A 288,358-nucleotide genomic window follows, 5' to 3' on the forward strand; every position below is an offset into this window, starting at 1 on the left:
ATCAAACTAAAAAGATAAATCTCATGTTGGAGAACCAAAATAAAATAAGTCTGATACGACCAGTCATATTATTTGTCAAAAATGTGGGACCAAAATTCAGGCAGATCTGCAGTACTTTCATCCAAAGATGCAGACTATATATATATTTTTATATTGTGTTCTTGTTTTAATTTTAGTAGTATTTAGTGGTCTTTGTATCTTTAAGTGTAGCCAAATGCATTGGGAGCAAGATACATTAAGCTGCATCCTTCCTACACCTTTATTAGCGCAGCATCATAAAGAAATATTTTCCTAAAGTTTCAAAGAAAAATAATATTTAATAGAGTTATCAAGATCATATAAATTGTTTAAGATACATTTTTTCTTTCAGGACATAATCACACATTTGGTCTCATCCTTCAGAATCGCTGTGTTCCAGCTGTAAAGTTGTAAATAATGACAACTGATTTGAAGAAATAATAGTGGTGTCTTGAAAACGGCTAAACAGGATGTTTCAACTCTTAAACAATATTTTAGCAATATATGTTCACCCATTTACGTATAACTTTAGGCAACTGTATACGCTCTTCTGCCCTCTTCATAACTGTTTGAAATTGTGTCCCACTTTTAGTCACATAGTGTTCAGGCCGATTGGAGTATTTTGCAATCAAATCATCATTCTTAATTAAATTGAGTTGAGATACCCCACTATCTTTCCATGTCCCCATTAGAGACAACGTAAGTACCCCCTGGAGTACAAGTTTGTGAGGTAACAATTATCTTTACTCAAGAGCCTGTGATAACTTTACACCTCCATAATGTGACCACTCACCCTGTCACAAAGGTCAACATGATTTATAAAACTGGAAACTCAAAACTTTCATAGGAGAGCAAAAAAGGCCAAATGATGTAATCAGTGTGTAAGATCCATCCACTGCTTTCATTATGATCCAACTGCTGTCACCATTGTGTAATTGACCAACTCAAACCTAGTGTGCACTTTATTCAGTGAACACTGAATGAAGCACACCCCTGTTCTACTGGTTTTCAAACCCTTTATAATGTGACTCTCTCATATCTGCTGTCTTTATTTAGATCATCAGCTACCAGAGGCTGCACAGTATTTTGTCTGAAATGTACTTTCCAAACGTTTTAACGGCAGTCTATAGGAACTTACATGAGACAAACTACAAGAATAATATATTTAAATGGTTAGAAATTATTAACTTAAATAATTACACAAAGCTTCGTATTTCTTTTTTTCTTTAATTTGTTAAAGGGGCCCTGTTATACTAATGTTCAGGTTCATAGTTGTATATTAACATGTTTCCATGCTTACATGTTCAAAAAGCTCTTTATTTATTGTGCTGCAGCACCTCTTTTCACCCTCTGTCTGAAACCAGAGCCCAGTCTGCTCTGATTGGTTAGCTCTTGGTCAACTGCTTTGAAATGTCGCTCCTCTTAGCATTTTACGTACAATGTGTTGGAGCGCTAGCCAATAGAAGTCCGACCCCTCGATTCCACTGGGTCCGTCTGCGTCGCGTCACGGCTGTGCTGCGGTTTTGGTCCGACCTCCGCCGACGTCATACCCTACCGGGCACGTTTCAGAAGCATTTCAGAAGCGGAGCGTCTTGCCTGCCGGCTCGCAGTTTTTGTTGATTCGTGCATATTTCCTGGACAGGCTACTTTGTACAGACAAAGTTAATAATAATTGTAATATTCCAGTTATAAACGACATGAATCAAAGATGTGTGCTGTATTTTAGTGGTAAAAAAATGCATTCATCATCAAAATTAATCTATATAGGCCTATATATAAATATAATTTACACAGTGCCTGTAAACCGGAGGAGAACGCTGGCATTTCTCCTCCTACTTGAAAGACTACGGAGGGATAGGGTCTGCAAAATTAGTTTATTTTGGGGATGGGCTGGACGCTCTGACCGGTCCACTTCCTGCCCGGTGCCTCTGCAACACCTCGCGTCGAAAAATAGACTTTAATCCTATTTCGAGCGGAGCCCAGCACCGAGACGCTTCTGAGCCGTAACACGGCGCGTCTGGTGGAATAACATCCATTGACTAGAGTGGCCGCGATCTTTGCGAACCGCGGCGCGGCCGTAACGCGACGTAGCCGTAACACGACGCAGACGGACCCGGTGGAATCTAGGGGTGAGCAGTGGCGGCCGGCCCATAGGGGCGCTAGGGGCGCCGCCCCACTTCTTCCGACTTACAAAAAAAAAAAAAAAAAATGCCATTTTTTTTATTTTTTTTTTACATTTTTAATAAACAAGGTAAATATTATATAATTGGTATCAGTAAAATGTTAATCTACAATAAAATCTCGTTTAAAATTGTGTTACGACGATCTAAAGTTACTGATAAGTCACATGTTTCCTGCCTGGCCTTGCCCATGTGTCATTACCTTTATATATACACAGTCTATGGTCATTACCCTCTCTCGTCTGGGCGGTAAGAAAGGAGCCCTCAACCAGTGCAGCAGCAGCCACTAGCAGCTGACTGTTGCTATCTGTAAACTATGATGCCGAAACATAATTTCAGCCAATCAGCGTCGTCAAATCTGATGATCACCGGGCGCCAATGTCAGCGCCCGATCCAGTCTGTGAGTAGTTTGGACACTAGTGACTTGTATCCGGTGGGGTGACGCAGTACGGCAGTAGTTGATGAGGATGGCTTCATGTGCAGGTGGAGTCTCCGCACCTCGGTCCCCGCCCAGTTCCGTTCAAGAGCTAATCTCCAATCCTTTCGAAAGGAGAAGTTTGAGAGATAAACTGTTGCATAAAGACCTTGGACCGGACCAACCCGATTTGTATATATCGCAGCAAGCTCGTGAAAAAGACAAAACGTATCAACGAGGCTTCTCACGTAGCTGGTACACCAGAAAGGCATGGCTAGCTGGATGCAAACAGGTAAATGCTGTTTTTTGTTTCCCATGCTTGCTCGTCAAACAGCCGGGGACAGATACGATCTGTTCAGAAACTAGACAAAAGTTAAACAAGTACAAACCACAGACTGACTGTGTCATGGCGAATACAGTCCCTGGTTTATTTATGTCTGTATAGGCCGTTGTTGTGAGTGTGGACGGTCGGAGCATTTACAACATTAGCTTAGCCAAGCTCCATTTAGAAAACACGCATTTTAAAAGGTTTTTCGCCTGCCGTCTGTCTGCAGACTTGTCAAAGCATTAATTCATGGTTTTTACTATCCGGTATCAGTATGTTGTTACTTCGGCATCATTTTGAAACGTGTATTACAATTAAATCACGGTCAAATATGTTCATCTTGTTGTAGTTGTAGCCCCCTTGACAGCGATTCTCTCTAGTGTAGCACAGCCCGACTAAGCCTGGTTGTTCCTGGCCCTAGAACCACGATTGTATGGGGCCAGAAAAACGGTGAATTAGGACCCGCTAGCCGGTACTAGGCCAAGTGGAAACGCAACCAAAAACGGGCCCCGCACGGCTTGGCACGCTTAAAGCGAGCTCCGCGCTGCAGTGGAAACGCACCATTACATCACCAGAAGTCCTAATTTAAGGGGTCATTTCTCCCAAAAAAGACTTTGGGATTTTAGCCTTAGCAGACTATTTACATACACAAAAACCTCTATAACACATTACAGGAAAGGGAAAACCACAAAAAGCATAACAGGGACTCTTTAATATATTTGTTTCTGAGTTACAGTAGTCTTAATACGGATATTGCATAGATCAACATCAAGATAAGTGAATAGTACCCTTCTCGTTTAGTTATAAGAATAAAGGCCTGTCACTTTAATTTGGTCATCGTGTCTTCAGCTCAGTTGAAGGATTTCATAGCTAAAGTTGAAAAAGTACAAAAGGCACAAGGTAGCTTCTAAAGCGTGACATTCAACAATTTTGTGTTAAAAAAATAATTCCTGTGCTTTAAGCACTTCTGTACCATAGAGAAACATTTGAAAATAATACTGCATACAAGAATAATGACATTGTAATAGTTCACAGAGCAAAGAGAAACAGACAGTAACCTAATATCTGTAAGTGCCACGTGTAAAAATGACTCAATTGGAAAAAACTAAACAGACTTAACAGTTCCATTCAACGCCTCTCTTCTAGAAATACTAGCCAATACAGTAACACAGCATGGGAGAGGAAGCAGTGTTTCCTCTGTATTTATTCAGCAGGGGAGTGCCAGCTCAGCAAAAAAACTAAACAAAAAAACAGCAACCCTTAAAGAAAAAAATGGAAATTATTTTGTATTCTTAAGCCCAAACGGAGGTAATGATTCACTGTATAAAAAGTATTACATTTTTCTGGAGTCCAAAACAGATTTACTTAACACAGGGAAAAATGTGGAATCGATTGTAAAAAAAAAATAAGAGAGTGCAGAGAGAGGGAAACACTGCCGTCTCACCGCCTGTCTCTCAGTAAGCGCGGACCGCTGGCTTGCTGTCCTGGGCCTGGTTGAAGGGGTTGGCCGGGGTGGGGGGCTCTTCCTGTTGGTCAATGGACTGGTAGGCTTCTCTGTCTCGTGATACAGTAATGAAACCTGCAGAGACAAGCCAAAAGAGGTCAATACACTGAACCGCTGACGTGCAAAATGTATTATTCATAGTCATTTCAAAGCACTACTCAAATATGTTGCAATATAGATAGTAATGTTTGCACAAGAAAGGTATTCTAAGAAAGCCTTAACCCAACTTCCTTTTTCTTGATTTCTACACTGATTTCTTTAAAGTAAGGGGCATAAAAAACCTCTGTTGAAATTCCTCCAATTTCATCACTCTTTTTACAGTACTGTCTGATAAATTGCTTGTTCTGTCGGTAATAAAGAGAAATTGACCACATTAAAACCTTGTGAGCAGAATCCTTTAATCCACTACATGCAAGTTTCTCTGTGCCTAAAAGACTTAATGTTAACATAAATCATTATGATTGTTTAACGAAAGGCAGTATACTGACATAATCCATCTGAAAAGTCTCCCTATGATACTCCCAAACTAACCAGAATAACAATGTAATAGTTCAAATGCCCGCTCACTTTAATGTCTGCATGGCCCAGCCTATAACTGTGACTAACACAATGTGGATCAAACAAGCACTTTCCGTATGGATGATTTTCACAAATATATGTTAATTGTAATAATTGTGCATAACTGAGGAGGTATTTTTTTTAAATGCATCATGTTGCTCAAGAAGCCTTTTATAACTCACTCGTATTGTGCATTTTAAACAGGTCACATTCGTTGTCTATAAGTCGACATTTTAATTAGGCCTATTCGAGAATGTGCACCATCATGCGGCTTTGCTTTAAATATATGCCAACAGAATCCACAAACACAAATGAGGCGTCTGGAGAGTGATTTGAATAAAACATGGGCAGATTTAAAGAAACATATAAACACAAATATATATCAGACATGTAAACAAACATACTGTAAACAGGCAGGTATGTGAAGGTAATGAGGACTGATGGAATTGATAGATGAATAAATATAAATAATTATGAAAATAAAGATTGACATTAACAAGATAAGTGGGAAAGAAAAAAAATATAACAAGAAATGTAATTTTTTCTATCCTGCAGCCTGATTTGCAATCTTACTTCCTGTTGGGAAGAGGGTGGAAGAGGATGATTGGAGAAGAGAAAATGGTAAAAAGGAAGAAGCCAGGAATCAATAGCGGCGGCCAATAAATGCACTGTCAGCACTATCCGTAGTGCATCGACTGTCCACAGAGGTCTCAAAGTCTGAGAGGTCAAAGGTCGGCAGTGGAGAAGAGAAGAGACACAAGACACATGGTCAAATAATAACAGGAAAACAAGACAACACAGAACAATTATATGACAAAAAACATGACAGCAAGACATACGGCGAGGTTTGAAATGACGACAAGCAGGGAAACAAATTCTTACGCATGAGGATTCACAGGTCAACATTGATAGAATCGACCAATCAAAATAAAAGTAGTAATTGACACATTGGGACCATTATTTCAACAGATGAGCAGGCTTCTCTGTCAAATGTTCTGTCTGAAATGTAGACAAATATTGGCAGCTAATTAACATAACTGAGTTGGTTAAAAAGTCCACAGGGTAGCTAGCTAGCATTAGCATTTCAGTACAGATGGTTGAATGAAACATTTATGATTTGTTATTTATTTCCTTCCAACACATTGTTTGGTTGCTAACTATAAAAAAAAAAAACAGGAATGACAAATGAAACGCTAGCTCGGCTCTGTCCCCAGTGTCCTATGTTCGCTTGACCAATGGTGCATTGGTATTTCAGGGTAGCCAGCTAGCGTTAGCATTACAGCACGGATGATTAACACAAAAAACATTAACCCTCCTTTTGTGTACGGGTCAAATCTGACCGAACAACTATTTTCTTCAATCATAATTATTGCGTTTAACATTTGATTGCCTCAAGGCCTTACATGATGTCCTTCACAGTAGGCATTTGAACATAGAACAATTGCTGATCACCACTTTCATTGAATTTTAGGTTAGTCAACTTTGTTCAACCTATGGTGTTCCCGGTCAAAAAATGAATGGGTTGAAAAATGTTAGTGTGTTATTGTAATACACGTTTTTTTTTGCTATTTAAGGGATCTGACAGAATCACAATACCAAAAGATAGCTCAATATCACTCAAGAAGCATGCATACAAATATTAAAGATAAAACTTAGAAATAACACTATTTACAAAATACACATCCAGTAACAGTACAGTTTAGCGATATAGCATCCAGGTGAAAGTATTAAAGGTGGAAGTAGGCTATAGTATATATTACACAGCTATTTACGGTAAATATATAATGCACATAAGGAGTATTGCACAACAGGAGTGTTAAAGTATTGTTGTTATATATGTGTGGGGGGTCTACCAGGGGCTGTAGTGGTTGTAAAGTCTGACCGCTGCAGGAGGGAAGCACCTGCGGTACAAAGCTTTTACTAGAAAATATTAAGAGCTAAGGGCGCTGGAGAACAAAAAGATGACCCCGTAGTGTAAGTACTACAATGTAGATGTGCTAGTCCTAAACTGCAATTTTCTTAACACCACTTGTAACCCCACAAAAAAAAAAATGGTGTTAGCTAATGATAAGCTAACCTATCTTACAGTGATTAATGTTGTATACTGTAGTTACAAGCTAGTTAGCTTGACATGCTAACCTTTACACAGCTTACATTAGAACAGGCGCACACAGTTAAAACCATTCCTTATGATAAAAAATGTGTTTAGGTTTGGGAAAGGCAACAAATACAACTAATACAAATGTTATGCACAGTGCTTCAGCATGAAGAGAAACTCAAAGCCTGACAAGCATGACATGCCAATTAGAATCTGAGGAAGTGTTAAGTGAATGCTTCATTTAAAGTTGAATGGTCAGTCTGACAGACTCTATTGTATTGAATAAAAAAAAAAAGCCTGCGCAATTTCAACCAGCTTAAGAGGGCCGCCAGTCACCATTCAGAGATCGCTGTAGGCCTGCATCAAACACTCACTCTCATGCACCTGATTGCCCGTTTCCCAGAGTGCTTAGTGCAGCAGGGAACCATCTTAATGTCAGCCATGCAATCAGACAGCAATTAAAACACACATTGTTTGAAACTAACATTAGCTGCACTCATCAGTCACCCCACAGCCAATCACCCTCTAATGCAGTGGTTCCCAACCTGGGGGGCGCCAAAGATCGCAGGGGGGGCGCCAGGCCTCAGATGATTTGAGGCCAAATATCATATTTAGACTTTATTTTTTTACATATAATTGTAAAGCAATACATGATTGTCACTAAAAGCCTTGTCTCTACATTACAATAAAACATACAAAATAAATGATTTATTCATTTGAATAAAAATTCAAGTTAGTAGCTAATAAAGGCATAAAAAGACAGAAATGTATAATTCTTTCTTTAATAGAAATGTTTCTTCTGCCCGTAAAGCGTCCAAACCAGGCTTGTCTGGATAAGCACATTTTTAAAACATAGTCATTGTCCATGCCGGTTTCAGTTGGATTATTTGTCACAGTTGCTCCGATCAGATCGGTCTCCTCCATTTTGTAGATTATTTACGACTTTTGAATCCACATAAACACATCGGCAAAATCCGGCTTACTTTGAGCATGTGTTTTAAACAGTTTAATCCCTTCGTGAATTGTTTCCACTTCCGCGCCGTCCTTTAATTCCTTCATACAGCGGGAATCCAAATGAATTCATCCTGAGTCCAATAACCATCAAAGTCACTCCAATAGTGCTCCTTAATTACGCTTTCATCCTCCTTTAACAACATACTTCACATTCATCCAGTTTGTGACGGTAGTTGTAGCATTTTTGAGACTTTTAAACTTTAATTACCGCTGTTGCACCCCCCCTTGTGTGTGTGGGAGGGGGGGTGGCGCAACTTCCAACCGGAGTCATTTGGGGGGGCTCTTGGGAAAAAAGGTTGGGAACCACTGCTCTAATGGATGTACCTGCTGTGTGTCTGTGATGTTAAAGTAAAATCACAGAGAGAGCAGATTCATCAATATTCAATTATCCTCCAAACTGGCAAATGAGGAGACAATTTGGTCAAAATGCAGGAGAAATGTCCTTACCTTTCCTAGAATGTAATGTAATACATTACTATTTTAGCTAGTGATATGACAGTTTAAAGCAAATGAAACCTTGTTTGTAATATGTGTTCTTCTCTTCATGAAAAGCAAGAAAAGCTCACTAACTCAAAGCTCCTTGTATGAATCCATTCTCAAAACTACCATGAAATCATTAACTACAAATGATGAATACTACCACGTGTTGTTAATCCATATAGATGAAGCCATGAGTAACATTTCAAGGATTCAAGAGTCACAGCTCAGTGGGATTCCTGATGAAAAAGCTCTCAGCAGAGCGAGTCAAAGTCCCAAAAATCAATGGCCACACGTTGTTAATCACAGAAACACATCTCCTGACTAGTCAATGGAAGAAGTGTACTTATCATTTGTTTGCCTACAAAGAGAGATATATAGTGTACACATAAAGTCAATGGTCAAGAACATTACAACATCTCTATTCCTGTACACACATGGTACATGTTCCTTTCACATCAATCTTGTGCTATTTTTGGGCGATCATGGCAGATCATAAATTGTACAGCCTGTTGGTCTAATATAATGTTCCTGCATGCAGTATACACCGGTGGCCAGGGTGACACACAAATGTTATAAACAACTCATGGAGAAATGATGTCCTTGCCCGGGACGAACTACATTTAGAGTCTTGTGACTGAAACTAATTAGCTTGACTGTGGGATCATCTGCCACTGGTTTAGCACAATCCCCCTCCAGTGTGCTGCACTCGGCAGGGCTTGCATGACAAACAGCATAAAACAATATAGAGAGGATATCTAAGCGCCTCTGGACACATGCATCACTCAGTACATCTAGCTTTGGTCACACTCAGGCCTGGGAAACTTGTAAAACCATTATTTCTTCATGATTCTGAAAATATGTTTAAAATATTCCTGGCACCATGAAGCCTCCTTTTGTTATGTGATCAGTTTTGTCCTATGTCATCTACTCCTCAAAAGAGAAATAGATAACACTTTGGTTCTTAAATAAACAATATTTTCCAGAGTGTTGCGAGATAGCATCAGTTCTCGCTGTAAAAATCATATTTTTTGGAGTGTTTGATGTCTTTATCAGAGCTGAAAACCTAACCCTTCTTCATAAGAAGCCTTTTAAGTGGCATTTCAAACCCTTCCCCAATTGTCTGAAAATACCTAATGTAACTATAGTATCTCATCTTGCAGCACTTACCAAAGTTAACGTTGTAATCTCCTCCACGCTCGCGGTACATTTGGTAGACGAAGAAGCAGGACACAGGTTTAAGCAGCAAGCTGAGGATGGCCATTCCTGCGCTGAAACGAAACACGTTCCTTCCACTCTCTGGAACGAAATCATGTATCGGGTAAAAGATGCCGAAATGGACGATGTCGGTCACTATCGTCACGAACATCCCAACCAGGAACTACATGGGGAAAACAAAAAGAGGAAGACTTCTTAACGGACATGGATGATGTGTTAGGCTTTTACTTTTAGTAGTAGTTTCATGCTCTCAAGTGCCAACACATCTGGGTAATTATACCCAAGGCAATTTATTGTGCAAGGAAAACTAAGACAGACATTTCTGAAAACCTGCGATAAATTAGATAAAAGACACTGATTTATCTATTGCCTTATATCTCGGACAGCCACATCTTTATTATGGGATCACACAAAATTGCTGCTACTTATTTTTCATAATGGTTCTTTACTTATGTGTCTGTATAGTATTTCGTTTTTTCACTTACGTGTCATTGTATCTATATTTATTATGTTAGCTTACTCTTTATTTGTTTGCCTAATGCTGTAAATGTCCCCGCTGCAGGACTAATAAAGGCTTTCTGATTCTGAATCTTTAGAAACTTGACAAAGTAGAGGTTAAGCCTGGAGTTATATATCAATTAATAAGCAGTAGGGAGAAAGCCGGACTATCTCTCATCTTTATACTTTAGTTGATATAACTTTGAAACTGCATCTTGATTCACAAAAACTTCTGTACATTATTTATTTTTTGCCTTTCTTTTCAAACTTTGGCTGGCTCAGCCCAAAAGACTTTCCTCCCTGAAGGACCCGTGGACTTTAACGTACACAAAGTAAAAGTTTCCCTCTTGGGTTCTTCCCAAGGCATGGACACTCAGAATAATTTCCAGTTAGAGGTGTCATTAAGCGAGACACCAGACTGATATTTCTCTCTTTACCCTCCAGCTGTAGAGCATTTGCTTCGGCAGGAACTCTTTCACAGCCATTGAGGTCTGGGCTGGGGTCACTTTCACAAACGCAAACTTGGACTAAGGCTTAGATTTACCTTATAGTCAGACTTAAAAATGAACGTCTTAATTGATCCGTACCACATATTTGTCATTTTATTGTCTTTCTTAACCCATTTACCCAAAGACAATGGAAAAATGCTAGAATATTTGTTCATAATGGTCTAATCTCTTGACATCTGGTATTAACATACTTAGTATCGAACAGGAACAGTATCTAACAACTGAAAATGTATTATATAACATGGAAGAAACACCCTTTTATTAATAGCCAAAGTCAGTATTTTGGAAAAATAGGAAAAACACAAACATTTTGTTTAATGAATTTCTCTATATGAGGTTTGTTTTGCATAAATGTGCCTATATTTGATGTAAAACTTTTTACGAGTTCATGTACATCAAATACTTAATTGTGATCATTATAGTATCTGGATAATTAAGACTAACTTGCCATGAGTTCTGGGTAAATTAAGACATTCTAAAACAATCGAAACATGGCTGACCAAGCTGCACAGAAAACATTTGTCTGCAATAACATTACAAAGACATTTACTGGGAAAATTCTGCAAAGAGCGTAACAACCCAAAAAACATCCTGTAGCATTAAATCTCAATGCAGTGCAGACCTGTAGCAGAGCTGAGAGGCTGTGATGTGTCAGAGCTCAGTGCGTCGGCTAACCCATCAATCAGACTCAGGATATTTCCTTCAGGCAAACAAAAAGACGGACGATGTATCCTCACTGCTGTGCATTCCCAACAGGTAACTGCACTCTGTGAAAACTCTTTCCCTTCCTATTACTCGCTCCAATACATTGTTAGCAAACCGTTGTATCCATGATTGTACAGCGTAAGGGTAGGGTAGTACACTATCTACTATTTCGACTTAACATATCGGATTACATTATTTCATTCTATGCTACATTTGCCCCTGCTGACTTTGTTATTGGGATGTTGCTGTGTTTCCAATCCTTAGCATTGAGTTTGGAGAGTGAAGTGTTATCCCACCTTATAGAAATGACAGCAAAGAGAAGGGAAATACCACCTACATGTTAATAAATTGGCTTTAGACTACAGACCTGCCTGGAACATGTGTGTGAATCGGTGCATCATGAAAGCCACGGTTACTGCTGAATCAAAGGAAGGCTATTTTTCGTCAAAGGGATGCTCACATATTGTCCTACATTCCACAGACAAATAGGTTAGCACGGATACGCATTTCTGCGCCTATAGTTAGACTCCTGTGCGCCTCACATGATGTTTGCAGGAAACGAGGTGAAGACCCACCATGAGCACGGCATCGATGGAGTCCCTCTGTGCAATGGCCCACACCCCGATAGCAAACACACTGAAGTTCACCCAGGCATAGGAGGTGGGAAGCCACGCCATGCATCCCCTGCAGAAAACACACACATTCTACAGTCACATAATAACAACAAGAATATATTTGTTTAGAGCATTTTTCAAACTTAAACATAGAGTGCTGTCCAGGTTAAACTATTTACAGATTCAAATGTAAAAGAAAATAAAAAATCAAGAAGAAAACATTTCAAGCAGCTCAGAGCGCATACATAAACAGATTGAAACGTTTTTGTTTCATTTAAAAATCTTAAATCCCAAGCTCCGCCAACAGTGCAATACTGTTTAGACAAAACTAAATACAGAAATAAGGAAGTCAATTATGCAATACAAATACTACAACTGATACAATGGTGCAAAACTGTGATGATATATAATGTGGATATGTAGAATAAACACATGTAAAGATGAACAGTGATTTCTAAACACATGTGAGTGGTGAGATGAAGATGGAGTTACGTGCAAAATAAAAGTAATAGAAATACATAAGGAAAGGCTGTGGAGGTGAAAGAGAAGCCCCGAGTCAGTCAGTTGTAAATCATTCTCTGTGTGAACGTGTGTGTTTGTGTGTGCCCAAAGAGGAGAGAAATTCCTCAGGTTTGTGAAAGAAATCCTGTGCTCACACTCACCATACTGTAAGCAGCCAGTGCACCAGTACTATGGCCTGCAGCAGAGAACAAGAGACAAGTGTTAGAAAGAATAAAAACGGTTGTGATTACCTTTAGTCTATAGCGCTTCAGGCTACACACAATCCAAAGAAATTACAGTTTCGACAGTCGTTTAATCTTCTAAAACTCAAAACATTTAGTTTCTCCAACTTCTCTACTGTGAGTCTTTTCTCTGAAGTCATTGTTAACCTCACTCTTTGGGTTTTGGAAATAGGTTCAACTTTGGAATTTATTTCACTATCTTCTTACAATTTAAGACCTTAGGATTTATTAAGGAAATTAAAGAGGAACATCAACATGGGATGTAGCCCTAATTCAGTCTAAAGCATGTGATCATTAAGTATTCAAAGCACAAGTGCTCCTTTACTTACACTTTCATATCTTACTTTCTGAGTTTTCACATCACATGTTTAAGTCCACATTTCTGACTACTTTTGAACTGTTTAACCTTTACAAAAATACAATACAGGCATAATTCAATTGAATGTTTCTCCCTTTTAAGAGGGACAGGGACATATTATCCAGGCATCAGGTCACATAGTATAGAACAGTGTCAAAACAGAACACATAGACAGCTTAGAAATAATTGACAAGGTAATATTTAGTTTGAGATAAATATTTTTAAATCATTCAGATCTCAATACTGAGCAGATACACTGATGTGTTTCTCACATCCAATGCCTTTTATAATATGGTCTTTCAACAGGCCTGCTGCCCAGTGCCCATCAATGTAAACAGAACTGTATACAAACAACTGATTAACTAAACTCTTCTACTCCAATTAAAAACAACAATAAAGCACCAACAAAGGAACAAGTCAGTAGTTTACTGTGGTGTGTCTCAGGCAGGTAGTTGCCACACAGAGAAATTACCAATGAGTATTGAGAAACACAGTTGACATCATCACGCAAGTTAACACCAGTCCTCGTTAAACACTGCACTCCTCCAGCAACACACACACCTCCAGCCTCACCTTTAGATTAATGGCAGGGATTTCCATCACATCAGCTCTTCCTGTACCGCTTCACTGCTGCTGCCACTTGTTGATGGTGCTACATGAGAAACTGCGGCAGATTGTTTCCTCCACAAACTTCTCTCCAAAACTCCTCCTCCCTTCAGATCAGCCTGCAAACACAAACCATGTGACAGCAGCCTGACTGCTTCCCATGTGACTCCCCCCCCCCTCCCCCACACAGTCTGCGTGATCTGCGTGTAGGGAGGGGCGGGCCTGATCGGAGTACTTCGAGCCTGAAATATCTCCTCAAAGCAAAGCACTTAGCAGCTAGCTCGGAGCTAGCCATGATGATTGTGGCATACAAGATATTAAACAAATGGTATTCAAATTACAGACATGGTGACCTTTAAGTTTATTATGCCTACTCAATGATTCACCCATCATCCAAATTCAATTTGAATATTTTGAAATGTTTCTCACAGCAAATATTGCAACTCATTTAGATAAATTAATCACAAAGCATGTAATTAATTAGAGTCATTTTTGTAAATGCTTGACAGCCCTAATTATTTGTCAATTCCTTTAAATCCTTGTAGCTAATAATCAGTGATCAATACAATTTTATTTTAGCATGTTGCTTAAATCTTTAAAGCAGGAGCCTAATTACGCAGCTCTCCGTCAATTTTAGAAATTGGTGAACGGCTCAATTAAAGAAATATTAACATGGTAAATGAAGATATAATTCACCTATGTTTAGCCCTTCAACAGTGTTGACAAGAATTCACAGCCATGCTAGCAGAATGCTAACATGCTAATGTTTAGCACTTTGAATTGCCTTGTGTTGAAAGGTGCTATATAAATAAACTTGCCTTGCCTTGCCTAATGTTTAGAAAGTGTAATGTTTACCACATTCCACATGAGGTATTATTGTAGTGCATGGCTAACAGTTGCTAATTTAACAATAGACACAAAGTGCAGTTCATGCTAACAAAACTCAGTTATTTGTCAGGTATGGACATAAATTCCAGGGTTGCCAACTCTCGCGCATCTGGCGTGTGATATATCGAAAGCCTTAAGTGCCACTATTCGTCCGTTTTTCGCGCGTAAAAAATGCGCGTTTTTTAATATAAGAATGAGCACCTCCTTCTGATTTCCATAGCCACTAAGTTTAAAGTGTCTTTAACGAATCAGTGAAGAGTAAAGCCAGACCAAAGCAATCTGTAGATGAAAAGTTCCTGACATTTTTAGGCTTTGCTGTAAATTGTATATTATTCCAGATTCAGGGATGAAACTAATTTTCCTTTGGATATAATCAATAAATCAAACAATATAAAAAATATATATATAAAATACAATTGCCTTACCCTTTTCCTTAACCCGATGGAGTATAAGGATATTTTCTCGATATGTAGACGTCTCCTTAAATCACCTTTTAAATGTACTTATAACATGGCACCCCATATGTTACTTATCAAAAATATTCAGGACACTCTCTGGTCTTGATAGAGATGCAAGTCACTCACCTTAGAGCACTGTCTTATGAGATACTTAACTGAAAATGAGAAATCCGATTTTTGGAAAACCTCAAAACTCTTGTGAAAACCATAGGTGAAAACACATTTACTCATCTCATCTATTTTTTGGGGCGTTTTAGATTTGGTTTACAAAAGTAGTGAAATAATATGAATTACACTATAGGCCTATATAGATTAAATGAAATGTTATTCATGTGTAAAATAGTTCCATCCCTCTGCTTTCACCACAGAAAAGTTACATCAGGACTGATTCATGACTTCATATTCCATACCAAGGTTCATGTGATGTGTACAAATACAAATTGAGCATTATAACTTTTTTTTTTTTCAACCAACAATTTATGTTAACATAAGAAACTGTAAAATCTCAATATTTACAATAACAGAACTTTTTCAACCAACTATTGATTATAAATGTAAAGACAGGGGGAGCAGTGTCATGGTCTTTGTCTGTCTTCCAAGACAGGGGGTCTGGCTGCTGTGTAGGTGATGGTGCATGGGCTGCTGGTGGCTGTGTCGGAGGGAGGTAGGTGTGATTGTCCCAGGTTGATGCTGGTGGCCGTGTGGGAGGTACGTCTGCTAGGCGAGACTTCTTTGCTGGCTGGGTTGATCGTGATGGCTGTGGTAGAGGCCTTTGTACCGAGGTGTATCTTAATCTTGTGGCAGATGGAGGCCACTGTAGTGATGATGGTCCTCTGGTCCTTGGTGGTGATGGCTCTGGTGAAGGCCCTTGAGCCATGGTAGATCTTGACCTGGGGGCAAGAACCACCAAGAACTCAGATGGTGGTTCTTGCTGCTAGGCCCAGGCAGCTGTGAAATCTGAAAAGAAATATAGGACAATAATTACTACTAAGTTTGTTAAAATAAAGTTCAAGTGGAATGTTTCTCAAGCACAAATAACAATGCACAACGAAAAAAAAAATTATCTCTCTCTCTGGAGGAGGAGCGTGTGAGAGATAGAAAGAGAGACATTGTTAGTATTTGGTGCTAGCTCGGAGCTAACGGAGATTAGAAGCTGTTTCAACAATAAGGAGAGGGAGAGCTCTCTCCTGTGGGACTGAGAGAGATAACGTCAGCTCAGGGAGGTTTGGTCATCATTTCCATCTATGCAATATTAGTTATAGGTCAGTACAAAATAAACACAATTTGAAAGGGGAGTGATTAGTAAAATATGCAAAAATAAAAGGAAGAATGCAGACTAGGTAAGATAAAGATAGGAGAGAGGAGTTGATCAAATATGTGTTATTGCTTGTGAGCATATTCTAATGGGTTTTTGATGATTGAAATATATAGTACCCCCCCTAGAGGATGTGAGGTCATCACAAATAAAACAGGTTCACATGGATAGGATACTAGATAAGTGTGCACACTCATTATATACATGTAACCAGGGTGTCAGGTGTGTGAAAACTGGACCAGTATTCCAGGTTCTTAAAGGATGGGTAATAAATGAAGTCGAACACCAGAGTGAATGAAGTGAATACTGAGATTTTATAAAGATAACATTATATATATTGGCACAGGAATAAACAACATTCTTCCAAATAATTCCAACTGTTTTAAAGCGCTTGACACTTGGGTGCACCCCAAATAAAAATAAAAATAAACCCCCAAAAGAAAATTGTCCTTTGTTCAGTTCCTGTAAATTCTTCTCAAAATCCTACCACTGGTAGCGGAAAGATGAGGTGTTCAGGTTATCAATGGTAGCTCGCCACCCCCCTCGTCAGGGAGAAAATCCAGAGTCCACAATCCAGAAAATCCGGAATCTCTTTATCCAAGGGTATCATAAAAACCCAGCCTGTGTAATATAACACGGCTTAAAACATTGCAAATGTATCTTCAACACATGTGCATCAAATATCATAACTGTGCAGTGCTAAATTATCAATGCAAATATACAACACATTTAGATAGCATAATATGGAAAACTGTTGCATTGTAAAATAAAAGATTCATTCTAAATGCACTACTAAAAACACACTGACTTCAATAACCATGAAATCATGAAATGTAGTTCAAGATAAGCATTTACAGTTTAAACATTATTGCTCAAAACATTGTAGTAAACGAAATAAATGTCTAGTGCTTGTTAGCACTGTATAGTAATACACAATATATATAGCTACTGTAACTCTATCAACCATAACTCTTTGCTAAATGTAACTGCACTCTCAAAAGACCTAGGTGGCTAACACACCACGATGCCGCAGCATGCAGGCAGCAACTAGCATGTAGCATGTAGCGTGTTGCTTCACTCACCGAGGAAAACAAAATAGCAATCAAAACTCCCGCTTTCCAAAGCAGCTCCAACCTCCAACAACAGCCCCAGAGATTGGTCCACCGCCGTCCCGGTAAAACTATTAATTTGCGCTGTTTTGTGCATATAATGCTCACACGTGTCTCTGTTCTTCCAGCTTGACGCTGCTCCCTCACACACACACGTCTTCAACGTGCTCTCACTAACCTGAGTGAGGAGGCGGGACTTGGCGGATTTTTGTCCAACAGCAATCAATGAGCTTAGTTCTTAAAAGTTGACCATTGAACTAAAATATACTATAAAATAACTAGATAAATAATTATTAACAAACAAAATACAAGAACCTTGTAACCTTGGTTTATCCAGTGGGTTACATACACTACACATTTTTCTTGGATTTGTTAACACTATAGTCCCTAATATATTTGTAGAAAGGCAGGAAATGGAATTAAATTGAGAAAATGTTTCATTGCCCCCTGTTTTGTGTCCCCCCCACTTCTCAAACCAAAGTTACACCCACACAATGCAAGTACACTATTACTGTAATATTTACATTTACCTATCTTCAAATGGATCCTTGTTGCTGTATTCTTCTTCTTCAGGAGAGTAGAAGCCTCCAGGTTCTGATGCTCCATCTCCACTGCTGCTAGTGTTACAAGTCCGCTGTGCAGAGCTGGTAATCAGCTAATAAGCCTGTTGATCCAACCCAGTCTCACAAAAAAACGTGTAATAACTACGTTGGTCCACAACTAGGACGTAGTAGTTCTACGAAAACGCCTCTGAAATCGTAAGATGCCTACGTTTTTTTTCACCATTCATTCCAATGGCTGGCTTCTATGTCACGTGATCTTCAAATTTCTCTCTGCAGAAAAAGAAACATGGCCGACCTCCGTTTTATACTCGGTGTAAAATGCCTATTTTAAGGTTAGTTAGGTCATTAAAATGCGTTTTGATGTCATTTCATGCGAGAAATATGAGTTGTTATTTAAGATTATGTGTGCAGTGGGTGTACATGATCTTTAGTTTGCTAGTTATTACCAAGATTACTTCAGGAAATTGTGTCCATTCAACGTTTGCATTGTTACGAAGGTGGTTGCTAGGGACGATGCTATCAGTGTATGCTCTGAGTCTGAAATTGTAATATTATAACGTCTTTGCCCTCATTTATTTATATTGCTGTTAGCGCACAACTCGAACGTAGCAGTTTAACAAAAATGCCTCAGGAAATTGTGTACATTTGACGTATTTTAAGTGTGGCCCGAGCGAGACCTTACGTGTATTGTTAGTGTTAGCATCTGGTGCTAGCTAGCTACGCTAACAGATAACGGATAAGGAGCTGTACATCCATGTTCGTAATGCGCAGGTATTTGTTGTGTACTTAATGGCAACGCTACAGGCCTGGCATTTCCTGTGAACCCGGAAGTCATAATAGTGTAATATTCCACAATAGGAGTCGAAAACAGGCCTCAAGTTCTTAGGTTTAATAGCTACTTTGGTAGCATACAGGTTCAGAGGTCACAGGTTACAGGTCGCAGGTTTAACGTCACACAACAGGGTCAACGTCACACACTCTCCAGCCCTCCCCCCTCTGCTCCCCCCCAACCACAGGCCCGCACATCTATGCGGCCAGCATTACTGTGCAGCTCTGTGATTGGCAGAGAGACAGGCATGCTACAATACCGGTTTCAGCCTGTTTTAGGAAGTTCTTTAAATAGGCAGAAAGTCTCAGAAGCGATATTAGCAGTTCAATTGGAAAGTCGTCATATACATTCTGATTTGCACAATGAATCCACTGGAAGAAAATGACGCCATATTTCTTGCTGATGTGCTCTTGGATGACTGTGTGGTAAGTTTATTTTAAAGGTATCGCCGAAATTTGAACGCTAGAGTGAAGAGCTAACGTTAGCATTGGTTAGCACGTGTGAAACACTGATAACATTAGCTTCGTTCGACATTCTTCCATAATGTTTCGTACTCTTTAGCATGGCCTATAATGTAAGCACAGTTCTATATATTTTTTGACCGAAGGTAGTGTAGCGACCCGGGCCGTTTATGCTGCAGAGCCACTATAGAGAGGCGAAGTCCCTCCCTTTCCGGGAGCCTCCATGGGACCCCGGAAGCGTAAAATTATACATTGAAGTCAATGGAGAGAGAAAGGTTATCTTTTGATCCCGTTTGAATTGTGCCACGAATGACACATATGATGTTTGTCAATTTAGAAGAATATTTTGCAAGTCAAACATTTTTAAATGTGTCGTAAAACTGTGAAGTTACACATTTTTTTGTGTGAAACCGCTGAGTGAACTACAGGTCTCTGGTCTCGCACAATACGCGTCACCATCACAAAGACGGCCGTCACGTTAGCAAATTTCACCTGTTTCTTTCAGAATGAGAATAAAAGTATAAAACGAGGTGAACATCACTACAAGTCTGGACACGTTGAGAGCTGTACATACACGAAAGGGGAGTTAGTCGGTTCTGTAAGAGCAGCGGGACCGGCTTTGCAATATGTTGGTGAGTAATATGAGTGCAATGTGTAACGTTAATGTCAGCTAGCTAACATTAGCTAACAAGGTACACTAACGTGTTTTGTTTCAGGAACTAGTTTTCTCCTTAAGAACTTCGTGGTCTCTGTGTATGCTGTGGATAACATTAGTGTTCACAAGAACAAGGTACACTCCCGTGTTTTGTTTTAGTTGCTCTTCAGATTGAAGCGGCCAGTTTTATATCGACTATACTGTATGTGTGATCTCCTTTTAAATCTCGTTGTGTCATTTGAGTTTATTTGCTGTGTGTAGATTCAAGGATTTTGGTGACATGAACATGACCATCGCGAAGGCAGTCCAGTTACCATCCTTCTGTCTCCGTGAGGAGGGTGGGTCATATATCACCCACACTGGCACCTGGTCCAAGGGCAGCTGCACATCACAGACCGGAGTCTCTGCTACTTTGTTGTGTGGACCAGAAGGAGGCGATCATCATCCTCATCCCCAAAGACCCTGCATGGCATGGAAATCTCCTCCTCCTGGAACAATTCTACACCCAGCATATGCTCCCTGTGTTGGCCAGTAGAGAGTAGGACATTTAAATAAACATACTTTTAACACCCTCAGACTCTGCGTTGTGTTTTGTATGTGTGATGGGGTGTTATGCCAACCCAGTCTCACGGCATTTCGTGTTCACCAACACGATTTTTAATCTATTGATTCGTGTTCACCATCACGATTTGCCCCTTTTTTTCGTGTTGCACAGCACGATTTTAAAAGCAATGTATTTCTACTGGTAACGTGTTTCGTGCCTGCAGGCTGCAGCACGTCTTTTTCTCCGGTCGGGTCGTGGAAGACCGGACGCTGTGTGGTTCATAAAAACATGTTCTTATTCAATATCAAGCCACAATTATTGCTTTTATTTTAAATCGTATAATTTCGGACTTTTGTTGTAGTCTGTGAGGAAAATAAATGGGGCTCAGAGCCTCAGGATACTGATATCTGTATTTTTAAAATATTTTTTTCCTTCTAATTTGTTATTATTTTCAAACTAACGCACTGTTATTTACTCACCAATAACACACAATTATCCTTGCTTTTATTTATTGGTTTAATTCCATAATCTCGGGCTTTTTTGGCGTCCGTCAGGAACTGAATTTCAAAATAAATATAACCGGAAACAGACGTAGGCATTTCGAGCGATTACCCAAGATCCTCAGCTATGGTTTTAAGCTCGCTGATTGGATGTGTTAGCCGCAATGCATTCTGGGAGTTGGTGTTTATATTATATGAAATCCGGAAAACATTTTAAAAGTATAAAATAATACTTAATTCCGAGTGCTCTTGTTTTTCTCTTTAAAAGTCATCACATAACGGCATTGTAATACACGGTTCGGCTGCATTACATATTACAGATCTGCCGTAGTTCTTTATTTAGAGAGCCCTGATGAGAAGACCTTTGGAAAAACTGGAAGAAATGGCGCCGAAACTGAATACTTGACGTGGATCATAAATATATCAACAATTAAACAACATCTTCAATTTCTCTTCACACAATACGTCTCCTTGCAGTATCAACACTAATTCGGCTGACTTTTACATTTGATCTAATTCATAGATAGGTTATATTTACACCATAACGGTGCACAGCTGATAGAAAAGGACTGTAGTTTTCAAAGATATTACTGATTTTCTTTGAATGTAAGAATGTAAATACTGAGTCTGAAATAGTATAGCAATATGCTGTAAAATGATGTGCAAGCATGCATACAACTATACATCTTCAGATGTTGTACATACACACTAATAATACAAAGTTATTATGGCTGTGTGCACCTTGTGTGCACCTCCTAGTGGTTAAAGCACGTTATTGAATTATTGTTTTTATGTGTTATATTTGATTACAAAAATATTAAGAGTACATGCTTTCATAGGGGGAAAGTATAAATATAGAAATATAGAATATAAAAAATCAAGAAGATACTTTAGTGATCTCTACAATAAAACAGTTTATTGCAGGATGTACACCATAGACTGTATATATAAAGATGTACACAGATATTAATAGGAGGAGGTGCAAAACAGAAAAACGGATTAACCTTTATTTAAAGAGCCTGTGACAGCATCCCAACAACTGTTGTGCATTGAAATATTGGGCTACTAGTAATCTCGAACCGTCAGTTTAAAAAAGAAAAAGCGATACCGTTCCGTTAAATATCAATAATTTCGAACATCGCGGGGAAATTCCTTCGACTCATTTAGAAGTTTTGGGGGAAGCCGGAAGTGACGTCAATGCGGGAACGCTTCGAGAGCCAAACACGGACAAAGTGTGTTGTCATGCGTAGAAATGGTGAATTACTGAGATTAGGCACGTTAATAACGTTTTAATGAAGTTGACTACAGTATATTCATATTTGTCAGTGCTTTCATGTCAATTCGGCGACATAAACATAAATGATCGTGGTGAAGATGATGATTACATTAGGATTAAAAATCGGGAGTGAGAGCTGCTGAATTTCCTCCCGTCGGATGTGATATAAAAACAAATCGATTATTTTTGTGGTTGTAAACTCAAGTGGATGAAACTACATTTATTGGTGCTTTCATGTCAATTCGGCGAACATATGATACATTAAATGATGAGTGAGGATGATGATTAAAAATCGTTTGTTTGAGCCGGTCTGCATTTCCTGATGAGAAAACAAACCGATGCTTTTTGTAGTTGTAGTACACCAACAACATGGATTAAACGTGTGTTTTCTTTACCACAATGTTGGGGAAATTAATGGATAAAATGCACGGATTATTATTATTATTCCCACTCCGATCGGGACACTAGGTCCACCGTTTCCCCGCAGCGAGGCTCCCCCCGTTGACAATTTATGTGGGCTGGGTGCAGTGGCGGACTGGCCATCGGGACGAATCCCGATGGGCCGGTACCGAAGTGGGCCGGTCGGATAAGTAACTAGCACATCCCCCATAGGCGGCGCGTGAGGCTCAGGTTTGAGAAGGCTAAATAACTTCTTTTACCTGACGCTGCCCGCCTCCGGCGTCTATAGAAAAGAGATCCACTCAGTGTGCGGAGTTTAAATCTCTCAAGTCATATTACAGGATAAAGAAAATACAGTTTAAACTGCCGTATGCAGAGAAGACGCCGACGTGTCGCACTTATCATTCATATTACATCATCAATCAGATCATCGATCATATAATATCATAATATATCATATATTTCCTTATCTGAGTCAGCTTCTCCAGCCTCATCTGGCCGTGCAACACTCACAGTGTCACAGACTGTATGCAGAAGTATTATTTAACACATTATGTTGACGAAACACTCGAGACAAATGTAATTAAAGTCAGATCCACTCGTGTCTTAGACGTGAACGCGCTCTCAGCTGGAGAGAGAAACCCTGGCTTGATTTACCGAGTTGATAACCAGCGTCGTAGGACCGCTTAGCGAGATCTCGTTTGTTAGTTTGTTGTTGTTACTTTGTTTGTTACTCAAACATATCCAGGGTCTGTTGAACTGGCTTCGTAGTACAGGGCAGAGGTGGCTAGCAGCGCTAATGTCAAAGACACAGACATTATACATTATATTTGTATTTTACCAGGATGCAGTGACACAAATATTTACATATTTACATTTACTATCTACAGCACCCCCCTGACATCCCCCACTCCCCCCGTTGACAATTTACTAGCGGTACCGAAGTGGGCCGGTCGAGAGTCCCGGGATGATTTTTAGTCCCAGTCCCACTGGCTACATGACCATATGATCGCCCATATTGACGCACCTCATTCCTAAACTTCTAACAGATACAACATAAACCGATCCTTCAGCCTCATATGAGCTCTCAGACACGTTCAACATTAACCTGTCATCGCTGTCTGAGCTTGCTGCTGTGTGCGCCGTCGTGCGTTTACATCTGACTGTATATATATAAAGGTTTACATGCAGATGCTGGGATCCTGGACGGTGCAGCTGGAGCGCTGTGCCCGCAATGACATCACCCATCATTTGGCGGGACTTGAAGAATCCGCGAGAAGATCCAAAAAATTGTCAACATTGAAGGGCAGATTAATGGTTATCAAAGTACAAATATCCAAAATCAGTTCAGTAACGGTTTTCAAGGGGACAATATGTACTCAAATTGATGGGTTTGGATGATGGGGGAAAACCGTGTCACAGGCTCTTTAAACATTAAATATTAAATATTAAGCCTGACAAAGTAATTAACGTCTAATATATTGCTTTCCTGCAATGTTAACTATGTTGAGCACTTATTTTAACTGATATTATACACATTAATTATACTCTTATGTATGTAGATAGAATAAGAAATGTGCAGAATATGACAGTTTAATGGTGGAGGTACACACATATTGATAGATGTCTTGTAATGCACTGTTGAGGAACTTGTGACCCAAGTTTTTCATTCATTGCATAACTACACCGTAGTTGTGTATGATATGTCAATAAACCTTTGAAAATCTTGAAAGGGATGTGCAAAATAGCCATAATATACAGTCTTTAATTAACTATTAGTAGAGAATAACGAGTAATGAATATACTTTATTACTTGTTTCCATTCATGTCAATTGCAGATACATGTTTAGTCTTCTCAAGCACCAACTACAGTATCAATCAATCAATCAATCAATCAATCAATCAATCAATCAATCAATCAATCAATCAATCAATCAATGTTTATTTATATAGCCCAATATCACAAATGTTACATTTGTCTCAGTGGTCTTCACAGTGTGTACAGAATATCAGTATGACAATACGACACCCTCTGTCCTTAGACCCTCACATCGTACAAGGAAAAACTTCCAAAGAAAACCCAGTTTAAAGGGAAAAATGGGAGAAACCTCAGGGAGAGCAACAGAGGAGGGATCCCTCTCCCAGGACGGACAGACGTGCAATAGATGCCGTGTGTAAATTGAAAAGATAATACATTTGCAACATAGGTAGTCCAAATGTTTGGAAATGCATGTGTGTATAATAGGAAGATGAATCCACGAGGATATCCATCCAGGACCTATGATCCAGGACCACAGCCACGACTCAAGATCCAGCGCTCGCGATCCAGGACACAGGACCGCAGGATCATCCATGACTCCGGATCCCAGCGTATATAGACACCAAAAAGAAAGACATTTGGGGAAGCTGGGTTAATCGGAACATGAGTGTACACGGGTATAGACAGAGAGAAGGAAGAAGTAAGATGTCCCCCGACAAACTAAGCCTATATCAGCAAAACTAGGGGCTGAATCTAATCAGCCCTAACTATAAGCTTTATCAAAAAGGAAGGTCTTAAGCGCACTCTTAAAAACGGATAGGGTGTCCAAATATCCAAATAGTATCAAATATCTCTCCTGATTTTTGGCACTTGACAATCACCTTACCTGAATTTTACTCAGGTGTAACTAAAGTCTGATTTAAGGGTTGTTTATATTTCACATAATTAATCAGAATCTGCAAAGTAACTCAAATAAATGCAGTGGAGTAAAAATACCAGGTTAACCTCTGAATTGTAGTGGAGTAGAATTACAAAGTAGCAATGAGCTGTCATGTGGGTATACGGCATTAATATAATGCTGCGCATTATGGATACAAGTGATTTTCATCCATTTATTAATTATATGTTTTACATTTGATAACACCAATGTGTTTAATGATGGCAACTTTTAATTGTGGGGAAAACGAAAACGTTCAGTAGAGACGTCCCATAGAACATTTTGCGAAACACAATAGCCAGCATGTGTAGTTCTGGAGGGGTGTTCGATTCCAGTTTTGGATAGTCTGGCGTGGTTTCGTTCCATTTCACACAGCTGTTTGACGCTCTGCGTAACCTTACGGGAACTGTAGTCCTAAACGATAGCTGGGGATTATGGGTAGTGTAGTGTCTTCGGCCATCCTAAACTCAGAAATGTTGACAATCGCAATGATGCTCGAAATGTCCCTTATAGGCCTACGTCTGTTTCCGGTTATTTTTATTTTGAAATTCAGTTCCTGACGGACACCAAAAAAGCCCGAGATTATGGAATTAAACCAATAAATAAAAGCAAGGATAATGTGTGTTATTTTGAAAAGAATAACAAATTAGAAGGAAAAAAAGATTGAAAAAATACAGATTTCAGTATCCTGAGGCTCTGAGCCCCATTTATTTTCCTCACAGACGGCAACAAAAGTCCGAAATTATACGATTTAAAATAAAAGCAATAACTGTGGCTTGATATTGAGTAAGAACATGTTTTTATGAACCACACAGCTTCCGGTCTTCCACGACCCGACCGGAGAAAAAGACGTGCTGCAGCCTGCAGGCACGAAACACGTTACCAGTAGAAATACATTGCTTTTAAAATCGTGCTGTGCAACACGAAAAAAAGGGGCAAATCGTGATGGTGAACACGAATCAATAGATTAAAAATCGTGTTGGTGAACACGAAATGCCGTGAGACTGGGTTGGTTATGCAGAGGGGAGGAAAACAGGACACAGCAGATTGGGAATGTGGTGGAGACGCTGAGCAGTTATTTAATTGTTGCATGTAATTATTATTATACTGCGTGCTTCTTAGTTATTCCATCTTTTGCTGTAACATGGATCTGTATGTAACTCTACATTTACTTGTTATCTACCACACTTCCTTCTACATCATACACCATCATTATACATGATGGTGTATATAGGATATATATATTTGTATACATATCTGTAAATTGTATAATTTTATTTAAACGTCTTTTTGATCTCTCTGTCTATAAACACAAATTGAGTAAGATTGACAATAAAGTTGACTTTGAAAAATATATATATTCTTTATGAAAATAGTTGACTGTTGGCGAAATGAATCCAATTTAAATGTTGGATTGAACTACAACTACGCCTTTAAATCTCTACGGACTGTTTTTCAGTGGGATGGCAAGTTCCTATCTTTAAACATTTATTAGTTTTTTCTCAGAACAGATTTGATTTTCTGAAGTTAATTTAACTTTGGCGACCATGTAAGGTCATTATTAAAAGGTACAATCAATTTGTTTAGGGTTGACTAAAATAATGAAAAACATTTCATTTGGATAATTTCATGACAGAATAAGAAACTCAATAATGCTCTACTCACCTGTTCCCTTTTTATAAAGTGAAACAGTTGAAACGATAGATTTTAGTAAACTTAAAAACAACCTTCTCCAAAAGCTATCAAGGAATATACCGAATACTTATTTTAGAACTTTATTACATATTATTTGTATATAGTTTGAATGATCCATAATTGACAGAAGCTTGTGTTTACACTGACCTGTTACTCATATATTAATGTCTTTGTAACTTCAGTAAACCACTACCTCACTCATTTCTTTCATTCATCACGGTTCAGTGAACTAAGTGACACATGAACCAGTTTAATCATTATAATACAGCCTGTCCTCCTACAAAAAACGACCATATAGGTCGATTGTTCAGCAGCTAAATACGACCCAGAGACACGTTTTAAAATGTAGCCCCTCTAGTGGTCGTGTAAGAAACAACATGCTCCTGTCGATTGCAAACGCTCCGGAGGGTCGTTTATTCACAAATAACCCTCTCTGGAAAATCCTAAATTGTGGAATAGTTTGGCCATTAAAATGCTTTTTTATTAGATTTCTAGCGAGAAGTGTATATTGTACTTTTATAATCCACGTCCAGTGGATGTGTAGGATCTACAGTTTGATAGATATACGAAGATGATTTGAGGTCTCGCCAGGAGAACGTGTACTGTATATGGGGCAACTTCCATGTAAAGTTAGCGTGGGTGAAAACAGTATATCCGGTCTCGAAGTTTTCATAATAAAACCGGAAGTATTCCCCACACTGTCAAATGATTACGCAGTGATATCTCCATTACTCATCCACTAAAAAACATCAGTTTATCCTTGTTAATTACACAATATTGATTGGTTTAAATTGTGTACAATGCTTTTGTGTTTTTAACCTTCGATTCGGAGAAACAAATTGTTTTTTCGGAGTTTAGACACTACAGAGTTTCCGAAGACACTACACTACCCAGAATCCCCAGCTATCGTTTGGGACTACAACATCCGCCTTGCTTTACAAACCCCGTGATTAGCCCTCAAGCTCTGCGATTGGATATTGGAGTGGCAGTGCGACAAGGTTACGCTGAGCATCAAAGCTCTTTGAAATGGAATGGAACCAAGCCAGACTATCCAAAACTGGACTTGGACGGGTCCAGCCCGGCCCTCCCCCCCAGAATTACACTTGCTGGCTATTGTGTGTTTCGTAACATGTTCTATGGCACGTCTCTACTGGGAAATGTAGTTTTAAAAGACGTTTTCGTATTTCCCACAATTAGAAGTTGCCAGTATTAAACTGTATACATCCCTGGAGGTTTAGGGGACATGAAACACATTGGTGTTATCAAATTTAAAACATATAATTAATACATGGGTGAAAATTGCTTGTGTCCATAATGGGCAGCATTAATACCACATGACAGCTGGTCTTATGTCTGTGACCCCTCCTGTTGTTAATTGATAAGCCTGAAACATGCTCTTGTCAAGGTTCAGATGCACATTTAGCAAATATGGCAGTAGCCATCGATCATCTTAAGATAAGATACTTTATTGATCCCAAGTTGGGAAATGTTTTTGTTACAGCAGCATGTACTACTTTGTTCTACTCCACTACAATTCAGAGGTTAACCTGGTATTTTTACTCTACTACATTTATTGTTGTTACTTTGCAGATTCTGATTAATGATGTGAAATATAAACAACCCTTAAATCAGACTTTAGTTACACCTGAGTAAAATTCAGCCTTATCAGTTTGTCTGTTTTGCACATCCTCCTGTTAATATCTTTGGAAGTCCTGCACTAAACTGTTTTATTGTAGAGATCACTACAGTATCTTCTAGATATTTTCCATTCTATATTTCTATCATTGACCCCTATTTTGTATGTAGGCTACTCTTAATATTTAAATGTTTTCATCAATAACTAAATAAATATAACTTATTCAACAACTACATTCAATAACGTGCTTTAACCACTAGGAGGTGCGGTTTAGACCAGTGGTCTAGTTAATAAAACATAATAATATCGTACATAATATGACTATTCACTTTATTGTGAGTTTAAAACAGAACGGTAAAGGAAAATACAGTTTCAGTCTCTCGATGTGAAGCTTATGCATTGTACCATGAACCTGTATAGACCTGTAACAGTCAACTGCATGAGGAGTTGGAAAGGTAGTTCAGAAAATCAGTAATATCTTTAAAAACTACAAAAAAGTCCCTTTCTATCGGCTGTGCACCGTTATGGTGTAAATACAGACTATCTACTAATTGGATCAAATATAAAAGTCAGCCGAATTAGTGTTGATACTGCAAGGAGACGTATTGTGTGAAAAGATGTTGTTTAATTGTTGATATATTTATGGTCCACGTCACGTATTCAGTTTTGGCGGCATCTCTTCCAGTTTGTCAAAAGGTCTTCTGATCAGGGCTCTATAAATACATATCTAATATTTAATGCAGCCGAACCGTGTATTGCAATGCCGTTATGTGATGACTTTCAAAGAGAAAAGCAAGAACACTCGGAATAAAGTATTATTATTATTTTTTTTAATGTTTTCCGATTTCATATCACATAAACACCATATCCCGACGTGCATTGCGGCGTGATTTTAGCCAATCAAAACCTCTGAAAAAAGAAATGTGTCTCTCAGAATCGAAAGAGAAAAACCTATGGGAAAAACACAAAAGCATTGTACACAATTTAAACCAATTAATGTCGTATAATTAACTAGGATAAACTGATGTTTTTTTAGTGGATGAGTAGTGCAGATATCACTGTTAAATCATTTGATCATTGGTTTTATTATGAAAACGGCGAGACCGGAAATACTGTTTTCAACCCGTAACTTTACATGGAAGCTTGCCGCATATACACGTTCTCCTGACGAAATCTCAAATCATCTTCGTAATATCTATCAAACTATAGATCCTACATATCGACTGGACGTGGATTCTAAAAGTACAATATATACTTCTCGCTAGAAATCTAATCATAAAGCGTTTTAATGGCCAAACTATCCTACAATTTAGGATTTTACAGAGAGGGTTATTTGTGAATAAACAACCCTCTGTAACGTTTGCATTCAACGGGAGCACTCGAGGCCGACAATTTTCAAACGTAATTATAGGTCGTATTAAGCGCTTAAACAATCGACCCATTTGGTCGTATGAGTTGGAGGACTTGTTGTTATAATAACGTAGGATTGCAACTCTTTGAAACTGTAGGTGGCTCTTAAAAGAGCCGTTGTGTTTGGGTGTGCTGGTCTCGGGTCAGTCTAAGCCCTCTCTCCGCGGATGCAGCGCGCCAGCTGGATGTCCTTGGGCATGATGGTGACCCTCTTTGCTTGGTTCATCTTACTGGGGGGCAGCTACATGGATGTCAGTGCAGTCCACAGTCATTGTGCAGTTGAAGGCAGAATGAATTTATTATTGACTCCGAATGAAGCACAACTTCATGTCATACAATACATTGACTTTATTTGTAAGTGTGTAAAAAAATAAAGCATTGATTAGCAAGCAGGACCTGCAGGAACAGAGCACGGTGATGGATGGAGCTGAGAAGAGAGAAGAATAAAGAAAACAGTTCAACTTTATTATCGGATATTAAAAATTCAATTTCAAAACAAGTTGCCGCTCCTACAGTTTTCTAGTGTGTAAAGATGAGTCCACATGACCTATGCAAAATATCACACTCAATACATGTGTGTCTCTGGGGGGTGCATTGTGCCTTTGATGTATATAAATAATATACCATAAACAAATACTATTACGTACAGTGGAAATCAGGTTGCCAGAGCAGGTCAGTGTGCATGTTCCTCAGGGTCTCAGCAGTTACAGGTGAGGGAAAGGAAATAAAAGAAAAAAAGGTCAGTAACAACACTTTAAAGTAACAACACTTTGAATAATTATCTCTTCTAATAATTTTCTCTCAGTAATCACTCAACTACTGTCTTTCCAACAAACAGATTGACTCACCCTTACTGTCATCACAATGAAACACGTCCAGAAGAATCTGTCATGCAAAGCTCCCTGCCTGCCTTCGACTCTCCCTGACTGCTTCCATAGCACCCGGTGGATGGCGCAGTAGGCTACTCTTCAAATGTTTCACGAAATACTTACCATCATGACTACTCTTACTCTTACTTCATGTAATAAAATAATAACTTCATGGTAAGGCTACTAAAAATGACAAGGCTAAGTAATGTAATGCTAACTAACGTGCTCGCTACTCGTCGCTACTAGCTAGGTAGCTAACTTGACTATATGTTCCATGCACAACATGTATATTACCTGATATGTCTGATCCAGCGACTCCTGGTCCTTTCATCAGACGGGAATCGATAGAACGAGCAAGTGGTATGATCACTTATGTGATTACAACCTGGTACAAAGCACACAGGCATCTTGTAAAAGTGAATTTATTTTTAGGGAATAAATCAGTTATGAGATCTTCTTCTTCGCTTTAATTACGAGTCGCAACCACTTGGAGCATTATCGCCTGTGACATCACTTACGCGACCCAGAATGGGATTTGGGATTTGTAGTCTTTGTAGTCGCGTATTTTATTTCAACAGTTTTACGACAAAATGTGACTTTTTTGACATGGAACTTATTGTTTAAGATTGACAAACATCATATATGTAGTTCGTGGCACAATTCAAACGGGATCAAAAGATACGTTTTCTCTCTCCATTGAATTCAATGTAAATTGTTCGCTTCCAGGGTCCCATGGGCCGGAAGTAGATGGGCGTGACTTCGCCTCTCTATTTCAAGTATACTACGTCATAGAGTGGCGCAGAATGCTGGGCATTTAACATGCATTTAAACAGTCCTTCGGCGCCACTCGATGGCGTAGTATACTTGAAATAGTTGCTCTGCAGCAGGTTTACTCAATATTGAGAAACGGCCACGGTATAGGGTGCTGTGTGTGTCACTCAAGCATCCCCCGTCTATCTGCCAATCACAGAGCTGCACAGTAATGCTGGCCGGTGTGGTAGTTGGGGGAGCAGAGGGGGGAGGGCTGGAGAGTGAATGACGTTGACCCTACTGGTGTGTGAGTGAGGGAGTGGAGTACTGTGTGATGTAGAACCTGTGACCGATGAACCTATATATGTATGCTATCAAAGGAGTTATTAAAACTAATAAGTTGAGCCCTGTTTCCGACTCCTATTGTGGAACGTTACAGTATGATGCAATGATAGTGACGTTTTATCAGATTATCATAATGTGTAGGTGGTGATTGACATTTTAAGGAAATATGTTCTGTGTCCTGATAATGATTTAAAGGAGGATCAAAGTAAACCAACAGCAGGAGGGTCGCAAACAAGGACAATGGTGTGGCTTGAAGAGGACCATGACGGTCAACCAATGCCAAAAAGGAGGCGAACTGGAGAGAAACGGAAGCGGAGTTCGGCCACTGGTTTGTGTTTTTGATTTGTTTGTTGTTTACATCAATTAATTGTAGATCAATACATTCACATATTCTTCAAGGAAGTTATTAAATGCATCATCACAATTTTGCAGGTGCTTCAAGAAGTGTAGATCTTGTATGTACTCTGTCTACTAGTGGTCAAGAGAGCGAGACTGGGACCATCCAAAGCTTAGGTATGTTTTTCCTACACTTAATGATGATTGTTTCCCCACTTATCATGTAGTGGTTAGCTAGATTGACCCTTGCTTTATATATGTACTTTTTCTACTTCATTTTTAAGACTCCCTCATACAAGAGGTACAAGAACTTCTAGGACTTCCGAGTGAAGAACCTCTCTCCTCACAGTGGAAGAAACGACAAGCATCCTCCTTGGAAAAGTGGACGTTGTTAAGGCCTTTTATGGTTAATCAGATGTTATCTTCTGAGAAACCTAAAGAGGGGGTTTGCCAACGCTGTCGACAAAAGGTTGCAGTCGTCACTTGTCAAGATTGTTTGCCAAGACCTCTTTCCTGCACTGCCTGTGATGTTGCCATACACCAATCGAGTGTACTCCACAACAGATCTTCTATGGTAGAAGGGTTCTTAAGGCCACTGTCACCATCCACTCGCATCACGGAAGATGAGGGAGGAAAGTTCTCATATCATGAAAGAGGTACTTTTTAAACTACAAATCACACACAACTTTTATATGATATAGATTATATTATATGATATACTACAATTAGTAAATTAGGTTCAAAAAAACTTCCTGGGGGAAGATGTATCTGATCAAAAGACGCTAATAATAAATGACCTATGAATCTAATTGACTATTTCAATTGTTTTTTCCTAGAATGCTTCATACCTATAATGCATCCCTGCTGCGATTGTGCTACTGGGCAAACAAGTGTTTCCGCAGGAAAGGAAATCATTTTGATTGGAATTAATGGTAAGAACATTTCAAGACTTTTCTATTTGTTTTTTTTGCTGTTATGTATTCCGCTTTTGAGCCAGGGATTCAAATGCATTTTAGCTCTTTGTCACACTTAATTTAAACTATCACCAATTAAATCAAAGAAATGTATGAAACAAAAAATGTTTGTAGTTGATACTGTATCATAGTAATGATTTGTCTCTTTACATTTCAGGGCGATACAATCTGTTCCTTCCACAAATAAACTGCACCTGTGGAAAGACGTGGTCGATAGGCATGGGTGATCTGGTTGAAAGTGGCTATTGGCCAGCCACTGTCAATTTTGAGACCGTGTACGCAGTGGATTTGTTCACTACCTACGAAGATCTCAAGATCACTGCCCCTGGAATGTCACGGCAAGCTTTTGTCAGCATGCTCGAACATCGTACAAAGCTCTTCGGTCGGGTGAGTACAAGATGGAAGTAACTGTACAATTTAAATTGTAGTTGCGTAAGTTCAAAATATATTTGTATGATTTTAATAAAAAAAAAAAAATCCTTTCTATTTGCTTTTAGAGTGGTAAGATATGTGGCGACACACTGCAGAAGTCCTTTCTGGAATGGACCTATGCCAAATTTGAGGTCGAAAGGCTGTCTCAGGTGCAGCATTTTCAGTGCCCTTCATGCACACCCTCTATGTTGGCTGTCGCAGTCGATGGGAACCGTAAACTCTACCGCTTTAAGAGCCAACCAGGGTGTGTAGAATTTTCTCGATTTGAAATTTTAGAGTGCCTTTTATGGTACTTTTGTACAATAATAAAACATTTCTTCTTTAAGACCTTGTGGATTTTTCGACGGAGTGTTTTTAGCCAAGGATGCTGAAGTGTCATCCTTTGTCGATTACATCCATGGGACAACAAGACACGTAAAGTTATTTTACATTCTCCATATTTTAAGACATGCATTTGTAAGTGTAATGAACACTTGTAGCATGCTTCTCGCCTTTGTTGTGTATTAATATGATGTCCCCATTGTGTAGGCAATGTCTTCAGCATACTTCCAGTCTCCTGTCTATATGTCTCTATATTCTTTCATCTGTTTTAGAATCCTGCAAAAGGAAGATGTGGTTCCGGTCAGTGGTCGGCTGCCCGAGAGACTGCCAACAAGTCTGCCAGCAAACTAGATGAGGAAGGCGTGGAGGTTGCTGTCTGTCGTCATGGATTCTTGCTTAAGGGATTGAATATGTTCCGTGGAGAAATGTTTGCATATCCTTTATATCTGCAGAAACCGCTTTCTTCACAGAATGTACAGTTTTTTTGCTCTGATGTGGTCTGCAAATACTGGCCATATCTGCAGAGGGTTGCGAGCCACTGTCCAGAGCTGCAAAACCTTTTGAACATGCGTCAATTTCTGTCCATCATGCATGCCAAAGCACATTCATGGTTGTGTGAGGTAAATACAATAATTGGCAGAAGACAACATTACTCATTTTCTTAATTTTTCTGTTATCCAAATGGTAACAGTCGTCTAAATGTGTTTACAGTTGCGATGGGGAGGACGGAATAAAAAAGGAGCAGGGAATACAATAGGGGAGGAGGTTGAACAGGTGAACAGCTTCCTCTCTCGAAGCAGCCATATGTTCGAAGTACATGTCAAAAGCTGGTAAGTATTTTTCATGGAAACTCAATTATTGTATTTTTGGTTTCCTGGCCTAACATAAATTCTGTCTTCAGTTCGCACGGATATGCTTACAATCCAAGCAAGTGGCTGGAACAAGCGAAAGGCAGCAAACATTGGCTAAAAGATACATGAAGGTACTGACTACACAAATATGTTAATTTAAAACTATTTTTTTTTTTAATGTTGGTCAACATTTTGTTACTTTGATATTTGTTTTGACAGACGGTGCAAAGGATTACAGATGCAACAGAGGATCTGGAGAAACTCACCGCTGAATTGTCACTACAGGACGACCAAGTACAGCAGTGGGTATCTGATGTTCAGCAGTGGACTACAGGTACTGTGAAAAAATAATTTCTTGCACAATAAAAAAAAGCATATTTTTCTCTATTCTGTTGTAGGCTATATGGCCGTGAAAGGGTTTAATTAGAGTTGTATGTGAAATAATTGTTATACTTCTCTTCACAAGGAACACCCATTCAAAATGACCTGCAGAAGACCATTGAAGGACTGTATCTGAGCATCAAGCAGCGAAAATATCAGCTGTATCGCCAGTCTGGTGAGAATTGATTGCCTTATGCCTCCTAAGGCAAACCAGCCCCTCCTCTTCTATCAGGGGTACCTCTATGCTAGTAAAATCCATCATTGGAAGGAGGTCTCCAGAGAATAGGATGAATGACTGATCTACAGCAATGGGAATATTGTTTATTTTATTGTCATATAAAAAAGAAATGTCCAGTGACTATAGTGAATTTGTATAGTCCCATTGATGTTATAAACAATGGAGTTGCTGCTTAAAAACAACTAAGGTATAGATTAATTGGGGTCATCCGTTACCACTTCTATGCAAATGCAAATGCATTGAGGAACGAATCTCCAATCATTTCTCAGCCGGCTGGACCATTTGCTGGCAACCCTTGCCCTATTTTTCCCTCCCAAAAATCCTTTCTCTTACTGTCAGATAAAGGCGTAAAATGCTATCAAAATGAATAAATAAATGATCAATTCTGTCCCTCTGCTCTAAATATACGCATGCCTAGATATGGAAACAAATGTATTCACTAATATTTCATAGATGGTAAACAATAGCTGATCTATTGAAACATGTTGGTGTGTAATTAAGATTAAAGTAAAACAAAATGTTGGTTCAAATTCTGGCAGGTGACAATAAGCGGAGACACAAACTCCGAAAAAAGATTGTCGAAGAGATGTTGTTGATTGAACCAGAATCAATCAATTAGTCAAATTATAATATTGGAAACTGGTGTGTAGGACGACAACAAAATAAAACAAAATTGCAAACAGTGGTTATGGTATAATTCATATTATCATTGTAACAACTAAATATTAGAAATTCATGATTAAATGTGCAGACTTTATATCTTTTAAAATGCTTTTGTCTGTGCATATATATTTAATGCCATAAACCTGCCAGGCTAAATCTGGCACATATGCATGATGTATTTCTGTGCTTATGTTAAATAATAATAATACATTTATTTTCTATAGTGCTTTTCTTGAACCCAAAGACACTTTACATTTGGGAGGGAGGGGAGACAAACAAAACTAAAAAGAAACAAACAAAACAGAAAAGCAGTCAGGAGGAAGTTGATTGAGAGTGGGGGGCTTATGGATAGAGAGTTGAAGAGGTGGGTTTTGAGGCGGGACTGGAACAGGGTGATGGACTCACGGAGGTCTTTGGGGAGGGAGTTTCAGAGCTTCGGGGCTGCCACAGAGAAGGCTCTGTCCCCGAAGCTCCGGAGTTTGGCCTTGGGGATGGAAAGCAAACCGGCTGAGGTGGATCTGAGGGACCGGGGTGGTTGGTAGAGGATAAGGAGGTCAGTGAGGTAGGGGGGGGGGGGGGGGGGGGGGCAGATGGTGGAGGGCTTTGAAAGTGAGGACCAGGAGTTGTAATTGTAATATTTCCAATGTAAGATAATTGATAATGCTTTGATGCACTTTGCAGGTCATGGTGATATGGTACAGAAAAAAAAGGTTTACGACAAGGTAATGCTGCTGACCAGACTGAAAGAAGAAGCTGTTATTCTGGTTCATGAAGTCAAACAGCACTGGGAGTACATGAGGAGCGTGGCAGGAAAGATTGATCACCTGTCCTCCCAGCTTTCTGAAGGCATCACTGGACAAAGTTAGTACAATAAATGATTATTGTTTTTGGTAGTGTTTTGGTCTGGCAATAACATTTAGCTTATTTGATGATTTATTTATTTGATGTCATACATTCTCAGGCAGTACCGAGGCGTTGACGGAGAGAGGACGTGAGGGGCTACTTTGTGTTCTAAAGAAACAACTCCACAAAGTGAAAGCGCAGCAGGCCATGGCACGTATTGCATACCAATGCATTTTGGGACAGCAAACGGTGTCTTTGGATGACTCCTCCGAAGAGCAACCCTCTGACAGTAGCTCCTCTACTGATGAAGAACTTTGACAGCAGTGAATGACTTCAACCTATAACGCTGCTTTAACACCTTGGAACAAAGGAAGATAAATGCATTTGTTAAAGTTCTGGTCCTGTTCACACTGACCTTTCACAAACTATAAATTACACCTCTACAGACTGACTAAATAAACTAATGATTGTCATCCTGCATCATCAGAAGCTCCAATGGGTAAATCTAATTTCAGTGACTGACAATTATCAGTTCACGTCCATATGTATTGTCATGGTTACCAAATTATATATGCATTGCCTTAGACCAATCAGGGTATGTGTTTCTGTACTGATTTCACATCAGAGGTTAAGCTTTTGCCATCATTGTAAAATTACATATCTGCTATCATAAAAATCCCTAAGAACCTGTCTCACAATGCCTTGGTGAAACTTGAATACAGTTGTCATTGCTGCAAGAATGTGCATACCTGTCATTGATTGCTTTTGTACAGATTTTTATTTTAATAAAAACGGAATAAGAATTGACTTTCTCTTTAGGCAGCGCATGCTAGCCACATGAAAGAGTCATTTAAAATCATTGGTGAAAAAGTGTATGAACCCTGTATTGTAAATATTGAGATTTTACAGTTTCTTATGTTAACATAAATAGTTGGTTGAAAAAAATAAGTTATAATGCTCAATTTGTATTTGTACACATCACATGAACCTCAGTATGGAATATGAAGTCATGAATCAGTCCTGATGTAACTCTGTGGTGAAAGTAGAGTGATAGAACTATTTTACTGCAAATTATAATTTACACATTTTCATTTTAGACATGAACAACACATTTATATAGGCCTATAGTGTAATTCATATATTTTACTACTTTTGTGAACCAAAAACGTTGGTAAACCAAATCTGAAACACCAACAAAAATGGATGACATGAGTACATCTGTGTTTTCACAAGTTTTTAAGTTTTCCAAAAATCTGATTTCTAAGCTAAGTATCTCATAAGACAGTGCTCTAAGGTGAGTGACATTGCATTTCTAGCAAGACCAGAGACTGAACATTTTGATATGTTACACCATGCCATGTTATAAGGAGTACTTTTAAAAGGTGATTTAAGGAGACAAATACCCTTCACTTCAGTAAAATAAGGTAAGGCGATTTTATTTTAAAAGACAATGAAGGCAGGTTATATTGATTGATATATTTATTATATTGAAAGCCAAATTAATACATAGTCCCCTGAAGCTGGAATAATGTACAATTTCCAGCCTCACAATGTCAGGAACTTTTCATCTACAGATTGCTTTGGTCTGGTTTTGCTCTTCACTGATTGGTTACTGAGACTTTGAACTTAAACGGACCTCCCCGTTTATAAAACGGACCTCCCCGTTTATTCGCGCGTAGTTTTGCGCGAATAAACGGACCTCCCCGTTAATCCGCGCGAAACTACGCGCGAATAAACACGTGAATTGTGGTGCAAAGGGCGCAAAGGGCGTTTACGCGAATTTAAACGGGCGAATAGTGGCACTTTAGGCTTTCCATAGAGACACACGCTTTCACTCTCTATCTCACGCTCTCACGCTGCCCAAACTATTCTCACGCCAAAAACAAGAATACTGAAGACTAGAAACGGTTTTGAAAACTTGTCGCGTAGTGATCGTCTTCTCAATAGAACATCTTTGATAATGTCTTCTAGCCAATCAGAATCAAGATAACGGCGTGGTGTTGTTGCAGGAAGTCCCGACGGAGAATACTTTTGCGGTAGTAATAATAATAATAATAATAACTGGGATTTCTATAGCGCCTTTCAAGGGACCCAAGGTCGCCTTACAAGAATAGGGCAAGCACAAACAAAACAAAACAAAACAAAGGTCAGACAGACAAAACAACAGATAGATTTAAGGGCCGAAAGCCTTGATGAACAGATGGGACTTGAGGGCCCTTTTGAAGGCGTCCAGTGTGGGGATGTTGCGAATCTCCGCAGGGAGAGCGTTCCAGAGGGTGGGGGCTGCCACACTGAAGGCTCTGTCCCCGAAGGTTCTCAGTTTGGTGCGGGGGGTGGTGAGCAGGCCAGAGTCTGAAGACCGCAGGTTCCGGGGTGGGGCATGCGGGTGAAGGATGTCCGATAGGTACTGGGGGGCAAGGGCATGGAGGGACTTGTAGGTCAGGAGGAGGACTTTGTAAGTTATGCGGAACTTGACCGGCAACCAGTGGAGGTGGATGAGGGTGGGAGTGATGTGCTGCCAGGGCATCTCTCAGTACATCTCTATACACATCGATACAATAATTACGTGTTGATAGAAATCAACACGTAATGAAATAAGACCCCACGGTTTGATAGGTGTGTGGGCTGTCGTTCATGTTGACACACAGAACAATGGGGGCTATCCACCCTTATCTACAATGTAAAGTCATTCACACAACCTCTTCCCTCTTCTCTCTGTGAGGAGCAGCAGGTTCAGCTTTCAGAACACAGTAACAACAAACTAAAATGGCATTCATTTTTTTAAATATGTCGGGTAGTAATATATTTATTTATTTTTCTTCTCAAGAGAGTACCAGAATGTGTATTTTATGTTAGTATTTAAAAAAATCTCCTGGGGGAGAATCCCCCAGCAGGGGTTGGGTTTTCAGCATGTCAACTCTTTCACCTGTGGGGAAATTGCAGGATTGGCTCCAGGTCGCCCTTTTTATTTACTACAAGACAAATGTGCCTTTTTATTTCATACAGTTCAATTTGGATTGAGACAGGGAAATAATCTAAACCTCACGCGTGGCGTTTCACTGTCAAGGGCAGTGTGTAATTACATTGCAAATACTGACTTGAGCCCCACCACTGTATGGGTTAGTTAGCCCTACCATAGATTACCCAACAAAAATACTCTGGAGCCGCAACTGCCGACGCGTATTGCGCATGCGCAGATCTAAGATCCAGTAGAAATTATAAAAAAGTGAAAGTCTGCTGCTTATTGTTCTACTAGGCCAAAATAGAGTCAAAGAATATATGAGTGAGAGTGTGTTAATTAATATATTTGGCAGCTCTGTAGATTTGTTTGTGTGTGTGTGTGTGTGTGTGTGTGTGTGTGTGTGTGTGTGTGTGTGTGTGTGTGTGTGTGTGTGTGTGTGTGTGTGTGTGTGTGTGTGTGTGTGTGTGTGTGGTGTGTGTGTGTGTGTGTGTGTGTGTTTCATGTACAGTAGCCTATAGGCCTCTCACGATAATTAATTTTGTTGGATACATTTTCCCGGAAATTATTGTCGGCACCGTTGTATGACCATTTTAGACCACTGACATAATGATAATATATAATAATAATTCAAGTACATCCTTTCAAACTGCTAGTCACATCCTCATGTAAATGGCAATTTATCAAGTTCATTTTTATTTATCGTACGATAAGTCAATGAATTGCTTATCGCGACAGGCACACAATAAAACAGTGGAAACAAACATGTGTTTGACTTTCATTAGTGAATGAAACTGTGTGTCATTTATAGTCTGTGTCCAATATTGTGTATTTGTATATATTGTATATATATCCTGTATATATGCTAAGGTCCCGCTGCTGACACGATAGCAGTCATTTTATGCGCATATATGTGTAATTAAACCCATGATATCAAAATCTCACTCCAGCCAGGTACCCAAAGATGGCAACCCTGCATAAAGTTGTGTATTAGACATGATACTAACATTATAACTTAAAGGAGGAGTCTGAAATTCTAATCCAAGGCACTTCAAATTCAGTGAGAATCTCCTCACGGTCCACAGTCCACTATCTCTCCGTTCTGTGTTCACACTGATTGAAATCCAGTGTTTATACATAGCCCTGGCTCTGTTAATGGAGGACAATATGTAAAAAGAGAAAAGGGAGCCAAAGGTAAGGTAAATCCTGCAGGGGGTATTTGTTTGTGCGTTTATTTTAAATATCAACAACTCTTCTCCAAATGTCACAACTTCTCTTTCAATGGATCACCAAAGTCAAAAGGATTCCTCCTCTGGGGAACAGGACAAAATGTCATGACAATCCATCCAGTAGTTTATTTGTTTTGCTTTTGTGTTCTGTTCCATTACACTCAATAAATATAACCCTTATCCTACAATTACCTGCAATATCAGGTGATGCTGGTAAAGTTGTAATTAAAACAAATGTGAAATGAAAGATTAATGAATTAAGCTGTAACCAAAAAATAAATAAATAACCAGAAATATATATATTTTTAAAACCAGCGGTCAAGTCTACAGAAAAATAAGGTTTGTTTAGGTCAGGGCTAGTAAAGATGTTGATAACACATACAATCGATCCAATAAATGTTGAGGAAGCCATTTCCAGACTGCAGTCCTAGCAGCTTGTGACATTTAGAAAAGTTATTTGATTTTTACCATTCATCCTTCAAACGCTTTGTTCCATGAACATTTTCTGTATCTACTGTTCAGTTTACCGTGAAATTTAGTATGGATTCATTATCCCCAGAGGATATGCTCCATTGATTTTGATTGACCTTCTGTGATTTGTTAAAAAAAAATAACAGTCAGTTTCTTGCTTTCACTTACAACTGCAGAAGAAGGAAGATAAAATGTGATTAGATGCAAATGAAATAATAAGGCGTAATTTCAATTTCAAAAATGCTAAAGGATGGATATACAGCAACGTCCCAATAAAGAAGTTAGCAAAAAACACATTACTGACATATTATTACCAACATATCAAAAGAAAGCAAAAAACACCAAAATTGTAGTCATATATCACATTGTGAGTTTTATGGTGCCATATTGGATAATCCCTTCACTTATTGCATTGTTCCGTCTCCTTTCAAAGCGCACTTAATACTTAATACGAAAACTCATTTAGTGCTTTAGAAATATAATATTCCTCCATCTTCTCCTCACCTCTAAATCATAGTCTCTTATCTGTTCCCAACTGTTATTAATCAATTAAAGTTCCAGCATTATGTAAGATAATAGCAAGCAAATCCATCCACTTGCGATGTGTTTAAATCGGGTTTAAATGCAATGAAGCTCAGCACAAGTTCTTTCAGGAAGACGATGGTATATATATTATATATATATATATATATATATACATTCACTCCACAGCTGCATATAATCAGCTCATCACGGACGTTCTCTTTAACCTATTACATTTCACCTCATTCTCCAGTAGCCAATCACTGTGCTGTAGCCAAACTTTAAAATGGTTCTCCTCTCTCCTGCAGTCAGCTGTGATTCCAGGTGCTGCCGCCCGCCTCCTTCCCATCCACCTCCTTTCATCACATCCAGTTCCAGGAGAGTTAATCCAAAGTCATCATCAGACCTCCTCTTCATCCCATCTCCTCATCAAATCCAGATCTTCAGCATCATCACCAGTGTCTAGACCCCGGGGGGTTCCCTATATGCTCACGGCTGCATTTTACCCTTTAGATTGTCTAATCGCCAAGACTTAATATTTATCATATGGCATGTGTCAATAAATGTTATTTAAACAAAATGAAGTCTCTCCTGATTGAACTCGAAAAAGTGTACCTTGAGTTATCTCCAAGGTCAAGAATAAAGTTGCACGCTATTGTTTATGCACCCATGAATAAAAGATAATACGATAAACATTCTCCTTTTCACTTTTGTCTCTTCATCTTTCACTTTTCCAAATCTACAATATTTCTCTCTTCTGGGTTCTGCCACAGAACTTTCCCTCTGATGGTCAGACAAGGAGGTCAGAGTCTGACCTCCTCGTCTGAAATGTCATGAGTCTCTGGATTTTCATTTGACCCTTAAACTCAAGATGACCAAGGGCAGCAACCAAATCTTTAAAATGCTAATGTGTGCTGATTATTTTTGAAGTCTGACTCACTCCTTTCGCCCATCTCCTACCTTAGAGGAGATGATTCATTGTTCCCGGCTCAGCAGATGGCCCCTGTGCTCTCATTTACCAGCGTGAACCCTGACCTCCTGATGACCTCTGACCCCTCCCTCCCTCTTATTAAAGTTGTTGTGCTTTCAAACACTTCAGAGCCAGATTTAGCAGTCCCAACATGCTGTTTGCATGCATTTGTGTGTGGAAATGAGATTGCAGAGTGACACATGTGGGACTTGTTATTTTCAGGTGGAATTTCTTTTATCATTAGGGAAAATGCAATTATTGGATTAAAATGAGAATTATTGATTAATTTGACATCCTAACCTGCTGTGAGTATTATTTTTCAAAATACATTTGCATCTATTTTCATCACAGCTCATCAAACGGTTTATAGTCTGTTTTATTGTCTCTGTAAAAAAGGAAAATCTTTTTTTACTTTGTTTACTCTTATGTAAATTGTTGATATCCATGATGAGCATCTCATAGCTTTTGTCACATCCTGGCCCTGGCTGATCGCCTCACTCCCTCACCTGTGTATTTTCGCTCCCTGTTAATCACCTGCCTGGTCTCAATGAGCCTCAGCTGTCCCTAATGATCACTCCTCACCTGTGTATTTAGTCTGTGCTGTTTCCTTGGTCAGTGCCAGTTCGTCTGGACTGTATAGCAGAAGGTGCTCCATTTTTCTCTCCTGACGTAAGCTATTGTTCTAGCTGCTTAGCATTTGGACCAACCTAGTTGGTTGTTTTTCGTTGCTTCCAGTCAGTACATTTTTTGATCATTGCTTGTTTTATTTTTACCTTTTGGATTAAATGCTTGACTAAAGATATTTTTGCCTGGTTGTGCTCTTGAGTCCTATTTTTATTTATTTTTGCCAGTACTTGTGTCTGATAGCTTTGTTTCTTTTACGAAAAATCGGACTCGTTCAGGCCAGTGGAAAAGAAAAAAAAGGCCTTTTTAATTATGATTAATTTGGGAACATGCCTTGAGCATTGAACATGGAAAGTAACCATTATTTGTATTAATTATTTAAGCAATAGCTCACGACAGGCCGTGGTATATGCTCAGTATATCACAGCTAAGGGGCGTGGTTCGGCCCGACGTGAAGCGTGCAGTTTGCTTTTCAGCCCAACTGTATACAGTTTTTATCAGACGCGGAGGGATACTGACTTGTTGTGAAAAGTAACTACAATTCTACCCGTGGTATACGCTCAGTATATCACGGCTAAGAACCAATCAGATTGCTTGATTTGACTTGTCCGTTTTATAATTTATTTTATATATATATATTATTACTTCTTTAAAAAATGTTTTATTTCTTTTACTTAAGTATTTTGTATGTATATTTTTTATAATTGTAAATCATTTGTTATATTTACCTTTATGTGTATTATTTGGGCCAATCAGTGCCTTTTATTGTAGAGACACAGTTATCATGTCAGTTATCTTTTGCATTTAATTATTTATTTTTAGCATTGTTGTGGCTTTTTGTTTTGTCTTGTTTCAATGTGGAACAATAATGTTGTTATTCTTGTTCCTGTGATCTTCTGGTATAGAAAGTTAAGATAACGATCACTCCAAGAGCTCCTCAGGTCAGAGTGCTGCAGCTCTTTCAGGATGTGGCTGTGTGTAATTCATCACTTGTCTGGCTCTTGGCTCTGTCGGAGGTAACTATTAAAAAGACATCAGCACTGCTTTTATTCTGTAGCTGTAAATCAGGATGGCACAATCACAGCACGACAGAGCTGGTGGTTAGAAAAGAAATACGAGTGTTACTTTCTTCGTATAATCAAATATTGATAGATTCTCACAGAGCTTGTGAGTTGGCATCACGCTGAGTGTTATTGCTTGCACTTGCTCTAATGTGTCGTAAGCTTCCCGTTAAAAGGTTTTGACACAGAAGTGTGGAGATAATGAGAATCTTCAAAGATTGCTGCATTCACTTTATCACATGGAGACTGAAGTGACTGGAAAATCCTCATTTTCAAGAAAATGTGTCTGGGTTATTTGACACATTTATCCTGTTTTATATTGATCTGAAGTATTTCAAAGAACATTTTTCAAAGGAAATGATACATTTACTAAAATCCTGATAGCTATAACCTTCCGATTAAGAGTAACTGATTACATTCCAGTGCTGTACTTAAGTACATGTTGAGATAATTTCACTTAATATGAGCATTTAAAATGTCAGCCCATAATGTATTCAAACTATGATGTCTTACACATATTTATCTTACTTTTAGTTTATTCATATTTATAATAATTAGTTCTGGACTATACATATGTGTCTTCTTGCTGCACATGTTCATATCTTAGCATATGTTATGTGTTATTATTTATATTTATTATTTAAAATAGTTTCAAGCCTAAATGGTAACATGATCGAATATTTCACAACTAAAGCTAAGATTAGATAAAAGTCAGAACAACTGAAAAATAGCAAAACATGTATTTGTTTTTTCCTTCCTCATTATTAAACTCAGGACCTCCCTGATTCATCCTGTGACCTTTAGAGAGTCCTGACCCGCGGTTTGGAACCACTTGAGTAGTTCAAACCAGTTTCTCTTGAGCTGCTGCAGCAGTGAAATGCTTCTCCACATGAAGCATCATTATTAATAATCCCACAACGTTTTATAAAAAATATCTGGAACAGACATTTTTCTGCAGAACACTTTTACCTACAGTATATACAAATGAGAATTTAAAGGACATTTTGCTTATTGTGCTACTATACTTTAATTTTCAAATGCTGGACTTCCCCTGTTAATTGTGTATTTCACATTGATTGATTTGTAATTTCGCAAGATCTTGACTTAAACGGTATTCGAGAATCTAAAAACATGCATTATGTAAAGTGTAAGTGAATATGACTGTGTATTTTAATAGTGACATTTGTTTATACATGCCATTTGTTTTGTTAAAACTATTAAACATATTTCATTTGGAGTCTTCTGACACAAAGCTCTGAAAGTAACAGTTTTTAAAACCTAAAATAGCTTTTAGCACAAAGGCAAAGACATTAGCAATACATGTGAGTGCTTGATAAAGATGAAAGTCAATGGTGCAAATAAAACAAAGTTTACACCACAAAATGTTTATCCTAGTAATTGTTTAATCATGAAAACCAAAAAAGACAAACACAACATCTGGACAAACATGTGTTTAAGTACAGTATAAATAAAACATATATTAAGACATGTAAAAGGAAGGTCAAACCAGGGTCTTTGTTTATCGTTCTACCGTTACGTACATTTGAAGAGAAGTGGTATCAAGTTAACAAAAAAAGTTATTCAAACACTTTGTTATTTACAAAACAGGACAGCAGACTGGGTTCAAATAGCGTTTGCAAATAATTTTCAGCATGTGAGACAAGAAAGAAACCAAATGTCGCAGAGAGTTCACACAGAAACCCAAACGGTGATTCAAGCATTATTAGTTTGAGTGACAGCTTACTTGACTGAATTTGAATCATCCTGAAGTAATAAAAGCCATCTGTTTAGGACTCCGAGCACAGAAATGTAATAATAAAAAAGGATTTGTAAACATTGTTTGACTCAGATCAGAAGGACAGAGATAAGCAGCCGCAGGAGAAGAACTCATCAAATATTATGTGATGTGAATATCCACGCATACACTATGAGATGTTGACAGATTTCACTCAGTGGTGTGTTCCAGCCGAGTTGAACTTTTCCACCAGATTTGAACAAATACAAAAATGTGTCATCGTGAAAAACAAATCTTTGAAAAGAAAGTAGTGATTTTTGAGTAAGGGCTGGGCAATATGAATAATTGTTTTGTAAATGTAGGACAATATCAATATTTATACTGCACAGCCCTAAGAATAACTAACACTGACACTTAAAAAATGCTTAAAGGTGGGAGATTGCTGGATAAAAGATGTGGCCCAACCAAAATGCAATATTTTTCCAGTCCCCTGTTTTTTTATATAAAATGACCAAGTGTTGTAATTTATATTGTGGAATCAATTTAAAAAACCAGCGACCCATCACCTTTCAGCAGTTGTCTTAGCTCCTGCGTCAGAGTGTTTATGGGGGAAAAAAAAATACGGATCTTCCTCCCTCAATTCCCTCCATCTCATCATCATCATCATCATCATCATCATCCTCCTCCTCCTCCTCCTCCTCCTCCTCCTCCTCCTCCTCCTCCTCCTCCTCCTCCTCCTCCTCCTCCTCCTCCTCCTCCTCCTCCTCCTCCTCCTCCTCCTCAGATGGTGATGAAGCCACCCTGGTCGCTGCTGACGGACTCCGGCACCACGCAGCGCCCCTTTTCTTCGAGTCACACGCCGCTTCCGGTGGAATTTAGCATAACAGCGAAACCCTGAAAGATGATGAATAATCTGTTAGCTAAATATCTTCAACAGATAAATGTGGACGTGGTAAAATACAGAAATTAAAGGGGCCCTAATCTGCAGATTTTCAGGTAGATTTTTTTATTTTTTGCTTATACTGTGACCTGTTTACATGCTTTAATGTTCAAAAAGATCTTTATTTTTCTCATAGTGCCTGTGCTGCAGCACCGCTTTTCACCCTCTGTCTGAAACCAGAGCCCAATCTGCTCTGATTGGTTTGCTGTCCGTCTCTGTTGTGATTGGTCAACTTCTTAGAGATGTGTAAGAACTGCCCCGCCCCTTAGCCAATTACATACAACTGTTTGTAGTGTTAGCCAATAGAAGCCTGAGTTACGTTGTGATGTCACCATGTTCCGGAAGTAAACAAAGGAGTCTAATGGAGGCGTTTCAGGCAGGGGGTGTGGGAGAGAAACTCCCTCTTGAGGAAACTTTGGGATTTTAGCTTTTACGTGCACACAAACCTATATAACACACTACAGGAAAGGGGGGACCTCAAAAAGCACAAAAGAGCCTCTTTAAGGCATTTCATTTAATAATTGCTGTTGGGTTGCAAAGAATGTTTCAACCAATTTAACATGAGATGCCTTAAAAACGAATTGCCCATCTGCTTTTTTCCTACTGTGAAAATGCTGTGAAAAGGGTCTGTAGTCCAGTGGAACCATTTTACCATGTCAGGTTTTGCTTTTTGACAAACAGATTCTTAAAGGTCCCATGTCATGACCATTTCATAATTCCATTGTTTGGAGGACTACTAGAATATATTCAGATTGTTCAATGTTCCAAAATCACATCGGATTGTTGGAGCTCCTGCCCCCCTCTCCCTGTGAGCCCACTGTGCTCTGATTGGTCAGCTCGCCCACTCTGTTCTGATGAGTCCACCACCGTTACAGCGGAACATCAGTGATTATATGTTACAATGGCGTTTGTTAGAAACCAGAAAATGACACCAGTAAGGACAAACAGATGACAATGCTGCGTGGGGTCTGGGTGCTGTGTTGGCGGGACGTTGCGCGAGGAGCGGACAGTGTGAGCTCTATTACTGGTGTTGTTTCCTGGTTGCTGCGTGGGGTCTGCGAGACAGCGAGACATCGTGATACTCAGCCTGAGCACCATAGGCGCGGGAAGGGGGGTGCTGAGGGGGCTGCAGCACCCCCATCTGCGAGGCTCCACTAGCACCCGCATCCCCCCTGCACCCCCAAACGCGGCGCACCTACAGTGTAAGCGCACCACAGTTTTGCCGCTGCGAGGCTCCACTAGCTACCCCCCCCAGCGCGTCACAGTTTTGCCACTGAGAGAGTGTGTGCGTGTGAGGAGCTCCACAGATTGGTCCATTTGGGTATGGTCACGTCACTGTACCCAGCAAGAAAAATAGAAATCTCCAACGAGGCGTTCTGGGGCAGCATAGACAGGTATTTTCTGTGTTAGAGTTTTATTCGCTATAGGGTGTACTTTGAGGGTTTGTGACTTTGCAGACTGTTTACATGCAGAAAAAGCTACATAACACACAAGGGTATATGGGATTAGTTTTGTATCATAAAGATAAAGCAACTCTTTCTCACAATAAAGCAAAACTATGAGTTTAAAAGAAAAAAAACGGAGTCAAGCAAAAGAAAATACATTTCAAAAATAAAACTATAAGTTGCAAACAAATCATTTGTGTAATCATGTAAACTATAAGTCTTTTTTCTTTGTTTTAACATAGGTTTTTGTTTGCAGTTCTTGTTTCTTCTTTCTCAATGATCAGACTTTTGCTCTCGCTGCAGCTTTCTCTTTTGCGCTCCCTCATTTTTTGTTTGAGATTCTGACACAAACCTCCCAGGTGGGCGGGACTTTCAGGGGTGTGTCCCCATTGGCTACTCAGTTTTTGAGTGACAGCCCAGTCCTCCAGCGATTGTACAGTGCAGGCAGCTGCAGTGCGGTAGCTAGCTGAGCGTGGACAGAAGACCCCCAGAAGAACCAACAAGTGAAAATATATGTAAGTAGGGGTGTAACGGTATCCGTATTCGTCCCGTACCTTCACGGTTCGGACGTCACGGTTCGGCACATGCAGTCACACGGCGAATACGCCTTTTTTTACGAGTGGGAAAAAAGTCTGTCACTCAGGGCAGTATTACACTATATATAATCCAGGGGGCGGTATTGTGCCTAAAAGCCAGCCGCCCGTAAATAACAAATGAAGAACAAGAAAAAAAACACAACAAAACGAAGACAATACATGAAGAAGAAAAGTTAGTATATATGGCGAGTTCACACAACACAGAGGAGCTAGAAGACCCACCTGCTTCTTTTAAATCAGGTGTGTGGGAACCTTTCGGGTTCCCTGTGGACTACAACAATGATGGGGTGCGAGTTGTGGATCGGACGAGGACGGTGTGTTGGCGTTGTTCGACAGCGGTGCGGTATGCTAGTGGTAAAACGTCAAACATGCTCAATCACATCCGAGTCAGTCTCAGTCCCCAGCGAGAGGGTTTTCTCGACGGCAGGTGACAGTTACCGCCAACAGATCTGCCCTCACTGCTGACAACGTAGACTAACTCATCTTTTTGAAGAACAACTTGAAAATAGAGTAAAGCTTGAGTACCTTTATTTAGGCATAATGGCCTCACACACTCACAAGTTAATGACACATGTTAGACATTGCTCCTAAAGGTTCAGATTTAATTTTGTTTGATATTTATCATTGTATTTATTTTATATTTTAACATCAGGAGATGTTATACAGTTCTGTATTGCCTTTTATTGATTGTGATTGAAACACTTTCTTATTATTTATTTTAACATTTTCAAGACATTCTTTTTAGTTGTACAGCTTATTTAACCTTTTAGTTTGACATCAGCCATTATAAATAATATGGCCATCTGAGTGTGTGTGTTACTGTTTTTGGTTTGTTTTGAACTGTAATACAGTTAATGATTCCAAATGTTAGAGTTCCTTATTTTCATACCAAAACTTGCACTACTGTTAAAAAAAAATAACAGCAAAAAAAAATATGCGTTTGTGACTTTTTTTTGCTTTTCCTTGTTGTACCGAACCCGTACCGAACCGTGACCCCCAAACCGAGGTATGAACCGAACCGTGACTTCTGTGAACCGTTACACCCCTATATGTAAGTATTGATCATTTGTGTTGTTTATGCTATACCGTCTGGTTCTTTATTGTGTTAAGTGGGAAGTAAAGCTGTGCTATGAAAGTTAGCTTGTGCTACCTTTAGATCCATAACAATGTCTTTAATTGTTTGTCCTAAACATAGCAATATATGCTTTTGAAATGTAACATGTCTTTGAAAAATAATAGTATACAGTTTATATGTGTCTCTGTAGGCTATTTTTATTTTATGTACAGCACTTTGGCTCGACCAAAAATCGTTTATAAATGTGCTATATAAATAAAACTTGATTTGATTTGATATATTGTGTATCACCTTTAGCTTAAAAATACATACATGTGTTTTTTTAATCTATCAAATAAATAGACAGACACTTTATCAATCCCAAATTGGGAAATTATTTAACTACACATCACAAGTATAATGCACTGCAATCCATAAGAGAAGTCCGATATGTTCATGAAAACTCCCCAGGAGACACCGACACTAACGTGGCCGAGTGGACTCCGGAGTTTGCTATATGAGTTGCACTGTATGATCTGTGGTGTAGTGGGCTGTCACTCAAAAGCTGAGTAGCCAATGGGGACACACCCCTGAAAGTCCCGCCCACCTGGGATGTTTGTGTCAAAATCTCAAACAAAAAATGAGGGAGCGCAAACGAGAGAGCTGCAGCGAGAGCAAAAGTCTGATCATTGAGAAAGAAGAAAAAAGAACTGCAAACAAAAACCTATGTTAAAACAAAGAAAAAAGACTTATAGTTTACATGATTACACAAATGATTTGTTTGCAACTTATAGTTTTATTTTTGAAATGTATTTTATTTTGCTTGACTTAGTTTTTTTTCTTCTTTTAAACTCATAGTTTTGCTTTATTCTGAGAAAGTGTTGCTTTATCTTTATGATACAAAACTAATCCCATAAGGGGACGGGTAATAACCAGAAAAGCACTTTATCTGATTAATAACTTTTTGACCTGGTTCCTCACTCACCATCCTCACACATGCAGTCATCGTAGCATTTGTTGTTGAGGCCTCTGTTGTGAGGTTGGCACTCATGTTGTCTCAAGTCACAACACGAACCTTTAAAGAAACAAACACATTATGTAATCAACAATCAAACTTGGACACACTGCCAAGAACATGATTCAAATACAATATAGAAAAAGAGAGAGTTAGTTGTATGGGTAATAGCCACTTGCATGTTCCTCTTCAACCACTTTATCAAATCCTAGAAACAGTTTTTTCTCAATCAGATTCTTACTATCAGGGACGATGTCCTGCATGAAAAGTAAATAATAGAATAATAAGAAATGTTTTGGTTATTTCACTTTTAAAAATTTCATTTTTTTGTGTTTTTTTCTCAATTATTTGAAAAGGGTGGAGTTTTATTGCATCTTTTGACCAATCAGGATTTAGCCATGTTTGATTTAAGGTGTGATGTTATATTGTTTTAGATCGGTATGAAGAAACATTTACTGATGTCTCTATAAAGCATTTCTGTACGTCGAATTTTGCAAGTAGAGTTATAGTTTAGTAAATGATGTGTAGGATTTGATGTATTGTGCTGATTCTTTGCAGGATGTTATTGTGGTCATGTGTCATGCGGAGACTTTGAATGTTGTGTTGTGCTGTCTCCTCTGGCTGTGATGCAGACACTGACCTGGCAGACAGTCCAGGTGATGATCACACGGCTCGATGGTGTCAGCGTCCACAGTCACATTACCACTGCTGAGGTTCTTACTCCGCCTCTTGTCTGCAGCAGAAAAGTAAATGGATTAAAGTTTGATCGTGAATGCTGGAGGTCTGATCAATACATAGCCCCAAACAAACAAACAGATTGATTCGTCTGTCACTCAGTTATCATTGAGGTTTTCTTTTTGCATCAAAATATCTAAACAACTGACAGACTGGTCTTAGTTTTATTAACCCTTGTGTGGTGTTCGGGTCAAATTGACCTGATTTCCATTTTCAATTAATACAAAAAAATTAGTGCTGTCAAAATTATCGCGTTAACGGCGGTAATTAATTTTTTGAATTAATTGCGTTAAAATATTTAACGCATGTGCAGAATGGCCCGCCCCATACATGCCACCAGTGGCAGCGCCAGGGTATGGCTGGGGTAAGCTACACCCATACCAAGAAATGGCTTAGCCCCACCATGAAAAATGATGTTAAAGTAAGCAAAATAAAGTCTGCCAACTCGCGGAGTAAATTGCACAGACAGCAGTTAGTAAGATTGATTTCAGTCGCCACGGTTTTGAAAACTTTTGTCACGTAGTGATCATCTTCTCAATAGAACATCTTTGATAACGGCGTGGTGTTGTTGCAGGAAGTCCCGACGCAGAATACTTTTGCTGTAGTACAGGGCAGAGCCATATAATAGTAATAATATGGCTCGGGTACAGGGGTGCACATAACTGGTACGCAGGTTATGTGCGTAATCTGAAATGCGTACCGTCACTTGTGTCACAAAGCGCATTTGCGTACGTACTTGTGAAGCTTTTCCAGAAGGCGGTTATAGTGCACAGACAGGGCTGCTGTTAACGTCGGTCTGTACAACGGAATTGTGCCAAAACTACGCCAACCGGCTGCGGAGGGAGACTCCCCCCTTCACTGGAGAACTGCGCTAAAACAGCTGATCACAACGTTCACACTCTGTGGTCACGAAGTACTCCACTAGCCGCCGCCGCCCCCTCCCCCCCTCTGTCGACTTTCCTGAAGTACTCCCCCGTTGATAGAAATCAACACGTAATGAATTAAGACCCCACGGTTTGATGATTGATAGGTGTGTGGGTTGTCTTTCATTTTGATATGCAGAACAATGTTATAATAAACATAGATACTGTATGTTAAATGGATATATTTGCCTGCTTTCATTTATCTTTCCATTCCCACAACAATATACATAAATAAATGGCATATTTTGGACATAGTTCGAATGGTGATTAATCATGATTAATTAATTTTTAAACTGTGATTAATCTGATTAAAAATTGTAATCGTTTGACAGCCCTAAAAAAAATATAAGGATATTTTCGTTCAACATGAAACTCAATGGCCGGGGCTTATTTATTGTGAAGGACATGTGGAATTTTCTTTTTTTTTTCCACTTTTTGTCCTTCATAAGAGGTTCGGGTCAATCTGACTCGGATACAATACCAGGACAGACAGACAGAGAAAAACACACAGAAACACACAAACTAAAGACACACACACACACACACACACACACACACACACACACACACACACACACACACACACACACACACACACACACACACACACACACACACACACACACACACACACACACACACACACACACACACACACGCACACCAACTAAAGACACGCACGCACGCACGTGCGCACGCACGCACACACACACACAATTGTATGCATAGAGAAGCTGTTTGATCCTGTTTTCCCTTGATCTTTACCCTCTGTAGTGTGTACACAAAACTATCCTAGAACATTATAAACATTTTAGATCTTCCAGAAATGTATAAACATTTTAAATGTTCTCGCACTGTCCCCCTCGCACCTGCACGCCGGAGGAGGGACTAAACAGAGACATGACCTCACATTACAGTGCAGAACTACAATTATCTACCAACAAAATGGCCAAAAGATATTCTGCTCAGAGCCTTGGAGCTAATAATGGATGAGAGTTAGTGGAATGCATTAGAAGAACACGGTGAAGTGGAACAGGAAGACATTTCTGAAGATGAGGATAATGTGGAGGTAAACTCAGAATTTGACAGCAAATTGGAAGATGAACTTGACTCAGAGCCAGCGGCTGGAAGACCCCCACAGTCAGCTGCTGGAAGACCCCCACAGCCAGCCGCAAGAAGACCCCCACAGTCAGCTTCTGAAAGACCCCCACAGCCAGCTGTGAGGTCTGTGGACCCTCAAAGGACTCCAAGACACAGACTACATGCAGCAACTGCAACAAGTACATCTGTGCTATACACACGAAGAAGTTCTGTACATCATGTGTTTCCTAAACGGACTTGCCCATTGACTCACATGATGTTCTGCAGCGTCACTTCATCAATATAGTTTTTGGATATACAGTATTTTATGAATAGTGACTGTTAATTGTTTTTATTTGCTTTGTGTTTATATCTGTTCTATGTAATTTATATGGATGTTACATTCTCTCTATATTTCACAGCCAAATACTTTTGGCTGTGTGGTTCTTGTGTTCCAATTGCTGCTAAATTGCTTTATTTCCTTCAGGGATTTGATTATTATATGACAGATTAAAAATAATAATATTGGAGTGCTAGCCAATAGAAGCGCAATTATTATTTAGTGATGTCATTATGTTATGGGGCGTTTCATGTGTAAGACAAATAAGGCATTTTTGAACATTAAATGTCACAGTAGTGGCACAAAACACAAATATCAACCTGGAAATGAGCATGATATGTACTCTTCAAAGTAGTAAATTAGATAATAAGGATTTAATATGGACATTTTTCACAAAACCTGTTTTCAAATCAGAGCTTTTTAATGAAATAAAGCCAACCTTTCTTCCTGGAGGCGGGCCAGATGTCCACAGGCTTCATGTCCTCATAGTCTGTCCAATCAAAGAGCGCCATGTCCAGCGTTGGCATCACATCTCCCTCTCCTTTACCCTTTCCAGGCCGCTGAAAAAGGAAAGAGAACTTTAAGTGACAGTTCTAGGGGTGTCACGAAATACCCAAAAACTACAATAACCATGGTATTTAATTTTTTTTAGGTAATGTATGTGATAAATTGTTTATATAATTATTGCGCTTCTCCTTCCTCCACCAACTTTTAAACTCTATATCTGCATCTCTCTAAACTTAATGGTCGCTAGTTGCCCCAAAAATTGGAAACAAGGACATATGGCAAAAAACTCACAATTTTCAATTGGCTGCCTTAGTCATGTGATTCAACAAGCAATTCAGATGTGGCTCCTCTTCCTGTGTCACATTTTAGCTCATTAGAATAAACCTCCCCACAACTTAGTTCATCCACCCACGTCTTGAGAACCTAATTAGCATCTTTCTTTTCTCAAGTCAATCACAGCTGACTGGGCTTTTTCGAAGAAAGACATTATGAGAAGAATACATGAACATTTGTAAATCACAGCATGTTATCTAAAAAGAACCCATAATACAAGTGTGAACAAAAGACGAGAATAATATGTCGTCTTTAAAGACAAATTTGACAGATTGCATTATTATTATATTTTTTATTTTACATTGTCTTAAGACAGCATCTCCCTGAATTCTTTTGGCCGCAATGTTGCGTAATGAAATTTGATATTTGACAACCCTAGGGTTGTATTCGTATTTCAGTGGGAACATTTGCATATCGAGCTAACTCACAATCTGTATCCAAACATGCTGATGCAGATCTGTAAACACCTAATCCCACCTTCCATTAGTTCCAGCATGCTGTGTAAACTCTGCCTCCATTGTAACATATACATCTTATATCATATATTTATTTACATATTCAAAGACAATTGTGATCAGAATATAAAAATGTGTATTAAAAAAACGAATGCCAAATGTGATGCTTTTCACCATACTTTAGAAGAGATCAATTGCTTTTCCTCAGATGATTGTGCAGTAGCAGCAGAGGTGTGGTTTGATTTGTTGTGTGTTTTTCATCACTGCAGTGTGTTTTTAATGAAACATATTTGACTTGTTGAGGCAAGCTACAGTAATGCCTCATTGATTCATAAAACGCCCCCACAGAGTCAGCAAAGAGGAGCTTAAAAAAACGATTGATCGGTTACAGCGGACTGCCCACAACCTGAATACAAATGTATATATTGCATCATTTATATTGTTAATACTTGTACAATAAACAGATTGAAGCGTACGGTTCATTACACACAGCATCAGTGTGTATTTCTCTCCTGTGAGGGCAGCAGGCAACTGAATTGACTTTATTAATGACATGTTAAAGCCCTTAACAATGCGTAGACTCTGATTTACTTACGTTGTAAGGATAAGGTACTTTATAAAATATACTTTTAAGTCTTTAATTACACTAATGTAACTGAAAACTGTTATTATTGGAATTAAAGAGGACATATGTGCCTCTACTGTGACATGTCTCCATGCTTTAGTGTTCAAAAAGCTCTTCATTTTTCTCATAGTGCCTGTGCTGCAGCACCTCTTTTCACCCTCTGTCTGAAACCAGAGGCCAGTCTGCTCTGATTGTTTAGCTGGCAAGCTGTGCGTGTTTGGTCAACTGCTTAGAGATGTCCCGACCCTTAGCCTATCGTACAATGTGTTGGAGCGCTAGCCAAAAGAAGCATGAGTGTTACAAAGTGATGTCATTATGTTACAGAGGTAAACACAGGAGTCCAATGGAGGAGTTTCAGGACGGGAGGGAGTGTGTGGGAGAGAAATAACATGACTTTAGTAATTACCATTCAAAGAAAGTACTTCAAGTTAAAGTTTCTGAGGGTATTTTTGCATTTATTTCAGCCAAGCAGTACTCTTTACCGGTTATTACTTATCAGACCAACACATCCTAAAATATCTATTTGCCCTCCAAATAACCCAGACAGCTAATTTTTCTAAACGTCTACTTATTTGGTTGAAGTTTAAGGCAAATAAAAGTTATTGATTAAGATATGAAAGAGTCTGGATCACATCTGAAAGAAACAAACTGCTGTCTGTGATGTTGAAGCCTCTCTGTACCTTTGTCTGGAGCCACACACAATGTGAACAAAACAAAAGGTTATTCTAAGACATCTAAATCTAATAAAGACGTTTTTTGTCCCAAGAAAAAACACAATTGACCTTCCTCTCGCCAAACTATCGGCCAAAATGTCAGCACATTGGATATCCCATCATCAACAACAGACAAAAAAAGCCTCTTGGCTAACTCTCATTTTCAGCAGTGTTAGGTGCCGTTTAACTGGTTACACCGGGGAACTCGTGACGTTCAATAACGGTAGGCTTTGAGGAGCCATTGTCGAATAACCAGGAAATACACATTTCAATCGCTTCTTCTGTTTACATTTATCTTTTGGTATATTTGGCTCCATAGGAGAACACTTTGATGCCTTAGGCGTTCTAAGCCGTGTCCCTCACTCAGGGCCGCCCCTGGCCAACTTGGGGGCCCAAGCGACATTGTGAGATGTGGCCCCCCCCCCCCAACCGACAGGAGTGAAAAAAAAATGTTTTGGAAACAAAGTAGGCTACTTTGCAAATATAATTCCTGTTTATTATTATTATCAACACTTTTTTATACAGTGAGGTAAATGGTTGTGCATGTATGTTGTTCAGTATGCGTTTACAGGTCAATACGTCTGCATTTCCTGCCAAATACTAGCCTCAAAAAGATTAAAATATAATTAATGCAAATATACAACTTCTACTAATAATAATAATCATAATCAATTCAATAATATAAATACTATATTATTTTATTATAATATAGTTGTATAGTCAAGAAAAAACATGCTTATGACATGCTCAAAAACTGATATTACTTAAATCTGTGTTCAAATGTAGTTCCCTCTGTCAGCAATGTATCAACAACTACACGCACATTTATATCAGTATTTCTCTGTGTTGTGGTTGACATGATGATGACTGTTAGGAGTTAAGGGGAGAGGCTGAGCATCACCATGAAATGTGCAAATTGACATAAAAATAAATATAAGGGGAAAAAATGCTCCATGTTTTTTAGGCTGTAAACTTTAACTGTTATGTAAGCCAACTAGAAAGACAGTTTATCACTCTTCCTCCTGTACATTAGCAGATACAAGGCATCACATACTTGAATGAATGGTAAATAAAGAATGCTGGAAATAACTGCATCTCCATTAGCCTGATGCTCTGCAGAGACTGCCTTCTTCATGTCGTGAATTGCAGCTGATGTTTTAATATGGCAATTGGCAATTTGACTTATACAACATTCGCAAGTTGTACATTTCACTGATACAATAACGCACCTTCGAGTGATGCTCTAGTTTCTTCAAGTTTTGTTTTTTTTCTCTCTAGCTTGCGCTGGACTGAAACGGTCTTTTCACCGACATCTTTTCACCTGCACTAGTGGCCGTATCAAAGCCGTGATTGGTCAGATGTCGATTCATTGCAACAGTGTCGGGTTACAGACGTGCTCCCCTTGTCACCTCTCACTCTCGCGTGTCAGCCGGGGGTGCGCGGAGAACTGAGCGGGGAACTGCGCACAGCAGCTGAGGTCCTCTGGGCGGGGCCCCCTGCGCAAGGCGGGGCCCCATGGGGGTGGTGGGGTTATGGTATGGGCAGGCGTATGTTATGGACGACGAACACAGGCCACTCGATTCACAACATTACATTACCCTAACCCTAACCCTACCCCTCACACCAGATACTGACTGGTTTTCGGACCCCCCCAATAAAGCAAAACTGCACGTTTCAGAGTGGCCTTTTATTGTGGCCAGCCTAACGGCCCGTCCACACTATAGCGTCGACAGCGTCGAAAACTCCAATCTGCCCATTCACTTTCAATGGGGTGACGTCACGTTGCCTCGCTTTTTCGCCGAACTGAATTGTGGGTAGCAGAGCGGTCCGTCTCCACCGGAGACGCCGGAGTAGCCAGCGCCAGCCAATCAAATACCGTTTCGGAAAATCTGACAGCTCAAGCCGTAGCCAATCAAACCGCGTCTAAGCTGGGAGAGATATCCCGCCGTTCATTTCTATATTTCAAAAAAAGTTGGAGGAGAAACTAACTATCGCCGTAGCAAATCACCCAGTTTTGTATGACCAGACCCTCTTCACCTACCGGGATACAAACCGGAGGAACCAGGCATGGAGGGAGGTGGCAGAGACAGTGGGTGAAACTGGTAGGTTTTCGCCTGTTTGGGGAGTTTATATATATATATATATATTGCTCCCATAAAATCCCCGGGGTTTTTTGCTTTGTATGTCGGGGGCGGGAGATTCATGTGATTGGTTGTTGGTCGTGTTGCTTGAATAAAATCCCCAAGCTCCAGACACGCCCAGCTCCAAGCTTTTTTTGAAGCTGTAGTGTGGACGCTCCGTAAGGCACACCTGTGCAATAATCATGCTGTCTAATCAGCATCTTGATATGCCACACCTGTGAGGTGGGATGGATTATCTCAGCAAAGGAGAAGTGCTCACTATCACAGATTTTTTCAGATTTGTGAACAATATTTGAGAGAAATGGTTATTTTGTGTATAGAAAATGTTTTAGATCTTTGAGTTCATCTCATGAAAAATGGGAGCAAAAACAAAAGTGTTGCGTTTATATTTTTGTTCAGTGTATATATATAGTCCCCCCATGGACTTGTCTGTGGTTTAGCCGTTACTGTGACATCAGTATCAGCCATGGAAGATAGTTTGTGTGTTTCATTCTAAGCTATCCAGCAAGGTTATATTCATTTATGTTTGTTTTTTTCTGCACAGTGTAGAGTCTTGTTGTGATGAGAGGGATGGAGGTATTTAATAAAAACCTTGCTCGCTGGAGAATAGCTACAGAAGTCCTGTCACAAGTTAATCGGAGAGGATCACAGCTGGCCACGGATCTCGATGCTGCATTCGGGCTGTGAGTAAACAACTTGTGCCTTACTTTTAGGCTGTCTGGAGGTATGGACAGCTATCAAAGCTACTAAACATCACATTAACAATGATGTACAAATGAAAGTCGGAGACAAATACATATTTGAAATTATTTATTCACGTTTGCAATGTTTTGAACAGACATCCCCAGTCACCTCATTGTCATTTTGTAGTCCTCGCTGTACGTGTCCGGATATCGGCATCGCAACCACAACCTCACACACTGATACTGAATGTGCATCAAATTGTTCCTATGGAGCCAAATATACCAAAAGATAAATGTAAACAGAAGAAGCGATCGAAATGTGTATTTCCTGGTTATTCGACAATAGCTCCTCAAAGTGCACGCCCCATTCCTACCGTTATTGAACGTCACGAGTTCCCCGGTGTAACCAGTTAAACGGCAACACCGTTTACACGAGGATAAAACGGGTTGTATCTGCTACTTTTCTCTCGCGTATAGCCCTTTCGTTCACACGAAGCGGACACGTAAACGCGCAAACGGGTCCCAAGATGTATAGATCTGCAAACGGAATGCTCTGGGGGGGGGCAAACGGCTCCGTGTGTATAGTATACGATCATTTTCTGATAACAATGAAATAGCCCCGCCTCCCTCTCCCCACGTCTCCTGCTGCTGCTGGGTTGTCAGAAGAGGGGGAGGAAAAGAGAGGCAGGCACCGTTTATTATTCTTATATTATTATATAGAGTCAAATCATTTGTTTTAAAGCTCAATAAATAACAAAGAAGACCTCTGACCGGCACTTTTCTAATTTTGTCCAGAAGATTTAAACTTTAACGGACATATTGACCGGCAAATTTTCTTTTTTAACGGAAACTCTGCCGCATTGTTCCCTCGTCCCTTGGAAGAGGCGGAGAGGTGGGTGTTTTTCATCTGCTGGTGAACTACCGGAGAGATTTACAGCAGGAGCACACGCTGTCCACCGCGGAGAATAAACAGAAGGGCAACCACGGCAACCATGCTCTGGGGTCTTCTTCGCTGCTTTTGGTGTATTTTGTGGCGGAAGCAGCGCCACTTACAGGCCTGGCATATGTACTACATATATATCGAGCGGTCTCGTGTGAACGGACACGTTAATTGAGCCGAATGCGTGTGAACCATATTGTGAACGGAACACTTTTGTGAGAACGAATTCGGTGCGTAAACACAAACGTACCCGTTTCGTCCTCGTGTAAATGGGGCCTTAATTAATGTGCTATTAATAATCAACAACAAAATAGAGTGCAAATCACATTCATGCTCCCCAGAGAGGAGACATCGTTTCATTTGACTGATACTGATATAGTCGTCACTCTTGGATTTCCCTGAGGATAAAAGCAGGGTTTTTGCCCAGGAACTAAACGACAGTAAGAAATTCATCAGTAAAAGGGCATTGTTCGACATGCTGCGGGTAAATTAAACATTACAGTCGGAGGCTTCTACTCTGGGCTTGATAGACAAGTTTAACAAGTCTAAGCTGTTACAAATATATTGTACAGTGGATTGCAAACATTAGAAATCTGACTTCATCAACATTTTACCTTTACAACCTAGTTAGTGCAATCAATCAACTACTTTTAATTGGTCTTTTAATCATTTAAAAAAAAAATATCGGCTTATTTATCTTATACATTTTAATAAATGTATTTTGTTTTTTCATTTTGTCTTACGTCTTCCTTTGTTTTACTGAGAGGGTTATCTGTCGTGAATTCTTGCATCATTATTTATTTCATTGTACTTTCTTATGATCATACCTTTTTTACCTTCTTGAGTTCCTTGAATTATGTGCAAAAGGCTTCGTTTGAGCTGAATTGAATTTCTTGTTCTCTGTTTTTATTTTTGTTAAAGCACTTTGAGCTGCACCTGGTGTAGGAAAAGTGCAATACAAACAGGGTCCTGAAGTAAAATGTAATACCTTTTAAGACCTTTTTTAAGACCCTTTCCATTTTTAAGACCTCATCGCCACTTCGAGTTTTAACCAGTTACATTGGCGACACATTTACTACAGTATTGATTGTCCTTCCTCCTTATCTTCCAACCATTTGGACGCAAACTTGCATTTCCCCATAACGATGTTGTTTAACAACCGGCGTAAACGGACCTTCGTGCGCTATCAAGCAGTGAGCGTGCGATGTCCTGTTCAGATGACATCAAATCCAGCGGGATGCCATAAATAAACTACACAGAATCACACTACACACCTACGCAATGAATACATTCAGGCAGACTGTAGAATACAACCTCTTTGGACAATTTATATACTTATTGAAAACAAGCTACAAAATGTAATACCTTGGAAAATGCCGTTTAATACTTTTTAATAGCCTTCATTTTTGCTAAATTTATCAACTTTTAATACTTTTTAAGACCCCGCGGACCCCCTGACGAATAAAGCTTTATTATTATTCATATTAACTATGAGGATAATACATTCAGAATAGCAAGAATCCAGCGAGTACATTAAAAAAAAGCCAAACAGTTAAACACTGGTGCAAATTTTGTGGGGTACATTTGTACAATGTTCATGTATTTATTTGTATCATGTTTTTTTGGGAGTAATATTCAGTAACAAAAGAAAGAATAAAATATAATGAGCATTGTAAATCTGTGCTTGCCTCCAGGATAGTTAAAGTCAAAGGTTGGGTACCTTTGAATGGTTCCAAAAATTCCTATAAAAGTCGGAGAGCACCACCCTAGATTAATATTTCTCCCTCAGTAAAATATAATAATTCAGAATATTGCTATAAAACAAAACTCAAATGTTCGTATTCATAACCCTCTGTAATATAAGCCATAAAAAACATTACCGCTGTCACTTTCCTCACACATATGAAGCTAAATATAAAGTATAATTAAGCCAGCGGGACTTTGAGACGTCTCTTGAGGAATACTCGGCCGATGAAAGACATCCATCAAAAAATAAGAATCAACCTCCTCATGGAAACAGATCCATACTTGTTTCCTTCCACCCTCAGGAAATAAGCGTATATGGAAATATCAATTAGATGAATTGCAGGGGGCTGTGTCCTGGTGCTCAGCTGCTCATTAAACCATCAGCAGAAGATTGAACATTCATTAAGAAACACGATGCGTGCTCGCACCAGGTTCAAGGCTCTCTTTTCTTCTGAGGTGAAATAATATTTCACTCTAATAGTGTTCTAATGGTAAAGACACACACAGATTCAGGCTCTCAGTCTTCATACGGTGTTTTAACTGTTATTAAACTAGCATTGGTTTTAGTATATCCACCTGGTAGAGGTCATAAGGGGGTTCAAAATGATAACCGTAAAATCTTTTCAGAAGAACATCTTGATTCAAAACTCCAGTCTAAGTACACTGAACAAAAATATAAATGCAACACTTTTGTTTTTGCTCCCATTTTTCATGAGATGAACTCAAAGATCTAAAACATTTTCTATATACACAAAATAACCATTTCTCTCAAATATTGTTCATAAATCTGAAAAAATCTGTGATAGTAAGCACTTCTCCTTTGCCGAGATAATCCATCCCACCTCACAGGTGTGGCATATCAAGATGCTGATTAGACAGCATGATTATTGCACAGGTGTGCCTTAGGCTGGCCACAATAAAAGGCCAGTCTGAAACGTGCATTTTTGCTTTATTGGGGGGGTCTGGGGGTGTCCGAAAGCCAGTCAGTATCTGGTGTGACCACCATTTGCCTCACGCAGTGCAACACATCTCCTTCGCATAGAGTTGATCAGGTTGTTGATTGTGGCCTGTGGAATGTTGGTCCACTCCTCTTCAATGGCTGTGCGAAGTTGCTGGATATTGGCAGGAACTGGAACACGCTGTCGTATACGCCGATCCAGAGCATCCCAAACATGCTCAATGGGTGACATGTCCGGTGAGTATGCTGGCCATGCAAGAACTGGGATGTTTTCAGCCTCCAGGAATTGTGTACAGATCCTTGCAACATGGGGCCGTGCATTATCATGCTGCAACATGAGGTGATGGTCGTGGTTGAATGGCACAACAATGGGCCTCAGGATCTCGTCACGGTATCTCTGTGCATTCACAATGCCATCAATAAAATGCACCTGTGTTCGTCGTCCATAACATACGCCTGCCCATACCATAACCCCACCACCACCATGGGCCACTCGATTCGCAACATTGACATCAGAAAACCGCTCACCCACACGACGCCACACACGCTGTCTGCCATCTGCCCTGAACAGTGAAAACCGGGATTCATCCGTGAAGAGAACACCTCTCCAACGTGCCAGACGCCATCGAATGTAAGCATTTGTCCACTCAAGTCGGTTACGACGACGAACCGGAGTCAGGTCGAGACCCCGATGAGGACGACGAACATGCAGATGAGCTTCCCTGAGACGGTTTCTGACAGTTTGTGCAGAAATTCTTTGGTTATGCAAACCGATTGTTGCAGCAGCTGTCAGAGTGGCTGGTCTCAGACGATCTTGGAGGTGAACATGCTGGATGTGGAGGTCCTGGGCTGGTGTGGTTACACATGGTCTGCGGTTGTGAGGCCGGTTGGATGTACTGCCAAATTCTCTGAAACGCCTTTGGAGACGGCTTATGGTAGAGAAATGAACATTCAATTCACGGGCAACAGCTCTGGTGGACATTTCTGCTGTCAGCATGCCGATTGCATGCTCCTTCAAAACTTGCGACATCTGTGGCATTGTGCTGTGTGATAAAACTGAACATTTCAGAGTGGCCTTTTATTATGGCCAGCCTAAGGCACACCTGTGCAATAATCATGCTGTCTAATCAGCATCTTGATATGCCACACCTGTGAGGTGGGATGGATTATCTCGGCAAAGGAGAAGTGCTCACTATCACAGATTTTCTCAGATTTGTGAACAATATTTGAGAGAAATGGTTATTTTGTGTATATAGAAAATGTTTTAGATCTTTGAGTTCATCTCATGAAAAATGGGAGCAAAAACAAAAGTGTTGCATTTATATTTTTGTTCAGTGTATATATGCTTATACTCTTCTGAGCCACCCTCTTTTCAAAAGTATCTGACACACATTTCAAGCGAGCATGCACGGGTATGTTGTTTAGTATAAATGAAAAATGATTTATCAAACAACAAAGTCTGGTTGACTCTCCAGAAATAATATCTGCAATTTATTGCCATGGTATGTTTGAAAAAAATCTGAAATGATGTTATCGAAAACATTTCCTTTGTCTATTTTAAGCCCACCACAGGTGAAGTTTGACATCATACACTGTTAGGGAAATAATTGTCCTAGACTCCTAGATATGACGTGCATGACCAACCCTGACGTCTGTTATCTCCTTTAAGGAGATAGGCTGCTTCAGCCATAATGTTGTTGTTCCCATTCTATGACTGGGCAACCCTAGGTCACAGATGGTTTATTGTTGTGGGTACACTGGGACGCTTCCTTCTCTGTGTTTGTGGACTCCAAGGTGTGAAATCTTCGAGGCCATAAGTGTCAGACGCAAGTAACTCAGTGTTCCCAACTGTTTAGGCTATCTTCTCAAATATGTTGATTACTCTCTGCGAAACCAGTTAAATGGGCTAACGAGAGAGAGGCGCGCCAGAATTGACGTGGCAACTCTACCGTGAAGTCAAAACCTCTGGCTCTTGGACTTGTGATTTGAATTCTCCGGCCGAAGCTCCAAATAAACCATCAGTGTTTGACATCAAAGCTCCTGCTCTTCCCGTGTCTCCTTCATGAGTTGGTGACTCCCACTGCATTGCTACACAGAAGTTTCCCCCACATACACAGACTCGTCAACAAAAAGAGCCAGTTATCAGTACATGATTATAAAAATACTATAATAATTTCTAAATACTATATACTAAATACTAAAATATCTCAAACTAAAAGCTATAAATTGTTAGTGATTTGTTTCCTTGCGGCAAAAATATGACTACATCTTGTTGTTTGTGTCATTCCCACTAATTAAACACGTCAGTGCACATCTTTACTGTGTTGTCTTGAGCAGCACTCCTCAACAAAACAACTGTCCATCAAACAGCATTGTGGATCCTGTAACTAAGGCGGATATTTCCCATTGACGCCCTTCAAGCTGGTGTGTGTTTGTTAGCAGCTGCTGTGACAAAATGCCCAAGCTTTTCACGCAGTGGGCAGCGGATCAAAACTATTGACATCAGGGGACATCTTGTCTTAAAGAGTATCATTTGTAACGGCTCCATGATTGCAGGAGGCGTGAGGAAACACTTGTTATTTTAGATTATACATGCTGTTTATGCAGCATCATGCTGGGTGAGTGTGACAGGTGGTGGGTGGCGCCCCACGCTATCCTGCTGATTCTCTGTGCATGTGCCCACGCGGGCTGCACCATTTTGAAAAAAATACGGATTGCGATGATTGTGATATAGCAATAGCAATGATTGGCTATTTTGGAGGGATCGATCATTTTCTAATCATTATCTTCCTTATCAATAAGGTTAAGATAATTTGTACCAAACAAATATGTTTTGATAAGTCTGTACATTATTATTTGTATCTCTGCAGATCCACAATATTTGATCGGATGGTATATTTTGAAATATTTATACAGTCGTACACAACAAATGCTTTCCGTGCTCACATACATTGTGTCCTGCCATGGCTCTAATAAGGAAAACAGAAGGAAAAGTGTTGCTGGACTTTGGATCTCGATCCCAGAGGTGTACTTTTATTATACAGAACACAGCCCTATCTATCACACACACTGTGACCAAGAGCCAGCGAGTTGGGAATGCCGCGGTATATTTTTCACGTGCTACACTTTCAGGTTGTGTCATTTCCAAGATGAGCTATGAGGTAGCGTAACGGTGGGAATGGGGCCCGTTTTGTGCTCTGATTCCCCCGCACACTGGAGCCACGCTGGGCCAACAGACGCAGCCTTTAAGAAGCACTTGGGTTTCATTTGGGTTACCTGGGGTTTGGTGGAGGCTGGGGGCAGCGTTGGGGGATGCTCGTTCATCACTGTGGTAACCATGGAGGAGCCAGAGCCAAAGACAGCGGCGATGGGGGAGGGGGTTTCATCGGGCGGGGTCATGCTGAGGGAGGGGGAGGCAACAGAGGAGAAGGAGGGAGGGTCCTCCAACAGATCCCTGTCCTTAAACGCAGACCTCAGCTCAGGCTCCGGGAGAAATCCTGGAGGGAAAGATAGAGAGAATATTAAACCATCAATACAACATTCAACATTATCTTACAATCATGAAACAAGTTTGATTTAAATTTAAATTCAAGATGACTTACTATTGTAAACAAACCTTTATAAAGACTTAATGAAGTGGGAAGATATGGTCTAATTTTAAAGCTTGGACATTTTAAGAGCTGTCATTCCTAAATGTTCGCCAAACCTACAAAAAAAACATGGCTAAAGAATGTTTGTAGAGTATGTATTTAGTGTTTTATCAATAGAAGAATCAGTAGCTCCAACTACAGCTTTAACATACTTGCTAACAGCAAACCTCAAGTCTCATTTACACTAGTGGAATTTTGAAAGACAAGATTTAACAAACCTTTATATGGATTTAATAAAGTGGGAAGATTTGATGGCAAATGTGTTGAGGAAGATTGTGTGTAGCGATCAAAAACACATACGACCATGATTGTTGTGTCCATATTTTGGGAAATGTCTTCCAACACTTCAGTACAGTGGAGGTGGCTAGCTGGATTTGTGTTGCTCAGTGCATTGAAAACTCACATTTGAAAACATGTAACAACATCCTTTTCCAGAAACAAAGTCTTGGTCTCTCTGAATAATCCACACATCCTGGCAGGGGGACGCCTGCAGGACAACGTTTTTGGCTAGAATTTGACTAATGATGTGACTACCATCATATCTGTATAGCTGAAATGTACCAGTAAGTCAAATGTCTTACATGAATTAATAAGGCCCTTAGCTCCATGTTGCTAGTCTAATGCTGGACGGCACTACAAAGGTGGATACTAGCCTGATCTGTATATCATTTAGTCAGCTATTTTGTTGTTGTCTTCGTCTTGTGTCAAATGTCCATATTAGGCTTTATCAGACTTCATCCTGGTTGTATAGGGTTAGGGTTAGGGTGTCTGTAGCTTACAATGCTATTTGTACCCGGGTTTCCAAAGCTAACAATGCTATTTATACTTGGATGTCCATAGCTAACGATGCTATTTGTACCAGAGTGGACTTAGCAGGCAATGCTATTTGGACCTGTCTGTCTGTAGCTTACAATTCTATTTGCAAGAGGGTATCCAAAACTAACAATGCTATTTGCACCTGGGTTGCCATAGACAATGTAGCTATATTCACCCGGATGCAAATCGACACTACTCTAGACAAAATAATATCACCATGTTTCTTCTCCTGAGCCCTGTTGTCATCTTTAACTTCAGCTAGTACGTTTACAAGTTCAAGACTGTGCTGATTGTGTTCTGCTGTGATATGGCGAGTGCGGCTCAGGAAATAGTTTTGCATAAAAAAACATTCTAGAACATTGGGATTAACTTTGATTTAAACTATATTTGAGTCTCCTCTTTTTCATCACAGTCAGTGTTTTCACTAGGTGGTCCTGAAAATAGAGGTTGTTGACGAACATATTGAGTCATTGTTTTAGTTAACAAATGGTCTGAATAAGTCAGGTCACCTTTGCCATTCCGCTCTTTGTCCCGCCGACTCCCTTGTCTCCTGTGCTCAAAGTGGTGTCCGTGACCATTGCCATGTCCATGTCCCCTTCCTTTGCGTGTCCCCAGCAGCTGGTTGTCCCGGCTCTGCGCCTGACTCTTCCCACTCATCCTGGCTCTGTCCCTGCCGGGGCCCATCTCCAGCCTCACCGGGCCCAAACTCTCCAGGCCTGTCCCGTCATCCTCGGGCCGGGCCAGGGGGTGCAGCGGTCTGTGGGACAGCAGACCAGCTCCACCTTTGCCGGCGCGGGCCCCCTGGCCCCTGTGCCCGCCGCGCTCCCTGCTGTAGTGTCGGCCCTGGGGCCCCTGCAGGGGGTGCTGCAGGGCGTTGCTGCCGCCCACTGAGCTCTGTCTCCTCTTACCGTGAGGAGCTCCGGGCTCAGCACCGTGCGACAACGTGAGGGCGGAGAACAGGAACGCCAGCAGGAGACTCCGGGAGAGAAACATGGTCTGTCCAGCACAGCGCCACCTGCAGGGAAGAGGAAACATCTCAATATCACACTTGCTCTGCTTTAATTTGTTTAAAATAACTGCCACTAAAATGTTGAAGCCCTATTATGCTTGTTGGGGGTTTCCCTTTCCTGTGGTGTGTAATAAAGGTTTTTGTGCATGTTATCGGTCTGCAAAAGCTAAAATCCCAAAGTTCCCTCCATAGGGAGTTTCTTTCCCAAGAAGAGTGTTTCTAAGAAAATGATCACACAACAGTGGAGACATAAATACAAATCCCAAAGACTTAGTGAGGATGTTGCATGCTAAAATGAGCAATTAGCGTAAATCTTCTAGGTATAAACTTTCAGAGCTGCTATCATGGCTGTTAACATTATATGTACAGACTGTATGTTCAGTTCAGTTCAGTTGATTTTTCAACTGCATCTATTTTAAATACAAGCACTGATAGCAAATTCCAAGTAGAATTTTAAAGGGAGACATTAAAAAATGATTAGCAGAAGTCTGTCGTCTTTCCTTATCCTGTGCAAACAAATGCATGCAGGGCTTTTCTTCTGTGCCCCTATCTGAAATCACAGACCTCCTCAGGTTTTGTGCTCACTGCATTCATTCTTCCCTACAAGCTTCCTACAAATTCACACACACAAGTGGACCCATTTATCTGGACCAGGTGGGTTTGAGTAGGCCAGAAAGAGGTGGACAGACACTTGTGCCTCTTTTTAGAATGATTTCCCTGCCTTCACATTCGCCTTCATGCCTTCCTCAGTATGAATATTGCACTGCGCTCCTGCTTCATCGCTGCCCGTTCAGTCTCGAGAGGCCTCCAACCGTAGCTTTCATTACAAAAGTCAACATGTCTTCCAGGTGTGACTGAAGTGAAATGTGAGGTTCTGTGGGTATTAATGGCCTCAGCATGTTGTACAAACGTGAACAAAGGATGGTGTCGAGATGAAGAAATTATATATTTTGTATTCCTATCTATAGGTCGCCAGCTACTTTACAGTCAGGGTTCAATTTAAATGTTGATTTACATAACTAAGGGTTAATTGCATTCATATTGACATGCAGTTGTAAGTGTCTTTTGAGCTATTACGGTACATTTATTTATTGAATATCACTAAACGTAAAAATGTAAAATAAAACCCTCAAAATGCTGTTTAATGCAGTGAACGTATATGCAACTTAAATTTGCTTGAAATAAAAATGTTAACATTGTTCATGAGTTCATTTATGAATAATACCATGGCAACTATACAGATACGATATTATACACTCAAACTTAATTTTTGATATTTAATTATCAAACTTAAAATATATATTGCACAGTCCGACTTCCATATATAAAGTCGATTAATTGGTCATTCGACCTGAAAAACACTATAGGAACTACACACAACAATTATTATAATATCTGCAAAACCGAGTTTATGTCGAGGGCTTTACAAGAGGAATATGCTATGAAGATGTTTGAACATTTGGATTGATGGTGCTTTTTTAATAGTTTTTAAAGAAGATTCTTATTATTCTTATGCATTATATGGTGATCTATAAGTCACGTGAATGTCTAATGGACTGTATATTTACGAAAAGCTAGACTAACCACAGACTCTGTGAAGAATCATAAGGGTAAGATAATAAAGCATATTGAATTGCAGAAGAATTGTGTCACGTTTTAATTTTGGCGGATTTACAAAAGCTTACACTGGGAACACCAGTTCTTCTTGATGACAAACTCTGTCATGTCGGATAAAATGAGACTAAATATGATTTGCTTTATTTTGTCCTCCACTTTAATATGCTGAGATAATCCATCGACACAGAAGCACACAATACTGTTATGGTGCTTCGTAGGCGACTCTTTTGTGTTAAAAGACAAAACGGCAGTGCAGGGAATACAGAAAATCAATGAGGGAGAAGTATTGAGCTGCTGGTCATGAGCGGTGTGTGTGAATGTGTGTGTGTGTGTGTTGCAGGGGGATGGATTAGGTATTTGCTCTTTTATCACACTGACCCACACCACGATGAAACCACATATCCTTTGGGTTTACTGTCTGTTATTTAGTTGTTTCTAAAAAACAGGACCAAGGGCGGCAGGTTTTGCGTGTGTATGTGTGTGTTTGTGTGTGTATACTAATGTCCGGGGAAATTTGCAGTGCGAGTACAGGCCTGAGGGATTTAGAGGCAGACTGCGTCGGCTGGCCTCTGGGAGTGCGACCAGCTGTGCAGTTTGCAAACAGGAGCGTGAGGGTACTGAGGTGAGACCTTTATCTCCAAACAGGCCTTAAAAGTGTCGGGGGATGGGGGCCGGTCGGACGTGTCACGCACAAAAGCCTTTAGCCAGGATTAAGCTCTGGCTAAGGTGGTGCTTCTGGACTCTGTAAGGGCAAAAGGGTCATTTCATTTATGAAAACAAAGAAAACATCCAAACTTAAGTTAGTGGAAGAAGATGAGGATTGTAGTGATCATATACCAGCACATTTGAATATATAGCTATCAAAGGACTAGTTTGACATTTTGGGAAATTCATTTGATTGTTTGCCTGCACAGAGTTAAAAGATTGATTCAACTCTCAAGTAGGCTATGTGAAATATGACAATCTGTAATCTAAAGATCCAGCAGCTGGTTAGATTAGTTTAGCATAGCTGGAATCAGGGTACAAATGATAGCCTAATTCCATCCAAACTAAATCACCAGCAACCTGCCTTTCCTATCTCCGTCAGTAACTATTATCATTGTGGCTTTCCAACATGGATGGAGTGTTGTCTGTTGGCTTTTGTTTTATTACAAGTTGAACTGCCAAGATAAAGTGTGTTAATCATCGGGGTTTAAATGTGCTGGTATGATATATATATATTTTTTTGTATTTGAATTCGGAAAGATCAAGTCTAGCTGTTTCGGCCTGTTTCCAGGCTTCATGCTAAGCTAAACTGAGCTGTACAGATATGAGAGCAGTATTGTTCTTCTCATCTAACTTTTGAGAATACTAAAGAGCTTAAACTATTCCTCGAAATAAAGACATCTACTTGTTACATTACATGTTACTTGTTAGACGTTTTTATCCAAAGCGACTTACATACTCAATACTGTGGACAATCCCCACAGGAGCAATTTGGGGTGAAGTGTCTTGCCCAGGGACACAACGACATGCTGACTGCAGTGGGGTTTGAACCTGTGACCCCCTGATCCGAACACTAACGTACTAGTCCACTGCGCCACACTTGTTGAGTTGATAGATTTATGGTGAACAGTACTTAAGCTTTATGTACAATTCTGGAGATTGTTCTTTAATCTGGGGAATCAAAAGCAGAACAAATGGATCTATTTCTTGTCTGTGCCCGTTGATCTCATTTAGGATTACAACTCAGATATTAACGCATACATCGGATCCACAGAGGTGGAAATAATAGTAAAAGGCAATCAACACAACCCTAAAAAAAATAATTCCCAAACATGAAAGAAAGATGCGACGCCTCCATAGAAACAGTAGGCAGCATGCATCATTTGATCGAATCTAAAGGGCTGAATAGACATGTGAAAGTGAAGGCAGGCGGTAATGGGGGGGGGAGCCAGTATCTCAGCACAGCAGTGCCCTGTTTTCCTCTCTCAGACTTTCATGTGCCGCTAACAGGTGGCCCTTTGAGGAGAAGGGATGGGGACGATAATGGAGCACTCTGGGTGGCATTTGGGGTTTTTAAGCACAGTCTCTTGTGTGTGATAAACAACCTCCGAGAACAACACCGCCTCCTGCCAGAGGGTGTATTATCCACGGTAGTGTTTTGTAGTAATGGCACAGCAGGGTGAGCATCTGCTGCTGAGGAGAACGAAAGCCAACGAGTAACTGACAAGTGTCAAGTGAGAAATCCACCGTTTAAGCAGTGAAACAGTGATATTAAATGTATGAAAACAAACTGGACTTTCTTGGCTTCAAGGGGGTTAAGATAGTTCTGGGTTTGAAGAATAAAAACCTGTTAAATGCCAAGTAAATATACCTAAGTAATTTGTTTTACTTCCTGGTGAATATTTATTGTTTTGAAAAAATAAATCAACATTTGAAGTCTAACTTTTGAATAATTAAATCCTGTTTTAATTAGATATGTACTAAAGCAAAGTTTAGACATTCACATTTCACATTTAAATGTTGACTTTAAAATGGATTTATTATGATTTTCTTAAGGCTAAAGACTGGAACATGTGATATGCTCAAAGGGATTATAGCCACATTTGCTGATAAATAATGAACTGCAACTCATCTGAATTTCTTTAAACATTCATAAATTGACATGTTTTATTGAACATTGAATTGCTTGATCAACCATTAATGAAATGGAATATATAAATCAAGATGCAAAATGATCATTTTAACATCACATGTATCCCCATTATCCCAGTTGGGATCTATAGCCGATTGCATGTCCTTACAGCCAATAATGAAATGGAAGTGTTAGTAATGATGTGGTCAACACAGCAAAAACAACGCATGTGTGTGTTGATCGACACCCACTGGAGTTCACAGTGAGTTATTAAGGCGCTTCTAGAATCAGGACAATTTCTCTATGAAGTGGAGAGGATACTTGGGATGTCAGGGGAAATGTAAGGCAAGGCAAGTTTATTTATATAGCACTTTTCAACACAAGGCAATTCAAAGCGCTTTACAAAAAATGAAAGACATTAAGAAAACGGCATTTAAAATCAGTCATTAAAAATCAAATAAAATCAGTCAGGATCTTTTTCAGATCTTGAGTTTATGGAAGTCTGCTCAGCAATGTATGGAGAGAAAATATGAAGCCCCATATAAAATGAAATGCAATCTTAAAAATCCATTCAGATTTGTTCAGGAAGCCAGAGCAGGGGAGGGAAAATCAGGTTATGGTGGTTTACATTTCATTGGAAACACAATATGTGTGTGCCAGAAGCTTTTATAAGCACGGCGTATACAGTGTGAGATGGTCACCAGGGAGACATGAATCAGAGCAGATTGTGATATAGGTATAAAGTGATAGGTAATCTTGCAAGAAATTGCAAAGGGGGCTGGATGATTAAGATATGATGAGATCAGAGACCTCTCTCCAGTCTGTGATCCCCTGTGACACATAGTAGTTACAAAAACATACTTAACAGTGAGAGGAACCACATCTGGGGAAGGTGAGAGGGAAAGCAGCGAGGCCACCGTGTGTGTGTGTGTGTGTGTGTGTGTGTGTGTGTGTGTGTGTGTGTGTGTGTGTGTGTGTGTGTGTGTGTGTGTGTGTGTGTGTGTGTGTGTGTGTGTGTGTGTGTGTGTGTGTGTGTGTGTGTGTGTGTGTGTGTGTGTGTGCCTGTGTCTCTTTTAGGTTCACCTGCTCTGCTGTGACACCAAACGTCCAGGAGCCATCTGTTGTTTTATCTCTCGTAATGGCCATAAGGATCCGGCGGACAAAGAGTCCAGAAACAGGCTACAAACTGAGATTAGAGGTTTAAAGAACAACCTCCAAATTCTGGGAAGTACCCTTATTCTCTTTCTTTTAGACAGGCTTGGGGAGTAATAGATGACACATGTACCACGATCATCTGTTCAGAATACTAAAGAAAAAGGTAACTGTATTCCCTTACAGTTACTTAAAAGTAATCAGATCCCTTGTACATTTAAAAAAGGGTATTCCTAGCAGAATTACAAGACAAGTAAAGCAAATGCGCACACAATGCAACATTTCACAAGTCCAAAAAAAAAGAAACGAGTCTAATGTGAAGCCATAACTAATCTTCCAGTAAATCATCTCGACCTCCAGTTCAATTCCACTGAAATATCCCCTCTGTGTTCATTCAGTCACTGAATCTGTCACTGCAGCAATGTAGAATATATATATATAACATGCAGGCCTGACATTAGCCTTGACGCCCACTGTAGGCTTATTTAAAGTATGTTGCCACCACAATCATTTCACGCTGGGGAAAATATTGAAGTATGGATATGGCAATGCCTTAAGAATTTCATTTTTACAGTACATAAAACACTTAAAAGCCATCTTATTGAGATGTATTATCTTTTGTATCAGTTTGCAGTGTATTTGATATTGAGGCAATCCAAAAGGAAAGTGATCAGGTTACATAACTTTTAAATTGTGATGATTAGATTAGTGGAGCCTCGCTGCGGCGAAACTGTGGCGCGCTGGGGGGAGGGGGGGGGGGGTGCTAGTGGAGCCTCGCTGCGGCGAAACTGTGGCGCGCTGGGGGGAGGGGGGGGGGTGCTAGTGGAGCCTCGCTGCGGCGAAACTGTGGCGCGCTTACACTGTAGGTGCGCCGCGTTAGGGGGTGTGGGTGCTAGTGGAGCCTCGCAGATGGGGGTGCTGCAGCCCCCTCAGCACCCCCCCCTTCCCGCATCCATTTGCGATGTCTCGATGTCTCGCAGATCGCACGCAGCAAGCAGGAAATTAACCCAGCTCACACTGTCCGCTCCTCGCAGCAGCGAGCCGCGCAACGTCCCGCCAACACGTCACCCAGACCCCACGCAGCATTCTCATCTGTTTGTCATTAGCGGTGTAATTTTCTGGTTGCCAACACCATTGTAACACATCATCACTGATGTTCCGCTGTAACGGTGGTGGACTCATCAGAACAGAGTGGGGGGGGGGCTCCAACAAGCCGTTTAGGACAGAGAGTGAATACTATACAGAGATGCTGTTTGAGAAACCAATGTGAGTTTGGAAAATTGCACAATATAAATCTATTCTAGTAGACCTCAACAATGGAATTATGATCAGTAGAAATGGCCATGTCATGGGACCTTTAACAAGTTGTATCTTGGTGTGTACGTACAACATCCAACTTTTAAAACTGATTTTTTTGTTCACCCTATCTCTGACAGGTAGTTATCGCTTCTTGTAATAAAGTAGTCCAGCATGCAGGTCAATGTGGTAGTGTGAGGCTGCTGAACAGGAACACGCTATATTTCTCCTTTCTGCTGAGCAGCAGCTTATACATCTGTTCTAAATAAACATGACTCAGAATTCGATAAAATAGTCCCAAAGAAAAAATAAACGTATTATCTGCTGTGACACCAATACAATGGGGCTTTGCTCTGAACAGAAACATCCCTCTGTCTTAAAGTAATGATGCTGAATATTGAATGCGTAAACACTCACTTGTATGTCTCTCCTCTCGGGTAAAATAGGTTGATTGTGCCACAGAATTATCATAAATAACATCTCAATAACAAGCGCCCCAAATTACAGCTCATAATAAACGCCTCTGCCAGGCTGCAGTTAACACCATACAACTTCATTTCCTCAAGGGCCAATACAACTTCAGCAACATAACAGGGCTCCTAAAATCCGCTGCAAACAATATTCACACATCGACTGGGAGGTTTTTTGTATTTGTGTTTTTAAATGTGTATTGGATGGCAGAGGAACCCTGGAAGCAACACTGGGTGGTAAAAAAAACAAGAGCCATAAGGAAGGTCCATCTGTCAGTAAGTGAGCCGGAACAGGGGAGCGGGGGACACCAAATGATTCACTGGTCATTTGGTCGCAGGTACAACAGATGTGGTGCGAGACCCACACATTGTCACTGATGCGGGAACATCAGCGACATCCTGAGATGTGGCCCCTTATCTCCTGTTGGAGTGCACTGAGGCCCACACACACACACACACACACACACACACACACACACACACACACACACACACACACACACACACACACACACACACACACACACACACACACACACACACACACACACACACAACACACACACACACACACACACACACACACACACACACACACACACCACACACACACACACACACACACCACACACACACACACACACACAGGCAATCAAGGCATGCACACAAATGCACACTCACAGCGGGGAAACCTCCTCCAGACACTCACATCGAGGCGTGTTCCAAAAAATGCTGCGAGACACAAACAGCATGAGGCATCCCACAGAGAGGGGAGAGAATGAGAGAGACAAAAGGGGAGAGGGGGAGGAAGGGAATGGAGAGGAAAAGAGAAAATAAGATGTAATGTGAAGAGAGAGTGGGGGGAAATTAGAGGAATGAGAGCGAGAAGGGGGGATAGAGAGACAGAGGGGGGATTTATTCCGGTCTTAATTGGAACAAAGTGTTGGTGGCATCTTTCATTTTCGAGGACACCAGCTGAAACACACAACGATCAAACAACAAAGCTTTGGCTTCACAAACCAACAACAAACTTTGTTCTATTTCTGACCCCGGGGAAATGTGGACACGGGGTCTGTGGTCTGGCCGCTCGGCATGGGAACAGTTTGACCGGTCAGCGGGGGGAAACACTGCTGTTTCCAAATGATCAAGTGAAGCATGTAAACGCATTATATGAACCCAAAGTTTATCTCCCCCCCCCCTCTCCCGATCTCCCTTTAGTGGAAGCGAGAGGCGTTGACTGGTTGCCAATGTTGAAAGAGCCCTGATCAAAGTTGCAGCCACGCTTGGCAGTGACGCTCAAGGCCAGTTTCACACTGGAGGAGGCTGCATGGATGTGGAGCAATGTAGCTCAGGATAAAAGACATGGATGTATGCTTGGTGGAACTATCTGAAAATGAGAACCAACTTTAGGAGTCCTTATTTGACTATTGGAATGGAGGTGCCATATTTTGTAAATTAATGATGTATATTTCTGACATCAGAGGTGGAAGAAGTACTCAGATGAATTACTTAAGTAAAAGTAGCATTACTGCAGTGTTAAATTACTCAGTAAGTAAAGGTCCTGTATTCAAAATTGTACTAAAGTAAAAATGCATTAGCATAAACCAACCAAGTAAAAATATGCGTTATGCAAAATAGCCATTTTAAGCACCAAATACTTTTAAATAATTGTATTAAATGTATTACAATTATCATTCATTAGTTCATCACTTCAATGTTGCACTTGGCAAAGGCGGGATTTATTTGTATTACGTTAATGGGTAGCTTAACCTATACAAATATAATATGGTGTGTGTTGATTTATATTTTGTATTAATAACCTAAATCAGCAAAATGTTAAATCTGTAAATAAAAGGAAGTAAAAAGAACAACTTCTGCTTACAAATGTTAGTGGAGTATAAGTATAAAGTATAGCATAATGTGAAATAATCAACAACCTTTTGTTTTTATATATTTAAAGTAGTAGTACATGAACTTAGTTACATTGCACCACTGCTCTAAATTAATTTCCACTTGAACATCAAATGATGTCCTTAGGTTATCTTTTAATGATAATAATTCACTCATGAGTGAATCTGAGGCTTTGTTTTGGCCCGGGGTCAACTCACTGTGGGGCCCCTCACTCAAGTCTGATCGCTGTAATGTTCCCCGCTGATTGACTTTCTATTCATTAACACTAACTCCTTAATGTGAGTCCACAAATATTGCCTTGTTTTAATTTTAATTGCATGGTGACACACTGAGACTCCCAACTGTAATCTCCCCCCTCACTCCTCTTCATCTTTCCACACACACACACACACACACACACACACACACACACACACACACACACACACACACACACACACACACGCGCGCGCGCGCGCACGCACACGCACGCACAGTTCCACACTGTCTTTGGTGAGCAACAATGAGCTGTCAAGAGGAGATAATGGCTGCAATCATTTCTGATTCTCCCGAACCATTCATCCAGTACATTCCTTGGTGATGTTGATTTGACGCTAAAGCATGACAGCAGCGGGAAACAACAAACAAAAGTGGAATTGATTGGGTTAACTACATTTTTCCAGTGTCAAACCAAATCAAATGTCCTGCTCGCAAACAGTCACTCTTGCTCTTAATCATGTGAGTTGATCGACACCCTCTTTGCGACCAACACACCTTTTGCATTTATTCAGATGTTAACTTTTGTGACATTATCAGGATGCGAGATTGAAGCGTTTTTACGCGCAGATGGAAATCATATCAACCGGTACAGTATATTGTGCGTGACAATTGAAAGAAACTTGTGATTTTAAGGAGGACTCATCAAATATAGCAGCAGGACTGCGAAAAAGCGACAGTATGGGTAACCCATAATAAGGTATTATGTGATATACCTTTAAATAAAGCCACTCTTAACTAATGTAAGCATTACATCAACACAAACCTGTTTAGGAACACTAAGGAACAGAAACTATAGTATTTGTTCGTAGCCTACGTAAAACGCTTTTTTGTGCGTAAAAAGCTAATAGCCAAACCTTTGCAATACACAAGAAAAAAGCAATAAATATATTTCCTTACCCGCGTGTGTCTGTCTTGTTGCTTTCCTTTGTTGTTCGTTAGGCTTTTAGCAGTCCAATGGCTGCAGGCTGACAGCGGACCTCAACACGGCAGCAGCAGCTCTCTGTAGTCCGCTCTCCGCTCCTGAAGCCCGGGATGTGCGGAGCATCCGGACCGGCTGCTGCTCCTTAAGAGGAGGAGAGCACCACCTGCTCCGAGGCGCGCTCCCGAGTGCGCGTACCGCTCAGGGCTGCTTGGATATCTCTCTGCGAGGCTTGTCCAGTCAGTGAGACCAGTATATTAGTATGGTATGGTAGTATCAAGACTCATTTGCTGCAGGGATACACCAAGATAACAGTCTGAGAGAGATTAGACCTTTTTTTTTAATGGAGGGAGTGATCCATCATAACTTTCCTCAGCCTGTCAAACCTGTCACATCTGACATCCTCAGCATCTGAATGCCCAAAATGACCTCCACAGGGTCTGACAGAATCAATTCACTCTGGAAATATCTGCACAGAATGGCCAAAAGTCCATATCGTTGATAGTGAGTCTGTTTCATGGTTTTGGCTTCAATATTTACTTTTCAAAATGTATGCCATGTATGTGGCATTGCACGTTATAACATTGCTTTACAACAATATATAAAGAAATCATTGCTTTCCAACAGATATATATTCGATTTTTTGTATTCCAATAGTTTTCTTTCTCATCAGAACCTGGTGCCTGCATTACCCACAACGACTTGTGTTAGTGCAGTGATATATGAAGAAATGTTAGGATGCCAGACAGTAATGGACCTCACTAATGCTCTTAAAAGAAGAATATGATATAGTGGCTTTTTGTCATTGCACATATTGTACATAGACTGTATATAGATTAATAATAAAAATGGAGATAAAAAAAAGTGGTATATCAATTAATAAAAGTGGCGTATTCAGCTTGTTTTGCTCTATAGAGATGTTATTGCACATTCCCTCATTTAAATAGCCTACCGCTACAATTGTAGTCCTGTGGTGTGTAGTTTTGTGATGACATTAGTGGAGGGCGGTGGTGGGGGGGGACATCGTTTTGTGGAGTTCAGTTCAATGATGGCTCGGGGGTAGAAGCTGTTTGTGAGAGGCCTTCCAGATGGCAGCACAGAGAAGGGATGGTGATGGGGGTGAGTTTCCTCCTTCAGACTGCTGCTGGCTCCGAGGAGCAGTGTGATCTGGAGATGTCTTCCTGTCAGGACAGGGGAGGTCTTGTGGTTGAATCCGGGGCTAAACCCATGCAACCAAGTCCCTAAATCTGCGGGGGAGGACGTGTGCAGCAGTAGCCTAAAGGTTAACATTGAAATGAGCTGGGATTGATCGGATTTATTTATTAACGTCACTGCTCAATTGTACTCTTTCTGTCTTAGAATCTACACAAAAACCCACCAGTTTTCCGCCTGCACCTTAACCATTTAACAATTAAAAAAATAGGGGTTAAGCTCTTTCAAACTAATGCACCAGCTGTAACAGTGGTTTGGCTTATTTAAAGTGAATCTACCTGCATGTTTCTTGAAAATCTATCTTAATGGTTTATTGCACTTTTATAGCTTTAGATACAAATGGCAGCTAAAGAAAATGTAATATAACATTATAGCTCAAACCATTAAAATGAGACATAAACAACACATGTAATAGACATTTTAAAGGAGTTGTGTTTTACTGTAATATAAATGTCTATTTAGATGTGTTTTTCTTGATCAAGTGTCTAATACATGAGTGGGAAAGTACTCAGTCCTTCTTTCCCACATAACACATTACTATGTTTTAATATACAACTTGCGCTGTAGCTGTTTTACGAGATAGCGAGTTGTTTTTACACTGGGTGGGCTGTCTCAAGGACGCAAGTGTTTCAGCGGCCCCATAACCCAGATACAACACCAGCACTCTTCATTCACACTTTGCAGACCCTTGCCGTGAACACGTGACTCTGTAATGTTTGAATCCTTTCCTGTGTAGAAAACCTTATTAAAGACGCCCTATTCTGCTCATTTCAGGTTCATATTTGTATGTTGTTCCTCTACTGAGACATGTCTCCATGCGTTAATGTTCAAAAAGGTCTTTATTATTCTCATAGTGCCTGTGCTGCTGCACCTCTCGTCTGCTCTGATTGGTTAACTGGCCAGATCTGTGGTGATTGGTCAACCACTTAGAGATGAAACAATCTCTTGAATCTTTATTTCTATAACATATTTCCACACACACACACACACACACACACACACACACACACACACACACACACACACACACACGGGCATTAGGCTATTCCAAAGAAATGTTCGTAGAATGGAATTGATTTTGTAAAGTTATGCTTGGACTAAAATATGGGTGTAATTATTGGGTGTCAGAACACAACTAGAATAGTTTATTTTCTAAACACTACATCAATCCTTCATCATGTGAGAGAACACATATTTGACCTGGTGTCGGTGTAGTCTTCAATGCAAGTGAAAACACCATAAGAAAGCTTCAACATGAGAAGTGAGTTTGGCTTGGTGCGTGTCCTCTGCAGTGAAACCCTGTTGCTGCATTTTTCATGGCCCGTTCGGTCTTGATCTTACAAAGTGAGCCAGCTGCAGAGCTCCAGCAGGACTAACGCTAGATCCCCTCTATGAGGCTGTTGCGTGTCCATAGATGGAATGCTTTTATATCCGGAGAATGAGTATGCTTGAGGGAATTGGTTGACATTTAACATTTTATTCTATTATTTAGTTTTGTGAGTCGGCCGCTTTAAAAATAGGGTGTAAGCGTTATTGAACGAAAGAAAACAGGCTTTATGCTCATTTTTCAAACAATGTTTACAAGCCACTTAGTGAAGTGTGAGAGTCACACAGGCCCGGCTGAGCGTCTGCTGAAGGGAGATAACACAACAACGCTTAAAATGCCTTTCGAAATGTGAATTGTGTGCTCAAACTTATTATATTTTCTCATAATAAAGGGATTCATGTTGTGAGTATGAAACATTCACACTGTGGGTTTGTGTTACATACATCAATAATTAATAATGGTTGTATTGTTCATCATTGTATTTATATTATAAATACTTTTTTTTCTGCTTCCATTTCAATTTGAGATTACCACATAGTAAGAGTCTGCATGAGGAAGATATCAACAGCTCTGTAAAGTACGCGGTGGCACTTGAATGGGACCCCTGCAGCTCCTGTGAAGTGAGAACGCCTTTTTGTTCCCGAGATCACGATGGGAGTCGGTGTCAGCGGCACACACACAATGTAAAGAAGAAACGCATCTTCACAGGTCCGGAATCTGCAACACCGCCAGGCATGAGCAGTAGTTGCAAGTTTATCGCAAAAGATCAGTGATTGCCACCCAGGTCTTACGTGGAAATGTTTTGGAGTGTCTCAAGTAATAATAATAAAAATGAATTTGTACCTTGCTTTTTGGGGTTTTCCCTTACCTATTGTGTGAAAGGTTGCAGTCTTTGTAAACTGTCTACAAAGGCTAACAAGGTTTCTCTCCCACACACTGCCTCGATTTGACTCACTCATTTACTTTTGTAACAAAGTGACATCACAATGTAACACTCACACTTCCATTGGCTAGCGCTCCAACATATTGCAGGTGATAGGTTAAGGGGCGGGACATTTGTAAGCGGTTGACCTATCACAACAGAGCTGGCCAGCTAACCAATCAGAGCAGACTGCAGTGGCTCTGGTTTCAGACAGAGGGTGAAAAGAGGTGCTGCAGCACAGGTATGAGAAAAATAAAGAGCTTTTTGGACATTAAAGCATGGAGACATGTCACAGTAGAGACACGACATCTATATGAACCTAGAAATGAGAGTAAGACCTCTTTAGATTAAAATAGTTAGGAGAATAAACACAACAGGTTTACAAATTAGTGTATGGCGACTTTTTGCACAGGACACACCAACCTGAAAGAATTGAGAGGACATCAAATCCACCGAGATGTAGAAATAGTAAGCTTAAAGTGTTGGATATATAGATGGAACATGCAGCAACTTGTCCTGTCCTACCCCCCCCCCCCCCTACTATAAAGGTATATTAGACATAAAAGGCTGGGAACCACTACAATAGATATTAAAGAAGGACCCAGAAGAATATCTCAGTACACTAAGCTCTTTATAAACACATTAAGTAATTCACTTGCGAAGAACCTTTGTAAGGAAACTGTCCCTACAAATGACCCGGGAGACACAAGATTAACATGCTGTATTTAAAGTGTGGATACACAAAGCACCGTATTGTATCTTTCAGGTCACATGACCAGTCAAATTGATGTTATTGTTACTGAAAAACCACAAAAGCTTCAGCTACAGTGTTGAATTCAAAGCTCGAGAAAAAAAAACTTCTTTTGAAATCACTGTTTACTGTAACTAAAGTAATTAGTGTTATGCAAACAGTTGCAGTCAATGCTGCACTGTTTTCTCAGGGCCTGTGGTATCAGAGTGTTACGCCTTTCATTTGAAAGTTATAGAGCGAAAAGCCATGCGATAAATGATTTGTCCCACTGCAGCTGCAGAGACGCGTTTAATGAAATGTTGTATCACATGCATTTAAAAGGACGTTTTTATGCAGAGTGTCAGCGTGGATGTGAACTGATTACTGACAGTTATGTGCAGCACCTGAGAGACATGCGAGTGACACATCCTTTGTGATCGTTTTGCATCTCTTCAGGGGTCCTTCGTCTCATAATGTGTCCATAAGTGCTGAAAGAAAACATTCCTGTCCCTTTGTTTAGTGAGGAGAAACATACTGAAACACAACCAGGGCAAAGCGTACATCTGTTATACATAGATGTCGTTAAATCCAGGATGGTGTGTGTGTGTGTGTGTGTGTGTGTGTGTGTGTGTGTGTGTGTGTGTGTGTGTGTGTGTGTGTGTGTGTGTGTGTGTGTGTGTGTGCGTGCGTGCGTGCGTGCGTGCGTGCGTGCGTGCACACGTTTGGCAGTCAGAGTGATGAGCAAGAGGAAGAGCAGGAGGACCCCCCGCCAGGCCTCCTCATGCATTATCAACCCACAGCTCCTCAGCAGGAATCAACCAGCACATACCAGGGTGCCGGGCTTTCAGACAGCCGGGGGCAGGTTGGGTTTTTTTTTTTTCTCCAATATGGGACAACTTTCAGCTCTCCCTGTTCCTCTACTAACTCCCCCAACACACGCAGAGAAATTAACACATACATCAAGTAAAATACAGGTTTTCACTGTTTAATTCAAACAGATTGTCAGGAGAGAACACAGAAGTGTGCTTGGTGAGCTCAACAGAAATGATGCAAATTCATTTATATATGTATGTATGTATGTATATATATATATATATATATATATATATATATACACAATCACTTGTATATCACATATACAGTATGTACATATGACTAATACAGTATTGCAATGTGAGTCCACATGTCAAGCAGCTGTTACTTGAAGAAATAAAATCTGATGCTGCCTTCATTTGTGGTATTAAAGAGACTATACAGTGAGCCGCATCACAATTACACATTTTTTGCAACAAGGTGCTGTGGAGTTATTGCCTTAAAACAATTCAATTTTGATTTCAGGGATGGATTACAGCAAACGTGTTAACTAGAGTCAACCCATGGTCAAATCTGTGACAACATGTGAGGCTTTGATCAGAGACAGTTACAGCAACCCTGAAATATGTAATGTTCATTTTCACACCAATCACCTTGCTCAAGATTTGAGAAATCATACAAAAATAAAATATGTCACAGTAGAATACTGCCACCTTGTGGACGAACACGATTCAATGTCTATGTGACAAAGTGTTGCTTCTTTCACATCATTTCATCTCAATTCATTCACTGGCAGTAATACAAATAATAAAAAACCAGCATATTCTTCCAAGTCTATGGCGACGTGTAGGAGATGTTTCTGCTATGTTTGACCTCCAACAGGAATTAAAAGCAATGCGAGTCAATTATTATTTTAACACACCAGCCTCAAGGCACATTAAATACACTATGTGAAAAGTGTTACCGCTGAGAGCTGTGATTACTCCTGCGGCTCCCTCCTCTAACACACAGCGCCCGAAGAATCCCATAAGTCTGCACACTGTGAAGTGTGTTGGCAGCATGTCAATGGCAGATGCAAAATCAAACGCACGAGCTGGAGATCTTTATCTGTCATAACAGTCTGTTACGGAACACGGTCCGAGAAGATTTCACATGAAAACACACTCCAGATGCTGAACTGGATCGACAGGCAGCAGTGATGGGAGCAAACTAAGTGAATCACAGGATATTGGACAGTGCAACAATGCAGGCATATTGACACCAGCACTTTAATCAACAACAATGAAATGTAAAACGTCCCGGTTAATGATCACCTTTAAAACTCGCCTCGATTTTAGAATTAGTCTTCCAATCAGTCATTCACTTAGTGGCAGTTTACGACCATCACCTTTACATTCGGAGCTGGTTGCTCGACCTCTGCTCTCATTAGGGGGTGAGCGCCGCAGAGAGGTGGTCTGTTATCGGTACCTCGTACTTGAACACAACGCTGAACAGCTTCCCTCCCAGGCGGTCGGCGAGCCACGAGTTCTTGATGACGGCCATCTTGAGGCTCTCGCAGCTGAGCATGGCGTAGTAGTTGGTGTGAATGGCTCGGCCCATTCCTTCGATGATGACCAGGTCGATGTTCCGCTCCCGCACCACCATCGCCAGCACTTTGTCCAGACGGCTAGGGGAGAAAAAATACATTTTAGCTTCAATAAATTACCATATTAAAGTCCGTCTAACAAACTCTTAACCAGGTGTAAAAGAGGCCCTATTTCTAGGGTTTTCCCTTTCCAGTAGTGTGTTGTATAGGTTTTTCTGCATGTACATCTAAAATCCCAAAGTTTCTCTCCCACACACTCCCCCACTACCTGAAATGCCTCCATTGGACTCCTTTGTTTACTTCTGTAACATGGTGACATCACTGTTTTATTTGTATTTAACAGGGACAGTGCACATTAATTAACATTCCTGTAAATGTGCCAGAGTTAGCCAAGAGGCTATTTTTCATCTGTTGTCCCTGGACAGTTATTATAAGTCTACCTAAAACACATTTCATTTAAACAAGTTGATACAATCAAATGAAAATATGCAACATACATTACTGGAATACTTAAAATAAATAAAAAGACAGAACAATAAAACAAAAAGAACATGTTAAAACAGGCAGTGGGTTGTAAGGAGGATTGTGTCAGCGTTGGCAGAGCTGATTCCTCACTAACAGGTTTTGAGCTGGGCAGGCATTTGCATGTTTAATTAATGAGGTTTTTCCAGCTCAACAAGTTGTGTTTGTTGAGTATTGGGCAGTGATTCAGATTCAACTTTATTGTCATTACATAGTACATGTACTAGTGACGAAATGTAAGTTAGGCATCTGACCAGAAGTGCAAAATAGCAGTGCAGGAGTCTACATAATAAGAATAGTTATAAATAGAATACTATCGCAGTGATGCGAATAAACAGATTTTTTGTCCAGTATTTTGAGTGTTTGTTTGTGACTCCAGTGGTTTTAATGTTATTCTACTGGCATGTGACCAGGTCATTAAACAGTAGGTGATGTGTGTGAGAACCATAGAGTGTGTGTCCATCAGAGATGCCTCAATTGACATGTAATCTCTGGTGAACCCAACATTCGACAGACTGAATTTGACCCTATTACATACTTTTTTAACCTGAGCCTCATGACTCCGAGGTACTTGTATTGTGACACCACCTGTAGCCTCTCCCCTGACACAAAAACATCTGGCTCAACACAAGAGGACTTTGTTTAGCTGAAGAAGATGCATACTGTTTTACAAATATTTAGTTGCAAACAGCATTGTTCCAACCAAGTTGTTACATGAACCATGGTGTGTGTCAGTTCATTAGCCACTTGTGTCATATTGCTTCCATGTACATGTATTACAGTGTCATCTGCACACATGTGGATGTTTGTGTCAGGACATACAGATGGTAAATCATTGATATATAGCGAAAATCCTGAAAAAGCGTGAATAACACTTCTATTGGCTAGCGCTGGAACACATTGTACGTGAATTGTACATCTCAAAGCTGTTAACCAATCACAAGAGACCCGGCCAGCAAACCAATCAGAGCTGGGCTCTGGTGTCAGACAGAGGGTGAAAAGAGGTGCTGCAGCAAAGGCTGTATGAGAAAAAAAAGCTTAAACTTGACCACCCCACCAGATATGATACTAGGCTTGTTTGAGACAAGCAAGACCTGCGCAGACCTGCGCAGTTGCGATCAACGTCTTGCTAGTGCGTTGCATGATGGTTAGTCATTTTGTCCGACTTGCTCTGGAGGCTCGCCCACATGAGACTTTGAAATCTCGCGGGACAAAGACGCCCGCAGCCTTGAGAGAGAGGCGAGGCGAGTTGGCACAGTTGCTCTCCACGAGCTGCGGAAGCGAAATGCTTGATGTGAAACGGCTCGCTAGTATCTCGAGCTGAGCGCTCATTGGTGGTTTTGACCACGTGCTGCTGATGAAACTCTCCAATTGGCTGGCAAAAGTTTGTTGTTGTTTTGTGTCAGTTTTACGTCGCCACATCCATTCCCATTTTTCATCATTGTTCCACAATGTTTATCATCATGAAATTAATATCTATATATTTTATACTATACTGCTTACCGTTTTCATACTTTATATATCTTAGCATATTCATACACACTGTTCATACTGCTCACAGGCTGGTATCTAGTGTATTCATACCCCACTGTTTATTCATCATTCAATTCATTCTATATGTTATTCTGTAGATTGTGTACATTACTTTCCACTTCGCTGCTTGTTGCACCTGGTTAGAAGCTAAACTGCATTTCGTTGTCTCAGTACCTGTAATATGTGCAATAACAATAAAGTTTCTCTTTAAGTTAAACCAAATCATTAAAATAAAATCTATTGTAATGTAATGATTTGGTTTAACCTTATTTATTGAATACATCATTTAAAATGGCAAGAGTAAATCAAATTACATCCATGTTGTACACATCATAAAGCTTAAAGTGGCAGCTAAAGAATTAACACAGCAGCAGGTCTGTTCAGTTCATGCTCATGAAGCTTCATGTGTGCGGATCTGAAGGGACTGATCATTTGTAGCCTGACACCTATCAGTTTTGCAAACATTAAGAGGGAGGAGCATTTCTAATTATGGAACCCAGTCACTGGTGTGGTTCCTCATCATGACTGAATTAACACACCTATATAAAGCAATGGAGATCACCTTTGTCTACAGTGGGTAAAATGGAATTTCCGCCATTGCAAACCCAGCCAGTCAAGCCGACTCCGAGTCCGAGCTGTCCGACTTAAGACGAGCTTTTTGACACCTCCCCCGGCTGCGATCGGCTACTCTCGTCTACTTTCGAGGCGAGCCGCAATGTGTCTCAAACAAGCCTAATTGCTTCCAGCAAAAACAGGAAGTGTAATTCTAGGTCATTTCCAGGCCAAATTATACTCCTTCTAAAAATGTCAAATGTAAATAAAATGCTAAAAACCGACCTCAGATCCAGGCAGGGGGAGCTGGAGCCACTCTGCACCAAGATCAACCTGTCCTGCTCCAGACTGGACCTACACAGCAAACACAGCACAGGTCACTGCTTTAAAAAGCTTTGTGGGTGTTAAATGATGAGAGCGGAGAGCAAATGATATCTTAGAAGATACTCGGGAATGAAAATAAAATGATATGTTTGTCATATTAAGATATTGTGCATTCTATGATAACAGATAAGCTGTGGTCTATATTTTTGTATATTGTAAACTTTTAAAAAGGTTAACACTCACTGAATGACTGGATCCATGGCAGCGATGCTTTTGGTCAATATCTGCAGTTCACCGTTCGTTACGTCATTTAACGCCGGACCAGAGTTGCTGGCCAAAACAACCTGAGGGCAGACGGAGAGAAGAGCTGGATTAGCATTTGTATCAAATATGTTATTTTGACGTGATGTTGCTATAGTTCCTTACCTCTGTTCCTCGAGAGAGAAGCTCTCTGACAAAAGGCATCACACCTAGAATGATGTCTACGCCACTATTATCTACGAAAAACAAGGCACACTTATGAGGAGGACCCTGCAAGAGAAAACCAGGATGGATTGTATTCAAGGACACATCATCAAGAGCACACAACACAGAAACATATAGGACATCACAAAGCAATGTCAGCTGTTATCAGTGTTTTTGTTTCTGTGGGTCACACAGTAGAGTGCTTTGATAAAAACCTCTAAACCCCCACCAGTAATGTAAGAATAATTCATTTGGCTTTGAAATGAGAAAAAGACTATCACCTTAAGTCTCTCAAACCACTGGTCGTAGGAATCAACAAGCCATGGCCGCTCTGAGGGAGAAAACAAAAATGATTAGTTTGATGGAATACCTCAAGGTCCCACCATTTTTAACAACATAAATAAAGAAGAGAAAGAGAAGAGAAATACTTGGAAACCTTCCAACTGTCGTTTAGCCTGCTCAAACCCAAACTCTGGATCAGATTCGAGGACGCTGCATGACATCGAAACAAAATATGCAAAAGTAAGACAGGAATTTGGATCACAGCATAAAGAACAACTTTTTAAACATTGAAATTGGAACTATGTTTGAACTAAGCGGGCCAGAGGTGATATTGTGTCAGTGTACGGCAAGATGACTGTGGATATCTGGCTCAGAGCCTCAAAGGGCAACATCAACATAAAAACATGTTTCAGAATCATCGGGATGCAGCCGGTTGCTTTCTAGGTTGAGATGGATCGTAAGCAGCCCGGAGGTATTTGAAAGGATTTGTTATTCTGTTTACTTTCAAATTCATGCTGCAGACTGTTTCAGTCTGAAACCACAGCAGTGACAAACTGCTTTGCCCAGGGGACACTTGTGCAAAATGACAGGAGGCCAGGGGCCAGCTAATAAACACACATTGGTAACATGTATCACTAAAGATACATGTACAGGCTCATAACAAACATGTTTCTTAACGGTCTTTGTTTCTAATTTAAAGTGGACCTATCATGCTATATTTGAATAATATCGTGTCGGACCATACCTAAATACCAAACAGATCATGCATTTTAGCCATTCCTCATTTCGCTCAATTTAACACCGTCTTTGCATGGGCTGATTCTGTGAGAACAGCACCATCTACAGGCCTGCATATGTACTACAGCGTCTCCAGCGCTTTCGAACGGCAATGTCCGTGGCTGTCTCCTCCTGATTGGTGGAGTTGGCCCAATAGCCGTAGCGCCACTTCTGTGACGTCATAGAAGTGTTCAAATCTGGATCAGTCTGTTTCAGATCCGTTGCAGCCCCTTTTTAAGAGATTTGGGTATGGAGGAAAATAGAGAGGGTTGTGTTTTCTGACACTTGGTGAGTTCCCTGGAACACCGGGGACACATATTCATGTATAAAAGACGTACACAAGTGCATTTTGCATGATAGGTCACCTTTAACTGACTTACTTACGTAACTTATTTTCATATACTTGCTTTGGTTACATTTGTAAAATTGTATAGCTCAATTATCAGAGCTGAAATCTCTTCCAAGATGAAATCACCATATTGTTGGATGATTTCAGAAAAAAGGTTGAGTATCAATGCTTTGGGTCTTTAGAATATGAAACATTCACAGAGGGGCTCCACCCACTTTCAGGATAGAAGACCCATAAGCTCCACTCACTCTGACACGGCCTTGGCTCCCCAATCAAACACGTTCCCGGCCAGGACGCCCCTCACCAGAGCGAACTGCCTCTGCTCCCAGCTCAGCCCATCGAGAGCCTTCACCGCCTTCTGGTAGTACTTCAGAGCCATGTCGTTCTCCTGCTGTTTGATCTATAGGAGCACAGAGATAAGATGAAGCTAGTTTGAACAGAATAACAGATTGGTCATTTGATGCATTCAGGGACATGAACAAATGTGATCTGAGAAAGTGTTAAAGACTAATGCATTGCTTTCAATTGGCTTAATGTGTGACACCATGAGACTGGATAGAATATGCTCAGATCACTGAGGGCTAAAGCAGCTGTGCAGCACAAGAAAAGACACAGAGAAAGGTTGATAGATTTCAGTCAGACCTTGCAGTAGGGATCAGGAAAGTTGAACTCATTTAAACAGTGTTCCCTCGTGTCTAACAGACTTCTGACAGTGAGGGATCCGTAAGCACTAGGTGAAAAGAGAAGCACTCTACGTTAGCCAGAGAGAAAAGCAAACACACAAACAGGCTGGGGGGGAGGATGCATGGTACATTTAAACAACATTTTCATGTTCTTGCTTAAAAACATGTCAAACTTTCGGTTTATATTGTTGTCCAATTTAATTGAAAACGTACATAAAATGTTCTGATATCTAGGGCTGTAATGGTTTACCAATATCGCGTTATACCACGTTGTGAAAAATGAAAGTTATAATGCCGGGGACATTTGTTTTTCAATGGTATTGATACAAAAAACTACCATATATGTTAAAAGTCATAGGATTATTATTTTTCATGCAGAAATGTAATTAAGATGCTAAAGTGCTGCTAACGTTATTAAATTATATATTTTTTTTACATGGGTTTTTATTTATTGATATTATCAGAATGCTGTTTTAATTCCTTTAAGGATCATTGAAACTAAGATGATAATAACAAAACAAACACAAAAAATATATATTATAATAATATTATTATTATTTTTTTTTAAATACTGTATACCCAGATATTTTCTGAGACAGCAGTTGAAAGTGTCATATTGTCACATCCCTACTGATATCATTGCAGTTCATCCAAAAAATGAAACGGCAGAATGAATACGACTGACTCGGACTGACTGCACCCAAATAGGAAACGGATGTCTCTCTTTCATCTACACAGGCAGGTATAAAGACGTGAAACTAATGCAGAAACTGAAGGAAATACTTTGAAAGTTTGGTTTACTAAAAGCTCTGGGTCTAACAGACAGGGTTTGCATGCAAAGCAGAAGCAGTCCTCACAAAGGCTGGTGGCGGAGCGTCTGCAGCTTGTGTCTGTATTTCTGACGGAACTTCTCCGCTCGCTCCGCTGCCTCCGGCATGTCGGGCTGGCTCGCTACAGCTCTCTTCACCACCTGCTCGGAAGAAAACAAGAGCAATCAGCCATGTTCACGAGCTCTTTATTACAAATGTCCATGAACGAGGTGTAAACACAGAATGTATCGTCCATTTCGGGGCTCATTTTGTTTTACTATCGTCATGGATTAAGTGGCTAAACACAGGTGAGCAGTGTGACATTCAAATGATTATTGTAAGCGGTCTGTTCTAGGCTGCCTCTTAGTAAATCTGCACAGCTCTCCACTTTACATTCTACACCTTTTTTTATTATTTTGTCATAATTTACTATTATTAGTTTTATTTGTAATGTTAAAATATATACATCCGTGTGCATTATGTATAGTTTTTATTTTAGTTTTGGCCATTTTCTTACAATTATTGTTCTCTGACTGTCTCTATGTATGCACCATGCATACCAAAACCTTGTATGTGGAAGCTTACTTGGCAGTAAACCTGTTTCTGATTCGGATTTCAGATTCACAGTTTTAAAACAAATGACTTTTTTTTTCTTCATTGTGTTAATATTTTTCCTCTTAGAAATAGATTTTTCTTTTCTTTTTCTTCCTTATTTTGTAATAGCTTAACATTTTCTTCCTTTCAGACAACGATACTTTATTTCCGAAACATGAACCTGCATCCTACCCCGTCCAGGGCCTCCTCGAAGCAGAAGAGCCAGTACTCGCGGGCCGGAGCGTCCTCTATGAGGTCCACCGTGTCGGGGATGTAAGACGAAGCGTCCTGCAGCAGTGGCAGATTCACCAGCTTCCTCTCCAGGCGGTCCATCTCCAACATGTCAAACTAGAAGCAGCAAAGAGACAGAGAGAAAACATGCTGTGGGTGTAAACTCTAAATGCTTCTTCAAACATCAGAGCCAATTTCAGCTATCACTCTGTTATTTGAGGAGATAATACCTTTGTCTTAGCCACACAGTGGTAGCTTTCATTTGGTGAGTAGGTTTTCACTATCAAGACAACCACTAAGCAGAGAGGAAGATGCAGTAAGGAAAAAAAAGGAGAGAATGTTCTAGCAAGACGTATTCCTAATAGCTAGTGGAAGCCAGCAGATTCATTAATTGTGGGACACAATCAATAGTCCATTAAAGAACAAACTACATCAATAGAAGGTTTCCCAAGTGGTAATTCACCAGAGAAGAGGTGATCATTCATTTGCAGCCCTGGATCACACGTTGCACTCCTGAAATCCAGTGAAATAAGCAGGGGAAAGAGTTCATTCCAGGGCGTGTAAAAGAGGTTAGCAGCTCCTAATGCTCTACGGAGGCACACCATGCACCAGTATCACACCAAGGATTCAAAAAGTGGGTGTAAAACGCTGTTATGTTCTCATTTTAACCCAAAAGGTATTAGTAACAGACCAAAAAGTGGCAATATCTTATGCAAAACCAAAATATAAGCTGAAAATAACTGCAGTCAACAAAGTGACAATCCAAAGTGTCTACAGAAAGAAAACAAGGCACTGTGAGCAGGAGCCACACGTCATCAAACCAGAGCACGAGTGAAGCGGACGAGGTACTTACGGGAAACTGAAGGAGAAGGTTAGGTAGACAGAGGAGCGTATGGAGAGGAAATGGAAAGAAAGAAAATCAAAAAAGATAATTAATGTTGTTGTATGATGTTTATAGATAGTTAGAATGGAGGAGATGATGATACCATACAAGAGATCATTGAAATAAAGTTCAAATGTGAAAATGATCAGAAAATGGATTGAGAAGTTGGGTGAAATAAGGACCAATGGACCTGAGGCAGAGTGGAAATAGGTTTAAGGAATTCCTCATGGTACATGACCCAGCTTCATAGGGATCACTCTGGCTCCTCTGCAGACTCACCGTTCCACTGCGTGCACGCTGCATGGGATTCATATCTGGAGAGACACTCATCAGGCCCGAGCTCCCCGCATAATTCTCTCCCCAACTGTACTGGTTTGGATCTGGAGGGGTACAAGATGCATTTATACTTACAGTATGGTATGACATCATGTGCATTTTATTATCATTTGTGATTCAGGTTCATATTTGTATGTTGTGCCTCTGATGGGACATGTATACAGCAACCCTGTTGAAACCAAATGTAGCTTTATATATGCACTTGTGTTTTTCCTTACTGTCCTCCTCTGCGCCTTTAAGAAAGGCTCCAATGGCTCCGAGATAGCCTTCATGTCTGAGGAACAAGGCCTGAACTTCACCCTGCATACAAAAAAAAGGTAGAAGATGACATACCAATCTGAGTTGTAGGGGAAAGCTGATAACACATGGGTAACAATGTGACACACAGACACTTGGTGCTCTGTGTTAGGGGTTAGTCTGGTGTTAGGTCAGCAGAGGGAGAGGACTTGCCTTGGTGAAGAAGTTGATGCTGTAGGTGATTGTGTGCATGGTGACGGGGTGTCCTCTGATGAAGAAGCCTCCGAAGTACACTCGCGACAGGTTGTGCATCTTTGCATACAGACAGGCCAGCTGCCCGATGTCGTTGCTTATCATATGGAGTAAGCTCTTGGCCATGTCTTCTTTAGAGAACTCTACAATCAGAACAGAGTTATAGAAAAATGTGCAACAGGCAAAATATCCACATCAGTTTAAAGGGGACATTTTATGCTCATTTTCAGGTTCATATTTAGATGTTGTGCCTCTACTGTGACATGTTTACAGGCTTTAATGATCAAAGTTGAATTGTTATCATATTGCAGCACCCTATGTCTGAAACCAGAGCCTAATCTGCTCTGACTGGATATTATCAATATTCAAAACCTGGTCAAAATGTCCACCTGAGGCTGTAAAAACAAATCAACAACTATGCTGCCCTCCAGTTAACACAGAGCAGACAGAGATAGCAGCTGTATCAGAACTAGGTGAGAGGTCATCAGCTCACTCCCAACACAGATCTTGCCATAAAACTAAGGGAAATAGTTAGTGCCTTGCCAAGATGACATCACAAACACAGCAGATATATGCATTGGCAACTATGACATCCTTCTTATTTTATATACACTTCAAACATAACTCAATCCTTTGATATCCTGGCCGATGTTGGTTGAAGCCCTACTGTTTCAGACATCACACACTGTCAGAAACCTTTGTGTAGTTCTGGACTCTGACCTACATTTCAAATCCCACATCAACAGAAGTACAATAATCAGTATATTACCAACGATTACCAGACTGAAAACACTCATGTCTCAACACGACCTAGAGGAACTTGTTCATGCCTTTGTTTTTTGTAGACTTGATTACTGCAACAGTGTCTTTGTAAGAAATCTATCAGACGACTGCCAAAAGATTTCTGACATAAAGTAAAAGTCATATATCACCCCAGTTCTCAGAGCTCTGCAACAGCCTTCTAATAACTCAACAAATAGACTTGAACATGTTATTATTAACTTATAAAGCTTGAAATGCTTTAGGACCACAGTACATGTCTGACAGGCTGCTTTGTTACGATCCACCCTGAGCTTTCACATCATCGGGGCAGGTTGACTCATCGTCCCCAAGTCCAGAACAAAACATGCAGAAGCAGCTTTTAGTATTTATGCTGCGCAGATCTGGAACAAACTTTGCCGTTCCATTTTTACGCTTCTGCAAATCTTACTTCATCATCCGGATTTACAATGTCCATTTTTAACTACTTACTAACTTTTCTCTTTTATGAATTGTCTTATTGAGTTTTATTTATTGTATTATTGTTTGTTGATGCATATGTAAAAGACCATGACTTTCTTTGTGCCCGATATATGTGCTATTAAAATAAACTAACCATAACATTTTATTTTCAGGTTTGTAGACTGCATTGGCTCAATCAGGTTACAATGGGATCCAATAGTAGGTGAGGACTGAAATGGATGAAGGGTATTTCGGCATTCGAAAACTAAAGTATGAATTCTGCGCATAAAGCTGTGTTTTTTGCCGGTTTGAATTTCAATTAAATTTTTGAAACTTTCAATGTGAAACTGAGTCTATAAAGGTTAAATGCTTGATATTCAAAAGATAGTTGATTTAGTCCTGTCCACTGAATTGCACATACAGTACAAATGCATACGTTGTGTTTATACAGTCTATTGCCACACTAACCCAGGCATTTAGTGTGTCACCTTTGTCAGCAGTAGCAGACTTTCCAAAACTGCTCGCGATTAGATCTCCAGTCAAGCCCAAAGACCCATAAGATCCTCCGTAGATATCTTTGACGAGCATATCTACGCTCGTGTGCTGCCCTTTGGAGGCCAATTGTAGCAACTCATCGAATCCCTACAGGAGAGAAAGGGGTAAAGTCAACAAGGCTGAAGGGAACCAAATATGGAAATAACAAGTCGATCTTTAGTGGAGTCCCAGAGATTACAATCTGTGAGTTAAATCACACTAAGGTTTTAAGGGTACCTTTGTTTTGGTCAGCAAGGCTCCAAGGCCCCAGAATGTCCCTCCACCTATAGAGCTTCCTCCTATTCGCTCAAATTTGTCCTCTGATTCAACCTGTCGGAGAGGGAGAGAATAGGAGTTGCAGAAATACAGAGTTCAATATAAATTGTAGTCATGTGGAAAGAAATGTACAAAATAAAACACGAGATGACAAGGTTAGTCATTTTTACATATAAAACACTACTCGCATTGAGTGTGTGTTGCTTCCTTTTTTAAATGTAAAAGCTTGGGGGAGAACCCTCCTTTTGATGATGCCAATGTAAGTGCAATTCTAGCCAAATTAGTTATTTAAAATGTTTTTAGTTTAAATGTGCTGATATTTATTTATGTTTCTATTTACAGTAAGCCCTTTTATTTAAAAAAAGATATTTAAATGTTCAAATGATCAAAAAACATACCAGTAGGCTTCATAAATCAACAAAGAAAAGAAGATTGAGATTGAGGCTGCAACTCATATTTATTTTCATTATTGATTCTGACATTTTTTGTGTCAGAAGATATAAGACAAATTGTTTAAATGTTATTATTATTTAAAAACACAGCAACAAACTATCAAATGTAAGAAGTTGAAACCAGAGAATGCTCCAATTATTGGATTAAGCACGTGTTTAACGAGAAGGTATACTTGTCTAACCCACTGACAAAACTTTGATCCGTCGTTTGTTACCTTGACTATGGACACCCCCGAGCCGATGTTTACGAGCAGGTAGGGGAAGATGTCAGGTTGGGTGGTCTGAAAGCGGTACTCTGACTCGGTGTGCTTGGCGAACACGAACGCCTCGTGAGGAATGTTCCTCAGCACGAAGTTACAGCCCTTGATGAGGCACGTCATCTCGTCCTCTTTGTCCACTCTGCATCAACACAGCACATAAAGAGTCCATTATATCTGCAGCCATGTGTGATGTGGCTTCATAAGCACATTTGTAGATCTAATTCGATAGATTCCTTTTTCTCTGAGGTGATTTACTTGAGTAACATTGAACTGGAAAGTGGAAAACATTTTTTTTTTTTTACATGAAATGTCATTTAGCTGAGGGTTTCATCAAAAGCAACTTAAATGCAATAAATGCAATCATCCATGAAGTCTGGTGGTATCTCCAGTCTTTTTAAGTGCTATATACAAACATCAGATGTTTTTTTTCTTTGCATATGGTTATTTGTTGCATATTATTACCTAGATATGTAAACAATGCAAGTCAACTATCATGTGAATGTTCTGTTGACATCACACAATGATGGTTAGCAAACAAACTGGCTGCCCTAGCTTAAGTATCAGTAAAGAAAATACATTCTCTAGAAAAGTATTCATAAGGTCTTCTGAACAATATAGTGTGACATCTGCTTCACAGGCAGAGGACAGGGTATTGCTTTGTGTGTGCTGTGAATCAGTTACAGCAAGGGCAGAGTTCATTCCAACGTCAATCACTGAAATGTGCCGGATATTTGCCTCCCTTTTTGTTTTTCTTTGTACATGATATGTCTACAGTCTTACCTGTGGAGGTTCCCCAAGGCTCTATCCTGGGCCCCATCCTCTTTTTACTGTACATACTGCCCCTAGGTTCAATTCTCACAAAACACAACATCCCCTTCCACTGCTACGCCGATGATGTACAGATCTATCTGCCTCTCAACTCAATTCAAATGTCAACTCATTACAGCAGTTGATGGACTGCTTGACAGAGATCAATACCTGGCTGAGCCAACATTTCCTCAACCTCAACGAGAGCAAGACCGAGGTCATCTTTTTTGGACCCTGACCTCCAGCCTCCCCGGATGATATTCTGGGCTCCCTTAGTAAACACATCCTCCCCTCTGTCAAGAACCTTGGAGTGACCTTCAATAGCGCTTTTAAATGTGATAAGCAGGTCAGCACTGTAGTCAAGACCTGCTTTTTTAAAATACGACTATTGGCCAACACCAAGTCGTTTTTATCTTTTAAAGACCTATAAAGGGTTATTAACGCCTTTGTAACCACGAGGCTGGACTATTGCAACTCTCTATAGGTGGGTATGGACCAGGCGTCAATTAGACGCATGCAGCTAGTGCAGAACGCAGTTGCACGTCTTCTCACTGGCCACAAAAAGCGCGACCACATCACCCCAATTCTGACCTCATTGCACTGGCTTCCAATTCGGTTCCGAATTGATTTTAAACTCCTTTTATTTGTCTTCAAAGCCCTAAATAGGCTGGCTCTGGCTCATATAGCCGAGCTCCTCCATCGCTACACCCCAGCCAGAGCTTTAAGGTCTGCTGACCAGCTGTTGCTTATAGTGCCCAGACCCTCAAAACCCGAGGTCACCGAGCCTTCGCAGCAGCTGGCCCTAGGCTCTGGAACACTCTGCCCCTCCATGTGAGGTCGGCCCAGACCCTAGGGGTTTTTAAATCAACACTAAAGACTCACTTCTTCTCCCTGGCCTTCTAGTCAGAGCGGAGCACGACTCATGACATTTTCCTGTGTTTGATTTTTATATTTGCTGTTGTAATTTATTGTCTTCTGTTTGCGATTGCAGTAATGTGTTTTTATTTGCATACAGCACTTTGGCTCGACCAAAAATCGTTTTTAAAATGTGCTACATAAATAAAACCTGATTTGATTAGATACAGATACAGTTGAGCAACAACAGTTTCTGTAGTGTCTGTATACTCACTTGAGTCCAAGTTTCCTCTCAATGAGTTCTTTAAACTTGTGCGCGCCTCCACCTGTGGCTTTGATAACTTTGGTGTCCGTGTTGACCAAGTGGTCTTTGATGAAGTCCAAACATGTTTCAATGTAGGCATTTTCAAACTTGATGAAGTGCAGGCGTGCAGTGACCTCTTCCTGCACGGATATTTCATACAGATTGTCATTGGTGGCCTCCTGTGGACACAGATGATGCAGAAACAAAAGGAGGAAGGGTGAATACTTGGAGATGTCCTGTTATTGTATTGGCCTCTGCTATTTAGTTTTTCTAGAGAGCATATGTTATCTGTTGGAGGACGTATTTTGGCATGAAATATGTAAGCCACCATGCAGTTTTGTTAGATGAAGGAAACTAACCTTTGAAGTGTGGTCGAAAGATCGTACTTTGGCCACCTTGTGTTGCACAGTGGAGTAGTAGGCAAGCTTTGTGAGAGACCCACCTGTTCAACAGAAATGCATGAATAAAGTCCGATAAGAAATACATGATAAAGTAAAAGGTAGACAAGAGACATCAGCTAGACATAGAGGACAACAACCCTCAGACAAGTTAGCTAGCAGCTAACATTATTTCTGTTGTACTTAAAAAGTTAGTCTGGTGTCTTTTGCACACGTCCCTTTATCAGATAAGACCATATTTAAGCCTCATGAGACTTCCATCTTCAAAGCTAACATACTTGCTGTCACTAAGTGAAATTATTAAGGAATTTAAGAGGCTAACGTTAGCTTATTTACTTTCAGTTAAAGTCATGTGTTGTCATGGAATCAGGCTGCGGCGGCATAGCTGGAAATTAGCCACATTTGCACAAAAGGGGCGGAAGAAATAGAGAAAACTCTTATATTCCCACCTACCTATGTCTATCGCGAATCGCTTTGCGTTCTCCAAATTACGGAATATTTCGTCTGGAGGAAGAATTATGCTTTTATCCATGGTATGGCTACTTGAGCTGCTGTCAACTCGTACAAATTCCGCCATGGTGGGCAATGATTTGATGCTACGTGCGCGGCGTGTAAACGTGCGCGTACCCCGTTATCCAATCAGCATCCACGTACATTGTGAGGCTTGTGAGTTGTGTAAACATTTCTCGACCACCATGCACACAGTAAACAATTGATCAAGGTTTCACTTTTAAGGCTTTTATTGTCATGTGTACATAGCTACAGTGTGAAAAATATTAAGTCACAGTGACAGGCTCCTCCAACAGTGCAACACAATAACACAGATAAAATAGTACAAGTAAATACAAATAAAATAGAATATAAAAGAAACAGAATATAATAGAAACAGTGCAGAATAGTCTATACAGATGTTTTTATCATGTATTTTCACTCCTTTTATCTGAGGAAAATAGTACTATTAATAGTTCCATGCAAACCTGTTAAAATGAGTAGAAAACTGCAATAATGTGGGTACTGCAGGATATTTAAAAAATAGTTTGTAATATTGGACGTTTTACATGATATAACATTAGTTGGTGACCCATATAACTTTTGATGCATGCAAATGATGCAGGAGGAGTCAGTGACTCAAACCACAATAGCATATAGAGAATACAACACACACATATATATATATATATATATATATATGTAGGTTGTGTCTTCTGAAACCGGGCTAACTGTACTCAACTACAGTAATACTGTATTTCTATAGTTGAGTGGTTTTGAGTAGTAAAACCTTAACCCTTTAACAAACAACAGCTTTTTGGTTTATGCATTACAATTTCAAACTGTACAGTCACACTTTGTTTGAACCTACAGAACCTAATTTTTAAATTCCACTGGAGTTTCCAAGGTTCACAGAAATAATGAATACGTCAGGCCAAAAGTCAGGGATCAGATGTTTGATATTGGATACAGGGAGATGGAATAAGATGTGTTACTAACCTTAAAGCTCTTACATGGGACTATATAAAGGTATTAATTGTATTGTGCAGTAAATTAAATAATGTAGCTATCCATGTGTTCAAGTGCACGTATATCATTTTACCACTAGAGGGTAGTACCCTGCTATAATAGAAAAACACATTTTTCTCCGCTCCACACTATCAACAGAGGTGGGAGTACTCAGATCTTGAGTAAAAGTAGAAGTACCAGAGTGTAGGAACATCTGTTACAAGTAAAAGTCCTGCATTCAAAATGTTGTAAGTAAAAGTACAACAGTATTAGCATCAAAATATACTTTAAGTATCAAAAGTAAAAGTACACATTATCCAAATTGGTCAATTTCAGAATAGTATATATTATGTTCGGAATATAAATATTGATGCATTAGTGTTCTCAAAGCTGGTAAAGGTGCAGCTAGTTTTAATGGCTGTGTGTACTGCAGGGCAGCTTGTGAATTTACTCCAGGTGGAACTAAAGTCGGATTTAACACTTGATTATATTTCAAATCATTAATCAAAATCTGTAAAGTAATTAAAGGTATTAAATAAATGTAGTAAAAAGTAAAAGTACACAATTTGCCTCTGAATTGTAGTAGAATATAAGTAGAAAGTAGCATAAAATGGAAATACACAAGTAAAGTGCAAGTACCTCAACATTGTAATTACAGTAAGTGCAGTACCTGAGTCAATCTACTTAGTTACTTCCCACCTCTGACTATCAATCAATACAAACTCATGTAATCCAGTACAGTAAGCTGAATACATATTGTCATCCCTGCATTGTTGTTGCATTAAGATAAGGTTATTCACTGTTCATTTTGTCAGTTTAAAGGATGAAAGGACAGATCAGGATTCAGTTGATGTTTTTTATTCACACAAAAATGAACGAGTAACATCATAGAGGCACTGGTGGTGATGATGCATCACAATGGAAACTTGTAATTCAAGACAATGTACTCAAGTAGAGTAGAGTTAACAGCCTCAGTAGTGACAGAGGGTATCGTTTAGTACAAGCTAAACTGAGCAGATCAACTCTCTTACAAAGAGAGAAAATAACTTTCAGATTGTTACTGTTGACACAACAGGGCATGATGATGGCAGAACAAAAACACTTCAAGACCCAACATGAGTCAATCATCTTTTACAGAGTAAAGAGTAAATCAAGCACATCAAAAAGAAGGCTACCAGAAAGTAGCAGATATTTGCCTAGTCATGTCACTGAATCAATGTTGATCCAAAATACATAGGACATAAAGGCAGGTGTGATAATTCTCACAAAATATTTGATCACATTTATAAAATAAAAGTGAATTTATGGTATTCATAGAATACAAAGTTGTGCTACACAATACGGCCTTTTTTTACTACAAGTAAGCAACATTTAAAAAAAATCACAAGCATCTTTTTTACTCTTTATAATAATATGTATGTTAATAACTTTTGACCAATATGGTCATCTCAGTTTGTCTGGTAGTAACTCCAGTCTGTAGGGGTCTACCACGGCCTCCAGGGGGCGCTGTTGACTGGACTCTTCTCTTTGGTGATGCTGGTCTGAACTGTGGAGCTCAGCAGAGAGAAGTCAGCCTCTCTCAGGTTCTTATCAGAGGAACACTGCATCTTGTTGACGTGGTTCAGCAGTCTTCTCTGGGACTGAGTCTTCCCCTGCTCTTTGGACAGGAAGTGTGTCACCTCTTGGACACACCTGGAGTAGCCCTGGTTGACAGCTGCTGAGTCCACATCTTGATTCTGCGGCTGCAGTCGTCTCAGGACACAAACTGTCATCTCCAGGATGTCTGCTTTCTCCAGCTTGGAGTCTGGCTGCTGTTTGAGGAACTCTGGACCCAGGAGAGACTTGATCTGCTCAATGCTGCTGTTGATTCGCTCTCTGCGTAACTTCTCCACCAGAGGCTTTCTGAGCTGCAGAAAGAAAAAGAAAGTCATTAATAATCTTATTCTGGAGTTTAATGGTAGCATGAACAAAGACAACGATTGAAGGACCATATTGAAATCTTCTTGAATCTTGAATTTACCTTGTGGGTCAGAGTGTGAGGCTCCTGAGAGTTGGTCATTGCTGCAGTGATTGTAGGTGCCATGTCTGGATCTCTGTGCTGTAGAGAGAATCTGATCTCTGCTGGCTTCATCCCTCCTATTTATAGTCCCACATCTCCATATGAATGTGTGGGTCTGGGTCTCACTGCACTTTCTCACAATCTCAACCAATCAGAGAGCTCAGAGAGACAATAAGAGATGCAGCACACTTAATGCTGTTGTGGCCCGGAGGACAAAGGTTAGATCCCAGGGGAACAGGTGGAGGACTGGGGGGGGGGGGGTGATGGAGAGAGACAATCTGGGAAAGTGGTGACCCTGTAGAGAGCAGATCTGCTGCCTGATGCTGGGATCAATGACTTTGACTGAGCACACGCTCATCATCTCATCATCTTACTATGTTTCTAAAACTGAACATGCATATATTTGTGGTTTTTTTTAAGCAGATGTTTTGAACACTGTCCATTGCATAAAATAATTCATCTTGCAGTTGTGGTCACACTAAACATGCTCATCATCACGTCACACGTGTGGAAGACTGACTCAGAGATTGTCCTGAACACTGAAAAACAACTTGAGACTTTTAAATATTTTCGCTTTTAATTCAAGAACCAGACCCTGATAAATTGATGATGTAAATAAATTTAAAAAAGTCCTGAAAACATGATCTTGAAAACAGTCTTTCATGTTAAAGTTAAGATATCTAAGATAAGATATAACAGGTCCCACACGTTTTAAAGCCCATCTTGCAAGAAATCCTGATTGGTACTAGTTCATACGAGCTCATATGTTGTGTTGATCACTCAGTAAAGCGGTCCAGATGAAACAGATGTGCCTTCTGTCTTGTGACAAGTTGCTCCAGTGAGTGAGGAGTCAGGCAGGGTTTCCCACAGACTGTGATAACTGCAGTACAAAAGCAGCTTGAATGCCTCACTGGTGGCTAGTGGCCCTTTGTTGCTGCAAAAGGCAGAATTTGGCGGCAAAACCCATCTGGAGGAACACAAAGACAGCGGTTGAGCTTAAACGTCTCCAAACGTGAATGGGGATTTGAATGCAATGTTGGTTTCAGGTAATTGACTGAAGAAATGGCCATTCATCTTTTTCATTGTTCTATAACAAAGTCCAACAAAAATACCTTCCCCGTTGTTTGTTAAAATTAGTCAACTTACTTTAAGTTTCTTAAATCACATTGAATTTAGAGAAAGTTATATAGTGTTTAAAAATGAAGTCTTTATATCTCTTGTAAAGGTGACATTGCATGGTAGTTTGGCATGTGTGAATGTAATAAATGAATAGATTCACATTAATATAATGACCTGATAATCAGAGGGGAAACGAAGTTGGCAAAGTTATAGAGTTTAGAACAGAAAAGAGACCGACTGTGAAAGAAATACAGAAAGGAATAAGGCGGGAAAAAGTGTGCCAACTCCCCTCGGAGAACAGTCAGGTGCTGGTGGGGTGCAGGATGCTAATCACACTGAACTGTGACTCTGCTCTCAAGGCTTTCCCACACTCTGTCCATTGACAGCGCTCCCACTCAACAATAGACATGTGCCTTGTTAAATGTTAATTCACCCCCACACAAGCAGCTCCCGGCTCCCCTGAGGGTAACGTTTGTTGTTTAGACACTCTTCAATTAGGAGACGAGAGCACGAGAAATACACACAAACATTTTGACTGGGAATGTAATCTAACAAGCAGTTAACTAAGTGTTGAGGTGCAAATATCATGGTTAAATAGAGATTCAAACCACATGTCTTAAAAAGCAGTACACAAACATTGAACAAGAGGTTTTTATCCATAGACTGTAATGTAATTGTAAGCTGATAAAAAACTGTTTTTCATGTTTGTACCAATGTACAATATTTGTCAACAGTTACAATTTCCCATTTAAAGACAGATTTTACAAAACTATATTGAGATTTAAAAATCTGAAAAGGGTTCGATGGCAAGTAGTTTAACACAAACAAGGAATTAGCTTTGTTGTAAAACACAGTAAGAGGAACTCAGTTGTAGAATAGGAGAACATATAGAACTATTGAACACAAAAAATTCAAAACGTTTTTAAATAAAAAAAAGAAAACAATTATTTTATAAGAAATGTAATTATACAAAAAATATTCAAAAAAGTAAGTACAACAAAAATATGACAAATTACAACAACAAATAAATGTGTGCATTATTCCAGAATTCAAATGAAAGAGCTATGCCATTTTAAAAGAGGTAGCATTGAACACATATGACAAATCAATAAAAGGAATGTGTATATTATATCTGTTATTTCTCTCATTTATTTAATGTATATTTTATCTATGCCCCATAAAACATGTTTTGAAAATGCTAAATAGATTTTAAAGATGGATACCATAATACTGTAGGACAATAACACATATGAACCCATTTTCTCTAGATTTCTTTTTAACAAACATCTTAAATTTAATTCTCACAGTGGCTCATTTCAAATGTTACAAACAGATACATATAAAACATGAAATAGTAAGGTTTAGTGAGTAAATAAGGTTCCGTAAAGAATGTCTGCCCCCCCTCGCAGACGTCTTTGTCTGATCTGCCTCTTTTGTCCCTCTGGGGCTCTGTGAGTGAGTTTTCCCTGCTTTCCCACACTCCGTCCATTCACGGCTTTGAAGAACAAAGGAAGTGTGTCTGGTTGCACATCACATTAATTATGGAGTCAGTTTACGAGCAGCGTCTCAGTGCTTTTGAATGGAAATTCCTGTCATCAAGACTCGTCATTACCAGGCTTTTGTAAAATGTCTATCAGGAATGCAGACATAAGGATTAATGAACATTCAAAAGCTATTTCGCCCCCCTCTTTTGGATTAATGTTTTCCTCTGCATTCCAGGCTGTTTATTATGACGGGGGGATAAATAGGGGGTCTATTCCTGAATTGATCAAGTGCTGGTTAGGAATTTGTAGTTAAACTTGTTTGTGAAATCCTGCAACCAAATTGTATATCAAATATGATCATGTTTTGATCTGGACAGGAATAAAAAAATTGGCTTGATCTGAACTATTTAAAAAGTTCCATTGCATCCAGGATAGTATTCATTTATTAATGTTTATGACTGCATTTGCAGATTAGGCAACATAAACAGACCAGCCTGATGGAAAAGAAACCAAGTAAGCAAGTGCTTTTGCATTGGATAATGTTCCATTAGATACATTTGTACATACTCAAATGTATGCATGTTCAGTTTCACAAGAATGTAACATGATTTCATTATCTTAATGATGAGCGTGTGCTCAGTCAAAGTCATTGATCCCAGCATCAGGCAGCAGATCTGCTCTCTACAGGGTCATCACTTTCCCAGATTCACACAGAGCTCTGTGAGTCTCTCTCCATCACCCCTCCCCCCCCCAGTCCTCCACCTGTTCCCCTGGGATCTAACCTTTGTCCCCCGGGCAATAAAACCATTCAGCGTGCGGCATCTCTCATTGTCTCTCTGAGCTCTCTGATTGGCTGAGACTGTGAGAAAGTGCAGTCAGACCCAGACCCACACATTCATATGGAGATGTGGGACTATAAATAGGAGGGATGAAGCCAGCAGAGATCAGATTCTCTCTACAGCACAGAGATCCAGACATGGCACCTACAATCACTGCAGCAATGACCAACTCTCAGGAGCCTCACACTCTGACCCACAAGGTAAATTCAAGATTCAAGTAGATTTCAATATTGTCCTTCAATCGTTGTCTTTGTTCATGCTACCACTAAACTCCAGAATAAGATTATTAATGACTTTCTTTTTCTTTCTGCAGCTCAGAAAGCCTCTGGTGGAGAAGTTACGCAGAGAGCGAATCAACAGCAGCATTGAGCAGATCAAGTCTCTCCTGGGTCCAGAGTTCCTCAAACAGCAGCCAGACTCCAAGCTGGAGAAAGCAGACATCCTGGAGATGACAGTTTGTGTCCTGAGACGACTGCAGCAGCAGAATCAAGATGTGGACTCAGCAGCTGTCAACCAGGGCTACTCCAGGTGTGTCCAAGAGGTGACACACTTCCTGTCCAAAGAGCAGGGGAAGACTCAGTCCCAGAGAAGACTGCTGAACCACGTCAACAAGATGCAGTGTTCCTCTGATAAGAACCTGAGAGAGGCTGACTTCTCTCTGCTGAGCTCCAGCTGCATAAAAAAGAAGAGTCCAGCCAGCGACTCCTCTGTCTGGAGGCCGTGGTAGACCCCTAAGAACTTGTACAAAAGTGACGCTTATGATTGAACCGAGCAAATACACTTGTACTCTTGGACTTTCTACTTCGCCTCTGTCTTCAGGTACTCTACTTTTGAAGAGTTTTTGCGTGTTTCTGCAATTTATTATTACCTTTTGCAAAGGTCACATTTTGTTTCTGTGATATTTGCAGGACAGCTACTATTTTCTATTTCGAAGGTAGTCGCTTATTTCAGGTGTTAGTCTGTGAAGTACAAATGATTGTTCCTACAGGGAATGCTTCTAATTGTCAGTTACACTGACGTATGTCTGTACTTTTTCTCCATCAAGGAGACGGTTAATCATGTTGCACATGTTTCTGACTTATATGTGATATTCACATACTCTGATTATTGAAATGACCTTTCTAAAATCTATTAACATTTTAATTGTCTGCATTTTTATCAGATCAATTTTGTGTGTTCATTGATAAAATGTGCTGCTTTATAACTCTGTGAGTTACAGCACACATACCTTCTATGAAGGGCATGTTTGGAATGTCTGAATGTATCTCTTTAAACCAAGTGATGCGCAATAAAACAATCACTAAAACAATGAAAAAACTGTTTCTCTCATTTTTATCACCATACATTTCGATTACTGAAAAAATAGTACCAGATCTGAAACCACTATATATGTATAATGTATTTTGAAAAAGGGCTTGTATAGAAAGCTGACAGACGAACAACACATCATGTCTCAGTCACATTTTGAAGCACTCCTCACCTGATCAGAGGGAAGCTTGTCTTTCTTAAACTCTAATCCACATCTTAAAAATGTGCCAGATAATGTAGACAGTGAGAGCTACTCAATATATCAGCTGTTAGGTCTCAGATCAACATAATGTGTCTCAGTGAGCTGTTGTAACTTTACAAACAGTTTCAGTATATGTTCACCATGTCTATGTAACTTCACTGGTGGGATGAACAGCTCCCTGTTAAAGGATATCAGTGGGAAACGTCTAACACATAAGGCTGCCTTTGATTATACACCGGACCGCGATGCGGTGAATACAAAGCGCATAGTATATGATTATTATCTACATTTTATTCACACTCATGATTTAGTGAACTGTCATTGTTCTTTATGCAAACATCTGAGCTCTTTTGTCCAGGTCCTTTAACGTAAAACCTGCCTGTACTTGTGTGGTGGTTGTTTGATGAAGAATTACTTCAATCGTTTGCTTATGCCTGATGTAAAGTAGTCATAGTACCATTGATACATTCTGGCACATCCGATTCCAGATAAGGTTAATGCATGGTGCAATATTGAAGCGACAAACCCATGAATGCATCAATCATTATAATATTATACGTTAAAATATATGGTGATTAAATGGGCTGTTTTGCATAACGAGTACTTTTACTTTTGGTGTTTAAACTTGTTTTGGTTGCTAATACTTTTATAACTTGTTTACTTAGGTACAATTTTTAATGCAGGACTTGTACTTGTATCTGTGTATTTTTATACTGTAGTATTGCTACTCCTACTTAAGAAAATAGTCTGTGTACTTCTTCCACTTCTGGTACTACTACAATATATTGCAGGTAACTTCACTAAACGTAGTACTTTATCATTTATTTGTTGATTATATAGTGTGTAATACATTTGGATTTGCAAAAAATAATTCTGTTTGGGAAAAGTCAAATGTTTACTCAGAAATGTAACAGCAGGGAAGCAGAAAATGAGAATAGGGAATTGAATTGCAAGTACCTAAATATTGCACTATAGTAAAGTATTTGCGTACTTCATTTCTCCACTAGTGGGGTGACAGTTAACGGATGGCCTGTCATGAAGCACTCAATGCTTCTTGTGTTTAAAAAGCGCTGATTGAATTATGAAAGATAAAATGACAAAATATGACTATTCTGTTTAAGCTCTGACCATGAACAGCGTAAACGATGTATTCCCAAATGCATTGAAACAAGATGACAAGAAAATTATTGAATTTCTTACATATTTATTATTCTGAAGTCTGCAAAAGCAACAAAACACATTTCAATCCACTTTGGATGAATACAAATAATAATGAATAAAATCAAACATGCATACATGGCATACACAAAGCAATAACAAATCCCTTTTCAGAAGAAAGGCTGGTGTTCGATACAATATACCTTGAAACAAGGCAGTAAGACACTGTAAGCAAACTGCAATAGCACAATATTAGCCTGTATGTCATTTTCACAGGAAGAATAGGTTAATATCGCTCAGATGGGCTTAAAATGTTAAGCAGATTTTACTGCAGTTAAACAATATATCTGAAGATTAAGTTAAATCCTTTAAAACATGTTGGTCTTAACTAAATCATTCTTAGTTAAAGACTGGAATCATAATCCGTAGTCCTAAAACAACTACAACCACGAGATAAATAAATTCCACAATAGCAGCAAAACATGTTTTAACAAGTTAGCTACGGACTCTTCTTCTCCCTCAGTGACCTCTTCACCTCTGAATCCAATTGTCTTTCTTTCTTCCTCTGGCTTCTGTTGAAGCAACAATAAAATAATAGTATACTCTGTTCTGCTCATCATAAAGCACATAAGGCATTTCTCTAAAATGATCAGATGCAGCTGGCGTTCACAAATCAACAAACTGTCATTATTTAAAGGCAGCTTTGGTGATTTTCTCAAGTCCATTTCTCATTGTCTTTAAAAGCACAGTGGAGTCAGGTCATCCTCTTCTTCAGGAAACAGACGTAAAATATCCCTTGAATATTTGGAGTAGCCGTTGTGTGTGAGCAGGGCTTTCCTCAGTGTGAGCAGGGACTTGGTCTTCTCCAGGATGTCTGCGACAGGGATGCCGTTCTGCAGGTGCTCTGCAATCAGAGCCTTCAGCTTCTCCACCCCGGTGCTGCATTTCCTCTCCAGCATGTTGAGTTTACACCTGAGAGAGGCACAATCATGGAGTTTAGTCAAATGAACTTATTGAAATAAAAACATATACAGAAATGAAACAACATATTTGTTATTGAGAGTTTGATGTATTGGAGCTTTGGCTTACCTAAAGAGCTGTTCCTTTACGCTGTCTTGAAAAGCGAGGTCTGCGTAGAGAGCCATTTCTAGGTTTTGCTTCGTGTGTTGAGAAGGTCTGTTGTTGCTTGAGAAGGTTCGGAGGACGTTTCTGGTGACATCTGCGTCTGCTGCTCTGCATTTATGCTGTTCATCCTGCGCTCTTTGGGCTCTTTCAGCCAATCAGGAGGCTCAGGGTTCATGACAATAGAGTGAATTTAATGCCTGTCACACAGAACAGGTGGGATGCTTTATCTTTATGCCATACATCAGAGAGGTCAGTGGGAAAATGTTTTTTCTGAGGTATACACGGCAACAATTTTGAATTTTGAAACTGATTCTAATTTGAAATGGCCAAGACCAATCTAGTCTGGGAAGTAATTTTTTTCAGGATGTACACTTTTTCAGTTATACTAAACAATAATGTCTCCATTGCATCAGCAAATACTATAAGGCGATGACAAAAGATATACAGTATGAAGGATGAATTTCCCCTCTTTCATTGAAAGGTCATTAAAAATTAACTGTTAATATAAATGTTACTGAACAAATGTGTCTAATTACATCAGCAAATAAAATGTTAAATAAACACAGTACCATATAATTAAACACAGTCTTTAAAAAGAACCTAATAGCTGCAAACATTTTATACAATTATATATTTTCCAAATCTCTCTGAGTTACATATAAAGCAGATGGCTGATCTGTGAAGTGGATTTCACTTGAAGAAAACGTCTATTAACCTCTGTAAATAAAATAAACTAGAATACCATATAACTAAATCAATCTTTAAAAATATATCTCAAATCTGTAATAATGTTTGAAATGTATATTTTCTGACTGTGTGTGTCTCCACAGTGAGTTAGAGCTAAAGCAGATGGTTTGTGTGTGAAGTGACTTTCCGCCTGAGAACCGTCCCCAGGCTTTGTGGAGCAGACACACTTCCATTGTGTGAGCAGCTGAGCAGCCTGCATTCAGAAGTGTGGGAAGCCGTGTGTCGCTGCGGCTCCAAGCTCCAGAGCGAGAGGAGGGCGTGTGACCGGGGCACGTCCAGCCCTGTGCAGGCCGCTCAGAGGAGGGGGGGGGGGAACCTGAGCCCCTCACAGACAGCAGACCGACACACAGACAGATGGAGGAGATAAGCAGGAAGGTAAACCCACCTACACGTATTTACAGCTTGCAGTTGTTTTAGTGTGCTAGAATAATTAACACAAACAGCATTTAATAAAGCTTTATTTCAGGAAGAAAAAAAAACAAACAACCCTCTCAGTTTGTGGCCCTTAATTGTGGAATGGTTGTCCATTGACAAATAGATTTCCCCCCTCCATTTATTCCTGTTTAAAACCCCATCTTTATTATCACCAAAAGACAAGACAAGGTAAACACGTTGTAGCCTGATAAATCAATTGTTCCAGCAGTTCATGAGTAAAAAAAGAAAAGGAAAATGTATTTTTAAGGGGAAAATAGAAATGTAACAGGACAGAAAAAACAAGACAAAAATGGATATAACATAGCATAACATACAGCTATATACAGTACGTTAGGATGATTGCACCTATCAGGTGTAGCATGTACCTACAAATAATGCGTCAATTTACAATTGCACATTGTTAAGAGAGCTCTGACACACATTTTGCTTGTTTGTATTTTGAATTTAGTTGTTTGTGAAGTGTGATTTGTGTTGTGATATTATAAAAATGTTTTATTTACTAAAATTCTTCGGAAATACCCAGATATAACTGTCCCCTAATCCACTCATCAACAGAAAGGGGACTCACATTTTGTGTGAATCACTTTTTGTCTTTTATCAATATTTGTCGGATAATCAAAATGAACTTTTAAAGAAGTACAATCTGAATTGATGACAGGTAGCATCTAAATGTACCATCAACTCTACACATAACTGACATATCACATGTGGTCCAGTGGGTGTATTTAGTAGGAAGGCTGTAAGCTGCAGAGATCAATTAGTCAAACAACACCCAACACACCCCAACACACCACCCCATGATACACCCAGTGTGTGTGTGTGTGTGTGTGTGTGTGTGTGTGTGTGTGTGTGTGTGTGTACGCGCGCGTGTGTGTGTGTGTTTAATACTCCATTTGCTTTGGTTTGATGGTGGTTGACGGCACTGATAAACTGGTTAACATACTCATTCTCATTGTTATTGAGATGGTTAATTGGAATTAAAAATGCTGAAATTAAGTTCATTTTTCATGTAAGAAATATCTTATCTAAATAACTCAATACAAATAATATAAATATTAGTATTATTAAAGTGTTATTCATAGGCTATGCGCTATATGTTTGTTTAAGTGAGTTAAGAAACATTAAAGGACGTCAAAAACAGTTTTATGTGTCTCTTAGTTTTATGTATCTCTCTTGCAGATGTTGTAAAAGAAGGGGATTTGGGGGTCTTATATAAGGTAATGTATTGTAATGGGGACAATATGTAATTGCAGCATAAGTGTCAAAGAGTGAAGAGTGACTTCCCTAATCTGAATTATAAAAATACATTTGAATGGATGCATAGAAAACATTAAACAAATTATTCTAAGATGATCAAAGAGCAATAAGACGAAACAACTTGAGAAGACACTATTTGAAATTAAATGATGTTTATTCAAAAAGCAAAAGGAGCTACAACAAGCATGAAAGCTCAAAATAGAGGTGATGATACATCACAACCACAACTTGTAGATCTCCACAAGACACTGTACTCACGCAGAGTAGAGGAACAACTGTTTTTATAAAAGACAAACACACTTGAAGACATTAGAAACTGTTAATTTAAAACAAAAACTCTTTGCTCTTAATAAATAAAAGCAAAACAGTAGAGACTGACCTTAAAACAGATCAGAATGTTAATATCACAATGTGATGAATGTTGACTGCTAAATACATGAATGTTCAAAGAAGACAACATGACAGTCACTGGAAAATGGTGACAGTGAGACATTAAGCAAACCTTTAAGACAAAAGTATACATAATTTGATTTAACAACAGATCAGTTTTTATAAATCAGAAGTCCAACACGACAATATCCATGAAAAGAACAGTTACCATTTCTGATAAAAATTATCAATAACAATCAAAAGATTACATTATGTAATCATAGCACTGTAATCTACCAACACATGAAGTACAGTGAGATTGAATAATAATTGCAGATGCAATCAGATTTGGTTCATGCAACATGCATGACAAGATGTTCTCTTTCTTAAATTGAAAGATATAGTTGCTGTCATTTCCTCAGGACATGTCATCTTGCATAAAGAAAATGAACAAAAACAACCTTCTGTACAAACAGAAGAACAAGTCCTTAGTATTTCAGAATTCAGAAGAATTCACTTCCAGTAACCTTTGACCAATATGGTCATCTCAGTTTGTCTGGTAGTAACTCCAGTCTGTAGAGGTCTACCACGGCCTCCAGGGGGCGCTGTTGACTGGACTCTTCTCTTTGGTGATGCTGGTCTGGACTGTGGAGCTCAGCAGAGAGAAGTCAGCCTCTCTCAGGTTCTTATGAGAGGAACACTGCATCTTGTTGACGTGGTTCAGCAGTCTTCTCTGCTTTTCATTCTGCTGCTGCAGTCGTCTCAGGACACAAACTGTCATCTCCAGGATGTCTGCTTTCTCCAGCTTGGAGTCTGGCTGCTGTTTGAGGAACTCTGGACCCAGGAGAGACTTGATCTGCTCAATGCTGCTGTTGATTCGCTCTCTGCGTAACTTCTCCACCAGAGGCTTTCTGAGCTGCAGAAAGAAAAAGAAAGTCATTAATAATCTTATTCTGGAGTTTAGGTTTGGCATAAACAAACACAACATCTGAATGCCAATATTTATATCTTGTTGAATCTTGAATTTACCTTGTGGGTCAGAGTGTGAGGCTCCTGAGAGTTGGTCATTGCTGCAGTGATTGTAGGTGCCATGTCTGGATCTCTGTGCTGTAGAGAGAATCTGATCTCTGCTGGCTTCATCCCTCCTATTTATAGTCCCACATCTCCATATGAATGTGTGGGTCTGGGTCTGACTGCACTTTCTCACAGTCTCAGCCAATCACAAAGCTCAGAGAGACAAAGAGATGTGGAGCAGACGAGCTGCAACATGCAGTTATTGCATGCCCGGGGGACAATGGTTAGATCCCAGGGGAACAGTTGGGGGACTGGGGGGGTGATGGAGAGAGACTCACAGAGCTCTGCGTGAATCTGGGAAAGTGGTGACCCTGTAGAGAGCAGATCTGCTGCCTGATGCTGGGATCAATGACTTTGATGAGCATGCTCATCATCTCGTCACACACAAGATAGAGAAATACAATTTATCGTGTAATGTAGGTATTTCATGTACCAAAAAATAATTGTGATACTGTCAATGTATTAGAGTGTAGGATGTTTCCCGGGGGGGGGGGGGGGGGGGGGGGCAGCTGTTTCCTGAAGTGTGCCAAATCCCTTTTGAGAATTACTTGGCTGCTGGTGGGATGGTCATTAACAACCAACTCTGCCATCCAGAGCTTTTCCCACACTCCGTCTATTATAGCATAAAATAGGCATGTGGCCCTTTACAAATGGGCGTTTTGATGATCCTGTCCCCAAGCAGTGCACCACCAATTGAAAAAGGTGGGGCCCCACTAAAATAATTACCCATATTGTTGAAGTGGGTAAAAAGCAATATATTCAAATCGAAATTATTTTATTTACATTTCACACATATCATTTATTTAATACAATTGTTAAAAGCTTCCTATTTTAGTGTTACTTTATTGGGTGAATATCAAAGCAAAACGTTTTATTTGTCACTTTGTTTATTCAGGGAATTAGGAATGTGACAGGAAGTGGACACCGGTTGATGACGCTGCATGTCTCACGGGCCAACATTAGGAAAGGCTAAAAAATGGGTGAACAATTAATATTAGAAGAAGTAGTGTTGCAAACGATTTTTTTTAACGAAAAGTACATGGGAGGCTATAGTACAGCACACGAGGAAATATAAGAGGTAGAGTCAGATGTAAAATGTTAATTAAGCCACTGCGAAGGAGAAGCTAACATATCATCTGTTACAATTAATTAATTAATGCTTAATGTCTTTCATTTCTTTTTTGTAAAGCACTTTGAATTACCCTGCGTCGAAAAGTACTATATAAATAAACTTGCCTTGCCTTGCCTTACACAATAAATAAGATGGTCTTTATTACTTTTGTGAAACAAACTTGTTATCAGTAGTTGGCAGGACAGGAAGTTAAATGTAAGAGGAGAAAGCACGTAAAGGTGGCCAAGTAGTTAGCAAAGAACCGTACGTAACGTACCCGTAACGTACGGTACTGTTAGCACGGCTCATCCATAACCGGAAGACTGCATTTGCTGCTGTATGTCGGGACTGTCTGGACTCCTACCACCATACAGATGTTTTTGGACAAACACACTAAAATAAGTGTCTCTAAAACTTTTCTCTTTCCGATATAAAATGGAGAAGAACAGCTCCTACCGTTAACGGATTTAACGAACATCTTCACTGAACTTCATGAACCAAACCGGCATGACGCAGTGACCTTTGAGAGGAACCGAGCCAACAGGTGCAGCTGTGGCTGAAGGATATTATGCGAAGTTCGTCCCTTTTTCACTGGTAACTGTAAACGGCTTTTTTCCATTTTCTTTTACCACAAAATTGTCCTGGGCTTTTACATTATATTATTTACTTTTTACATTGCCCTCAACTGTTTTGCAGCTCTTTCAAAAATGTTGCTATCCATGGTTTGGATTAATGACTAAACTATTAATGGTGGAAACATTATTCAGATCTTTTAGGAAAGTGAGGGTGTGACAAACTGCAAACTTAACAGTAACTAAAGCTATCAGAAGGATGCTGTGTAATACACAATACAAGATTTGCCTCTAGGATGTAGTGGAGAGGAGTGTAAAGCTATATCAAATGGAAAGGTATGTCGACTAAAAGTGCATTGAATTGTGTGCAGTAATATAGTAAATGTACTTAATTACTTAAGACAGATATCTCTTGCAAATGCGGGCGAAAAGGGATTTGTTTTCTGAGGTATGTTGGTAACTTATTTAATTGTTAATCATAAAATAGTTATTCAGTAACACTATCTGTATTCTTCGTTGGCTATACATTTCATTCAAGGCTCGCTGATCCAGATTGTTCTGTCTTACACAGCCTGTTACTTAGCATATTAATAAACTGTGTGCAGTTCAGTCTTCTACTGTTAACTATCTTAGGGTTCCAATTATAAAACAGATATAGTGTTAAGTAAAATGAATTAACTTTTTAGGTAAACCAACATAATATATTTCTTAGAAACTTTTTCAAAAAACAAAACACTCCCAAGATTGAAATGGTTTAAAAACATAGTAATGCTGCTGATTTCTACTATCAGATGGGCAGTTACAACCAAAGGCGTAATACAAAACAAGGTTTTAATTGTAAGAGTCAGTATGTCTTTTAGTCTATGTGCCTTCAGGGCAAAGGTCTAGATCTATTGTCCCACAGGGCTCTGTGAGTGAGTTTCCTCTGTTTTCCCACACTCTGTCCTTTCAATTGAGAAACAAAATAAGCGTGTCTTATTATCCATCCCTTAAGATACAATATCTGACCTCAAAAGAGAACAATTGTTTACTTTAAAGTTTTCACATTGAAACACCTAAACGGATATTAGTGGCCAAAAGAATGTAGCATCATCAACAGTGTTTTTGAAATTAACTTTTTGTTAATTAGTTTGATGGTTTAACTGATTCCATATAGATTAACAAAACATTGATTACTCCTTGTAGTCACCTTTTTAACAGGTTTGTAATGGACAAACAATGAACTGTTTGTGCTAAATTGTATCATGATTTGTCGATTAAAGGTAGAAGTGATGATGGAGAGGGACCTCTATTAATTATTGTACGATGAAAGTTAAGAACATGAGACAATGCAAAACTTTTAACTGGCAGTGTTTGTTTATTCAACAATGCACAATGAGCAACATAAAGAATGACAGCTCCATTTAGAGGTGATGATACATCACAACAACAACAACAACTTGTAGATTTCTACAAGACACTGTACTCACACAGAGTAGAGGAAGAACCGTCTTTACAAAAGACCAAAGATGAAGAGTGTTTGAGCACACAGTGCTCACTTTCAAGATACTTTTTCCAAATGAATTAATAACATTTACACTTAAAAATAGCTAAAAGAAACCTTACAACAGGTCACATCATTATTAATAACCAAAAAGTAAATTCATTATTACAATTAATAAGAATAACATAGACACTGGAAAACTGAAGCAGTGTGACATTAATAAAGCCTTAAAAAAAGGGTAATTCAAAGGAGGAACATATTGATCTTAACATATCATTATTAAACAATCACAGAAAGTGAGGGAATGTCCATAAATAGGACAGATTAGATTTGCGATCAAATTATCAATAAGAATTAAAAAGTAAAAAATATCACCATTATACTGTATCCCAAAACTTGCAATGAATAGTGTACCAGCAACACTAGGATATTGAACATATCTTTAAGGAAAGGCTTTTGATGAAAATGATCAGTTACTATTTCAAATCAAATAAACAGACGTACATACAAACTGTATTTGGCCGATACATTAAGTACAGTGATGCATAATAATGATTGCAGATGCAATCAGATTTAGTTCATGCAACATGCACGAGAACATGTTCTCTTTCTTAAAATGAAAGACATAGTTGCTCTGATTTCCTCAGGAAATGTAATCTTAATAAGGAAAACCAACAAAAACAACCTTCTGTACAAACAGAAGAACAAGTTCTTAGTATTTCAGAATTCAGAAGAATTCACTTCCAGTAACCTTTGACCAATATGGTCATCTCAGTTTGTCTGGTAGTAACTCCAGTCTGTAGGGGTCTACCACGGCCTCCAGGAGGCACTGTTGACTGGACTCTTCTCTTTGGTGATGCTGGTCTGGACTGTGGAGCTCAGCAGAGAGAAGTCAGCCTCTCTCAGGTTCTTATCAGAGGAACACTGCATCTTGTTGACGTGGTTCAGCAGTCTTCTCTGGGACTGAGTCTTCCCCTGCTCTTTGGACAGGAAGTGTGTCACCTCTTGGACACACCTGGAGTAGCCCTGGTTGACAGCTGCTGAGTCCACATCTTGATTCTGCTGCTGCAGTCGTCTCAGGACACAAACTGTCATCTCCAGGATGTCTGCTTTCTCCAGCTTGGAGTCTGGCTGCTGTTTGAGGAACTCTGGACCCAGGAGAGACTTGATCTGCTCAATGCTGCTGTTGATTCGCTCTCTGCGTAACTTCTCCACCAGAGGCTTTCTGAGCTGCAGAAAGAAAAAGAAAGTCATTAATAATCTTATTCTGGAGTTTAGTGGTAGCATGAACAAAGACAACGATTGAAGGACAATATTGAAATCTACTTGAATCTTGAATTTACCTTGTGGGTCAGAGTGTGAGGCTCCTGAGAGTTGGTCATTGCTGCAGTGATTGTAGGTGCCATGTCTGGATCTCTGTGCTGTAGAGAGAATCTGATCTCTGCTGGCTTCATCCCTCCTATTTATAGTCCCACATCTCCATATGAATGTGTGGGTCTGGGTCTGACTGCACTTTCTCACAGTCTCAGCCAATCAGAGAGCAAGTTGGGACAATAATGGATGCAGCACACTTAATGCTCTTATTGCCCCAAGGGACAATGGTTAGATCCCAGGGGAACAGGTGGGGGACTGGGGGGGTGAAGGAGAGAGACTCACAGAGCTCTGTGTGAATCTGGGAAAGTGGTGACCCTGTAGAGAGCAGATCTGCTGCCTGATGCTGGGATCAATGACTTTGACTGAGCACACGCTCATCATCTCATCACACACGTTTGATACCGACATTGAATTGCTGGATTTAAAGTACTGTGTAACTTACATTTAACTACAATAAGTATTCAGAAATGTTTTCCTTCAAAACCTTTTTAGCTTTTTTTACATTTTTTTTTACCTTTTTTATTCTTAACCAAATCAAATATAATCATCATTAAAAACAATTACCCTATTTTTCTCCAACTTTGAAAATAAATCGAAAATATATCTTATAAATGTTATTCTTACATGTGATGAAAAATATTCACATTTCCATTCTATATTCAAATGTTAAGGACAACTGACATGCTTATCTCCAGATGGAGCACACTCTCTTGACTTGTGTGGGTAGAAAGTTGGTCTCAGTTTCCCACACTGACTCTGAATGCTGTGGTCAGTGAACAACAAAAGGACTTTGAATGGAGTCTTTGTGACTGACACTGGACGTGTGTGGTGGTAGAAACAGATCCGGTCGTCACCCACCATCTGGAGGGAAACCACACCATTGGCTGGCTTTACCAAATTATTTTTGACAACCCTCGTTTTTCTGTTTATTTTTTTTATAACATTTTCCACAAACTACTTTTTTTTCATCATGAGAAGCCGGATCAAAATGTCAGCTCTGTAGATGAGGGTAGAAGGTTAAATCAGCTGTTTCCTGAAGTGTGCCAAACCTCTCAAGAGAATAATCTGCTGCTCACGGGGTTTAAGATGATAATCATGCTGCACTCTGCTCTCCAGTGTTTTCCCACACTCTGTCTATTAAAATAACTTAAAGGGCCCATTGCATGCTTTTCCGGTTATTACCCGTCTCCTTGTGTGTTATGAAGGTGTCCATGCATGTAAACAGTCTGCAAAGTCAAAACCCCTCAAAGTACACCCTGTAGGGAGTAAAACTCTAACACAGAAAAGACCTCCCCCAAAAGCCTCGTTGGAGATTTCTCAGTTTCCATTGTTTACTTTCTGCCCCGCGTGACGTAGCTGCACCGCGTGACGTCACTTCCTCTGCCAGCCGACCATATTAAGTGTCGTAAAACCTGCTTCTTTTCAAAGCTCTATCCAGTCATGTCACGGAGGGTCTGTTGCCTGTCTTGTTTGGAGAAATCCACAATGTTTGCAGTACCGAAGGCAGAACCACGACAAAGTCAGTGGTTGACATTCCTTTTTAACACTGTTCCAGCTGATTTACCAGCCGGTACTGTTGTGTGTGCGCCGCATTTCACGGACCAAAGCTTTAAAAACTTAACAATGTTTAGCTTCGGACTTGCAAAGCTGATATTGGAGGACGATGCTGTTCCTACTTTGTTTGGACCAGCGGGAGATTCGGGTACACAACCTGTAAGTATTCATTGTGGTTTGTGTATTTATTCTGTTTAAAACAAACAATGTATCTACCACGACTGTGTAAATGCTATTCTATGCTATGCTACCGAGGTAAACACGAGGGCTAATGAGCATTCCCAGACCTCAACACCGATGTTAGCACATGGCCTTTTTTACGTTCTGCCTTGGCTCCAAAGACCATTACCTCAGTTTTATCTTTGTTTAATTGGAGAAAGTTCTGACACATCCAGTCATTGATTTGTTCAATGCACTTACTCAGTGTTTGAATTGGAGAATAGTCTCCTGGTGAAATTGTTACGTACATTTGTGTGTCATCTGCATAGCTATGGTAACTTATTTTGTTGTTCTTCATTATCTGAGCCAGTGGTAGCATGTAGATGTTAAAGAGAAGAGGCCCCAAGATGGAGCCTTGAGGAACCCCACATGTCATATTTGTCAACTCAGATGTGTATTTACCTATAGAAACAAAGTTGTTTCTCTCCTTTAAGTAGGATTTAAACCAATTTAGAACTGTTTCCGAAAGTCCCACCCAGTTTTCCAGTCGGTCTAGTAATATGCTGTGGTCAACAGTGTCAAACGCAGCACTGAGATCTAATAATACTAACACTGAAGTTCTGCCACTGTCTGTGTTTAAGTGGATGTCGTTAAAGACCTTTACAAGAGCAGTCTCAGTGCTGTGGTTTGGACGAAAGCCTGACTGGAACACATCGAAACAACCATTTAAATGCAAGAAATTACTCAACTGTTGAAAAACAACTTTTTCAATGATCTTACCTAGAAATGGCAGGTTTGATATGGGCCTGTAATTGTTCATTACTGAAGCATCTAGATTATTCTTTTTTAAGAGCGGTTTAATGACTGCAGTTTTCAGGGCCTGTGGAAAAATACCTGAGTGAAGAGATTTGTTTACTATATGAAGTAGTTCTGAGGCCATGCAAGGCAATACATCTTTGAAAAATCCTGTTGGAATAATATCAAGGCAGCAGGAGGAGGACTTCAGAAGTTGTATAATGTCCTCTAGGTTTTTATCATTAATCTGATGGAATTGTGTCATGATGTCTGAATTGATGTTAAGTGGACACAGAGACAGCACATTTGCTGTTCCTGATGCAGAGGCACTGACTGCTTGTCTGATTTTCTGAATTTTGTCAGTGAAAAAGGAGGCAAAATCATTGGTTAGAAATTCAGAGGCTACTGACACTGGGGGGTTAGTTAGTCTGTCGACGGTAGCAAACAAGGCACGTGCGTTGTTTTTGTTTTTGGTAATGATGTCAGAGAAGAATGATTGTCGTGCGTTTTTCAATTCCAAATTATATATAATTATAAAGGCCAAGTCTAAAATAAGTGAACCTGGAGATTTGTTTTTCGCCACCTGCGTTCAGCTTTTCGACATTCTCTTTTTTCTGTTTTAACGGTCATGGCCTTTCTCCATGGAGATATTTTCTTCCCAGTCACTTCCTTTACCTTAATTGGAGCAATGGCATCTATAACATTTTTAATTTTTGAATTAAAATGATCTACTAGCTCATCTACTGAGATGTTAGCAGGGGCAAGTGTGGAAGAAAAATTCTGAGTAAACATTTCCCTAGTATTTTCAGTTAAATATCGCTTTGTGGTTACCTGTTTTTGAACACTTGTGTGAACAGAAATAGAGCTCTCAAAGAAAACACAGGAATGGTCAGAGAGCGCAACATCAGTCACCACAACCTTAGAGATATTCAGACCCTTTGAGATAATTAAGTCCAGAGTGTGCCCCTTATTGTGCGTGGGCTCCGTCACATGCTGAGTCAGTCCATAGCTATCAAGAACACAAAACAGTTCTTTAGCCCCTCTGGGGGTTGTCAACATGGATGTTAAAATCACCAACAATGACTAGACGGTCAAAGTCAATACACACTATAGACAGCAGTTCAGTAAAGTCATCAAAAAAGCTTGCACAGTATTTGGGTGGCCTATAGATATTTAGGAACAGAGCTCGAGAGGAGCATTTCAGCTGAAGGGCCACATATTCAAAAGAATCAAAGTTTCCATACGATGTCTTCCTGCATTGAAGGGAATCATTGAACAGAATAGCAACTCCACCCCCTTTCTTGTGCATTCTTTCCTGACTCATAAAACTAAAGTTGGGAGGGGTTGATTCGATAAGAACAGCTGCACTGTTATTTTGTTCAATCCAAGTTTCTGTTAAAAACATAAAATCAAGATTGTGCTCAGTGATAAAATCATTGATTAAAAATGTTTTTCCTGCCAAAGACCTGACATTTAATAAAGCTAGTTTAAGTTTGTTAAACACACTATCAGTCATGTTTTTTGTAACAAGCTGTGGCTGACATGGAATCACTGCTAAATTAGATAAACTCACACAAACGTTTGAGCGCTTCCTGTATCTAAGATGATTTACCGCTCTTAATCTATTACCTATCAACACAGATATCGGCAAAGCTACTGGCAGGCAGGGCCCCGGCATGTCCTGGAAAGAGTTGAGAGTGCCATACGCCCTTGAGCCTGGACCCAGCAGATATCAGTTTGCAGATTGTTTTGGTTTGGATGATTGTGGTAGGCATGGTGATGAAGCCGGGAGAGATGGTGCGCATCTCTGCTTCGGTGATTTTGGTGGGCGTCGTTGAGGGGCGGGGGTAAAGGACATGCTGCCAGCCCTGCGTAACGCCTTAGTTTGGTCTTTGAAATCCAGGAAGGAATCGGTGCCAGCCCTCTGTATCTCCTTCATGTGTTCAACGATCTCCAGGATGGTGGGCGTGGGTGAAAGGGTGAACGGAGTATCCTCAAAGGCGTTGATAGGGGGGGGGGGGGGGTGACGGGCGGTGGGGACTCCTCCGTGTGTTTCATAGGTCTCCCATAATCAGAACATTCCTCAGGCGGGTGCAGTGATACTTCTTCAGGGTTTTCTGCGCGATGTGTTGTGTCTATCTCCTGTTTTGATTCCTCTTGCCGCTTGTCCTTGGCAGAGGGAACAGATTGATGACGCAGGCAGTTGAATATGTTAGAGATAAACAATTTCACTCCTGACTTGTTCAGGCAAACTCCATTTGCCTTGAAAATATGTCTGCGATCCCAGAAAAAGTTAAAATTGTCAATAAAATGCACAGAATGGTCAGTACAGGCAGTTGAAAGCCAGGTGTTCAGTGCAAACAATCTGCTGAATCTCTCCACTCCTCTTCTGACTGGCGGTAGAGGGCCACTGATGAACACCTCTGCATTTTGAGAGCTGGCAGTTTCCAACAGACATTTAAAGTCTTTTTTCAGCACTTCTGACTCTTGTTTCACAACATCATTTGTTCCAATGTGCAGAACCACATTCTTCACAGTCGGATGTTCAGCCCCAATATGCAGGATCTTCTCAGCCAAGTCAGAGACCGTATCCTTTGGAAAACAGAGTACTTTGATGTTGTTCTTACTACACAGACCTTTTACATCTCTTACAGCAGAGTCACCCACAATCAGAGTTTCAGGCCCAGTCGTTAGCTTTCCCTCTAGTCTTTTACTTTTGGAGTAGCTATTGGTCCTTACCCTGCTGTGTGAAGAGGACGGGTTATCCAGGTCATCAGAAAGAGATCTCCGGCTCTCGGTCAGCGGAGCGTATCTGTTCTGGATTGGCACACTTGGTGGTTTAGGAGGATTTTTTGTAATTCTCCCTTTAGCAGCTGTCCACTGCTGTTTAGGGGTTGAAGAGGCGCTCTTCCTGGGTGATAACAATGCAGGCCAGCCGGTCGCATCACATATTTCTGAGTGTTGGGCTCTGCCTGTTATGCGTCCTCCCAAATCCCATGGAAATGATTTACTCTTCGGCTTTGCACCCAGAGAGTTCCAGGGAGGACTACCACTTGTAGATGTATTACCCGGTACACAGCCCTCCTGTTCCTTGGAATCCTTGTAGCTGCTAACTAGCTGTGAGTTAGCATACCCTTTTCCACTATTTTGCAACACTGGTAAAGTGGTGTCATTCCCACAACATAGTCCATTCACTTCCACGTTAACTTCCAACCGTTGCATTTTCATTTCCAGCACAACTATCTTCTGTAGAAGTTTGTGGAAGTCATCTGTAGAGAACGGAGGCATTTTTCTACCAACTAGCTTAAGCTAAATAGCATGCAGTAGCCTACCAGGCTTTAGCTGTTGCTAGGCCACGCTACTGTAAGACTGGGGTCGTCGTAAAAATGTTGAAATATGGCTGAAAACCTCCGTCTATTTACGCAGATGAACTGTCCCAGTGATCGGTTAATGTCCAGGAGCCGCTGCTCGAAGTTTTCAGAGAATAAGAATAGGAAAATCAGCATAAAAAGTAAGCAGAGGCAGGAGCAAGCAGAAAAGCGTCTGCACTGTAAGAAAGATAAGGCAGCAGCTATGATAGATAATCATAATTGGAGAATTTCGTCTGCAAACACACACGAAATACTCATAGACAGTATACTCTGGCTGATTTAACGTACGGTCAGTCGCCAAACATAATTAAATTGAAGTTGGCGGTCCTAGCAGCTATGCTACTGAGCTACAAAGAGTCTGAAATATTACGCTACATGGGAAAAGGTAGCAGACTATCTGTAGAACATTGTAATTGTAAAAGTGTTGCTTTTATGAAATTGACTGTTTTCCTCGGATACAAAATTAATTGTATGAATACTCTGTGTATCTTTCTTAGAGTACATCACAGCAGGAACACAATACCCACCGCTCCAGTACAGTCGGATGTCAAACAGACCGTCCACAGACTGTTTGTATGGGAACTCAGAGGGTTGAGAGGAACACAGACAGTGGAATGTAAAGTGTCTGCCATTTCTGTTGCTACACAGTTGGCCCGGGGAACACTGAAATCGGCACACGTGAGAAGCAAAGGTATACTATAACACTGACAAATCACAGATACATTACCTTAATTGTGCTTTTATTACATGTACAGCACTTGGGCTCGACCAAAAATCGTTTTTAAATGTGCTCTATAAATAAAACCTTATTTGATATTATTGTATATCACAGAAATACTGTTATGTTGACTACAAGAAATACAGTGCTGTTTGTAGTGTGTACATTTTTCATGAATTAATCTGTCAGATGTACAGAAGTTGTTGGCCTTTTACAATGTATTAGTGTCTTATCTAATGTACATAGTATTTATGCACTTTTCCCTTTTTATTAACAGGCATCCAGGCCACGGTGTCTTTCAAAAGTGTTGGCACTAAAACTTCCACCTACACAGAAATCCCCTTGTCCTCTACACCAATAAAGGGCCCAGGATTGGGACCTCGCAAGAGACCTCGACTTGAGTTGGAGGAGGAACAAGCAGAGACGTCGACAGAATTTGAGGAGACTCTGGGTTCGAGTTACCACCCTGATTATACTGTAGAAGAATGTGACGTATCGTAAGTTTGGTACATTTGGTACACATTACTATTACTGTTTTTCAGAGTTGAAATCTAAAATGTATCGTTACTTTTTTTTTGTTACATTAGACCACAGGCACAATCCACGCACCGTGACGTAAAGTACATTGTTTTTGAAAGCTGCCTCAGACAGCTGTTTGAAAAATGTCCGGTGTGTAAGACAGACTGTGATGTCCAAACAAGAAAGGTGGGGACCTATGTGGCGTTCACACAGCGTTGTTCAAACTAGGGGTGGGCGATATGACGATATATATCGTCGTGACGATATTAGGTCTCCACGATATGCTTTTTCAGAGATATCGTCCTATCGTGATAAAAAAAAAAAAAATAGCGGGAGGGGAAGAGGCTCCCCTCCCGCTCCCCCAGCCTCACCTACTGATTTTAATTTCACCATATATCAAGCCCGATCGATTTCACAATGTCAGCGCACCTCTGCTTTCGTTCAGTCCGAGTTGTTTGACACGCTCCCAAAGTCCCCGCCCCCTTTCTTTGCAGCGAGCAACCATAGGGCAGGCATTTCATAAAGGGGCTCCTTATGAAAAGACTAGCAAATGGTGGAAAGACATAACTGACGCTGTGGCGTTTTATGTTTTTCCCTTCAGTTATGCTAAAGTCTTTTATTACACTTCAAGTCTACTCTAAAGTTTACATTTTAAATATTTGGCACTGACTTTTCCTCATTGATGTTTTATGTTTTACTTAGTTATGTTTTACCCTCCTTTTCATGTTTATTGATGTTCACTGCTCACTTGTTCATTCAGGGTTTCATTTCTGAAGCTTGAAATGCTATTTTGGTCTGTTACTCCTTTTTGTTTTAGTTTCTGTTACCTTGTAGGTGCTTGTACTGTTAAGTAACTTGAAAAATAACCATAATAACCGACATGAAAAAATATCGTGATATATATCGTCTATCGTGATACTGCCTGAAAATATCGTGATAACATATTTTTCAATATCGCCCACCCCTAGTTCAAACTGCAGTTACTTCAGAAAATGGGAGAGCCAGCCCGTCATCGGAAGTACCCCGGTTGGCAACTTACAGTTATCCACTGCTACATACTTCACTGGGGGTTCCTTCTTCCAACTACGAAAGGTATTTTACCATCTCTAACATCTACAGTATAGCATATGAAAAATGACAGCAGTGGACTTTTTCAAAAACGTTTCTTTTTTTTCTGTTTATTCATAGATATGCAGAGCCATGCAGCTGGAGATCATCGGGTATGGGACCTTCAGGAGGCATGCTAAGAGTTACCTGGAGCCTGCTATTATCCACAAGTGGAACACTGATCAGCAGCAGAATTTCGATAATCTACAACAACAGGGGGGAAAGGTCGCAGTTGCAGGAGATATGAGAGCAGACTCTCCAGGTAAGCAGAAACAGACAAGACAGTCTAGTGCCAGAGTTACTGCACAGCAAATTCGCCAGTGTGAAAATCCTGGTGTTAGAGATTTTCGGGGTAAAGTGTTGTGGTTTTGGTGTTACATTTAACATGATTAACACCGCCTGTTGTTAACACACTATATAGTACCGGGTTGGATCATGGTGTTAAACATATTTAACGACGGATAGTGTGTTCTCTCAATCCGGGTACTTTTACGTGATGTGCGTGAAATTATTTAGATCTCCGCCATCTTTTTGATGCAACCTTCAGTCTCGAGAGACCGCAGTCCGTGACGGTAAGTTATCGCTACGTTTCATAATTTGTTCCCCAGATAGCTTACATTAATTTAGCTTGAAAATACAGTTGTGTGTGGTAGGTAGCGTAATTGTAAATGTATTGTTTTCATTACTAGCTTGCTAACTATTACTATTTGACTGTCATGACCAGGTGCAGGTGCACAGACCATACAGTCAATGCTTGCTTGCTAAACTAACTGTCGAATTAGATATGGATGTCGAATTAACGTTAGATATGTAACATAATATGTAATCATTACGAAGACCAATGTATTGCACATGTCTATCGTTAGTTCGACAGCGAGCTAACGAGCTCTAGTGTCCGTAAAAATGTTGTTCGATAATTGCCGCCTTTTACTTTTCTAGCATCAGTCCGTCTTGCAGCAAGTGTGATCGCTTGGCCTCGCCCTCGACAGACTGCAGTCAGTGAGTGACGGTAAGTTATCTAGATAAATAACGTTACATTTACATTTAATGTTATCCAACATTACTTAATTTAAAAATAATGTTACAGTTGTGTGTGTGGTAGCTAATAATGTTTACTAGCTTGCTAAGAATATTTGTCTGTACTGGCCGTGCACCTGCTTGCTAAATGTTAGCTAGCCAGTTAGCTAGCTGGCTAGCTGTCGAATTACACACAGATGTCAACTTAGATAACATTAGCTATGTTACATACTATTATGTCATTACAAACACCAACGTATTGCACATGTCTAACGTTAGTTCGACAGCTAGCTAGCTAAGAGGTTCTGGTGTTGGTCCTTATCGGTATAGTTAGCCGACTTCGCTAACAACTTTTTTTTTTTCCAATTTCCTTTCTATCACTATCTCAGTGTCACCTAAGCAGCCATCAGTCCCCGCGGGTTTCGACCGTGTGGTCTCGACAGACCGCGTGACTACGTTATCTACGTTTCATTGAATTTGTTCCCCAAGTGAAATTATTTAAGTGTATGTAGTACAGTAATGAAGCTTAGCGCAAGTTCAGACAGGAAGACCTAACACTCCGTATTGCGCGTCATGGCAATACTTGCTCCCTGCATCTAAATGACAGGGAGCGCCTCTCCTCAGCTAAACCTATCACGCCCCTTCATTACAGGGCTAATCATCGCACCTGTTAACCCCTCTATATATGCTCTCCCCTGTTCTATCAGCTGTCTTCCAGGTGTCAACGCGCAAAGCTGGTAGTTTATACTCCTCTTACGCCTTTAAACACTGGATACAAAAAACAAAACAAACGCTCAAACATGCCTAATTCAGACTCTTCAGAGGACTTACCTTTTTCGAAGGATCTCGATCCCATCTCCGATACCCTTTCAGAGGCAGCATCCAACTCTGTAACTCATCGTCGCTCCAGCTCCCGTCTGAGCGCCCGCAGCGGCTCTCGCTCAGCAGAAGCAGAATTCCTCATCGCCCACCTCCAGAAGCAGGGCATCACCCCAGCCCCAGATCTCCTGCTGTCTCAGCTCCGTGATCTGGCGGACCAAGCCTCCGGCGCGGTCTCTCAACCCAGGCCAGCAGCCCCAGCCAGCCCCCCCGGAAGAGGGCGAGGGCGCGCTCGCGGCCGCGGGGGCAAAAGGCTTAAAAAAGCGAGTCCTCCAGGAGCTCGCCCGGCCAAAAAATCCCACACTCTCCAGGTTCACTCCAGCGGGGCTCAGCAGCCCAGCACCGCTCAGCCCGGGAGCTCCGGCACTCAGCCCCCGTTCGACAGTAGACTAGCCAATACGCTGCAATCTTTGGCAAGCTCCATGCTATTAATAGACGCTCGCCTCCAGTCCATGGAGAAAAATCAGGCCGGAGCTTCAACCTCTCTGGCGGCCCCGCCGGGCCAGGATTTTACAACCGGCGCGATAGCTCCCGTTTACACCCTGACTTCCGCCCTCCCGGCTCCTCTCTCAGGTAGGCCCTATATCCCCCAAGCCGCTAACATCTCCTCACGGCTCAGGGCAAAAATCCTTGACGGGAAAGACATCAATTTGGTCAGCCTCATCCTGCCTTCCCCGGAGTGCGACAAAGCCATCGCCACGGGAGGAAGCATTACTGCGGTATTTAAATCCGCAGACCCCCGGCTCCTCAAAGACCTTTCGATAGGACAATTTCTGGTAGCATTCAGCATTTTCCGCGATGTTCTCTGCACAGTTTACCCTGGAAGGAGAGCGGAATTAGACGCCTATTTGGCCATGATCGGAGATCTTCACTTAAAATATGGGAAACTAGTTTTCTATCAATACCACAAAAGCTTCTCCAGCAAAGCAGCGCTACACTTAGCTCATAGCAACATCCGCCTGGACTGGTCCGTGCTGGATACCGAGCTGCTCGTTATGGCTACCGGCGGGCAACAGGTAGTTTCATGCATTAGCTGTGGAGCGCAGGGCCACACCTCTCCGCTCTGCCCTTCAGTACCTCTCTCCGGGTCTAGCGTTTTCCCCACGCAGTATCCTGGGAACATCAAAACAAACCGTCAGTACGTGCAGGGAGGCCCACCCGAGGTCAGTCTGCCCCAGGCGCCGGCTCATTTTCCCGCGCCAGAATCAACGTGGTGGAAAAACCTTTTAAAACATCACCCATCGACTCCCATTAACACCACACATTTAGCAGCTGCACTTTCGACTCACCCAAATCCCGTGTTCGTTGACTATCTGCTGTCAGGGCTCTCTCAAGGGTTCAGGGTAGGGGTTCTCTCTCCCCCCTCAGTGACTCTAGTGGCAAAAAACATGCAGTCAGCCGCCAAAGAACCCACTATAGTCTCTCAGCTCATAAAAAAAGAGCTCAACAAAGGATATTTAATCGGTCCTTTCCAGTCCTCTCCGTTCCCGGTGTTCCGAACAAGCCCAATAGGGGTCGCTACACGCAAATATTCCGAGAAGAAAAGGCTCATCTTCGATCTGTCCGCTCCTCGCGCTGGGCCGTTCTGCAGCATCAATAGCCTTATTCCCCCCGAGTATTTTTCACTTCACTACGCTTCAGTCGATAATGCCATTAAGCTTATCAAATTTGCAGGGCAAGGAGCGTGGCTCTCCAAAGCGGATATCACGGACGCATTCAAAATAATTCCCATTCACCCATCTCAGTGGCACATGTTCGGTATCAGGTGGGAATCAAAATTCTACTTTGCTGTCCGCCTAACCTTCGGGTGCAGAAGTAGCCCCTGTATCTTTAATTCTTTTTCCGAAGCCCTCTGCTGGATCCTCCTGAACGTCGTTAGAATCCCCTCCGTTCTTCACTTATTGGACGACTTCCTCCTCATAGATCCCCCTCGGGACAACTCAGGCGACTCTTTAGCAAAACTCCAAACATGCTTTCAGGAGTTAGGTGTTCCCCTCTCAGTAGAGAAAACGCTAGGCCCCAACACACGCCTGGGCTTTTTAGGCATTACACTCGACTCCGTAGACATGGAAGCATCTCTCCCCACGGACAAACTGCAGCGCATTCGCGACATCTCAAAAGCCTTCTGCGAGCAACAAGTTATCACCAAGCAGCAGCTTCTCTCCTTGCTCGGGCACCTCAATTTCGCCATGCGTATCATCCCTCAGGGGCGCTCTTTTATCTCCCGGCTCCTGGATACAGCGTCGGCTGCAGAAAACCTCCATGACCACGTCTTCCTAGACGAAGGCTGCCGCTCTGACCTACGATTTTGGTCCCTCCTGCTCGCACACTGGAATGGCGTCACCTTCTTCTACGACGACCTCATGTACTCCTCCGACTCCATGAGATTCTTCACGGACGCTGCCCCATCCGTGGGTTTTGGGGGGTTTTTTCAGGGAGAGTGGTTCGCAGGCTCGTGGCCTCCGACATTTCCCAGCCATGCCTCTTCCTCCGCTCTGCATGAGATCTTTCCGATCGCTGTTGCCTGCCACGTGTGGGGGCACCTCTGGCCCCGGAAGCGGATCTCAGTACTCTGCGACAACCAATCAGTGGTCGGGATTATTAACAAAGCACGCTCCCCGTGCCGTGACATCATGCCGTTCATGAGAAGCATCACGTGGTCTTCCATCACCCACAATTTCCTCATCTCCGCACGTCACGTTCCCGGCCACCTTAACCCAGTGGCTGATTCCCTCTCTCGCTTCCAATTTCAGAAGTTCCGGAATCTCTGCCCAGGAGCCAGCGCTCAACCCGTCAAGATTCCTCCCCTGCACCTCCTCTCTCTCTCCTAGATAGTAGCCCCCTAGAAAGGCACCTCGAATCAGCCAGATTCTTCATGAGGAAAGGCTTAGCCACTTCCACCCTTAAAACATACGATTTCGCTTGGAGAACGTTTGCGATGTTTTGCTTTTCCTTAGGCATCACTCTTAAACCCGTTCTCATCTCCACCGTGTGTGCCTTCATGTGCTACTGCGCCACTGATCGCCACCTCAAACCTCAATACATCCGGGGCCTCTTAGCGGGAATCCAGTTTAACGTTCGCTGTTCCGATCCCGGCTTTCCCAGCCTGTTCACAAACCAGTCTGTCAAACTCGTCCTCAAAGGTCTCATTAAAACTTACCCCCCCGTTTCAGACCGGAGACGCCCTATTACACTCTCCACTTTACACCTCATGCTCTCCAAGCTTAGAAGCGGGGTATTCTCCCCTTACATCGATGCACTACTCGACGCTCTATTTCTCCTAGCTTTTTATGCCTTTCTTAGACCAGGCGAATTTACCACCGCTTCCCTCACTTTCAATTCCAATAGAGACGTCAGCTTTTCTGACTTATCCTTTCACGCCAGCCATCTTAGTTTATATCTTAAACACTCCAAATGCGGCGGCGCCTGCTCCGTCATCGCCGCCCGCATCGATTCTCAATTCTGCCCTTATAAAGCCATGATCAAGTTTCTATGGCTTAGACCTACCTCGAACCCCCTCTCGCCATTATTCCTCATCTCAGGGAATTTTCCTTTAACACAAAGACAGTTCAACATCTATTTAAAACAAGTCCTCATTAAATCCGGGTTATCACCCCTTCTACACACGGGGCACTCCTTCAGAATAGGCGCAGCTACTTCCGCTGCCAATCAAGGCGTCTCGTCCTCATCCCTGCAACAACTCGGACGGTGGTCCTCCTCCGCTTTCTCATCCTACATCCGCCCTGACCTCAATGCCGTGCTGGCTATCCAAAGGTCTCTCCAACCTTAAACAAATTGGTACGTATGCATATAACTGGTGGTGGTTCTTAGCATGTCAGCACGTATGTTGCCCTACGGCTCATGTTCAATTCTGTTATTTAAACCTGCATGTCCAGGCTGTAAAACCTTCGGGTTGTATAATGTGTCCCTGCTAAAGCAGGTTGCCCCGCAAAAAATGTTCGGGAAGCCTCGCACGTTCCGGGCACCCGGGGCACTGGTCGGGTCGCTCGGTGCGTCCGGGTAGTCCCCGCTCACCCGGGATGCCCCGTACGTCCGGGACGCCCTGTACGGCCAGGATGCCCCCTCCGGGATGCCCCGTACGTCCGGGAAGCCCTGTGTGGATGCCCTGTACGATCCAGGATGCCCTGTACGGCCAGGAAGCCCCGTATGTCCGGGTTGCCCTGTATGTCCAGGATGCCCCATTCTTCCGGGAAGCCCCGTATGTCCGGGTCGTGAAACCTCCGGTCCGTATTATGTTTCCCTGCTAAAGTCAGGTTACCCCGCACATTCGGGAAGCCTCGCACGTTCCGGGCACCCGGGGCACTGGTCGGGTCGCTCGGTGCGTCCGGGTAGTCCCCGCTCACCCGGGATGCCCCGTACGTCCGGGACGCCCTGTACGGCCAGGATGCCCCCTCCGGGATGCCCCGTACTTCCGGGATGCCCTGTATGTCCAGGAAGCCCCATCCGGGTTGCCCCGTCTGTCCGGGATGCCCCGTACGGCCGGGAAGCCCTGTACGTCCAGGAAGGATGCCCGGGAGGCATCAGTCGCTTATATCCTCACATGTATTAACCTCCTTTTCATCCATAGATTTCCGCCGCATCCCGCAAGGTAAGATTCACATTCAGTACTTCATCCTGCATTCTTTTGGGGGTTCATCGGAAATGGTTCTTCCCTTCCCGATTGATATCCTACTAAAACTTGGGCCTAATCGCCAAAACAACATTCATTCATTTGTGATGAACTGTCATCATTATGTTCCATTGATATAATGTGACCGATAATAAATATGTATTCCATACATCATGTCTCTCCTGATTGAAATGAAGCTTAGCGCAAGTTCAGACAGGAAGACCTAACACTCCGTATTGCGCGTCATGGCAATACTTGCTCCCTGCATCTAAATGACAGGGAGCGCCTCTCCTCAGCTAAACCTATCACGCCCCTTCATTACAGGGCTAATCATCGCACCTGTTAACCCCTCTATATATGCTCTCCCCTGTTCTATCAGCTGTCTTCCAGGTGTCAACGCGCAACCCTCCTCCACCCCTTCGCCTCCTGCTTCCAACTCAGGGCCAAGCTTAACCTTCTCCCTTCCAACCGGACCTAACCACTTATAACCACCACCAGTGTCTAGACCCAGGGGGGTTCATCGGAAATGGTTCTTCCCTTCCCGATTGATATCCTACTAAAACTTGGGCCTAATCGCCAAAACAACATTCATTCATTTGTGATGAACTGTCATCATTATGTTCCATTGATATAATGTGACCGATAATAAATATGTATTCCATACATCATGTCTCTCCTGATTGAAATAAAGTTGTTGGCTAATTGGCTCCTTTTCCTTTCTAGCACGTGTTCTTCTGCTCCGTGCGGAAGCAGCCATCTTGTGTGGCCTCGACAACAGACTGCATGCAGTGAGTTATCTAGATAACGTTACATTTAATTGAATTTGTTCCCCAAGTGAAATTATTTAAGTGTATGTAGTACAGTAATACAGTTGTTGGCTAATTGGCTCCTTTTCCTTTCTAGCACGTGTTCTTCTGCTCCGTGCGGAAGCAGCCATCTTGTGTGGCCTCGACAACAGACTGCATGCAGTGAGTTATCTAGATAACGTTGAATTTGTTCCCCAGTTAGCTAACATTAGTTAATTTCCCTTGAACATAATTGTAGTTGTTTGTGGTAGCTAATAATGTTAACTATCTTGCTAAGAATATTTGCAACCCAGTCTCACAGCATACATTTAATCTATTGATTTGTGTTCACAAACACGATTTTCGCATTTGTTTTGTGGCACACAGAACGATTTTTCTTTTCTTGGAAGACCAGAAGCTGTGTGGTTCATAAAAACATGTTCTTACTCAATATCTTACCCTTAGCCTAACCCTTTTATTTTAAATGGTATAATGTCGGAGGAAAAGAAATGGCTCAGAATACTGAAATCTGTATTTTTTTGTCATCTTTTTTTCCTTGTAATCTGGCGCCGCACGAAACATATTACCAATACAAATGCATTGCTTCTAAATATTGTTCTGTGTCAGAATACTGAAATCTGTATTTGTTTTTAAAATCTCTTTTTCCTTCTAATATGTTATTATTTACATTGCTTTTAAAGTCGTTCTGTGTGACACGAAAAAAATGGGGAAATCGTGTCTTTTTTTACTATAACACGAAATGCCTTGAGACTGGGTTGCAACACACCAACACTGTGCTTAATTTGGTCCCGAAACGTTTGTCATGCACAGATAGAAGCCTCAGCTTAGAGATACAAAAATAAAAGAACGGAGCATAAAGTAGAATTTCTTTATCTAAAGACAGTTCCAATTTATATTATGCCACCCTTACACAATTGGAGTATTTGCTTGCTTAAGAAGGGGACGTTGTGATGCATCATAATAACTTGTGGAATAACAAATGTTGTGTTTCTCCATTGTACCCATATAGGGCTCTTGCTCTTCTCTTCAGCTGAAGATGATAGTGAAAGTGCAATACCGAAACCAAAAGAAGTACATCAAAATTCCAGAAGCTTGTTTTGACATCTTCATCACTGAAGGCAAGTAAACCACTTCAGAATCGGAATACCTTTATTAGTCCCACAGAGGGGAATTTTGCGATCCACCCTCATTAACCTACTGTTACATTAGATGGACATGATGCACTGTTGAGGCAGTCCCCCCCCTGTGTGTGTGTGTGTGTGTGTGTGTGTGTGTGTGTGTGTGTGTGTGTGTGTGTGTGTGTGTGTGTGTGTGTGTGTGTGTGTGTGTGTGTGTGTGTGTGTGTGTGTGTGTGTGTGTGTGTGTGTGTGTGTGTGTGTGTGTGTGTGTGTGTGTGTGTGTGTGTGTGTGTGTGTGTGTGTGTGTGTGTGTGTGTGTGTGGGGCTTCTGCTTATATTTGGTCTTCAATCCTTTTAGTGAAAGAGAGGTTTTCCATCCATGTGGACAGCATCTTATCAGTGGAGGATGAGACTGGCACAGAAGTGGACGACTACGCATTTCCAGATCTACTCACTACCAGTGGAATATGCTTTGTCATCAAAGATGAACTGAATGACAGTGGTGGTGAGTGACGACAATAAACCCTTTTCTCAGCAGCTATGTTGACGTCATAGCAGGGTAAACACAGGTGTAATAGATCAAATGAATTTTGGCCCGATCTATTTAGTGTGTCACAGCCATTCCAGTGAGACAGCATATTATCAGGGCCCTGGCCTGCCTACATCCTAAATTACATCTCTGTTTACGCTGCATGTCAACATGGCTGCTGAGAAAAGGGTCGATTTTACATTTCTCAATTGTATTGTATGCTAATTATCCCCATGCAAGTGTCAAGCACACCACACATTTCATTGCTATAAACAATACTATCTTAAAAGGTAAAGTATTGTTTATAGGAATCAAATGTGCATACTCCACTGATTTGGTGAAAATACATAATTGTGTACTTACTTGGGGTTCTTGTTGAAAGCCTTGTTCTTAAGCTTTTGCTAGACTAAAAAACACCATTGCTGTCTTAAGTATTGGTCCCAAGTAGAGTGCGCTCTTGTGGACAAGGACTTTGGGACTCATACTTGCAATGGAGGTTTTCAGTGGGTTTGTTGTATTTTTGAGAACACTTCACCAGTAGATTACATAAAGACATGACAAAGGAAGACCATATAATTTCAATATTCATATTTAATATCTCTTGTGTTATGACATTATTTTACAGAGCCATCCTCATCCCCCGCTTCAGGCACAGATACTATTTCAGTCACTTCGAAAAGCAGCAGTGAAATCGATTTCTACAGTGGCACTCTGAAACGCTTCAGAAAAGAGGAGGAGGCTTTGCAGGGTCCACAAGCCAAAGATGTGAGTGCATATTCAATATGTCATGTACACCATTGTTTTACAGTTTAGTGACGTCTGTCCACCCGTGTGTCTGTACCAGTAGATTGCTCATAAACCTATACTGCTTACTAGGGATGCTCCGATCGATCGGTCACCGATCGATATCGGCCGATACTCACTCTCTACCGATCGATCGGTGCTCTCTAAACATGCCGATCGTGAGAGCCGATCGCATGAGGTAAAATACATGACACTTTTCTCTGTGCGTGGCAAAACAAGCTCGCCAAAATGGCTTCACAGGTCTGGCAGTATTTTAAGGTGTCCGAAAAAGACAGTAAAATAGCGGTATGCAACGTGTGTGAAGCAGAAATCCTGCAGCTCTGCCCGCCGGACCGTTGAGCGGAGCAAAACACACAAGAGTTAGACCTAACACACTTAGCTATTTTATCTACCTCTGGAACAAGCTAAACTAGTTATTATAAATATATTTATTCTTCACTGTCGGGTCACTCATTACTAGATCAGTGAGCTGCATGAGATACTGACAGGCTGTCAGGAAAGAGAGAGAGGGGGAGGGAGAGAGGAAAAGAGAGCGCTTCCGCTCATTTCTCCCGTGTTATTCTCCAAAGTGAATGTAAACTTGAATAATGTACATCATTTGAATGTAATAATTAAGTTGATTGTTGTTTGTGGAAGCTCCAGTGAATGAGCCCCATTAACTGGGTTTAAACATCACTTTAAATGGAAGATTTAAAGTGATGTTTAAATCTTCCATTTAGGCCCCGCCCACGCGATCGGTATCGGCCGATACTGATTCCGGCGATCGGCCCTGAAATTGGCGATCGGAGCATCCCTACTGCTTACTTAACGGGTGTCATTTTTGTTGTGTTTTGTTTTAAGCTGATAAAACAGGTTCTGCTGACCAAACCAGGAGGAAGTGATGTGCTGAAGGAGTATGAGGAAAAAGGAACAATTAGTCCTGCCACAAGAAAAGTGATGGTGAACATTCTAGTTGCAGACATGGTGCAGAGTGAGGGGTAAGATTCTAATTTGTTATAGCTTTGCATGAATGTGTCATGTATGTATAGGCTAAGTGTGGATGAAGTTGGTGCAATTGTATTTCTACATAAATTGAGTTCATTAAGTTTATATGTTCTTAAACTGAGTCTCTTAGACTTAAATGAATTAAATGTTGATAATGACTGTTTTTGCTCTACAGGAGAATCCCTCAGCGACTGACCAAAGAGAAGTATGCACTGGGGATTGTTACCCTGTTTCCCTCGCTCCAAGATCCACATGGGAAGACAGGCTATGTGAGTTATTCTTGATTATGATCAAAGTAGACTGTTTTAGATGGCTTACATCAGGGGTATCAAACTCAAGGCTCGGGTGGCCAAATCCGGCCCGTGACTTCATTTTCTGTGGCCCCAGCAAAGAGCTTGCAAAGAATGATATGTTTATTATATGGTTACATGATGATTTACAGAAGCACGTTGCCCATAAACTACATGTCCCATAATGCATCTCAATTTTTTTTTTTTCAGAGTTTGACTTTTTTTTAAATGTTTCTTTTTTTATTTCACCTCCTTTTTTAAAAAAAAAATGTCACTTCTTTTTTTGATTTTGACTTTTTTTTCCAGAATTTGGTTTTTCTTTTAAAATTATTTTGTGACATTCTCATTGAAGAGATTTGCAATTATTTGCCTTAACTTCTACATTCAGACGTAGTTAATTCTGAAGTTTATACCCTATCTGATAATAATCCAATGCAGAGGCAATAATGTAATATATAATACATCATTGTATATAGTCTTAAAGTTACAACCTGCCCTTTGAGTGCAACCATAATGCTGATGTGGCCCGCGATGAAATTGAGATTGACACCCCTGGCTTACATGGTTCCTTGAATGCTGTGGGATTTCTATAACATGCTACTGCATTTAAGAATTCCTGTAGTTGTATACATACTGTAGGGTAGTTTAATTCATTTGGGCGGCTGTGGCTCAGGAGGTAGCGCATAGTCCAATGACTGCAGGGTTGGTGGTTCAAATCCCGTCTCCTCCTGTCCACATGTCAAAGTGTCCTTAGGCAAGACACTGAACCCCGAATTGCTCCCAATGAGCAGGCCTGCACCTTGCATGGCAGCTGCCGCCATTGGTTATGTGAATGTTTGTCAATGGGTGAATTTTCAATTTTGTTTTTTTCGGTCAGGAGCATTTTTATGACGGGCAGAAAGGCGGTGGGTTTCTAGCGTGGCGACTGAAGTCCGTTCAGAGAGCAACGCGACTTCCTGTGAGGTCCAAGGATTCCAGAATAGAAGAGAATGGAGGCCCCATGCTAAGGAGAGAGATAGGCCACTGTGATGATCATCCAGATGAGCAGAGATTTCAAGAACTCATATCTGTGATGAATCATACAAACAACAGAGAAGTCATCATGAAGAAGATGAGAGACACACTGGAATATAGACAGCGCCTTGTCCACGATCCTGAGAGATCCTCCACTGTCCTTTCAGTATTCCCGCGCCTGCTGGACACTAAAGGATTGGTAATATTTTATTACTCCTACTTTTGCTTATTATGAATGTTATTTTGATAGATGTTTTAAGCAACCTTCAGTTAAATGGAGATGATCTAAATCTGTGAAATTGGCATTAGTAGTACATTGAAAACCTGATGGTGGTTCTTGCGTTTGTGCTGTATATGTGTTTTAGATTCTCCAAGACTTCAGTCTCCTCTTTGGGTCAGAAACTCCATCCAAACTACTGGAAAAGTGGCCAACCTCCTTCAAAGCAAAGGTCATCCAACAGGCAGAAATGCTGACTTCCACACCCTTGCTGAAGCGCTTGTTGTTGTCTGCCAAGAACCAAAGGGCTGATGAACCATCACTGGAATCACCAGGTATGGTTTTAGGAACTGCATTGTCATATCATGTCATATTGCCTATTGTAAATTGTCTATGTGAGGCTGGAGGGAGTGTATGACCACACAGTTGGAGAATGCCAGGGTACAGTGGGTTTGGAAAGTATTCAGGCCACTTCACTTTTTCCATACTTTATTGTGTTGTGAGACTTCATGTCTTGTATTTTGCTTGTACATGCACTATGAACTGTTGGACATTATACAGATTGGTAAAAAAAAAAAAAAAAAGAAGTTGATCATTGTTCTCTTTTCTTACAGAGTGGGACAGTGATATGGCATCCATCCTCCTCCTTCTGCACCTCCTGTCACCCCAGCCTGCGGGAAGGAAGAAAACCCAGAAGATCAGTGTAGCTCAGGCCATTGACCATCTGGTCGTATTTCACAAGGTATGTGGCAGGTTTAAGAATGTTAGATCTAGCCACCAGAACTACTACAGAGAGCTGTCACTATGATAAAGTAGGACTAGGCTAGTGCAAATATAAACTATTCCTAAAAACACACACATGCGCATAGTTAGCCATGTAAAATTAAAATGTTGCTTGCCTTGTCCTTCAGTCCTGTAGGAGTCTGGATGAGCACCTTCAGAGCCATATGGACACGAGCCAGCCATATCTTCTTGCTTCAGGGACCAGCAAGGAGGCTGTCGGCAACTTCTTCATTCTGATTGACAAGAAGCTCATCCCCTGTGAGGCTGCCACTTCCTTAGCAGCAATTGATGAACTTTTTAAGCTTCACTTTGTCTTAGGCACTAGCTATGATCCAGCACTCAAAAGCATGTACACATTTCTGCAAACAACTGTCTATAACATAGACGTTGACACCACCAGTGAGAGCCCCAAGGTCAAGGAACTGAGAACTAAGTTTGTGTGTAATGTATAAGTGTTACATATGCAGATTATTGTTTGATACGCCTGGATCCTTAACTCGGCACCTTAAGCTTGTTCATGGCTTGTATCCAGGAATACATTTTAATTTGATATGCGCTCAGGATGGCTGCTCATTGCAGTTCAAAAGTTTTTTAGGTTTTAAAAAACACTTGAGGAAATACCATGATAAGGATGGGGTCGTTTCAAGCAATAATCCTTCATCACCAGTCCAACAAGCTGTTATTCTCAGGGAAGACATTTTACATGTTGGTGATTCTGACATGGATCAAGATTTGCCGAATCAGCAGGCCAGTGGGTCTGGATCTTCTATCTCTAAAGATCAGTCGAAAGAAATGTGTGCATCTATTATAGCCAAATTACAGGGCAGTGGTGTTGCCAATAGTGTTATATTGTCCGTTGTTGAAAGCATGGAAGAGTATGTTGATGAAGTTCACACAAATCTGAAGGAACAAGTGTTGAGTGTAGTGCCTCCTGATAATGCCTGTCGCATCGCAGTTGAGGAAGTTTTCAAAAATGTACATAATTCTTTCACTGACTTTAACACAGACAGTAAATGGAGGAAATATTTCAGTGACAAATGGGGGGTTGTCGAACCAGTCGAAGTGCACTTGGGTGTTCGATTCGATTCAAAGAGAAACAAAATCTCTGGAATATATGAACAGGTACCAGTCAACGACACTTTCATTTATGTACCCATCTTGAAGACCTTGGAGTTTATTTTCAAGAATGAGGAAGTATGTCAACACATTCATGACACCAGACACAGTGACATGTATCAGGACTTTTCTGATGGACAGTATTATAAAAATCATCCTTTGTATTCCAAGTACAGTAATGCACTTCAAATTCAAGTTTATTACGACGATTTTGAAACGGCAAACCCATTAGGGTCTAAACAAGGCATTCATAAACTTGGATGTTTATATTTCACTCTTCGTAACTTGCCACCACGCCTGAATTCTTCTCTAATGAATATCCACCTCATTTCATTGTTTCACTCTCAGGACGGGAAAAAGTATGGCATTGACAGAATACTTAGTCCATTGGTTGAGGACATAAAAGTACTGGAACAGGGAATGAAAGTGTTGTTTGCTGAGCAACCAATCTATGGTACCATTGCACAGATTACAGGTGACAATCTAGGCTTAAATGGCCTTCTTGGATATGTGGAATCTTTCAGTGCAAACCATTATTGTAGGATGTGTCTCACTGACAAAACATCAGCTCAGACTGTGTTCACTCAGGATGACCCGCGGGTGATTTTGCGCACAAAACTGTTAAATGAGGAACATTACAGTCATCTCATTCAGAACCCAGGTGAAGGCCATTGTTATGGTATCAAACGTAACAGCATACTCAATACCTTGACATACTTCAACATATGTGATAACTTTGTGTTTGACATAATGCATGACATCTTAGAAGGTGTAGCACAATATGAAGTCAAGCTGCTGTTTTTCTATTTAGGTGCCAATTTCATTTCTCGTGAGGGCATTCTCCAAAGAGTCTATGCATTCAACTTTGGCTATTTGGACAAAAAGAACCGTCCTACAAGGATAAACCTTGAACAATCTGGCAACGGAATTGGGCTCAATGCCAGTCAAACACTGTCTTATTAGGAACATTCCGCTCATGTTTGGTGATGTAGTCCCAGAAGGTAACAGACACTGGTATTTACTATTGTTGCTGTTGCATATCATCAATATTTTATTTTCGCCCAGCATTACTGAGGGAATGACAATATTTTTGAAACATCTTATAGCAGAGCATCATGGTTTATTCAAAGAGCTGTATCCTCTAAAGAATCTCATTCCAAAGCATCACTTTATGATCCACTATCCTGAATGCATTCGCCAAATTGGTCCGTTGGTACATGTGTGGACTATGAGATATGAAGCCAAACACAAGTTTTTTAAGTCCAGCATAAAAAACTTTAAGAACATAACCAAATCCCTTGCCAAGAAACACCAAATAGCTATTGCATATCACTGGGAATCCCTTGCCATCAAAGGCATAGAGTCTGGGCCTGTTAAAACAGAAATGTTGACTGATCTTGAAAATGGTGAAATTATTTCAAAACATTTCCAGCTTGATCTGTCTAGTGAAGTAAGTGTCACACCTTGGGTCAAATGTCAAGGTATTGAGTATCGTACCGGTCTTGTTGTCTGCTTAGACTTGATGGATGAGATACCAGTGTTTGGGCAGATTGTTTGTATTTTTCTGATGAGAGCTGAAATTCATTTTTTGGTATTAGACATGGAAAGTATATTTGTTGAGCATCTTCATGCCTTTAATGTTGTTAAGCAGGATAGTCTTTCAGTCATCAAACCTGATGCACTGCAATTTCATAAGCCTTTCGATCTGCAAATGTCTGCAAGTGCCAATGACACCCTTTTTTATGTTGTCTTAGACAGCTATGTGCTGTAATTTGTATTTATCCCTCCACCCCATGGGTGTGTGAGGTCCAAAAAGGTTGTTTGTTGCCTGGCACGGCAGGCAACAAACAACCTTTTTGGACCTCCACTGCCATAGAGGGTTATTTTTTATGTTTGTACATATACATTTTTGCTGTTGAACAATATTGAATGTTGGTTGAATTGCATATTGTGAGAATTTGTCAGTCTTAAGAGACATGGAAAGTTTATTTAAAAAGTGGAAGTGTGAGGTCCAAAAAGGTTTGTTGCCTGGCACGGCAGGCAACAAACAACCTTTTCGGACCTCCACTGCCATAGAGGGTTATTTTTGTACATATACATTTTTGCTGTTGAACAATATTGAATGTTGGTTGAATTGCATATTGTGAGAATTTGTGCATTGTGAACATTTGTCAGTCTTAAGAGACATGCCACCATTCAAATAAAGCACTTGGCATATATGTTATCTGGAATGATTTATTGGTCATTGTAACTTTTAACACCAGTTTGTTGTACATCATAATACCAATACACAACATTGACTCTAGATTAGTGTTCATTTTGAACTCCCAGAGGTGTTGAGGTTAATGCAAAATGCAACACCAGTATAATGTGCATTCAACACTAGCTCAGTGTACATGTTTAACTCTTAAAGGTGTTGGATGGAAGAAGATGTATCACTACTGTAGTGTTACTCTACACCAGAACAGTGTTGAATTGAAGATGCAGCCAACACTGTTAGTGTTGTTATTGGTGTTGGTGTTCAGTGTTGGTGTTCACATCTTACACTCTTAGTGTTGGTATAGTAACACTGTGATAGTGTTATATTGTCAACACTTTGGAAAGTGTTAATTTAACACTTTGCTGGTGGTTTCAATATAAACTCTTTCATAGTGTTAAAATTAACTACATGGGTGTTGAATTTTAGATTTCAAATTTGCTGTGTGGTGTATATTACAATTCATCTACTTATCCATTGAAGTTCTGTTGAAAAGCCTTGAAACCTCCTGTATTATATTTTCTTCAGGACACTCGGCTAAGTTCGGGAGCTACACACTCATGAACCTGGGAAGCAACACCATTCTGGACTTCCAGCTTGTTCAGGTGTGATTCTCTTTCTGGGTGCTATCATTTTAGGCTTGCTGGCTGTTGATGCATGCTTCTGTGTATTTATGCCCTATTTGCTATTCCCCAACAGAGCAATGAAGTAGGTGGTAGTTACCACATGGAAAAGGAGGGACTCAAAAGATGCCTAGATCATCTGGAGTCAAAGGATTTGGCGGTTGAGTACATTGTGACTGACCGTCATCCGCAGATCCAGAAGTACCTGAGGGAACGCAACATCGAACAATTCTATGATGTGTGGCACTTTGAAAAAGGTATTTATCCCTATATGTTGTAATGGAAGAATACCAAATCAGAGGCACTGTCCTTTGTTAAGATATTCCTTTGTTTTACTATGCAATTTATCCTGAGCTTCTAATCAGCAGCAGACATGACATAATGTCTGAATACATTCATTATATCTCCTACAATTTGGCCTGCCAGACCACTTGATCACAGCACCTTTTCTCCTTGTAAATTACATTTCACTCACTAATCCTAGGATAATGTGACTACTCTTTAGAATGGGAATTTACAGTGATATGAATATGTATGGAGGTTTCCTGGCTATGAAATGTTTTCAGACAGAAGGGTGTCGCACTGACAGGCAATTATCATATGTATGTTATGGTTGATGATATATGAAGTGTGGAATTTCCACCACACCCTTGAATGTTGTCCATCACAGCACGTCATTTCCACACTATGGCTTGAATATTAACTTGTGCATGTGCTTTTTTTTTTATCAGGTTTGTCCAAGAAACTTCTGAAACTTACACAGAACAAGGACTGTGACACGAAGTTGAAGAGGTGGCTGCGCAGCATAAAAAACCATGTCTACTGGAGTGCGACGAGCACAACCTCGGGGCCGGAGAAGGTGGCAAGGTGGACGTCACTGGTCAACCACCTACAAAACGTTCACGTGCATGATGACCCCCTGTTCCCCAAGTGCACACATCCTGTAGGAGCCGCAAGCGATGCAAATAAACCTTACCTAAAAGGTGGTAAGTTCAATATTTCACTTCCTTCATAAGATCAACAATATAGAATGTAAATATAACATTGTTGTTATGGCAAATTATTGTTGTAATGTTCTAATGTGCTGGTGATTTACCTAATGTCTTTGTCATTTTACTCAAGGCTCAATAACACTCGCCAGAGTTGAAACGATACTCACCAACAAGAGAGTTCTCAAGGATGTGCTAAAGCTAAGCCATCACTACCAGACCTCATCCCTGGAGTCCTTCCACCAGGGCTCGCAATTAACGATGTCCCGGGGACCATAACAATTCCTACTGGGACACAAATCTATTTTGCCTGGGACTATTTCGGGACAGTGACATTTTTTTTTTAAGTAAACTTCAAAATGGGTGTTATTTGCAAAGTCATTGGGCTGTCAAATCATAGAATGCATTCTACGTCATCCACTCTGCTGATGACTGCTGCTAGACTCGCGCTAATGCAACGGTCACGACTTTAAAAAAAGAAGAAAGAAATGCTGAGGTGGTTGAATAAACAGCCCCCTGATGCAAGCCCCAATTCTGCCGACTCCCGAAACGAAAACATCCCAAGTCCTGGTCATGATGCATCGTCTTCCACTGTGGTAAGTTAGTTGTCTTAAGTGTCAATGTTAGCTAGCGCTAACTAACGCTAGCAACGGAAGTGTCAAGTGTGCCTTACAATGCATACAAACGTCCTAAAATGCGGTGTCATGTTCTTTTGAAGTTTGTGAAAATGATGTGAAATACAGTTGATCAGAATAAGAGGTGTAGCCGATAATTGTTTGTATTTTCTTTGTCAGCCAGTCATGTTAAGAGAGAGTAATGTTCCAGTTGTTTTTGTGCCTGGGGGGGGGGGGGGGTGAATGATTGAGAGCAAGATGATTGACTATCATGAAGATAGAAGATCAATTTATATTCCTATAGTACTACTGACTTGTGAGGATAACTTGTAATCAGAACTGAAAACAGATACATGTATTAAACTGTATTATGGAACTTCTGTTTTTTATTATTATTCATACCACTTTTATTGCCAGATAGAGGGTTCCGATCATAAAACACAGAGACCATACAGCCATACCATATTGAATTGAAAAATACAAATCAGAATTCTTCAATGTTGACATGACAATGATAAATTAGTCTGGATATTGAGAAACAATAGAAAAATATGTCTTAAAACAACTCTCTTCCCTTCTACTCTAGGAGAGGCAACAGATCAGACTAATATTCATATGTTTAAAAGAATAAGTATTTTAAACTTACATGGTGGACCAGAGTCTATGGTGTGATGATTAAGTGACAAAAAAGTCAAATTATATGTATTCTGCATAATTGGGAGGGCGACGATACACATTTAAATGTGGGACACTGCTGATTATATCCGGGACAATACAAAGTAGAATTCGGGACAGTTGTGGGACACTGAGGAAAAAAGTTAATTTCGAGCCCTGCCTTCCACAACTTAATTCTGCGTTTTACCCCAAAAAATGTTTTCCGCTTCATTGGAATGTTGTGCAGGTAATACACTGTATACTTTATTCTTTAGCATCTTATAACACAGTCACTGTTTAGTGGCATGAGGGTTTTATTCTGTCATAACACAAAGTCTCATTTTATTTTGCTATTCTATAGGTTGTGTCTAGCAGCAATGCATCACAACGAGAATGCTGGGCGTGACCAAGCGACAACTGCTGCAGGAAAACTTGTCTTCAAATTGGCTTATCCAAAATCAAAGAGGGGAGAGTGTACGGTAGGGCTGTGCGATTATGGCAAAAATCATAATCACGATTATTTGGGTCAATAATTGATATCACGATTATTTTGACGATTATTCATTGACCATTTATTGAACTTTAAAACAAATAATATTTTACCAATAAACAAGAACAACAAATATGTTGGAGCGCACTTCCAAAACCATACTAAACATATATTATTAATATGATAAATAAATATAAATTAGACCAAAATAAATTAAATCAAATATGATGCAGTGCACTGTCACAACCTACTGAAAACTCAGTTAAACGTTGAAGGCTGGCCAACCGTCATGGTCCAGAAGTAACAGGAAATAAATGTGGAACTACAATTTAAGACCAAATAAAAATGTTTAGGCCACCATGGCAAATGCTGGTAGGGCTGCTCATGTCATCTCTTAAAGATTTGTTGCAAGAAACACCAGCCTGTTTACATGGTCTGGTTTCAGAGATGAGCGCAGGCAGGTGACAAGCCACCTGTACTGAAGACCCTCAGCCACGCCCCGACACATGGGGTGACGCCGGCCAATCACAAAGATTTGATGCGTTCAAGGACATTATTCTGGCACAGGAAGATTATGTTACAGGACATTAACGATAAAACAGAATATTGTTGTTCTATTTTTGGACACATCTCGCGATCGACTGGTTGGGCACCCCAGGGCTAGACCATAGGTCCGTTGTGGTCGCAAAGTAGTCAGCTGAAGCCACATCTCTCTCAACTTCCCCACGGCATTTGTCATATAGTGCAGGCAGCGCAGACCTGCTGAAATAATACCGAGACGGCATCGCGTAACGCTTGTCCAACGTGTTGACAAGTTGCTTAAAGCCCTGGTTGCTAACAGTGCTAACTGGGCACATATCTTTAGCGATGTGAAATGTAATGACAAATTACTTGCAAATAGTGGAAATAGTTTTAGCCTTCTTTTTAACGAGTTGCTGCTCTTGTTCTGACAGCTTCGCTCGCGCTGAACACTCACAACACATGTCACTCACAGGTGGCCGAGTGGGCTTTTAGGGAGGGGCGAAAGCGCACCCAGCAAAATAATCGTATTTTGTCAATTATGCTGTTTTCATAATCGTCGCAAGCCATAATCGTAATCGCGATTAAAATACGATTAATTGCACAGCCCTAGTGTACGGTCAAGCCTGTTAAGAACGACCCTACATACAGCAAGTTGTGAAATATTTGTTTTTATTTTTATTATTATTAACAGAACTTACATTTCAAATGATTAAAGATACAATGAACAATAAAAGTATTACATTAAATACAAAAAGTGAATAACAATAACAAATTATTTATACAATGCTTTCTTTTTCAGTCTATGTGGATGAGCTGACGAGGCTTGTGTTTCACAAAGTCTTTCTGGACCCTACACCCTTTGTGGACGAGCTGAAACGAATCCACGTCCCAGAGGACCTGTCAACTCAATTTGACAGGCCCCCCAAGGAGGAAATGATTGTCAGCCGTTTCTCCCGTTTCCCCCCAAAGGAGGTCGAAATCCTACATATGGTCCAGCCAGATCTGGAAACTCCTGGCGGATCCGGAGCACAACACACGACGGAATCACCACTCTGATGCCTCGCCCTAAATATCCCCAGCACCAGCTTACAAAGCTGCGATACGCAAGATATCGAAGACTCCTATCAGGAGAGGAATGGATGATGTACAGCAGGGGTAGGCAAGTAAGTTTGGCCGTGGGCCAATTTTTTGCTGAGCCACAAGATGGCGGGCCAGAACATAATCAAAGCCTAACCCAAGGAATTGATTTTGGTAAGAGGGCGCAGCGCCCCTGTTCCCCGGTTCAGAAAAAACTCTATCGCTGATAACCCTCCCCATCAACACTCTGATGCGCAGTCAGATCCGCCGATTGGTTCATTGATGATATAGGCGCCCAATCCTGAGCCCCTGGCTAGACCCGCCCAAAGGGAGGCTCGTCCTCTCTCGCCCCATTTCAGTCCCAAAGCCAGGGCTATTATCTGTATTTTAACAGACTTATCTTTTAAATTGAGGTGTATTTATTGTTCTCTTCAAAGTTAATTTTTCTCTGAAATTGTAGGGAGGATGGTCCTCCCTTTCCTCAATGGACGAGCCTCCACTGAGTAAAGTAGAGTTATTAACTAGGTAGCAGTGTTATTTAACACTTTTATTCTGATAATTATTGTCAAGTTCTCTGGGTTTTGGGCATTTATTTGAGTGTTTGCCCACATTTGAGAGGCTTGAGGGGCAACAGAGGACGCATGGACAACTGGAATCCTTTTTCCTTTTCTTTATTTCAACTTTTCAAGGACACATTAGGATTCTTTCAGGTTGAAAACCTTTAAAAAATATTAAAGGACAAAATAAATCAATTACAGCATGTTTTGCTTTGCAATTTAATATATTATAACCTAAATTAATCAGTAACCAAGTATTTTACTCAAAATCAATGTATTTAATAGTTAAATAAGTACTTTAATTGACCTGGTTCCCCACAACCACACATTTGCCATATGTGACCCGCTCTATCGAAATCAGTCGGAAATCGCAACGGCTCATTTCAAAATAAACGTGGATTTGCGTAAAAAAACTAGTTTTTCGGGTGTTTTGTTTGATTTTAAATAAACAAAGTCTTGGCTTTCAGAATATGGAACTTTTATTTCCAAAATCACACAATAAATACATGTTTGAAGCTTGTAAAGGGAAGATGACAGCTCTCCCTCGCGCTCTGCTCTTCCACAGCGCCGCTTCCCCTCCCTCCGCAGACATTATGAATGTATATGTCGGGACAGAATTTATTTTACCGGACAAATTTGAAACTTACCGGTCATGTTTCAATAATAATAATAATAAGAATGGTGTAGCAAAGTTTCCGTTAGCAGGTAATCACCGGACTATGACCGGATATGCTGATGTTTAAAACTCAGTTAATGGGAGTAGGGGAGAGTGGGGTAAGTAGTGCCAATTTTTACTTAAAGTGCCTTTAAAGCAAGGGGATTACAGTAATGCCTCCAACTAAAATATGTACATATAGTTTAGGATGTTGTGCATCCCTGGGAACAATCACTTCGGATCTTAAATAAACTGTTTGAGAAATATAGCTTTAGAAAAAAAAGTGGTTTTGTGGCACAACTTGCCCCCGGTGCGGGGTAAGTTGTGCCATTAGAGACAATACACTGGGGTAAATTGTGCCATTGATAATTGAAGTAAAACAGATCATCAGAAACGTTGCACTGATCTCGTCACCTTCAACATTCTCCACCAATCCAACATAGTTATAGGATTTGGATTTTTCACCTGCAAACTTCACATTGACAAAGTCACCAGCAAACAGATCCGTGTCACCATCATCATCATCATCATCATCATCACTCTGGACATCTGAACTCTCATAATGAGTGGTATCGCTAAGTGGAATCGGAAAGTCACTCTCTTCTGAGCTACTGGAGAGCACTTTCTTTTTGGGCTTGGTTGGTTTTGACCCTTTCAGAGCCCCCTTCTTATTTCCACTCCTTTTCTTCTTTTCAGCCCGTTCCTTTTCTCTGCTGTGTGTCTTCTCCAGGCCATCTTCTGCCTCATCATTGGTGGTGGAGCTTTCTTCTGAGCTACTGTACACAGCTGTTTTCTTCTTGTTTTGGTTTGATTTGCAGCTTTCAGAGCCCTTTTCTTCTCTCTTTCATTCTTTTCCTGTTCAGCCTTTTTATCTTCTTTTTCTTTGTGAGCCTTCTCCAACTCCATCTTCTCAGGTGTGTCGGTCACGATTCTTGTTTTCACTTTCTTTCTTACAATTTTTTCTTTCTGTGGCTTTTGGCAAGGGAAGAATGACTTCTGGAGACACATAACCCAAGTGAGCAGAAGAACAAGATTTGTCACTTGATAAGTGCTCGGGATTTGTCAGAGTGGCAGGTGGCTCTCCTGTGTCTGGATATGCTTCAAGGAAAGGACTCAAAGAACTCAAAAGCCAGTTCACGGCATTTCATGACACCTATGCCATGAAACATTGCTGCTAGTGTCTTAATATGGTCAGCCAGCTCTTTCTCCATGTTCTCATTGAATACTCGTTTGGCAACTGCTGTTCTTTCATAGCCTGGCTTTGTTACTTCTCCTATTTTTTTCTTATCCATATATCTTTTTATGGTCATCCTGCAGATCTTCATCTCCTTTCCAACCTGATGTATGGTCTTCCCCTGTTGCACCTCTTTCACTGCTCTTTCCAACTCCTCAAGAGGAGTTGAAACCCTGTCTGTCTTCCTTTTGTATTTGCGTGGCATGATGGATTTTGGTCTAAAATTAAGAATGTCACATAGTTTTAGTGATCAAATGTAAAAATACAATGTACAATAACAATAAAATACAATAAAGTAATATATAGTAAATAATCATAAGTTGGGGTAAGTTGTGCCACTGGCACAACTTAACCCAGGCCCTTTGGCACAAATCACCCCATGCCCACCATTTTGAAAAAAATGCATCCCCCAGCTGTTTTGAGCAAGCATCATGCTAACTGTATAGACTCATGGTGTAGCTTACTAAAGCACTAAAACATGTGTGAACTGTTTTCAAAGTTGTCTAAATTGTTCAAACACAGCAATCAAAAAACCTTGATCATAGAAATTTTACTTTGGAGGGCAAAAAATTGTTTTTTGAACTTAAATGTGCTTACTTCTCAAGCCATGTGTCTCCCGTCTTTGCAGGATGATTGAAATGGATGCCTCTTCAAAAATATGTGGTCACATGACCAACTTCTTCTATGGTTTTCTAGATAACAGGGGTGGCACTAATTGCCCCTTGGCACAAATTACCCCACTCTCCCCTACCGGTAATTTTTATATTGCTTCAGTTTATAATCGTTACAGATCGAAAAGTTCAGATTCATTTTTCAATAAATTATTCCACAAACAACATACAATTATTACATTCAAACAAACTACTTGTAGTAGATGAAGTACATTATTCAAACGTTTACATTAACTTTGGATAATAACACAGGAGAAACGGATCCTCTCTTTTCCCCTCTCCCTCTCTCTCCTGATAGCCCGTCAGTTTCTCATGCAGCGTGCTCAACAGTGGGCGGGGCTTCAGGTGATTATGCAGCAGCTGATCTGATCTCTCTCGGGTCCGGTTATACTTCTCTCGCGTTTATGTCCATATCGATCATATCCAGCTCTCCTGATCGGCCTTTATAGAGAGGCCCGTTCAAACTATTAAGAGTGAATATCGGCCGATAATGACCGGCGGCCGATCGATCGGAGCATCCCTAATTAGACATTTTGACCAACAGGTTTTGAATTTACCAGTTTTTAATGAATTTTACCAGATAAAAACCGGTAATTATCGGCTAACAGAAACCCTGATGTACGACTCTCGGTCCTATGTTGTAAAAAAAATAATTAAAAAAAATCTCAAAACAATATTTTATTTTTGGCCCGCGGGCCGCCTGTTGCCGACCCATGATGTACAGTATATAAATATACATTCACACATTTTGTACATTTGTAAAAATAAAGTTTGATGGAAATACTTAGTAGCCTTTCTTTCCTGAATTATTTGCTCCTATAACATATCATTCATATATAGCAAACCATGATTTGATTTTTCATCAAACGGTAGTAGTTTATTACAGGTAACAATAACTTACTCTTTTTCCGTTGTATTTGTCAAAGGTCCGAAACTATTTATAAATATTGTGGAGATTCTGTGGGGTGTATGGGTTCAAGCCGTTAGGCTCTAGTCCTGGGTGGTCAACCATGCAGTTGATGGGTTCTGGAACTTGCAGCATGCGTGTTACAACCTATGAAGGTAAGATGTGTTACAAAACACGTTTAGCAATTAAACCAACTATGGGAAAGGTTTACAAAATAAACATTCAATTACTAAGGAAGTAATAAAAGTGCATATAATAGTCTATTGACTTGAAAAATATGTATGCTGTATATCTTGGTATATGTGTGCTACTGTTGGTGTTTTCAGCTAGCTGCCGACATAATGTAACTAAGCTAGGCTACCTTTCTTATGCTATTGCAGCACACGTTTTCTCCGTCACTTGCCATCAAAGCGCAGTTTCCACAACGGCACCTAAATAACAACAGTTGTAGGTACATTTGATGACATCTTAAATGTAAGACATATACTAGATAAAAACGTACCACAATGACACTGTTTGGTCTGCTCTAGTGAACGGCGAGGCAAGACTCGCGATTTGGTCTATTCTAGGATCGAACGGAGGTTCGAAATTGTATGCTCCATACGCCATTGTATGCTATATGTAAGCTATCTATTTATCTATATAACTCTATCTATTGATTCTCAAATCTAGTATTGCTATGTTGCTAAGTACCCGCTAAACCACTTTACGGCAGATGTCAACAGGGGCAGAGCCTCTCTGGTGGTTGACTAATCAGAACAGAGTGGCAGAGCTGACCAATCGGAGCACAATGGACGCACAGGAGGGTGGGGGCAGGATCTCCATCGAGCCGTTTAGCACAGGGAGTGAAAACTCATACTATACAGAGATAATGTATGAGAAACCAATCTGAGTTTGGAAAATTGCACAGTATTTTTCTATTAGTAATATCCCTCAACAATGGTATTATGATCAGTAGAAAGGACCATGCCATGGGACCTTTAAGCTGTAAGTCCAAATAGACATTTTGATCAACCATTTGATTATTAAATTGTTCCATTTTAACTTTATTTATTTTCCTTTAGATTCTACAACTCAAATACAATAATTTGTTCAAATATACACTGAACAAAAATATAAACGCAACACTTTTGTTTTTGCACCCATTTTTCATGAGATGAACTCAAAGATCTAAAACATTTTCTATAAACACAAAATAACCATTTCTCTCAAATATTGTTCACAAATCTGAACAAATCTGTGATAGTGAGCACTTCTCCTTTGCCGAGATAATCCATCCCACCTCACAGGTGTGGCATATCAAGATGCTGATTAGACAGCATGATTATTGCACAGGTGTGCCTTAGAATGGCCACAATAAAAGGCCACTCTAAAACGTGCATTTTTGCTTTATTGGGGGGGGTCCGAAAACCAGTCCCTAACCCTACCCCTCACACCAGATACTGACTGGTTTTCGGACCCCCCCAATAAAGCAAAACTGCACGTTTCAGAGTGGCCTTTTATTGTGGCCATAATGTTTTAGATCTTTGAGTTCATCTCATGAAAAATGGGAGCAAAAACAAAAGTGTTGCGTTTATATTTTTGTTCAGTGTATATGATCTCAAAAATGGCTAAATTGTAAATCTCATACTGGATGTAATTTAAAATGTGAAAATCCTGTGTTGGTAACATAAAAAAAAATACACTGAGGTCAACAGCTAATGTTTAATACTTTTGTGGTATCAAAACTTAACAGTGTTATTTTTTCTAGTGACTTTTAATCCGTCGCAAAGTATCATAAGATTGTAATCCTGAGACAAGACAAATAATTGTCTTAAATTCCTCAAAACAATCTATCTTTGCAAACCTAACTAGCAGAAAGTTGCCAATTGTTATAATTGTAAGAAACCTTTAAAAAATGTAATCTTTGATGTAAAAAATTATTAGGAATTTAGCATTTCTGGAATCCAGCTTGTCTTTAATCTGTGCCTTCAGGGCAAAGGTCTGGATCTTTTGTCCCACAGGGCTCTGTGAGTGAGGTTCCTCTGGTTTCCCACACTCTGTCCTTTCACTGGAGGAACAAAAGAAGTGTGCCTCATTATGCATCACATTAGATGCAATATCTGACCTTTTTAAAGTGGGAATTAATTAATTTAAACTATAAAGACAACCAAACTCCACAGGTATACCAAGTTTTGCCCCTCAATAATGTTCTGTAATTTCATTTATCACTTGATTTGATCACTTGACTTAATGCAAATACATGACTTAACATCATACAAATCTGGATAAAACCACTTTAAAATGTAGTGCATATAGATTTACAGTAAATTGGTACAGTAAATTAAGCCACATCATAATGGTGCAGTAGTTAGCACTGTGGCAAATAGCAAGAGGATTCCAGGTTTGAACCTGCAGGGTCTATTATGGGGTGAGTTGTATGTCCTCCTTATTGTACCTGTGTGAGTTTTCTCAAAGTGCTCTGTCTTCCTCCCAAAGCTTAAAGACATGCAGCTTAGCTCAACAGGCAACTCTAAATGAAGTTATTGTTATGTTATATTGTTATTACAACATTTGAGAACAGTAACCAACCCTATCAACATCTATTGAAAAGTGGTTATTGATGGATTGTGCTTTAAGGTTAGACAATGCTTCCCTTTACAATGGTGGTATGGTTATAGAGAACTCTTCTGACTCATTTATACTCAAGTTTTCATTAGGAGGGGCTTTCACACCGGAGTACTTTTCCCAGGAATAGTTCAGATAGTATCTCGGATTTTGCGTTCACACCAAAAAGATCTGGAACTAGAACTTTTTTTTGCGAACCTTTTCACCCCTTTTCAGTCCCTGCTAGAGAGGTGGTACTTTCCTGGGGAGAAAAAGGTTCCAATTTCTGATTGGCTGGACGAATTGCAAACCACAGCCCGTAAAACTCGGAAAAGTTTTTGTGAAGCTGCCATTGTATTTGCTGGCATTAGCATTATTATCATTAGCATTAGCCCAGCGCACCAACGGAGAGAGACTAACTTATGGCAACACAAAAAAAAACATGGGAGCGGTGGAGATGAGGAGGTGTCGGCGTTCTGGCGATTTACTCGGAAGGCTTCAGTAGAATCAAATCAAATCAAGTTTTATTTATATAGCACATTTCTAAACGATTTTTGGTCGAGCCAAAGTGCTGTACATATAATAAAAATAGCCTACAGTAGAGACACTTTACAGCAAATACAACAGCACAGATTGTTCAGAATATCAGTATGAGAAAAACGACACCCTCTATCCTTAGAAGCTGTTGGGAGTCCCAGCAGCTTCTACTGAAGCCAGTCCCCAACTCCGGGGACTTCCGGCCCGGGACTTCGGGTGGCAGTATACGCCGTGAAGTTGTTTGCGGCCTGCCAGTAAACCCAAAGCAGAAGAAGAAGTGAGGTCAGCGGCTTAATTTCATGGATGTATAATAGAGTGGCAAAGTCCCTCCCCTTCCGGGGGAGCTGCATGGGACCTTATTTCGGAAAAATGATGTATTGAAGTCAATGGGGAGAGAAAGATTATCTTTCGATCCCGTTTGAATTGTGCAACAAATTACACATATGTGACCCGCTCTATCGAAATCAGTCGGAAGTCGCAACGGCTCATTTCAAAATAAACGTGGATTTGCGTAAAAAACTATTTTTCCAGGGTTTGGGTGTTTTGTTTGATTTTAAACAAACAAAGTCTTGGCTTTCAGAATATTAAACTTTTATTTCCAAACTCACACGATAAATACATTCTTTAATCTTGTAAAGGGAAGATGACAGGCAATCTGCTCTTCCGCAGCGCAGCCTCCCCTCCCTCCGGCTGAATGTAAGCGTAGAGTCATAAATAACATCATAAATAACACGGCAGGGTCCGTTACAGTTTGTTTTCATCTGATTTCAATTAAACAAAGTCTTGGCTTTCAGAATATTAAACTTGTTTCGGCAAATTCAGATGATAAATACAACTTTGAAGCTTCGGCATGATTACAAGCAGAGAACGGAGTAATTTAACGTCACAGCAGGCATAACAACAGCCGGTGTTTCTCGTGAGGGTTTTCCCCTGGAAACAAACGCAAAATTACACAAACACACACACGTATACACACACACACTCGCGATCCTCCCCCAGACCAGTAATCCAAACGAAAATATCTTCCGATAATAACCAATCAGATCGATGGATTCCAGAGAAGAGAAAACTTTGAAGGCCTTTTTCTCAAAATGATGACTCGGTGACAGTCATTATATAATGTGACATATTTCGCTTAATATTTGGAGTACAAAAACAATCCTGATATCATGAGAAAGCTAGGAGTCTCCTCTTTCCAGCAGTGTATACAACTCAAAATGTGTCTTCGGGTCAATGTGACTGATTTCGATAGAGCAGGTCACATATGATGTTTGTCAATTTAAAAGAGAATTTTGCAAGTAAAAAAAAAAGTGTCGTAAAACTGTGAAGTAACACATTTCTTTGTGTGAAGCGCTCAATGAACGACATCTCTGGTCTTGCATACGTCACCAACACCAAGATGGCCGTCACGTTAGCACATTTCACCTCTTTCTTTCAGAATGAATCGAAAAGTGTTAAAAGAGGTGAAAATCACTACAAGTCTGGCCATGTTGAGAACTGTACATACACAAAAGGGGAGTTAGTCGGTTCCGTAAGAGCCAGCATGCGGGACCGGCTTTACAAGGTTTCGGTGAGTAACGGCCCGTCCACACAGCGGCGTGCGTTGACGCTTGCCGGCGGGCGTGTCTGACACTCGACCAACAACCAATCACATGAATCTCCCGCCCCAGACACACAAGCACGCGGTTTGATTGGCTAGAGCTTGTACTGGCATATGATTCGATTGGCTCCGTCGAGGCGTCAAAAGTTGAACATTGCTCGACTTTTGAAGCGAGCAACGCCAGCAACTAGTGGTGCACGATAATTATCGGCCCGATAATTATCGGTCCGATATTAGGAATTATGACGTCATCCCGATAAACCCGATAAAAGTATTAATAGCCCCGATAATATACAATATATTTTTTGGGTAAAAAAAAAGAAAAAAATACTGCGGTGTGGGTGGATTGGGATGAGGGGCGCTTGTTTTTCACTCGGCTCCTCCCGTTTTGCCAGTACTGTGGTATTAGTGGTTTAGGAAGAGGGGAGTTTTTCACAAATCCAGCGCTCCCTAACTCATGCCTGGCTGTGACGTAAATGGTGTGCGGCCGTGAAGCCAGGACAGTAAACAAACATGTCGTCGGTAGTATGGGACTATTTCAAAGTTTCAGAGTTAGATAGTTCGCTTGCTATTTGTATTAACAAATGCAATGCAGAAGTTCCACGAGGAGGGAAAAAGGCAACGAGCTATAATACTTCCAACCTGATTAGTCACCTGAAACATCGCCATCGCTACGATGGTGTGTTAAAAGCGTACGAAGACGCCTGCGCTGCTAAACTAGCGGCGAATCCAAAGCCAGCTGCAAAGGCACCGGGGCTTTTACCCATCGACGAGGCTTTTGAAAAAGGCAAGAAGTTTGCCAGAGTAATGCCAGGTAATAGTTGTTTCCATTTCTTAATATGGACCACTCATTGTTCAGGGAAACACATTGACATTGACATTGAATGATTGACTCAATTATATTTATTTGGGAAAATAAATATGGTCACTTTGAAGAGTCAAAATTGTTCTTGGCTTTGTTTTGTTCATAGTAGTAATGCTCATGTCATTTGCTCACTACTAGTCTTTTTTGTACCACCAGGTGTGCAACAACTACAGGTACATTTAATATATATATATATTATTATCGGTTATTGGTATCGGTATCGGTCTTGAGAAGCAGGAAGTTATCGGTATCGGTTTCAAAAAAACAATATCGTGCATCCCTACCAGCAACGCTCCACGTCGCTTCCCAAAATGCAGTTTGGCTAAAAGTGACGTCACCCCATTCAAAGTGAATGGGCAGAAGTGTTGGAAGCTTCAACGCACGCCGCTGTGTGGACGGGCCGTAACACGAGTGTAATGTGAGCGTGCCGTGAGCGTGCCGTACCAGGAAGGGATTTCTCCCCACTGTTGATTCTTGTTGATGGCTCTGTGGTAAACCTTTTGGAAGGAAAGGGACACTTTCTTTAGTCTTCTTTTATTGTACACACTACTCGTGTGCTGCTGTGATGTGCTGTTGATCATTTACCACGGAGATATTCGCGGAGAGACCGCAGCGCCTCCATGCTCGGGCCGGGGCCTGCTTTCGCCTTCCCGGTGTTTCTGTGCTCAGGAGAGCCGCCACGCTGAGCTGCTGTGCGGAGGAGTTTATCCACCTTGGAGACATCGTGGTGGGAAAGGAGCGCCGGGCTGCTGTGCAGTGGAGTTTTCTACCCCTGAGACATCGCGGTGAGACCGATGCGCAGCCACACCGGGCTGCTGTGGAGATATCGCGGTGAGATCTGGAGCACCTCCACGCCGGATATATCTGGCTTTGGGATCTGAAGGATTCACCGGAAAGGCCTGCTGTCTTTCTTCAGCCCTGCATCTCCGGGCCTCCCACCTCCAGTACCCCGGACTCGGTGAGTGACGCCGCTTCACTTCATAACGGGAAGGGAATATCGTGGATGCTGTGCTGGCCTGGGGAAATGGCCACTATCGTGGCTCTGCTGTGCCTTTTGGCTGTCTTGGACGGTGAGAAGATTTCTAGTCATCCTGAGAAGTCTACTGGATTCATGTCTGTTCTGCCGTCCTCGGTGAGCATCCCCTGCAAAGGATCGGGAGTGCTACACAAACAATTACCGGTTACCTTGTCACAGGCAATCAGTTCGACAAAATATGTTTGTCTTTTTTATTTGCCTGCGATGATGGTTCTTCAGGACTGCTTCTTAAGCTCAAATCACACTCTCGCAGACTTTTCCGGTGTTTCTAAAGTAGATGACAATGTATGTGTGTCGTTTAAGAGGAAAAGATGCCTGGATTTTTTGTTGTTATTACTGTCAGGAAATGTACAACCTAACCCTGGTCCGCCCAGTAGTAGTAGTAGTCAGATCGCTACTCCTGCTGATTTTAAAGCTAGGTCTGGGTTGGGTTTCATCCACTTGAATGTGCGCAGTCTGTTAGGCAAACTAGATTTTGTCCGCATTTGGGCGAGCTCGACTGACGCTGACGTCATTGTTTTATCAGAAACATGGCTAAATAAATCTATTTTATCCTCTGACATTGCCTTAAATGGTTATAATGTGTATCGTACCGACCGGCCTAATAAAGGTGGTGGCCATTTATGTTAAGAATAAGTTCAGTGTAACCACATTAGTTTCCAAATCTATCAGTAAGCAATTCAAATGTTTAGCCTTAAATATAGAAGTGGCAAAGGGGCAACCGGTCATGGCGGTGGGCTGTTACAGACCCCCTTCAGCTGTCAAGGACTCCTTGTCTTCGCTAGCAAATCTTTTATCACAACTAGACTACAAGGAAATAGTGCTACTTGGAGATTTTAACTGGGACTGGTTAACTGCAGTGTCAGAGGATTTAAAAAACCTTTGTATCTCTTTATATGTTACTCAGATTGTTGACAGTCCTACTCGCCCTAACATTAAAGAGCCTGTGACAGCATCCCAACAACTGTTGTGCAATGAAATATTGTGCTACTAGTAATCTCGAACCGTCAGTTTAAAAAAGAAAAAGCGATACCGTTCCGTTAAATATCAATAATTTCGAACATCGCGGGGAAATTCCTTCGACTCATTTTGAAGTTTTGGGGGAAGCCGGAAGTGACGTCAATGCGGGAACGCTTCGAGAGCCAAACACGGACAAAGTGTGTTGTCATGCGTAGAAATGGTGAATTACTGAGATTAGGCACCTTAATAACGTTTTAATGAAGTTGACTACAGTATATTGATATTTGTCAGTGCTTTCATGTCAATTTGGCGACATAAACATAAATGATCGTGGTGAAGATGATGATTACATTAGGATTAAAAATCGGGAGTGAGAGCTGCTGAATTTCCTCCCGTCGGATGTGATATAAAAACAAATCGATTATTTTTGTGGTTGTAAACTCAAGTGGATGAAACTACATTTATTAGTGCTTTCATGTCAATTAGGCGAACATATGATACATTAAATGATCTTGAGGATGATGATTAAAAATCGTTTGTTTGAGCCGGTCTGCATTTCCTGATGAGAAAACAAACCGATGCTTTTTGTAGTTGTAGTACACCAACAACATGGATTAAACATGTGTTTTTTCTACCACAATGTTGGGGAAATTAATGGATAAAATGCACGGATTATTATTATTATTCCCACTCCGATCGGGACACTAGGTCCACCGTTTCCCCGCAGCGAGGCTCCCCCCGTTGACAGTTTACGTGGGCTGGGTGCAATGGCGGACTGGCCATCGGGACGAATCCCGATGGGCCGGTACCGAAGTGGGCCGGTCGGATAAGTAACTAGCACATCCCCCATAGGCGGCGCGTGAGGCTCAGGTTTGGGAAGGCTAAATAACTTCTTTTACCTGACGCTGCCCGCCTCCGGCGTCTATAGAAAATAGATCAACTCAGTGTGCGGAGTTTAAATCTCTCAAGTCATATTACAGGATAAAGAAAATACAGTTTAAACTGCCGTATGCAGAGAAGACGCCGACGTGTCGCACTTATCATTCATATCACATCATCAATCAGATCATCGATCATATAATATCATAATATATCATATATTTCCTTATCTGAGTCAGCTTCTCCAGCCTCATCTGGCCGTGCAACACTCGCAGTGTCACAGACTGTATGCAGAAGTATTATTTAACACATTATGTTGACGAAACACTCGAGACAAATGTAATTAAAGTCAGATCCACTCGTGTCTTAGACGTGAACGCGCTCTCAGCTGGAGAGAGAAACCCTGGCTTGATTTACCGAGTTGATAACCAGCGTCGTAGGACCGCTTAGCGAGATCTCGTTTGTTAGTTTGTTGTTGTTAGTTTGTTTGTTACTCAAACATATCCAGGGTCTGTTGAACTGGCTTCGTAATACAGGGCACAGGTGGCTAGTAGCGCTAATGTCAAAGACACAGACATTATACATTATATTTGTATTTTACCAGGATGCAGTGACACAAATATTTACATATTTACATTTACTATCTACAGCACCCGCCGCCCATGACATCCCCCACTCCCCCCGTTGACAATTTACTAGCGGTACCGACGTGGGCCGGTCGAGAGTCTCGGGATGATTTTTAGTCCCATTCCACCACTGGCTACATGACCATATGATCGCCCATATTGACGCACCTCATTCCTAAACTTCTAACAGATACAACATAAACCGATCCTTCAGCCTCATATGAGCTCTCAGACACGTTCAACATTAACCTGTCATCGCTGTCTGAGCTTGCTGCTGTGTGCGCCGTCGTGCGTTTACATCTGACTGTATATATATAAAGGTTTACATGCAGGTGCTGGGATCCTGGACGGTGTAGCTGGAGCGCTGTGCCCGCAATGACGTCACCCATCATTTGGCGGGACTTGAAGAATCCGCGAAAAGATCCAGAAAATTGTCAACATTGAAGGGCAGATTAATGGTTATCAAAGTACAAATATCCAAAATCAGTTCAGTAACGGTTTTCAAGGGGACAATATGTACTCAAATTGATGGGTTTGGATGATGGGGGAAAACCGTGTCACAGGCTCTTTAAGTCCCCTAATAAATCCTCCCTAATTGATCTCATTTGAACTAATGTTCCCTATAAATACTTATCTTTGGGAGTATTTGTGAATGATCTGAGTGATCACTGTGTTGTAGCCACAATTAGAGACACTAAGGCAGGGCTCGAGCTTAAGGACGTCCCGTAGTCCCGGGGCCGAAAAAAATAGTGTTTGGGAGGATAAAAAAAAAATTTGGGACGAATTTGGGACGAGAGTTCAAATAAAAAATACCCTGCTAACTCTACTACAAACGGCGATGAAAATGAAACCGACTGCACGTTTTGTGTAGCACACAGTAATTAAACCTCCTTGTCAACATAGATACACACGCACAAAGCATTTAGCAACCCGCTAAATATACACACACACACACACACACACACACACACACACCAGAGATGTTCATAAGTCTTTTTTTGCAAGTCCAAGTCAAGTCTCAAGTCTTTGGTCACGAGTCCAAGTCAAGTCTCAAGTCTTTGTGGGGTGAGACTTGATCAAGTCTCAAGTCTTTGGTCACAAGTCCAAGTCAAGTCTCAAGTCTTTGTGGGGTGAGACTTGATCAAGTCTCAAGTCTTTGGTCACGAGTCCAAGTCAAGTCTCAAGTCTCTAAACAAATAAAAGTCTCATGTCTCTTCTGGTTGTACTAAGCCTTCTATTGTCTGCTGCTATCCAGTCTGTTAAGAATACTGCACAGCTATATCTAAGAAATTCAAAGCATTTACTGTTATTATCACTCCTATATTTATTAGCATACAGTATCAGTACTGATTAGTTGTTTGTTATATGATCACTTTAAACAGGCTATTGCAATGCAATATGATTAACGTTACCGACCTTTTTTATGTCATGTCAAGAGTTGGATGTCAACGCCACTCAACTCAAACAAGTGTGACAAGCAATTCACTAATCTTTTCAAATATTCAGTTACAAAGCTAGCAGCAAGCTAAGTTAACATTACATAGCTGATGCTGAGCTAAACATGTTTGCTAACCGTCCATATGCGTTAATGTGACTGACGGACCTCTCCGGGTGAGTTTTCAAGTGCCTGATGAAATTCGAGCCCGGCTCAAGTAACTGGATGGCCTACCTGCCTGTCAGCCTTCCATCTGGGCACAAATGTATCTCGTGCCCTCATTGGTCATGTGCGCGTTCGTGTGTGTTGGAGGAGGCGGGCTCTATAAGGAAGTAGCAGCCTCGAGCAGATTATCTCCGGTTGTGTATTTTCAAATTCTAGCGATCTCGAGCCGGTTTCTCTCAAATGTACCTACCCCACCTTTAATACGCCAACAATAGAAAACACAATGATTGTTCACGAGTCCCAACACACGAGTCCAAGTCGAGTCTGAAGTCTTTTGGTCACGAGTCCAAGTCAAGTCTGGAGTCTCTGTGTGTGCGACTTAAGTGCGACTCGAGTCCGAGTCGCAGACTCGAGTCCCCATCTCTGACACACACACACACACACACACACACACACACACACACACACACACACAGTACGTAGCTAAAGATGTGCTGCTGCTGGCTATCAGCCACCCGCACAGCTGGCTGTGATGCCTCGAGCTCAAACACACTCAGAATGTAGCTAGACCCGCGAATTCCTGTCCCGCGAATTCGCGGGTCTAGCTAAGTGTGTGTATTTCACGGGTTGAGTGATATACAATGAAAGACAATGGCATCCCGTGGAGGAATTCAGCAATTTTTTACCGTTACATCGAGAAAACGCACAGCAGAACCGGCACTGATTGGCTGAAATTATGTTTCGGCGGCACAGTTTACTATTGAGACTTTTGCAACGTGCTGGTTGCTGCTGTTTGGCTCGGGGGCTCCGCCCGGTAATGATAAACTAATGGGCAAGGCCAGGCAGGAAACATGTGATTTATCAGTAACTTTAGACATCGTAACACAATTTTAAACGAGATTTTATTGTAGATTATACATTTTAGTGATACCAATTGTATTATATTTACCTTGTTCATTAAAAAGAAAAATATAAAATATATATTTTTTTTTATATATTTTTTTTAATTACATTTTTTTTTTTTGTATGTGGGAAGAGGTGGGGCGGCGCCCCTAGCGCCCCTATGGGCCGGCCGCCACTGGAGATGACGATAACGTTACCTTAACTATGAGGAGTCAAAACAGCTCAGATCATGTTACTAACTTTAACCACTTATTTATTTACTTACTCCTCTTCATCCCCTATGGGTAATAAGGCTGAGATGAGAACTCTCCATCGCATCCATCCTTAGCAATATGCTGCACCTCTCCCCATTTACTAGGGATGGGTAGTGTGCGAGGGGGCGGGGCAGTTTACACACTCGCGGCTGCAACATGCATGCAACACACACACACACACACACACACACACACACACACACACAATGATAATTTAAAAAAAATGTTTTTATGAAAGAAAAAAAAACACAGCATGTATTTTCTGTAAATCCATGAGTATGCATAATATATAATAGTAGGCTGCACACTCTATTGTTCAACTTTTACATTTCTATTTGCAGGTTGCCTCAAATGCCTCGAGCTCAAACAAATATGAGGCAAAAAGAAAACGCAAATGGTTGCCGGAGTGGAAAAAAACCTTCCCATTTGCTGAATTTGATGCAGAGACAGGCATGAAGTTCTGCAAAAGCTGTCGTACTTTTCCCAGTCTTGCGAAAGGGAACAACCTTTTCGTTGGTGTGGGTGGTGGCAAAATCCGGATAAAAACACTCCAAGAACACAGCAAAACGACATCACATTCTGACTGCGAAGGCGCTCAGGCTGCGAAAGTAAACCCAAGCCCATGGCTTGTGTCCTACAAAAGATGTCAGAGAAAAGACGACAAAGCTATTTAATATAGCTTACTTTGTGGCAAAAGAAGAAGCCCCCTTCACCATGTTTCCAAGCCTAGTTGACTTGCATCACAAAAATGGTCTGCACCTTGGTGACACTTACAAGAACGACAATGCCTGTCGCACCTTTGTCCAGGCCATAGGTCAATCTATGAAGGATGACCTGGTGGAGAAACTAAAAAACACACACTTCTTCTCTGTCATGTCCGATTCCAGTGTTGACCGCTCCGTGAAAGATCAGGAGATGGTCTACTTGACACATGTGGAAAATGGCAAACCTGTCAATCAATTTGTGGACATTGTTTCATTGGAGCATGCCCACAGCCAAGGCATCCTTGACGCAACACTTGTTGGTTTGAGGAATGTGGGCCTGACTGAGCAAGACTTGAAATCCCGGATGGTTGGCTTCGGCTGTGATGGTGCATCTGTGATGATGGGAATTCACAATGGAGTGGCAGCCAAGCTGAAACAAATGTGTCCCTCAATTGTACCAATCTGGTGTGTGGCTCACAGACTGGAGCTGTCAGCGCTTGACAGCATCAAATCAGTGCCTCTGCTGGCTGAATTAAAGGAGACACTGAATGGTGTCTACAAGCACTACTCCCACTCTGCAAAAGCTTCCCGTGAGCTCCATGCACTTGGGAAAGTTATGGGCATAAATGTGGTCAAACCAGGTAACATTGATGGGACAAGATGGCTTCCACTTATGTCCAGGGCCCTTGAAGGTTTGGTGAAAAACTTCAACGTTACCCTGGTTCACTTTGAGAACCATGCTAGTGATCCAAATGACAGGGAGGCAAGTGCCTTAATGAAAGGGAGAGCACGTGCCATTCATCGGTCCCTGACACAGTACAAGATGGTGATGTTCATTCACTTGGTGTTGGACATTCTTCAGGAGCTGAAGCAGCTCAGCCTGCTGTTTCAGAGGGATGGACTGACCTTGCAGATGGTCTCTGATGGACTACAAACGACAACATTGTCACTTGTAGACATGCAGGTCAGTAACATTTGTTTTGATTAATTGTTGAACATTAACAATTGAATATATAGGAATTGGTAAAACTGGTATTTATATAATCCCTAAATATGAAAAACTGTAAAGATATTTTGTCCTTTGTGATTATATTATTGAAAAACTGTGGAAGTATTTTTTGCTGTTATGAGTAAATATTCCATATATTATACACATTTCAAATATTTATTATTATAGTCACAATATAACATACTTTAAAACGTTTTCATTTTATGGATTACAATGAGTAAAATGTTTTTTCTTTTTATTACAAACCTAGACAGACCCAGGCCCAAGGCTTCAGAAGGTACTGGATGAGGTTGGACCTGGAAACACCTGGCAGAATGTCCAGCTCAACAGGAGGGAAACGGACAATTCCACCTTCAACTCACTAAAGCTCCGCCCTCATTAACGACCTGTGCAGGTTTCCGTCAGCACGCTTTGGGAATCTGGAGACAGGGATTCTGAAGGCAACCTCCACCCTCTTTGATCTGTCTAACTGGCCAGAAGACACAGCTGAACTGGGGACATTTGGCAATGCTGAGCTCATGGAATTCATGGAGCATTTCCAATCCAACCTTGCAGAATGCGGGGACTTTACTTCTGGAGAGGCAGCTAAGAGAGAGTGGCTTGACCTGAAAGTCCTCGTACAGCGTCACTACAGGCACATTGAACCCCAGGTGCTGTGGCAGAGGCTACTTATGGGTGCTATTGGAAGGGAAGACCAGTTTAAGCAAATTAAGGTCATAGTGGAGATCACACAAGTGCTCCCCATGAGTTCATCTTGCTGCGAGCGTGGATTCTCCAGCATGAAGAGAATTAAGTCAGACTGGAGGTCTTGCTTGTCTAACGAGATGCTTAGCTTCCTCCTGCACATCTCAGTTTATGGCCCTCCTGCACAGCAATTCAATGCAGAGAAAGCGGTCACCAAGTGGTGGAGTAGTGGCTGCGGGACCAGAAGGCCCCAGTTCCAAGACTAATTAATATGTCAAGGTCTCCTGACTGTGTTACAGTCATCCTGGTTACTGGTTACTCTGGGTTCTGTCTTCAGGACAGAGTGTTGGATTTTTGTTAATTGGATGGGACTTGATAGGAGTAACTTTCTTGTCTGTGTTTTTAAAATATATTATTTGTTTATGTGTTTATCTGATTTACTCAAATAAAAAGGTTGATGAATTATCATCTAATGATTTGTATGTTGTATTTATGTTAAAGGTAACTTTGAATGATTTTAACTAATGATAATGTAGAAAAACTAATATTTTAAATTCGGGACGGTCCACATTAATTTCGGGATGGCTTAGATTGTATTTCGGGACGGTTCCGGGAGGATGGTGAAAAAAGTTAGTCGAGAGCCCTGCTCCTCTGACAGATGCTTGCTGTGTGTTGTTACAGAAACTGAGAGCCACCTGGAGGGAAAAATATGCCTTTGCCCAATGCGAAGGTTTAAAAAAAAAAAAAAAAATCTATCATAAATTGAGCAAAAAATAATTGATCTTGTTATATTTTCAGTTTGTAATCACTGTCGTTCATTTTGAATATCGAATATATATATTTTTTCATTTATGAAAATCAATTTGATTAACCCTTCGCTCTACCCATGAGGATGGGAGGTTTCCTGGAGAGCAGCTGTTTCCTGAAGTGTGCCAAATCCCTTTGGAGAATGACTTGGCTGCTGGTGGAGTGGGAGGTATTTTCCCACACTTATAATTAGCAGAAAACAGGCATGTTTTGGTATACAAAGACATCTATGGAAATATCCATCAACATAAGTAGTTTAACATTTAATTAAGAGAAAGATATTTCTGACAAATATTGTATAATGCTTCATGTTGAAAAACAATATCTGCCTACATCTTATTAAAGATTTGAGAAAGTTACATTTTCAGTGTCATCACAGTTGTAGGGTTTGAAAAGTCAAATGTATAATATTAAGTATAGAAACATAATTAGTAGAACACATGAAGTTCCTTCCTTGAGAACATGTTGAACTGTAAAAAAGTGAATTAAAAAAACAGCCAAATCTTTTGAGAATTTGACCTTTTTCTTGCAAAATACAATAAAATATTAGAAATGTTCATTGTTTTTGGAGCCAAAATCAAAAGTAGGTTTCAAAAATACTTTTCATTGATTTCATGCCCATTCAAAGTGTATTGAACAAACGGCTGGAACAAAGTTAATATTTGTTTGCAATAAAGATTTGTTTCAGTTTCACAAAAGGGAAATAAATAACAACAAAAAAATAAAAACAGCTGTCTCTGTATCAGCCAAACCATTATTCTAAAAATCGATATCGGTATCTGCTGACAATTTTGCAATCGATGCATCCCTATTTTTTACGGGATGGAACCATGTGCAACCATCTGCCTAATTATTGTTCATCCCCTTACTGGAATCAAACGAGAAGGTAAGTATTATCATGTTGGGAAGATAAAATGATACTGTATTTGTTCATCTGGTTACCTATATCATAAATAAGATTGTGTTCTAGCTTCCCTTGAATTATTACATTTTTAGCAGGCATCTGGGAAGCACACAAAAGTAGTTTCAGAAAAGTGAGTGTTCATCAGTTTGAGATGTTTGATTATTTTCAACAATTTAGAAAAACAGCTTTCTCTTGAGTAGATTCATTAAAGTAAGGCAAATACTATCCGTATGTATTTTGCTGCAGCAAAGACATTTTTAACATTAGATATTTTCTCTTTTTGTAAAAGTTGGCTGGATAAAGTTACTTGTGTTGTTGTACTCTGTTTCAGCTTTGCATCTGAGAAACAACCTAATTCAGTTAGGGAATCTGAATTTGCTGAAAGGTAATCTTTTTTTCCCCTTCATCTTATATCGACATAGCTAGTAAGCAACCTCAGTTTAAAATCGAAGTAAAGTTTTTAAAAAGCGCCATGTTTCCGAAATATTTTATCTTGATTTGATTACCTTTTTAATTGTGTCATTGACAGAATTATTTTTAAATCTTAGTCTCTGTCCCTTCAGGGCAAATATCTATTGTCCCACAGGGCTCTGTGAGTGAGGTTCCTCTGGTTTCCCACACTCTGTCCTTTCACTGGAGGAACAATAGAAGTGTGCCTCATTATGCATCACTTCAGATACAATGTCTGACCTCTTTATAGAGGGACATGTTTAACTTTAGTGTTTTTTATATTAAAACACCTGAAACTGAATATGTTTCCAAAAGAACGTTGGCAAAGGTGTCATTGAACGCACTTCCTCTTAATTAATTCATTCATTTCTTATTTGAACCATATTAGTTTCACACTGACCAGGTATGTTATTGATAAGCCATTAACTGTATGTTCTGAATTGTATCAGGATTTTTCAATTCAAGGAATGTTGGTGTATACCTCTAACAATTAAAGTAAAATGAAAATTAAGAAGAGTACACAACATTTTCAGCTGTCAGTGTTTGTCGATTAAAGGTAGAAGTGATGATGGAGAGGGACCTCTATTAATTATTGTACGATGAAAGTTAAGAACATGAGACAATGCAACACTTTTAACTGGCAGTGTTTGTTTATTCAACAATGAACAACATGAAAGCATGGCCATGCTTGAAAGCTTTATCTAGAGGTGATGATACATCACAACAAAAACTTGTAGATTTCTACAAGACACTGTACTCACTGAGAGTCGAGGAACAACCGTCTTTACAAAAGAAAAAAAAATTACATTTGAGGGACCAGTTATCCACGGTTGGTTACCAAAAGAAAATGTAGTAAAAACTGACCTTACAAGTAACAATATGCTTGAAAATCAATACTTTCGATTGATTCTTAACATGTAAGAATTACATTGTCTTTGTAAAACTGTTACATAAATAAAACCTTTTTAATTAAAAGGATAAACATATTGATCTTAAAACAGATCATTATTCAATAATCACATGAAGTGAGTCAAAGTCCATTATGGAATAATTTCCATGAAAAGGACAGTTACGTTTTCAAATCAAAATAATCAATATTAATCAGGAAATAACACAATATCAACTTGATATTCAACACATGGCGTACATTAAATGAATAAAAGTAACACAGGAAAATGGTGACGATAGTTCAAACTTTTTGAAACAAATTACAATCATTGTCGCTTCAAAAAGACAAAGTCTCTTATTACATATGTTTATAAAAAGAACCGTTAAAGTTTCTGATCAAAATTATCAATAATAATTTGAGGTTTACAAATGTAACAATAGTGCTGTAATCTGCCAATACATAAAGTACAGTGTATTATAATTGCAGATGCAATCAGATTTGGTTCATGCAACATGCACGAGAAGATGTTCTCTTTCTTAAAATGAAAGACATAGTTGCTCTGATTTCCTCAGGAAATGTAATCTTAATAAGGAAAACCAACAACACCAACCGTCTGTACAAACAGAAGAACGAGTTCTTAGTATTTAAGAATTCAGAAGAATTCACTTCCAGTAACCTTTGACCAATATGGTCATCTCAGTTTGTCTGGTAGTAACTCCAGTCTGTAGGGGTCTACCACGGCCTCCAGGGGGCGCTGTTGACTGGACTCTTCTCTTTGGTGATGCTGGTCTGGACTGTGGAGCTCAGCAGAGAGAAGTCAGCCTCTCTCAGGTTCTTATCAGAGGAACACTGCATCTTGTTGACGTGGTTCAGCAGTCTTCTCTGGGACTGAGTCTTCCCCTGCTCTTTGGACAGGAAGTGTGTCACCTCTTGGACACACCTGGAGTAGCCCTGGTTGACAGCTGCTGAGTCCACAGCTTGATTCTGCTGCTGCAGTCGTCTCAGGACACAAATTGTCATCTCCAGGATGTCTGCTTTCTCCAGCTTGGAGTCTGGCTGCTGTTTAAGGAACTCTGGACCCAGGAGAGACTTGATCTGCTCAATGCTGCTGTTGATTCGCTCTCTGCGTAACTTCTCCACCAGAGGCTTTCTGAGCTGCAGAAAGAAAAAGAAAGTCATTAATAATCTTATTCTGGAGTTTAGTGGTAGCATGAACAAAGACAACGATTGAAGGACAATATTGAAATCTTCTTGAATCTTGAATTTACCTTGTGGGTCAGAGTGTGAGGCTCCTGAGAGTTGGTCATTGCTGCAGTGATTGTAGGTGCCAGGTCTGGATCTCTGTGCTGTAGAGAGAATCTGATCTCTGCTGGCTTCATCCCTCCTATTTATAGTCCCACATCTCCATATGAATGTGTGGGTCTAGGTCTGACTGCACTTTCTCACAATCTCAGCCAATCTGGGTTTGATGACACAATAATGGGTCCAGCACACTTAATGCTCTTATTACCACAAGGGAAAATGTTTAGATCCCAGGGGAACAGGTGGGGGACTGGGGGGGGAGAGACTCACAGAGCTCTGTGTGAATCTGGGAAAGTGGTAACCCTGTAGAGAGCAGACCTGCCTGATGCTGGGATCAATGACTTTGACTTAACACGCGCTCATCATCTCATCACACGTGAGGAAATACGTTAATCCAAGCATCTTTATTCTTATCGGATGTTATTAACCTAAACCTCAAATAATAACATTTAAGGAAGTATTTTGATGATTATTTATGATAGCTTCAATACAACCATTCAGGCTACATTCCAGATGTGGTCTTTTGACACGTGCCTTGTAGTCAGCCTGAGTAGCAAGTTGAGCTCAGTTTCCCACACTGACTCCCTGTATGGTGTGGTCAATGATCCACAAAGGGACTCCTCTGACAGATGCTTGCTGTGGGTTGTTACAGAAACTGAGTCTGACATCACCAGCCATCTGGAGGGAAAGGATGCCATTGGCTGACTTGAAAGTTTCAAACATTTACATTTTTGTCTACTTGTAACTTCATTTTCTTATTTCTGAACAACAATTGGATCAGACTTGAGCCCTAAACATGAGAATGGGAGGTTTCCTGGAGGGCAGCTGTTTCCTGAAGTGTGCCAAATCCCTTTGGAGAATTACTTGGCTGCTGGTGGGATGGGAGGTGTTTTTCCCACACTATGTCCATTAGCAGAAAACAGGCATGTGTTACTCTGCAAATTGATCTTTTTGAGGATCCTGTGCACAAGCATTGTGCAATACCTAGAGATAATTATCCATCAACGTTGGTAGTTGTTAAATACCATTCAGTGAAACTAGAAAAGGCCATTTCTGCTATTTGCTGTGTGAATGCTTCATGATGAAAAACGTTAGAGCAGTTTGTGTCCATTTAGAGTTTATGTAATAAATGGCTGAAACAAAGTCCATATTTTTTGGTATTATAGATTTGTCTACCTAGCAAAACTATTTTTAATTAATAACAAAGTAAAAAAACACAAAAAAAAATCAGCCAAATCGTTATTCTAAATTCTAAAATATCAGCCTTGAATTTTGCAATTTATGCATCCCCTGTTTATAATTAGGGACAGAACCATGTTTTTCATCCTACTTTCCGTAATCAAGCAAGCAGGTAAGTCATATGTTGAGAATATAAAATTATATTTTGGCATCTGGTTACCTATAGCATAAGAAAGTGCGTGTTCTTCAGTTTCAGATTATTTCCAATAATTTGGAATATCAGCATTTTTCTTGAAGATTCAATAAAGTAAGGCCAATACTATATCTACTGTATTTTGTTTCAGGAAAGACATTTCTAACTTGGGATATTTTCTCTTTTTGTAAAAGTCTGCTAGTTACAATTACCTGTCATGTTGTACTTTTTTTCAGCCTTGCATTTTCCTGATAACGATGAAGCCATAGCCCCGCCTCTCCCCACCTCTGCTGCTCACTGCTGTAGCATGGTCAGTTGCTACTGTCAGTAGCTACTGCTACTGCTACAGATGTTAGTGCAAAATCTACAGCTCCTCTACCACAACCATCAGCAACAAGTGGACATGGAGAACCACATGAACTAAATGTTGCTAAATTAAATGAATATACAGAAGGGCAACCATGGCGACCATGCTCGGGGGTCTTCTTCGCTGCTTTTGGTGTATTTTGTGGCGGAAGTACAGCGCCACTTACAGGCCCGGCATATGTACTACAGCGTCTCCAGCGGGTCGAGCTGTCTCGTGTGAAGGGACACGTTTATTGAGCCGTATCCGTGTGAACGGAAGACTTTTTTGATATCGAATTTGGTTCAGGGCAAAGGTTACTCTAGATCTATTGTCCCACAGGGCTCTGTGAGTGAGTTTCATCTGATTTCCCACACTCCTTCCTTTCAATGGAGAAACAAAAGAAGTGTGTCTTACCTATCCCTGGGGACCTAAAAGAGGAGAATTGTTAACTTTAAAGGTTTTACTTTAAAACACCTTAAAAAGCTTACAAAATGCTATTAGCACCTGTTAGTGGGCTTGGTATATGATAGAGGTTGCATTTGTATTGTGAAATGTGCCATATGATTTTTTTATTATTGATGTATTTTTAAGTTAGATGCTCGCGATTTGTCAACGGGGAGGAGGGAGGTGCTCTTGAATTGTTGAAAGAGAGGGGTTTTAGGTTGCCATAAGGCTGTTGACAGTCTTATGTATCCATTGGTTGGTTTTGTGGCACATTTGTAACGCTGTGCCAACTTGGGCAAGCACGCAGGCAAACTTGAGCGCACACAGGGTGGAGAAGTGGAGTGAGGTTGAGCGATGGAGAGAGAGAGAGAGATTGAGCGAGGCAGAGAGCCTGTGCAGCGGTCTACTTGCGCACAGAGCAGGAGTTTGTGAGAGTTTGTGAGAGAGTTTGTGCGCTGAGTTGCCATATTCCTTTCGTGAACCACTAGCAAGAGTAAACTAACTCAGGGGTTCCCAAACTTTGCCATGCCAAGGACCATAGCATTACCCTCTGGCGGGGACCCCCCTGTTGCAATTTTTGCAGGGGCGGTCGTGTGATTTAAAAACAAAACATATTAAAAGATTGGCATCAAAGGACACATAGATTGATAGATATGCAGTTATTAATAACATCTAAAAAAATTAATTAAAAAAATTCCCCCTTCCCTCAAACTTTCCGTGACCCCCATGGTGCCCCCTGGCGGCCCCCCGGGGGGTCGGGGCCCCCACTTTGAAAAACACTGAACTAACTGACAGGCTGCTGTGTCAACCCAGCGAAAAACCAGTCTTGCGCGCAGCCTTTCATTCAGAATTTCCTAGCAAAATAAAAAAATGATATTAAACTAATACAAACTCTTATTATATATGATATTCTGAACAAACTGTGCTGTTGTATTAGCTGTAACGTGTCTCTACTGTAGGCTAGTTTTATTATATGTACAGCACTTTGGCTCGACCAAAAATCGTTTATAAATGTTTATAAATGTGCTATATAAATAAAACTTGATTTGATATATCCAGTGTACTTAATTTTAACATTGAATGGACAGCTTGCAGGCATAGACAGTATATTTAGCCAGCATGGAATGTAGCATAAAATAGCACCATAGACATTAATGTCATAAATGTTCATCATATAAAGTGTGAATGTAAAACCTTTTATGCAAATGACAGTGATAAAGGGATTTGCTTTTCATTAATGTAGGAATAATTTTGTCAATTCTTCAAGTAGTTCAACAAATTAACTTTATTATTTCATTTCATTAGAGGAATTGTGCAGGACAAGGTGGAAGTCTCTGAGGGACAGGTTCCGGAAGGAGAAAGCTAGGAAGAAGGAGGCAAAAAGAAGCGGGGCAGGGTCGTCAGGGGGATATAAGCCCTGGCGTTTCACGGCAGTGATGGGTTTTTTAACCCCATTTCTCATTGACCGTGAGACGTCCAGCAATATCCCCCGGCAAACCCTGCCTCCACCCCCCTGTACTACTCCTGACCCCAGCCAGGTGCCAGAGGATGAGAGCCAAAGCCAGCTAGATGAAAGCCTTGGTGAGACTCAGCCAGCCGGCAGCCAGCAAGCTGAGGCAGGGCAGACAGGAGAGGAGGAGGATAATGTTGAGGGCCGGGGAAAAAGGAGAAGGGGAAGGGAGATGTCCGCCTTTGAGAAAGGGTTGCTGTCAGCCATCGCTCCTGTTCTCTCCATGCCACTACCTCAACCTCGTCCAGTGGTGGAGGAGGACGAGGACGAGTTGTTTCTCCGGGGCCTCTTGCCTTCATTGCGAAGGATGTCCATGGCAAAGAAGATAAGGCTGAAAGTTGCCATTCATAAGGCATTTTTTGAAGCAGAGCAGGAGGAAGACTGATTAATCACTTTTTTTTTGTTATTTACAGCCATACTGATCCACACTACATGTTTTACACTCATCACTGCACACACTTCACTCACAATATTACATATACATTATTATAAATAAAAGATATTTAAAGTATGTTATGGCTATACTGTGTCTTCACTTGTTCATGTCGTTTGTCAGTTACAACATACGGAAGATACAGAAGCTTCATGTATGTCGATGTATAATGTGCTGTCTTCTGTATAATTGTTCATGTGAAAACCTGTTGAAATCACGAGTGGTTTATCAGTAAAAACAGGGCTGAAGGAAAAAGGTTGTTAGCAATGCATAATATCAATTTAAGAAACATGTTTATTAGGAATGTTTGTTTTTAAAATGGTTCATTTGGAATATTTGCTTTTTAAAGAAAATATGGGTAGCTCTTAAAAGAGCTTTTGGTTTGGAGGCTCTGAAAAGAGCCATGGTGACCCTACACCACGTTATGCTGCCATGGCACTGCACCCTCCTCATTGAAATAGCTGCAGAAGGTGTCCCGCAGTTTGATGAATCTGCGTGTGGCATTGTTGGAGCCCATCCTCGGTGCATCACGCAGGGTTGGAGTAGCTGGAGCTTCATCCGTGGACTCTGCGATAGATGTGCGTGATGTCCTTCCTATCGTCTTCCTGCGGAGGAAGTTGTGCAACACACAGGTGGCCTTCACACACAACTCTGCTACCTCCGAGCTGGTGGTGATGACACGCCTGAACATTCTCCACTGAGATGAGAGGATGCCAAACGCACATTCAACCACCAACCTGGCCCGGCTGAGGCGGTAGTTGAACATCCTCTTTTCGCGTGTGAGATGACGTCCAGGGAACGGACGCAGCAGGTTGTCCAGCAGCGGAAAAGCCTCATCTCCAACAAACACGTGGGGAAGAAGGCCGAGCCGCTCTGCTCCTGGGATGACGGTGTCAGGTGGGAGCTGCAGACTGCCATCTCTGAGGCTCTCTCCAAATGCAGAATTCCGCAGGCTCCCACCGTCGCTGCTCCTTCCAAAGCCTCCGACATCCACTACCCTGAAGAGGTACTGGGCATCCACGACAGCCAGCAGTACCAAGGAGTGGGTGGACTTATAGTTGAAGTACAGGGACCCAGAATTTGCCGGCGCCTGGATCACCACGTGCTTCCCATCAATGGCACCAACGCAATTCGGAAAGTTCCAGCGCTCCTGGAACCCAGCAGCGATGGCTCTCCAGTCCTCGGTCTGTGGTACCGGCATGGTTTCCTCAACCAGGGCGGTCCAGATGGCACCCGCAACCTCCCTGACAATGACAGCCACGGTTGCATGCCCGACCCGATAGCTGAATGCTACGGTCCTGTATGAGTCACCAGTTGCCAGGTACCTGAGAAAAAAATAATATACATGATTAAAAAAAAGTATATGTCCCCACACACACACACACACACAGAGAGAGACCACAGACACAGACCCCCCCGACACACACGCAGACCCCAACGCAGACCACAGACACACCCCCCAGACCACCCCCCCAACACACACAGACCACAGAGACACACACCCCACACACACAGACCCCCCAGACCCCACACACACACACACACACACACACACACACTTTTCCGAACAACTCGTCGAACACGTCTTTGCTCATCCTGAAGTACTGCTGAAACAGTACATCATCCAGGCGGAGCTCTTGGACCAGAACGTGGTATTCCCCCCGTTGCAGACGTTTTCTGAGTATCGGATGTACCCAACAGCGACGCACACTACATGGCCTCCTGCGAGACATTGCATACACTAAAGCCACCCTTGCTACTACACTTGCCCGTGCTACCCTTGCTACAAAACCGGCATCCATTTTGGCAATAGTGGAGAAGAACCGGGCTTTTCCTTTTTTGCTATGTCGGGGGCGGGAGATTCATGTGATTGGTTGTTGGTCGCGTTGACTCCCCAAGCTTCAGACACGCCCACCGCCAATCGTCAACGCACGCCGCTGTGTGGACGGTCCGTTAGGTTCCAGTAGATCTCTACTATCCAATAAAACTGAAATTCTCAGAAAAATCATATTAAAAAAGTTAAAAACAATTACTTGCTTTTGGCATTGAAATGGATTAGAATCTCACCTTTTTCCTGGATGTCAGGAAGTCCAGGAAGTAATTCCCTTCAAGTCCGCAACCAGTCATAGGAGTTCACATGTAAAGCCTGAACGATGACAAGAGCGAGAGAATTACATTTTACAATTATATTTTTCATTCATACCAGAGCAGTGTGTACATAGGCCCTGTACGACATGCAGAGAACAGATCAAATCCCCTGACAGACTCACACACTTTGGTGTTATCCTCATCAGATAATGTTTCATTTTTTAGCAGCAAACTAACAAGTATATGTCAGACCCAACTCATTTACAGTATGTTTTGCATCTCCTCAACAATGGTCTGTATAGTTGAGTAGAAACAAACTGTCCCTACAATTTCAGGTAGATTAACACGCATTTGTGAGAAAAGTTAATAATGAAGCACAAAACCCCTTTTTGTATTAAGCGAGCTGCCACAGAAAGTACAGCTTAACATGCTAACCTTTGGTGAGCTACAGTAAAGCTAACTTCATGTTCAACACGAAACCTTTAACGTGCATTACATTGACGATTTTAAACACAATAGATAACGTTTAGTTAACTTACCCTTAAATAACTAAATCACGTTTTTCAGTGGAAACACAAACTGCAGAAAACGTTAGCTGCTAACTGTTGTTAGCTAAGACAGCTAGCTCTTAAGGGAAGTAACATAGCCTCATGGCAAACTTAATGTTAAGTTAACATTAACGTAGCGTTGTAAGAAAGCAAAACGAACCTTCGAGAAAGCTTTTACTCTCGAAACACGATCTCTCGAAGTGATGCCCACAAATCGTCGGTTTCATCGACCCCGGGTTACCTGGTCCAGCAAAAGTCCGCCTCGTACGCCTCGTAATCGGTGCGTCGTACGACGCACCGATTATTCTTGGCGTCTTATTGCTGTGTATCCTTTGTCATAATATTTGACCCTTCAATGCATTCAAACGGGACTGAGCTCAGCCAGACCCGGCGTCATGGGCGGGCCCCATGGGGTTAACCCGCCCATCCAGGATTTGGGCCCGCCCATCCATGGATTTGGGCCCGCCCATCCAGGATTTGGGCCCGCCCATCCAGGATTTGGGCCCGCTGTTTTAAATCAGGGCTGAATACCACATTTGTATTAATTTAATGTAATTTAACTCCCCAAACTGGCGAAAACCTACCAGTTCCACCCACTGTCTCTGCCACCTCCCTCCATGCCTGGCTCCTCCGGTTTGTATCCCGGTAAATGAACAGAGACTGATCATATAACACCGGGTGATTCACTACCGCTATAATTAATTTCTCCTCCATTTTTTGGAATATGAGGAAAAGACCTGCGTAGTCTCTCCCAGCATACACGCGGTTTGATTGGCTTGCGCTTGTACTGGCAGATTTGCATAAACGGGATTTCATTGGCTGACGCCTCCGTCGAGGCAACGCTCCACGTCGCTTCCCAAAATGCAGTTCGGCTAAAAGTGACGTCACCACATTCAAAGTGAATGGGCAGAAGCGTTGGAAGCTTCAACGCACGCCGCTGTGTGGACGGGCCGTAACACCAGAGAGAGAGAGAGAGGAGATGATATGCAGCAAAAGGCCCAGCTGGATGGTTGCTGCTCCATGTGGAACGTGTTCTATCAGGCAAAGCACTTTGGTACCCAGTTATTTATGGTATTGAGTTTGAATTTAGCCTTTGGAAGGTATTTTTCCAACAGTACATTGTAGGGATGTAACGATACCAAAAACTCACGGTACGATAATATCGCGATTAAAAAGTCCATGGTACGATAAAATGTGAATTTTTTCTTTTTTTTTACATTTTTTTTTTTTCTTCATTAAATAATAAATCTGATTTGTACAGTATTTTAGTAGGATAGTAGTATTTTAAAGTGTCAACAATATAATAATCAGACCCTGCAATAGAATAAATCAAGTTTCACTTTAGTTTTTCAAGTAATTCAACTCTAACTCACTCACTCAGCATCATCAAGGTTATCTTTTAGGAATATGAGCATGTCCACATTTCCAGGTAGAAGCTGGGATGTTTGGGCGTTTACAATATCCCCTGCTGTGGTAATAACTCTCTTGCTTGGTACTGATGTCGCTGGGACAGAGAGATATGCTTTGGCCATGGGTGACAGCAGTGGGTCAGACTGTGCATTGACTCTCCACCACTTCAAAAACAATACATTTTTTGCAAAGAAGGTGAGGCTTATTGACAGGGCGAGATATAAATATACTGTTGGTACTTGTCTATACTGTTGGTACTTGTCTATACTGTTGGTACTTGTCTATTATTGTTGTTACCATCATTACTATTATTAAAAATGTTTTCTTTGTTTTCTTTATTCATTGCTGCAGAAAGGATCATGCCAGCCCACATCAAACACCTGATCAAGAACTTGTGAATCTTCAGGCAGAAAAGAAGAAAACACATTTTCAAAGTTCCCTGTACATGGAACCATGCCTGTCCTCTGTTCCACATGTCTTCAGTCAGTTATGGACCCTATGACTCGGACACTAGTTCTAACAAGGCTCATTAGAGGTAAGTATGGGAGTGGAGTTATCTTTGTAGGCTGCAAGTCGACAAACGTGATCAAGTGCTGATGCTTATAATGATCCGATTCATTTGATATGGATTGTCTGCCAATACCAAATCCTGATCCGATTCTTCTATTTCCCAGATAATACAGCTGCACCGTGTACACTAGCTCTATTTGTTTTTGCCATTGTAATTCACCATAAGCAATTGTTGACTGTAACGTCTATGCCAACCAACTGTAATTTGTAATGTATTATACTTTAATGATCAAGTTCTGGCAACCACAGCAGCCCAAATGTTAACGTAAATGTCAAGTTTTCTTTTTACAGTGTACTTATTCTGTACTTATCTGTACATTTCTTTTCAGTTTGCTTGAAGAAGTGGCTTCAACAGACAGAAATGCAGGCCAGATTGGGAAAGAATGGACGTTACACAATGGGAAACATTATGGACATGAACAAGGAAAAACCAAAAACACTTTGGTGTTTCTTATCATAGTGTTACGGTTTTTGTTACCATTTAAATATTGAATTATATTTATTACTTTTATTTTAAATCAAATGCACCGGTTTTAGATACTATATTTATTTTGATGTATAGGTTGATTTGCAGGTTGGTTGTTATTTGTATAATTATTGTATTGTTGTTACTGTGTATTTTATTATATTAACTAGCTATTTATTAAATTAAAATTAAAATGTTTATTTATTATTTTTGGTAGATACCAGAATACATGACACAATGAATCTTTGTAATATATTGATGTTCTCTTTAAATAATCATACCTGTATTTAATGTATGCTGGTCACCTGGAATCCTGGTGAGCTTCCAGCATGGTATATTTAATACTATTATTATACATAAGCTGATGATAGATGGATAAACCAGCCATCCTGGCCAGCTAAAGTGTCTAAAACCCCTCTCCAGCCAACCATTTCAGCCTAATATCTACTAGCTGGTCAATTTACAACAGCCTGACCTGCTACATTTATCTAAGCTGGTTTTTTCAGCAGTTATTATTATTTATTTACGATTTATTGAGAATCTCTATGAGTATATACCAGTCTATTCTGTTGCCTGAGCCAAGTGTGCCTGCTACATTACGATATATTATTATTGATTTACTATTTATTGAGAATCTCTATGGATTAAAGTCAAATGTATACCAGTCTGTGTTCTGTTGCTGCACCAGATCTCCGCCAAATCCAGGATCATCATCCCCATGTTCGCTCCCGTCTGTATCTCTACCGCTACTTGAATACTGTGGCTCAAACTGGTATGGTTCCACCACGTTAGACTCGCCCGCATGATCTGATTCCACCACACCGGCATCCTCTTCAATAAAATCCTCCTCTTCTTGAAAGTGCACCGAGTCCATTGACGGCTCACTGTCACTCGATTCTCTCTCCAGAGTCCGACATCAGCAATATAGGTAGTGTATTATTCAACAAGTGTTCTACTCGTGACGTGCGTGACGTCACTTTTTCGGAGCGGTCGTGTAACATCGGAAGCGAGCATGCAAAGTTGTAATAAATCACGATTTATAAATACAGCGGGCATATTGTCATGAATGACAAATGATATCCCATTATTAATAGTAGGCCTATATATTATCGTAATAAGAACAGTATTGTCCTTCATTTCGTAAGCTCTTTAAACTGAAATGTTGCCAAAATAATGTTGGCAAAGGTCTCATTGATTATACTTCCTTTTATTTAGTTTGATGACTGTATTTACTAAATTTGTTGTGACATAGCATTAATGAATGTCATATGTTATAATTAAACCACCTTAGTTCCCCACTAAACGGGTATTCTATTGCTAAATATTGTATGTTCTAAATTGTATCATGATTTCTCAAATCAAAGAACAATGGAGTATACACCTCTATCAATTAAAGTAATATGAAAATGAACACAGATGAGAACACAACATGTTCAGCTGTCAGTGTCTCAGCCTATCCGAGAGCTCAGTGACACAATAAATGATGCCACACGCCCGATGGTTTTATTGAAATGAGGGCAATGGTTAGATGGTAGGGGACTGGGGGGGTGATGGAGAGAGACTCACAGAGCTCTGTGTGAATCTGGGAAAGTGGTGACCCTTTAGAGAGCAGATCTGCTGCCTGATGCTGCGATCAATGACTTTGACTGAGCACATGCTCCTCTGTGGAGATTGAAGCAGCTGTTTCCTGAAGTGTGCCAAATCCCTTTTAGAGAATAATCTGCTGCTCGTGGGGTTAAGGATGATAAACTCTGATCTCTTGAGTTTTCCCACACAATCTCTATTTACAAAAGAAAATTAAGCTGTACTGTATATCAACATGCACATCGACATTTTGATTATCCACTTTTAACATTTTACCATTAAATCATTCCCTATATTTATATTCAATTTTTTTTTTACACTGTACAATTCAAATAATGATCACAATATGTCAAACAAGCTTTATTAGGGCGTTTGCCGATATCTCACATTGTATGTCATTCAACATTTTTTACATCCTGTATTGTTTATATAAATTATATATTGAGGTAATAATTGATACTTGGATGTGGTCATATGTTGTCTGCAAAGACTGACCTGTGTCGTCTCAAAAATGTAAAATGTTCTGTTTCCCAGTGACTAACCCAGAGGACACATAGTTATATCGCAATTCCCCATAATTATGTAGTCTTACAATTAAACTAACTGACATAACTAATGCTGCACAACAGCATTGCCAGCCATTTTTTTTATCATGGTAGAACAACTTAAAAACATTAATCTATGATATTTAACTCATTAGGCTCACTAACAGAACCGTATTAGTGCAAAGGCTTTGCCAAGCAGTATGTATCATGTTGGAAAAACTTAACATAGATATTAATCTATGAAATTAAACACATTAGAAATATAGCATTTCTGGGAGCCATGGTGTCTTTAATCTCTTTCTATCGGGCACAGATCTATTGTCCCACAGGGCTCTGTGAGTGAGGTTCCTCTGGTTTCCCACACTCTGTCCTTTCACTGGAGGAACAATAGAAGTGTGCCTCATTATGCATCACTTTAAATACAATGTCTAATCTCTATAAAGTGGGTAGGTTTCCGTGTTAACCTTATACTTTTAAACATCAGCTTTTAAGAGTTATAGCCAAATTGTCTTGCTTTAAAAAATATTTTTGAATGTACTTTGTCTTTTTTATTTTAATAAGATTAGAATTTACTTTATAAATCCCTTTATTGCAAATACAGTAAATGACCTAATTTCACGAGAAGTCTGAATAAAATCACTTAAAATGTAGTGCATAGAGATTATCAGTAAACGTAAGTGAAGCCGCATCATGATGGTGCAGTCGATACCACTGTTGCTCATAGGAGGATCCTAGCTTTGAACCTGCTGGAGCTTTTATGTGGCACGTTTGATTATCCTCCTTGTACCTGTGTGAGTGATAAGACTTCCTCCCACATCTTAAAGACATGCAAGTTAGGTTAACAGGCGTCTCCAAATTACCGTTATGTAAAAATAACGTACCCCAGCAACCTCTAGGATAGAAGAAACATTCTACTCATCATAGTGAGGGCAGGTGAAAGGAAAATAACTCTAAAGAGCAACATATTGAACTGGAGTTGTTTGTTTATTCAACAAGGCACAATGAGCAACATGAAACATGACAGCTCCTACGAGAGGTGATGATACATCACAACAACAACTTGTAGATTTCTACAATACACCATACTCACTGAGAGTAGAGGAATAACTGTCTTTATAAAAGACACACGAATACTTGACAGGAAAACATTCCCTGTTTGTTAACAAAGAAAATGTAGTACAATCTAACCTTACAACAGGTCACATTGTTCTTAATAATCAATGATCAAATGTATATGACATTGTCACAAAAAAATTGTGACAATGGAACATTAACCAAAACTTTTAATTGTAAAAGGATGAACGTATTGCTCTTGAAACTGAACATTTTTTGATAATCACAGAAAGTGAGGTAAATTTCATCATGACAACTCATCCATAAGAATGACAATTAATAGATTTGATCAATTCAAAAATCCTCAATACCAATGAAGGGGTAAAAAATATCTCCATGTACTAAGATTTACAACACACATGACAAACAGTGACACATAAAGGTATCACGGGAAAAGTGTGACATGAAGCAAACCTTTTAGAAAAAAATAAACATTTGGATCTTTTAACAGATCACTTCTTAGTTATTCTTCTTAGTTAAATTCAATAACAATGTGTCCAAAAAATAGGACACTACATTTGTTGATCACTATGATCAATAACAAAACAAAGGATACTAAATTCATCATTGATCTATGCCACCAATACATGAAGTACAGTGAGACATAATAATAATTGCAGATGCAATCAGATTTGCTTCATGCAACATGCATGAGAATGTTCTCTTTCTTCAATTGAAAGATATAGTTGCTGTCATTTCCTCAGGACATGTCATCTTGCATAAAGAAAATGAACAAAAACAACCTTCTGTACAAACAGAAGAACAAGTTCGTAGTATTTCAGAATTCAGAAGAATTCACTTCCAGTAACCTTTGACCAATATGGTCATCTCAGTTTGTCTGGTAGTAACTCCAGTCTGTAGAGGTCTACCACGGCCTCCAGGGCGCGCTGTTGACTGGACTCTTCTCTTTGGTGATGCTGGTCTGGACTGTGGAGCTCAGCAGAGAGAAGTCAGCCTCTCTCAGGTTCTTATCAGAGGAACACTGCATCTTGTTGACGTGGTTCAGCAGTCTTCTCTGCTTTTCATTCTGCTGCTGCAGTCGTCTCAGGACACAAACTGTCATCTCCAGGATGTCTGCTTTCTCCAGCTTGGAGTCTGGCTGCTGTTTGAGGAACTCTGGACCCAGGAGAGACTTGATCTGCTCAATGCTGCTGTTGATTCGCTCTCTGCGTAACTTCTCCACCAGAGGCTTTCTGAGCTGCAGAAAGAAAAAGAAAGTCATTAATAATCTTATTCTGGAGTTTAGTGGTAGCATGAACAAAGACAACGATTGAAGGACAATATTGAAATCTTCTTGAATCTTGAATTTACCTTGTGGGTCAGAGTGTGAGGCTCCTGAGAGTTGGTCATTGCTGCAGTGATTGTAGGTGCCATGTCTGGATCTCTGTGCTGTAGAGGTCTCTGTAGAGAGAATCTGATCTCTGCTGGCTTCATCCCTCCTATTTATAGTCCTACATCTCCATATGAATGTGTGGGTCTGGGTCTGACTGCACTTTCTCACAGTCTCTCAACCAATCAGAGAGCGAGTTGGGACAATAATGGGTGCAGCACACTTAATGCTCTTATTGCCCCAAGGGACAATGGTATGATGTCAGGGGAACAGGTGGAGGGGATGGGGGGTGATGGAGAGAGACTCACAGAGCTCTGTGTGAATCTGGGAAAGTGGTGACCCTGTAGAGAGCAGATCTGATGCTGGGATCAATGACTTTGACTGAGCACACGCTCATCATCTCATCACACGTGAGGTAATAATATCTGAAATAGTACTGTATAAGTCACTCTTAAGATAACAAATAATAATTCATCAAATATTATGTCTCTTTATATATGTTTTGCTTCAACAGAAACGTAAAATATATTAGGTTAAATCACAAAAGTTCATTTTCAAATGTATATTATATATTTCTCCGTAAAATATTGCTTCATCCAAAATGCCATATTTTGTAAAAATGACGGTACTGGGATGATCATTTATGGCAAGTAAATCAGTAAATTCCACACAATAATCATGCATCTGTCCAGATGGGGTCTTTTGACACGTTGAGCTCAGTTTCCCACACTGACTCCCTGTATGGTCAATGATCCACAAAGGCACTCCTCTGATGGCTGTGTGTTGTTGTAGAAACTGAGGGTGACATCACCAGCCATCTGGAGGGAAAGGACGCAATTGGCTGACTCGAAAGTTTTAAACATTTGAATCTTTGACAAACAATCTATCTTTAAGTAAAAAAAAAAACTATTTATCATGCTATATTGTCAGTTTCCAATCATTTTCATACATTTTTTTTAACATTCAGAAAACAATCTTATCTCACTTCTGACCATAATTTTAATCAGAACTAGTTCTCTACACATGAGTGTGGAAGGTTTGCTGGAGGGCAGCTGTTTCCTGAAGTGTGCCACGTCCCTTTGGAGAATTACTTGGCTGCTGGCGGGATTGGTGGAAGTCATTCACACTCAACTCTGTCCTCGTATAGTTTGATTGACAAAACCTTTACTAGAATGTCCTAAAACGTTTGCTCACATAAGTTAATATTTAAGTATTTAAAAAAGTAGTTATGTTGCTGATTAGAAGAGCAGTAACAACAAAGTAGTTCCTCAAAACAAGTTTAAATTTGAGCAGCCAGCATCTCTTTTAATCTCTGTCCCTTCAGGGCACAGATCTTTTGTCCCACAGGGCTCTGTGAGTGAGGCTCCTCTGGTTTCCCACACTCTGTCCTTTCACTGGAGGAACAATAGAAGTGTATATCGTTATATATCACTTTAGATACAATGTATGATGTACTAAAGAGAGACATGGTGTAACATCCCGTCATGTCTGCTAAATTGTTCATGTCATGTTAATCAGGTTCATGTTATTGTTTCACGTTTAGTTCATAGCCCAGGTTAGATTTATGTTTAGTCAAGTCTTTTTGTTCACCTGTCTAGTCCTGTCATTGCACTTCCTGTTTTATTTTGTACTTACCTCTGGTCTCATTTCAGGTCCCCTTACTTCCTCCCTTTGTGTGTTTTCCCGCCATCGTCAGTGTCTGCCCCGCCCCTGATTGTTTCCACCTGTTCCCCCTTACCTCATGTATAAATAGTCCTGTCTCCCTTTGTCCTGTGCCAGTTCGTCTTGTGCCTTGTGCCATTTAGAGAGCCAGCTTGTCTCGCCAAGAGATTATTGTATTTTGTGACCATAGTCAAGTTTATTTAGTTTGTAATTTGCTTTGCTATGTTTTGCCTCTTAGGAGTGATTTTTTGTTTGAACTTTATACTTTTCCAAAGTAAAGACTATTTTGAACAAACTTTCTTTTGATTCGTGCGTTTGAGTCCAAGTGTCTGTAAGGTTCCTAACACATGGTTAACGTTAAAGTGTCCACATCAAAACACCTGAAACATCAAAACAGTTGCAAAGAAAATGTGTCCTCATTGTTTGGAAAATTACTGTTTGTTATTTAGTTTAATGACTTAGCTGTGTCCATATAGAGTAATATTCATTGATGACACTTGGTGAAAGGTTTGAATGGTACCACATTAGTTTTGCATTAAACAGGTAGGTTATGGATCAAAAAAATATCTGTGTTTGCTGAAATGTATGATGAAAAAAAAATGGACTCAGCCGACTCCGGTTCCTTCAACGCCGATGTGTTAGCGCAGGATGCTAAGCTAACCCTCCATGCTGAACAGCTGTCTTCCATCAACCAAGGAATGATTGGTCTCACGGATCGTCAGGATGAATTCCAATCAGCTGTAACCAACCAAGTAAATCACCTGGTACTTCAAATGCAGCAAGTTCTCTCACCCCTCAAAGCCGGTTCCTCTGCACCTACTCCAGCAATGCCAGGTCCACCGTCTGTTGCTTCTGTTTCGGATCACACCACCCCACCTGGATCGACGCTTCGCCTGGCTCCTCCGGAGAGGTTTTCCGGGGACTCTGGTAACTGTCGACCCTTTCTGGTACAGTGTGAACTACATTTTGCTAATAACCCTGCTGCCTTTGTTTCGGACTAAGCTAAGGTAGCTTTTATGTTGTCCCACATGTCTGGTAGAGCCGCTGCTTGGGCTACAGCCGAGTGGTCAAGAAACTCGCCCATATGTCAGTCACTGAACATGTTTACCCAGACCCTAAGCCGTGTGTTTGATCACTCATCACCTTCCAGAGAAGCCTCACGAGTCATTATGCAGATCAAACAGGGACACCAGAGAGTGACAGACTATGCAATAGATTTTCGTACTCTAGCAGCAGACAGTGGGTGGAACACCCCTGCTTTAATTAATGCCTTCATGAATGGTCTACAAGACTCTATAAAGGACCAGTTGGCACCCCATGAACTACCCACAGATCTTGATTCCATCATTGCCATGTAAATTCGCATTGATAACAGGCTTCATGAAAGGCAGAAGGAGAGAATCAGAACCAGCGCACGACCTCCGAGCCACATGGGGCACTCACCTGCCTTTCGACACCCATGGAGCTCCAGTCCACCTTCCTCAGCCTCGCCCAAGGAACCAGTGCCCTCGGCTGCACCGGAGGAACCCATGCAGCTGGTGAGCCAATTCTCTGCAACTGATTTCCCTCCACGTTCATTGACCATGGTAAATATTCAAGTGCGTGACCAAGACATTACTGTGGGGACATTAGTCGATTCAGGTGCCGACGAAAGTCTGATGGACTGGAGTTTGGCAAAGAGACTATGCATCAAGACTGTTCCGTTGACTTCCCCTGTTACTGCCAGTGCCTTAGATGGCAAGTTATTATTTAAAATAACCCATGTATCTGAACCTGTCCAAATAACCATTGATAATACACACATATAGGAAATGAAATTCCAGTTATTTGACTATGCACTACACCCCTTGATTTTGGGTTATCCATGGCTGATCAAACATAATCCGATCATTGACTGGCGATCAGGGAGGGTTAAGGAATGGGGCCCAGGCTGTAGGCTGACCTGTTCAGACCTTCCTAGGTTCTCCACAGAACCTGAAAAGGAACAAGACAAACACACTCATAAGCCTGACTCCATTTCGGATTATCCCGACCTGACTAAAGTGCCCTTGTGTTACCAGGACTTAAAGGAAGCATTTAACAAAACTAGGGCCATGTCCCTACCTCCCCACCGACCTTATGACTGTCCCATTAACCTGTTGGCTGGTTCTCAGATCCCTAAAAGGAGACTTTACTCTCTCTCTGCACCGGAAAGGGAGGCTATGAAGTCCTATATTGACTCCTCTCTAAAAACTGGACTCATCAGACCATCCTCCTCCCCAGCGGCCGCTGGGTTTTTCTTCGTCGATAAGAAAGATGGTACCCTCCGTCCATGCATTGACTATAGTCCCCTTAATGAAATAACAGTTAAAAATAGATACCCACTCCCTCTCATGTCTTCAGCCTTTGAACTTTTGCAGGATGCAAAACTATTCACCAAACTGGACTTGAGAAACGCTTACCATCTCATTAGGATACGAGAGGGGGATGAGTGGAAGACCGGTTTTAACACTCCCAGTGGTCACTACGAGTACCTAGTCATGCCATTTGGATTATGCAATGCTCCGGCAGTTTTTCAGTCATTTGTCAACGATGTGCTGAGGGATTATCTCAACAAGTTTGTATTCGTTTATCTCGATGACATCTTGATCTTCTCACCCGATGAGGAGACCCACACCCATCATGTCCGCCAGGTACTGCAAAGCCTGATGGAGAATCAACTCTACTGCAAGGCTGAAAAGTGTGAGTTTCACGTCAAGACCGTCTCCTTCCTGGGGTACATCATCTCGGCCAATCAAATCCAGATGGATCCAGAGAAGGTCAGTGCAGTGGCCAATTGGCCATCTCCCACCAACAGGAAAAAGGTGCAACAATTTTTAGGCTTTGCAAACTTCTACAGGAGCTTTATAAGAAACTTTAGTGGCATTGCAGCACCTTTACATGCTTTAACCTCTCCCCATGTCATGTTCAAGTGGAATATACAGGCGGATGAAGCTTTCCAGAAGCTCAAGAAACTGTTCATGACTGCCCCAATCCTCACAGTGGCCGACCCACGGAGACAATTTATCGTGGAGGTGGATGCCTCCAACGATGGCATTGGGGCAGTGCTGTCCCAAAGATCTGTCCAGGACAACAAGCTACACCCATGTGCGTTCCTTTCACGTAAGTTGACAACTGCAGAAAGGATGATGTGGGGAATAAGGAGCTTTTAGCAGTTAAAACAGTTTTGGAGGAATGGCGTCATTGGTTGGAGGGGGCTGAGCAACCATTTCTAGTTTGGACTGACCATAAAAACCTGGAATACATTAAGAACTTCAAAAGACTGAACTCACGCCCAGGCTAGATGGTCATTGTTTTTTAATCGGTTTCATTTTGTATTGTTATACAGACCAGGCCCACAGAATGTTAAACCTGATGTATTGTCACGTTTGTACGATCCTGAACCTGTTGCCAAAGAGCCCGAGAGCATCCTTCCACCTAACCGTATGGTTGGAGCAGTTTCATGGCCAATAGAATCAGTGGTGAAGCAGGCAAATGGTGAGACCCCGGCACCTAGGGGTTGCCCACGAAATAGGTTGTTTGTCCCTGTTTCCGTTCGATCACAGGTAATACACTGGGCTCACACATCTATGCTCATCTGTCATCCTGGAGTTAAACGCACAACCTTCATGATCAAGCAACGTTTCTGGTGGCAGGCTATGAGGAAGCAGGTGGCAGAATATGTTGCGGCCTGCACTGTCTGTGCCAGGAACAAGACCTCCACTGAAGCACAGATGGGGTTGCTGCAGTCACTTCCTGTTCCTCATCGGCCATGGTCCCACATCTCGGTGGACTTTGTCACCGGACTACCGATATCAGAAGGTAACACCACCGTCTTGACGGTGGTGGACAGATTTAGTAAAATGGCAGATTTTATTGCACTATCCAAGTTTCCCTCTGCCAAGGAAACGGCAGAGGTCATGTTACGTCATGTCTTTCGCATTAATGGTTTTCCCAGGGACATTGTGTCAGACCGGGGCCCACAGTTCATTTCCCGTTTCTGGAAGGAGTTCTGCCATCTCCTTGGAGCCACCGTGAGTCTTTCTTCAGGATATCACCCCCAGTCAGAGCGCATTAACCAGGAGCTAGAGACCTGTTTGCGCTGCCTGGTGTCCCAGAACCAGGCATCCTGGAGCAAGCACCTGATGTGGGTGGAGTACACCCACAACACGCTGCCCACTTCCGCAACAGGACTCACGAGGAAGACAGTTCCTTGTGGACTGGGATGGGTACGGTCTAGAAGAGAGAGCATGGATCCCAGCGAGTTTCATTGTTGATCCGGCCATGATTAAAGATTTTGATCGGGATCACCCAGAAGTTCCTGGGACGTCACGAGCCGTCCCTAGAGGGGGGGGGGGGGTACTGTAACATCCCGTCATGTCTGCTAAATTGTTCATGTCATGTTAATCAGGTTCATGTTATTGTTTCACGTTTAGTTCATAGCCCAGGTTAGATTTATGTTTAGTAAAGTCTTTTTGTTCACCTGTCTAGTCCTGTCATTGCACTTCCTGTTTTATTTTGTACTTACCTCTGGTCTCATTTCAGGTCCCCTTACTTCCTCCCTTTGTGTGTTTTCCCGCCATCGTCAGTGTCTGCCCCGCCCCTGATTGTTTCCACCTGTTCCCCCTTACCTCATGTATAAATAGTCCTGTCTCCCTTTGTCCTGTGCCAGTTCGTCTTGTGCCTTGTGCCATTTAGAGAGCCAGCTTGTCTCGCCAAGAGATTATTGTATTTTGTGACCATAGTCAAGTTTATTTAGTTTGTAATTTGCTTTGCTATGTTTTGCCTCTTAGGAGTGATTTTTTGTTTGAACTTTATACTTTTCCAAAGTAAAGACTATTTTGAACAAACTTTCTTTTGATTCGTGCGTTTGAGTCCAAGTGTCTGTAAGGTTCCTAACACATGGTTAACGTTAAAGTGTCCACATCAAAACACCTGAAACATCAAAACAGTTGCAAAGAAAATGTGTCCTCATTGTTTGGAAAATTACTGTTTGTTATTTAGTTTAATGACTTAGCTGTGTCCATATAGAGTAATATTCATTGATGACACTTGGTGAAAGGTTTGAATGGTACCACATTAGTTTTGCATTAAACAGGTAGGTTATGGTTCAAAAAAATATCTGTGTTTGCTGAAATGTATGATTAGAAAAGGTAGGAATGATGATGGAGACTTCTATCAACTAATTTAAAGTTAAGAACCTCAGAACACAAAATGTTCAACTGGAGTTGTTTGTTTATTCAACAAGGCACAATGTACAACATAAAGCATGACGGCTCCATCTAAAGGTGATGATATATCACAACAACAAGTGTAGATTTCTACAAGACACTTACTCACACCGAGTAGAGGAACAACTGTCTTTATAAAAGACACACAACTCACAATTTTTGAGGGAACAGTAAAACATTCACTGTTGGTTAACAATAATTTGTTGTAAAAACTGACCTTACAACTGGTCACATTGTTTTAATAATCAATAATCAATTGATTTTTTAAATGTAAATGACATTGTCAGTGTAAAACTGTGACAATGTTACAATTAACGAACCATTCATTATGAAAGAATAACATATTGATCTTAAAACAGAACAATTGTCAATTCTCACAGAAAGTGAGGGAAGGTCCAAATATGTCCATAAAAAGGACAATTCATATCTTTGATCAATCAAAGAGATACAAAAAACAATTCTCCATGTAGTTAGTATATTGGACAACACACATAAAAGTATCACAGGAAAAGTATGAGATTTAAGAAAATCTTTTGGAAAAAAAGGATAAACAATTCGATCTTTCAACAGATCAGGTCTGAGTTATCAGAGAAATTAAGTCAATTATGACTACGTCCTAAAAATGGACAAGAAGTCTTTGTTCACTATGATCAATAACAATCAAAAGATACTGAATGCATGAAACTATATATGACCAATACTTGAAGTACAGTGAGGTATATCAATAATTTCTGCTGCATTCAAATTTGTTTAACGAACATGCATGACAAGATGTTCTGTTTCTTAACTTGACATATGTTTAAAAAAAGAACAGTTAAAGTTTCTGATCAACAACAATTAGAAGATTACAAATGTAACCATATAGTGTAGTCTACCAATACATGAAGTACAGTGTATTAAAATTATGATTGCATACACAATCAGATTTCGTTCATGCAACATGCACGAGCACATGTTTTCTTTCTTAAATTGAAAGATATATTTGCTATCATTTCCTCAGGAAAAAGAAAACAAACTAAAACCAACCTTCTGTACAAACAGAAGAACGAGTTCTTAGTGTTTCCGAATTCAGAAGAATTCACTTCCAGTCACCTTTGACCAATATGGTCATCTCAGTTTGTCTGGTAGTAACTCCAGTCTGTAGGGGTCTACCACGGCCTCCAGGGGGCGCTGTTGACTGGACTCTTCTCGGTGATGCTGGTCTGGACTGTGGAGCTCAGCAGAGAGAAGTCAGCCTCTCTCAGGTTCTTATCAGAGGAACACTGCATCTTGTTGACGTGGTTGAGCAGTCTTCTCTGGGACTGAGTCTTCCCCTGCTCTTTGGACAGGAAGTGTGTCACCTCTTGGACACACCTGGAGTAGCCCTGGTTGACAGCTGCTGAGTCCACAGCTTGATTCTGCGGCTGCAGTCGTCTCAGAACACACACTGTCATCTCCAGGATGTCTGCTTTCTCCAGCTTGGAGTCTGGCTGCTGTTTGAGGAACTCTGGACCCAGGAGAGACTTGATCTGCTCAATGCTGCTGTTGATTCGCTCTCTGCGTAACTTCTCCACCAGAGGCTTTCTGAGCTGCAGAAAGAAAAAGAAAGTCATTAATAATCTTATTCTGGAGTTTAGTGGTAGCATGAACAAAGACAACGATTGAAGGACAATATTGAAATCTTCTTGAATCTTGAATTTACCTTGTGGGTCAGAGTGTGAGGCTCCTGAGAGTTGGTCATTGCTGCAGTGATTGTAGGTGCCATGTCTGGATCTCTGTGCTGTAGAGGTCTCTGTAGAGAGAATCTGATCTCTGCTGGCTTCATCCCTCCTATTTATAGTCCCACATCTCCATATGAATGTGTGGGTCTGGGTCTCTCTGCACTTTCTCACAGTCTCAGCCAATCACAAAGCTTGGTGACACAATAAATGATGCCACACGCCTGATGGTTTTATTGAAATGAGGGCAATGGTTAGATCCCAGGGGAACAGGTGGGGGACTGGGGGGGTGATGGAGAGAGACTCACAGAGCTCTGTGTGAATCTGGGAAAGTGGTGACCCTGTAGAGAGCAGATCTGCTGCCTGATGCTGGGATCAATGACTTTGACTGAGCACACGCTCATCATCTCATCACACACGTTTGATACCGACATTGAATTGCTGGATAAAAAGCACTGTGTAACTTACATTTAACTACAAAAGGTATTCAGAGAAATATATATTTCCTTCAAACGTTATTAGCCTTTTATGTTTTTTAGTTTAGTTTTTATTCTTAATTAAATCAGATAGAATCCTTATTAAAAACAATCACCCTATATTTCTACAACTTTGAAAATAAATCAAAAATGTATCTTATAAATGTTATTCTTACATGCGATGAAAAATATTCACATTTCCATTCTATATTCAAATGTTAAGGACAACTGACATGCTTATCTCCAGATGGAGCACACTCTCTTGACTTGTGTGGGTAGAAAGTTGGTCTCAGTTTCCCACACTGACTCTGAATGCTGTGGTCAGTGAACAACAAAAGGACTTTGAATGGAGCCTTTGTGACTGACACTGGACGTGTGTGGTGGTAGAAACAGATCCGGACGTCACCCACCATCTGGAGGGAAACCACACCATTGGCTGGCTTTTTAATGATGAGTCCACTACATTTATTTCTCAAATATTTAGACAATTTGTATTATTCATTAGAAAATGTAGACCATCATTTCAGAAATATTGTTATCATTAGCAACTTGTTCAGGAGTTCTGCTTTTTAGATGAGTTTGGGAGGTTGAAGCAGCTGTTTCCTGAAGTGTGCCAAATCCCTTTAGAGAATAATCTGCTGCTCGTGGGGTTTAGGTCGATAATCATGCTAAACTGTGATCTCCTGAGAGTTCCCACACTCTGTCTATTAACACAAATTATTCTGTTTGACCAAAACCACACAGATGTATTGATTGTCCATTTTACTCTTGGACCATTAGATTATTCCTTATCTTTAAACTAATTGACCTTACTTTGTACAACTCAAACATTAATATGTCCAATCGTATATAATGTCAAAAGTGTAGGTGTTCTAAACCTTGGTGGATAACACATATCATCAGTCATTCATAATAATTTATTTAATTTAATTTATTTATTATTATGTAAATGATGCTGGATGATGTCCTTTTGTTGTTCTGTTTATGCTTTTATGTTTCATGTGGAACTACTTGAACAGGTCTCCCTTGGAAAAGAGATCAATGATCTCAATGGGATCTTATCTGTATAAATAAAGGTTTGAAATGAAATGAAATAAAATAGTCCTGTATAGTTCATGTAAACCATAAACCCTGAGGTCAACATCTGATACTTGGCTGTGGTCATCATTTGTCTAAAAAACAGCGACCTGTTGGTAATCAAAGTAAACAATGTTCTGTTTTCCAGTGACTTGTAATCGGTTGCAAAGTAGCACAACATAGTCCTCCTGAGACAAGACCAATTTGTTGTTCTTTACATTCTCAAAAACAATCTAGTTTTACAAGTAGGCTCACTAACAGACTCTTATACAGTACAAAAGGCTTTGTCAAGCAGTTGTTATCGTGGTAGGAAAAACTTGACTTAGATATTAATCAATGATATTAAACAGATTAAGAATGTAGCATTTCTGTGATCCAGAGTGTTTTGAATCTGTCTCTATAGGGCACAGATCTTTTGTCCCACAGGGCTCTGTGAGTGAGGTTCCTCTGGTTTCCCACACGCTGTCCTTTCACTGGAGGAACAATAGAAGTGTGCCTCATTATGCATCACATCAGATACAATGTATTCTGTCTCTGAAGCAGAAACGTTTTCATTTACATTTCTTACATTAAACAACCACACTTTACAGTTAATAAAAAAACGTTCTTTCCGCCAATAATATTTAAAAAGATACATTGTCTCATTCAGTTGATGACTTTAGCAAAAACTGACCTAATTTCATGAATAATCTGAGTGAAACCAGCTGAAAATGTACTGGTATGGTGCAGCAGTTAGCACTGTAACTCAGTGAAAGGGTTCTAGGTCTGAACCTAATGAAACTTTGATTTGAAGAGATGTATTGTTCTCCCTGTAGGTTCATGAGTTTCCTCAAAGGTCTCTGTCTTCCTGCCCCAGCTCGAAGACATGCAGTCTAATTTAACAAGCAACTCTAAATTACCCAAATGTGTTAATAGTTACCAACCCAGCGACATCTATGCAAAGTGGTTATAAGTGATGGATGGATTGTGTGTTAAGCTTAGACAAATACTGTGTCTTACAATGGGTGGATGGTTATAGAGAAGTCTTATTTAATTCAATAAAACTCAAGTTTCTATCATAACAAGGGCAAGTGTAAGGAAAAACTAACTATAGAACAACATTTTCAGCTGGCAAGTTTTGTTTATTCAAAAAGCACAATGAGCAAAAATAAATCATGAATGCTGCATCTCGAGGTGATGATACATCACAACAACAACTTGTAGATTTCTACAAGACACTGTACCCACAAAGAGTAGAGGAACAACTGTCTTTACAAAAGACACCCAATTTACACTTTTTGAGGTAACATTAAAACATTCACTGTTAGTTAAAAAACATGTTTTTATAAAAACTGACCTTACAACTGGTCACATCGTTTTAATAATCAATAGATTTTTTAAATGACATTGTCAGTGTAAAACTGTGACAATGTTACATTTAAAAAAGAATAACATATTGATCTTAAAACAGAACAATTGTCAATTATCACAGAAAGTGAGGGAAGGTCCAAATATGTCCATAAAAAGGACAATTAATATCTTTGATCAATCAAAGAGATACAAAAAACAATTCTCCTTGTAGTTAGTATATTGGACAACACACAACGTGTAGTGTGACATTTAAGAAAACCTTTTGGAAAAAAAGGATAAACATTTCGATCTTTCAACAGATCAGGTCTGAGTTATCAGAGAAATAAAGTCAATTATGACTACGTCATAAAAATGGACAGGAAGTCTTTGTTCACTATGATCAATAACAATCAAAAGATACTAAATGCATTAAACTATATACGACCAATACTTGAAGTACAGTGAGGTATATCAATGTCTGTTGCATTCAGATTTGTTCATGCAACATGCATGACAAGATATTCTCTTTCTTAACTTGACATATGTTTAAAAAAAGAACAGTTAAAGTTTCTGATCAAAATGATCAACAACAATTAGAGGATTACAAATGTAACCATAGCAGTGTTGTCTACCAATACATGAAGTACAGTGTATTATAATTGCAAATGCAATCAGATTTGGTTCATGCAACATGCATGACAAGATGTTTTCTTTCTTAAATTGAAAGATATAGTTGCTGTCATTTCCTCAGGACATGTCATCTTGCATAAAGAAAATGAACAAAAACAACCTTCTGTACAAACAGAAGAACGAGTTCTTAGTATTTCAGAATTCAGAAGAATTCACTTCCAGTAACCTTTGACCAATATGGTCATCTCAGTTTGTCTGGTAGTAACTCCAGTCTGTAGGGGTCTACCACGGCCTCCAGGGGGCGCTGTTGACTGGACTCTTCTCTTTGGTGATGCTGGTCTGGACTGTGGAGCTCAGCAGAGAGAAGTCAGCCTCTCTCAGGTTCTTATCAGAGGAACACTGCATCTTGTTGACGTGGTTCAGCAGTCTTCTCTGGGACTGAGTCTTCCCCTGCTCTTTGGACAGGAAGTGTGTCACCTCTTGGACACACCTGGAGTAGCCCTGGTTGACAGCTGCTGAGTCCACATCTTGATTCTGCTGCTGCAGTCGTCTCAGGACACAAACTGTCATCTCCAGGATGTCTGCTTTCTCCAGCTTGGAGTCTGGCTGCTGTTTGAGGAACTCTGGACCCAGGAGAGACTTGATCTGCTCAATGCTGCTGTTGATTCGCTCTCTGCGTAACTTCTCCACCAGAGGCTTTCTGAGCTGCAGAAAGAAAAAGAAAGTCATTAATAATCTTATTCTGGAGTTTAGTGGTAGCATGAACAAAGACAACGATTGAAGGACAATATTGAAATCTTCTTGAATCTTGAATTTACCTTGTGGGTCAGAGTGTGAGGCTCCTGAGAGTTGGTCATTGCTGCAGTGATTGTAGGTGCCATGTCTGGATCTCTGTGCTGGAGAGGTCTCTGTCGAGAGAATCTGATCTCTGCTGGCTTCATCCCTCCTATTTATAGTCCTACATCTCCATATGAATGTGTGGGTCTGGGTCTGACTGCACTTTCTCACAGTCTCAGCCAATCAGAGAGCACTGTTTGACAATAAGGAGTGCAGCTACTCAATAGTCTTTTTGCCCGGGGGACAATGATTAGATCCCAGGGGAACAGGTGGGGGACTGGGGGGGGGGGACTGGGGGGGGAGACTCTTTGTGAATCTGGGAAAGTGATGACCCTGTAGAGAGCAGATCTGCTGCCTGATGCTGGGATCAATGACTTTGACTGAGCACACGCTCATCATCTCATCACACTCATAAGGGGAAACTATTTACTGTGTATATTTAAATGAGATCTGGGATAAGCTCAAGTGTAAAAGCTAAGCGATATTTCATATTTGTCAGTGCTTTCATTCACAAAACAATGATACATTGAACTGTTCACACTTTATATTGATGATTTAATTTGATATGATATTATATATTTTTTTCATCACAAAAAATATCCTGAAATCTCTACATTCCTTTTTTTTGCAAACAGGCAAAAAAATATGTAAGAATATAGTGTGATACCCATTCATGTTACTTGAACTAAACCCAACCTAATTATCATGCAGCTGTCCAGATGCGGTTTTTTGACACGTGCCTTGTCTAGTCAGCCTGAGTAGCACGTTGAGCTCAGTTTCCCACACTGACTCCCTGTATGGTGTGGTCAATGATGCACAAAGGGACTCCTCTGACAGATGCTGGCTGTGTGTTGTTACAGAAACTGAGGGTGACATCACCAGCCACCTGGAGGGAAAGGACGCCATTGGCTGACTTGTAGTGTTCGAAATGTTGGTTGAAAAAAAGTCCCCAACTATCATCCTAATTAATCAGCATTTTATATTTTGAGTCGCCGATCATTGGCATACTTTTAGAACTTTCATTAATTATCATGTTTTATTGCTAATCAATAACTTGATCAGAACTAGTTCTCCATACATGAAAGTGTTAGGTCTCCTGGTGGACAGCTGTTTCCTGAAGTGTGCCAAATCCCTTTGGAGAATTACTTGGCTGCCGGTGGAGTGGGTGGACGTCATTCACACTCAACTCTGTCCTCCAGAGTTTTCCCACACTCCTTCTCTTTGCTGTGAATAGGCATGTGCCCCTCTACAGATGGACCTTTGGAGGACCTTGTGCACTTGTGGCTGTGAGGCCCCCCTTGAAGATAATTAACCATAAAAGTGAATAGATTGTACTTGACATCAAAGGAAACCAGAAAAGGTCACTTCTGAAGATAGTGCAGTGTTAATGTTTAAAGTTAAAAGTAAAACATCATATGGAAGAAATGAAAGTCGTATTAGTTTGAGAAAGTACCTTGTCTCGTCAACGGTCTACAATTTAAAAAAAAAATGAAGTGAAGTAGTTTTTAAGAAATAAATCTATAAGTAGCAGCTTTCATTAAATCCATATGTTGAGAGATGTGAAACTAATCATCTCATCTTAAGCCCCACGGACCCGGTTCCGGGGCCGAAATCACGTCATTTGCAGGAAACAACGTCTAAGGAACCTTAATATTTATTAAACTATGAATATTTCACATCCATATAACGGAAAAAAACTCATTTACCTGATCTTTTTCATTTTTTCTTTAAAAGAAACCACAATGCTAACACTGACCCTCTGAATTAGCCCCGAGCGAAAAATGCTAACCTATTACTGCACCGAAAATCACTACTAGCTCCCTTATTACTTATCCTAGGTGCACATCCAACCATCTTTTATGATCGCAAGGAGACACAGAATCTAACGGTGCCCACCTCAACACTGAAAGATACAAACTCGTGACGTTATCAACAAAAACGTACATCAAAACATGTGGCGCTAGGTAGCCAAAAACGCTAACATGGCTTACCTTGGTCTTCGTCTGGTCAAAACTGGTCTTCAATGGCATTAAAACGATAAAAACGATGCTGTAGTAAATCCATAGGTTAATATCCAATGTGACTGTGTCCCCTTTGAAATGTTCTGATAATCCATAAGCAATAAAACTGCTTTTCCGTTTCCAGAAATCAGAGCAGGGATATTCCTACGCTCCGCAACAAGATTGCATTCGCTGAGACGCCAGCTTTTTTTTAACATGAGAGTCTATGGGACAATTTCCCTTCGATTCTATTGGCTCTAACGGTCAGGAAGAGATGTCACATGTCAAAATCGAGCAAGGGGGGCCAGAGATAGGTCAAATCCACCCAAATGCCCCCAGAAGAGTTTTTTTTTGCTAAATCTGTCTAAAAAGGTCAAATATCACTTGTTTTGCATCAATCTTGATACAGGGTACTTATTATATGTTTTACTTTGGATTCCTAAAGCTTTTAGTCTACTAACCCATCATCCAAGGTTAGTTTTCTTTTCACTATAAGTACAAAATATGTTTTGGACAGACACTATAATTTACAGTTTTTTACCATGTTCAATCTGAATTGTCTTTAAAATAAAAAACATCTATATTGATTCTGACTTTTCTACATCCAACTCACAGGTTTATCATTATTTTGAAAACAAATATTATTAATTTAACCCTTTTAGAAGAGAAGATATGGTCATTTGTTCTAGGAATGTCATTTTCGAGAAACCTGAAAAACAGGCTTGGGGCTTAACAGGAACAACTAACTATGAGGAGAACATCGGCTGTGAACCCTTCCAGACACGTTGTTGTAATGCCGTCACTATTATGAAGTCATATAATAATCTGTACAACAATCTTTTATTCTCCTAAACAACGTTTCCATAAGCTCAGTGAGATGTAAAGCATCTTAAAGCCTTGTATATAGTGTATACTCTGTAATGTTTTGTATTTGTTAATTGTGCAAAATCAACTAAAAGTGTCTTATTTAGCCTCTCATTAGAAACGTCTGACTTCTTTAAAGAGAACATTGGTAAGCCTTTAGGTTGCACTATTATAACACCTATAACTGACAATAATCAAAAAACATGGTGCAGAAAGTGTTTTAGATTGTTGTCACATTTAGTCTGATGACTTGACTAACTCCATCTAAATATTCATATTATATTAAAGATCCTTCATTAAAGTGATCGATTGAACCACATTCATATGCTTACGTTTATACTTAGCAGGTGTTGTGAATAATGAACTACTGTTTTTGAAATGTAGTTTTATTCATCAACTAAGGGGTAACAACTGTTGAAAAGTAAAAACAATGAGAACACAACATTTTCAGCTGGCATTTTTTGTTTAATCAACAAGGCACAATCAACAACCTAAATATGAAAGCCCAATAGAGGTGATGATACAGCACAACAACAACTTGTATTTTTCTACAAGACACTGTACTCACACAGAGTAGAGGAACAACTGTCTTTATAAAAGACAAGCGAATCACAATATGTGAGGACACAGTACTCAATTTCAATTGCAATGTTGATCAAAACAAAAATGGTTAGATCCCAGGGGAACAGGTGGGGGACTGGGGGGGTGATGGAGAGAGACTCACAGAGCTCTGTGTGAATCTGGGAAAGTGGTGACCCTGTAGAGAGCAGATCTGCTGCCTGATGCTGGGATCAATGACTTTGACTGAGCACACGCTCATCATCTCATCACACACGTTTGATACCGACATTGAATTGCTGGATAAAAAGCACTGTGTAACTTACATTTAACTACAAAAGGTATTCAGAGAAATATATATTACCTTCAAACGTTATTAGCCTTTTATGTTTTTTAGTTTAGTTTTTATTCTTAATTAAATCAGATAGAATCCTTATTAAAAACAATCACCCTATATTTCTACAACTTTGAAAATAAATCAAAAATGTATCTTATAAATGTTATTCTTACATGCGATGAAAAATATTCACATTTCCATTCTATATTCAAATGTTAAGGACAACTGACATGCTTATCTCCAGATGGAGCACACTCTCTTGACTTGTGTGGGTAGAAAGTTGGTCTCAGTTTCCCACACTGACTCTGAATGCTGTGGTCAGTGAACAACAAAAGGACTTTGAATGGAGCCTTTGTGACTGACACTGGACGTGTGTGGTGGTAGAAACAGATCCGGACGTCACCCACCATCTGGAGGGAAACCACACCATTGGCTGGCTTTTTAATGATGAGTCCACTACATTTATTTCTAAAATTATTTAGACAATTTGTATTATTCATTGGAAAATGTAGACCATCATTTCAGAAATGTTGTTATCATTAGCAACTTGTTCAGGAGTTCTGCTTTTTAGATGAGTGTGGGAGGTTGAAGCAGCTGTTTCCTGAAGTGTGCCAAATCCCTTTAGAGAATAATCTGCTGCTCGTGGGGTTTAGGTCGATAATCATGCTAAACTGTGATCTCCTGAGAGTTCCCACACTCTGTCTATTAACACAAATTATTCTGTTTGACCAAAACCACACAGATGTATTGATTGTCCATTTTACGCTTGGACCATTAGATCATTCCTTATGTTTATACTAATTGACCTTACTTTGTACAACTCAAACATTAATATGTCCAATCGTATATAATGTCAAAAGTGTAGGTGTTCTAAACCTTGGCGGATATCACATACCATCAGTCATTCATAATAAAATAGTCCTGTATAGTTCATGTAAACCATAAACCCTGAGGTCAACATCTGATACTTGGCTGTGGTCATCATTTGTCTAAAAAACAGCGACCTGTTGGTAATCAAAGTAAACAATGTTCTGTTTTCCAGTGACTTGTAATCGGTTGCAAAGTAGCACAACATAGTCCTCCTGAGACAAGACCAATTTGTTGTTCTTTACATTCTCAAAAACAATCTAGTTTTACAAGTAGGCTCACTAACAGACTTTTATACGGTACAAAAGGCTTTGTCAAGCAGTTGTTATCGTGGTAGGAAAAACTTGACTTAGATATTAATCAATGATATTAAACAGATTAAGAATGTAGCATTTCTTAGATCCAGCATGTTTTGAATCTGTCTCTATAGGGCACAGATCTTTTGTCCCACAGGGCTCTGTGAGTGAGGTTCCTCTGGTTTCCCACACGCTGTCCTTTCACTGGAGGAACAATAGAAGTGTGCCTCATTATGCATCACATCAGATACAATGTATTCTGTCTCTGAAGCAGAAACGTTTTCATTTACATTTCTTACATTAAACAACCACACTTTACAGTTAATAAAAAAACGTTCTTTCCGCCAATAATATTTAAAAAGATACATTGTCTCATTCAGTTGATGACTTTAGCAAAAACTGACCTAATTTCATGAATAATCTGAGTGAAACCAGCTGAAAATGTACCGGTATGGTGCAGCAGTTAGCACTGTAACTCAGTGAAAGGGTTCTAGGTCTGAACCTAATGAAACTTTGATTTGAAGAGATGTATTGTTCTCCCTGTAGGTTCATGAGTTTCCTCAAAGGTCTCCGTCTTCCTGCCCCAGCTCGAAGACATGCAGTCTAATTTAACAAGCAACTCTAAATTACCCAAATGTGTTAATAGTTACCAACCCAGCGACATCTATGCAAAGTGGTTATAAGTGATGGATGGATTGTGTGTTAAGCTTAGACAAATACTGTGTCTTACAATGGGTGGATGGTTATAGAGAAGTCTTATTTAATTCAATAAAACTCAAGTTTCTATCATAACAAGGGCAAGTGTAAGGAAAAACTAACTATAGAACAACATTTTCAGCTGGCAAGTTTTGTTTATTCAAAAAGCACAATGAGCAAAAATAAATCATGAATGCTGCATCTAGAGGTGATGATACATCACAACAACAACTTGTAGATTTCTACAAGACACTGTACCCACAAAGAGTAGAGGAACAACTGTCTTTACAAAAGACACACAATTTACCCTTTTTGAGGTAACATTAAAACATTCACTGTTAGTTAAAAAACATGTTTTTATAAAAACTGACCTTACAACTGGTCACATCGTTTTAATAATCAATAGATTTTTTAAATGACATTGTCAGTGTAAAACTGTGACAATGTTACATTTAAAAAAGAATAACATATTGATCTTAAAACAGAACAATTGTCAATTATCACAGAAAGTGAGGGAAGGTCCAAATATGTCCATAAAAAGGACAATTAACATCTTTGATCAATCAAAGAGATACAAAAAACAATTCTCCTTGTAGTTAGTATATTGGACAACACACAACGTGTAGTGTGACATTTAAGAAAACCTTTTGGAAAAAAAGGATAAACAATTCGATCTTTCAACAGATCAGGTCTGAGTTATCAGAGAAATTAAGTCAATTATGACTACGTCCTAAAAATGGACAAGAAGTCTTTGTTCACTATGATCAATAACAATCAAAAGATACTAAATGCATGAAACAATATACGACCAATACTTGAAGTACAGTGAGGTATATCAATGTCTGTTGCATTCAGATTTGTTCATGCAACATGCATGACAAGATATTCTCTTTCTTAACTTGACATATGTTTAAAAAAAGAATGATCAACAACAATTAGAGGATTACAAATGTAACCATAGCAGTGTTGTCTACCAATACATGAAGTACAGTGTATTATAATTGCAAATGCAATCAGATTTGGTTCATGCAACATGCATGACAAGATGTTTTCTTTCTTAAATTGAAAGATATAGTTGCTGTCATTTCCTCAGGACATGTCATCTTGCATAAAGAAAATGAACAAAAACAACCTTCTGTACAAACAGAAGAACAAGTTCTTAGTATTTCAGAATTCAGAAGAATTCACTTCCAGTAACCTTTGACCAATATGGTCATCTCAGTTTGTCTGGTAGTAACTCCAGTCTGTAGGGGTCTACCACGGCCTCCAGGGGGCGCTGTTGACTGGACTCTTCTCTTTGGTGATGCTGGTCTGGACTGTGGAGCTCAGCAGAGAGAAGTCAGCCTCTCTCAGGTTCTTATCAGAGGAACACTGCATCTTGTTGACGTGGTTCAGCAGTCTTCTCTGGGACTGAGTATTCCCCTGCTCTTTGGACAGGAAGTGTGTCACCTCTCGGACACACCTGGAGTAGCCCTGGTTGACAGCTGCTGAGTCCACAGCTTGATTCTGCTGCTGCAGTCGTCTCAGGACACAAACTGTCATCTCCAGGATGTCTGCTTTCTCCAGCTTGGAGTCTGGCTGCTGTTTGAGGAACTCTGGACCCAGGAGAGACTTGATCTGCTCAATGCTGCTGTTGATTCGCTCTCTGCGTAACTTCTCCACCAGAGGCTTTCTGAGCTGCAGAAACAAAAAGAAAGTCATTAATAATCTTATTCTGGAGTTTAGTGGTAGCATGAACAAAGACAACGATTGAAGGACAATATTGAAATCTTCTTGAATCTTGAATTTACCTTGTGGGTCAGAGTGTGAGGCTCCTGAGAGTTGGTCATTGCTGCAGTGATTGTAGGTGCCATGTCTGGATCTCTGTGCTGTAGAGAGAATCTGATCTCTGCTGGCTTCATCCCTCCTATTTATAGTCCCACATCTCCATATGAATGTGTGGGTCTGGGTCTGACTGCACTTTCTCACAGTCTCAGCCAATCAGAGAGCACTGTTTGACAATAAGGGGTGCAGCTACTCAATAGTCTTTTTGCCCGGGGGACAATGGTTAGATCCCAGGGGAACAGGTGGGGGACTGGGGGGGGGGGGGGGGGGGAGAGACTCTTTGTGAATCTGGGAAAGTGATGACCCTGTAGAGAGCAGATCTGCTGCCTGATGCTGGGATCAATGACTTTGACTGAGCACACGCTCATCATCTCATCACACTCATAAGGGGAAACTATTTACTGTGTATATTTAAATGAGATCTGGGATAAGCTCAAGTGTAAAAGCTAAGCGATATTTCATATTTGTCAGTGCTTTCATTCACAAAACAATGATACATTGAACTGTTCACACTCCATTTTATATTGATGATTTAATTTGATATGATATTATATATTTTTTTCATCACAAAAAATATCCTGAAATCTCTACATTCCTTTTTTTGCAAACAGGCAAAAAAATATGTAAGAATATAGTGTGATACCCATTCATGTTACTTGAACTAAACCCAACCTAATTATCATGCAGCTGTCCAGATGCGGTTTTTTGACACGTGCCTTGTCTAGTCAGCCTGAGTAGCACGTTGAGCTCAGTTTCCCACACTGACTCCCTGTATGGTGTGGTCAATGATCCACAAAGGGACTCCTCTGACAGATGCTGGCTGTGGGTTGTTACAGAAACTGAGGGTGACATCACCAGCCACCTGGAGGGAAAGGACGCCATTGGCTGACTTGTAGTGTTCGAAATGTTGGTTGAAAAAAAGTCCCCTAATTATCATCCTAATTAATCAGTATTTTATATTTTGAGTCGCCGATCATTGGCATACTTTTCGAACTTTCATTAATTATAATGTTTTATTCTAATCAATAACTTAATCAGAACTAGTTCTCCATACATGAAAGTGGGAGGTCTCCTGGTGGGCAGCTGTTTCCTGAAGTGTGCCAAATCCCTTTGGAGAATTACTTGGCTGCCGGTGGAGTGGGTGGACGTCATTCACAGTCAACTCTGTCCTCCAGAGTTTTCCCACACTCCTTCTCTTTGCTGTGAATAGGCATGTGCCCCTCTACAGATGGACCTTTGGAGGACCTTGTGCACTTGCGGCTGTGAGGCCCCCCTTGAAGATAATTAACCATAAAAGTGAATAGATTGTACATGACATCAAAGGAAACCAGAAAAGGTCACTTCTGAAGATAGTGCAGTGTTAATGTTTAAAGTTAAAAGTAAAACATCATATGGAAGAAACGAAAGTCGTATTAGTTTGAGAAAGTACCTTGTCTCGTCAACGGTCTACAATTTAAAAGAAAAATGAAGTGAAATAGTTTTTAAGAAATAAATCTATAAGTAGCAGCTTTCATTAAATCCATATGTTGAGAGATGTGAAACTAATCATCTTATCTTAACCCATTTAATCCCACATTTTTCCCAGACATGAAAATATCCAAATCTTGTGTCATTAGTAACCCTTTGAAAAAATCAATCATTGTTTTTAAAAAAACTCGTGGAAAAGTAGTTGACATTTTATGTTTTATGCCCGGTCACAATTGTGACCGGTGGGATTATGTGTTGCCGTGAAAATACATATATTGAATTTGCATACTTCTCCAATGCAGTCATGCAAATTTGTATACTTCCCAGCATAGTTATCTACACATTTAAAACTCTGTCACTGGCAATCCCCATCAAATTCTAGTTAGACTTTTTACACAACAAAATTCCTGATACAACACCATTATGAACAACCATCAACGTTTTTCAACATTTCTATTTTAGTGCAACATGTATTGCAACATTAATATTATACAACTGTTGTAAAATTTGAACTTTTACTTTAGTGCAATATTTGTAACATTGGCTTTCTGATATGTTAGTGCAACATTCACAAACAACTGTACAGCCAGTTGTGTGATTCATTCACATTGAACATAAAAGGTAACATTTAGAAAGGTAGCATGTTGAATAGGCGTCCTACACTGAACAAAAATGCAATATATATATATATATATATATCATAGGCTTTAAAACCAAGTGCACGATTAGTTTGTGCATCACTATTTTGAACTACAATCGACTGATTGATTAACTTCAACTTTTTTTCCAAAACATTCCAGTCATTTAGGACTTTTCCCCTTTGTCATGGACTTGTCCTTTGTACTTCATCTCCACAGCCTTTATTGGGTCTGCTTTGTTTTTTTTATAGCTATTACAGCCTCTTTGCATTCACTTATAGTTCCCTTTCTACTGTCCATGGTACATCTTGAAGCACTCAATGTGCAGTGGTGCTTTGCATTTCTCACATGCATAGGTAGTGCGTTTGTCACAGTGACGACATCTCTGGAACCGATGCATCGTGTTGATTGGCCAGTGAGATGATTTGTCATATCTTGCCTGATGTTCAACAGTAGCTGCCAGCAGAGATCCCCTGCCCTGGCTCAGTGGTTTTGTGCCAAACTTTTCCATAAGTGACTGCGCCACTATCCTTGAGAAGGTGAGCAGATCAATGGTCCCTCCCATAATGTCTCTGTAAAAGAAATGGCTGTTCACAAGTGCACTGTTGAGAGACCATGCAAAGATGGGCCACCACCACTTCTTAGACATGATCGAGATATGGTATCTTGATACCTGTTGGTCATGAAGGTCAACACCACCCATGTGCTCATTGTATAAGTTGATGCATTTTGGTTGTGGGACTTTGTCAAATGTACGTCGCTCCTTGTTCCATCTCTTGACAAAGGTCTCACTGTATTTCTCCTCCATGTTTGTTGCCACTGTGACAACATTATTGTCTCTCCAACGGACCAGCAACTTGTCTCCTTGGGTCAAAACCTCAGATATTCCCCGAGATAACTTCATGAATTCTTTCTGGGGCTTGAATGGGACATCAAACAGACGATTTTGCCTCATTGTTCCAGAGCTCCCATATCTTCTTTTTGTCATTTCATCAAGGAGTCCAAGAGAAGTGAAGAGCTTGTCACGGATGAACTTGCAACCTTGAGGCACCTGAGCTTGCTCTGCAAGACCAAGGACAACACTGGGTCCCTGACCTAACCCCGTCTCAGGGAGGAGAGTGTGAGATCCACCATATCTCTCCATGTGATGCATGTAACCACTGGGTGAGGCAAGGCTCCATAGTTTGTAACCAAAGCGGATTGGTTTACCTCTTATGAATTGCTTACATCCATGGCGACCATAGTATCTGATCATGCTCTCATCCACCGACAGCCATTCCTGAAATGGCATGACTTTGTATGACTGATTGAGCTCGGAGAAGATGGGTCTAACTTTAAAAAATGGGTCGTCAGTGATCTTTGTGTTGTCAACCACATGAATTGAGGCCATTATTTCATCAAAGCGATTTCTCCGCATTGCATCTGAAATGCTTTCATTGTGTACATCACTGTCAAGTGACCAGTACATGTGTCTTCTTGGAACAGAGCTGTACCCAGAGGTGATAAGGATCCCATAAAATGTGAGGAGCTCCTCCATACTCAGATACAGTTGCTGGTCCGACTCCTTGGTCTGGGTGGAGTAGAGGTTGGACATTTCAATGGTGATCTCTCTTAGGGTAGGTGGATACATTAGTAAGAAAACATCCATTGGATCAGGGCAACTTTGTTTTATACATTCTGCAGCATTTGGACTGTATACTGTGTGTTTTGGAATAACAGTGGAGGTGGGACTCTTCGATCGTTTTGAACACTCGATCTTTATTTTTGACAACCTGCAGCTTTGCCCTTGTTTTTTCTGACTGGACCCTCTGTCTCATAGAGGCCACTGGCTCTTTATCATGAACAGCGGAGGGGGGTGTGGAAGGGGTAGTGGTGAGGGGGATGTCATCATCATTGATAACGTTGTTCCTGTCATGATCAGTTTGCTGAAGTTCAGCATATGCATTCAACAGCTTGGCTGGCAAATGGCCTGACTCCCCCTCATAGTCCATATCTGACCCATCGCTATCACAATCAGTGAGGAAAGCATCTTTCTCAGTTTGAGGGATAACTGTAATGTTGCATGCCTTATCAGGGCTGTCACCTAGATCCAAAATATCCAGAACTTGACTCAAGGTAAAGCTAAAAGAAACAACACATTAAGAAATTAGGTTAAAAGACTATGTATGTGTAAATGTATGTGTATATATGCACTGTGTTATCCCGCCGGTCACTAGTGTTGCCGTCAACATGTTTACTCTTTCTGTTTCCACATTAAAAAAAGTTAAGTTATTGCAAATGCATTTATCAATACTAGATACCTTACAGATTATGTTTACCAAAAATCATTGTACCATCTTTACGTTAACATTCTTTACTAACCCTTTTTCTGGGAGCTTTGAGGCAGCCATCCTTTTCTCTTGGTGCAACCAGGAAGTGAACAGCTCAAGTCATGTGACATTTTACACTGCACATATTTCATTGAGACCTTTTATTTATCCAATATTTTCTGGAAATACATTGATATATAATTCAGTAACATTTATAGAGCCTTATAAGTGAAAATATGTTTTGCGGTCACTATTGTGACCAATAGGATTAAATGGGTTAAGCCCCACGGACCCGGTTCCGGGGCCGAAATCACGTCATTTGCAGGAAACAACGTCTAAAGAACCTTAATATTTAATAAACTATGAATATTTCACATCCATATAACGGAAAAAAACTCATTTAACTGATCTTTTTCATTTTTTTTTCAAAAAAAACACAATGCTAACACTGACCCTCTGAATTAGCCCCGAGCGAAAAATGCTAACCTATTACTGCACCGAAAATCACTCCTAGCTCCCTTATTACTTATCCTAGGTGCACAGCCAACCATCTTTTATGATCGCAAGGAGACACAGAATCTAACGGTGCCCACCTCAACACTGAAAGATACAAACTCGCGACGTTATCAACAAAAACGTACATCAAAACATGTGGCGCTAGGTAGCCAAAAACGCTAACATGGCTTACCTTGGTCTTTGTCTGGTCAAAACTGGTCTTCAATAGCATTAAAACGATAAAAACGATGCTGTAGTTAATCCATAGGTTAATATCCAATGTGACTGTGTCCCCTTTGAAATGTTCTGATAATCCATAAGCAATAAAAACTTCTTTTCCGTTTCCAGAAATCAGAGCAGGGATATTCCTACGCGCTGCAACAAGATTGCATTCGCTGAGACACCAGCTTTTTTTTTAACATGAGAGTCTATGGGACGATTTCCCTTCGATTCTATTGGCTCTAACCGTCAAAGAGATGTCTCATGTCAAAATCGAGCAAGGGGGGCCAGAGATAGGTCAAATCCACCCAAATGGCCCCAGAAGAGGGTTTTTTTGCTAAATCTGTCTAAAAAGGTCAAATATCACTTGTTTTGCATCAATCTTGATACAGGGTACTTATTATATGTTTTACTTTGGATTCCTAAAGCTTTTAGTCTACTAACCCATCATCCAAGGTTAGTTTTATTTTCACTATAAGTACAACATATTTTTTGGACAGACACTATAATTTACAGTTTTTTACCATGTTCAATCTGAATTTTCTTTAAAATAAAAAACATCTATATTGATTCTGACTTTTCTACATCCAACTCACAGGTGTATCATTATTTTGAGAAAAAAGATTATTAATTTAACCCTTTTAGAAGAGAAGATATGGTAATTTGTTCTAGGAATGTCATTTTCGAGCCTGAAACCTGAAAAACAGGCTTGGGGCTTAACAGGTTAAGAGGAACAACTAACTATGAGGAGAACATCGGCTGTGAACCCTTCCAGACACGTTGTTGTAATGACGTCACTATTAAAGTCATATAATAATCTGTACAACAATCTTTTATTCTCCTAAACAATGTTTCCATAAGCTCAGTGAGATGTAAAGCATCTTAAAGCCTTGTATATAGTGTATACTCTGTAATGTTTTGTATTTGTTAATTGTGCAAAATCAACTAAAAGTGTCTTATTTAGCCTCTCATTAGAAACGTCTGACTTCTTTAAAGAGAACATTGGTAAGCCTTTAGGTTGCACTATTATAACACCTATAACTGACAATAATCAAAAAACATGGTGCAGAAAGTGTTTTAGATTGTTGTCACATTTAGTCTGATGACTTGACTAACTCCATCTAAATATTCATATTATATTAAAGATCCTTCATTAAAGTGATCGATTGAACCACATTCATATGCTTACGTTTATACTTAGCAGGTGTTGTAAATAATTAACTACTGTTTTTGAAATGTAGTTTTATTCATCAACTAAGGGGTAACAACTGTTGAAAAGTAAAAACAATGAGAACACAACATTTTCAGCTGGCATTTTTTGTTTAATCAACAAGGCACAATCAACAACCTAAATATGAAAGCCCAATAGAGGTGATGATACAGCACAACAACAACTTGTATTTTTCTACAAGACACTGTACTCACACAGAGTAGAGGAACAACTGTCTTTATAAAAGACAAGCGAATCACAATATGTGAGGACACAGTACTCAATTTCAATTGCAATGTTGATCAAAACAAAATTGTAAAAACTGACCTTGCAACAGGTCAAATCCTTTTTTATAACCATTAATATTAAATGATTAAATATTAGCACAATATTGCCACTGTAAAACTGTCACATTGTGACATTAAACACATCTTTTATAAACAAAAGGAGAACACTGTTGAATCTAACACAGATCATTTTTCATACATAAAGTGAGGAAAAGTCCTCTATAATAAAATGTCAGTTACGTTTCTTTTAATCTAAACAATCAAAAGATAACAAATATTCGCATTTCATACATTCACCAACACATGGCGTGCAGTGAGTAGTAAGCTAATCGCAGAATAATTGTGATATTAAACAAACCTTTTACAAGTAAGGATAAACATTTGGATCTTGCAACAAATCAGTTTTGAGCAATTATCATCAAAATAAAGTTGTTGTGAAAATATTTCCATAAAAAGAACAGGCAATGTTTCTGATCAAAATGATCAATAACAACCAAAATATTACATACATTTAACCATAGCACTGTAATCTGCCAAAACATGAAGTACAGTGTATTAAAATTATAATTGCAAATGCAATCAGATTTGGTTCATGCAACATGCATGACAAGATGTTCTCTTTCTTAAATTGAAAGATATAGTTGCTGTCATTTCCTCAGGACATGTCATCTTGCATAAAGAAAATGAACAAAAACAACCTTCTGTACAAACAGAAGAACAAGTCCTTAGTATTTCAGAATTCAGAAGAATTCACTTCCAGTAACCTTTGACCAATATGGTCATCTCAGTTTGTCTGGTAGTAACTCCAGTCTGTAGGGGTCTACCACGGCCTCCAGGGCGCGCTGTTGACTGGACTCTTCTCTTTGGTGATGCTGGTCTGGACTGTGGAGCTCAGCAGAGAGAAGTCAGCCTCTCTCAGGTTCTTATCAGAGGAACACTGCATCTTGTTGACGTGGTTGAGCAGTCTTCTCTGGGACTGAGTCTTCCCCTGCTCTTTGGACAGGAAGTGTGTCACCTCTTGGACACACCTGGAGTAGCCCTGGTTGACAGCTGCTGAGTCCACATCTTGATTCTGCTGCTGCAGTCGTCTCAGGACACAAACTGTCATCTCCAGGATGTCTGCTTTCTCCAGCTTGGAGTCTGGCTGCTGTTTGAGGAACTCTGGACCCAGGAGAGACTTGATCTGCTCAATGCTGCTGTTGATTCGCTCTCTGCGTAACTTCTCCACCAGAGGCTTTCTGAGCTGCAGAAACAAAAAGAAAGTCATTAATAATCTTATTCTGGAGTTTAATGGTAGCATGAACAAAGACAACGATTGAAGGACAATATTGAAATCTTCTTGAATCTTGAATTTACCTTGTGGGTCAGAGTGTGAGGCTCCTGAGAGTTGGTCATTGCTGCAGTGATTGTAGGTGCCATGTCTGGATCTCTGTGCTGTAGAGGTCTCTGTAGAGAGAATCTGATCTCTGCTGGCTTCATCCCTCCTATTTATAGTCCCACATCTCCATATGAATGTGTGGGTCTGGGTCTCACTGCACTTTCTCACAGTCTCAACCAATCAGAGAGCTCAGAGAGACAATAAGGGGTGTAGCACACTTAATGCTGTTATTGCCCGGGGGACAATGGTTAGATCCCAGGGGAACAGGTGGGGGACTGGGGGGGTGATGGAGAGAGACTCACAGAGCTCTGTGTGAATCTGGGAAAGTGGTGACCCTGTAGAGAGCAGATCTGCTGCCTGATGCTGGGATCAATGACTTTGACTGAGCACACGCTCATCATCTCATCACACACGTTTGATACCGACATTGAATTGCTGGATAAAAAGCACTGTGTAACTTACATTTAACTACAAAAGGTATTCAGAGAAATATATATTTCCTTCAAACGTTATTAGCCTTTTATGTTTTTCAGTTTAGTTTGTATTCTTAATTAAATCAGATAGAATCCTTATTAAAAACAATCACCCTATATTTCTACAACTTTGAAAATAAATCAAAAATGTATCTTATAAATGTTATTCTTACATGCGATGAAAAATATTCACATTTCCATTCTATATTCAAATGTTAAGGACAACTGACATGCTTATCTCCAGATGGAGCACACTCTCTTGACTTGTGTGGGTAGAAAGTTGGTCTCAGTTTCCCACACTGACTCTGAATGCTGTGGTCAGTGAACAACAAAAGGACTTTGAATGGAGCCTTTGTGACTGACACTGGACGTGTGTGGTGGTAGAAACAGATCCGGACGTCACCCACCATCTGGAGGGAAACCACACCATTGGCTGGCTTTTTAATGATGAGTCCACTACATTTATTTCTCAAATATTTAGACAATTTGTATTATTCATTAGAAAATGTAGACCATCATTTCAGAAATGTTTTTATCATTAGCAACTTGTTCAGGAGTTCTGCTTTTTAGATGAGTTTGGGAGGTTGAAGCAGCTGTTTCCTGAAGTGTGCCAAATCCCTTTAGAGAATAATCTGCTGCTCGTGGGGTTTAGGTCGATAATCATGCTAAACTGTGATCTCCTGAGAGTTCCCACACTCTGTCTATTAACACAAATTATTCTGTTTGACCAAAACCACACCGATGTATTGATTGTCCATTTTACTCTTGGACCATTAGATTATTCCTTATCTTTAAACTAATTTACCTTGTACAACTCAAACATAAATATGTCCATTCGTATATAATCTCAAAAGTGTAGGTGTTCTAAACCTTGGCGGATATCACATACCATCAGTCATTCATAATAAAATAGTCCTGTATAGTTCATGTAAACCATAAACCCTGAGGTCAACATCTGATACTTGGCTGTAATCTGTAATTTGTCTAAAAAACAGCAACCTGTTGGTAATCAAAGTAAACAATGTTCTGTTTTCCAGTGACTTGTAATCGGTTGCAAAGTAGCACAACATAGTCCTCCTGAGACAAGACCAATATGTTGTTCTTTACATTCTCAAAAACATCTAGTTTTACAAGTAGGCTCACTAACAGACTTTTATACGGTACAAAAGGCTTTGTCAAGCAGTTGTTATCGTGGTAGGAAAAACTTGACTTAGATATTAATCAATGATATTAAACAGATTAAGAATGTAGCATTTCTGTGATCCAGAGTGTTTTGAATCTGTCTCTATAGGGCACAGATCTTTTGTCCCACAGGGCTCTGTGAGTGAGGTTCCTCTGGTTTCCCACACGCTGTCCTTTCACTGGAGGAACAATAGAAGTGTGCCTCATTATCAGGGGCGGCGCCAGGGGCTATCTAGGAGTTGCTATAGCAACTCCAACAATTGGCCTAGCAACGGCTTAGCAACCCCATTGTTTTGATATGAAAATGTATCATATTTATACACAAGCCCGTGAGAATGTGTACAAATATGATACATTTTCGCGGGATCTATCAGGGGCGGTCGTTGTAATTTACTGCGTGAACTGTTACTTGGCTAATTCTCAGTAGATCGAAAATGGAAACATTTCTCACAGTCACAAGTCAGCGTAAACGACCGCGTTCTCCAACGGAGCCGGTCCAGCCGGACAACCCTGCTATCCACAAGGATCCCGATGTGCACTATGAAAACCGGGAGGATTGGGACCACGAAGAACAGGTGCCCCCGCCAACTGACCCGCTGCACCCGCAGCAGCAGGACCAGCTAGCTGCTACCACGAGCGCTGCTCCTCTCCGCACGGTGATGATCAACTGCCCTCATTTCCTCCACCCTGCTCTCTGCAGAGCTCCACTCCAGAATATACAAATTCTGCTAGTCAGTGATTCTCAGACACAGCGTCTCACCCTTTGAGCATCTCGGCAGAAATGAGCAGTCACTCCTCTCAGTTACAAATGGTCATTTTAAATGAATCAAGAATGTGTTGTATTTTCCGACATGGCACATTGTTCGAGGCGCGCTGACAGTGAGATCTAACACGGGGAATTGTGAATGAGGAGAAGAGAACTGAGAATGAGGAGGAGGAGGAGGAGGAGGAGGAGGAGGAGGAGGAGGAGGAGGAGGAGGAGGAGGAGGAGGAGGAGGAGGAGGAGGAGGAGGAGGAGGAGGAGGAGGAGGAGGAGGGTCACAGAATGAGGCCAGAGAGGAGGAAAAGTGTGTTATTTAGGCAATGTTGTTGGTGGGAGTTAGGGAGAGACCGCCCCTTCCAGGTGTTTATGTGTGTGCGTTTTCCGGTGTGTGTTACGTGAAAGTCATGAGTGTTACACTATTGATTGGTTCTGTAAATAAAGAGAATTTTTTCGACATTGAAGGCTTGAGTGATCTTGAATAGCGGTGAACGCTACAATATGAACTGGCTCGTGCTTGGCCCACTGGTATTGTTTGTTTATTTTGAAAATTAACTAGCAACGCCGTGCTGTCATATAGCAACTAAATTACTACAGCAAAAAAATCCTGGCGCCGCCCATGCTCATTATGCATCACATCAGATACAATGTCTTCTGTCTCTGAAGTAGAAACGTTTTCATTTACATTTCTTACATTAAACAACCACACTTTACAGTTAATAAAAAAAAGTTCTTTCCGCCAATAATATTTAAAAAGATACATTGTCTCATTCAGTTGATGACTTTAGCAAAAACTGACCTAATTTCATGAATAATCTGAGTGAAACCAGCTGAAAATGTACCGGTATGGTGCAGCAGTTAGCACTGTAACTCAGTGAAAGGGTTCTAGGTCTGAACCTAATGAAACTTTGATTTGAAGAGATGTATTGTTCTCCCTGTAGGTTCATGAGTTTCCTCAAAGGTCTCCGTCTTCCTCCCCCAGCTCGAAGACATGCAGTCTAATTTAACAAGCAACTCTAAATTACCCAAATGTGTTAATAGTTACCAACCCAGCGACATCTATGCAAAGTGGTTATAAGTGATGGATGGATTGTGTGTTAAGCTTAGACAAATACTGTGTCTTACAATGGGTGGATGGTTATAGAGAAGTCTTATTTAATTCAATAAAACTCAAGTTTCTATCATAACAAGGGCAAGTGTAAGGAAAAACTAACTATAGAACAACATTTTCAGCTGGCAAGTTTTGTTTATTCAAAAAGCACAATGAGCAAAAATAAATCATGAATGCTGCATCTAGAGGTGATGATACATCACAACAACAACTTGTAGATTTCTACAAGACACTGTACCCACAAAGAGTAGAGGAACAACTGTCTTTACAAAAGACACCCCATTTACACTTTTTGAGGTAACATTAAAACATTCACTGTTAGTTAAAAAACATGTTTTTATAAAAACTGACCTTACAACTGGTCACATCGTTTTAATAATCAATTGATTTTTTAAATGACATTGTCAGTGTAAAACTTTGGCAATGTTACATTTAACAAAGAATAACATATTGATCTTAAAACAGAACAATTGTCAATTATCACAGAAAGTGAGGGAAGGTCCAAATATGTCCATAAAAAGGACAATTCATATCTTTGATCAATCAAAGAGATACAAAAAACAATTCTCCATGTAGTTAGTATATTGGACAACACACAACGTGTAGTGTGACATAAAAGTATCACAGGAAAAGTGTGACATTTAAGAAAATCTTTTGGAAAAAAAGGATAAACAATTCGATCTTTCAACAGATCAGGTCTGAGTTATCAGAGAAATAAAGTCAATTATGACTACGTCCTAAAAATGGACAAGAAGTCTTTGTTCACAATGATCAATAACAATCAAAAGATACTAAATGCATTAAACTATATACGACCAATACTTGAAGTACAGTGAGGTATATCAATGTCTGTTGCTTTCAGATTTGTTCATGCAACATGCATGACAAGATATTCTCTTTCTTAACTTGACATATGTTTAAAAAAGAACAGTTAAAGTTTCTGATCAAAATGATCAACAACAATTAGAGGATTACAAATGTAACCATAGCAGTGTTGTCTATCAATACATGAAGTACAGTGTATTACAATTATAATTGCAAATGCAATCAGATTTGGTTCATGCAACATGCATGACAAGATGTTCTCTTTCTTAAATTGAAAGATATAGTTGCTGTCATTTCCTCAGGACATGTCATCTTGCATAAAGAAAATGAACAAAAACAACCTTCTGTACAAACAGAAGAACAAGTCCTTAGTATTTCAGAATTCAGAAGAATTCACTTCCAGTAACCTTTGACCAATATGGTCATCTCAGTTTGTCTGGTAGTAACTCCAGTCTGTAGGGGTCTACCACGGCCTCCAGGGGGCGCTGTTGACTGGACTCTTCTCTTTGGTGATGCTGGTCTGGACTGTGGAGCTCAGCAGAGAGAAGTCAGCCTCTCAGGTTCTTATCAGAGGAACACTGCATCTTGTTGACGTGGTTCAGCAGTCTTCTCTGCTTTTCATTCTGCTGCTGCAGTCGTCTCAGGACACAAACTGTCATCTCCAGGATGTCTGCTTTCTCCAGCTTGGAGTCTGGCTGCTGTTTGAGGAACTCTGGACCCAGGAGAGACTTGATCTGCTCAATGCTGCTGTTGATTCGCTCTCTGCGTAACTTCTCCACCAGAGGCTTTTTGAGCTGCAGAAAGAAAAAGAAAGTCATTAATAATCTTATTCTGGAGTTTAGGTTTGGCATAAACAAACACAACATCTGAATGCCAATATTTATATCTTCTTGAATTTACCTTGTGGGTCAGAGTGTGAGGCTCCTGAGAGTTGGTCATTGCTGCAGTGATTGTAGGTGCCATGTCTGGATCTCTGTGCTGTAGAGAGAATCTGATCTCTGCTGGCTTCATCCCTCCTATTTATAGTCCCACATCTCCATATGAATGTGTGGGTCTGGGTCTGACTGCACTTTCTCACAGTCTCAGCCAATCAGAGAGCAAGTTGGGACAATAATGGATGCAGCACACTTAATGCTGTTATTGCCCGGGGGACAATGGTTAGATCCCAGGGGAACAGGTGGGGGACTGGGGGGGTGAAGGAGAGAGACTCACAGAGCTCTGTGTGAATCTGGGAAAGTGGTGACCCTGTAGAGAGCAGATCTGCTGCCTGATGCTGGGATCAATGACTTTGACTGAGCACACGCTCATCATCTCATCACACACGTTTGATACCGACATTGAATTGCTGGATAAAAAGCACTGTGTAACTTACATTTAACTACAAAAGTTATTCAGAGAAATATATATTTCCTTCAAACGTTATTAGCCTTTTATGTTTTTTAGTTTAGTTTTTATTCTTAATTAAATCAGATATAACCCTTATTAAAAACAATCACCCTATATTTCTACAACTTTAACTTTAACTATAAATCAAAAATGTATCTTATAAATGTTATTCTTACATGCGATGAAAAATATTCACATTTCCATTCTATATTCAAATGTTAAGGACAACTGACATGCTTATCTCCAGATGGAGCACACTCTCTTGACTTGTGTGGGTAGAAAGTTGGTCTCAGTTTCCCACACTGACTCTGAATGCTGTGGTCAGTGAACAACAAAAGGACTTTGAATGGAGCCTTTGTGACTGACACTGGACGTGTGTGGTGGTAGAAACAGATCCGGTCGTCACCCACCATCTGGAGGGAAACCACACCATTGGCTGGCTTTTTAATGATGAGTCCACTACATTTATTTCTCAAATTATTTAGACAATTTGTATTATTAGGCGCATTCACACTGCAGTACTTTTCCCACAAAGGTTCATGCGAACTTAGTTCATGATCGCGTTCACACCAAAAAGAGCCGGTACTAAAATTAGTTCATGCGAACCTTTTTACCCCCTCGAAAGTCCCTGCTGCCCCTTTCACACCAGCGCCTTTTCAGCTCCGGCTCGGAGCTAGAGCCTGAAAAGCGCCGGGTTTTCCTGTTCACACCGCAGCGGCGCCGGCTCTTAGCTCCGGAATCCGCTTCATTTCCAGCTCCAAAAAATTGTCGGTCCAGAGGCAAGAGCTTTGGAGCTAAGAGGTGACGTCGCTTACGTCTCTCTCACGTCGAGGCGTGCAGGAAACTAAACCCACCGCCCCTGAACATGGGTCGACTGTTATGCAGTAGGCCTAGTGCCTATAAACACACTTTATAAAGTCAGGCAACACTAACCAGGCTTCGTGTGATTCTGTTTATTTGTACCTTACTTTGACCATCCGTTCACTGTTATCGATCATTGTGGAGAGAGGCAGACGTGTTGTTTTGTATTATTGCAGCTATCGGATGCAAGTAGTCAGTTTAGCTTCGGTTGCTATGCTAACATCACCCGTTTTATACCAGAGAAACTTTCTTAACAGCGTTGTGATACCAAACAGTGTCAATTCAGACTGACACACATTCACTTAGGCTAAGGGGAACTGGGGATATGCATCAGCTGCTTGTGTGAGCCGGACAGTGAATACTTTAGAGCGGGCGCTGCAGTGTGAGCTAACCGGGAGCTAACGGGAGAATAAACTCCCTGTGGAAGAGCAGCCAGCACTGCAGCGGTCGGTAAATGCTGCAGAAACACATTAATAAACAATGAACCACGGCACTCTGGAGAAAAGTATAAGGTTGGAGAAGTCGTTATTCAATTTATTCTGGCTTTGTGTGATTAAAAGCAACACGATCATCGACCCGACGCAGTTGTTGTTGTTGTTGTGAGCGCCGTAATGGCTGCCGTTGGGGAGCAAATCAGCGATGTAAACGGTGACGCCATGACGCAGCAGGGGCAGCTCTGGGGCGCCAGTGGGCGGTGTGAACAGAGCGGGAGCTGAAAAGGGAAACCGGAGCTGAACCAGAAAAGCTCCCGCTCGGAGCTAGAAACTGACAAGCGCTGGTGTGAAAGCCGCACTAGAGAGCAGGGACTTTCGAGCGGCGCTTTTGTGAGAAAAGAGCTATATTTCTGATTGGCTGGGCGGATTGTGAAGCCGCCATTTTATTATCCTCGCATTAGCATTATTAGCATTAGCATTAGCCCAGCGCAGAAACGCAGAGAGACTAACTTATGGCAACACAAAATAAAACATGGGAGCGGTGGAGATGAGGAGGTGTCGGCGTTCTGGCGATTTACTCTGAAGGCTTCAGTAGAAGCTGCTGGGACTCCCAGCAGCTTCTACTGAAGCCTTCCCCAACTCCGGGGACTTCCGGCCGGGGACTTTGGGCGGCAGTATACGCCGTGAAGTGGTTTGCGACCTGCCAGTAAACCCAAAGCGGAAGAAGAAGAAGAACTAAAGACTTCGCATGAACTAAGTTCGCATGAACCTTTGTGGGAAAAGTACCGCAGTGTGAATGCGCCTATTCATTAGACAATGTAGACCATCATTTCAGAAATGTTTTTATCATTAGCAACTTGTTCAGGAGTTCTACTTTTTAGATGAGTTTGGGAGGTTGAAGCAGCTGTTTCCTGAAGTGTGCCAAATCCCTTTAGAGAATAATCTGCTGCTCGTGGGGTTTAGGTCGATAATCATGCTAAACTGTGATCTCCTGAGAGTTCCCACACTCTGTCTATTCCCTCTGGAGTCTAACGGCCCGTCTACACTACAGCGTCGACAGCATCGAAAACTCCAATCTGCCCATTCACTTTCAATGGGGTGACGTCACGTTGCCTCGCTTTTTCGCCGAACTGAATTGTGGGTAGCAGAGCGGTCCGTCTCAGGCGTCTCAGACGACAGAAGTTGAACAATGTTCAACTTCTGTCGCCTGAGACGCCGGAGTAGCCAGCGCCAGCCAATCAAATCCCGTTTCCCAAAATCTGACAGCTGAAGCCGTAGCCAATCAAACCGCGTCTAAGCTGGGAGAGATATCCCGCCGTTCATTTCTATATTTCAAAAAAAGTTGGAGGAGAAACTAACTATCGCCGTAGCAATCACCCGGTTTTGTATGACCAGACCCTCTTCACCTACCGGGATACAAACCGGAGGAACCAGGCATGGAGGGAGGTGGCAGAGACAGTGGGTGAAACTGGTAGGTTTTCGCCTGTTTGGGGAGTTTATATATATATTGCTCCCATAAAATCCCCGGGGTTTTTTGCTTTGTATGTCGGGGGCGGGAGATTCATGTGATTGGTTGTTGGTCGTGTTGCTTGAATAAAATCCCCAAGCTCCAGACACGCCCAGCTCCAAGCTTTTTTTGAAGCTGTAGTGTGGACGCTCCGTAAGGGTATTTTCTTGATTTTTAGATGTTTTCTTAAATCACCGTTTAAATGTATTTCTTCTAACATGGCACCCCATGTGTTACATATCAAAATGTTCAGGACAATCTCTGGTATTGCTATATATGCAAATTACTCACCTTAAAGCACTGTTTGATGAGATAAGCAGCTCAAAAGCTTAAAATTTGACATCCGATTTTCGGAAAATCTTCAAAACTCTTGTGAAAACACAAATGTACTCATGTGATCGAATTGTTTTGGTGTTTTAGATTTGGTTACCAAAGTCTTAGGATCACAAAAGCAGTGAAATATTTGAATTACACTGTATATAAATGTGTTATTCATGTCTAAAATTAAAAAAAATAAAATCGAATTTTGAGTAAAACAGGTGTTTATCACTCTACTTTCACCACAGCAGGGACTGAGATACATTAGGACTGAATAATGACTTCATATTACATACCAAGGTTCATGTGATGTGTACAAATACAAATTGAGCATTCAACCTTTTTTTCAACCAACAATTTATTATAAATATGTTTTTTTCAACCAACTATTCATACGGAGCCCTGGAGGGTTCATTGAGAGAAAAATAAATAAAACGTGGCCACGCTTTAGTAACTCGTGCGCACGAGTTACTAAAGCGTGCGCACGAGTTAATAAAGTATGGCCTCGTTTTATTTAAATTGAGGGATTCCTGTCCGTGACTCACAGAATCTGCTGCTGCCCACAGCTGTTTTATAGAAGGAAAACATCCTTCACTTTATGAAATCTCTGTGGCACCAGTGGCCTGTACTACGAAGCAGGATTTGCTATTTACACTATTCATTCATGAAGTATGACGCTGCGCTGTCAGCATGCGTCTCCATGTTTGTGATTGGTCAAATGTTGGTAACCCCGTCCCTTTCACGTGAACGCACTCTCAGCCGGACAGAGAAACCCTGGTTGATTTGCTGAGTTAACTTAATAACCAGCTTCGTAGGACCGCTTAGCGACATCGCGTTTGTTAGGGTTAGTTAAGCCGGGTAAATCAAACATATCCAGGGTCTGTTGAACTGGCTTCGTCGTACAGGGCACTGGAGGCAGTAACGTGTAATTCAGCAGAATCTGAGAAGAGCAGCACCAGCTGCAAAGAGCGGTGCCTTTTACTGTTTACTTCACTGCGTTGCCCTTCATTAGAACCGCTGGATAGAGATCGAGGCTGCTACGTTTAACCACACACACCTCTACACACATCGAACTACCAGAGTATTCCCCCTCGTTTTATGAAGGATATGTCCTGTCACCGGGGCGCATGCTGTGTGTGTGTGTGTGTGTGTGTGTGTGTGTGTGTGTGTGTGTGTGTGTGTGTGTGTGTGTGTGTGTGTGTGTGTGTGTGTGTGTGTGTGTGTGTGTGTGTGTGTGTGTGTGTGTGTGTGTGTGTGTGTGTGTGTGTGTGTGTGTGTGTGTGTGTGTGTGTGTGTGCTCAGCTCCGCTCTGTGTGTGCGTGTTGGGTGTGTTTGTGTGTGTCCGACACCCCCGGCATTTGTTTTCAAATTACCACGAACAGTAATTTACACAAATCTGGTTCTCCATAGTTATATGTGTAAGTGAAAGAAATTCGTTTAATCTTAATCTCGATGTGCTATAGTCCTGCCAGAGTGCACCGGAACGAACGATACTATCATAAACAAATGCCCACACACACACAAAACGAGGCCACGCTTTAGTAACTCGTGCGCACGCTTTAGTAACTCGTGCGCACGCTTTAGTAACTCGTGCGCACGCTTTAGTAACTCGTGCGCACGAGTTACTAAAGCGTGCGCACGAGTTACTAAAGCGTGCGCACGAGTTACTAAAGCGTGCGCACGAGTTACTAAAGCATGCGCACGAGTTACTAAAGCGTCCGCACGAGTTACTAAAGCGTGGCCACGTTTTATTTATTTTTCTCTCTGTGAACCCTCCAGGGCTCCGTATATTTATGTATAAGAAACTGGAAAATCGAACTATTTACAATATTGAACATCAGAACTTTCAACCAACTATTCATTATAAATGTCAAGACAGTGTCAAGGTTTTTGTCTGTCTTCCAAGACAGTGGGTCTGGCTGCTGTGTAGGTGGGGGTGATGGTGCATGGGCTGCTGTGTGGGTGGGGTGTACAAGTGCTATACGAGACCTCCTTGCTGGCTTGGTTGAAGGTGATGGCTGTGGTGGAGCCTTTGTGCTGAGGTGTATCTTGACCTGGTGGCAGCCGCAGATGGAGGTGGAGGCAGCTGTAGTGATGCTGGTCTGCTGGTCCTTGGTGGTGATGGCTCTAGTGAAGGCCCTTGAGCCACAGTAGATCTTGACCTGGGGGCCGGCACAGATGGATGTTCTGGCTGCTGGATAAACGCCGCCTGTGGGCCACTAGGCCCAGGCAGCTGTGAAACCTCTCTGTAAAACAAATTAAAATGTAGGACAATAATTATAACTCATTTAATTGAAATAAAGTTCAAGTAAAATGTTGCTCAAGCACATAAAAAGAAAGTTTGGGAGGTTGGAGGAGTCTCTCTCGATCACACACACACACACACACACACACACACACACACACACACACACACACACACACACACACACACACACACACACACACACACAGGTATTTCCAGTTACTTTACATTCAGTATAAAATCACAGACACATATAGGCTACATCTGATTACAATCAATCAATCAATCAATGTTTATTTATATAGCCCAATATCACAAATGTTACATTTGTCTCAGTGGTCTTCACAGTGTGTACAGAATATCAGTATGACAATACGACACCCTCTGTCCTTAGACCCTCACATCGTACAAGGAAAAACTTCCAAAGAAAACCCAGTTTAAAGGGAAAAATGGGAGAAACCTCAGGGAGAGCAACAGAGGAGGGATCCCTCTCCCAGGACGGACAGACGTGCAATAGATGCCGTGTGTAAATTGAAAAGATAATACATTTGCAACATAGGTAGTCCAAATGTTTGGAAATGCATGTGTGTATAATAGGAAGATGAATCCACGAGGATATCCATCCAGGACTTATGATCCAGGACCACAGCCACGACTCAAGATCCAGCGCTCGCGATCCAGGACACAGGACCGCAGGATCATCCATGACTCCGGATCCCAGCGTATATAGACACCAAAAAGAAAGACATTTGGGGAAGCTGGGTTAATCGGAACATGAGTGTACACGGGTATAGACAGAGAGAAGGAAGAAGTAAGATGTCCCCCGACAAACTAAGCCTATATCAGCAAAACTAGGGGCTGAATCTAATCAGCCCTAACTATAAGCTTTATCAAAAAGGAAGGTCTTAAGCGCACTCTTAAAAACGGATAGGGTGTCTGCCGCCCGAACACAAACTGGAAGCTGATTCCACAAATGTGGAGCTTGATAAGAAAAGGCTCTGGCTCCCATTGTACTTTTAAAGATTCTAGGAACAACCAACAACCCTGCATTCTTGGAACGCAATGCCCTAGTAGGACAGTAGGGTATAATGAGTTCTTTAAGGTAAGATGGCGCCTGCCCATTAAGGGCTTTGTAGGCGAGAAGAAGAATTTTAAATTCTATCCTGTGTTCTATAGGGAGCCAGTGTAAGGCAGCCAGAACAGGAGTAATGTGGTCCCTTTTCCTAACTCTGGTTAGTACACGAGCCGCATCATTTTGAATCAGCTGAAGCGACTTGATTGACTTCTTGGTACTCCCTGATAATAAAGAGTTACAATAATCCAGCCTAGAAGTAACAAATGCATGGACTAGTTTCTCTGCATCGTTTTGAGGCAAGATATGCCTGATTTTTGCAATGTTACGTAGATGGAAGTAGGCGGTCCTTGAAATTGATTTTATGTGGGCGTTAAAGGATAAATCCTGATCAAATATAACACCAAGATTCCTTACAGTCTCACTGGAGGCCAAATTAATGCCATCCATAGTTAGTATGTCTTTAGATAATTTGTTTCGTAGATTCTTCGGGCCAAGTACAATAACTTCAGTTTTGGTCGTGTTTAACATCAAAAAGTTTAAGGTCATCCACGTTTTTAAGTCCTTAAGGCAGTCTTGAATTTTATTTAGATGATTAATTTCATCAGGCTTGATTGATAAATATAGTTGAGTATCATCCGCATAACAATGAAAGTTTACAGAATGATTCCTTATAATATTGCCTAACGGAAGCATATATTACAAAGTCTCATCTGTACAGGATGGTAAAATAATAACAGGCACACATAAACCTAAATCTATGACAAAGCCTCATCTGGACAGAACAGTATGATACAATAATCGATGGCAAAAACATGTCACTGTAAATGTCTCCGTTGTGGGACGAATACATGATTAATTTAATTATCTACACATGTAATCTCACTTTTACACACCAAAATAACGTTAACACAGAGTAAACGTTTGCTAATGGAGAGTCTATTTTGTCCCAAAAAAAAGTTCATGACTATCGATAAAAAATATATATCAATAAACCTATTGTTCATTTTCGCGATAATCCCCACACATTGCCAGTACACTATTACTGTTATATGTACACTTACCCATGTCCAAATGGATCCTTGTTGTTGTCTTTGTATTCTTCTTCTTCAGAAGAGTCGAAGGCTTCAGGTTCTGAGGCTCTATCTTCATTGCTGCTAGCGAGAAAAATCTCTAGCGAAGTCGGCAACTGTAACGTTTTTTTAGCCATTTTCTCTGTCTCTCTCTCTCTCTCTCTCTCTCTCTCTCTCTCTCTCTCTCCTCACAGACGTAAACTGATGGGAGACACGTGGTTAATGTTTTTTTTACTTGGTGGGTAGGTACTTAAGAGGCTTCTCAATACTCAAATTTCCCCTCCTCGACTCCTCGGTCCTCCGGTAGTGACCCGGAAATGAATTTCAGCGCGCCATTTTGAAGGACGTCTCATTTCTCTAAATGCACACCGAGGATCGAGCATCGAGGAGGCTCTCTGGAGGAGCTATAACCGAGGATACACTGATGGTTCCTCCACGGCTCCTCCGCGGATGCATTTCCGGGAACGGTGGAGGCGTGACGCACGGCCGGACTTATCTCAGCCAATGACAGCTCTGCATGCATCCCCTGGATATTATTTGAGAACCTGCTCTCATCGCAACGCGATGTTTACAGTGAGAACAGCTGTGAGGTCCTGCAGAAAGCAGAGCAGTGTGTAAAATATATATCACTCAGTATAACAGACCTACTCTCTTTATTTGCTTTAGTTTAGTAGATATCTACAAACAAAGAGTCCATATTTTTCTAAAACCATTTAGTGCTTCACATAATAAAATACACAACGGCTGTAGCCTGATTATGCTTTAGCAGCTGTAGGTGTGTGTGGTACAGTATGTAGGTGTGTGTTGTACAGTGTGTAGGTGCGTGTTGTACAGTGTGTAGGTGTGTGTGTGGTACAGTATGTAGGTGTGTGTTCTGTGTTGTACAGTGTGTGTTGTACAGTGTGTAGGTGCGTGTTGTACAGTGTGTAGGTGTGTGTGGTACAGTATGTAGGTGTGTGTTGTACAGTGTGTAGGTGTGTGTTGTACAGTGTGTAGGTGTGTGTTGTACAGTGTGTAGGTGTGTGTTGTACAGTGTGTAGGTGTGTGTGTTGTACAGTGCGCAGATGCCGCGGACAGACGGGTCTCAGTTGGTTTGATGTCCTTACTTTTAATACTTGTAAATACAACTTTTGGCCCGTAATTTCAATTCCCCATTTCAGCGACCAGAGAGAGGGGGGGGGATATATCCAGTCTCTGATTGTGTTACGTTATTATGAGAGTGCTCTCATACTTTAAATTGTATATATTGTAGTGCCAAGAGATATGGAGTCAGAGGCGGTGCAAGGAAGGTGCAAGAATAGTTATTTATTCACAAGCTGCAAAGGACATGTTGTCGGGTCGCAGCCCGGGTCGACAAGAGAGAGAGCCAAGAGGGCACACCTATTTATAGGTAACCCATAACATGTCCGTGTGGGAACAATAACCGCAACTGTAGTTCCAAGTATGAATTATGTCCCAGTGGTTAAATAGGTGGTCACCACAATATTTATATAAATATATTTGTGTGTGTGAGTCCGCATCTGTAGCCTGGTATTGTCTCATTATACCGCACTCTCAATGAATTCAAAGTAAATATGCGGGGGAACAATGTTCAGCTGATCTAACAGAGATTATAAAATATGACAAAACACTAGACAGCTGATGCAGCTGTTGCCACGTAATAATGAACGGACGTCGCTTTAATATGACCGCTCAGAGGAGAGGAGTTCTCATTTCTTTAAACGTCTGCTGCTTCCACTCCTCTCTCCTCGGTTCCCCTCCTCGGTCCTCCGCTCGCATCTCCTGTGGGCGGGTCTAAGTCTCGAGGAGGGGAGTCGAGGAGGGGAGTCGAGGAGGGGAAATTTGAGTATTGAGAAGCCTCTTTAGTGATTTCTCGATGTCCATTAGTCATTTCAGACCATGATGGCTGCCGGCCGAGATTTCCTTGACGGACACACGAATCCACCAATCCCACACAGTAGAGGCTTCTCAATACTCAAATGTCCCCTCCTCGACTCCTCGACTCCTCGACTCCTCGGTCCTCCGGTAGTGACCCGGAAATGAATTTCAGCATGCCATTTTGAAGGACGTCTCATTTCTCTAAATGCACACCGAGGATCGAGCATCGAGGAGGCTCTCTGGAGGAGCTCTAACCGAGGATACACTGATGGGTCCTCCATGGTCCTCCACGGCTCCTTCGCGGATTCATTTCCGGGAACAGAGATGTTTCAAAGAGTCGTGACGCACGGCCGGACTTATCTCAGCCAATGACAGCTCTGCATGCATCCCCTGGATATTATTTTAGAAACTGCTTTCATCGCGACGAATGCATTTAGAGAAATGAGATGTCCTTCAACATGGCGCTCTAAAATTCATTTACGGGTCACTACCGGAGGACCGAGGAGTCGAGGAGGGGGATTTGATGAAATGAGAAAGGGCCCTTGCGTCCCTCCATGCTTCCCTGGTGGGAGGGACTAAACGCAGGGAAACGACGCAAGTGAGGAAAGCAAGGATTTCATTTAATCGACCTGAGAAGCAGCCCTGGTTACAGTCTCACAGGAGATACCGCTGGAAAGCTACTCTTCCAGCGATTCCGCGGATATCTGAATCATATTTCTACTCCTTATAATTGAAAATATATGATTAATTACGTAAAATTATGCGCACCGACTCCAATTTTTCTGTTTGACCAAAACCACACCGATGTATTGATTGTCCATTTTACACTTGGACCATTAGATCATTCCTTATCTTTATACTAATTGACCTTACTTTGTACAACTCAAACATAAATATGTCCATTCGTATATAATGTCAAAAGTGTAGGTGTTCTAAACCTTGGCGGATATCACATACCATCAGTCATTCATAATAAAATAGTCCTGTAAACCATAAACCCTGAGGTCAACATCTGATACTTGGCTGTGGTCATCATTTGTCTAAAAAACAGCGACCTGTTGGTAATCAAAGTAAACAATGTTCTGTTTTCCAGTGACTTGTAATCGGTTGCAAAGTAGCACAACATAGTCCTCCTGAGACAAGACCAATATGTTGTTCTTTACATTCTCAAAAACAATCTAGTTTTACAAGTAGGCTCACTAACAGACTCTTATACAGTACAAAAGGCTTTGTCAAGCAGTTGTTATCGTGGTAGGAAAAACTTGACTTAGATATTAATCAATGATATTAAACAGATTAAGAATTGAGCATTTCTGTGATCCAGAGTGTTTTGAATCTGTCTCTATAGGGCACAGATCTTTTGTCCCACAGGGCTCTGTGAGTGAGGTTCCTCTGGTTTCCCACACGCTGTCCTTTCACTGGAGGAACAATAGAAGTGTGCCTCATTATGCATCACTTTAAATACAATGTCTTCTGTCTCTGAAGTAGAAACGTTTCATTTACATTTCTTACATTAAACAACCACACTTTACAGTTAATAAAAAAAAAAGTTCTTTCCGCCAATAATATTTAAAAAGATACATTGTCTCATTCAGTTGATGACTTTAGCAAAAACTGACCTAATTTCATGAATAATCTGAGTGAAACCAGCTGAAAATGTACCGGTATGGTGCAGCAGTTAGCACTGTAACTCAGTGAAAGGGTTCTAGGTCTGAACCTAATGAAACTTTGATTTGAAGAGATGTATTGTTCTCCCTGTAGGTTCATGAGTTTCCTCAAAGGTCTCCGTCTTCCTGCCCCAGCTCGAAGACATGCAGTCTAATTTAACAAGCAACTCTAAATTACCCAAATGTGTTAATAGTTACCAACCCAGCGACATCTATGCAAAGTGGTTATAAGTGATGGATGGATTGTGTGTTTGTTGTAACTTGTTTTATTTAAGGCAGTAAAACATTTGATTATTTGATATAAGTTAAAAGGTACGTTTCACAAGAAATGCTTTTATTTTGAAGTGCAAGTAGCCTATGTCTCTTCCTCTGGCTGCTTCCTGTTATGAAAAATTGAATACGAGCATGTCGAGTGCATTTTCTCTGTCTTCCACCGTTCTTTTTGGAAACTGTTTAAGGAATATAAAGTAAAGATTCAGTTTGAAATAGACTGTGCTTGGTTCTTCATTCGAAGCTTCTATTACACAACATTTTGGTGCCGAAACCAGGGATTCTCAAGACTTTTAAGACTTTGAACTGTGTCGTAGTTTGGAAGCTAACTGGCTAATGCTAGCTGTTGAAATGACTGAGCGCTACGAACGGATGAGACGGAAGCGGGGAACAATACGAGCCTCGACAACGAAGCTGATTACTCGTATAGAAGAGGAGGTGAGCAAAGATGAACCAGACTCTGATAGACTCCGTGAAATGCTGACGTTATTGTCGAACAAGGAAGAAAGTTTATTAGACTTAGACAAAAGCATTGAGGATGAAACGCCGACGGACGATCTGGAGGCAGAGATTGAAAACACGCAGGATTACCAGGACCGCATTATCACATGGAAATCCCGGGCCACCAGATATATTCAGAAGGCGCGGGAATCTGTGACTGTGCGGGTGAGCGATGTGAGTGCACCTTCAGTCAGATTGCTGCATAAACAGACTGTTAAACTGCCCAAGTTAATAATAGAAAAATACGGTGGAGAAATAAGCCAGTGGCAAGAATTCTGGTCCCAATATGAAACGGCTATTCATGACAACGATGCACTGATCAAGAGGGAGAAGTTCACTTACCTGAGATCCTATCTGACTGGAGCAGCAGCAAGAGCTGTGGCAGGACTGGCCATGACAGATGATAATTATGATGCAGCAATACAATTGCTTCAGAACCGCTTTGGAAGACTACTACAGCTCATACCAGAAGACATAGCATTAGACTATACACGCATTTCAGACTCCAGTGGCGAATGGAGGGTACCTGAACTCATCCTGTTTCTTCAGAATGAAGTCCAGAGCAGAGAGAGAGCCCTTCAGCTCACCAGACCGGGTAACACTAAAAAGGACTTTCTGCCAAATATCAGAACTGGTAAGCCACACACCCTTACTGAAAACAAACCTAAAAGTTGGAATGTGCCATCAGCGACTGCATTGCACACAGCAAGTAATAGCTACCAGACATGTGGATATTGTGACAGTGCCAACCATAAACCAGAACATTGTCCAGACAATTCTGTTGCTGCTCGCAAAGATAAACTGCGAAAATTGGGAAGATGCTATGTGTGCCTTGGCCCAAAACACATAGCAAAATTCTGCAAAGTCAAGGGTGTTTCATGTGCCTTGTGTAGTCGCAGACATCACCAGTCAGTTTGTGATCAAAGTGAAGCTAAACCAGATGCCGACAGTGGAAGTACTGATGCTGTGGTATCAGCTGTGTCAAGCACAGTTAAAATGAAAGCTAATGTTCAGAACACAGTCCTGCTCCAGACAGTCAAGGCGTGGACAGAGGGCCCAGCAGGGAGAAAAATCATACGCTGTCTGTTGGATGGAGGCAGCCAGAGAAGCTTCGTTCATGAGAATGTAGTTAAAGCACTAAGACTACCAGTGGTTAGGCAGGAGACGCTACATCTTCACACTTTTGGAGCCACATCTCCAATAATAGTACAGCGCAACGTTGTGAAAGTGTCCCTAAAAAATGTGTGGAATTCACAGCAAGGAATAGAGATCGAAGCAGTGGAAACCCCTCAAGTGTGCAGTGCTGTGATAAAAGTGCCAGGCGAACCAATCCAAAACGAATTAAAGAAAAAGGGTCTGCAGCTTGCTGATTTTCCATTGGAAGGCGCTGATGATCCAGAGCTGTCTGTGTTAATAGGAGCAGACTATTACTGGAAAGTAGTGACAGGCAAGGTCCAGAGGATAACAGAATCGCTGGTAGCTGTAGAAAGCAGCTTTGGATGGGCTTTGCAAGGGCCAGTAACAACCTCAGGTGTCACCGAAGCCACTTGTATGCACATAAGTCTAGAAGAGGACACTCAGATCTCCAAACAGCTACAGGCTTTTTGGGAGGTGGAGTCACTGGGCATCGTTCATGAAAAAGCCCAGAGCCCAGAGGAAACCGAGGCTCTTCAAAACTTCGAACAGACTATAAAATACAAAGATGGCTGCTATCAAGTCGAGTTACCATGGCGACCAGAGAGACAAGATCTCCCAAACAACTTCAGAGTAGCAAAGGGGAGGTTTGAAGGTCTTAAGAGGAGACTTAAAACAGATGTGACCCTGTACACAAGGTACAATGATGTCATACAGGACTACCTACAGCAGGGCATCTGTGAGGATGTACCAGTGAACACATCAGCAGGAGAGCAACCGGAGGCTGTGAAATATTACATGCCACATCATGCTGTTATCCGAGAAGATAAAGCAACAACTAAATTAGAATTGTGTTTGATGCATCATCACATGAAGAGGGTTGCCCCTCACTAAATGACTGTTTGCTGACGGGTCCAAACCTTAACCCAAATCTGTTAGATGTGCTCATTAAGTTCAGACTCCACCAGATAGCCTTTACTGCAGATATTACCAAGGCTTTCTTGCAGGTAGCTCTAGCAGAAAAGGATAAAGATGCTGTTAAGTTCCTGTGGCTACATGGGCCTCCAACCAAAGACGGTAAAGATGAGCTGCGTATCATGAGAATGAATAGAGTGACATTTGGAGTGTCACCTAGCCCTTTCCTGTTAGCTGCAACAATAAGAAACCATATCAAGCAGTATGAAACAGAGCAGCATGTAGCAGTGGAAGCACTGAGAGAGTCTCTCTATGTTGATGATTTCATTTGCAGCTCATGTGATGTGGATGAAGCCTTTTCACTTACCACAACAGCAAAGGAGATTCTGTCTCACGCTGGCATGAACCTGTGCAAATGGGTGACAAATTCTCCAGATCTGAGAGCCAAGTGGACAGAAAGTGGAGTGGAGCACACAACAGAAACAGCCACTTGTGGAAATGTACTGAAGGTGTTAGGGTTAGTATGGAAAGCAGAGATGGATCATTTTGTATTTGACTTAAAGGGACTGCTGGACATTTTAAAAGGCAAAGAAAATACAAAAAGAAGTGTACTACAAACATCAGCTCGAGTATTTGACCCCATCGGTTTCCTGACTCCCTTCACTATAAGAGTAAAGTGCCTGTTTCAAGAACTGTGGGAGAGGGGAATCGGCTGGGATGAGCAGCTGCCTTCAGACTTGGCTGAAAAATGGGATCAGTGGTGTGCAGAGCTGCCAAAGCTCCACCTGGTGGCCATTCCGAGGTGGTACCAAATTGAGATCCAACCAAACTCACAGACAATCAAACTGCATGTCTTCTGCGATGCCAGCGAAAAGGCATACAGTGCTGTTGCCTATCTGCAAGGAAAAAACAAAGATGGAGAGGTTGTAACAAGTTTTGTGGCCTCAAAGTCAAAGGTAGCTCCATTGAAGAAAATGTCAGTACCACGCTTGGAGCTTATGGGTGCACTAATCGGGGCAAGGTTAGGGAATAATCTTCTCAAGCCACTCAACATGGAAAAGATTCAGCTTTACATGTGGACAGATTCGATGATCGTTTTCCATTGGATTCGCAGCTCAGCACAAAGGTGGAAGCCGTTTGTGTCAAACAGAGTGACTGAAATACAAGGACTCACAAATCCAGAGTCGTGGGCTCACTGCAGCGGCAAAATCAATCCTGCTGATTTACCCACCAGAGGCCAGAGCGTCGAGAACCTCATCCAAAGCAAGCTGTGGTGGAGTGGACCCACTTCACTGTTATCCACAGATGGAGCAGGAGTCATTGATGAGAGCTGTGATGCAGATGAGGTGAACGCTGAGCTTAGGTCTAAGTTTCAGGCTGTAGTACAGTTTACTAGCACTGAAGAAGCTGAACCACTACTAGACCTAGAGAAGTACAGCAGGTTAAAAACTGTATTGAGGATAACTGCATGGGTGAAAAGGTTCATAGCTAATGCCCGTTCTAATCAAAGGATTCAGGGAGAGCTAACTTCAGAAGAACTCACAGCAGCAGAAGTGTACTGGGCAAAGGTAACCCAAGAGCAACATTTCAACCAGGAAATGTGTCAGCTGAAATCTGGACAAAACATAAAGAGAGATTCGAAAATCAAAGACTTGAAACCATTCTTAGATGAAAATGCCCTTATGAGTGTAGGAGGTAGGCTACAGCACTCTGATTTCAGTTTTAGGGAGAAACACCCATGGGTGCTACCTAAAGATCACAGATACACTGAGCTACTAGTTCAGCGCTGTCATGAGAGAGTGATGCATTCAGGGGTCAGAGATACTCTGGTTGAGGTGAGAGAGAGATACTGGATTTTAAGGGGGAGACAGCTAGTCAAGCGGGTGGTATCACATTGTTTCATTTGTCGGAGACTGAAAGCTAAACCAGCACAGCAGGTTACAGCTCCACTACCCAGAGACCGAGTGACTGAGTCTCCACCCTTTGAAGTAACTGGGGTAGATTTTGCAGGGCCATTGTATGTCAAGTCTAGCGGTCAGGCTAAGAAGGCATATATTGCACTTTTCACTTGCGCTGTCACCAGGGCAGTGCATTTAGAGTTAGTGTCAGATCAGACGACAGAAAGTTTCCTCTTAGCCTTAAAGAGATTTATAGCAAGACGAGGACTGTGTAAAGTTATTTACTCAGACAATGCTAAAACATTCAAACGAGCAGACCAAGATCTAAAGGAACTATGGAAGTCATTCAAGGGCTCAGAGCTCACAGAGTTTTTCACTGACAAGGGGATCACCTGGAAGTTTATTGCCGAGCGAGCTGCTTGGTGGGGTGGCTTCTGGGAGAGACTAGTGAGATCTGTTAAAACATGTTTAAAGAGGGTCATGGGTAAGGCTTCACTGAACTTTGAAGAGCTAACAACCATGCTTGCAGAGGTTGAGGCTGTGTTGAACTCCAGGCCTCTATCCTATGTACACAATGATGCATCAGAGCCTCAGCCACTTACCCCCTCTCACTTCCTGGTGGGGAAAAGACTAACCTCTCTACCACCAAAAACTTTGCTTCCACCATCTCAGGCAATCAATGCGAGCAGAGAGGACATGAGCCGGAGATGGCGGTACCGGCAGAGACTCTTAACCAGCTTTTGGAACAGCTGGAAAAAGGACTACTTGATGGAGTTGAAATCAGCTCACAGGTGTGAAACACCTACACCCACTTTGCTGAAGGTGGGAGATGTCATCCTCATCGGAGAGGACAAAACTCCCAGGCAGAATTGGAAAATGGGTAGGATAACAGACCTGTTTCCAGGGAGAGATGGACTCATTCGTTCCTGCGTTGTCCGGACTTCTACGGGCAGTTTGTTGAGGAGACCTGTTCAGTTAATATATCCATTAGAGATAAGTTAATGGACTGAAAAGTGATGAAAGACTGTTCATCGTGCGGGAGAATGTTGTAACTTGTTTTATTTAAGGCAGTAAAACATTTGATTATTTGATATAAGTTAAAAGGTACGTTTCACAAGAAATGCTTTTATTTTGAAGTGCAAGTATGTCTCTTCCTCTGGCTGCTTCCTGTTATGAAAAATTGAATACGAGCATGTCGAGTGCATTTTCTCTGTCTTCCACCGTTCTTTTTGGAAACTGTTTAAGGAATATAAAGTAAAGATTCAGTTTGAAATAGACTGTGCTTGGTTCTTCATTCGAAGCTTCTATTACACAACAGTGTTAAGCTTAGACAAATACTGTGTCTTACAATGGGTGGATGGTTATAGAGAAGTCTTATTTAATTCAATAAAACTCAAGTTTCTATCATAACAAGGGCAAGTGTAAGGAAAAACTAACTATAGAACAACATTTTCAGCTGGCAAGTTTTGTTTATTCAAAAAGCACAATGAGCAAAAATAAATCATGAATGCTGCATCTAGAGGTGATGATACATCACAACAACAACTTGTAGATTTCTACAAGACACTGTACCCACAAAGAGTAGAGGAACAACTGTCTTTACAAAAGACACACAATTTACACTTTTTGAGGTAACATTAAAACATTCACTGTTAGTTAAAAAACATGTTTTTATAAAAACTGACCTTACAACTGGTCACATCGTTTTAATAATCAATTGATTTTTTAAATGACATTGTCAGTGTAAAACTGTGACAATGTTACATTTAAAAAAGAATAACATATTGATCTTAAAACAGAACAATTGTCAATTATCACAGAAAGTGAGGGAAGGTCCAAATATGTCCATAAAAAGGACAATTCATATCTTTGATCAATCAAAGAGATACAAAAAACAATTCTCCTTGTAGTTAGTATATTGGACAACACACAACGTGTATTGAGACATAAAAGTATCACAGGAAAAGTGTGACATTTAAGAAAATCTTTTGGAAAAAAAGGATAAACATTTCGATCTTTCAACAGATCAGGTCTGAGTTATCAGAGAAATAAAGTCAATTATGACTACGTCCTAAAAATGGACAAGAAGTCTTTGTTCACTATGATCAATAACAATCAAAAGATACTAAATGCATTAAACTATATACGACCAATACTTGAAGTACAGTGAGGTATATCAATGTCTGTTGCTTTCAGATTTGTTCATGCAACATGCATGACAAGATATTCTCTTTCTTAACTTGACATATGTTTAAAAAAAGAACAGTTAAAGTTTCTGATCAAAATGATCAACAACAATTAGAGGATTACAAATGTAACCATAGCAGTGTTGTCTATCAATACATGAAGTACAGTGTATTATAATTGCAAATGCAATCAGATTTGGTTCATGCAACATGCATGACAAGATGTTCTCTTTCTTAAATTGAAAGATATAGTTGCTGTCATTTCCTCAGGACATGTCATCTTGCATAAAGAAAATGAACAAAAACAACCGTCTGTACAAACAGAAGAACAAGTCCTTAGTATTTCAGAATTCAGAAGAATTCACTTCCAGTAACCTTTGACCAATATGGTCATCTCAGTTTGTCTGGTAGTAACTCCAGTCTGTAGGGGTCTACCACGGCCTCCAGAGGGCGCTGTTGACTGGACTCTTCTCTTTGGTGATGCTGGTCTGGACTGTGGAGCTCAGCAGAGAGAAGTCAGCCTCTCTCAGGTTCTTATCAGAGGAACACTGCATCTTGTTGACGTGGTTCAGCAGTCTTCTCTGCTTTTCATTCTGCTGCTGCAGTCGTCTCAGGACACAAACTGTCATCTCCAGGATGTCTGCTTTCTCCAGCTTGGAGTCTGGCTGCTGTTTGAGGAACTCTGGACCCAGGAGAGACTTGATCTGCTCAATGCTGCTGTTGATTCGCTCTCTGCGTAACTTCTCCACCAGAGGCTTTCTGAGCTGCAGAAAGAAAAAGAAAGTCATTAATAATCTTATTCTGGAGTTTAGTGGTAGCATGAACAAAGACAACGATTGAAGGACAATATTGAAATCTTCTTGAATCTTGAATTTACCTTGTGGGTCAGAGTGTGAGGCTCCTGAGAGTTGGTCATTGCTGCAGTGATTGTAGGTGCCATGTCTGGATCTCTGTGCTGTAGAGAGAATCTGATCTCTGCTGGCTTCATCCCTCCTATTTATAGTCCCACATCTCCATATGAATGTGTGGGTCTGGGTCTCACTGCACTTTCTCACAGTCTCAGCCAATCAGAGAGCTCAGAGAGACAATAAGGAGTGCAACTACTCAATAGTCTTATTGCCCCAAGGGACAATGGTTAGATCCCAGGGGAACAGGTGGGGGGCTGGGGGGGTGATGGAGAGAGACTCACAGAGCTCTGTGTGAATCTGGGAAAGTGGTGACCCTGTAGAGAGCAGATCTGCTGCCTGATGCTGGGATCAATGACTTTGATGAACACACGCTCATCATCTCATCACACACATAAGGGAAAACTATTTACTGTGTATATTTAAATTAGAGCTGGGATAAGCTAAAGTGTAAAAGCTAAGCGATATTTCATATTGGTCAATTCATTCACTAACATTTTTTATATTTAACTGTTATAACACTCCATTTTATATTGATTTGATTGATCCTTTAAAAAAAAATTATATAATCTCTTCATTCATTTTTTTGCAAACAGAACTAAAATATGTTATAAAGTAGTTTGATGCCCATTCATGTTACTTGAACTAAACCCAACCTAATTATCATGCAGCTGTCCAGATGTGGTCTTTTGACACGTGCCTTGTCTAGTCAGCCTGAGTAGCACGTTGAGCTCAGTTTCCCACACTGACTCCCTGTATGGTGTGGTCAATGATCCACAAAGGGACTCCTCTGACAGATGCTGGCTGTGGGTTGTTACAGAAACTGAGGGTGACATCACCAGCCACCTGGAGGGAAAGGACGCCATTGGCTGACTTGTAGTGTTTGAAATTTGGGTTGAAAAAACATCATCTATGTAAGTATCGCGTAAATTAATCAACATTTCATACATTTCGAACCTGTATTAATTATCATGCTTTATTGCTGATCAGAACTAGTTCTCTATACATGAATGTGGGAGGTCTCCTGGTGGGCAGCTGTTTCCTGAAGTGTGCCAAATCCCTTTGGAGAATTACTTGGCTGCTTGTGGTGTGGGTGGACGTCATTCACACTCAATTCTGTCCTCCAGAGTTGTAGTAGTAATATTCATTTATTTGTCCCCGAGGGGAAAATGGGTTGCAGCACATCACAAAGGCATTTAAAAAAATAAGACAATACGTTACTGACAACAACATAGACACAGATTAAAACGAACAGACATAAGAAAAACAGATATCGGCAGACATGACAAGGGGCCTAGGCCCTCATTTGCGAAAGGGGGAGGGGGGACAGGGCCAGACCAGCTGGGTAAACAGTGCGTCCTAGCCATCATTGATTCAGGAGTTTGATGGCTTACATAAAGTGAGGAAAATAAACAATCAAAAGATGACAAATATCTCATTCATTCACCAACAGATGGCGTGCAGTGAATATTAAACTTATCAAAGAAAATTGTGCCATAAACAAACCTTTTACAAATAAGGATAAACATTTGGATCTTGCAACAAATCAGTTTTGAGTAATTATCATCAAAACAAAGAACAGGCAACGTTTCTGATCAAAATGATCAATAACGACCAGAAGATTACAAATGTAACCATAGCACTTTAACAGGAAGTACAGTGTATTAAAATTATAATTGCAAATGCAATCAGATTTGGTTCATGCAACATGCATGACAAGATGTTCTCTTTCTTAAATTGAAAGATATAGTTGCTGTCATTTCCTCAGGACATGTCATCTTGCATAAAGAAAATGAACAAAAACAACCTTCTGTACAAACAGAAGAACAAGTCCTTAGTATTTCAGAATTCAGAAGAATTCACTTCCAGTAACCTTTGACCAATATGGTCATCTCAGTTTGTCTGGTAGTAACTCCAGTCTGTAGGGGTCTACCACGGCCTCCAGGGGGCGCTGTTGACTGGACTCTTCTCTTTGTTGATGCTGGTCTGGACTGTGGAGCTAGTCCCACATCTCCATATGAATGTGTGGGTCTGGGTTTTGACCAATCACAGTGGTGGTCAAAAGAAGAGGGAATGCTGAGCTGCCACCTGCTCAGTGGTCATATTAGAAGGGGACAATGGGGAGATTTCAGAGAAACAGATGGAGGGTCGGATCAATGCTTTTAATGCATCACACAAATGCATTGAACCATAACCATTAAATACAGTCAGAATAAAAGAGTCACCACATTGTAGGGTACAAATTACTGGATGGATTACCAGCAGCATAATAAAACATCAGCGGGAAATATGTCTGGGGTGTTTACTTATTGGAAGTTATGGAACTGCAACTGTATATGTGCGTTTATTAAAAGTGTTATGCATGAACTTTTTCACCAGAAATGACCAAGAATTATAAATTATATTTAGTTGTGATACCACCTCCTTCCTTCTCAACCTCTGTCTCTTGAGGGCAGAGGTCTTGATCCTGTGTCCCTTTGGGGGGATCAGTGGGTCACTTTCCTCCTCATTCCCACACTCTTGTCTGTTCCCTGTGTCTCATTGTGTGAGGCCATGTGTGTGGTAAAATAACCCCACTGTGTTTGTTGACCACTGCATTTAAAAATGGTTATAAATCAATTACAGTTCTACGTAATGAAAAGACAATTATAATACATTTCTGTTTATTATGCAGGTTTGTGTTTAATCCTGGCGGGAAGGTTAAGCATTGTATCAGTGCAAATCCAAAAAAGGATACCGTAAGCTACTTCCCCTTTAGGATTTTTAACATTTTGCATCTCATGCATTTATCATGTGATTTGGTTAAGTTTAAATGCATTGATCATTAGTAACCTCTCTGTTTTTAACTTAAAGTTTGCTAACATTATTATTAATTTGTTTTACATACAGCATCTATTCGAACCTTTGCGACACATGATTACAAAAAGTTAAAACGCCAATGACTTATGTAATGGTTAATAAATAAATTACCAATGTGTGCTGATGTATGTTCAACTGATGTTGGTTCACACCATTAGACTTATTCACATACTGCTCATGAATAATTTGGCCTTTACTGTTCATATCTGAACATTAGGACCTACCTTATGTCAGAAATGTTTTATTAACCTATTAATCAAAACACAAAAACACAGTGTCATAGCTAATTAAAATCTCTTTATTACAATCACATGTACATCATCATATTCCAAAAAGCTTGCTGTTGTGAAAAGTACCCTTGCACAGACAGATGGAGGTGGTGTTGAAGGCTGGATGGAGGGATTGTCAGATGGAGTGAAACAAGTGTTGAGATCCCCAGCAGCAAGTGTCTCCGCTCCAGTGTGCTTTTAATTTCACATCACATGAGGACAGCAGTGCTATTTTCAGCTCTTAGTGTCCTTGTGTAACGTAAGCAAAGAGAGTGAAGGCGGGAGCGGGTGAAAAGGAACAATTCTTTCTTCGTCATCCATTATTCAGACTCTTTGAGTCACAGCCGGGAGAGAGAGGGGAAATGTGGAAACATCAGATTCCACGTCTTTTCTCTCTGAGTGTTTTAAACAAACAGTTTGACATTTCTGTAAATTATCCTAGAGGATGGATATCAGTTTCCTCTCTGTGATTCCTGTCCATGGAAGGGCCAAGGACGTGCTGAGGTCAGCACAAAGACTGCTAACCTAGCTCAGGCTTTCAAGAACTCCACAGCTGTCTAATTTAAACAATTTGCTTTCTTAATCCTAACTCTACCATAAGGAAAGAATATTCTGTCACTACGCCCAGCTTCGCCTGGTTCCAGATCTCTAAGATTAATATCTTATCACATCTCTGATGTTCGGATATTCAAATATGTCTGGTTTTGTTTAGGCCTTTTTTACTAATGGTATTAGCTTAACTGGGAAAGTAACCATGGTTACCATTTCCTACTAAATATCACCATGTGAATTGTGAGCATATTGCCATGCTGATGCTCAAAGCAGTTTAGTTTTTAATACAAATATGCTCCACTGCTTTTCAATACATCTGCTAATACCACCATTTTTTATATTGATACACATGTTTAATTATTAAGATTAAACATATAACACTGGCTGCTGTGAGTTTTTTGCCACTAGTATTCCTGCTTACCAATGCTAAACATGTATGGACCTATCCCTGTGTACCTTATTCCTATCCCCCATACACAGAGATGAGACTGATATCCATCTAAATCATCTGACTCTGGAAAAGACAGAGAGAAAGAAGATTCATCTCAAATGTTGTAGTGCTCCTTTAGGCATTACAGTGTCAGTGAGCCTACTTATAATTCATGGATGCCACATTTAACATTCAGAACAAACTGAACTACTTTCCATGAACGTTGACCATATTGTGAGTGTTAAATGTACTAATACTACAATAATCTCTGTGCTGTATACACAGCCTCCATAACACAGCTACTGTATAACCCTACAGAGTCACATGATAAACCACTGGAGGTGTCTGGTGGCACCAGCATGTCCTAACTCAAACCTCATCTGCACCTTCTGACAAAATCAATATGTACATGTCATAATGACACAAAACAACAATACAATTCAATTTAGCCATTCAAAAGACAATAATATTCACATTCTGTGTTCACTCTTCGAAAATGGTAAATCAAAGTTTCTTCAGCTTTTTAATAAATTAAGTAGATTTTAAAAGTCATAAAACATTGGTTTTGAATCTACCACAAGAAAAATATTGAAATATGTCCAACACAATGACAATAAACATATTTTCTCCTTCATAAATCACTATGATAGTTTATAAAGAAACATCAACACACAGTCGTTCTATCTACAGTCGTTCCACTGGCCTTAGTCCCTGGTACAGAAAGGTAGGGAAAACGTTTCGTATAAAAAATGATGTGCAAAAAGTTGTTTTCTTAGGTCCCTCTCATGGAAAACGATGTAAAGAAATAATGTAAATATGTACATAACCGTTGCTCTTGACATTTTGATTCTAGGATTACTGTGCACTTGCGGTGACTCGTCATGTTTGTGCATCTGTTTGATTTAAACGAGTTACTGCATTTGATGGACACCTGACAGGAAGTGCACACAACAACACTGTCATTGTAAAAGTAGCTTGAGGTATTATTGCACATTTTCCCGAACTGCAGACAAGAATCAATAGATTTCAGATGTACTCACACTGTACCTGCCTCTACTGGAATGTCAACGCTGACTTGAGTGCTGTCTGTCCTGACTGTACAGATGCTGCAGCAGCCTGGACAAACTAACGTATAGTTGACTTGCAGTTTATCTTCTTTCTTTGAAATTGTCTCCACACAGTCAACGCATCACTTCAGATTTCAGTAAGCATGCATAAGCTGTTACCTGGGAAGGTAGATCTGTAAACATCCTGCCAACAGTAAAGACACCAGCAGGAACAGGGAGCCTTGTGCCATGAACAGAGAATCTTATGCTGCATTCATGCCATGTCGGCTGAAAAGTAATAATGACTTTTGTTAGTACGACATCCCACATTATGGTGCTTTCATTGAGAAAATATTTTAGATGTATCATTTCATCTTCCATCAAATTATTACAACTCAGTGGTTGGCGTTAATGTGTTTTCCAACTTCAACAGCAGCTGATTTCATACATAAAAGCTGTGGTCGAATTTCTTTTGTGTGGCACATTGTTCCCCATCCCTGATCCATATGGTTTCACTAGTGTTTCACAACCTAGTAAACCCAGTTGCGTTTTTCATTTCCGTTACAAAAGCTCACTGGACTGATATTTTAATTGTAAACAGAGTTTCTATAAAAACCATTCAGGATTTTAACATCAAATCTCAGTTGTCATTGTCTGCATTGCTACAGTTGATGTGTTCTGTGGCTGATGTAAAAGTAGTCATGTGTGATCGATCATTAGTGCACAGCCAGGTACATCACGCAGAACAGTATTGCTCCCCGAAATCTCATGGTCTGTTTGAATATTTCATTTTCTTTTTCATTTTGTCAAAGATTCTGTGAAATAAATGTAGCATAAGATGTAGCATGAAACACATGATGCAAACATACACGCGTATCTGACCTTGTTAGTTTTTTTTGTCTTTACAAGCATCATGCACTGACACGCACATTTTGTTCCGAGTACTCTACAGTGATCACACACCCACACATAAAGCTATCAGTTGAGGTGATGTAGTGAGTCTCTCACACATATTCATTAAAGGAACAGTCCCACATGGATGTAAGTCGTCTTGTTTACTGCCATCCCCACAGTTATATGAGAAGATGGTTATCAGTTTCGTCTTTGAGCTTTAAGTACAGAGAAGAAGAGGACCCTTTTCTTCTTTAGAAGATGAACAACATTTCAAAAATACTCCAAAAATGATAGAGGCAGCAAGCTGAACAGCACACAGTGGCACTATGCTGTTGGTACGTACTTTCTGGTTATGTTTTGGGGTGGCATACTTGTACATACAACCATGGAGGGGTGATGTGCGGGACCTTTTAAAACTATCTAAAGTGCATGGCCAAGTACATTTAGGGTGTGCCCTACTCCACTTGTGTCATTTAAAAAGATGTATAACCTGGGCGCAAATTAAGGTGCAAAGAGGTTGTATTAAGTCTCTTGTGCGACTTTGTGCAGGGTGTAAGAGAATCTTTTTGTTTGAATTAGACAGGATAGGAGTTTGTTTATTTCTACAATAGATTAAGCTAGGCTTGAATTTCCTCCCTGCCACCTGCCTCTTTGCTTAGCTAGGCCATTTCCTGGAACTATATGTGTACAGGTCACACAGAAGAAACTGATATCCATCTAACCATTGAGTTTGAAAAGACAGAACAAGAGGAATCACTAAGATGTCGTCATGTTTGCTTGACATCACACTCACACAGTTATATTTAGACGTGGTGCCCATGCAGTTAGACGGTGGTGACCGTCAGCAGGGAGCTGGTACACAGCCTGTCCTCATTGTTCAGCCTGGTCCCATGAGTCAACAGCTCCTCAACTGTCGTCCAGTCATCCAAAAGCTTCCTGTTCCTCAGACGACTGAGCTTCCTCTGACTCAGCTCCAGCACCGTGTTGCACCTCCCTTCTGCAAAAGCTCCGCCTCCTCTGTTGTCCAGCATAGAGCCTTCTCCAACAGAGACTCCTCCTCCTCCAGCGATGGTTCCTCCCCTGGCAATGGTGTCTCGTAAAGTCGTTCCTCTGGCCTGCATCTGCTGCTGCTTCTGCTCACGGGCCAACAGAAAGTGTTCCCTTCTCTCCATGCGACTCCAGTAACGACCCATGAGCATGTCGGTATTGGTCTCCTCGTCTGTGCTCATTCCACTGCGTTCATCCGCTAGCTGAGACGCCCGGTCTCTTAAGAGCTGGTTCCTGGAGACCCGAGAGGTTGTATTGGGTTTGGCGATTGGATTAGGTTTCAGCTGAATACCAGAACAGGGATTAGGACATGTATTCTCATTTATGTGTCCTTTCTTTGCATCCCATCCAACTGCACAGCCAGCCCCTGTGTGGCCCTCCAGGGTGCTGTAGAGACCTCTTCCTCCCCCGCCACCCTGAGACTGACGGCTGGCAGGTTTCGGCCAGGTGTCGTTGACGTCACCAGCCTGAGGAGGGTTGACTAAACTCTGCAGGTGCTGCTGCTCTCTGGCTCGGCTCCTCACCAGCTCCTGCTGCCTCTCTCTGTTCATCTCTTCCTGAATCTGTGCCTCCCTTTCTCTCTCCCTTTCCCTCTCTCTCTCCCTCTCCAGCTCTTTTTCATGAATTTGCCTCTGTTGTTCCAGTTCCCTCTTCATCTCTCTGTCCCTTTCTGCCACCAGTTGCTCTGGCATCATGTTTCTTTCTTGCGAGTGCCACCAGTCGTGGTGAGCGATCTGTGCATTAGCGTTATTGTCGTAGCATCGCTCATGGGTGTTAGCACTCCTAATATGCCCTAAAGCATTGGGGTGTTGTTGTGGTGGGACGGCCAGGGTTGCTGGGTGAGAAGCCATCACACCAGCTACGAGCTCACCTTCCTCTCCAAGGCCCGGTGGCAGGACGTTATGTTGGGGCACACCTCCACAGTGATGCAGGGTTTCTGCACAGTAGGAGGGGGAAGATGGGTGGCTGGCCCGGCGGCGGTACTCCTGCGGGGGAGGGCGATGGTGCAGAGTTCTGCTTCTTCTCAGCATACCTACTGAACTGGAGCCCTCGTGGTGCTGCTGCTGTATGGGTACCAGTGGTCTCCGGTGGCTGGAGGGGGTGCTGCAGGTGGAGAGGACTGGGGCATTAATTCGTGAGACTGCTGCATGGGCGTGGGAGGGGTTGAACAGAGCTCCACTGCTGGAGCTGTGACGGTTCAGACAGGGCCGGTCAGCTTTGTGGAACTGGACCGAGGAAACCCTGAAAATTCAAAAAGCAGCATAAGAACATGTTGTAGGAAATAGTTCAATCAGAAAGAGTTCAATCTAAAAATATATTATCTTCAGATATGTCTATTTCAGAAGTTATGAAATGCTGGACTAATTTGTTTGGTGTTCTTCGTAGATTACAAAGAATATTAGCTTCAAACATACCAGAAAACCTTTTTAATAATTGGTTTAGGATGAAGTAAATTGTGCTATACATGGTCTAGTTTAGACTGCTTTTTAAACCAAGAGATTACATTTAAAACTAGGGGAATAACCGACTGTTACTTTGGTAAAAAAACAATAATTTATAATTGAAGCAAAGGCAGAAAAAGTCAACAAATTCCTAAAGGGTTACTGACATCTTATTTTTAGCGCCTCATTGTTGTTACTAAGCCACTGACTGAGCCATGATTTATTCTGGTATTGTCAACAGGTTATGAGTGTTTCCATAGAAACCTGGTGTTACGTGGCTACATTTTTAGGCTTTGAATAAGGATTTAAATTCAGGCGCAACTGATAATCTAATTTTAGACAACTCTCTGTGTTTTTTTAGCACTCTGACCGAACGTCATCTTCAGTCTCAGATGCTGTTGTTAAGAAATTAAATGTTTCTTGTCACACCGTAACTGTCATTTTTTAGGGGCTTCTACCTGAAAAGTCCTCGTGGTGGCAGATCCATGATGGACCCAGTGCCGTCCTCCATCTCGACCTGCAGGCGCTGACACTGAGGCTGCACGGCCAGCGCCTCAGGGATGGCCTCCAGCAGCTCCCGGTGGCTCTTGGGGCAGCTGTCACGCCGCTCCCGCCTCTCGCAGGCTTCGCCCTGATGCTGCAGCCTGGCGTTGTACAGCCGCATGCGCTTCTCCAGCAGCCTCTGGAAGTGCCTGAACTCCCCGGTGCTCACGCTGTAGAAGCCCGAATCACTGAGCTCCGAGGAAATAAAGGACTCAGAGGAGGGAGAGCCGCCACCTCCGAAGCCCCCACAACCCCCTGGGGCGAGGGTCCCATGTGAATGGCAGTCCTCCAGGCCTCCCTCCTCAGTCTCCAGCCCGGAGAGGTCCCCCTGGTGGATGGAGCCATCAGTCCAGCCCAGACCGCTGTCCAGCTCATGGTGGAGGGGCATGAAGCCCAGCGGCTTCTCCATCATGAAGTCCTCGTCATCAGTCTGTAGCAACACACATCTTGAGTCCAATGGTAAGATCCCCACAGCAATACACTAAATAACAGCATGCTTACATATTTGATCAGGGTATAGTCCCCCCGTACCTTTTAAGTGACAACTAAATGCGTCTGCAGCAAACTGTCAAATATTGAAGGTCAATAAGTGACTGACTCATAATCTATTTATTTATTCTTTGATCTAATTTTGCATGACCTAAATATTTTTATGATTTTATTATTTAGGCACATTAATGTTTTTGACCAACTGGACAACATTTAACATACAGACATACTGTAGACACAGACAGGCGCGGACTGGCCATGGGGAGGACCGGGAGGTTTCCCGATGGCCTGGCCTGTTAAGTGGTCTGCTGGCCTGAGGATTCTTTTTTTTATGTATTGTGAACGCAACGCTGCGCAAATGTGGGTCTGACTCTGCCTCACAGAAGGTGACTGGCTGTCTACATAATGTGGCCTGCCGACATGGCCACTTTCATACACTAATGCCATCGATTGGTCTCTGTGTGTCATTAAGCTCGGGAGGGTGTGTGTATGTGTGGCGCGAGCGAGAGAGAGAGCGAGCGTGCACCGATTACGTGTATTGTTGCTGTTAGCATCTGGTGCTAGCTAGCTGTGCTAACGAATATAAGGAGCTGTTTCAACAACAAGGTGGAGGGAGAGTCCTCTCCAGTCAGACTGAGAGGCTGATAACTACAGCTCAGGTGAGGTAAAGGACTCTGAGTGTTTAGATAGTTAACTTTGTCTAAGTTATCTCTGTGGGTCTCAAACGGTTTGGTCACCATTTATGTAAACACATATTTCCATTTGAGAGGGTAGTGATTAGTGAAATATGCATGAATAATAAAAAAAAAAGTTAACTAGGTGAAAAAAGGTAAGATAAACTTTTAAAACTTGTTGAGAGCTAAAACTAGTCTTTGCTTCTGCCTCTAAAAGGAGCAGGGGGAGAGGAGGGAGACAGGAAAGACTGATTCAGGAGCCCAGACACACTCACAACTATAAATGAACCAAATAACAAATAAATAAACAAGTTTCAGTGTTTTTAAATATTGGATATGGTATGTTATTGGTTATGGCCATGTTCTTATGATTTTATGATTATTTAAATGTATACAGTTCTGTTTCATATGGGTGTAGTCTCTTTATTTCCCCCTCAAAGTGCACCAGATTGATGCATTTAACTCCAACATTTAACAAACAAATCTTACCGGGGATGCATGCCCCCGGACCCCCACTTAAAATATGTTCACGTGAATAGATTCCTAAATAGATTTTCACATTTTTTTAAATAGTGACCCATGTCCATATGTTTATTTTTGGGTGGTAGTTTTAAACTATAGGGCTATCACTATGGGCAGCAACGCTGTAAATATTGACAAATAAATCTAGCAAAATGGCACAAAAAAAAACTGGTAGTGGCCTGGCTGGGTGTATAATTCCCGGCCTGATTTATTGTCCCAGTCCGGCCCTGGACACAGAGCTTTTTGCTTGACAAGTTTGGCTTATTGGGTCCAAGACTAGCCTAAGTCATCCGTGGATGCTGTTATTCTTTGTTTTTTATTTCAACAAACAAAACAAATGCAACCTTAATTCCTGTCATTTCTTTTATTTCTACTGATAATGTTAAAGGTATTATTTTAGTGTCGGTTCCGAACTTCAATATCTTAATCGGCAGTTATTAAAATTACAACATACACTATTAGATATAAAGCATATACCTGACTTTGGAAGCCGTTCGGTTCTTCTAAGTTTGCATTGCAACATCCCATCAGGCAGTTCTGTCCCTTTTGTCCACGACCAGTCAGTTCTGGGTCTTGAGGGATCTATGATAAGAAACAAAGTAAATGAGAAACAATACAAAGCTTGTGTATGTTTATGGGTTCTTCATTTATTATTGATTGCAGGAATTCTTTGCCAAATTTGGACTAAACTGTTGCTGAGGCCAAAGTGACATCCAATATTTGTGTGCAGATTAATACAGTTCAATTTTAACATTTATATTCAATGTGTGTATTTCTGGTTCTTAGTGTCACCTTGTGGCTGATGTCCATTGTGTCCCGTGGGGAACTGGACAGGTAGCTGTACCGTCCTGCATCACAGTGATCTTGTGGCAGAGCAAGATGGCTGTAATAAAGTCTGAGAATGGAGACAAAAATACAGAATGAAGACCAAATTATTAATTTAGAATCCTCTTACTTATTACAACTTAATATCCTAATATACTGCTTTTGTCCATCCGATAGATCTAAATAACTCTTACTTACTTATTATTATACGTATTGTACTGGTCTGTTCACAGAGCTGATTCCTGGTTTGGCTGTGACCTGATTTACTTGTTGTAGTTGTCGTTTAAACGACACAAACTTAAATACTTTCCTGACTTTTTAGAAGATGTTTCAATTTGTAGACATTCATTGAAAATTGTATTGTATGTCTTTAAGCGGTTTGAAGTGGCAGCTAACAGTTCTCCACAGTAGTCAGATCACTACGCTGTTTTGATCCTTATCACAACATCTTTCTGTTTGTGTACCTGTCCTGGTAGGAGGGACTGGAGGCGTTGTGCCCCGCCCCCATCATTGGGAGTGGCAGGTTAAGGTGCTGCAGGTTGAGAGGTAGAGGCTCCCAGATTCCCCTGTCTGCCTCGGTGCCACACCCCCTTTGACCCTTGATCTGCATGGTGATTGGACGTTGAGTGGCCGCCAGAATCCGCAGAGCATCGCGCTGGCTCAGGTTTGCAAGACTCCGCCCACTCAACTGAGAAAAACAGAGTAGGGTAAAAGAAGAATGGCATGTTAGCAAACAAATTCCCATCTCTGCATTCGGAAGACAAAGTTGACATGATCCTCTTATTGAAGCCATGTTTGATTTCACCTTAAGAGTTAAAGTGCACTGTTCACTATCCAGTTTGTAACAACAGTTGGTGGCTGTAATGCTAATAAGCTGTGGCTGTGATTGCTATTTTCTAGGCAAGTGTATGGGCGGGGCCTAGATACAGCAGCTCCACCCCCTGATTACTGATCTAACTCTTTAAATTAAGTCACAGCACACACAAGATGGCTTTGCCCATATATGGAATGTTGGCTTCAGCTTTGTACAGTAAAGACACGTCATCCATCTATTTATACAGTCTGTCACAAAAATAGATAGGGATTTTTAACTATTTATGAGTCTGAGGTGCCAGAAAGACTTTTTAAAGTATTTAATTAAATAAGTCATAAAACTACTAGTTTAAAGAGGCTAAAAAGCACCTTAAAGATTTAGAGTATGTTCTCTGTGAATTCAAAAATACCACAAACGTACTGCCATTAGACATTTCTCAAGAAAACCTGTATGGAGAAAAAAAAATCTGAATCTTTAATGGTATAAATGTGTCTTCTCATGGCAACTCTGTTGATTAATTTGATTTGTTATTCATTTAAAGCTTAGGTAGGCTACTTTGGAGACACTTTGCAAGTATACTAGATTTGAAAAGTAAACAAACTTCCCTTGAAAGCCATCCACCCAAAATACATTAAAGGGCATTGCTGAAGTTGATCAATACAAGAATTGTCCAATCGATCCGTAACAGGCAATTTCCAAAATCATCAGCAGGACGTATACAGTATATGTCAATATTAAAAGTAATGAAATCCTAGATGACCTCCATAAAAGTATGTTAACTCCATGCACAAACAGTGAGGCTCATTAAACTGGCATTCTCTCTAAAGTTACATTAAGTATGATTGTATAGTCTAGGTAAGAAAAAATGACCCTAGTTCTCACTTGTTTTATGACCTCAGTAAACATTCTCCGAATGAGTTTGTGGTTAGTTTGTGTTAAATATGTTTGAGTAAGATAGACGATAAAGCAGGGTATGCTCTGGTGTGGCTACCTTGTGATAGACAGACTGCTTGTGTTACGGTTTGGGCCCTCGTCCAAACACGTTTTCTTCTTACAACCCCCAAACTTTCACAGTGTGCTTACAGTTCTTCATAGTTAATTTAAGAATATTGGTCACCTAGAAATGTCCTAATCAGGGTTTAGTTGTTCTTTGCTCCACCATCTTGATGACAGTAACCCTGATGATTTCATGGTGATATTGCCAGGGCAATGTCAGTTTGTGGCTGTTGTGGGAGTTTGACTGATAAGACTGATACTAAAAGCCAACATCATTCCGCCTCTGCAGCACCACTGTCTTTAGAACTTTGCCTGGCAAGTTCAACAACTTAAATCACAAGTAATGCTTTGGTCCAGTTATGCAATGTGAGAAAACAGCATCAATGATACCGCGATCAAATTTGAGCTACAACTCTGCCATTTTAACTGCACTTCCAGTCCTTTTTTTTAAAAATGTGATCACAATACGGGTTGAAAACTCTGTCTTACTTGACTTAATGCAACTAGGTCACAAGGCACAGCTCTGCCTGCAGACAGATGGTGGATTTTTTGCTATATAACCGTGGAATTTCTGGCGATTTAAATCACACATGACGGATATGAACATGGTGTCCATGTTTCCAGTAAAGGGTTAACACCTACGAGCTATCATCAGTCTCATCCTGTTTCACACACGCACTCACATGCACACACATACATACACACACACACACACACACACACACACACACACACACACACACACACACACACACACACACACACACACACACACACACACACACACACACACACACACACACACACACACACACACACACACACACAAACTCACACACATGCAGCTCAGCAGCATTCGAATTAGACGCATGAACAGTATTGTTACATCCAGCACATCACATCCATGAGTCACCCTCCGCTACATTCAACCAGGCACACATGTACACTCACAAAAACACACACAGAGATAACATGAGCTGAGAAGTACAAAATGGCACCTGTGTGTGGATACAGAGGACGGCAGCTACACGACTGTGAGCCGTCAGCAGATGTAGATGACAAAAATAAACCATATTCTCGCACAGGAGAAGACAATTCTCCATATTAAAACGTACAAAAATAGACATGAAATGTTAAGATTTCAAGATGCATAAATAAGGTTTCATAATACACACACACAAATGCAGAGTCCTTGAAAAATCATAATATTAAGCCATTTTGCATCTGCATTTACAAGCCATGCTTAAGCTCACGATCACACACACAACTGAACTGTTCTATAGCTGATCTTCATCTTCGAATGAGACGTCATTTATAACATTAAGGCAGGTCTTTTGATGCTCACCGTTTGGTCCCCCATCCACGGTCCAGAGAGCCAGCAGCCCATCGTCACGGCAACGGAGGACGGCTGCCTTGGCTCCTGCAAAAATCAACGATGCTGCTGCTTCCTCCAGCAGGTCGTTTCCTCCTCCTCCTCTTCCTCCTCCTCCTCCTCCTCCTCCTCCTCCTCCTCCTCACCCTCTCCTCAGTCTGCGCTTCACTATCACTCTCTCCTCAGCATCTGTCCTCACAATCCTCCCTTCTTCTTCTTCTCTTCCTAATTTCAGTCTCTTTATTTTTTCTTCTATTTCTTAAGCGTCTCTAATCTCTCCCCTCCCCCCTTTCACAGCTCCAGGTTTTAGCATCCTGCACTCACCCACACATACACTCATGCATGCATTCGACTCTGCAAACATAAAAATATGCGCAGGCTGACGTTCAGAGATGGTGAGGGAAACACACACAGTCACAAGGTGAGGATGGTGCCTGATTGGTGGCCTGCTAAGGATCATCAGCCAATCAGAGGCAGTGGTCTCCCTCTGGATGTCTTCCTCCCTGACTGAAACTCCTCATGAAGCCTCGACGTGTGCAGGAGGGGAGCCTGTGCTGCATCGATACACACAGTAACAGAGGAAACACACCATCCATCTTACAGCTATCCCCCAGGATCCTCCGGCAGATGCTGCGCAAGGGTCGCTGGGAGATGTAGTCCTTCATGTCTAGCAGAGGTCTCCTCCTTCAGATTGTGTTCAGTATTATGGAGAACTTCAGTACACACAAAAAAGAGTTATCAGAACTGAACCCGAGGATAGTCCGTGATCTAAACAGACCTGTGGAGCCTTGATACTATATAAGGGTGCTTTCACACTGATATCATAGTATAGATCCATTGTTTTCAACACTTGAAGTGGACCAAATAACTGTGTTTAAATTTAAAACATGATTTTTTTTTTTTTTAAATGGACTAGCAATGAGCCAAGAAATCTTTAGGCCAAAATACTTACCAGGCAGCAAGGGCAGCCTGCTAAAATGATAACATTTCTCTGCAGCCGGGAGGTGTGTTCATGTGTTTAATGCCGGAAAAAAAGAATATAATAACAGGTCAACAGTCGTCACAGTACTCTGTTAACTGATTGGCGTGATGGTATTTGCTGGCGGCGATTTGTAGCTGAATTCGGCAGGCCGCTCTTTGCCACCACTCTTTTGATTTCTGCATTAAGAAACTGTCAGATGGTATAAACCATTCCATTTTCCTCAAGGTTGAAATGTATGCGACGACCTGCCCTATTTTGCTTTTCGGAGATTTCCTAGAATCCACTTTAAAGAGGCCCTATGGGATTTTCTGTGGTGTGTTTATATAGGTTTTTGTGCATGTACATTGTCTGCTAAGGCTAAAATCCCAAAGTACCCTCCAGAGGGAGTTTCTCTCCCACACAGTCCCCCCTGCCTGAGGCGCCTCCATTGCACTCCCTTGTTTAATAGTTACAAGTTTAAAGTGATTTAAAGTAGGTCTTTAGGCTTTTCTTAAAATCCGGGAGTGATGCAGAGGTCCTTATATTTTTGGGATGCTGATTCCACAAGCGTGGACTCAGGGAGGAGAAGGCGCGGTCTCCCATGCTTGCCATTTTTGTCCCATGGAACAGCAAGAAGATTGGAGCTGGCTGACGTGAGTGTGCGTAAAGTTTTTAGTTAGGTAAGTGGGGCCAGTCTGGTTGATGGCTTTGTAGACCATTATGAGTACTTTGTAGGCGCTCTGGTAGGTTACATGGAGCCAGTGCAGTGATTGAGTGAAGGAAGTGAGAATCTGGCACTGTATAGCACATATTGCAGAACAGTGCTTCTGTAACACAACTACTTCACTATGAAAACCCTATTGGCTAGCACTTTAACACATTGTAGGCACGACAGGCTAAGGTGCAGGACATTCCTGAAAAAATCTCTGAACCGTTGACCAATCACAACAGAGCCGACCAGTTAACCAATCAGAGCAGACTAGGCTCTGGTTTCAGACAGAGGGTGAAAAGAGGTGCTGCAGCACAGACAGTATGATACAAATAAAGACGTTTTTGAACATTAAAGCATGGAAAAATGTCACAGCAGAGGAACAAAATACAAATATGAACCTGAAAATGTGCATAATATGTCCTCTTTAATCGGTTTTCTCAACACCGCAGAAGTCTAAATACCATAAATGTATCGTAAAGGTTGCACCATGAAGTTAAATTGCACGTCTTGTTCGGCGTTCTAATATCACTTTAATAACTATATTCTTAATCCTCATCGCTAAAGCACAAAGAAAGAAAATCATTGTAATAAAAACATTAAAGACCATGATGTAGCCAATTGGTTGAGATCTGTCCACTTGGGTAAGATAGTGTCTCTCTCTCACTGTGTGTTACAGTCATAGCAACAGTAACGAAGGAGGGCGGGGCTTAGGAAATGGTCAATTGAGAGTACTCGGTTCACAAATAGGGAGTTTAAACTCTCCTCCTGTTCACCTTACTGTGTTTGTACTTGGTGACTTCTAATGCAGAAAGGTTCATATCTCTCTGTGAGTATCACATCACAGGGGACATCCTGCCCACCTCAGTGTGAACACAGCGCACAATCTGATTGGACAGCGGTCCGAGTCCTGCTACAGGGCCTCCTGAGAGGACACTGCAGCAGAGGACAGTCAGAGCCATGAGAGTTTTACAGCCACTCAATGCTCTGCAGTAACACATGTACTGCATGTCGGCTTCATTTCCTCTAATTCACTCAGTGACCCTGCTTTGACTGTGTGGTCGTTATGGCAACCAACTTGCCTGCCAAATATGTTTGTGTTGCTCATTCAATGAATTATCTTATCTAAGACGTGCAGAGCAGACCTGCCACTGTGAGGGACAGTGATACTGTGGTGCTGCAGATGTTCGTGATGTGTCTTACTGCTGCTGCTGCTGCTGCTGCTGCTGCTGCTGCTGCTGCTGTTGATGATGATGATGATGATGATGATGATGATGATGATGATGATGATGATGATGATGATGAGGATGAGGGTGATGATGATGAGGATGAGGATGATGAGGATGATGATGATGGGTGCATCTGGATGCCTGTCGCTGAGCTCTGCCATTTCTGTTCTGAAGTACGGAGGCGGAGAGAAAGTGAGCATGTGTCAGTGTTGACACACACACACACACACACACACACACACACACACACACACACACACACACACACACACACACACACACACACACACACACACACACACACACACACACACACACACACACACACACACACACACACACACACACACACACACACACACACACACACACACACACACACACACTGTATGAGCCTCAGCTGCAACACACAGACCTGTATGTGTCTAAAAATGGAAAGCAGTCTTGCTGTCGTTGAGAATCCACAAGACGCTTCTATATGAGAAGAGAACATACAAAGATTCATATTAACATCTATCAGCCATTGAAATGACACATGGATAAAAACAGATTACATGACAGATGATATAAGATGATAACAAATACATTTTCTTCTCTATCTTTTTATAAAAATAAAGGCATGGTCAATTGTACTGGAAATGATCCCCTCACTTCTTAACATTCAACAATTACATGGGGCTCGTGGCTATGAAGTATGTTAAAATGATGCTATGGAGTAAAACACAAAATACGCTAGGAAAAGGGAGGATAGGAGTTTTGGAGGTTGGATGAGGTTGCCAGGCAACCATGCAGAGACCCCAAGAAGGTGCCGCACCTGACCAAAAAATAGTCACGGACATTAAACCCCTGTAAAACAACAACATGCTATTATTACAATGTGTTTGCTGCACGGATTAAACAACATATAACGTGATAATTACTTCACTTGCTTTCATTTTTTGTTGAGTAAGCTTTGCTCTGTACATTTCCCATATTCCCTGAACCTCATACTTTTGCACATTCCTTGTCAATATATCTCTTTTATTTTAAAAACTGAAATATTGTGAGGATTGCATATTTTATTTCATATATTAATACATATTTATGAGCAATATTTATATTTTATTTGCATTTCTTGACTCGGTTTGAAAGGTATTTCCCCCTTTCCAGTCTTTTGTGATAAGATAAGATAACCTTCCACTTGTAGCCAATGGTTTATCATAAAATAAGAGAGTAATACAAGAAATATATATATTATATTTGTTTATAATATTGCTTTTCATGTTGTTAATACAGAAAAATCAAACGTGTGTCAGTGAAGTATATCACATTTGGTACACGTTATCCCTTCTAATTCTAGTAGTATCTTTGTGTTGGGTTTAATATAAAAATCCACTTTTCAAACTTTTTCAGAATAAAGGCTGATATTCTGATTTTAAGAATGTGTTTCTGTTCATATCCTATTTTAAGCAATGTCCTGCTCGTGTTTTAGAGAAGGCTATAGTCCTCTCTGTACTATTTCCTTTTTTGTTGATCAATGCTAATAGAGCTTTAATAACATAACTGCCAGGGTTTTGTATATTTTCCTGCGTCAGAGTGCCTAAATATAGCACAAGGCTATGGTCCTTAAGGGATGCCCCATTGTTATTGGTCTGTCCTGATCAACCCCTGCAGAGGGAGTTTTAGATCCTACAAAAGAGATACCAAGTCTCTTTTGTTGAAGGGAGGTTACTAGCCTCAATTTGCAGAGGTGTTTTCGGCACCCAAGCACTTTATGCATGCAGTATTTTACATTTTAAATTGGCTTAGATTAGTACTGTTTGTCTTTGTCATCTGTCTAGGTTGTTGTATTCAAGGTTGTTGTTTTTTGTATTGTTAAATGTGTTTGTATTCCTGGTGACAACTACATTTCCTTGGTTGGACGTTCTCATACACAAAAAGAGATTAATCTGCTCAGTACCAAAACCTGATAAAATCCCGAAATCACTCTACGGACAATGCTCTTGTATGCGTTACACAGTGTCACAATCATTTCATTTGGGAATCCTGTTGAATCCCTTTCTTGCAGGGAAACAAATATATTGAGTCATATTTGTTATTAAAGCCGTACAAATTCCACACCGAACTCTCCTCTCATCTAAACGACTTGGCTCGTTTCTTCTCTATTGCACGTTTAGTATGGTTTGTCTCCAACAGGGACCTGTACAGCAACCAGGTCAGCGCATGGTCGCCTGTGATTGGTCGGACTATCAGAGCCGCTCTCTGATTGGTCAGATTGTCAGCGGCACCGGAGCGGACGGAACAACACACTTTTATCTTCATGTTGTTTAGCTGCTGGCTATCGTTTAACCAAGTTCACCTTTTGATTTGGTGCTGAGGCAACGTTTGAAGCAACACCTCCGACGTCCTTTTTATGAAGTGTTAACTGACATTTAAATAATAATGTAACGGAGAGAGCTGTTAGCTTGGCAGGTAAACTTTCTTTTGGAATCACAGCTAATGCTAGTCATTCAGCGTTCACTTTTTAGCTAACGGCTAACAGGAGCGACAGCAGCACCAACAGGAGACACAAAGGAAATAACGTAAGACACATAAACACAAAACACTTAACTTATTCATGGCATGTTAAAAAGTCTAAGTTTAGTTAGAAAACCGCAGTCAGTTTGATCTTTGCAAACCTGAACCATATCGCTGCTGTAACCCTTCAAACTAAAATATAAAAATGTAGTCATTCCTGATGAGCACTAAACTCCTCATCAATGTTAAAATGGGTTTCCTTACTTCCACGTTTTAGCTTCTGGTTGAAGTTAACTTCAATTAAAACATGCAGAGGCTTGAGACTTGCACATAATGGATAATCCATGCTGTCCACCCATTTGTGCAAGCAACTAAATGAATAACTTGAATTGCCTTTGGTTTAAGAGATCCCTGGGCTCTTTAACGTTTAACGATGCCAAACATTTCTGCAGCTCTGAAATAAATTGGGAGGGCCAGTCATAACATTTTTGGACAATAATGAATGACACTTATTCTTAATCCTATCAATACAAGCAAGTTTGTTGTTACCGTTGTAACACAATTAGACTTGAGTGACTTTGTAGATAATTTCCCAAAGTTTATCAGATTCAAGCGGTTCTGGTTCCACTTTTGAGTTCAGGAGCTGCACTTCATATGAAGTTGCATCCCTCAGTGAATTCTGAGCTTGCTAGAACTGACTTCCTGCTCTGACACGCTTGATAAATACGAGCTGTGATGCTACACAGTTGTTTGCTGTTGATTACTTTCTCCTTCCCTTTTCCTCCACCAAAGCATGAACTGTCCCCCCACCAAGCGCCTCCGAGGCCGGGATCGAGTGACAACGATGGACTTTGATGACCCGTTTGGAGATGACGAAGGCTTCACCCAGGACGACTTGAATGAGATTGACATCCTCGCCTCGCAGGCCATCACCTCGGCCCCGGCACCTGGACCTGGGTCTACAGCAGGAACTAAACCGACGGAGCTGGCACAAGGGTCTGCAGGGCAGAGCAGAACTGTGGGCAGAGCCACAACCAATCAGAGCAGAGAGAACACATTTGGGTTCTGCAGCAGCAACAAAGGGAATTCTGTGATACAAAGCAGAGACCCTATCGGTGAGTTTAGAGCACAACTGATCACTGAAGGTTTTACTGCACCTTCATTTGTCCGTTCAATTCTTGCTGAATGTTTTTTGTTGCTAAAGAGAATATTATTTATTTATTCCTCTGCTGGCATCAAATCCGCCAGGACAGTGATTTAAATCATTTGAAAACGCACCCAAATGTGTCTGTCTGGGTATTGAGTGTCAACGTGTGAATTTAATCTCCTAGATCCTGTTATATTTCTAATTTATTACACTAAGAAAAGAACATTGGTGCCATTTGCTCCTGTGTATGTGATCCAATTTGGCTCTGAAACACACATATTTCAATACCTGCTGATAATTGGTTTGTTTCTTTTTGAAGGTATAATTGAGCAACTTACATCCCAAATGATGTAAAGATGTTTATATAATGATAGATTTCGTAATTCAGAAACACTTTTCTAGAATTTATTTTAAAAAGACAAAGAACAAAGGTCTGGGGCCTCATTTATAAACGGTGCGTACGCTCAAAAGATGGCGCACGGCAGTTTCTAAACTTTCTACGCAATGTTTGCGATTTATAAAAAACAAACTTCACGGGAAAACGTGCGGTCCTCCACGCAAACTCTGACCCATGTGTACGCACCACAACAACGGGAGAGACGAGAAACTGCGACACCGTTGGCAGAAGGAAGAATGGAGAGAAATGTGTGGAAATAATACCATAAATAAAATGTTACCTCTCATTTATCATATATGAAGAATTCATTTTCAAACATTGATTAAAGCCAATCTTAAAACGATTAAACAAACGCCTGTTTGAGACTCCTCGGTGCACACAAAAACGTAACTTGGAGAAATAAATAAATACGGAAATGTTATTGATCACCCCTCCATTATGTTCTCTTGTTAAAGAAATGTTTTCTCATAAATGATGCGGTAAACAGAAGGACAGAATTACGTCTAAACTGATGCCGTTTTGCTTTTCTAGATACGAGCATGGTTTTATATACTGTCACGTTTAATCATGTTTTATGCCGTCAATAGCCTACTTGATAAGTCGCTCGTAAAACACAGGAGGTTAGGAAACTAAGAACACCATATGTGGTCAATTGAACAGCTAATATAACACAACACATTAGGGGGGTCTCCTGTCCCGACTCCCCGGGACAAACACACCGCCTGAGGAAGGCTATGTGTATTCTTTTTGTCATGAACCTTTTTCGGACCACTTATTTATTTTGGTGACGATCCGACCTCCATGCTGCTACTCTGGTTCAAACGGCATCCACCAAACAATATGATTTATCTCCACCTCCCCAAAATAACCAGAATCTGACACGGTGTGAGATGTCTTTTTTAGCTGTTCTGTCGTCATTTCCTGCGATCTCCTTCATGCAGTCAGTCAGAATGAATGAATGAATGGGCGTTTCTTTGACTATTTATAGGCAAATATGGGCGTTACGTGAAGCCCGCAAAAGCTGCACCGCATTTCGAGACGATTGTGATTTATAAAGGGAAACCGGCGTAGGATGTGCCGTACGCAAGTCTTACGCCGGTTCGCAGTGTTTTATGAATCGGAAAATGTCTGCGTATTTATTTGCTTTGTCCTACGTAAGCAACCTTCCCACCTCAATCCTACGCAAGGCTTTATAAATGAGGCCCCTGAACTTGGTTGGAGAAACCCTTTCCAAACAACATACTTGACCACAAAGTCTGTCGCACCGTTGTTAAGGGATGTTTAGATGTGAAAAAGAGAACAGTACTTCGTACTTGAATAAAGGTGTAGACTTATATATTTGAGGTAAAATAAATGATCCTTAAACAAAAATTAGTGAGTACAATGAATCCATAGTTGCAGGGAAAATAGCTTGCTCAATAAAAAAAAGGAATGAGTGCATGGTCAGTTGATGTGCGCTGAGAAAACGTTGATGCTTTCAGCTGGGACCTTGATCTCATTTCAGCATTATTGTTTTTGTGCGTCCAGGGAACAGGCTGCAGCGGTTTGGCTCAGAGAGAGCAGAGTCCAGCAGTCTGCTGGAGGCTCAGCATGCCGAGCTAAAGAGGAAGGTGAGACACACTGATTTCTCAATTAATAAAGCAAACATACAAATATATTTAATATTGCATTTACCCATGAGATTTAAGCATTTATACATTTTCAGGTATACATGTTCTGGGACCCTGATATTTGTTGTTAAGCAGGGTGTTTAAAACAGTTGCAATGCAAAGTATAACGAGAGCAAAACTAATGTAAAATAAGAATAACTTGCACTGGTTTTATATCACTAAGACCATAAACTTAAGACTGGTATGTTTTCTTATTTAATTTACAAGTGCATTTATTCTAAAAACAGGATTTTCCCTTTTTACTATTGCTTTGCATGCTAATAAACCATTTTGATACAGACTATGCCACTTTTTTAAAACAAGACATACTTCATCTGAAAAACAAAAGCCCAGTCTATATAAGTATTTAATCGATGGACATGAAAGCTTCTGAATATAATCAGATGTATGTGTTCAGCTTTTATTACTTGACAATGTTTGATTGTCGGTGTTCCAGACACATAGCAGTCTGGACAACACAAATGGTGCTGTTGATGCCCACATATCAAATATAGAAATGTTCTTGGAGCAGCTGAGAACAATCTCTGGTTAAACACGTCCTGTTGATTTTGTATGTTATTAGCTGAAGGAGGTGGAGGAGGAGATTATGTTGAAGAGCGGGGAGATCCGGGTCCTGCGGGACTCTCTGGGAGGGGCTCAGCAGGAGAAGGAGACCCAGAGGCAGAACCAGGTCCTGCTGGAGGCCCAGAAACAGAAAGAGCATGAGAACAGGGAGAAGGAGCTCAATAAGAAGGTAAGGAGCTGAAACACACTCACATGTAAATGACACGTATGCTCTCAGAATAACAGGATAATGACATGTTCTCTTTCAGGTTCAGTCTTTGCAGTCAGAGCTGCAGTTCAAAGAAGCAGAGATGAACGAGATGAAGACCAAACTGCTCAGCTCAGACAAAAGCAAGACGGCCTCTCCATTGCTTAGAAACAGGTCAGTCATCCACAATGTTACTCCTGCTTCAACTCCGTCCAGGACAAGGGGTTTTGAGTCATAGCTAACCCCACTGAAGACCATGGAGTCCCGCCGCACTACTCACACAGCTGACTTACAGCAACTGTTTCTGTATGATAATACACAGAATCAGAAATCCTGCATATGTCCCGCAACGAGCACATTTACATTATGACCAGCAAATAGTGCAGTAAAGTGAGGATAACAATTGGAAATGGTTAAGTATGCACACGTTATTAATAACACAATAAGTTTAAAAAAAACTAGTATTGTTAGGTCAATATCTTCCACCAGCCACCACTGGCCTGCAGGGAACTCTCTTTGGGGAACCTTTACATGAGACCTTGCATTTAAATGGCTTAATCCCCACAAAACAAAATGCCAGGTAAGAATGCATATTTTAACATTGTAATGCGACTTATACTGAAAACAAAATGGGGCCACTCGACGTATGGGTCAATGCCATGCTTGAAATTGAATCATTTGGACAGCAAATGTTCTAAACATGTCCCTAAACATATTGATTTACAACTATTTAATGGAGGAACCCGTAAACAAACCATATCTTAGTCCAACGATTATCACCGCGTAGGTTTTTAGCCTGTAGGCCGTTGCTTTCATTTCATGAAGGGATACTAAGCAGAGAAGAAGTGTGGCCTATACGAACAGCCTACACTCTGTGAGTCTGACTAACTAAACCTCAAATCTCTCCTCAGTCTTAAAGTGCTCACCCAGTTGCATCATGGGACAGGCGGCAGCACCTCCTCTCCAACAGCAAATGGATTCATCACCAAGGAGATGTTTGGAGCCCATGTTCCATCCAAAATGACACCAGTGAAGACACGAAGAGACGGTGGGTCACATGTAGGTGATGACGGTTGGTGTTAAAGCAGGTGTGTTGAGGTAAAGCAACATTAGATTATGGTGTGTGAATGTGTGTTTTCAGCAGACAGAGGGTCATCCAGCAGCAGATCTGGTGACAGACAGGAAGTGTCTCGTCCAGACCCGTTCCTGTCCGTCAGACCTGCACACCTGCAGCACAGAGGTCAGTCTGCAGCGCTGCTTTATGAGTCATTGGAAGTACCTTTTAGATGAACACAGGTTCCCCAACAGGTTTCTATTTGTTGAACCAGTCTACCTAAAACAGTGACGTGATAATAGGAAGGGGTGCACATAACTGGTACGCATGCGCGGCAAACATCTGAAATGCGTAACGTCACTTTGTTTCACGAAGCGCCTTTGCGTCTGTTAACGTTGGGGTGTAGTGAACAACAGAATTGTGCCAACACTCCGCCAACTGGCGGCGGAAGGAGACTCCCCTGTGCACGTTGTGTGATCCGCGCACACACGGGAGAACTGCGCAAAATCAGCTGATCTTCACGTTCTGTGTTCAAGCTGCTGCAGTTTTATTTACAACAAGGTGGAGAAAAACACACAGCTGCAAACTTACTCAGGGTGTTAATGGAAGAGTTTGAAATCAGACAGAGGTGGAAGAAGTACTCTGATCCTGTGAAGGAATACTCTGTTACAGAAAAAAAGTCCTGCATTCAAAATGTTCCTCAAGTAAAAGTAGAAAAGTATTCTCATCAAAATATAGTGAAAGTAGCGACAGTGAAAAAAGTCATTGTGCAGATTGGTTTATTTCAGAATAATATATATGATGTGTTTTATAATGATTGATCATGAAAGTGTTCTCAAAGCTGGTAAAGGTGCAGCTAGTTTGAATGGCTTTGTAGACTGCAGGGCAGCTGGTGGATTTACTCCAGGTGGAACTAAAGTCTGATTCAACACTTGATTAGATTTCAAAAGTAAACTATTTACCTCTGAACTGTAGTGGAGTAGAAGTACAAGTATCTCAAAATTGTACTTAAGTACAGTACTTTAAGAAGTGTACTTAGTTACTTCCCACTTCTGAAATCAGATCTGACTTCAAGTCATGTGATCATTTCTTAGTATTTGATCCTTCAACTTGGCTTCAGAAAATGCAAGGACTTCACAGTTTTGGAGAAAGCAAATCTGAGGCTTAAACAGAGACAGGGAGGTGCATCTTCATCATCTTCATCATCTAGCATGCAAGAAGTGTAAATAGAGGACAGTGAGAAAGACTGCACTTATTAAAACCACGCTTCATGTGGGGTGAGTACCAATCACTATCTCCTGGTACACATCTGAGTAGCTCACTAAAAAAGTGATGTGCCCCCCTGATGATAGGTCACGTTGTCCTAAGAGCTTCTTTAAAGGGTCATTCCTCTTTTTGTTAAGACTGAAAGTCAGTAGTTAAAGCTTGTGTGTGTGTTTTATTGTGTGCTGTCCTCCAGGAGGTGTCCTGCTGGGGTTGTTGCTGCAGCAGCCTCTCTCTCCCAGCAGCCTCGGCCTGTCTCACCTGCTGTCTATGAGTCTGCCTGACATCCACCTGACATCCAGGTAAACACCCGGCACCTGTTACCATGACAATGTGGGCACTACTGCAGTGTAATATGTAAAACAGAGCACTGTAGGAATTACAGGAAGGTATTTGCTAGAGTATTAAAAACAAAAAAATACTTGTTCAATGTCTGTAGTGGCAAAATAAATGTGGGTCAGGTAGTGAAAAAACGAGCAAGGCATTTGACCCCCAGCTACATTTGAGCTACATTTGAGCCACACGCGGGTAGGGCTGCCCCCGATTAGTCGACTAATCGTTGGTCGCCAAAAAAAGTATTTGTCGACACATTTTTCATTGGTCAATTAGTATTAAAAAAGGTGCATGTGCTATGACGCGTCAGCCGGAACCCCCTCAGACTCCCTTCAGAGCTGTACCTGGTCATTAAGTTAATTTGGTGGGGCAGGAAATCTAAAGTGTGGATCCTTCTGAGCGAGTAAAGGACAAGTCCCACAAGGTGACATGCAGACTACGACGGCAAAAAGTATCCTCCATACCCACCATCAGAGCGCAGCTTCCTGACTGCCGGCTTCATAACAAAACACGGAGCTTAATTATCCCAACAACGTCATGTGTTACTTTCTCTCTCGGAGGAAAACAGCAGCAGTGAGTCAGGCAGCAGCCTATCTTTGTATGTCAACATAATATATAGACCTATAATATATAATCATTCTGATGAATAGGTGCGCAGGGATTTTTGTGTTTCCTTTTCCTCTGTAGTATTTATTGGGTTGAAGAAACTAGAACTAAATGTTCCGTGTGTCCTCGCTGCTAGTTCACACACACAATAAGAATCCTTTACACCGCTGCGTCCGTGCGCTGTGACTCTCATGCGCCCTCAACATTTCATTTATATTTCAAAGGTTAATTATTACAGTTTTATTTTAGATTTCATGTGAAGCACAACGTACCACGCTGTTATAACGCTCTTTATCAGCCTTTGAAACTAAAACCATTTTGGGAGGAAAAGAAAAATATATATTTATAATAATATATCATAAACGTGCAACAACTAGTCGGCTAATCGTCTTAATTGACGACTATTGGTCGACTAGAAACATCTTTAGTCAGCCCTACACACGGGAGACAAAACAGAATAAAGGCTCATGAAAAGTCTCTCGGGTTTAATAAAGTTAAAAAGTTAAATCATGCATTAAAATGTAAAAACGCACCTTCATATATGACAATAACAACACAATCTTTTGGTGTCATAATCGCCTCCTCATTTTATGTATTTTATAAATGTGTTTTTTAAGTACCTTAATCCAATTCCCTCAACTGCCACTTGGGAGCGCCGAATCCACTGAAATTCAAATCTTCAGTCCCAAAACTTTAACATAAATAACTTTCATTTTATTGAAGACTGTGTGGTTGTAGGACTATGAGTAGTTGCAACTCCAGCACAAAGGCACATAACTGTTTAAAAATACTAACTAATGTGCTGTGTTGTGATTTCAGTGGGCTGTCTTCAGGTTTTCTGCTCCACTCTGCTCCTGCAGCCAGCATTAATGTTGGTGTAGGTGTAGCTCCCAGAGCTGCTCTGAGCCCGGTCCAGAGTCTGGCTGTAACGGGACTCAACATGCTGAGCCAGAACCGACCGGCAGCTGCAGCGAGCAGCGGTAACAAAAGGTAGACTGACTGAGACACTAAAGCTGCTCTGAACAACTGCACTACCTTCTCACTGAAGAATCCACGACAAGTAAAGATAAACATTTCTGTGGACAACAGCACCCTCTTGTGGCCAAACGTAACAGCAGCACTGAAATCACATTAGTTGACACCTTTTAGTTTATGTAGATCAGCGGTTTTCAAAGTGTGAGGCGCGCCTCCCTGGGGGGGGTGCCAGAGAGCGTCAGGGGAGGCGCAGCTTGAGAAAAAAAGAACGAGGAAAAGATGAGTAAAGTGTCACCTCGCCAAAAAGGCTGTAAAAGTGCTCATTCCCTTCACCTCCGGCCAGGGGCTGTTTGTGCTGGAGAATCACAGAACGGCCGGTCGTCAGCGGGTCGTCAGTTTAATAATTCATTTGTTATGTTTTTAAACGGCATCATTTTAAGTTGCGCTGACAGTGTGGTGAGGTCTGTTCAGTGAGGCTCCCCGGCGCATCATCCGCCTGTGCGCATCAAAGACGCAGACTCATTGTTCCCACTAAAGTAGGGGTGAGTGTAATAAGGAGGCAAAGTTGACGTTCAGTGTGTGGGAGCATATAAGGATTTATCCACGATGTTGAAAGATAAAAAGGTTTTAAAAATAATTTTTTTTATGTTTTAAGGAGGTGACGCTACTCAGCCAATCAAATCGGTGCAGTCAGTGAGTAATTTCAAATGGCGTGCTCAAAAAAGAGAAAGGTAGACAGCGAAAACAGAGCATTTAATGACATTTTCTCTTACTGGACCTCTTTGAAATGCAATTGAATACCCCTGCATTATAGCAACAACAACAACAACAACAATAGCAATAATAATTGGGAGGGGGGGTGCGGCTGTTTTTATGTTCGCTGAGGGGAGGCTCACCTTCCCACACTTTGAAAACCCCTGATGTAGATAATTAACAAAGATTTAGAATCCACACAAGAAAATGAACCAATGATCCAGTTTTATTATCAACGCCATTGAAACAAATATTTAAAAAAGCTTCAGTATTTGCATTTTTTTAAACATGTTTGATTACACATAAAAACTGAAAAATATATATTTTTTAGAAAAGGTGCGATGGTTAATCATTAAGATCCAGTGAAGCAGACTCTAATTGTGACTTGGGAAACATGAATCCAATCAAAACTATCTATCAGTCTATATTTGAGTTTAATCTAAAATATTCTGTGTGTTTGTGCGTGCAGGTCGTGTCCTGGAGCTGTGCTCCTCCTCCCTCTGTTGGACCTCCACCTGTCTCGGCTCTGTCAGGCTCTGGACTCGCTCCGCTCCACCCCCGCTGTCAGCTCGCTCCCTGCAGGCATTACAGCTGGACTGGGGAGACTGGAGGAGGCTGGTTCCACTGGTTTCAGCGTGGAGGACACTGGTTTGGCTGCTCTGAGGCTCCTCCACCTGCTGCTGGCCCACAGTGACAAGGTGATGACCCAACAGTAACAACACCTGTAATGAACCTGCAGACACACTTTTAATAACAACATTGAAATCACATCTTTTCTTTTCCGACCCAGTAGAAAAGGTCTTTCCCCGTTTGCAGTATAGATGATAGTTATTTTTCATTTCCAGGTGGTGGAGGCTGTGCTGTCAAAGGAGAGTCAGAGCAAAGTTCCAGACATAAAGGTACAATCTGAAACAGACACACCTTTCCACTTTCAGATATGGTGTTTGACTCATTAATTCATTTAGAACATTTCGACTATGATAGATATATATATATATATATATATATATCACTTCACTTCTAGAAGGCTTCTGGTCATTATGTTATTATGATTAACTGTGATTGTTTTCCCTCACAGAAAAACATTTAATTCTATTTTCTTTTGCTCCCTCTGTTCTTAGACTGAACCCTCTACTGCAAGTGTGGGTTTGTGCTCCCAGAATGCTTTGCTGCAGTCCCTATTGCACCTGTGTGAAGCCGGGCAAAGCAGTGAAGGCGTCTCGCAGAATGAGGAGCTTGTCCTCAATGCCATGAAGACTCTGTGCGTGCTTATAGAGAGGACGCCACACACACATGCTGACAGGTACACACACAGTCACACACACAAACAGCTGAATTGCTTTCACTTGTTCTTTTCCTTTTCACAGTCTGTCGTTCCGTCATCTTGGCACACTGAACGGACGTGCCACAGCCTGGCTCAGTGGAAGTTTTTGGTTTCAAACATGGGTGAAAGTGTACTGATGTAGTGGAAAGAGGTGCGCTGGATTTATGACGCAATACAAAACAAGAGCATCATTGCGAAATGGAGTACGTCAAAAAAAAATTGCTTAATCTTGATAGCTTGTTTTCTGTTTATTTTTTTATTTTTGTTGGAATCCAAAATCGTGATTACAAAATATATTTATTTTTCCACCCAGCCCTAACACAGAGCAACTCAAATAAAAAGAAAGATGTCAATATAAAAGTGCCCTATTATACTTTTGGGTGGATTTCCCTTTCCTGTATTGTTATATAGGATTTACTGCATGGAAAGGCTAACATCCCAAAGTCGGGATTTCCCCCCTGCCTGAAACGCCTCCATTGGACTCGTTTGTTGACATCCATAGCTTAACGAAATACTATGTAACACTTGCATTATTGGCTAGCGCTCCAACACATTGTACGTAACGGTGGTGGCGAAGTCGATAGGGACTTGGCCTGGCAACTGGAAGGTTACCAGTTCAAGTCCCGGCAAGATCAAGTGCTACCGAGGTGTCCCTGAGCAAGGCACCGTTCCCCACACTGCTCCCCGGGCGCCGTTCAAAATGGCAGCCCACTGCTCCTAACACTAGGATGGGTCAAATGCAGAGAAACAATTTCCCCACGAGGGATTTATAAAAGTCCATCTTACATCTCTAATCGGTTGACCAGTGTATGAGAGCTTTTTACATTAAAGCATGGCACAAAATACAAATGTGTTCTCTTTAAACTTAACTGTGGTCTTGGCAAGAATCCCATTCTTGAGAATCACGAATAAGAGTCTTCATGAAGATCAGTATCGGGGTAATCCATGCAATATAACAAAAAGTGTTTCTGAAGTGAATGACCTACCCTACCTTTAAGGAAGGAAAGTTATTGGATCAGTTTGTTTTTATGTCAGCCAAATTAGATGGCAGAAACAACCAATTCTCAGGAAAGGATGTATCGTGGGTGTGAAGAAGAAGCCTTCATCACAGTTGGCATAGGGGCATGGTAAAAGGCACACTGAGGGTAACACACATTTGATAAAATATAACCCAAGTCATTGTTTGTTCAAAACTAATTTATTGGAAGTCTTTTTGCAAGTAACCTGCTTACCCTCTCCTTCAAGGTTGTGAAGGCCAAACAGAGCCACAGAGTTGTCACTTGATGATGAATTAACAAGTTTGACAGATGTTCAGAGTTTCTGTCTTCAATATGTGAGCTCTTCATTGAAGGTGTCATGAAACTTCATGCCTTGGGTAACTCTCTTTAGCGCACATTCTTTTTCGACAAACGTCTAATTACATTGCAAACACACATGCATGCACACACAAACAACACATGATGCAACACACACCTTGGAGGAATACTACTGGAGAAAGGAGTGCCGAGCAGGGAGTGTGGGGTTTATGAATGTTTCCACTGACTGTCCGTGATGCAATATCTGAGCGTAAAGTGATTTATAATGACTGTAAAGATGTAACGGAGTATATAATTAACTGATACAATATTCATTCTTCAGTCTGACCATGAGATCAGAATTAAAAAGGAGCCACTTGTTTATTTATTACTCCAGAAATGACTCCAATTCAGAATTGACCCTTCCTGTGTTGACTTATGATGTATTAGTTTACACTCTTACATGTGTGTTTCTCTCTCAGGTTGCAGTGTGTGTTGCAGGTGGTGTGTGTGTGTGTGTCAGCAGACTGCGGGTTGCAGACAGTGTCGGGGGGTGTGTCCGTCCTCACGTCCATGTCCGACCAGCACACACTGGCCCAGCAGCTCTGCTCTCAGCACGGTCAGTCTCCACACACTGCTAGAGTATTGATATGGCATTGACTTCACTCCAAGTTTGTGTCATTCTCCTGCGCTGTAACCTCTCTTTGAAGTTTATAAAGGTTTTTGACTTTGCTTCAAATGTTCACTACATGTGTCTGCTCCACATGATGTAACTGCAGCAGTGTTTGATTGTTGTTGTTTTCTTTAGACCCGTGTATTTTCCTGAAGTTGTTCCAGTTCATCAGAACGAGACCGGACAACCAGGCAACACACACAGACTGGGTTCTGTTGGACCTGCAGGTAACACACACACACACACACACACACACACACACACACACACACACACACACACACACACACACACACACACACACACACACACACACACACACACACACACACACACACACACACACACACACACACACACAGGTGTAGTGATTCTGCTTCGTATAATAGTTGAAGAAATGGACTTGGTCTTATTGCTTTTTTGTTGTCCGACTGCATCGAACCTCTATTGTTTCTGTCTGTTCTAATTCTCTCTGAGTCATGTGTGTGCTTGTAGCCTCAGTGCCATTACATCTCTAAATATGGATAATGGCGAATTGATTTAGGAACAGACCATGGGGATGCTAAAGGAATCAAGCAACGTTATTTACAATGAGTAAAATGACGAACTCAATGCTGTACAACGCAAATATGAAGTTCCATCCAAACACAAACGCTCCTAAGAGGGACGCGTCCTTTTTCTCCACAGTGTATAGGGCATACATTGTTGACAACCGAATGATATGTCTTTTTAAAATGTGCTGCTGTATTGTGAACTCGACCGTCATTCAAAAAGTAACTGCTCCTACTACTAGGATGAGTTAAATGCAGAGGCCACATTTCACTGTGTGCTGTGTGCTCTGCATGCGTGACCATTAAAGAGGGTTTCATCCCTCCAATTCTCGATTCTACCTATTTATTTGAGAATTGAAAATACTTTAGTTTGGGCCATGATTGTCTTTGTGCCACAGGTGGTTCGTTTGCTGAGCCGACTGATGACCCAGAGAGCAGACAGCTGGACTAACAACCAGCACAGCACCTGTCAATGTGACACCGAGGTAAGACTGTCTGACCCTCTGCTCTGTTTTGATATAGTTACACTAAATGTGGTGTTGCAACTTTCTACACAACCCTCTCATCTCGCTCTCTCTCAGTTGGTCCAGACTGTGGTGATTGTTTTCCATCGTCAGTGGTTGGATCTTCGCGGTTCAACAGGTCACATTTCAGACTTATTTATTTCACCCCTTGTCCCTTAAACTATTTATAAAACCCATTAATGTGTCCGAAAAATAATTGTTTACCAATTATTGTAATTTTTTCCGTCTTTCCTTCAGGCGTGGCCCCGCCCCCACCAGAGTTCCCCGCCCCCTTGTTACCATGGTGGCGCGGCCCTGCTGCTTCCCTGCTCAGAGAGTGTCTGCTGCTGCTGCACTGGCTGCTGCTGCATCACGGCAGCTTCTCGGAGAGCTGCAGGCCACTGCTGCACATGTACGACCAGGTGATCCCCGCCGTACGAGACACGCTGAGGAGGATCCCCGAGCTGAGCGAGAGCGAGGGTACACACACACGCACCAACAAACAAACAAACACACACACACACACACACACACACTAATCAAAAGACAAAATAGTTTTTATGTTCTTCTTCTGTCAGGCTGTTGAAGCGGTCAGATTTTACACTAGCAGTTATCTTCTGAGAGCAGTATAATTAAGAAGCGATATATGTAAATTGTATTTACACGTCAATGCGTAGAACTCATGGGATCAGCCAGATAACATGGGGAATGCTATGCCATTTATAAAATAAATAAAAAACTGAGTTGACATGGAAACTGTACTTGATTCTTGTCGGTCACATTATGACTTCATCAGGTCAGTTTAACTTCTTCTCACAGTTCTCTTCCAGTCATAACTGTTGCTGCTTGTTGTAAACATGCTGTAAATGTAAAAAAATTATGATTAATAAATATAGTCTTAAGAGCGACATGTTTGACCCTCTTATTCAATTCAGTCAAGTACAGAAATATCTTTCAGATGTCTACATTTTTGTAAATTCTGAAATAAACACATTTATTTTCTTTCACTTCCTGTTTCCCGCCAGAGCTGGCGCTGGAGGAGATCTGCCGCTCGGAGGGTGACGATACAGATGACATGGACACTGAACCTGGCTCCTGATTGGCTGCTGCCATCGAAGAGGGACACTTTACTGAGTGTTGATTGGATTTTTTCAGATGGAGACGAGGAAAGAACAGAGAGTAAAGTGGGTGTTGGAAATTAGATGAAGGACTACAGAAAATTCAGAGATCTCACTGTATTGATGGAAGCTCAAATGGATGTCTTCTGCTGTCCGATGAGATTTAACAATAAAAGAAGAAGGTGAGAAAAACTGCACAGTATGATGTTTACATTTTCCTTTCTTTCTGTCTTTACTCTTTAAACGGGCCATATTCTGCTTATTTTAAGATTTCTGAACTCCAATGTGAAATATTTACAGGCTTTATTGTTCAAAAAGGTCTTTATTTATCTAATATTTCTGTGCTGCAGCAGCTCTTTCCACCCTCTGTCTAAAACCAGACTGCTCTCATTTGTTAGCTGGCCGGCTCTGTTGTGATTGGTCGGCAACTTAGAGATGTCCCGCCCCTTAGCCTATCACATGCATTAGGCGCTTTCACACCGGTGTACTTTTCCCCGTACTTTTCCCTTTTAGTTCCGATAGTTCCTGGGATTTTGCGTTCACACCAAAAAGAGAACTTAGTTCATGAGAACTTTTACCCCCTTTTCAGTCCCTGCTAGAGAGGTGGTACTTTCCTGGGGAGAAAAAAGTTCCAATTTCTGATTGGCTGGGCGAATTGCAAACCACGCCCCTTAAAACTCTGAAAAGTTTTGTGAAGCTGCCATTTTATTTGCTGGCATTAGCATTAGCATTAGCCCAGCACACCAACGGAGAGATACTAACTTATGGCAACACAAACAAAAACTGCTGGGAGTCCCAGCAGCTTCTACTGAAGCCAGTCCCCAACTCCGGGGGACTTCCGGCCGGGGACTTCGGATGGCAGTATACGCCGTGAAGTTGTTTGCAGCCTGCCAGTAAACCCAAAGCAGAAGAAGAAGAAGAAGAAGTGACGTCAGCGGCTTCATTTGCGTTATCTTCCCTCAGGGACTTATTCCGGTGTGAACGGAGGTGGTTCCATGGGGGAATTAAGTGCTGGGAACTAAGTATGGCAAAGTACTTGGTGTGAAAGCGGCTAATGTGTTGGAGTGCTAGTCAATAGAAGCACGAGTGTCTGGGAGAGAAACTCCGTCTGGAGGGAACTTTGGGACGTTAGCCTTTGCAGACCATTTACATGCACACAGACCTCTATAACACACTACAGGAAAGAGAAACCCCCAAAAGCACAATAGGGCCCCTTTAACAGTTTGGGCGGCTGTAAAGGTAGGTAATATAGATGTGGACTTGGTAGCAATATTATCATCAAACTTAACAGTGGGGATATTTTGATTTAAATACCATTAAATGCTGCTTTTTTAACTGATTTATTCAACTCAAATTCCAATTGCCACTATTGTTTTTAATAGAGTCTGGCTTTTTGGCTGAAAGTTAGACGATATAATCAGTAACACTTTTCTATCTTTCCAAAACCTATAAATGTTTTTAGACACTTGTGCCTCAGGTGGCTACAAAGTGAGATACAAACAGGTTTCTACACAAATCTCAAACATTTTAATTACAAAAGAAAAAATACAGACCGGCTTTGTGTGTTTTGTTAGCTGAGGACTAAAATGAATGAATTAAATTAAAGCATAAACAAAAACCAGTTGGAGGCAGAACAGTTTGTGAAACATCTTTAATTGTATCTCTGGAACTGAGGTGTGACACATTCAGAAGAAGGCATCCTATTGGCTGGTTCCGTGGTCGCTCTGTCAAAGACTTGAGTGTTGGGAATTGTTTTAGGCCAGTTATCTCAAGATTACAAGATTGCTATTTTCATATTATGATTCAACACACAGTGCTTATATTTGTTCCTTTATTCTGAAGTGTAAATCAGGGCTGCACATAACTGGTGCGCTGGTGCACCGGATCATTTGAAAAAGGCGCATTTGCGCAGCAACATAGAGAGAGAGAGAGAGAGAAAAGAGAGATGAGAGAGAGATATTTGCGAGTTGCAAGTTGCATATGAACTGGTAAGATAGCAGGGTTTCCCACACATAGACTTTACTTGTGCGGGCTGCCCAGGTATAGTAACGGCCGCCAAAGTATAAATCGCGAGCTATTTAGGTTTAATTTTTCTAATCCGTCCACGAGCACGACGGCATCTTGCTATCGCGTGAAGGATCTGCTTTATGCGCTCCGCACAAACCCTGCTGCGTGCTCACTAGCGCTTTTCTCTGGGGATTTCTGTTTTTAGGAAGATTTGTATTTATTTTTGAAAACACAGGCGGATCCTTGTCTTATAATTCTAGGGAGCAACCAGGAAGTGTAAACACTGAGAGAAAGTTGCTGTTCCCCTTTACATTGTTTCTGGGAATTTCTCTACTTTAGAAGTCGCTTGTTGAGGAAGGCACACGTGAGTCTGGTCAAGTAACCCAGGGTTAGACTGTGTGTGTGTGTGTGTGTGTGTGTGTGTGTGTGTGTGTGTGTGTGTGTGTGTGTGTGTGTGTGTGTGTGTGTGTGTGTGTGTGTGTGTGTGTGTGTGTGTGTGTGTGTGTGTGTGTGTGTGTGTGTGTGTGTGTGTGTGCGCACTCTTGTATGTATATCTTTGTGAGGACCTACTTCAGTTTTTGAATGGTTGTGATATTTTGTCTGAAGGCTGTTTGTGGTTTTCAGGTCCCCCAAGGGTTGGGGCTAATTAGCTTAATGGCAATAGACAAGTTATGGAATTAATTAACGATTAAGTAAATGTTCCTTCACTGTGGAATGTAATGGCTGGAGAAGAATGGCACTATCAGCATTTAGATTGGTTTCCCAATAATAATCCTTCCTTTTTAATTATGCAATACGGTCTGTTTCTTGGTACGAGTTCTTGTGTAAATGTCTAAATGAATACTTAGTTTACCACAGAAAAGGACATGCTTCAACCATTGCGACACCAAAACCATAAGAGGATGGGGTTTGGATTTTCCCCTGTATGTATCAGCAGTTACGGATTTGGCGTTGGGTGGAACAACCAAAGCCAAAGAAAAAACACGAAGCAATGTGTTTTGGATTTTTACCGAGTGGTCTGAAGAACTTGCTAAATTAGAAGCTAGCTGTTGGCTTTCTTTATGGCATCGATGCAAACAATAATACTTCTTTAAAACTCTAGGGGTGGGGTGAATTACATTGATTTGGGTCCTCACAAGTATAGAAGTACAATTGTGTGTCACTGTCTTAGTGTTTTTCAGTCCATGTTGGAACCAACTGGTCATCGTCCTCTTGTTTAGTCTGTGGTGTTTTGTGCGAGCTGTGATGAGTCTTTTGTGTTTTGTGATGTTGCGTGTGGGGATTGTTCAGCCACGGGTGCATCAGCAGCTCCGACGCCGTCAGTCTCTCTGCGGGTGACTTTCTCAGCATGCAGCCAATCAGACACTTGGCTCGTGGCGAAAGCCAATCAGGCAGGCTGAAGGCCCCGCGGCGGATCTTAGTGAACAGCGCGGCAGGTTGCATGTCCTGAAACGGGTATCGTCCAATCAGCATGGTGTACAGAGATACGCCCAGGCTCCAGATGTCTGCGGCACGGCCCGAGTAAGACCTGCGCCCATTGGTCAGTAGCTCGGGGCTGACGTAGGCGGGGCAGCCGTGTCTGTCCGTCAGAGAGTCGTCGTCACGGTTCCCGTGCAGGAGGACGCAGTCGTCGAGGCCGAGCAGAGCAACACGTGTCCTGCAGAAAGAAAACCAAACATTTAATTTATACGTCATCAGTAGATATATTACACACATTTACACTGATACCATTTATGATATTGCTGCTACTAATAATACTGCTGATGTTAGCAGTGTCATTATTTTCAGTCTCACCTGTATTTGTCGGTGAAGACGAACCTGCGGAGCTTTAGGTCTCTCAGGACGACGCCGTGCTGGTGACAGTGAGTCACGGCGTTCAGCATCTGAGTGAACAGATGCCCCGCCTCCTCCTCGCCGACAAGTTTCCTGCTTCGCACATACGCGTGCATGTCACCGTAGTGAGTGGGAAGGAAGACGTACACGCTGTCCTGGCCAATCACTACGTCCTGCAGGCTGCAGATGTTGTCATGGTCACCGATGCGGGAGTAAGCAGCCAACCGCTCCTGGTAACCACGCAGAGGAATCACCTGTAACCATGACATTCAGGTTAGATAACACGGTTACAGTTAGAAACAATATTACTAGCAGAATCAGCATTATTTCCAAAGCGTTTTTCAACAACAATTTTTTGCAAGTATAACCATAAAAGTGTTTCCAAAACTATTGGTATTTATTTTTTTGCAATATCAGTAGTTTTATAAGCAATATCAAGAATTTCCAGAAGCATTTTGTAATATTTTAGCAGGATTAACAGTTGGCAGTATCTGTAGTATTTTCAGAAATATTGGCACAAGTAGTACTTGTATATTCAAATGATCAAGTAAGTTAAAAGTATTTGCCATATTTTGTAGTATTTTCAGCAGTTTTAGCTTTATTTTTGGCAGTATATAATGTAGCCTTTTTATACAATCCCAATCATATTTTTGCAGTATAAACAATATAAGTATTTTTTTTAACATTTAGCTTTAAGTAACTACTATTTTTACCACTTTAAACAGTATTCATGCATAGATATAAACAGTATCAATCATATTTTTTCAGTACGAGTTATGTTTAATGTAGTATCACAATTCCTTTCAGAAGTATAAGCTATACTTTTGGAAGAATCTATAGCATTAGCACCAGTATGCGTCACAGTATAAGCAGTATTTGTAGTACTTGTTCCAGTATCAGTGACATTGGTAGCTGTACCTGGCAAGTGTATTGCTGTTTTGTGTGTGCGTGCTCGGCCCTGTAAGTCTTCTCCCCCTCGCAGCATTTAAACAGGATGTAGGATCCCACTCTGGAAGGCGATTGGCTCTCGTCGGGCTTGGGGGAGGGGCGTATGGGCCTGAGGCACTGCGAGAGTCCGGTGGCCGGAGGGGTCGGATCCAGGCGAGCTGCTTTCCATTTGGGTGAATTATCCTGGGGCTCGTCCAACAGTCTCTTCAGACAGCGCTGAGAACTCGCTGCAGTCACGGCCATGCTCATCTGTGATTGGAGGAGACAAAATACATCAGGTTAATTACAACTTGCATCTTTTGATATAACTGTGGCTGAAGAGGAGTCATTTTAAAACAATATTATATAAGTGAAAAAAGAAAATTAAAATGTAAGGTAAGGCTTTGGGTTGGATTAATTAATGGGTTAGGGTAATTGAAACACATAATAAATAAAAAATGTTAACGCATTATAAACCTTTAGTAATAACACATGGGATTTGTACAGCGCTTTTCCTGATGCTCAAAGACGCTTTACATGAAATCAGAACAGAAACAATACAAAGAAAACAAAAAACAACAACAATGTGCAAAACCTGTATCGCAGTCGCATTGTTTTCCCATTTTTATTTTTATCATAACAATTATTTGTATAGCTGCTTAAGTCTGAAGATGTCAGTGACGGTTCACAATGTAAAGCTCAGGTGTGTTTGAGGTATGATCTTGTAATATATCCCTAAACAGCAAAAAAATCGAGCATCATAAAAAAAAAACCTGAGTAAGAATAAAAGAATGTTTACACTGAGATATAAAATAATTAAACAATATAATTGATAATGAGACAGACGCAGCAAGTAACTAATTAAAAAAAGCACTGAACATAAGTTCTGAACAGTTTAAATATGATAAATGAAATTACGAACGTGTGGTATATACAGTCTATGGGTAATAGTTGGTCGTATTTCAAGAATTGTTCTAGAAGAAACTGGAACTTTTTCTCCATGCACTACTTAGCCCCCTCTGCTGGTCACATCAGTGCTGAGCCTCCCTCACAACCCCCCACCGGTATATCTCTACCCACAGTAAAAAATAGTTGTATTAGATGATATTAAATCACATCTCAGTGTGTTCCGAGACTCTCTGCTGCTCTCATGTTACACAGCTAACGTGTCTATAGGCTTCATGATGAAACTTCCTGTAAGCTGACGGACGCTTCAGCTTTCAGATCATTGCATCAGAGCACAACAGTTTATAGTTTAAACACACTTTAAATACAGTCAACACCTACCACACACACACACTCACACACATTTGGTGTTTTTTTATGTAGTTAGTAAGAGCCTTTGGTTGCCGTGGTGATGCTGTGTTGTAGCCTGCTGTTGGCCAATGCTGTTTTCACTCTGGTGAAACACTCTGAGTCACAGCATCACTGAAGCAACGTCATACTGACACACGCACACACCGAAACACACGCAGTGAATCTCTGCTTTGTGATGTCTAATCTAGTCAGCTGCTGTTTCACAATCAAAAATCTGACTGTTAATAATAAACACAGAAAAAAGCTAGATTTGACTAAACGCAGCTGACTGAGAAATCTGTATTTCTGAATATTGTGAAGCACGTTTCTCAGATGTAATCTACATATTCTGAGACAAATCAGCATCCATTGCGGTAGTAAGAGAAACCCTTTGTGAGTTCAACAAAGTTCAACAATTACTTTATTCAAAAACTACAAACAACTGCACAGCTCAAACAACTACAAAACTGCACGTCCAATACAAAATGTGCAGCGCCGGTGCTTGAGCCATTTGTAAAATTCACAATGCTCTCGGCTAATGTAGTTTATTTTAATAACAAGATGTATCCTTTACTGTCTGATTCTTAAAAAACACATTTAGACTCTATAGCTACAAGGATAAGTTGACTGATGAATTAGTCAAAATAATCACCAAGGATTTTGATAACCAATAAAAACGTTTCATGTGAAAATGACATTAAATGCTGTGGTCAGCCTTTCAAATATGTATGTTCCTTTTTCTGTTTCAATTCATATTTGACACTGACAAAACAAGACATCTAAAGACTTCACCTTGAACTTTAAAAAAATTACTTTTTAATAGACGAAACAACCAATAAATTAATTGGCGGATACATTTATCACTAAATAAAGTGTTTTTTTCAGCCATAGTTCACCCCCTCTGTCAGGCTATTATTCAAGTATCTGAGCGCAACACTTTCATTTGCCCGTAGACTCACCTTTGATGTGAATCCTACGGGTTACACCTACGGTCTTAACTTATGGGAGATTGCGTTCATTAAAGGCAGCTAAAATGATATATAAAGTATAAAGTGTCCTTGTGTAGATTAATGGAGTTAACAGGGAGATGGTGGGGTTTTCTTACTCTGGAATAGAACCTGGCAGCTAAGTTTTCACGTTGGCTCCTTATTTGAACGTACTGAACTCTACTGGTATGTATTTTATTTATTTGTTTATTTTATTTGGAATTGAAAAGTTGTACTCTTATCTTGTCTCCATCTCAACGTAGACATTCTGACATCTACTCTCAGTCCCGCATCCTGTTTGGTCTCAGACGGAAATCTGCTCACTAACATCTCTTCAAACTAATTTTACAATTACAAGGGCTCACATATTTTGGTCCTAATCCGTCAATTAGCTATCTTTTGTATCTGATTCGAAATAACTTTAATACAATTGTTTTCAACATGGTTTAAAAGTCCCAAAAGCAAAAGCAAAACAGCTACTGAGCTCACAACAACAAACCCATCTCCATGAAAACTGATGCAACAATTCATAAACTCTGCTCTGTCAGAGGTGTAACACGTATGTTTACTCAAGGACTGCATGTTCAGGTATTTCTACTGTAGTGCATGTTCTGCTAACGTGTACACCTTGACCACATTATAACCTACTGCATTCAACTGGCAAATACAGATTTAATAAACATACATGCTGAACTCATAAGATTATAAGTGCTAGGAAAAAGGAGAAAATCATATATTCAAAATAGTTTTGAACAAATGGATATTAATATTGCAAAGATTGGAGCTTTCACTAATACTTACACAATGACATTTTTGATAAAGAACCATCCGCAATGTGGATATAATGGCTGAGTGTGTAAAAAGTATAAAATAAGACATCACTTTACTGTAATGCATCTTAAATAGCTGAGCCCCATTAGATATAATCATTTTTATAGATGAAACAACAACAAAAAGTGAATTAAAAAGTGTGTGTGCTCCATCTCCACCAGGTACACTATAATGATGCTGTTTACATGTGAATGCATCGGTAAAAGGAATCGATAATACGGTATTAGTTACTCGGATATAGATAATTCTGCACAATGAGTAGCCTACCTTAGTACATTTGGCTGATGTAATGTGACTTGAATCAACGACATACATACACCACTTGGTGTCATATGTTTACATTTTGCTGACAGTTTTATCCAAAGCGATTTACAATAAGTGGTATAACCCAATATGTGTGTACTTTTACTTTCACTTAAGTAAATGATCTCTTTCTATATCTTACCTTGTTCTTTAAAGAGAGGGGCAGCAGGTCAACAGGAAGCCAGGTGAGTCGCAGCAGCAGTCTGTCTATGGAGCAGAAGTTGTTGAAGACATCAAAACTAAAATGTTTCCCTCTGAGTTTGAACCGGTACAGTAGAGCGGACTGTCCGGTGGTGACGTCTTTGTCTCGGTATTATTATTATTAGTGTCCCGGTTGCTCAACGTTTCGTCAGTCAGCTGTTGGTTGCGTTTCTTTTTCGGTCTGAATTAAATTAATAAACTTAAGGTGACAAAAAGGGAAGCTGCAAAAAAACAACCGAACTGTTTTTGATAAGACTACGAATGAAACTATTTTGTTTATGTATATATCTGGAGCTGAAGCGAACAAAGCCGAGCCAACCCGAGTCCTTCCGTCCGTCTTTGGGAGTTTAAATTAGAGTCATGTCCGTGTGTTGCTCCGCTTTATATCCAGTGTGGACCTCCGGGACTCTGGTCGGCTCTGACCCTGTTCTCCAGAACTTTCAGCCGGACTGAGGACTTGCTCGATCCCCGGGTGTGTTTGCTTCATCCAGCGGGGGGCGGAGCCTCGATGGTGCAATCCTGAGCGGATCAGTCGTCAGAAAAACGACACGAGACTCCGCACGAGCTGTTTCGATATGTTTCTATACGTAACGATAGCCTCCGTCTCCGGTGGAGGAAGTAGTCTGATGTCTCGATTAAGAAAAAGTAGCAATGCTACATTACTAACGTGTAAAAGTAATTAATTCAATGTTACAAATAAGTAAAAGTATTATAATTATAACGCTATGTATTAACCAAACTTGAAGTACCAAAAGTGAAAGTACTCAGTATGCAGTAGGCCTATAGCCCATTTCAGAATCATGTTCATTAATGTATTGTATTATAAGTTCTTACATATGCATTTAATGTGTTTACCATTTACATTTTTCAGATAGAAAATATGTTTTTATTATTATTACTTTATATACCACTGGCTAGCTTAATATATGATTTATGTCAAATAAATATAGTGGAGGCGTAGCATAATGTGAAAATACTCCAGTAAAGTAGCTCCAATTGTACTTAATAGTAAGTGCACTTGTTTACATTCACTGAGTAAAAGTAGTAACACACACTGTTTAAATACTCATTTACACATAACAACAAAAGACAATTAAAGACCTGCATCCAAAATCCCACCTAGTTAAAACCATTATTATTTTCAAACAGCTGATGATCTTATATACAGAAGATTACGCCATTTAAAAACGGACACACTGGGCATGTTTAAAAGACATATCACAAACTTTTACGGTGTGCCTTCAAAAATTAATTATTGCGTAAACATTTATTTTGCACTTTGAATTGTGTCTGTGTGTAAAAATAAAGTTTGCTTGACTTTTTCATTTATTACCCAGAATCTCCAGTTATACTATTAAGTAATAGATACCTCAAAGATGTTTTCCTCTGACAGTAAACAGTACAGTGAGTTTTTTTTAAATATCTGCAGTATGTGTGAATTTAAAATAAAAATTCTTTGCAGTTTTGCATTGTGCAGAAGTGTGCAAAATAAAGTAATGTGCAAAGGTTGACAGATCCCAGTCTTGTTTGATTGCAAACCCTGACCGTGGACCTGACTAACTTCAAATATTAAATTGCTGACCTTTGACCCTAATCTGTCCGCAGTCTGCTGCTGGAGGCTCAACACAGTGTGATCTGCATCCACGTCTGGCACGTTCTTTAAATATAGGCTGTTTGCACGCTTCACCATTCTCTGAAGTCTGTCTCCTCTCACCTGCCTCCCTGGCATAGATTAAGTTATATCAGCTGTGTCATAAGAATTGGATACTATAACTTAAATATAATAATTGTATTTATTTGATTAATTTGATTTTTTTAAATCAATCAACGAAATGCAAAAGCTGGCACACATTTTTATCACCCCTTCAATATTGCCCCCAAATAAATAATTGAAGTGAGAACTGTTGATACATGGTCCTAATATCATTTTAAAACACAGCTCTCAGGTCCTTAAAATACTTACATTTTTGTAAATTTCAGGTAGAAAATTAAGGCCTACATTTTTTTTGCCACTAGGCATGGGCCATTGAAAGTGCCTGTGTATATATTTTGAGGAACAAATATTATTTTGGTCAAACTTTCAAGCCTTTCTCTTTTTAAACGGTCTTTGTCTCAAACTATTTCATGTTGGTTTCCCTGATTTTGATTCAGGGTGACCTTGTAAAGTCTTTATATTTCGTGCTTGAGAAGGTGTGGGAACCCTGTTAATATATGATGATATTATATGTTAATAAATACATATATTTATAAAACGGACAAGTCAAATCAAGCAATCTGATTGGTTCTTAGCGATATACTGAGCGTATACCACGGGTAGAATTGTAGTTACTTTTCACAACAAGTCAGTATCCCTCCGCGTCTGAGAAAAACTGTATACAGTTGGGCTGAAAAGCAAACTGCCTGCCCTAGGGCTTCGCGTCGGGCCGAACCACGCCCCTTGGCTGTGATATAATGAACATATACCACGGCCTGTCGTGAGCTATTGCTTAAATATATTAAGGCTGTCAAATGAGTGCTTTCATTTCCAAAGTAGCTTTTCAACATGATGGAAGCAGATGAGAAAATGTTACTTGGCCCAGTGAACATTTACATTTAAAAAACGCCTGGATGGAACACTTCACTTCTGTCCCTTGTGAGAGACTTTTCTCACTTGCAGGTAACGTAGTGCAAGATAAGAGAACAGCCTTGACATCTGAGAACGTGGGGAAGCTAGTTTGTCTGGCTGAGGGAGAAGTGAGAGGCATTGTGAGGCTGATGGGTCCATTGAGTTACAGTACATGTTCATAAATGAAACTGTTATGGCCATTGTTGCCACTGACACTTTTGCTTGGTTTTGTTAATTGTGTCGTACAACATATTGTTTATTGTGTTGCCTAAGATCGTTTTGCCATACAACATATTGGAGAAATAGTATTGAAATTAAAGACATGTTGACCTATACGTTTATAATGCCTACTCATTGATTCACTCATCTTCCAAAACCCATTTGAATATTTTGAAATGCTTCTCACGGCAAATATTGCTATATGGGATTAATTTTGATTAATTAATCACAAAGCATGTCATTAATTATATTATTTAATAATTTAAGAACTTTACAGCCTTTATATATATATATACTACAAGATATACTGTGTATATATTCATACATGATCTGTATGTAACAGACAAGGCCCATTGGGTACATTTTAATGAATGAGTTCTAAAGAGGAGAGGCCCTCATATGAAACTTTTTAAGGGATCTGCAATGTTTTTAAAATATAATTAAAATATCTTAAAGGTCCCATGTCATGCTTTTCCGGTTATTACCCGTCCCCTTGTGTGTTATGAAGGTTTTTCTGCATGTAAACGGTCTGCAGAGTCACAAACCCTCAAAGTACACCCTGTAGGGAGTACAACTCAACACAGAAAAGACCTGTCTGTGCTGCCCCAAAACGCCTCGTTGGGGATTTCTCTTTTTCCATTGTTTTCTTCCTGGGTACAGTGACTTGCCCATACCCAAATGGACCAATCCGTGGAGCCGTTACGTCCGCGGAGCCGTTAGGTTAAGTCGGTGGATTGGTCCCAATGGACTTCCTCCCACACACACACACACACTCAATCTTTCTCAGCTGCAGCTCCAACAAGACGTGTAGGACAGAGAGTGAATAATACACATACTATACAGAGATGCTGTATGAGAAACCAATGTGAGTTTGGAACATTGCACAATATAAATATATTCTAATAGACCTCAACAATGGAACTATGATCAGTAGAAATGGCCATGACATGGGACCTTTAAATGGGTCTTTAACAGTTATTTATAGTACTTACACATGGCAAGTTGGATTTTATGGACTTATGACACTTACTGATTATTTTCTGACATTTATTATCACGATTTCATTCATTCAAAATCTGAAATTGAAACCTGTCCTAACAAGGTCTGTGGTCCTTTCAACTTGTTATGAATCCATAGATATCAAATACTTTATGCTTCTTGTGAGTTATATATTAGTCCTATCATGCTATATTTGGTCTTTGGTCAGATGGGACCATTATTTCTTCCTAAAATATTCATATGTGCCCAAAAGCTAACCATATAGCATTATAAGAAAAACTTGCCTTTTAGCTGAACAGTTATACTGATTTTGAAAAGGCGCACACATCATTTCAGCAGCGGGCTAAAATGCAATACTTAAGTAAATGTACTTAGTTACTTTCTATGCCTGCAAACGTACATGTAATTGACAGGAAGTATCCTTCCACCACACACAGGAACACTACTGTGTACTTGTTACAGTGTAGTTCCGTGTCAGTTCACAGAGGAGGAAAGATCAGAGACTGACTGTTCACATGTTAACAACACGTGCAGCATGTGGATTAATCCCAGCAGGAAGCGGTGACAGAAGCCTGCTGCTCCACAGGAAGGTAACGTCTTATCTTAATTATGTAGATTTCCTCTGTGACCTGTGACCTCTGTGTGTGTGTGTGTGTGTGTGTGTGTGTGTGTGTGTGTGTGTGTGTGTGTGTGTGTGTGTGTGTGTGTGTGTGTGTGTGTGTGTGTGTGTGTGTGTGTGTGTGTGTGTGTGTGTGTGTGTGTGTGTGTGTGTGTGTGTGTGTGTGTGTGTGTGTGTGTGTGTGTGTGTGTGTGGGGGTGGGTGGGTGTGGGGGTGGGGGTGGGTGGGTGGGTGTAGTCAGCTTTGCTTTCATCGGAAAGATTCCAAGCGACAGGTAAAAAACCCTGACTGACCTTCTTACACAAGCACACATACACTACACACAGGCACTCACACACATACACACACAGCAGGTTATCTCCACATGGTTAGTGTGTTTTTATGCCACATGATGAAATATTGAAGAAACAGAGGAGGAACACTGTGTGTGTTTGTGCGTGTGTGTTAAACTTTACTGTCTCTTTCATAACCGACGTGATGAAATCAGAGGCCAAGTGTCTGACTCAACTACGGCCCGCCACGAGAACACACACACGCACACACATTGTTTCTTCTCTCTGTCCTTGTTGTCTGGACTATCACCTGTAGTGTGACACCTGTGCTGCTGTGATACTGAGGATTTGATCTCTACCTGATTCACACCTGTGTGTGTGTGTGTGTGTGTGTGTGTTAACTTTAAATCCTCTGTGTGTGTAGTGAGACCAGCTGTCTGGTCCCTCTGCTTCTCTCTCTCTGTATTTTGCTTCAGGGCATCTTGAAAGTGGTTGAACTGTGAGACATGTAAATGAAATATCCTCAAGTGTATCGATCGTGGCACTTGGTGGTCTCTGCTAAATGTAGCCTAAAACCGCTTACGGTCTTTAGAGATTTTTTGGGGGGTATTTTCACCTTTTTAAATTGACATTTAAGATCTAAGAGGGAGGATTACATGACATGCAACCAAGAAACCTGGTGTAAGGGAAACTTCTGTGTAGCAATGCAGTGGGAGTCACCGACTCATGAAGGAGACACGGGAAGAGCAGGAGCTTTGATGTCAAACACTGATGGTTTATTTGGAGCTTCGGCCGGAGAATTCACATCACAAGTCCAAGAGCCAGAGGTTTTGACTTCACGGTAGAGTTGCCACGTCAATTCTGGCGCGCCTCTCTCTCTCGTTAGCCCTTTTAACTAGTTCAGAGAGAGTAATCAACATATTTGAGAAGATAGCCTAAACAGTTGGGAACACTGAGTTACTTGCGTCTGACACTTATGGCCTCGAAGATTTCACACCTTGGAGTCCACAAACACAGAGAAGGAAGTGTCCCAGTGTACCCACAACAATAAACCATCTGTTGGGTTGCCCAGTCATAGAATGGGAACAACAACATTATGGCTGAAGCAGCCTATCTCCTTAACCCTCTGAGACCCACATAGGACATTTCCGTTTTTGTATATTTTTGTGTTTTGCCTTTGTCATTTCTTTGCAGTAAAATCAAGTTTTACACATCCCAGAAATCAGCACAACCTCAGCTAATGATATGTGTCACTCATTAGCAGTGTTTGGACTAACGCGTTACAAAGTAACGCGTTACTGTAACGCCGTTATTTTTGGCAGTAACTAGTACTCTAACGCATTACTTTTTAAATTCAGTAACTCAGTTACCGTTACTACATGGTGCGTTACTCCGTTACTGCGTTAGTTTTTTGATATAGTCAACAGCCAGGTGAACAGAGATGAGAACTGTACTTAAGTACAGTACTTGAGTAAATGTACTTAAATACTTCCTGTGTCACATGCGGAGACGGGCTGTGGGCGTGTTTGTGTTGTTTACTAACAAGACTATCATGGCGGCGGCGGAGCTCAAGTCTAGTTTCTCCACCTGGAGATATTCTCACTATTTCACTTTTGTCGAGCACAAAGAAAAGAACGTTTTAGTTAAATGTAAGTTGTGTCCTGGCGGGTCAAAGAGCCTATCTACTGCCCAAACCAGTCATTCACATCTCTTAAAACATCTGCAAAAACAACATGCTGGGACGAAGCTAGTAGCTAAAGGCCCTGACACACCAACCCGATTTTTGGAGTCAGAGGCCGTCAGAGGCTGTCGGGCATTCGCGGCGCCGTAGTCAGGTTGGTGTGTCCCACACCGTCGACCGTGACACGCCTTATTTGGACTGCCAGACCCGATGCATGGCCGATTCAACATGTTGAATCGGCCATGCATCGGGTCTGGCAGTCGGACCAAATAATCACTCTGATTGGCTGTTCAGCTAGCAAATCAGTGCATGAGAAGCGAAGCGGAAGTGAGGGACGTAAACAAACGATTTAAGAAGGCACACACAGACTGCTATTCATTTTCATCTCATCATGGCGATCTGGAATGATGCAAACGAAGACCTGCTCATCACCTTGATCCAGGAGAGGCC

The 288,358-nt window shown here is 40.8% G+C and overlaps 19 protein-coding genes, 2 long non-coding RNA genes and 1 pseudogene across 24 annotated transcripts; 4 read left to right on the forward strand and 18 right to left on the reverse strand.

The window, feature by feature from the left end:
* Positions 1-3,635: 3,635 nt before the first annotated feature.
* agtrap (angiotensin II receptor-associated protein) lies at positions 3,636-13,970 on the reverse strand. Its single transcript, XM_034082929.2, has 5 exons — positions 13,808-13,970; positions 12,796-12,830; positions 12,095-12,203; positions 9,760-9,970; positions 3,636-4,517 (listed from the first exon to the last, which is right to left on the reverse strand). Exons 1-5 carry the CDS (start codon positions 13,832-13,834, stop codon positions 4,393-4,395), a joined length of 507 nt encoding a protein of 168 aa, XP_033938820.1. The 5' UTR covers positions 13,835-13,970; the 3' UTR covers positions 3,636-4,392.
* A 1,700-nt stretch (positions 13,971-15,670) lies between these two features.
* On the reverse strand, positions 15,671-17,768 carry LOC117446637 (uncharacterized). The gene is made up of 3 exons (XR_004552167.2): positions 17,584-17,768; positions 16,989-17,122; positions 15,671-16,143 (listed from the first exon to the last, which is right to left on the reverse strand). It is a non-coding gene; the product is annotated as an uncharacterized lncRNA (long non-coding RNA).
* A 29,860-nt stretch (positions 17,769-47,628) lies between these two features.
* On the reverse strand, positions 47,629-79,961 carry draxina (dorsal inhibitory axon guidance protein a). Its single transcript, XM_034082910.2, is given in 8 exon segments — positions 47,629-47,691; positions 47,693-47,742; positions 51,869-51,958; positions 52,539-52,631; positions 55,416-55,536; positions 67,354-67,574; positions 69,053-69,558; positions 79,771-79,961. Coding segments are annotated over 7 exon segments (1,122 nt in total). The 5' UTR covers positions 69,537-69,558; positions 79,771-79,961.
* Positions 79,962-84,954: 4,993 nt separating this feature from the next.
* On the reverse strand, positions 84,955-100,920 carry pank4 (pantothenate kinase 4 (inactive)). Its single transcript, XM_034082900.2, has 19 exons — positions 100,771-100,920; positions 100,279-100,361; positions 99,890-100,098; positions 97,909-98,092; positions 97,203-97,295; positions 96,920-97,073; positions 95,172-95,353; positions 94,940-95,021; positions 94,665-94,765; positions 93,464-93,619; positions 92,726-92,838; positions 91,828-91,915; positions 91,434-91,585; positions 90,214-90,269; positions 90,059-90,108; positions 89,739-89,843; positions 89,556-89,656; positions 89,274-89,342; positions 84,955-86,462 (listed from the first exon to the last, which is right to left on the reverse strand). The coding sequence occupies exons 1-19, from the start codon at positions 100,892-100,894 to the stop codon at positions 86,222-86,224; spliced, it is 2,343 nt and encodes a 780-aa protein (XP_033938791.1). The 5' UTR covers positions 100,895-100,920; the 3' UTR covers positions 84,955-86,221.
* A 2,369-nt stretch (positions 100,921-103,289) lies between these two features.
* Positions 103,290-103,945, reverse strand: LOC117446625 (transcription factor HES-5-like). The gene is made up of 2 exons (XM_034082923.2): positions 103,835-103,945; positions 103,290-103,721 (listed from the first exon to the last, which is right to left on the reverse strand). The coding sequence occupies exons 1-2, from the start codon at positions 103,943-103,945 to the stop codon at positions 103,299-103,301; spliced, it is 534 nt and encodes a 177-aa protein (XP_033938814.1). The 3' UTR covers positions 103,290-103,298.
* A 3,459-nt stretch (positions 103,946-107,404) lies between these two features.
* On the forward strand, positions 107,405-108,549 carry LOC117446630 (transcription factor HES-5-like). Its single transcript, XM_034082928.2, has 2 exons — positions 107,405-107,515; positions 107,629-108,549. The coding sequence occupies exons 1-2, from the start codon at positions 107,405-107,407 to the stop codon at positions 108,040-108,042; spliced, it is 525 nt and encodes a 174-aa protein (XP_033938819.1). The 3' UTR covers positions 108,043-108,549.
* Positions 108,550-113,769: 5,220 nt separating this feature from the next.
* Positions 113,770-115,049, reverse strand: LOC117446633 (transcription factor HES-5-like). The gene is made up of 2 exons (XM_034082931.1): positions 114,946-115,049; positions 113,770-114,832 (listed from the first exon to the last, which is right to left on the reverse strand). Exons 1-2 carry the CDS (start codon positions 115,006-115,008, stop codon positions 114,500-114,502), a joined length of 396 nt encoding a protein of 131 aa, XP_033938822.1. The 5' UTR covers positions 115,009-115,049; the 3' UTR covers positions 113,770-114,499.
* A 3,823-nt stretch (positions 115,050-118,872) lies between these two features.
* On the reverse strand, positions 118,873-119,658 carry LOC117446627 (transcription factor HES-5-like). The gene is made up of 2 exons (XM_034082924.2): positions 119,500-119,658; positions 118,873-119,386 (listed from the first exon to the last, which is right to left on the reverse strand). The coding sequence occupies exons 1-2, from the start codon at positions 119,608-119,610 to the stop codon at positions 118,964-118,966; spliced, it is 534 nt and encodes a 177-aa protein (XP_033938815.1). The 5' UTR covers positions 119,611-119,658; the 3' UTR covers positions 118,873-118,963.
* A 6,087-nt stretch (positions 119,659-125,745) lies between these two features.
* On the forward strand, positions 125,746-151,150 carry LOC139433869 (uncharacterized). Its single transcript, XM_071203309.1, has 9 exons — positions 125,746-125,794; positions 126,405-126,624; positions 127,615-127,738; positions 127,835-128,015; positions 144,726-144,802; positions 144,897-145,077; positions 145,552-145,806; positions 148,889-149,028; positions 151,109-151,150. Exons 1-9 carry the CDS (start codon positions 125,746-125,748, stop codon positions 151,148-151,150), a joined length of 1,269 nt encoding a protein of 422 aa, XP_071059410.1.
* Positions 135,164-141,328, forward strand: LOC117446615 (uncharacterized). The gene is made up of 10 exons (XM_034082911.2): positions 135,164-135,247; positions 136,095-136,203; positions 136,562-136,708; positions 137,358-137,497; positions 138,377-138,513; positions 138,696-138,789; positions 139,688-140,023; positions 140,190-140,376; positions 140,656-140,783; positions 140,953-141,328. The coding sequence occupies exons 2-10, from the start codon at positions 136,122-136,124 to the stop codon at positions 141,274-141,276; spliced, it is 1,575 nt and encodes a 524-aa protein (XP_033938802.1). The 5' UTR covers positions 135,164-135,247; positions 136,095-136,121; the 3' UTR covers positions 141,277-141,328.
* A 2,047-nt stretch (positions 151,151-153,197) lies between the features above and the next one.
* On the reverse strand, positions 153,198-153,823 carry LOC117446639 (uncharacterized). The gene is made up of 3 exons (XR_004552169.1): positions 153,693-153,823; positions 153,552-153,621; positions 153,198-153,337 (listed from the first exon to the last, which is right to left on the reverse strand). It is a non-coding gene; the product is annotated as an uncharacterized lncRNA (long non-coding RNA).
* Positions 153,824-171,121: 17,298 nt separating this feature from the next.
* LOC117446628 (transcription factor HES-5-like) lies at positions 171,122-171,862 on the reverse strand. Its single transcript, XM_034082925.2, has 2 exons — positions 171,752-171,862; positions 171,122-171,638 (listed from the first exon to the last, which is right to left on the reverse strand). The coding sequence occupies exons 1-2, from the start codon at positions 171,860-171,862 to the stop codon at positions 171,216-171,218; spliced, it is 534 nt and encodes a 177-aa protein (XP_033938816.1). The 3' UTR covers positions 171,122-171,215.
* A 13,217-nt stretch (positions 171,863-185,079) lies between these two features.
* Positions 185,080-185,648, reverse strand: LOC117446632 (transcription factor HES-1-like). The gene is made up of 2 exons (XM_034082930.1): positions 185,526-185,648; positions 185,080-185,412 (listed from the first exon to the last, which is right to left on the reverse strand). The coding sequence occupies exons 1-2, from the start codon at positions 185,646-185,648 to the stop codon at positions 185,080-185,082; spliced, it is 456 nt and encodes a 151-aa protein (XP_033938821.1).
* A 7,126-nt stretch (positions 185,649-192,774) lies between these two features.
* On the reverse strand, positions 192,775-194,273 carry LOC117446624 (transcription factor HES-5-like). The gene is made up of 2 exons (XM_034082922.2): positions 194,137-194,273; positions 192,775-194,023 (listed from the first exon to the last, which is right to left on the reverse strand). The coding sequence occupies exons 1-2, from the start codon at positions 194,257-194,259 to the stop codon at positions 193,604-193,606; spliced, it is 543 nt and encodes a 180-aa protein (XP_033938813.1). The 5' UTR covers positions 194,260-194,273; the 3' UTR covers positions 192,775-193,603.
* A 2,532-nt stretch (positions 194,274-196,805) lies between these two features.
* Positions 196,806-198,605, reverse strand: LOC117446623 (transcription factor HES-5-like). The gene is made up of 2 exons (XM_034082921.2): positions 198,483-198,605; positions 196,806-198,369 (listed from the first exon to the last, which is right to left on the reverse strand). Exons 1-2 carry the CDS (start codon positions 198,603-198,605, stop codon positions 197,947-197,949), a joined length of 546 nt encoding a protein of 181 aa, XP_033938812.1. The 3' UTR covers positions 196,806-197,946.
* A 5,649-nt stretch (positions 198,606-204,254) lies between these two features.
* Positions 204,255-206,020, reverse strand: LOC117446629 (transcription factor HES-5-like). The gene is made up of 2 exons (XM_034082926.2): positions 205,910-206,020; positions 204,255-205,796 (listed from the first exon to the last, which is right to left on the reverse strand). The coding sequence occupies exons 1-2, from the start codon at positions 206,018-206,020 to the stop codon at positions 205,374-205,376; spliced, it is 534 nt and encodes a 177-aa protein (XP_033938817.1). The 3' UTR covers positions 204,255-205,373.
* Positions 206,021-212,385: 6,365 nt separating this feature from the next.
* On the reverse strand, positions 212,386-214,462 carry LOC117446622 (transcription factor HES-5-like). Its single transcript, XM_034082920.2, has 2 exons — positions 213,925-214,462; positions 212,386-213,811 (listed from the first exon to the last, which is right to left on the reverse strand). The coding sequence occupies exons 1-2, from the start codon at positions 214,045-214,047 to the stop codon at positions 213,389-213,391; spliced, it is 546 nt and encodes a 181-aa protein (XP_033938811.1). The 5' UTR covers positions 214,048-214,462; the 3' UTR covers positions 212,386-213,388.
* A 3,997-nt stretch (positions 214,463-218,459) lies between these two features.
* LOC117446635 (transcription factor HES-1-like) lies at positions 218,460-219,339 on the reverse strand (annotated as a pseudogene).
* A 17,950-nt stretch (positions 219,340-237,289) lies between these two features.
* LOC117446634 (transcription factor HES-2-like) lies at positions 237,290-238,630 on the reverse strand. Its single transcript, XM_034082932.2, has 2 exons — positions 238,520-238,630; positions 237,290-238,406 (listed from the first exon to the last, which is right to left on the reverse strand). The coding sequence occupies exons 1-2, from the start codon at positions 238,628-238,630 to the stop codon at positions 238,074-238,076; spliced, it is 444 nt and encodes a 147-aa protein (XP_033938823.1). The 3' UTR covers positions 237,290-238,073.
* Positions 238,631-241,688: 3,058 nt separating this feature from the next.
* LOC117446606 (uncharacterized) lies at positions 241,689-253,404 on the reverse strand. The gene is made up of 6 exons (XM_034082898.1): positions 253,295-253,404; positions 250,604-250,827; positions 250,107-250,209; positions 249,792-249,896; positions 247,545-248,059; positions 241,689-246,886 (listed from the first exon to the last, which is right to left on the reverse strand). Exons 1-6 carry the CDS (start codon positions 253,334-253,336, stop codon positions 245,422-245,424), a joined length of 2,454 nt encoding a protein of 817 aa, XP_033938789.1. The 5' UTR covers positions 253,337-253,404; the 3' UTR covers positions 241,689-245,421.
* A 5,081-nt stretch (positions 253,405-258,485) lies between these two features.
* Positions 258,486-273,321, forward strand: atrip (ATR interacting protein). 4 transcript variants are annotated; one of them, XM_071203203.1, is made up of 18 exons: positions 258,486-258,781; positions 259,509-259,831; positions 261,788-261,870; positions 262,493-262,663; positions 262,743-262,855; positions 263,593-263,744; positions 263,823-263,921; positions 265,195-265,300; positions 266,757-266,927; positions 268,135-268,363; positions 268,511-268,564; positions 268,787-268,968; positions 270,767-270,903; positions 271,093-271,184; positions 271,907-271,993; positions 272,090-272,150; positions 272,270-272,491; positions 273,037-273,321. In XM_071203203.1, exons 2-18 carry the CDS (start codon positions 259,510-259,512, stop codon positions 273,108-273,110), a joined length of 2,355 nt encoding a protein of 784 aa, XP_071059304.1. In that variant the 5' UTR covers positions 258,486-258,781; position 259,509; the 3' UTR covers positions 273,111-273,321. The 4 variants fall into 4 exon arrangements, with proteins under 4 accessions (XP_071059304.1, XP_033938792.1, XP_033938794.1 ...); XM_034082901.1 differs by having other exon boundaries at positions 263,593-263,729; XM_034082903.1 differs by having other exon boundaries at positions 263,593-263,729; positions 263,826-263,921.
* A 1,442-nt stretch (positions 273,322-274,763) lies between these two features.
* Positions 274,764-282,000, reverse strand: trib3 (tribbles pseudokinase 3). Its single transcript, XM_034082913.2, has 4 exons — positions 281,455-282,000; positions 277,888-278,166; positions 276,931-277,223; positions 274,764-276,793 (listed from the first exon to the last, which is right to left on the reverse strand). Exons 2-4 carry the CDS (start codon positions 278,164-278,166, stop codon positions 276,304-276,306), a joined length of 1,062 nt encoding a protein of 353 aa, XP_033938804.1. The 5' UTR covers positions 281,455-282,000; the 3' UTR covers positions 274,764-276,303.
* Between the last annotated feature and the right edge of the window lie 6,358 nt (positions 282,001-288,358).

This window comes from Pseudochaenichthys georgianus, chromosome 5, assembly GCF_902827115.2.
Source record: "Pseudochaenichthys georgianus chromosome 5, fPseGeo1.2, whole genome shotgun sequence".
Taxonomy (NCBI): domain Eukaryota; kingdom Metazoa; phylum Chordata; class Actinopteri; order Perciformes; family Channichthyidae; genus Pseudochaenichthys; species Pseudochaenichthys georgianus.

Excerpts from the sequence above, each read along its gene's own strand:
- agtrap (XM_034082929.2), bottom strand. The coding sequence starts at position 13,834 with ATGGAAATCCCTGCCATTAATCTAAAG. Across the intron at positions 12,831-13,807 it reads TCCCTGCCATTAATCTAAAG|GCCATAGTACTGGTGCACTG; the intron begins GTGAGGCTGGAG and ends TCTCTGCTGCAG. Across the intron at positions 9,971-12,094 it reads CCATCGATGCCGTGCTCATG|TTCCTGGTTGGGATGTTCGT; the intron begins GTGGGTCTTCAC and ends TTCCCCATGTAG.
- pank4 (XM_034082900.2), bottom strand. The coding sequence starts at position 100,894 with ATGGCGGAATTTGTACGAGTTGACAGCAGCTCAAGTAGCCATACCATG. Across the intron at positions 95,022-95,171 it reads GCATCAACTTCTTCACCAAG|GGTGAAGTTCAGGCCTTGTT; the intron begins GCAAGTCCTCTC and ends TTTTGTATGCAG. Across the intron at positions 89,657-89,738 it reads TTCTCTCTCGAGGAACAGAG|GTTGTTTTGGCCAGCAACTC; the intron begins GTAAGGAACTAT and ends GTCTGCCCTCAG.
- LOC117446625 (XM_034082923.2), bottom strand. The coding sequence starts at position 103,945 with ATGAAGCCAGCAGAGATCAGATTCTCTCTACAGCACAGAGATCCAGAC. Across the intron at positions 103,722-103,834 it reads CTCACACTCTGACCCACAAG|CTCAGAAAGCCTCTGGTGGA; the intron begins GTAAATTCAAGA and ends TTCTTTCTGCAG.
- LOC117446630 (XM_034082928.2), top strand. The coding sequence starts at position 107,405 with ATGAAGCCAGCAGAGATCAGATTCTCTCTACAGCACAGAGATCCAGAC. Across the intron at positions 107,516-107,628 it reads CTCACACTCTGACCCACAAG|CTCAGAAAGCCTCTGGTGGA; the intron begins GTAAATTCAAGA and ends TTCTTTCTGCAG.
- LOC117446633 (XM_034082931.1), bottom strand. The coding sequence starts at position 115,008 with ATGGCACCTACAATCACTGCAGCAATGACCAACTCTCAGGAGCCTCAC. Across the intron at positions 114,833-114,945 it reads CTCACACTCTGACCCACAAG|CTCAGAAAGCCTCTGGTGGA; the intron begins GTAAATTCAAGA and ends TTCTTTCTGCAG.
- LOC117446627 (XM_034082924.2), bottom strand. The coding sequence starts at position 119,610 with ATGAAGCCAGCAGAGATCAGATTCTCTCTACAGCACAGAGATCCAGAC. Across the intron at positions 119,387-119,499 it reads CTCACACTCTGACCCACAAG|CTCAGAAAGCCTCTGGTGGA; the intron begins GTAAATTCAAGA and ends TTCTTTCTGCAG.
- LOC139433869 (XM_071203309.1), top strand. The coding sequence starts at position 125,746 with ATGCTACTGAGCTACAAAGAGTCTGAAATATTACGCTACATGGGAAAA. Across the intron at positions 125,795-126,404 it reads ATTACGCTACATGGGAAAAG|GCATCCAGGCCACGGTGTCT; the intron begins GTAGCAGACTAT and ends TTTTATTAACAG. Across the intron at positions 145,078-145,551 it reads TGTGTGGCACTTTGAAAAAG|GTTTGTCCAAGAAACTTCTG; the intron begins GTATTTATCCCT and ends TTTTTTTATCAG.
- LOC117446615 (XM_034082911.2), top strand. The coding sequence starts at position 136,122 with ATGATAGTGAAAGTGCAATACCGAAACCAAAAGAAGTACATCAAAATT. Across the intron at positions 136,709-137,357 it reads TGAACTGAATGACAGTGGTG|AGCCATCCTCATCCCCCGCT; the intron begins GTGAGTGACGAC and ends ATTATTTTACAG. Across the intron at positions 140,377-140,655 it reads ACCATCACTGGAATCACCAG|AGTGGGACAGTGATATGGCA; the intron begins GTATGGTTTTAG and ends CTTTTCTTACAG.
- LOC117446628 (XM_034082925.2), bottom strand. The coding sequence starts at position 171,862 with ATGAAGCCAGCAGAGATCAGATTCTCTCTACAGCACAGAGATCCAGAC. Across the intron at positions 171,639-171,751 it reads CTCACACTCTGACCCACAAG|CTCAGAAAGCCTCTGGTGGA; the intron begins GTAAATTCAAGA and ends TTCTTTCTGCAG.
- LOC117446632 (XM_034082930.1), bottom strand. The coding sequence starts at position 185,648 with ATGAAGCCAGCAGAGATCAGATTCTCTCTACAGAGACCTCTACAGCAC. Across the intron at positions 185,413-185,525 it reads CTCACACTCTGACCCACAAG|CTCAGAAAGCCTCTGGTGGA; the intron begins GTAAATTCAAGA and ends TTCTTTCTGCAG.
- LOC117446624 (XM_034082922.2), bottom strand. The coding sequence starts at position 194,259 with ATGAAGCCAGCAGAGATCAGATTCTCTCTACAGAGACCTCTACAGCAC. Across the intron at positions 194,024-194,136 it reads CTCACACTCTGACCCACAAG|CTCAGAAAGCCTCTGGTGGA; the intron begins GTAAATTCAAGA and ends TTCTTTCTGCAG.
- LOC117446623 (XM_034082921.2), bottom strand. The coding sequence starts at position 198,605 with ATGAAGCCAGCAGAGATCAGATTCTCTCGACAGAGACCTCTCCAGCAC. Across the intron at positions 198,370-198,482 it reads CTCACACTCTGACCCACAAG|CTCAGAAAGCCTCTGGTGGA; the intron begins GTAAATTCAAGA and ends TTCTTTCTGCAG.
- LOC117446629 (XM_034082926.2), bottom strand. The coding sequence starts at position 206,020 with ATGAAGCCAGCAGAGATCAGATTCTCTCTACAGCACAGAGATCCAGAC. Across the intron at positions 205,797-205,909 it reads CTCACACTCTGACCCACAAG|CTCAGAAAGCCTCTGGTGGA; the intron begins GTAAATTCAAGA and ends TTGTTTCTGCAG.
- LOC117446622 (XM_034082920.2), bottom strand. The coding sequence starts at position 214,047 with ATGAAGCCAGCAGAGATCAGATTCTCTCTACAGAGACCTCTACAGCAC. Across the intron at positions 213,812-213,924 it reads CTCACACTCTGACCCACAAG|CTCAGAAAGCCTCTGGTGGA; the intron begins GTAAATTCAAGA and ends TTGTTTCTGCAG.
- LOC117446634 (XM_034082932.2), bottom strand. The coding sequence starts at position 238,630 with ATGAAGCCAGCAGAGATCAGATTCTCTCTACAGCACAGAGATCCAGAC. Across the intron at positions 238,407-238,519 it reads CTCACACTCTGACCCACAAG|CTCAGAAAGCCTCTGGTGGA; the intron begins GTAAATTCAAGA and ends TTCTTTCTGCAG.
- LOC117446606 (XM_034082898.1), bottom strand. The coding sequence starts at position 253,336 with ATGGGCTGCTGGCTCTCTGGACCGTGGATGGGGGACCAAACG. Across the intron at positions 248,060-249,791 it reads CGAACGGCTTCCAAAGTCAG|ACTGATGACGAGGACTTCAT; the intron begins GTATATGCTTTA and ends GTGTTGCTACAG. Across the intron at positions 246,887-247,544 it reads CCACCACGAGGACTTTTCAG|GGTTTCCTCGGTCCAGTTCC; the intron begins GTAGAAGCCCCT and ends TTGAATTTTCAG.
- atrip (XM_071203203.1), top strand. The coding sequence starts at position 259,510 with ATGAACTGTCCCCCCACCAAGCGCCTCCGAGGCCGGGATCGAGTGACA. Across the intron at positions 263,745-263,822 it reads AGACGGTGGGTCACATGTAG|CAGACAGAGGGTCATCCAGC; the intron begins GTGATGACGGTT and ends GTGTGTTTTCAG. Across the intron at positions 271,994-272,089 it reads CCTGTCAATGTGACACCGAG|TTGGTCCAGACTGTGGTGAT; the intron begins GTAAGACTGTCT and ends GCTCTCTCTCAG.
- trib3 (XM_034082913.2), bottom strand. The coding sequence starts at position 278,166 with ATGAGCATGGCCGTGACTGCAGCGAGTTCTCAGCGCTGTCTGAAGAGA. Across the intron at positions 277,224-277,887 it reads AACAGCAATACACTTGCCAG|GTGATTCCTCTGCGTGGTTA; the intron begins GTACAGCTACCA and ends TCATGGTTACAG. Across the intron at positions 276,794-276,930 it reads GTCTTCACCGACAAATACAG|GACACGTGTTGCTCTGCTCG; the intron begins GTGAGACTGAAA and ends TTCTTTCTGCAG.